The sequence below is a fragment of the Diabrotica undecimpunctata genome, chromosome 2, assembly GCF_040954645.1.
Source record: "Diabrotica undecimpunctata isolate CICGRU chromosome 2, icDiaUnde3, whole genome shotgun sequence".
Lineage (NCBI taxonomy): Eukaryota > Metazoa > Arthropoda > Insecta > Coleoptera > Chrysomelidae > Diabrotica > Diabrotica undecimpunctata.
The window spans coordinates 152,896,608-153,149,641 of record NC_092804.1 but is presented as its reverse complement, the minus strand read 5'-3'; the positions used below and the strand labels follow the sequence as shown (position 1 = coordinate 153,149,641).

General features: G+C 33.7%; 5 protein-coding genes across 11 annotated transcripts; 2 read left to right on the top strand and 3 right to left on the bottom strand.

The window, feature by feature from the left end:
* The first annotated feature begins 1,595 nt into the window (after nt 1-1,595).
* On the top strand, nt 1,596-35,896 carry LOC140435068 (phospholipase A2 phaiodactylipin-like). Of its 5 annotated transcripts, none has more exons than XM_072523757.1 (7): nt 1,596-1,694; nt 9,223-9,261; nt 13,768-13,910; nt 16,466-16,623; nt 18,926-19,064; nt 19,335-19,478; nt 22,211-22,419. In XM_072523757.1, the coding sequence occupies exons 2-7, from the start codon at nt 9,226-9,228 to the stop codon at nt 22,383-22,385; spliced, it is 795 nt and encodes a 264-aa protein (XP_072379858.1). In that variant the 5' UTR covers nt 1,596-1,694; nt 9,223-9,225; the 3' UTR covers nt 22,386-22,419. The 5 variants fall into 5 exon arrangements, with proteins under 5 accessions (XP_072379858.1, XP_072379860.1, XP_072379861.1 ...); XM_072523759.1 differs by lacking the exon at nt 1,596-1,694 and adding an exon at nt 1,825-1,898; XM_072523760.1 differs by lacking the exons at nt 1,596-1,694; nt 22,211-22,419 and adding exons at nt 2,021-2,319; nt 28,246-35,896.
* Nucleotides 35,897-36,682: 786 nt separating this feature from the next.
* On the bottom strand, nt 36,683-52,389 carry LOC140435067 (brachyurin-like). The gene is made up of 5 exons (XM_072523754.1): nt 52,232-52,389; nt 49,640-49,824; nt 41,095-41,324; nt 37,242-37,400; nt 36,683-36,933 (listed from the first exon to the last, which is right to left on the bottom strand). Exons 1-5 carry the CDS (start codon nt 52,292-52,294, stop codon nt 36,755-36,757), a joined length of 816 nt encoding a protein of 271 aa, XP_072379855.1. The 5' UTR covers nt 52,295-52,389; the 3' UTR covers nt 36,683-36,754.
* A 27,283-nt stretch (nt 52,390-79,672) lies between these two features.
* On the bottom strand, nt 79,673-91,397 carry LOC140433509 (uncharacterized). Its single transcript, XM_072521495.1, has 4 exons — nt 91,265-91,397; nt 91,087-91,212; nt 88,067-88,291; nt 79,673-80,913 (listed from the first exon to the last, which is right to left on the bottom strand). The coding sequence occupies exons 1-4, from the start codon at nt 91,303-91,305 to the stop codon at nt 80,241-80,243; spliced, it is 1,065 nt and encodes a 354-aa protein (XP_072377596.1). The 5' UTR covers nt 91,306-91,397; the 3' UTR covers nt 79,673-80,240.
* Nucleotides 91,398-93,090: 1,693 nt separating this feature from the next.
* LSm7 (U6 snRNA-associated Sm-like protein LSm7) lies at nt 93,091-97,599 on the top strand. The gene is made up of 2 exons (XM_072521494.1): nt 93,091-93,249; nt 97,170-97,599. Exons 1-2 carry the CDS (start codon nt 93,220-93,222, stop codon nt 97,488-97,490), a joined length of 351 nt encoding a protein of 116 aa, XP_072377595.1. The 5' UTR covers nt 93,091-93,219; the 3' UTR covers nt 97,491-97,599.
* Nucleotides 97,600-101,636: 4,037 nt separating this feature from the next.
* chico (insulin receptor substrate 1 chico) lies at nt 101,637-231,544 on the bottom strand. Of its 3 annotated transcripts, none has more exons than XM_072523751.1 (12): nt 230,780-231,544; nt 175,516-175,697; nt 173,291-173,382; nt 169,730-169,881; nt 160,709-160,939; nt 137,116-137,427; nt 123,588-123,866; nt 122,678-122,890; nt 117,020-117,269; nt 116,355-116,943; nt 115,030-115,444; nt 101,637-112,598 (listed from the first exon to the last, which is right to left on the bottom strand). In XM_072523751.1, the coding sequence occupies exons 1-12, from the start codon at nt 231,165-231,167 to the stop codon at nt 112,033-112,035; spliced, it is 3,669 nt and encodes a 1,222-aa protein (XP_072379852.1). In that variant the 5' UTR covers nt 231,168-231,544; the 3' UTR covers nt 101,637-112,032. The 3 variants fall into 3 exon arrangements, with proteins under 3 accessions (XP_072379852.1, XP_072379853.1, XP_072379854.1); XM_072523752.1 differs by having other exon boundaries at nt 122,678-122,887; XM_072523753.1 differs by lacking the exon at nt 160,709-160,939.
* Nucleotides 231,545-253,034: the final 21,490 nt, after the last annotated feature.

The window sequence follows — 253,034 nt, the reverse complement described above, 5'->3', positions numbered from 1 at the left end:
AAGTAAACTTGTTAATGACAACGGAGAGGTAATCGTGGAAAAAGAGAGTATTAATAATACCTGGAAAAATTACATACGAAATTTATTTTTTGATGAAAGGTAGAACCAGTCCCCAATACATCCGAAAACAGGACCACCTATGCTAGTGGCAGAAATAAGAGCAGCCATAATATCACTAAAAGAAGGGATAGCTCCAGGTCCCGATAGAGTACAGTCTGAATTTCTTAAACTTCTGGATGATGAATCTTTTAGAATATTAAGTAAAATCTCCAATAATATCTATGACATAGGCAATATTCCAAAAAATTGGCTAGTTTCAGAATTTATTACGTTACCAAAGAAACAGGGAGCGAAAAAGTGCGAAGAAAATAGGCTAATAAGTCTAATGAGCCATGCATTAAAACTTTTTCTTAAAATTATACATCGCAGAATATACAAGCTATGCGAAGAGAGAATACAAGACACGCACTTTGAATTCATGAAAGGCGTACGAGAGATGCACTATTTAGTCTACAGGTATTATTCCAAAGTTGCACAGATATGACTTGCGATATCTACACCTGCTTTGTTGACTGCCAAAAAGCATTTGACACAGTTCAACACCGAAACATGATGGATGTTTTAACAAAAGCCCAAATATATGATAAAGACCGGCGCGGCGTATAATACAAAATTTTTACTGGAACCAATCAGCCACAATAAGAACAAATCTTGGAGATGAACCGACAGAAGCGGTCCAGATTCTGCGAGGCGTTAGACAAGGATGTATACTTTCACCTATATTATTCAACTTATATTCAGAGGAAATATTTAGTGAAGCCTTGGAAACTTGTAAACACGGAATCATTTTAAATGGAGAACGCCTAAACGATGTTATCGGTTTTGAAGATTAGGCTTTAACAATTTAAATTCCACTACGACCGGTCAATGAAAGTGATACATTTTATCGTGCAACGTATTTATTTATCGCAATTTATTGAACAGTTTTATATAAGCTCTATATAAGAGGTGGTGTTTTAGGATGAAGCCGGGGGGTAGGAGTGATAACTTTTGTTGCATCTTTTTTGTTGATTTAAAATTAATGTCCCCAGCCAAATTCAGCTTGTTTGTATGATTTTTAAAGGTAAAATCATTAACGACTAACGACTGGACTATTTTAAAATTGTACTTATGTATATTTTTCAAATCAAAGGACTACTGCTACTACTACACTACGACTATTTTTTGAGATGTTATATTTTGTATACGATGGCGTTTTTTAGAACCTTAGAGATTATTACAAAATCTGTGTTTTATCTTTGTTATTTTATAGGTATCTTCTACTTCTATAATTTAATTTTTCTTAGTTTAGATCATATATCTTAAGTTTTCATTTTTTTCCATTTTTTATGTTTTATTAATGTACTTTAATGTCAAAATATTGTTATAATCTTTCTGTTACATGTAACAACTATTTATCACAGTTAAATAATCACACTCTTTCAATCAATCGGTAATCATCATTATTCCCTACTTTAATCCCACTGTAGTGTTGGTTGCCTAAGTGCGAAGTTTATTAATATGTATTTGAATTTTAGAGTCGGCTTTTTAAAATTGTCTGTAGCGCCGAAATCGATAAAGCACCGAAATAATTTCATTCAGCTTTCTACACATAATAGTAGTTTATTCATAAATTGTGAATTTTTATTTAAAAGGTAAGGATCACATCTACTTGTAATCGTACATAAATTTCATATAAAGTCTCCATGCATATCAAAAAATCTATTTGCAAAACAAAAAGTTTTTTATTTGTTTTAAATATGTTAACACATGCTCCTAAAAACATTTCTTTAGTTAAAGTAAATAATAACATTAGATACCTAAACATCACCATTATTGATGTTTTCAGTAATGAGCAGGTAAAATTCTATAAACTATTTTTCTATCAAAGCTGTATACTATGTGTCATGTATTTAAAATTCTTTTAAATACCCCGTTTGACATATGCATCAGGTGGTGTCATAAAATAAATTTTAAATAAAATTTTCTATAAAGTAAATAATCAAACGTATCTAATTTTTCATTACTTTGTGACATGGAAGATATGAATACATACTAGAAGTAAATAAAAATAAGATACATAATATCATGTTTATTGAAATAAAAAAAGAAAGTATAAAGAACTGCTAACTATGGAAACTACATCCCAGCATATTCTGACAAAAGTAAATACAAAGGGGCACAATCTGGTTCTAGATTTGGCATAATAATCCACCAAAAACATACCTAAAGATGCTATCTCTGATGAATACAATACATTTGAATGACATTATGTTTAAAGTGAGTATCAAACTAAACAAAATTGTTAATTCAATTAGTAGGTATATATGAAGGGTACAGGTCCATAAAGAGCTAAGTCACCAAATGTTTATTTCGTACAAAACGAAGTTTAAATTTTAAAACCAGTTATTGATCAATTATTGATGGTTATCATGAACCCTGTTGATTAGATGAGTTACTTGGGTAATTAATGAGACACATACAAGAAATTAAACTTGTATTGATGTTATGCAAAATAGAACATAAGCTTTAATTGATCAAACCACCAAACATTGTTGGCCTAAAGGGGCCAAGTAAAAAAACAAGTTAAAATGACAAGTAGACAAAAGTTAATAATATGAAATAATTCCAATTCTTAGGCAGGTTATCAAAAAATTGTTTTGCTTCGTCACCACAGAATCGTTTCAAATCTTGTAGGCATTTATTTTAGCCAAGATTGGTATCAAATCTAAAAATAATGTTGTTTAATAATAGTATTCCAATATATTAATATTTTTTTTATACCTGAATAAGAATATGATGGAAGTTCAAATTCATTTTGTAATAGCACAGGTCCCTTTCGCTTACTTTCTTTTTCCTTCATTATTGCTTACACCCATGCACATTATAGGACTCCCGGTGATATATTAATCTACGATGTTCTTGATGTATTTCTAATTCTCGAAGTGGACGGGAACTGAAAGGACATTTCTTCAAATAATCTGTTTTAGTATTAAAAAAATTCGTCTATGCTCGAAAGTAGGATTAATCTATTTCCACAACGTCAAATGGCGATGGTTTTGCCCGAGCACGTCTAAAAATTTCAACCCAATCTGAAGGGATCTCAGCTCGTTGTTTGAAATTTATTAAGCCCATATTTTTGTCCGGTTCCATGTAGGAATGCCCACGAATAGGGAAAGTAACTTTAACATAATCAAGTCTACGTATATTGTGGACAATGTAATGCAAAAAACGAGACATGGTGAAATTTTTATTTTGCCCCCGCACGAGTCGCAGAATATTTCAAGCGATCTTGTATATCGAGAACATTCCATTGAAAGTCATTCAGCATTGAGCATACATCGGCGCTTCTCTTTTTGCCAAGTGTTTTCGTGTAAATGTAAAACACACTTTTTGCTGTAGATAGAATGTGGACATAAAAGGCATGGACGTTCAGCTAGCTCTTATATTAAACATCATTTGTTGTTATATTTGGGACACTGAGATTTTTTCCAAAATTGAGACAAATAGATTCGTGAGCAAAGAGATTCGACTTTTTTTCTTCGCAGTCCTTTTTCTATTGTAAAATACCTCAGGCTTTCTTTTGTGTACATCATTTTGTATCGTAAGCTGGCGTATTTCCTTTTGCAAGAGTTCATTTTAAGCAAGATCGAAACTGTTTAAAACATCAGACAGAAGAGATTTTATTTTTATAAGAAACTTATCACAGGAACTACATGTATGAGTTCTGGGATATCCAAAGGCTATGTTAAATTTTGTATTAAAGACTGTTCTGTAAGACTCGTAAGATATTTTTATAAAAGGGTTCAACTCACAAAAGATTTTGAACATATTTTGTATGTTTAAGTCTTCAGGTAAGTATAATTTTTTACTATCATTCACACTGTCTGTAGTGGCTTTTCCTCTCTTTAAACGACTTTATATGTTCCTATATTGCTGCAAGAACGTAAGATTCCAATTTTCTAGGATGGTTTTTATTTTCTCCCCTTTTATATTTAGGGGCGACTCCAGTCATTTTTAGTGAATTTTGTAATATCTCTAATTTTTTTTCTTTATTCCATAAATAGACATAAAAGTTTGTCTACAAATATTTATTTCTTTTAAGCTATTATCAGTGCTAAAAAACGTACCCTGTAAGAATATGCAGCACTTCTCAAATTTGCTTCGTTTTCATCTTTCCCATGCCTTCTTCGGCGAATAAGGAGTACTGTAATCAATTCACCTAAGTATGAGTTTTGCTCATTAATAGAAGTCATTGTGTTAAAATTCTTGAGTACAGTTTTTCTTGTTTCTTCAGGCACATTTTGAAAACATTGTTTACGACAATTAAAGGTTGCACCTACCTCGTGACTCTGCAGTCTAATTTTTTTCATGACATCTCTCATTCTGCCGTGCTTTTTCCTCTTTTTTGATTCATTCTGTCTAGGCACTATTTCAGTCTCATTTCCACTACTATTGCTTTATATGTTCATTGTTATTTACTTTAAATTCAATATCAATGTCTATCAGCTGTTTATATGGACTTTACCCTTTTAGGACCTGTCTGACGAGGACTTGCCCCCTATTGGCGGTGTATGCGTAAACTATAATTAGCATTTCACGGGAACTAGGCGCTTTTAGGACGTGTAACAAGCCGCTGACCACTTCCATGTTACAAGATGGCACCACTAGATCGATTTATGAAAAATTGCGACTTGCCCCCTTTTGGACATCATAACCAAAATAAGAAACAGAGGTGTTCGATGACGAACTATTATTTGAAATGCAGTGGAACCTGCTTAATTCAAACGTCGCTAATTCGAAATCTTCTTTAATTCGAATTTTTATTCTGGTCCCTAGCATTTTCTATATAAGTTGAGTGAATAAGTTGAGTCGTGAATAATTCGAATATTTTGGATAATTCGAACTTTTCTACAAGAAAAATGCCAACTTCGTGCTGGAAATTTCCGCGAAAAGAGCTACTATTCTTCCCTGTCCTAACGTGCCACTTGTTTCAAGGCATTCAAGGCCATTGTACATTGTACCCCTACCTGGCAGCCTGGCACCTAAATTCTCCCTCACCCGGCAGTCCCGGCACGCTCCTTCAGTTGGGATGCGTTGGCGTTGCAATCACCCCAAATCACGTCAGTATGTCACTTCGTATTGAGCGAAGATATCGTGAAGATATAGAACACAAACATATCGATGAAATAAACATGATATTTACTGAAACTCTAATGAAAGTGGGTAAAGAAATAGCACAGACAACAACAAAAAAGAAAGTTTTATATCCCAGGAAACACAGATTCTTATAAACACAAGAAGAACATTACTAGAACAAGGGGACAGAAATAAAATGAAATACAAATAAATAAACAAAACTATTAGAAACAATATCAAGAAGTGTAAACGGGAGTACAGGAAGAAAAGGTAGAGAAAATAATTGAAAAAAATAGAAACATAAGTGCTTAAAGCAGAACCTAGGAAACATACAAATTAATAGCATAAAGAACAAAGAAGGAGTGGAGACCAACAATATAAATGAAATTTTACAGATAACGCACGAATATTATACAAATCTCTACAAAACAGAAGAATAACCAACCCAAGAAATCCGTAATCAGTTACAACTGAAAATAAAGAACGTTAAGTCTGACCTACAATCAGAAATCAGTAAAAATGAAATAAAAAAGGCACTCAAAGAAATGAAGAATAACAAATCTACTGGGAAAGATGGAATAACTGTGGAAATGCTAAAAAATTGGGGGGAAACTACAGTGGGAGTCTTTTATGTACTAATGAATAAAATATTGAACACAAAACAAGTACCCACCACATGGAACGAGGCAATAACACTATTACTATTGAAGAAGGGCGATAGAAAAGATCTGAAAAACTATAGGCCCATAACGCTACTGAATATAATGTACAAACTGTTAACTAAACTACTAACAAACAGATTAACAACTAAATTAGATAATTACCAGTCAAGAGAGCAAGCCGGTTTTAGAAAAGGATTCAATACAAGCGACCATCTGCTTACGATAAAAATTATAATTGAAAAGGCCAACGAATATCAAATCCCAATCTATATGGCATTTGTAGACTTTGAAATAGCATTCGATAAGGTGGAACATTGGGCAGTAAAGAAGTCTTTACAAAATGGGAGAATAGACTATAGATATACGGACTTAATTTCCAACATATATGATCAAGCAACAACATCCATCAAAATAGAAAACAAACGGAGCCCATTAAGATACGGCAAGGAGTCAGACAGGGTGACAATATATCACCAAAACTATTCAATCGAGCTTTGGAAGACATTATGAGAAAATTACAATGGGAAAAACGGGGCAATAACATAAATGGCCAATACTTGAATCACTTGAGATGTGCAGAAGACATTGTATTAATAACACATAAAAGGGAAGAATTACAAAATATGATGGATGAATTAAATAGCGAATCAACAAAAATAGGTCTACAAATGAATTATAATAAAACGAAAATTATGACCAACCAACTAGAAGATTTAATAATTACAATTGCACAAACAACTACAGAACAAGTAAAAGAATATGTATATTTGGGACAAATAGTTAAATTAAATAAAGAAAATCAGACCAGAGAAATAAAGAGAAGGATACGGTTGGCTTGGGTATCCTTCGAAAAACTTTCCTATATACTAAAAAATAGAAAATACCCCCAATATTTAAAAACAAGAGTCTTCAACCATTGTATACTTCTTGTTTTCACCTACGGCTCTCAAACTTGGACGTTTACAAAGGAAAACATGGAAAAAATAGCGAAGACCCAAAGAGCCATGGAACGGCAATTGCTTAACATCAGGCTATCAGACAAGAAAAGAAATACTTGGATCCGCAACAAAACAAAAGTGACCGATGTATTAACGCAGATAGCAAAACTTAAGTGGAAGTTCGCTGGACATACCATACTACAGAAAGACGACAGATGGAATAAGATGATTATACACTGGAGACTATATAGTTACAAACGAAAAAGAGGAAGACCACAAATGAGATGGTCAGATGACTTGAAGAAACACGCAGGCCCGAAGTGGATACAAACTGTCTACAATAGAGAGACGTGGAAGAAGGAAGAGAAGGCCTATGTCCAAAATTGGACAGCAAGGGCTGTATAGATAGATAGATAGATTATTTTTACTTAAAAAAAGTATACTACATTCATCTCCCTAAACTCGACCGTTTACGAGATAAACAAATTGGAAATCTACGATGCAAAATTCAATTTTTTGCATTTCGTTGTAGTTCACCCGAAAATAACCTTGAAACAATAATCATTGTGCAAGTTGTCATGGTTATATCATTGCAGCTGTCATTTTTAACAGTTAGATACGTTTTTAATACCATCTTCGCATTCCAAGTTGTGCGTGTTACATGAAATTTAAGTTGTAAAATGCCATGTCACAACTTGTTTTCAAATAGTGAAATGAACGATACCATATCAGGCAGTTTATGCCCAACAAAATTTTAATGAACGTGCTGCTGCTAGATATTATGCTGACACATATCCCAATCGACGGCAACCCGATAGAAAATTATTTTTCAGATTATTTCAAAGGTTAAGAAAATCGGGTAGTTTTCGAACCCAGAATGGAAATGTTCGACCAAGAGTACGAACTGTTCAACAAGAAGAAGACGTTTTGAACAATGTGGAAGAAAATCCAGGAATTGGAGTCCGTCGATTAGCTGGCAATGTTGGGCTGAGATCATTTACTACGTTAAGTATTTTGCACGAACAAAAACTCCATCAATTCAACTATACCCCAGTTGAGAATCTCCTACCACGTGATTTTTTGCCCAGAATAAATGTTTGCGAAACTATTTTAAATAACCAAGAACAGGATCCAAATTTATTTCAAAAATTCTTGTCGAAGCAATCTTCAGTTTTTAAATCTCTGGCGGTCATTGCATCTTCGACATCTTCTGTCCATGACCGTCTTGGTCTACGTCGTATTCTTCTAGTAGCACAGTCCATTTTTCTATCTTTTTTGCCATCTATTTTCAGACATTCTCTGCAGGTGTCCATAGCAGTTTAGTCTTTTGGCTTCGATAATATCTATTATGTCTAGGTCAATTTCCATCTCTCTCCTAATGTCTACGTTCCTCACCCTATCAAGTCTAGTATACCGGCAACGTTGTCTCCAATAGTCCGTTTCCATTGCCTTAATTTTTTTATTTTTAGAAGGGGTATAATAAATTGAAAAAATTGCCATATTTGGGCCGATGAAAATCCAAATGCAACGTTGTCTCGGTACTTTCAACACAAGTATCAATGTTTGTTTTGGGACAGTTTGTGATAATTTCGTTTGCCCTTTTGAACTTCCAGAGAGACTTTACGCGCAAGATTATTTAAATTTTCTTTGAAGGAATTTGATCAACTTCTAGAAGATGTTACGATGCCAATAGGTTTATCAGTTTCCGTTTACAGTTTTCTGGTGGCATGTCCATTCTCACCTATTTCGCGCCATGTATCATCTTTTAAGTTTTTTCGAAATTGATCACGGTCTTTCAAATCCCAAAGTATCCTCTTGTTATGCTATAGTCAATAAGTTCAATATATTTATTCTTGGACCACTGTGCGATTATTTAAAACTTGGGTTCACGCCGAAAAATATGCTCGACAGGCCGTGGTCGTCCTGACGAGCGACGAACGAACAGCTCGCAAGCGGTTCGTCCTGCCGTACAAATTTTACAAATATAGCGATCGTAAACGGTTCACGAACAGTTTGGCTTGCATATGTGTACCCACCTTTAACAAATCTAAATGTATGACAGACTATTCAAACACTCGATTACTACTCTCTAATTGAACTGTAAACTTGGCGTTCCAGACCTTACAAGACATTTCGAAATATTTCGATGACATCTAGAACAATCTGAATTTTTAATACTTCTTCCTTTTCGTCAAGCGACTTTTTCTAAATGGAATAAGTCTTACGGAAATGTCATAACAATATGGAACACTCTGTATACATAATTTTTATGCTGACTACTTTGGAAAGTTTTTATACTTACCACTACCTGTAAGTATAAAATTTTCTGAAACCACAACTTCCTTTCGTATACCTATTGGTTATACCAACACAGATTTATTATTAATCAACGCCAATTTAGAAAGATATACCTAAGAGTTTATTAATTATTTATTATTTTTCAGTGCATGAACATTCGATCTAACATAAGAACAGAAATGAGGGTAAGTTAAGTTTTATAATACGCATGGTACCATTTCATAACTAGTAAAGATATCTTTATTTTCTCACATCAATATTATATATATATATATATATATATATATATATATATATATATATATATATATATATATATATATATATATATAGAGAGAGAGAGAGAGAGAGAGAGAGAGAGAGAGAGAGAGGAAACTGGCCTGGATACATTTTTTTCAACCGCATGGTACCATTTCATAACTAGTAAAGATATCTTTATTTTCTCACATCAATATTATATATATATATATATATATATATATATATATATATATATATATATATATATATATATATATATATATATATATATATATATATATATATAGAGAGAGAGAGAGAGAGGAAACTGGCCTGGATACATTTTTTTCAACCGCTACTTTTTACAAAAAATAATTCTAATTTTGTTTTATTCTTAGTAATTTATTGGTACAACTATCTATTATGTTCTGGTAGGAATGAAATAACTCTAAAAGATACCTGTAAGCGATAATGAAGTGTTAATAAAAAAAAACTCAAATTCGACAGTTTACAAAATAGTCGCCTAATATTGGATAGGGTATCCGATATTAGGGGAAAGCTTATTTCATGTACATGTATAATGTAGAAAATACATTTGTTATTTTAGTGATTACAAAATATCAATTTTATTTCAGTAAATGATATTTAATACTCTGAAAGTTTCAAAAATAATTAATACAAGTTAATAGTGACTATCCATCCATAAAAAATTCGCAAATGAAATTAATGTTGCCTTCAGCTCCACCGCAAGCTTCATGACACCATCTGTAGCATTTGCAGCAGCGTATCCATTTTTTTCCAGCTTTGTCGAAAAAAAAAATTTAAGGCAGTAGATGCATTCCACATCTTCTTCTTCTTGATCCATGTCATCTTCAGAATCAACAAACGGCATTTCTTGCTCAGACTCTGATAAATCTGAAGAAACGACTTCTGTTCTCCTTTTGTTTTTGGATTTAATTTTTTGCTTGGGTTCTTTGCGTAAATTAGTATCAGCTTTTTCGTTTTCTTTTATTTTCTCTAACTTTCTGGATGTATTAGAGTCAAAGTTTACCACTTTCTTAACACCGCTTGCAGTTTTAGGCGATAGTGTTTCTTCAAGAGCTTTTCTATAAGGCGATCCACTAATTAAAGCTGCTGCACCAGAATTCTTTCGTTTAATTCCTGATGGACCAGGTAAAATAGACAAATGTTTTAAGTCAGTTAGTTTTACAGAATTGCTTATTTCATCAATCCTGGTAGTTATTCCACCAGGTTGAACAGAAACGTCCTGTAGAATGATAATTTGCTTGGGCTTCTCAATAGGATTTGGAGATTTATTTTCGTTGTTACTATTGTCATCAATAAGAGAAGTTTCTAACTTTTTATGGATTGCAAAATCTTGATCACAAAACAAATCTCTATCAAATGAGATAATACCACATTTTCGAAAACCATAAAATGAGATTTTCATTGATGATGTCCTTAAATAATCTTTTCCAAACAAACCACCAATCTGGTACAGGGAAATTGTTCTACTAGGATTATTTCTTAACCAGTTTTCGATTTGTTGGCAATATTATGTCTTTAACGGACCCATAAAGGCTACATCTAAAGGTTGTATCTTATGAGTTGAGTCTAGAGATATTACAATGATATTATTTTCTCGAGCCTTATTAATGACATCCAAGTTTCTTGTGTGCGAGTAGTGACCGTCTAAAATTAAAATGACAGGATCTTCGGCGGATGGCTTAGTATAGAAAATAAAATGATCCATCCACTGCGTAAATAAGTAGGATTGAATCCACCCAGAAGGATGACATCTTCCAATTGCTCCAGGAGGGCTCCATCCATCAATTCTGCTTTAAAAAATTTTCTCGGGAAGATCATTATTGGGGAAATGTAATGCTCATTTGCATTCATACATATACTTGTGACAACTGTCAAAAGTGAACCTCTTTCCGAAGTTGTTAAAGCTCCAATTTGTTTTTTTCCTTTTAAGCCTATAACTTTAGTATGCTTGTGTTGAACAGCTTGTGTTATCCTGGATTATAAATTATAATCATTATACATACACTATAAATCCTGCTTGGATTTAATTTTATCTTTTTTAGTTCTGGTTCCAGAATATTATAAAATTTCTTAAGATTTTCTTTCATAAATCCTTTGATTCTAGTAGCATATACTCCTTGTGGCGTTCGAAAAGAAATAGTCTTGTTACGCTTTAAAAAATTCCTTAGCCATTTTCTCCCTGCCTTCGAGTTAGAAAATGGATGTGGCAAATTATTGGCCAAAGCCAACTGAAAGGCTAAATGTCAGTTGAGGTGAAACCATAAAACCTCCTTTCAAATTCCAAGCAGTATTTAACCAACCCTTTTTCTAATGCTTCGAGAACAAATGGCTTACGACCAAGAGTTGATTTTTCGAGGTATTCCAGTGGATTTTCTTTCTAACAATAATATTCTAATGTAGCCTTTCCTAACCTATCCCATCTCCTTATTGAGTAGGGCCGAAATTGCAGAGGCCATATTTGCTTTATTCCATTGCATTTTTTTTAAAGGACATTCTGTAACAAAAACGTTCTTCAATATAGATACATAAAAAACGTTCCTTATATTGGATATCCAATATTGAGAATACTTCTATGTCCAATATTAGGCACATTTCTAAATTACAGGTAAAAATTTTTACAAAATAAACAGACAAAGATTTCATGACTAAAACTACATAAATATGTCAACTATAACATTCATTACACTACCGATTAAAAACATTTAAATTGCTTAAATTTCAATTTCCACTTCGGAAATTACAACGATTTCCGAAGTGGAAATTCAAACGTCAATAAACTTACTTTAACCTTTAATTGTGTTTTATTCCCATAAATAGTAATTATAATTTCATAAAATCAAAAGGATACAAATAAATAAGTTTAATAAATTAAAACTAGAGGCCTTTAATAAGATCAAATTTCAAAAAAAAATAGTTTAAAAATCTAACTTCTATTCATTTTCCTTTTAATGTAAAAAAAATTTTTAGCACTGGAACCTACATTTTCCGTATGCTCTTCTAAATCAGATGTTAGTGTTCCACATTTACTTTCTAATAGTGAATCAATAATCAGACCACTTAATTATGGTCAAAAGGATTTTGTTAGATCTAAATGTACAAATGTTATTAACAAATTTTTACATAAAGAAGTTTTCAAAGATCGTTTTTTTAATAAATACTTTGTACACACTAAATTTTTCCTTAAGAACCATCCTGAAATTGACATTGTCAAAAGCGACAAAGGTAACGTAACTGTTGTAAAATGGAAAGAGGATTACCTACAAAAAACTGGAAAACTCTTAAATGATACTAAGTATTACACTACACTTACAAGAAGTCCTGTTTATACGTATGAAAAAGCAAATTGTCCAATATCTAAATTACACAAAAATAAGTTTATTGAGAATAAAAAAGGAAGAAATCTCAAAATATATAATTCTATTGCTGCACGTTTTTATGCTCTACCTAAAATACATAAACCAACTTTGTCTATAGTTTTATCTTTATTCTCTCCTAAAGACTCATTTGACTTTAGTTATTTTATCAATAATTTTCGATTACCACAAAACTATGGCTTAGTTAGTTTTGATGTAACTCTCTAATCTCTAGTCATCAATTTACTATTCACTTCTTACATTTCAAAACACTTATCAACTTTGTTTTTGAGTCTGATATTTTTATATTTAATGGTGTCTTTTATAAACAAATTTTTGGTAGCCTAAATCATGAATGATGTTATCAATGATTGTATCAACAATTACACTTTTTCATTCCTTTTATTAAAATTTATGTAGATGATTTAGTTTTTTAGTTAACATTTACAACAATCATAATCAAAATATACAATTCACAGTTGAGGAAGAGGTGGAAGATTCTCTACCATTCCTTGACAAGAACTACAGATAATGTGTTGAAAACCAGATGGTTAATAAAACCCATGTGTAGCAAGAGATTTATAAGCTATTACTCACATCATCCAAACAAGATGAAAATGAACCTTATAACAAGATTAAAAGAACGTGTTTAAGGTTTTCTCATCCAGATTACCTCCAGGAAGATCTTTAATTGTTGAAAACTGTTTTAGTTGAGAACTCTTATCCTCCAGATATGCTACATAGGATGAAATTTTCTAATACTGTTAATATAAACAACTTAACACCATTTTTTGCGAAATCTCTGAACATTGTATCTATAATAACCTCGTAATTAAAATATAGATATATACTACAATTAAATAGATAAAAAATTATATAGGTATATAAAGTTTAATTTGTGATTGAACAAAACTAATCCTTTTTCAGGGGGATTTCAGATTCAGATTTCAGTGAAGGAAGCTTCGTAATAAAATTACCGTGAAATTTACTGTTAGATCTGTTGTTCTCTATAATTATTCTTTTACGTTTATTTTTATTTTTTTTTTTCAGTATAATGAACTGTTTCGCATTGTTCAATTATTTCTGCTTATTGATGTAACTCTATCAAGTACAGTTTTTATATCCGATTATGGAATGTCAAAAATGATAGAACTCAGCACCAAAATGCCCTACTGTGTTGTTCAAATTGACAGGTAAGCTAGATTTGTTTTTTCTAAATAAACTAATCGTTCATTTCTCTATTTTTCTTGACCTTGAATTAAGATTAATTGGCTTAATACATCGTAAAATAAATCGAAATATCGGTCTACCAATAAACGCAACAGATGAAACAATTTTAAAAAGAACGTAAAAGATTTTATACAAAAGCACCTAAAAGAGGATGTCGAAATATAATCTGCAATGAAGCTAAAAAACAATATATGTCTAGTATAAATGAAGAATTATGGCTAAAAATTAAGGTAATGAAAGAAAAAAGCAAACTCAGATTTCTTACTGGAGAAAAGATCTTCATCAACGATGACCTGACCGAAAAAGAAAGACACATGAGGCAGGAAATTGTAAATAAAGGCAAGGAGTTAAGAGCTGAAGGTAAAAATGTGAAGATAGTGTACAAAAAACTAACTGTGGATGGAATAAAATGGCAATGCGCCGGAGATGGTACTTTCAAACGAGAAAATTCTAGAAATATGGAACCAAAAAACGGCATATAGCAGTGGAAAAAGAAAAAGATGGCCCATTATGCCAACGGACCCTAGCGATGAACAGGAAAATGAGTTTGAACATAAATAGCAAAATAAGAATATGTACCTAAATATTGCGACATGGAATGTACGAGGAGTATACGAGGAGGGAACATTAATTAACCTAATAGAAGAACTTAAAAAATACAAAATACACATCATAGCAATACAGGAAACACATTTAACTGGAAGCAACATTGAAAAGATTAGCCCATACACGTTTTATACAAGTGGAAGCGATAATAGGAATTTTGGAGTGGGGTTTCTGGTATATGAAGACGTGGAGCAGGTAAAACGATTCGTATTAAAATCTGACAGAATGTGTGCAATTAGAAATAAAGGAAAAGAGAACATGATATCGCTTATAAATATACATCATGCTCCAACAGAAGAAAAAGGAGAAGAAGTGAAAGATGAATTTTATGAAAAATTAGAGTCATTATCTGAAGAAATGCCCAGACAAGATATTAAAATTATTATAGGCGACACCAATGCAAAGGTCGGAAGAGAAGATCGAACAAAGTCGTTACAAAGTCGAACTAGAAAGAAAAAAAAAATTTCGTTAACTCACCAAATAAAATTAGTTTGGTTAATAAAATTGCTGCAAATACATTTCAAAAAGAATTAATACAAAAATGTCCTTATCTAATAAATGCTTCTCTGAAATTTTAATATAATTTTGAAAACATTTTCTTAACACAAAAACAATTGAATTTATAAATGATTTAAAGTAGCGACCAATTACAAATAATTCTCATTGATTGGCCCACATTTTTTTGACGGTAGTGTGAGTGGTGCCGTATATCTGGATTTTCTAAATAATGATTTGCCAATGTGCCAAATTAAAAAGATTGCTTTCAACGGAATCGTCTTTAAGGCTTCAAAATGAGGTCCTCCTGATGGAGGGGAATAAACAATTAACTGTATCTCTGGTACTTGTTTACGGATTGCGACGTTTCTTTTTTTTTTTAATTTGCAGGTACGTTTTGCGTGTATAACGAATATGTATTATTTAAATAAGTAAATTGTTAAATATATATTATTTAAATATATAAATTGTTAAATAAACCATCTTTTGTTTATTCTTGTGTTTTTTTTTGTATAAGACTTACTTTAAATGTAAAATGTAAATAAACAAATAAAAATGCCGAAAAAAAAACAGATTTTACTGTTTTTCGAGGCCATTTTTAAATCATTTGGGCATTGAATTAAAAAAAATATGAGATGCAAGCTTAAGTGTATTCGTTTTAAAATGAGTAAGTCCAATTTAATTTTATATGGCATAAGTTAGTTTAAAATACCCATAAACAAATAATTATATAGATTTGAAGAACGTCTAAACTTAAACGTTTGAAACATATTGTTTATTTCTTAACCACAAGCTAAATCTTATTTTAATCGACAAAATATGATTGTATAACATTACAGTAAAAAGTTTACCAAAGTTTACCATGGGAACATGCTAATTTATAACAAGTTTTCAACAAATAAAAAATTTCTTTTTTATTTCCAAAAAAACTTTTTCGGTTATAATAAGCATGTTCCAGTAGTAAACTTTGGGTAAACTTTTTACTGTAATATTGCAGCATCATATTATTTCTAATAAAACAAGATTGAGCTTGTGGGTAAGAAATAAACAATCTGCTTCTCCATTCATGTGGCATTTGTCCAACTTCCATAATTCTATTAAATATTGCTCTCCACACTTCCCCATTTGATCCAACTGCTTTCCTTTCTTTATTTTTTGGAGAGTGCTTGAACCACTTCCTTGTTTGTTATTTTAGTCACCATTGCTGTCTCTGCCGCCGTTAACCCAACTGGTTTTCTGTCAAATTCTTTATTTAATAAACTGTGAAAGTACTTTTTACAAAGCTGTCCATACTTCCCGAGTCATATCAGCTGGGGAAACGTGGACAGCTAATATATTGCTCCATTGGTCTCGTGAATTATATTGATATTTCTCATACGCTCACTAACAATTAATGAAATTTTGCTTACGATTCTAGAGGGAAAATACGAGATAAATTGCTAAGTTCTGATCCCAGAAGAGTAAGGAAAATGAGCGACGACGCTGTAGAGAACCTAGCAAAAGTCTGTAAAGAAGATATAGAGTCACCATTTCAAGGTGGCTTTATTTATCCAGGAACCAAATGGTGTGGACCAGGTAAATTTTTTGATATCTGTGATATTTTAATTCTTGAACTCTTTGAAACTAACTTCTAGTACAGGTCACAAAATGTGTTATTTAACAATTGTTTGAAACAAGAACTGATTTTTTGTAAAAAAAATTTTGTAAAAATTTCCTCTTATATCATCAGAGTACTTAATTAAAGACAAAAAACATCAATTAAATGGTCCATCCTGTATATAGTCTAATACCGCATCTATACGATAAACGTTTTAAGACACGAAATGAGGCGGACGAAGCATACAAAAATCTGATTTCTAAGATATGTATTTTGGATTGGCATAAATGCTTCGATTCTTGGTTTATTTTTGCAGCATGTTTAAAATTTCCTCAATTGTTTCTCTCAGAAAATTACTTTCACGCCGCCTATGTCCACGAACTTTGCTAGATCCATTAGAAATAACCCTTAAATAGAAACGATTCCTCTTAACAAAGAAGTTCGTTCCTATTGTCGAACAACCCAGCTTATTTTCTAAGAAAAGCTGAGGTGTGTCTCTTCTATAAAATAATCTTTTCATTCAGGAGAAAGTAGAAAAGAATAGAAAATAAGACCACTCTGGACTTGTCAATTAAGTACCATTTTTGCTTAGCTCTTTCCGACAAATACTACCACTCTTTTTTATCCCTAGCTGGTCTAAATATCAAAAATCGAATTAATTTTCGTTGTAGTTCCTATTGCATGCGGTTGTGTTCATCAAACGGCGGTAAGTGTAATTTCAATCTACCATTATCCCTCTATCTTCATACAGTGCTTCCTACAGTAAATTTTCTCTCTTGTCGTGCAGACGTCCTCCAATTCGATGACACTGAGTCAATTATGTTTGTTGTTTCCTCCATCCATTCAGTTCAGTCTGATCTATTTCAGTCTAGTGTATTGTGAGGATTGATCTGATGTATTACCTGTACCTACATTAATTTGATGATTTATGTGCTGATTGAATCCATGGTAATTCGGTACCTTACTTACATTATCTACGCTACTTTAGACGTCCCAATACACCTGTTGCGGGTGCAACCTGTCAAGTGCCTTTGTCGAGGGCCGTTCTACGAAAGAACGTTATTACCTGTGACTACCTGCCGTAAGTACAATGTTGAATTCCGAATGTAAGTACAATATCGTATTCTTCAATTGTGAGTAGCCAAGATTTTTATGATTTTTATGATTTTTTTTAAGATTTTTAAGATTTTTATGATTCAACGATCATCTTTCCCCGGTGCTATCTAAACCGTTAGGAAAGAATTTATGACTCAAGTTCAGTGCCTTCAATTTATTTATGGTTTGTTTATTTTGAATCAAACCGAACGAACTATAAATAGCATAAATTTACGGTATTTATATACATACGAGGTACGATCAGATTTATTTTATATGTAGTTTATATTTATTATAGATTTTATACACATATTTGTATTATGATCACAATCAAACATTTCAGGAACTTCATGTTCGCGTATTCTCAAGGCGTAAAAATCACTCATTTGTTTTATTTCAAGTTATATCAAATATTGACGTAGATACAACTATAATATTCCTTGCCTTTTTCTTATTCTTGAGGATTCTAAATTACTCATAATTATTTTTCAGAAAATATTATTCGTTGTATTTAATAATAAATTGTGCAGTAACTTATTTCTTGCTATTTAACTGTTCAATACAATTTTTATAGAGCATTTACTTTAACTATACCTCAAAATAAACCTGTTGATGAACTATTTGCCTTTTATTTGTTTTTATTATGTATATACTTATTTCATGTGCATGGTGTATCTCTTTCAGACATTGGTATTGATTGATATTACGATTTGATTTATTATATAAACAATGTATATGTGGCGAAATATTAAGTGTGTACCGCGTAACCATAATAACTTTTCTCTCACGGTTTATTTTATTCTCGCATGATTATCCTAACCGTACCTTACCTTTCTCGTTATCTTATTTTATATGTCGTAGGTTTCCCTGTTCCTTTAAAAATATTACCTTCCTTTCTCTTTATCTTATAACTTCTCTTCTCTTTGTATTTGAGCTGCAAAGAACCCTGACCCGAGATACTCGACCAGACTGAAGCCCGAGCCTAGTGCCGTTTCCTGGGTAACCACCACTCTGTCCACAAAGGGGGTACATTGTACACATGTACACTTGTATCTGCACCAACAGATTAAGCATAAGTGGTTAATGTTAAGACTTTGTATATACGAGTGCATTAAATAATACGGTCTAGTCAATCTAATATAATTTTTTACCAATGTAAATGTAACATTTAATATTGATTTTCAGGAACTATTGCTAACGATTATTCCGATATAGGCTTCCTTTACAAAGAAGATATATGTTGTAGAGAGCATGATTTATGTACTAAATCGTTAGCACCAGGTGAATGTAAACAAGGAATTTGTAACAATTCTCCTTTTACGAGGTAATACATTTAACAAAATAAATGTACTAACTGTAATAACATAAATAATATTAATAATATGAAAATATGTTTCAGTGAAAATATTTTACGCTTCTATATTATAAAGCGCCATCTCGATATGTAGTGTTTAATCTTTAAATATATATATATATATATATATATATATATATATATATATATATATATATATATATAGATTTATATATATATATATATATATATATATATATATATATATAAATTTTCTTAACTATTCGTTATTATTTTAAGGTCCCACTGCGACTGTGATGCAAGTTTCAGAAAATGTCTTCAAACTGCGAATACCGAAAGCGCCAACACAATTGGTGCCATATTTTTCAATGTCGTTCAAGTGATTTGCTTTAAAGAAAGAACACCTTGTTCGCAATGGCAAAGGTAATATAAAGTATGTTAATGATATTAGAGCAGGATTGGTCAATACTACGAAATTTGGTTTTCATCGCCGTTTAATTCATAATAATGTTTCTTCCTTTTTTTATGTTTTTTATATCCCCTTTTTACGGTTAAATACAATTTAACGATGACGTCGCCATAGTCGAAAACAAACATGATCAAACATCTATTATATAATATAAAAAATATATCACATAAATTTAATATGAGCATCTTAATAACAAGGATAATGGTAATATTTAAGGTACCCATACGATACAAAATACCAATCGACAACAACATAATATTGCATAAGAAGATTATTTATTTACATTGTAATGACAGCATCAACTAAAAGAAACCTACTCGAAAAGATACGAACACAAAATAAAGTGAAAATTACAAAGAGCAAGTTCTCGGTTTTCTTCTACCTCTTCTTCCATTAACTTCTAACAGCTCTATCCTTCGTCCCACATAGCAACCCACTCATTCGCTTCTAGTTAAATCAACCACCCTGTATCCTATGGGCAATTTCTCCATCTAGTGTTTTATTTTCTGTTATGTAGGTTAGGTTAGGTTAGGTTATGTAGGTTATGTAGGAGCCAAGGTATTTAAATTCTCATACTCGTCCTAGTTTTTCCCCAAGCAGTTCAATATCCATAACCGATACTGTTCCTCCCAACCACATCTCCAGTTTTTCAACTTCTCCTTTACCATTTCTTTGGTATGATCCACTAACACAATAGATATCATAGGTAAAAGTATTGACCAAGGATCTTCCTTCCGTACCTTCTCTGTCAGTACATCCATAACAAGATTAACCAAGTAGGGACTCAGTGAAGAGCCCTGGTGCAAAGCAACAGCCACTGGAAAACTTTTGGGTCAATTTGATACAAGTACTTACTGTGGTGTACATTCGTACTTCTTCGTACTTACGTACTTCTCAGGAACACATTTCTCTACCATACATCTCAATAGCCCTTGTCTAGAACCTGTGTCGTACGCTATTTCAATATCTTTAAATAACAAATGTAGCCCTCTTTTCTTGTCGCCGAATTTCTCTATCAATTGTCTTAAAGCAAGCTAGGTATCAATTTTCCTCCTTCCTGGAATAAATCCAAACTATTCTCCTTCTATCGATGTCTTCCTCCTTAACATTCGCTCTACAGTTCTTCCCAAATTTTCATTGTGTGCGACATTAACTTTATCCCTCCATAGTTCTTATTGTCCTGAATGTCCCCTTTATCTTTATACAGTGATACCATCACGCGCCCCCTTTACAAATTGGGCATCCTTTCTTTCTCATTTATTCTACTTATCACTTGCCACAACATATCAACCCCTTCCTAGAGCCCTCCAGACCTCGACAGGTATTCTATCAGGTCTTGCTGCTTTGCTTTTCTTCATCCTATTTCTATATATAAAGTCTCGACATCCTCATCTCTCGATATTGCCGGTATTGCATTCTAATTTGGGGTTCCTCATATTCGATCTGTCTTCGGGTTTCTTCATTTAGCAACTTTCTAAAGTAATCATAGCATCTTTGCTTTATTTCAACATCGGCACATCAACACTCTTCCATCCGCACTCTTAATCTGATGGACGTGAGTCAAGTTCTTTGATGGCTTGTCCTTACTTTAGGAAAGCTGTATAAGCTTTTCATCCCCTCGGGTGTTTCTAACTCTTCTTACAGCTTTGCAAACCATATTTCCTTAGCAGTAGCTTTGCTTCTCTCTTTGCTTTTTTGCATATATCCTTATCTTCTCTTTTATACCTCTCATACCTCTTTTTAGCCTCAATTTCTCTCTAACCTTCAGTTGCACTTCATCGTTCCAACACCAAGTTTCTTTGTTCCTTGGCCTTGACTAGATATTATTTCTAGCTCTTTCTCTCCCACTCGTACCACAACTTTGTACAATGAGCAAGGTCAATATTATACAACTTGCGTGAAATGTATATTCATATAATCTACAGAATCCAGAGGCGAAACATCAATAATAATGATTATTGTCGAGGAATAAAATTCGAAATGAAGATATTAAGAACTAATCAAGTATAATCCTTATATTGAATGGAAATCTCATCCACTATAAAATAAAGAAGAAAAAAACTGAAAGCTTTGATTTAATATTACTATGCTAAAAATAGTAAAAGATTTTATATATGCAAGAGAAAAGTAAAGCAACCAATAACGTAATAACAAAAGAAGAAAAATGTTTTTTCATTTTATAACTTTTTTTATTGCGTTATTTTTTTTTTCAGAAATTTTCTTCAGTTTTTAATATATCGTGTATATAATATATTGTGTAGTGGGTACTATTCCCTATTTCTTATCTTTAAATGTAGCTTAGCTTGAGTGATATAACACACAATATAAGACTATTAGTGGCAGTAACTTTGAATGTAGTTTATTTAGTATATTTCAACTTAATTCATCGCATTGTTAAAGAAAGACCAATAATTATGAAAAGGTCCCTTTACTTTATAGTATATTCTGAGTTTAAGTTATGCCGCCCCAATATTTACAAATTGTTTCTATAAATTCAATCCAGTCCACTATTACATTTTTTGAAGAGGCTCTAAAAAGCCGAAATCTCAGTATTTTTCTCTTTGGCACACATCCAATGTAAGATTAAATTAAACCAGGCGTAAGAACTTAAGTATAGTATTATTTTTGTATGTGTTCAAAACTTTTTATTTAATTTTATTATTTTTATTTTTGTTTTAATTTTTAGTTATAATGACAATATAATTACAATAGATGATCCCGAGCAATGTCCATCATATTTCACAAATTCTGAAAAGTTTGTTGCAAGTAAAGTCGATGATCTTAGTTATGAGTGGGAGGAAAGGGCTCACAGATTCAACGGCTATTTAAGAAAATGGCATATCTTATCTTATGCCCCCTAAAAAATAATATCTATTATTAAAAATAATAAAATATTTTTTATCTATATTTATTTTTATTTTCTTTTAATTAATTCTCTTAGTTTAAAAAAGTTCTGGTAGCTCCGAGTATCTGTATGAACAAATAAAGCTACATGTTTATTACGCAGGAAAAGAAGCATTGGGTAAATTTGACAATGAGAAAATTTGAAACCCGAAATGGTTTTACGAAGATCTCAATACGTGAGTAAAAGATAAAAAAGCTCGTTTTAAATTTGGCTTGGAACGCAAGACGATGAAGATCGAAGGTTATTTGTTATATTAAATAGAGGAGTCAAAATTGAAGTAGCATAAAAGAAAAATGAGTTCTGGGAGAAAAAATGTAAACAGCTAGAGACACAGAAGGGCGGTACCAAAATGGCAGAGGCCTGGAAACTTTTCAAGAATTTAAGAACACAACAGACACAAGTGAGAAAGGCAATATACAGATAATAAATCTCCACGATCGAAAATCGGATTATGAGAGTTTACTGACGAAGATAGAAAAATTCGCATGTAAAGAACAACTGTTTGCAACAGAAAATACAACAGTACAGGAAATTACAATAGATGAAATCAAAAAAGCCTCAGATCGTACAAAAAAATGAAAAAGTATCAGGTTCGGGAAATATCCCTATTAAGCTTTTAAAGTATTGAAGAATAAAGTGGTTTCCGAGATGGAAGGTACTGCCTTGATAATATATTCCCAGTTAAAAAAACAGTTGAAAAGAAACTAAAAAGAGACCTTTATACCCATATTCTTTTGTTGACCTAGAGATCTAGAGAAATATAGAAGAAGACTTGGGGGAAATTGAAGAGCAGAGGGGTTTTCGAGATGGATGATCCTGCCTTGATAATATATTCTCAATTTGACAAACAGTTGAAAAAAGACTAGAAAGGAACCTACAACCAATATTATTTTTGTTGGCCTAGAGTCCTAGTGACCCAGAACAAAAATAGAACACAACTTGGAAAAAATTCAAGAACAGTGGTTTCCGAAATGGAAGATCCTGCCTTGAAAATATATTCTTAATTAGGCAAACAATTGAAAATAGACGAAAAGGGAGCCTATATGCCCATATTTGCTGACCTAAAGAAAGCCTGTGGTAATGTGCCCCTAATAAAACTATTTAAAGTTTTAAGAAATAGCAACTGAAATCAACTATATATGGAAACTATTAATAATGTCAAAAATAACATAGCGGTGGTAAAAGTGAGCAAAAGGACATCAGGTTCTTTCATCTTTCATCGACAAAGTAACTGGCACAGGCAGTGTTACAGAATAGGTATAGAGATGAATCAGGATACTTTGTACACCTTATTATGTATTTGTAGGTGATCAAGTAGTTATAATTAACGATGAGGAAGATATCTCATTTATGATAAGGAAACTACTGGAGGAATATTCAAAGTAGGGTTTGAAAATAAATTTTCAAAAAAACTGAATATATATGAACTGGGGAATCAGCAACCTAACCTAACCTAACATAGAAATAGAAGGCCGTGAAATCAGAATATACTAGGAATATACATATCTAGGAAGCATTATATCCTATCAAGAGACATCTGATAGAGATATACAGGCTAGAATATGGAAAAAGAAAGCGGCAATCGAAAATTAAATTCAATACTTTGTCGACAAAAATTAGACGGGAAACCAATTTATCAATATACAGGTCCGTTGTGTAAAGCCTATAACAATGTACAACAAGCCAATGTTGGCAACAAGACAAATAAGAAAAACATTGAGACAGTGGAAATGGGATTTCTCAGAAGAGCGGAGAGAACATCAAAACTAGAACATAGAAGAAATAAAGACGTCAGACAACATATTGGAGTAACCGGAAATATCACCGATAAAATAAAAACGCGACAGCTTATGGGCACAGGATAGTATGAACAACCTGCTAAAAAGGCAAAAGCTCCCAGGAGATCTGAAAACGGCAAATCTCATACTTATTCTGAAACCGGCAAAGGAATTAGAGGAGCCTGGGGCGTACAGACTTATATGCCTGTTAAATACCTAAGGCAATGTCTTTGAGATTCTTGTGAAGACAAGGCTGGAGAGGCAGATATTGAAGAAAGGTGGTATATCCGACCGCCAGTATGGGTTCAGTAAAGGAAAATTTGCAGTAGACGTCTTAAACAGGATCAAGAGAGCGATATCCATTTGTGAGGGCAGGTGGATATTGGCTTTCATTCTCGATATAATAAATGCTTTTAATAGTGCTAGCTGGAAAATGATCGTCAGACTACTGGCTTACTTAAGGATATCTCCCTATCTGCAGAACTTGGTCAGGAATTACTTTACGGATAGGTTCATCAATATTGCAAGAGGTAACTCTATGAGGACCACGGCGGGAGTGCCGCGGGGCTCCGTCCTGGGACCATTCCTTTGGAATGTTCTTTACAATGAGATTTTTGAGGCTGACCAGGGTATCGGTGTACAGGCAATAGTGTATGCGGACGACCTGGTGGTACGAAAACTGGTCAATCATGCATAGAGCGAACCGAGCCCTCAGCAAAGTGAAGACGTGGATGGGAAGCAGGGATCTCATACTAGCGGCTGAGGAGACTGAAGCTATGATCCTTAAGGGTTCGAGGGCCAGAGGCCATATAGTTTTTGCACTGACGGAAGATAGGCTCTTACCTGTCAAAAAAGTGAAGTACTTGGGGGTAGTCCTGGATACAAGACGAACCCTCGGTTCTGACAAGGATTATGTCCAATGTGGGAGGACCAGGGACTGTCAAAAGGAGAATTTTAATGGAAATGATTTACTCTACTATACTCTATATAGCGCCGGTATGGCAACAAGTATTTAATATCAAGAATAGAATGCTAGGAAAAGCTCAAAAAACCACTGAACAACATCAACGGTGACCATACAAGTGATCTCAGGGATGGTACTTATTCACTTGATGGTGAAGGAAAGGGCGGAAACTAACGGGAAGTATGAGTAGAAGAAAATAGTAGCTAGGAGTAGCAGCATAACAGAATGGCAGGAAAAATGGACAAATGATCATAGGGCGGCCTGGACAAGAGTATATTGCAGACTGGATGAAATACGGCGGCAGGGAAACTTTTTAAAATAACTTTTTCATCAAATTTCTAATAGAACACGGCTCTTTCGGGACCTACCTAGAATAGGAAAGGTAGCGGATGGAAACTGCGCGTTTCCATGTGGAGTTTCTAATACGACCGAGCATTATGCATTCTAGTGCAAAATTTTCAATAACGACAGAAATTAATTACACAGGAAGTAGGTAGGGTAAGCGCAAATACAATAATGCAGGTAGATTCAGAAAAACAGATACAGATAAATTCATATACTGTGGATATTCTGACACTGTTACTCACATAATGCTGGAGTGTAATGAATGAATAGTGGAGAGAAACAGAATGTGTAAAGAAATAGGTATGAACGCTGTAACTATGAGAGAGATGATCGTGAAGATGACGAGATGTAAGGAGGAATGGAATATTGTATATAATTACATTCGAACAGTAATTAAAAATAAAGAAGAAGAAAAGAAACACCAACCGGACCAACGACAAAGATAAGATATAGACAAGAGAAGGTAGTCCTCCGAAAGTGTCGTCAGCCTTACAGCGGCCATCCCACTTTCGAAGTACGGTACGTGCGATAGGAGCGCACAGGTAGTAGAGGGTGGTTTTAGTTGATAGGCAGGATCACAGAAAGGCATCTGTTAGCAAGACCTCCTTTTTCTAAGGGGAAATGGACTCCGATGTACTCCTCTACCCTGAATCCAACACACGCCAGCCATCCCTAGAGATGGGTTAACCTGGTACGATCTTTAGAAATTGCCACCTTCGGAGAAAAAAAATAAAAGGGTAACAATGACGGCAAAGACCGAATACAAGGCAATACTGAAGGCAGTAACTCAAATCGTCAAAAAGAAAGTAATACCAGAAATAATCTACAGCAAATGTAAAAGAGAGAGAAAGAGAAGACGGACTATTCATCAGGTTGAGGGGGTCTATTCACCACCCCCTCAGTCCAGTTGAGGGGTGTAATTTAGTTGGTAGGCAGGGAGCTATGAGCTATATAACACGACTCCTCTGGGAGGACTACGTGCGAATGGAGCCTTTCACCCTGAATCCAACACACGCCAGGCATCCTTAACGGGACACGGCCTGGTAAGGTCTTCAAAAGATTTACCACCTCCTTCCCATAAAAAAAGCTTATGTGGTATGGACAAGTGAAAATAATGAATCACAGTAGATGGCCACACATTGTGTTAAAATATCATCCTGTGAATACAAGAACGCAGATGACCAAAAATAACATGGAAAAAAAGAATCAAAGATCCAATCGTCTGAAGAAACCTGGAAGAAAACTATGGACAAGATAGGAGAGGATAGAGGTTGAGTTGCGGGATTGTGGAACCCCGTGATTATATAAATATAATATATATAATTCCTGGATATTTTTAGATGTTTATTTTAAAAAATGTGCATGACAAACGCAGATGAATGCTTTCTTTGAATTTTTGAAAATAAAGAGATAATTTTGAGTTTAAAAGATGATCGTAGGATATACATAGCTAGCTTTGTAAAGTCACGAAGACTGACGTGCCTGACTGATGTTCCAGAATACGTGGATAGAATGACTCCTTAAAGATTACGGAGGAAAATTTGGTATAAAAAAATGAACAACAAGACAACAAGGAGAGGTAGACCCAGAAAGTGATGGCTGCTAGACGTGGAGGAAGATTTGAGAGCTATGCAGGTCAGTCGATGTGGAGAGGTGAGGTTAAGAGGAGAAGAGACTGGAAGCGAATTGTGGAAGAGGCCAAAATCCACCACGTATTTTAGCACCGAGGAGGATAATAATATATTTTAAAAGTTTTAACACAAAAAGTAATTACAATATAAAAATAAGAAAAATTAAAATATAAGATATTTTAAGAGAATTTTATATACCCAGCGTAGGCAGAGTGAGAGAGTATCTACTAGGTACTGGAACAAGAAATTAAGTTTGGGCTTAATAAAACAATATTACGAGAAATGCAGGGTTATAGTATTATCATTAATGAACGGAAAGTTGAGTTTCTGGAGTTGATAGACAATTGAAATGGGGATACACATTTAAAGACTTAAAACCGTGACAGCAAAGAGTATCCTTTCGGAGAAGTGCAAAAATTTGCATTTCTTGAAATAATCTACAATCGACAAAGTAGCAATTATTTGGAAGTACAAAAAATTGAAAAGAGAAGAATATCAGTTGAAGCATTCTGAAATCTAATGAAATCAATTCTTACAAGTGCATGTGTTTCGTTTCTAATTGTCTTGTAATTATGGCATGCCTCTTTTGTTTTGGTTGACATGTATTTCAGGTAAGCTTTTTTTTCTTTACATTTTTCCTTAACTTCTGTACAAAACCATGGAGTGCTTCGCCTTGGAAATGATTTATTTTTATTTATATTTCTTTCGCCAAAAACTTCCTTGGCCGATGCTAAAATATTAGCCTCGGCCAAGGAAGCTGGCCAAATTTTTGCCAAGCTTTCTTCGACTCCATCGCTTTCTGTGATATATGTGTTTCTGCTTTTTTCAGTTTTATTTTTAACTTATTTGAACAATTATTTTTTAACTTTTATTTGAACAATTTTTCTCTATGCAAAATGTATAAAATACGTTTTATAAAATCACCTGCACCTCTTTACGGATTTGTCAGCAGCTACTCCTCATATAAATTTAATATTAACTAGCATATTTAATGGAAATAGACCACAATTTTAATTAATAATACTTTATACATGACGCTATAAATAATATAAAATTTATAATAAATTTGCTATTAAATATAAGTTACGTTTTTTTCAGAAATGGATATACAAAAGCCGAGGGTGATGCACTGTGTTCGCAGATTCACTTTAGACCTTCGGAAAAGTACGTGCCACTCATGCCTCTGCCTTAAAACAAACATACAAAACGACACAAGGCATTCCATACCAAAAGCAATACCAGAGGTAAATCTAAAACGGTCTCGCACATAAATAGACGGCATTAATTTTCCATAACAATATCAATAGTTTAATTTTCAGTAAAATGGAAACCTAACACAAACATAAAAGGTACAATTTATAAAATTGTTAGATATAACAACCATTCCAAAATTAATTAAACACTAGTTTAAGCAAAACCCTTAACTTTTGTTTATTGTTTACTTTGTTCACCCTTTATTATTAATACTATTTGCTTTCTCAGCATCTTTACTTTAAATCTGCTTATATTTTTTCCTCATTCCAGGGTTTTCACCTCATTTCTTGTTGTGTCATCAAATTCAAGCCATTTTTTTAATGATCTGAAAATTTTTTTCCTTTTCATCAAGGAGTCCTTGTTTTATTATTCACAAATTATTCTCCTTTTTACAATCATTTTGGCAAATTTTTCTCGATCCAGGTTTAAAGAGTTGGTCTAAACTGCGGATACCTGTTCAGTCGCAAAAGTTCTTCAGTCACGGTCGTTCTTTTCTATCAACTCCCCTTCGTCCTTCTATCTTGCCCTTTAATATTAGTTGTAAGATACGATACTCGATATGACGCATTTTTGTATTTGTTCATTGATTTCTTAAGTACAGGATCAAAAAGTATTCTACGCCGTACCAGCTCGTCTATCCATAGTTGATGGCCTTTAGTTGGAAGATTGTACCAGCAATAATTCAATTTATTATTTTTACTGGAAATAAGCCACAATTTTACTTTGAAATAAGTTTAATTTGACGAATCGATTTTCACTTCGAAAATCATTCCCAAAATACAAAATTTTAAAATAAATTAAACAAATTTAGTTTTTTTTACTTAGTAAAAATTTTTGATTACCCATACTAAAAGAGAAAATCGATTAAAAGAGAATACCACTATTAGTAAATAAATAACATATCGAGGATACATCATTTATTAATGTTTTGTATTTTTTTAACTATTTTCCGAAGTGGAAATTGAAAAGTCAAATAAACTTATTTTACAATAAAATTGTGGCTTAAAAATAGTAAATTGTATTAAGGTAAGCTACTAAATAGTTTACTATACTGCAGTTTAGCCTTAACATATTTAGTAAGCTACTAAATATGTAAGGATAAACTGCAAAAATTTGACTTTAACTTTGAGCGCGTTAGAGAATTCAAGTATCTTGGAACAACAATAACTGAAGAAAATAACGGATCACAAGAAATAAACAACACTATCCAGGCCGGCAACAGATGCCTTTTTGCCCTCCAAAACCTTATAAAATCGAAACAACTAACAAGACGTACGAAGATACAGGTCTATAAAACAATCATACGACCCGTTGTGATGTATAGAAGCGAAACGTGGACGATAACAAAGGCAAACGAAGAGAGACTGTGTTTGGGAAAGAAAAATCCTAAGGACGATCTTTGGCCCTGTGCTGGATGAAGCATCAAGACAATATAGGATAAGAACTAACAAAGAGCTCGAAGAACTTTACCCAGACGCCAACATCATAAAAGAAATAAAGTCCAGAAGACTCCAATGGGCGGGACACCTCAGAAGACATTCTGACGAACGAACAGTAAGACTGGTGTGGGAGGAAGTCCCAACTGGAAGGAGACCATGCGGACGCCCTCGTCTCCGGTGGCGAGATAATATAGTAGGAGACCTAAGCACTATGGGCGTGGAGAATTGGATGGAGGTTGCTCAAGACAGAAAACAATGGAGGCATGTTGTCGAGTCGGCTAAAATCCACGAAGGGTTGTAACGCCACAGAGTAAGTAAGTAAGTAAGTGATTAAGGTTTGGTTTAGAGATGAAGCAATCACAAACAATTGCAAAAAACTTGTAGATTCCATGCCTAGAAGACTCCAGGAAGTCGTAAAAGTAAAAGTGGGACATATTAAATACTAATTAATAAAAAACTCTCATGTAAGTATACCTAAATTTACCTTTGGCCTAAATAAATCATATTTACAAATTAATTCTGTTTATTCACATTAATTCGCACCATACTGTAGTCCTCTAGGCATTCAAGTTCAAGTATTCTAATACCTCTCTTCAAAAAAGGAGAGAAATCAGACCCGGAAAACTACAGAGGAATCAACCTATAAATACAACACTAAAATTGATATAATTAAATCGATTGAAAATATGTACCAGAACAACACAATGAAAGTTAAAGTAGCAGATTTTAACTGACCCAATTGAGGCTAGCAATGGGATCAGAAGTTCAAAGGTGGACAACATCAAGGATTGGGTAAGAAATAGAATGGAACATAAATATATAAGCTAAATGACAACACATAGAGTAGTAAAGACGTTGGGAGACGGTGCCGCAATAGGAAAAAGAGCAGTGTGAAGACCACGAAATATTTAATGGGAATAAATTACAATTTTAATAGAAAATACGTTGTACTTGACGTTTCGATTTTTACCTCTGAAATTGTTTTATAAATTCAACAAGACAATTTCAGAATCATGGTTTTAAGTTGATTTATTATGAAAATATAGTTAAGAATTAATCGAAAATTAGTAATCTTCTATGATGACATCGGAATGGTTTTTGAAAAAGTTGTAATTTGTGCCTTTTGGTAAAATATGAAATAATTTCGACATTGCGATTCTTGGTTTCTACAACCATCAGAAACTTTGTATCTGTAATATATCAGAAAATTTCAAAAAAAATAAAAGCTATATTATTGCTCCAAAACATAATTAAAGGTTTCCATTTTAATTTAAAACAGTATACGAGTATTTTGCATTAAAGCATCCTCAATATTCAATTAACCCATAGTACAAGTGCTTGAAGTGGTATTTTGTCTTATATAAGTATTATACTTGTGTTAGTTGAAAGCACAATAGATCGTGTAAGCACATTAGAAATATGCATTTTACTATTATCTATGACAATGTAAATTCTATACAAAGGGAAACATATTTAAAAATTTATTTTCAAGAATATAATACGTTTAAATGCGTTTTTGTGATTTTTTTTAAACAAATTATTATAATAATTTATGTTCATTGAAACCCAAGGATAATTATATTTTTTGGACCCCTGGTAAACCAGTGTATTACCGTTTTGACCTCTGAATTTATTACCTAAGCTCTGACGTCACAATGGGCGCGAATTTTAAAAACATTTCCAAACATTTCTAATTTGTGTGCATTTGTCCCATAAGAAGTTCAAAATATTGTTTTTTTTATATGTTTGAAGAATAAATAAAGACTTTTGGTTGTGAACATTCATTCTGTGCGATTGATATTATTTGTTGTTCGTGAATTTGTGAGGTAAGAATAGCATAGCCTTAATTCAATGATTTAATGATTTATTTTGAAATAACCCTGATAAAAACAAATAGAATACTTTGATATTCTTACCTCACAAATTCATGAACAACAAATAATACCAATCGCACAGAATGAATTTTCATAACCAAAAGTCCTTATTTATTCTTCAAACAATTAAAAAAACCAATATTTCCAACTTCTTATGGGACAAATACACAAAAATTAGAGATGTTTGAAAAGGTTTTTAAAAACCCCCGCCCATTGTGACGCCAAACTTAGGTAGTCCATTCCATCAACATGCATCGATTTTCTTGAAATTTTAATAGTAAATAGGCAATGCCTTAGCAAAATTTCTCTCCTATCGAAGTGTGCTTTTATCTTGGGGTTGGAATCTACCCCAACTGAAACATGAGAACCTTTATATTAAAAATAATTTCCAGAATACTTTATAAAGTTTTTTTTCAAAAATCAATACTTTTAGACTTATTGGCGATTTAAAATTTTAATTTTTCTTATGTCATTTAATCGATTTTTCACAAATCACTTAAAAAATGTACATTTTATCGATTTACATGTAGCATGTAGTTCTTATAACCCTTTTATATATAGGAGACATATAATTCTTCTTTGCCTTGTTATTTGTGTTTAAAAACTGTTTAATTTTTACCAGAAGAAACAAAAGTATTGGTTATTTAAATAAAGAAGAATTTAAACAAGGTGTTCAAATGGAGATCTCCTCACTTCTTGGCAGTACGTCAACCTTTGCTTGAATTCACGCAGCACATTTTCAAGAGTTTCAGTTCGAATAGGGTTAGTTTCGATGTGTGCGCAATATATTCAATAATAAATATCCTCATGCAGAGGTAGTTACCAAATCAGGCTTTTCCAAGATATTAGAAAAATGTAATCAATTACATTACGGGAAATATTACAAAACGCTTTTTTGGGCGACGAAGAGTGTCACAAAAAATTTACAACTAAATATGCTAATAGATGCGCAGGACAATCCACATGTAAGCTCTAGAACTTTTGTTTCTAATCATAACATCAGCCAATTTTCAATAATATAGCACATAAAAAAAATAAATGGCATCTTCACAAAATAATTTTGGTTCAAGAATTAGACGAAGATGGCCCGGATAGAGAATTAGAATTTTGCGAAGAAATAATGAAGTGATGTAATAGAAATCCGTTTTTTTTGCTAACAATATCATTTTTCAGATGTACCTTACTTAATCTAAACGGCAACGTGAATAAACAAAACTAATTATTGACATAAAAATTATCCGCCCATTTTTGTAGACGGAAATCTCACTAGTATAAAATATTTAGACTTGATACAGCAAATAGTACCAGAATCAAGATAAAAACCCGAACATGCGCCATATGATGCGACCGTTCGTAATTATTTGAACGAAATATTTTTAAATCAATCTGTTGGGAGTAGGGGCTTCATAGAATGACTAGAGGCTTTATAGAATGGCTAATAAGAGATAATGTATCTTGCTCAACTCAGTTACATTATCAACGCTCTTGTTTCCTCTTCTGAATAATTCTGAAACTAATAATTATTAGTACCTAAACTCACTTCTTTGTATATTTAATTTTTCTCATGATCATTTAGGATGTTTAAACATCCATAACATAACGGAAAAAAATAGTTTTACATTGTTGTAGAAAAATGCATAGACAATAACATTAGTTGGTAAAAAGGGCCAAATTTGCATATCTTCCATTCACTAGTAAGTTGTCAGAAGTACTAATAATGAAATATATTTATATATATATATATATATATATATATATATATATATATATATATATAATATTTAAAATTATGAAGTTTTAAAAAAATAAAGAGGGATAGATAGATAGGTACTTCAAAAAATATGGTGTAAATAGTGCATACCAGAAGAACTAAAATGTCAAGTGGTACCTAATATAATGTTCACTAGCTAGTAATATGGGGAAAAGTGAAGAAGTACGAAATAAATGAACTCATGTTTTTTATGAAACAAAGAAAAAAATACTTTCTATAACAAAGAAGATTCAAAGAGATAAGATAGGCGGATATAAATATCGTACCCTTCATCTTTATCCTTCATTCTCGGATTCAAATTGAATGTCATCTGTAAATGCTTACTTTGGGATTTATTAAATTTGGATATATCGATTTTTATTCAAATTGATTTGTGTATTTCACTCCAAAAATGACATATGAGAGTCCTATCTTTCTTCAGGCGCCTTCATATGAGGTTTTTGAATTAGTTTATCGAAGTTTCAATCAAGCTCCTCTCTTATCTTTCTTCTTACTCTACCACTGTATATATACACTGAGCAGCAAGTAGATGTTTGTACAAGTACAAGTACAAGTAGATATTTGATGTCTCGAATTTCCTTTTGAATATCATCTATCAAATTAATAATTTCTCATAGCCTACTTTAGGCTTGTTTATTAAACTAAGCAGAAAATGAGGATTTATTGATGAAAAACATGGCTAGTTGTTAAAGTACCTAACTTTTTTACTATCCAACGTAAGCAAAGGAATAAAAAACAAAACGTTAAGAAAACCTGAGGCTATAGTTGGGTTTTAATTTCAATATTTTATACATGCTAGAATATTCCACAGGAAATATTCCATATGTGTGTATATATTGGAAGATGTTAGAAATAATAACCTTTTATTGCTTACATTTGTAGTTCACCTAATTCGTCATTAAAGGGAATTCTCCTGACTTCCTATTGCTTCGTGTAGAGGTCGCTATACTAGCGAACTCAGGCAAGTTATGTTACTATAACGGCCATATAGAAGGCATTTCAGTTTCGAGCTGCTAGTATATTCAGGCATGTTATGTTCCTATAAAGGCCATATATATTGCATTTAATTTCAGTTTCGAACTACTACAAATATTCCTGATAAGAGGAAATACCTCGAAACACATGTAGAACAATAGTGAAGCTCGAATTCAAAAGTAATGAGTTCATTACAGCTGTCGCCGGTTTTCTCATTCTTCTTGGTCTTTCCCTTGTTTTGCGGTGGGTAGGCATCTACTGTAACATCCGTTTTGACCATCGTTGATCATATATCTTTTCGATGTGGCTAATATGACTATACCATTTTATCTTTTTGCATTTTATCCCTTACGCTCCTGAGCCTATATTTTTTTAATTTGCAAATAAAATTTTACTTTAATACTTATTAATACATTATTTGAAATTCTAATTTTTCTGAAACAAAAAAAGGCGTTAAACAGAATTTTATGGACGCTCACGATTGTGATATATGGAAGTCAAATTGATATTAGCACAAATGTTATAACAAATTAAAATGTATTGAAAGCGATTAGTGTTATATACCTACGGACGACACACAGCCAATTTTCTAACTTCAAAATTAATTTGTTTTTATAATATGAACTCGTTTTTCAGGTTTAACACATTATTCTCTGTATTTATCTATTATAATATTCTTTAAAAAACTATTTTATGTTTTAAAAAAGCAAGCTTTTTATAAACACTTCTTATCTCCGCTTTTTATGTTAGCCAACTGTATTTACAACTGTATTTCAACTATATTTCAACTTATATTTACAGATTCGAAATATATCAACAAGCTAAATGTGACAATTGCCTAATGACATTTACTTTGTGTTCACTGTATATTTCTTTCGTCGTTTTACCTCTCATTAGAAGTCGGAATAAGATCTTGTGGAATCTTATTACAAACAAATCTGAGCTTAGGAAATGTATATTTGTTAACGTCAATAAATAAACTCATTATCATCATTAGTCATTTCTTACATCCACCATCAAAGGTTTTATTGAATTATGTCCATAGTGGTCTAATTTTGTGAATCTATAGATCTAAATATCTTCTTCTGTTATTTCTTTATCTATATCTGAGTTTCCATGATTACAGGAATGTTTTAGTAAAGAAAAGCTTTAGTAAGGAAACCTTTAGATTTTTGTTATTAATGCTTCTGACTATAGTATAGATATAAATGATAACCTTTGACAATATAACTAAATAATAGATGTTTAATAGATACCCACATACTATAAGACCAGTTTCTCGCATATCTAGTTTATTTTTGTAGTAATAAAATGTTTAACTGTAAATACTGTTAATAAAGGTATCCATGCATATAAGAGTTTTTCTTTTGGTTTTTAGTAACATAACTTGAATTTTATTCCAAAGCCAACACGATACCACAATAACCAGTATCATTAGACGTTTCTGAAAGAATTCTTTAACATTTTTTAATGATGAGATAAAATTTGAATGTTAATTAAAAATAATTTTGCAGTAAATGTCAAGTATATTATTGATATCAAAAGTCCTAAATTTCATAGAGCCTCTTTTGGACTAAATGAAATATGTTCTATGGAAAGAATGGAAATAGCTGGATCAGAAACTAAAAAGACCAAAAAACCAAACATTTCATGTTTTGTGTTTTACATCCAAGACCAAGAGGAAGACCTTTTGAAGCTTTTAATTAGTAAAATTATTTGTGATTTTTGGGAACGGGAGATGAACATGGATTTGAATTCGGGAGAGGAATATATTTTGTAGCTCGTTCAGGGGTGAACAGTGAGTTGTTCATCTGTATGTTGTTAGAAATGGGTGCTAATTTTACACCATTTAATGCTTTTGTAATAAAATGTCCATAGCTTTTGGAAAAATAGATATTTATTGATGATAAAAATGGGAAATAAAGTATCAATGAGAATGAACTTGTACAATAACGCATGTGTGCATGTGTCAACGTGTGTATTCTAAGACTAAGGGCATGTACGAGGTTATGTTTGTATCTGGTTGGGTGGGGTGTGACGAGTGGTAATTTAAGAAACGGTTGCTAGCCATTTGTCTTCTGTACCAGATGGTGTCTAATATGTTATTCTGTGTATATATATATATATATATATATATATATATATATATATATATATATATATAAATTCCTTATAATGGAGGTTTTTAACTACATATATAAATTAATAATAATAAACTAAAGTCCTAGTTCAAGTGTGCTTTATTATTTATTATTATTTTTAAAATAATTGACAAATAATAACTTGATTATGATTTAAAATTTAACATCAGAATGTTTTGCAATCCAGTCGTGATATTCCGTTACTCTTGTGAATATAGATGGTTTTCCTTCTTCGCAATCTGTAGAACCAAAGGAAACAACACCGATCTGTACACCATCGACAACTAGAGGGCCACCAGAGTCACCTTGACACGTTCCTTGTTTATGAGATCCTACAAAGATAGTGTTGTATTTACAAAATTGTAAGTATCAATATTTTATTTTCTGTTTTTAGTTATGTTACAATAAAGCAAAATACACACGTAGGCAAAAAGCTTAGAAGATTGATTTAACAGCATTGTTTTGGTGAACAATAAAATGTGTTACTGTTTTTTTCCTATTCTAACTTAAATTAGTATCTTTTTACTACAATTCTCCTTACGCATAACCTGTTAAGTTTTTAAGTTACATTAATTAGTCATAAAATCATTACACAATAAATTTTGCAATTACGTACTATTTAAAATAAATGTGATTTTACCTGGATTGCTGCATAAAAGAGTGTCTAAGATAACAGATTCATAGTCTTTATCGACTTTTTTACAGTCGTCATTACTCAATATAGAAGGACTTATATATCTGAGAACAGGTGTGACTACTGTTTGACTATTTTTGGTCAATCCCCAACCGGCTACGTTTCCTAAAATTATAAAAAGATAACACTGTTAGTATAATTTATAAAGAGAATGAATGTAAACATGTATATAAACATTACTAGATAAACTATTAAATCCAAGAGAATTAATATGGGAGCAATTAAAAAGAAATTTAAGAAGAAAAAATGTGGCTCGTAAATTTTCGTCAGCTGTTCTCCAATTAATTGCAGAAGAAGTAAAAAACATTACAGTGGCAAGTTGGACAAATGTCACTGAACACGTAATGGGGGTGGAGGAAAAGGACACAAGGGAGGTCCCAATGGAAGGACATAGCTAGACAGGCAAAGAACCATCCGTAGTTATGATGCAAAAAAGAAGAACTTTATAAGTAGTTTGTGTATCAATACAAGTATTTCGAAAAATAGAGATGTACCACCAATATCATTCAAAATGAGTAAACGCTAGATATCGTATTGGTGTTTACACAATAGATTTATATGTTTTTGTATTAAAATGTACTAAGTGCACATAAGCCTTAAATGCTTATAACATTTAAAACTTTTTTTTGAATTTTTTTGAATTTATTTTCTTCTAAAATCCTGTTTATTGGACTGTCATTCTTTTCTGTGGCCTTTTGAATTATTATGTCCTTCTTTAAGTGCCATCTCGGCGACGACGGTTGGCAATCATCATGGCTATTCTGACCCTCGAGGCAGCTGCTCTGAACAATTGCCTTGAGCTGCAACCAAACCACTCTCTCAGGTTCTTCAAACAGGAAACGCGTCTTCTTCCTACGCTTCTCCTACCCTCTACTTTTCCTTGAATTATGGGTCTCAATATGTTGTATCTTTCGCCTCTCATCACATGTCCGAGATATTACAATTTCCTTTCTTTTATTATATTTTCCATTTCACTCTCTCTGCCTATTCTCCTTAATACTTCTGTATTCGTGACTCTATCTACCCATGGAATCCTTAACAATATTTTAAATGTCCACATTTCAAACGCGTTAAGTTGATTTATTGTATTCCGGTTTAATGTCCATGATTCAGCTCCATAGTAGAGTACACTGTGTACATATCATTTAATTAGCCTTATTCAGAGGGCCAATGTCAGATCTTTGCTGCATAAAATCTTTTTCATTTTCACGAAGTTGGCACGTGCTTTTTCAATTCTGACTCTTATTTCTGCAGTATAATCGTTATTTTCTGTGATTATCGTTCCCAAGTAAGTATATCTTTTTACTCCCTCAATCTGCTGGCCGCCTACCGTTAATATTTCTTTTGTGTTGTTGTTCTTGCTAATTTTCCTGAATTTGTTTTTTTATGTTAAGAGAGAGGTCCGTATTCTCCTATATCTTAATATTTTGTTCATTATTCTTTCTAAGTCTTCCAAATTGTCGGTTATTATGACTGTATCGTCGGTATACCTAATGTTGTTAATTAAACTTCCGTTCACTTTTATGCCGACTGTCTCGTTTACCAAAGCTTCTTGTATGATTTCTTCAGAATAAGCATTAAACAATAACGGCGACAGTATGCAACTTTGCCTGACCCCTCTCCTTATCTCCACTTCTTCTGACACTTCTCTTTCAATTTTCACATTTGATCGTTGGCTGTAGTATAAATTTGATATCAATGTTACATCCCTCACATCCAGATTCTTGTTTTTGAGTACTTCTATAAGTCGGTCATGTTTTACCTTATCGAATGCCTTGTTGTAGTCTATAAAGCATACATAAAGATCTCGATTAACATCCAAACATCTTTGGGTCAGCACGTTAAAAGAAAATAGTGCCTCTCTTGTGTCCACTCCATTCCGAAATCCAAACTGGGAATCACTAATATCCATCTCCAGCTTAGCATGTATTCTATTATGGATGATTTTTAGCAGGGTTTTTAAGGTATGTGACATTAGAATGATCGTTCGATAATCACTACATTCTTTGGCATTTACTTTTTTTGGTAGACAAATAAATGTTCATGTCAGCATTTCACGTGGAATGATTCCTGTGGAATAGATTGTGTTCAGTAGTTGGACTAAAAGATCTATTTTTTTTTTTCATTGACCAGTTTTAGCAATTCACTTGGTATTTCATCTGCACCAGCAGCTTTATTATTTTTCATGGACTTTACTGCATGCATAACTTCTCACTTTGTTATTTCGGGTCCCTCGTCTTTACCCTGATTATCTTCATATGTATTTTCCTGTCTCTGGTCATAGAATAATTCCTCTGGATATATTCTTTTCATCTTCCTAATTTTTGTTCTGTCTCCACTGAATTATTATACCTATACATTATAGTCTAATACCCTCTATGGCCCCTCTCTACAACCTATGAATTGTTGTTTTCTCGGAGACGCATCAAAGGGAATCCCTTGATGCTTGTGGTTCGACACACAATTACGGACGATTGCGTGGACGCTTGCAGGATGATTGTGCCGATCATAGACGATCACACGATCACCCAACATCGCCGATAATGGAGTGCAGGTATTAGAGTTGAATCACAATTTCCTAAACCTAGGGGAGACTTGCACAGTACCCGACACCTAAATAATTTTTCTTAACACAATATAAGAAATAAAAATGCAATATTTTAAAAGTAAACATATGTATTGTTTACATAAAAATTAATATTTGCAAAATTCCATGGTTGAATATAACAAATTAACAAATAACAAAAAAAAAAGTTTATTTTTTGTTGTGCTACAGAAACACTTGCCAATGCCGGATACATCAAAAACACGTTAATCGCATGGGTAGCATAATGAAATACATTTTTTTAAATATTTTGTGAGTTAAGTATGTTAATATTTTTGAATTTTATTTGATTACAAATATTCATGTTGCGCAATTTTCACTCATAAAAAAGTAGATTTTCTTGATCCGCACACGAAACGTGCGCCTACCCCTTGCATGTAGTGCACTCTCCCCCATCTTCATTTGTAGTTCCTCCGCAGATGAGACACTCGGTATTTTCTTCTTCTTTAGTGTACATTTCTAAACTTATACTACTTGGTATCATCAACATGAAAAGTTGTCTATTCACATCAAGACTCTTCTTTTGGTTTTTAATCTTCTCTTGTGAATCCTTAAATCTGTTCTGCAATATAGTTCTATAAGGAGATTCAGTATAAAACTCACTCTTTTCATTGTATAATTTTCTTCCTAGCTTCGTTTGTTACAGGTGAAACTGTGTCCGTCACAATTTGAAATAAGGAAGGCTTGAATATTAAAGTCCATCGCAGGATATAGAAGTGATGGCAGTAGTTAACGGTAAAGCTGTCACGTAGAGCTACTTCATGCTGGAGATGTACAGGGCAGAAAAACTGCAACTATGAAACACGAATTTAGTGGTTTTTTAGAAGAGGTATATAAAGCTGCATCAAACCTGTCTGTTACAGCCAATGGTGGTCCAGATGAAGGCGTTGTAGTGCGTGTTGTAACTACAAGAAAATAAAACTTACTTACCAGGCATCACAGTTTAGAAGCTTAAAACGTAGGTCGGTGAGCCGTCAACGCGACAAAAATATATTCCTCGCTCACTGTTATTGTAAGACTGGCACAAAATGACCGCCACCTGCACAGTGATCTTAAATGGTATAGGGCTTTTACCGATGGAGTGCTTACCCCTGCTATCTAGCGGGTTTTATCGGAAACACACTCCGGAAACATAGATATTTATTATGTTTTATTTCATATTGTTATTAATTGATTAATTTTACCAAAACTTACCAACTGAGTTTACATATTTATTTGTGCCTGCAGCGAGAGATACAGTTTTGATTACTGTCGATGTTTGAACAGGTGATGGTAATTTGATAAGTGCTATATCGTTTTCGTTAATGATATCTCCATCCCATCCTTCGTGAACAATAAAACTTGTTGAAGATAATCGAACTTGGGATGATTCTTCGGGATTAGTTATGTTATGAGCACCAAATACCATATTTACTTTAACAGCTCTGAAAAACAATAATTTAAATGAAACAATTGATTAAAAAGAAATAAAGGTAGTCAAATTTGAAGCATAGGTATGTACATAATGTACCAAAAATCTTTCATAAAATCACTTTGTGAAGTCCCAGGATTCGTTTGATATTATTGTTTGTTTATTGTGGGATCTACATACATAAAATATATAGCAAATGAAACCTAGAAATACACGTTTTTATAAAATGGTAAATTTAGTAATGCTGCTGCAATAAATATTATAAGGGGTCGTTAAAGTACTATGTAACGCAATTTGGGGGGAGAGGGTCTTGTAAAACGTTATGGTGCGTTACAGGGGCAGAAGGGGGGTTTAAAACAACGCGCTACGTAACATTGTTTTTTTACTTAAATAAAAAACTATGAAATTAAAGTCTTTGAAGTTAGCAATACCTTTCGTTTATGTTTTACGGGGAATCGCTCGATTATATTATACTATATTATTGTTTTGTTCCTATTGTTATTGTATTGTACGTCATTTTTATTTTGTTTTCGTTGTCAGTAATACACAAAAACTCCTTGCTGTAGCCAATGTTGTTATATTGAATTTATACTGCAATGTCATCAAAAGATAAAAAAAAAAACGTGAAAATTGACAACTACATACAGAAGCCTGAAATTAGCTTGCGGAATCCAGCAGAATCTGCTCTTGCAATGTATAACATTCACGTCCGTGAATTGCAGTGTTTCTTGCAAAAAATTAAACGCGCAGAGGAATGCTGCTGTTGCCGCTCGAGAAGTGCATTAAAATGCATTAAAATCTGTCTTTTAGGATGATTTCCTGTAGCCAGTCTACCCAATCCTTCAAATCCCAAGCAAGCTTGTGGTACCTAGTCAGTAAGGTAAAGGATCATGCAAGTTTTTATCACTTCTTGTGAGGTTGTCCGTTGATCTGTCGCCTCACTGAAAGGATTTAAGTAGGTGCCTTATGATTTCTTTTGTCCATCACTACAATGCGACCTCAATAGTTACCCGTAGTAACTTTAATTGAACTGTTGAGAACGTACCTACCCCTTTCTTCCATTCTTATTAACAAAATATTTAGGAACTGTATCAGTAGAGAGAGACCGAGAGAGATAGGTAACGGGTAGGAACTCCATTGGATAGTCCTATCAGGGAAAATGAATCAATCCCTGCCTTCCGCAGATTCCAGGTGTTTCCTGGCCAGGGAAACTAGTACCTGTTTAGGGTCCCTTGTCCAGGGTTACGGATGAAGTCCACAACGGCATTCGTGGCGGGGAAGAATATCTTCACTACGGCATGGAGGGCGGAAGTGGCAACCTTTGATTTTAGGGTTTGTATAGAATCAAGCTGCTGTCTTGTAGTTATAGTCGTTGGATCGTCAAAGGCTAGAGGAAGAAAACCTTGATCACAAATTACCCGGTCCTCCAGGTTGGGGGTTGTGGCATTGGACTGGTTCTCCAATACTCGTCAAAATTTTAACATACCAAAAAGCCTAAACAAAGCCTCTGAACTTTAGATGGGTTTTCAAGGAAACGACCGAAGCTAAGAAAACGGATTATGAATATTGGTACATGGAATATACAGGGGATAAAACAAAAGATTGATATCATTGTGCCTGATCTAGAACAAATGAAAATGAATATTATAGCACTAACTGAAACAAAAAAAAAGGAACTGGCACTGATATGGTAGGAAATTATATACATATATTCACTGGAGTCCCGAAAGATAAAAGAGCCGCTAGGGGAGTATCAATACTAATAAAGAAAAAACTTAAGAATAATATCACAGACTGGGAAACAATTGATGAGAATATCCTAAGAGTAAATATAGAAATATATGGGCACAAGATTACCATGATAGCCGCTTATGCCCCCTCTGATGATGCAACAATCAACGTGAAAGAAGATTTCTTTCAAAAAATCGAGGGTATACTTAACAACATAGGAAAAAACAGAGAAATAATTATGCTTGGGGACTTCAATAGTAGAACGGGATAACGGGATCAGAAAAACAGTAGAATAGTAGGACCTTTTGTAGAAATGGCAACTAATGATAATGGCGGTAGACTTATACACTTATGTGAGAGCTATGAGTTAAAAATTAGCAATGGATTCTACAAACATAAGGACATACATAGATATACCTGGATTCAACAAACACGCAATCTAAAATCAGTCATCGATTATGTTATTAGTAAACAAAAATCTGTATTGCAGTGGAATGATGTAAGAGTTCTCCGAGGAATAACATGTGGATCCGATCACTACTTAGTAAGAGCGAAAATTTTGTTCCCACTTAAGATAATACACGGAGACCAAAACCTAGAAGACAAGCAAGACTTGCAGACAGTAGATACTCCGAAGTAGAACTTCAATAGTTTTATAAATGATAGTACTAAACAGCTATACCAACGACGACTGGATGAAAAACTACGAGAAATAGAGAGACAAACATTTTCAGATATTTACGAGAATATTATTGCTAGTTTACACCAGGCCTCTAAGGAGACACTCGGGACACAGCAAAACAAAATTAGTAACAAAATATGGTGGAACGAAGAAATCGAATATATGGTAAAACAGAAAAAAGAACAGCATCTAAAATGGCTAAATACAAAAAATACTGAAGACCATCAAGCTTACATAGAAGCCGATAGACAACTACGAAAAATGATAAAACAAGAAAAGAATAAAACATGGGATCAGAAATGTCAAGAAATCAATACATACATCGGAGGGAAGCAATGTACAGAGGTATGGAATTTTATACAATCAGTAAAAAATACAGGAAAAGACAAAGCACACATACACACCATAAAACCAAGACAATGGAAAGATCACTATGAAAGCTTGCTGACAGAGACAAGACAAGAATACCTAGCGAACTCCCCATTACAGTCAGTACATATACAAGGAGAGGAAGCGAGGGTAGACATCGAAACGGTAAGGAAGGCTGTAATGACCCTAAAGAATGGTAAATCCGCTGGACCTGAGGGAATCTATGCTGAAATGCTTAAGAATGGAACTCATAAACTATTTGAAATATTAACTTATGTGATCAATCAGTGTCTAAATGGACACCCAGTACCAGAACAATGGAGAACGGCATACATGTCCTCAATACACAAAAAGGGGGACAAAAGGAATTGTAATAATTATAGAGGCATATCGGTAACCAGCACCCTGAGCAGACTGTATGGACGAATTTTGAGAAATATGATCGAGGAAGAATATAAGCACAATGAAGAGGAAGAACAAAGCGGGTTCCGTGCAGGAAGATCGTGCACCGATAACGTATTTTGTCTTAAACAAATAATAGAAAAAAGATCGGCTAAGAATCTAGAAACTCATATTACTTTTGTAGACCTGCAAAAAGCATATGACAACATCCCCTTAACAAAACTGTGGACAACGTTGAAAAGATCTAACATCAACCACACATTGATAAATGCTGTACAAGAACTATATAGAGACTCTAAGGCACAGATAAAAACAGGAAAATATCTAACGGAAGAATTCCTGGTTACAAAAGGCTTGCGACAGGGATGCTGTATCTCACCAACCTTATTCAAGATATATGTTGCAGCGGCATTGGAAAGATGGAAAAGAAAGGTACATAGGATGGGTATAGAGCTTAGCAATGAATGTATATATACACTCCAGTTTGCTGATGACCAGGTAGTGCTAGCGACCGACAGGGAAGACATGCAGTACATGCTAAGAAAACTGATAGAAGAATATAACGACTGGGGAATGAATGTCAATACAACAAAAACCAAATATCTTTGTATTGGAAACGAGTCAGATAACATAAACCTCGAAAACGGACAACATATTTCCTGCTGTCAGAGCTATGACTACTTGGGTGTTGCCTTTGATAATACAGGAACTGATACACGGGAAATAGAAAAACGAATCACTCAAGCAAAGAAAGTCTTAGGATGTCTCAATAGTATACTGTGGAGTAAAGAGATAACGAAAGGAAGGAAATTTAATATATATGAGACCATGATTAAAACTACTCTTCTTTATGGCGCTGAAACATGGAGAATTAGTGAAAAGAACAAAAAGCGAATAGAAGCAGTAGAGATGGATGCAATGAGAAGATCTTTAGGTATTTCCAGACGAGACCGAATCAGAAATGATGTAATAAAACAACGTATGGGAATAGAAGGAAATATAACTCAAGATATAGAGAAGAAACAATTAAGGTGGTATGGGCATGTTCAACGGATGCCAGCATCAAGACTTCCCAAAAAAGTAATAGAATGGCAACCGATAGGTCGACGGAAAAGAGGAAGACCCAGATTAGAATGGCAACACGGCGTAAACAAGTCCATGAGCGAAAGAAATTTAACAACAAACGACTGCGAAGATAGGAAGAGATGGTGTTTAGGTATCGGACAACGTCGAAAGACGTTCTAAACCGATGTATATATATATATATATATATATATATATATCAGTCGAGAGACAACATACTCGCTCTGAGATATTGGATCTGATCACAACCCTTTAGTCGCGCAACAAAAGAATTTTACTATTTAAGATGTCAAAAAAAAGTAAAATAGAAAATGATGTAAACAATAACATGAAAGAAATGAAAACAACTGCAAATGTTAAGAAAATATGTAAACATATGACCAAGATACCAGAAGAACTGAAGAGCTAAAGAAATTTGCTGAACTGACAAGGTAGCTGGTTTGTATAATAAGAAAAGCACTAATACTCTAGTAGGATATTTAAAACCTGGAGTAACTATGTAACTGAATTATTTTAAGTTGACAGGCCAAACATACAGAGCAATCTAAATGAAGAAGGACCTGAAATTTTTAAATCTGAATTTCTTCATGCAATAAAATTAGTTAAAACCAAGAAAACAACTGGACCAGACAACATCTCAGCTGAATTCTTAAAAATGATACCATGATGTAAGAGGACCACATCAGTACTCTATTTGAGCTTTTTAATAATGTATAGTACTGTTGAAATAACTGACAAATGGTTAAAGTCTGTATTTATAGAGATTCCGAAGAAACATCGGAAAAATATGCGATAAGCCAGATGAGTATATACAGACAAGTAAAAACTAAGCTACACATTTATAAAAACACTCAAGAATTTCTCACTACCAGAGGCGTCCGACAAGGAGATGAAATATCCCTAAATCTCTTCCATGTAACTCTAGAAAAAATATTCATCAAAATGAACTGGTAGAACAAAGAAATATCCATTGATGGAGAATACTTCAGCCATCTAATTTGTAGACGACATCGTTCTGACCGATAATAAATCTGCAGAACTATAAGAGCTTATAAGCGACCTAAATGGAGCTAGCAATGAAATTGGCCTAAAAATGAACTTGAAAAAAACAAGAACCATATACTACGAGCTAGTATATGTCCAAGATGTAATAATAAACAACACTGCACTTAAGACAGTAGACGAGTATGTATAAATGGGACAATTAATACAAAAATCTGGCTCCTAACTCCCAGAAATCAACAGAAGAACGAAATTTTCTTGAGCTTGGGACCTTTTAGTAAAAATGCAGTTATATTCAAATCTATGATGCAACTTCACCTACACAAAAAAGCATTCACTCAGTGTACATATACTACCAATCATGACATACGGATGCGAAACTTGGACACTAAAGAAAAAGATGATAGTGAAACTTACAGTCACTTAAAGGTCAATGGAGCGATGCATGTTAGATATAACAAAGAGAGATCGCAAAAGAATAGAATGGACCAGACAGAAAACCGAGGTCACTGCTGTAATTCACAGAATTAAATCTTAAAATGGCAGTGGGCGGTACATTTAGAGTGGAGAAATGAACTAGAATTACACTGTGGTATCCAAGAGGCGTCAAGAGACCAAGACGACACCGACGTCCAAACTTAAGATGGGACTATGACATAAGGAAACAGACAGGTATAACATGGCACAGGAAAGAAAATATTAGACTATAGTGGGCAGAAATGAAAAACGACTATGTAAGGGAGGCTGCATCATAATCGCTAGAACACGCTGAGAATGATAATGATAATGATGATATTCGTGTTCATATAATGCTATCGATTACATCAAACGAATATAACTACTATAAAATATACAAAATAATTTAAAAAATTCAACATCTGTCTACAATTGTATTAAGTACTAAAATACTTAAATAATGTGTTAGATAGTAAGAGATATCAAAAAATGCATGATGTAATAAAAAATGTCGATATCATGAACATCGATTTACATTTTAATTACACTTTAATTTAACAAGGAACATCTTGTTTTTATTTGATAAAACAGTAAGATAATCGTTTCGTTGAAAAATAATTATAAGTTTTGAAGTATATAGACAAAGATAAATATCGAATATCTACTTGCAAGCTTTCGTTGCTTTTCTTTCTTTTCGACTGCCTAATATTCAGTGTATGTTACGGTAAGAATAAAAAATCAAACTTTAGAATTAATAATAGTAGACCTTTTCAATAAACGTATGTGTGGAGACCAGGAAATTCCTAAAGATTGGAATAAATCTTATATAAGCTCCATATATAAGAGAGGGAATAAAAGAGACTGTTCCAATTATAGAGGTATTAGTGTGACGAGCTCTGTGGGCCGGTTGTACGGCAGAATATTAAAGAAGAGGGTTGAAAGACAGATACAAGATATTGAAGAACAAAGCGGCTTTTGTACCGGGAGATCCTGCCTTGATAATATATTTATTCTACGACAAATAATTGAAAAGCGTGTCGAAAGAAGTAGAGAGACCCATTTGGTATTTATAGACCTTGAGAAAGCATATGATAGTGTCCCGTTAAAGAAAATGTTTGAGGTCCTCGAAAGGTCCGGATTGGATTCGACGTATATCCGAGCGATATATAAATTGTACGAAAATGCAGTTAGTTGTGTAAAAATTGGAACCAGAACCTCAAATGAATTTAAAGTCACTAAAGGCCGAAAGCAAGGATGCTGTTTGTCACCAACACTCTTTAAAATATACGTCCAAGAAGCATTGAGGAATTGGAGAAATAAATGTAGATTTATGGGCATCGAAGTGGGACAAGAAAGTCTGTATACATTGTTGTTTGCAGATGATCAGGTGGTGGTTGCAACCGATGAGGAAGATATAAATTATATGAATCGAAAATTATTTGAGGAATATGCCAAATGGGGCCTTACTGTAAACATAAGCAAAACAGAATATTTAAAAATTGGAGGAAATACCACAGATCTGAGGCTTGAAAACGCAGTCATAAAAGGCTGCAACCAGTATAAATATCTAGGATGCATCATATCAGCAGATGGCAGAGTTAAGATAGATGTACAAAACCGAATAACCCAAGGGAAAAAATGCATCCGAATACTGAATTCATTACTGTGGTCTAATAAAATAAAGATGCATACCAAACTTCGCGTATACAGAGCAATTGTAGAACCAAATACCACATATGGTGCCGAATGTTGGACGATAACAAAGAATGAACGAGATAAAGTAGACGTTATGGAAATGGATTATCTTAGAAGGTCATGTCGGGTATCGAGAATGGAAAGAATCAGGAATGAGGAAATACGAAACCGTACAGGAATTAGAGATACTCTTTCAGATAGAATACAAGGAAGGCAATTACAATGGTATGGTCACGTGATGAGAATGGAGGAGGAGCGGTGGCCAAAGAAAGCCTTAATGTATGTTCCGCCAGAAAGAAAGAAAAGGGGAAGACCACCAAATTCCTGGAAAGGAGAAATTATAAAAACAATGCAATCTAGAGGCTTAGAAAAAGGAGATTGGAGAGATAGGAAAAGATGGAGGCTGAAATGCGGGAAGCGGCAATCGCCGTAGGACCCCCGTTATATGATGATGATGATGAAAATCACACTTCTTGAATAGCTGTTGAAATTTATTGTTTTTAATTCATCATCTTATACTTTTACCGCTGGTCTTTGGTAATTGTATACAATTACCGGTAAAAGTAGATAATTGAAAATAATTATTTCCTACATTTACCGTCGACTTTCGTAAGGTTTCAATTCAATGCACTAATCTGCCATATTAGAAATTTGAAGATAGTCTTGGTAATTCAGAATGTCTATATTTAGCAGCCGGATTAAATTGCAAACATTCAATAGATAAGGTTAATCTTAAAGGTATTAATCTTGTATGCAATTACCAATTATTTACTCTTACCGTAACATATACATCATATTTGATTTTAATGGAAGTGTTCTGTCATACAATTCACTAAATTTTAAACGTTTTTTTATTTCTGACTGCTTAATTTTTGTAATTATTCATAAATGACATCAAAGCTACCTACTTGTCAACACAATGAGCTGCAGTAAGAACATAGTTATTGGATATGAGCGAACCTCCACAGAAATCGGATCTGGACGAAGTATACACGTACATTCCTACTTGGTAGGGAAATTGATGTGGTTTAGCTGGGTTTCCGTTAATAATCTTAAGAGCTTGATTAGTGTCTCCAAATTTATAAAATTCATTCTGAAAAAAACAAGTAAATATGTTTATCGTCCCTACACTAAAAGCATAAATAAACTTCTAGATTATAAAAAAAACTAATATCTCTATATAAATTAAAGGAATATATCTACTAAATATTCTGAACAATCTTTATAATATACGATATTACCAACCAAGAAAATGAGGCAAAGCAAAGGGAAAAAAATCTAGTTTGAGCCAATTAACCTTTAAGATTAGTGTAGGAGTGTAAAAGTGTAGAAATTCCAAAAAAACTCATGTTTGATAAAAGTGACAATGGCGAAGATGCTATCAGCAGTAAAAATTCAAAACGACTCGTCAACCTCATTTCAAATACATAGGGGGTTAAGGCAGGGAGATGCGCTGGCGTGTCAGCTTTTTAATGTCGCCTTAGAAAAAGTTGTACGAGACGCTAATTTAGATAGCAGGGGAACAATATTTAATAGATCAGTCCAAATTCTAGCATATGCAGACGATGTGGACATCATAACAAGAACTAGGGCGAGAACTGCGGAAATCCTAACCAAGCTAGTAGTAGCAGCAGAACGAATGGGGTTACAGATAAATCAAAATAAAACCAAATTCATGGCGACTAACACAAACACTAGAGCTGGAAATGTTGACACAAATTTAATCATCAATGACCAAAACTTCGAAGCAGTCAAAGAGTTCATATATCTAGGGACATCGGTTAACCCCAATAATAACACATCTGAGGAAATAAAAAGACGAATAATAATTGCAAACAGGTGTTATCATGGTCTATCAAAGTACTTAGCTAACAAACGTCTGTCTCAAAAAACTCGTATAAGGCTGTATAGAACACTGATAGTCCCCGTTCTCACATATGGATCAGAGGCTTGGACGCTAACGAAAACAGATGAATCCGCTCTATCCATTTTTGAAAGAAAGGTGCTACGCAAGATATTCGGAGCGGTCTGTGAGAACGAAATATGGAGGCGTAGATATAACTTTGAACTGCAGAATATCTACAAGCATACGTTTGGTGGTAAAGATATTACCACCACTATAATTAAGCGAAACCGCCTGCAGTGGGCAGGACATGTAGCCCGGGCCCCTGAGTCAAACATGATAAAAAAGATTCTAACAGCGCAACCCGTGGGAATGAGAAGACGGGGTAGACCAAAGCTGAGGTGGATAGACGGGGTAACACAAGATGCCGAGAAGATCGGAGTCGGCAACTGGAAAATGCAAGCGAGGGATAGAATAGAATGGCGTAGAAAGCTTGAGAAGGTCGAGGCCCTCTAAGGGCTGTAGAACCAAGATGATGATGATGATGATGATGATGATGATGATGTAAAAGTGTAGAAGTAGTGTAGAAATTTCAGTCTAAATTTAGCTTGGTACCCGATGACTAGATGAATAATTTATTCTAGTCACGAAGGGGTGTATCATCAAAATTTAAAAGTATTTGCAAGATCACATCGGTACAATATTATCTTGGAGCAAAAATTAGTAACGAATAAACCAACAAGCAGAATATGGTTACGATAATTATGGCGTTTAAAACTAAATATATTATGACTAATTCTGTTTTTGTTCTAGTTTATTTACCAGAAACCTCTAGACCCGAATTATGATGAGTCATCCACGACTCGAGGTTTCTAAGCAGTTGAAAAACTAGTTTTAGCCGAAGACCGCCTTCACCAAAATACCAGTCTATTCGATGGAGTTCCCGTTATTCTTGTCAACACCACCAACAACCGGTCTTCCCCAATGTTCGAGTAAATTCATGTCTGCTATAGGGAATTCCGAAACTAACGGAGTTTTATATAAAAAGAGAAATTTTGTTGGGAAGAGAACAGTTAATACCTGAAGATCGCGCGCCGCGTTTAAATTGTAACGTCCGATAGTCAAATTTTGTCGGTAACTAATCGAAAAATGTAACAGCATCCATTCCTTAGGAAGAAGTTAGAAAAGTTAGAAAAAAATGGGTCATTGTACTTGTAAAGGAATACCCAAAATTCAGTGGCAAAAATGTAAAATATTTCTGTGTTTCACTACAACTTCCAACTGTTTTAAGAATTTTCATATAGAATAAAGTTTTCACATGTTGAATTCTTGTGTGAATATATTATAAATATGTGGTTTTATTGTATATAATTCCATATATTCCAAAAATTAGTCTAGAGGAATTTGTCACTAAAGCTATGTTAAAACAAGAACTGATTTTTAGTGTCCATATTTAAAATTCATGCAATATAGGGTTAAAAAGTTCCAGATGCATTACAGGCCAAAAACACCAAACAAAATACTCAGTCGGGAAGTGAAGTCAAGTGCAGTGAAATATTATTAACGGTATTCAAAAAATCAATAATTTTAAATAAAAATAGTTGCTACTCTAAAAAGTTTAGATACAAAGTTTTTAAGATGAAACACGTTTACTTACGTGACTACTAGGAAGCGCCAATGATACCGTCAAAAGACCCAAAATTACAGTAAACTTCAACATCTTGTTATTATTTTCTCGTTGAATGGATTTAATGCCCTAAACTTATGCATCGGTGTACTTTCATTTATTGTCTTTTTATTAGTTTATCTTATCAACGGTACTTATATTTTATAATCAGGATGAGAAATAAGTATCTAGTATTGTTCAATACATTTTTATAAAACATTTTATTTGTAATTATACATGGATTAGAGTTATTAATTGGCAGATAAAATTTTTATCCATTATGAAAGGTTCAAAATTTATTACTCAATGAAATACTTAATTTTTAAATGTTTTTTCTGATATACGATAATTTACACGATATCACATAAATTATAGGATATTGACTACTGAAAAGGGTCTATTTACATTCATTACATCTTAAATCCTGTTCCGAGGCATAATCGTGTTTCTATGAGCTGTATGGTTCTAAAGTGTATCAGTAGGGTGCTAACCTGGCTGTAGATCCCCTCCTCCTTTATCCGGGCTTGGGACTGGCAACAGTTTTGACGAGCTACTCGATCCACCCAACAAACCTCCGGGCGGAGTTACAACAAGTTTAGCAGATGAACAACATGGTTTTCGTAGTGGAAGATCGTGTACAGATGCAATATTCGTTATAAAGTAAATTTCTGAGAAATCACTAGAGTATAATAGACCAGCATTTGTGTGTCTTATTGACCTAAAGAAAGCGTTTGTCAGAGTAAGACTCAAATATATAATCTGATTGACCTAAAAAAAAAACGTTTGACAGAGTAAGACTCAAAGATGTAATCCATCTTCTATATAATAGAGAAGTTGCCTTAAATATTACAAAAACTATCGAAAACCTCTACCAAAACTACAAAATGGAAGTCAGAATAGATGGACAACTTACAGAACCTATAGAAATAAGCAGCGGAATAAGACAAAGGGACTCATTGAGCCCCATGCTCTTTAATTTAATCATGGATGAAATCATCAAAAGCGTTAACAAAGGAAGAGGATACAAAATGGGAAACAAAGAAATAAAAATACTCTGTTACGCAGACGACGCAATATTGATAGCCCAAGATGAAGATAGTCTGCAAAGACTGGTCCACAGATTTTACATTAGAGCAAAAGAATTTAATATGACAATTTCAGAAAACTAAAACAATAGTAGTCAATAAAGAACCAACCAGATGTAAAATAGAAATTGATGGCATCAGTATTGAACAAGTAATGGAAATAAAATACCTGGGAATTACACTGTCCATATATGGAGTGCACAAAATCGAATGAACATGAGAATCTGAAGGTAGACAACCATACCTACAAATGTGCCTCCACTTTTCCCTACCTAGGCTCAATAATAAATGACAACAACAACATCAGTCAAGAAATACAAGCACGGATTCTTAGCGGTAATAAGTGCTTTTATGCATACAAAGACTTAATGAAAAGTAAGTTACTGAATCGTGAGTCTAAGCTGAGAATCTACAAAACAGTAATTAGACCAGTGGTCACATATGGATGTGAAACGTGGACCCTCTCAACCACTGATGAAAATCAACTGAGAATATTTGAGCGCAAAATACTAAGGAAGATATTTGGACCAACCCAATGCAGCGATAGTTCGTGGAGAATTAAAATGAACCACGAGCTGAATGAACTAATGCAGAGCGCAGATATTGTCAGATTTGTAAAATCACAAAGACTAAACTGGCTTGGTCACCTAGAAAGAATGCCAGATAATCGAGCTGTAAAAGTAGTCCAGAGATGGAAGCCCCAAGGAAACAGAACAAGCGGAAGGCCCCGTAAAAGATGGATAGACGACGTAGAGAGGGATCTTAAAACCATGAACATCAGGCAGTGGCGAAGGAAAGTATCCGACAGGGCAGAATGGAAGAACATTGTTAAGTAGGCCAAGACTCACAAAGGGTTGTAGTGCCATTAGAAGAAGAAGAAGAAGATTTATGGAGACCTGGGCAAAGAAGTGAGAGATCAAGTACAAAAAGCAAATAGACTGGCAGGATGTCTTAATAGGAAAAAGACACAATAACACTGAGATGAAGTCAAGAATTTATATGCCTTAGAAACAAGACCCGAAACAGAAATAACGCAAAGGTTACTGGAAACGGCAGAGATTGAGAGTTCTGAGAAGAATTACAGGAAATAAGTGAACACCTTCCATAGAGGTATTAATCCGCCAATGAACAAGCAGAATTGCTTATAAAGAGGAAGAGGAAGAAGAAGAAGAAGAAGAAGAAGAAGAAGAAGAAGAAGAAGAAGATATTTTAAATCCGCTTGTTTATTTTCTCTCCAGTGCAAGATATTCAAAACATCATATTTTGTCTGATATTTTCCTCGCTTACTCTCTAGACTAATTTTTTCTATCATAAATCTTAGAGTTATGTTATCAGATTCTAATCTGTTTTGGGGCAAAATCCCATCCAATAACCAAAAAATATAACAATGAGTTGTTATGCCATATTAAGAAGTTAATTGCTCGGTTTTAACAGAATAGCAATGGACTTGTCTTTATTTGTCTAAAAAACCAAATAGAACATACAGAATATTTTACCTGCATAATGTCAGATAACGATTCAAACAAATAAGCAGAAGGTCTATTGATTATCCAATTTGCCAAAAATACGACTTACCCCGAAGGAATACGACAGACTTCATATGAAACAGGTTATTGCACATGAAGCACATTTGGCATTAAACCAAAAAGGGGCATAGCATCGGCATCTCTGCCTGATGATCATCATCATCATTCTGGCTTTACAATCCTGCGTGGGTCCTAGCCTCCTCAAGTCGTCCCTAGCCATCGCCTTTCTTTACCAAGAACGTATTCCCATATTTCTCATGTTTTCATCGATTTTATCAAGGAACCTTGTTCTGGATCTTCCTCTTCTTCTCTGACCAATGGGTCTATCAAAGAGCGTTTTTCTAACTGAGTTATTTTGTTTCATCTGAATTACATGTCCTATACACCTCCGACGCATATCTTAATATGTTTTACGATATCTGGTTACTGAAAGTTCGAAGTTGTATCGTCTTCTCCAAACTCCATTGTCCTTCACTTTTCCATAGATTTACCATAGATACCTGACCTTGTCGCGCAACAGGCTGAGCGGGTAATTATCGTGGACGTTGCCGTCAGCTGGTAGAGTCCTGAACCCCTAAGTACAGCCGCCGCCAATAAAACGGCGCTGTATATAGGGCCTCGATTCCTTCAGACCATGTAGACCCGATATCCATTGAAAACCATTTGCATGGCACCTTTAATCGTTGGTGCTCGCGGAACATGTTGTCCGTCGAATTCTCGTATCATGAGAATTTTAAACTTTTCAAGGTTCGACGTCCGCAATTTTATCACTAAGGCAATTCAAGGTAGTATCCACATTCATAGTCATTTTATGAGGTTCTAACATAAATGACTTATGAAAATTTCACTTCGAGTATGTATACCGGCTTCTTTCCTATCGTGGGGTCTACGTTCGTCTAGTTAGGGTTTTACTACTTGACTACCTAGATGTTTGTGTTGTCCTTTATGTTATGAGAATGTCTCATTTTACTTATTTTTCAATTATTTCTAAACTTTTTTATATTAGTCTTTAATAACTTTCATATAGTTATTACTTATTTTTCTAAGACCTGCGATTTTGGCATGGCGACATTAGTAAGTGCAGAGGGGGTGGTGGATTTCTCGGATCGATTTAATCTGGCCAAACATTAGGCCATACGCTGCTGGTCTGTTACTTTCCGGATCGGAACGTGGAGGAACAGATCAGCAGGATTGGGCCGGTTTTCGGATGGCGGGGGTTTGGTTGCATGATGATCGTAGCCACCCAGCCGGCATCGCCCGGCCAATCTAAAAGAGGTTATGGCTCCACTCTGATAGCCCTCCTAGGTATACAAATTCGTTCACTGCTTCGATGACGTCGTTTTCTATAACAAGTGGTCGTAGAATTTATAGTTGCGTGCTTATTGTCATATACTTCATTTTGTTGGTATTTATTATTAAACCCATTTTTGCAGCGGATTCTTTTAATGCTACATACGCCTCTCGTACATCGTTTTCCGTTCTCCCAACAATATTGATATCATCAACATACGCAAGGATTTGCACTGATTTATTATATATTGAACAAATGGTTGTGATTTGTCACATCTTCTTCTTCATCTTTACCGTGCCCAAGTTTTAGGCATGGGTAGCTTCCATGACGATTTGCCGATATCGTTCTCGATCTTGTGCGGCATGTAATAATTCATCTGCTGATAAGTCAGTCCATTGACGAAGATTTCGGAGCCATGAGTATTTCTTCCTACCAATTCTTTTTTTTCCGTCGATCTTTCCGTTGAGTATCAACTGCATTATCCTGTATCTGCTTCCTCTCATTATTTGTCCCAGATATTCGAGTATTCTCTTTTTTATCGTCTTTATTAAGTCGCCTTCACCTTAACATACTCTGTTCATTTGTGACATACGTATTACTTTTTCCAGAGCCAGATTGAACAGTATACAGGAGAGAATTATTTGTTATTTGTTTCAAAAGATTCAGACAGTTCCCCCTGAACTCATTTAACTTTTTCAAGAGTTAGTTTTGTTAAATTTACCAACTAATTTGGTATTCCCAGCTCTTTCATTGCTATGAACATTTCTCTACTATTCACAGAGCCGTAGGCTGCTTTATAGTCTATAAATATGTTAAGAGTATCTATGCCATATTTCAGTGTTTTTTCTAAAATTTGTTTAAGGATTGCAATCTGATGAATTGTCGATTTACCACCTCGAAACCAGCCTGGTATTTTCTTAGTGTCTGTTCTGCATATGGTGCCATACGGTGACATAGTACCTACTGTGGAAAATATTTTATACGCTGCATTTAAAAGCGTAATTCGTCTGTGGTTACATCATTCAAATATATCTCCTTTTTTATGTATGGTGCAAAGTATTCCAATATTCCAATCATTGGGGAGAGATTTCTCTGTCCATATTTTTTTATGAGCTTCTGTATATGCCATTATGGTATCGTGGCCACCTTCTTTATATAGTTCAACTGCGAGATTATCTATTCCGGGTGATTTGTTTCTGGCTAGTTTTTCAACTGTCGATCGGATAGCCAAGCGGGCTGGGCGGCTGGCTTCTCCTTCGCTTCAATGCGAGAGATGTCAGTTCAATCCCCAGGTCAGTGAACAGAAAACAAAAAGGCTAACGCAGCAGTTTAAAATTCTAAATGAATCTGCGGCTTAGTCTGGAATATGCTGGTATCTGATCGGCCTATGGTGGAGCAGTACGGCAAGAGATAAGGGCTTGCGGCTCGGTGATACTCCTCCATAGATCCCTACCAGAAGGGCGTGTGCCGCCTAAATACCGGGTATATATATATATAGTTTTTCAACTGCATCTTTAACTTCAAGAATCGTTGGTGGTTCCTCTGCCTGGTGATCAAATTACAAATATTTAAACCAACAAGCAACTTGAAGCCTATGTTAATACTTTAGAGAAAAATTTTGATTGCGCCTATACTGATAACCATTTTCAAATGAAAGCACATATCAAAAGTTTATCCGTCATCTAGCACGTTCTCAAGAAATAACACTGATTTCAATGATTGATTCAATGTCTAAAGTATTTAATGATATTGAGAAAGCGTATGATAGTAAACCTCGAAAAGTTGTATGGTAGACACGAGATAAGAGAGGATTTCTACATTGTGAGAAATATATGGTGTAATAACTGGTTATGGGAGAGCTGATAAATAAATTGTGCAGGTCCTACATTGTGAGAAATATGACTAATAACTGGTTATGGGAGAAATGATAAATAAATTGTGAAAGTAGGATTACATCAGAGCTTATGACGTATTTCTTATTTAATCTGATTAGTGTTGGATCAGATCACTGTAAAATTTCAAAATAACGTTCTCTGATATTTATTGCATGCTGATGGTGTGATGATAGTAGAAAAATCTAAAAAAGGTTTAGAACAAGGACTGGAACAGTAGATGCATACTTTTGAAAAATTAGAATAATTATATTAGAATAAGATTAGAACTTGAGGATGAGGAAATGATTGTAAAAAATAGTTTAAAGTATATATAGGATTGGTATCACAGAGATATAGGCAAGTAGATGGAGATATATATAGTAAGGTGTATTATTAATTTAAGCCAAGTATGGCATTGTATATTTGGCAGTTAAAACCAAAGAAGCCGAATGCACATATAAATAAACAATAAAATAAAATTGAATTACAAAAATACAAGAATACAGAGAACTACCAACCAATCTGCCTACTATCTTCCTTATAAAGATTTATACAAAATTCATGTATTTATACAAATTTTCCAAGAATCTTACCCTATATATGATAATATTATGTGGCCAAAGTACCATAACTATCATCCACATGAGCAGGCAGTTTTGCGGTACGTTTTTAGTTTTATAGTTAATAGAAAAAGCAATATTTTTAAGTAACAATTTAGTAATTTTTTAGGTAATTTAGGTTTTACAGGCTTTATATCGGTTCTTTAAGCCTTGTTTTCTTTTACAATGGGTAGGATGCTAACCTAGCCTATCAACCCTCCTCTTTTATCCGGGCTTGGGACCGGCTGTGGGCATGAACTAGGTACTCAATCCACCCAGTCCTCGCGCTCATTACCCCCAGGTAAATTAAATATCGTATTTATCTATAGCCGCGAGGATTGCAAACCTAAGGAGGAACGAGAGGCATTCTATGAACAATTGTAAACCATCCTGGATGAAATCCCTCATAAAGAACCCTAAGTTCTTATGGATGACTTTAATGCACGAATCGGAAATGAAATAGTTCCAGGAGTAAAACAAAGATTTAATGAAAACCATGTCAACGCAAATGGAGAACTCATAGCTAATCTTTGTGCTTTTATCGAACTGAGAATCAATAATACATTTTTCGACCATAAGCTCCAATATAAATATACATTTGAAAACTCCAGGGGCACAAATCTATGATTGATTTTATAGTCACTAATAGAAAAATCCACTCAAATCAGAATCTAGATATCCGAACTTTAAACTCAGTAGATGCAGGGAGTGAACACAAACTGGTACTCGCAAAATAAGAATGAAAATAACACCAAAACATTTACAAAACAAAGATACAGCTGAAACAAATAGACGACATCGAAGATATAAACGTGAGCTAGGAGAAAATTAAAAACAACGTTGAACTAGCAGCAACAGAAGCTTTAGCAAAACGCAAAGTCATACTGAACAAAAGAAACAACAATACACCATGGTTCAGAAAAGAAATAAAAGAAAAATGTAGAGAGAAACGAGAGGCCTACACGAAATACAAAACATCAAATACTCCAGAATCCCGAGACACCTATAGAAGAATACGAAATAAAACAAAGGAGTTGGTAAGAAGAACAAAAAATGAACACTGGAACAGTTTACAAAAAGGATGGAAAGCGACTTCTACGGTACACAAAAACAAATATGGAGATTCATAAGAAAGTAACGGAAAGAAATGGCAGAATTAAAGGAATACAATAATATACCAGCAAACGAATGGGAAAGATACCTGACAGAACTGTTTAAAAGGTAAATAATAATCAACGCAATAACGTACCTGAATTAACACATAGAAATAGAAATCAGTTTTCAGGAAGTAGATATAGCCATAAATTCACTCAAAAATATAAAGTCACCAGGACCAGACGGAATAACCAACGAGCTTCTAAAACATGGAGGAGAAAGTATAACCATTAAGATGACAACTTATACAAAAACTAATATTACACTGCAAGATACTAGACGCATGGAGAAACAGCATAATGATACCAATGTTCAAAAAAGGAGATAAAGAAGACCCCAACAATTATAGAGGTATACATCTACTGAACACCGCACTTAAGCTTACCTCAAAAGTCCGAATCAACAAAATCAATAAACTAACAACTTTATCAGATGAACAACAAGGATTCAGATCCGGAAGATCCTGCGTAGATGCCGTATTTGTACTGACAAATCACAGAAAAGGCTATCGAGTACAATAAACCAGCATATCTATGTTTTATAGACCTGGCAAAGGATTTCGATCGCATTCAAGTCGAAGACGTCTTAGACCTACTATATAAAAGAAAAATACCAATCAATATTATACAAACCATTGAAAATATCTACTTCCATAATTGAATACAGGCAAAGATAAATGGAAAACTAACACAGTGTATATCAGTACAAAGCGGAGTGAGACAGGGTGACCTGTCAAGCCCACTTCTCTTTAATATTATAATGGACGAAATAATACAAACAGTACGTAAAGGTCGTGGTTACAGAACGGGGAATAAAAAAATCCAAATATTATGTTATGCAGACGACGCCGCATTAATCGCCGAGATAGAAGACGAGCTCCAAATATTAACACACATCTTCAATACAACAGCCAAGAAATACAGTATGATAATATCAGCAGAAAAAACCAAATGTATGGCAACATCTAAATACCCACTAGGATGTAAAATGGAGATTGATGGGAAAATAATAAATCAGGAAGCAAGGTTTAGATATCTGGGAATAGATATAACTAGTTACGGAGATATTGAAGAAGAAGTACGACAACAAAGCTTAAAAGAAAGTAAAGCGGCGGTATCTCTTAATGACACAATCTGAGAGCCTAACCTAACCTAAGACAAGACACAAAAGCAAGAATCTATAAAGCAGCAATTAGAGCTATATTAACATACACGGTAGAAACAAGACCTGAGACATCTAAAACGAGACTACTACTAGATACAACAGAGATGAAAATACTCCAACGAATATCAGGAAAAAGTCTGTTGGATAGGAAGAGAAGCGAAAACGTAAGAAGAGCATGTAATATAGAAGATATAGATGGATGGGTGACAAAACGGAAACAGGAGTGGAACGAACACATTAGTAGAATGGCAGAGGATAGGATAATACGAATAGCACGAGATAAGTCACCAAATGGACGAAGTATTGGCAGACCAAGAAAAAGATGATGCGATAATTTAAACAATTTAGGAGGCTAATATTGAAGAAGAAACAGGATTTAAAGCATACATACAAGAAGGAAGAAGAAGGTTTTACAATTCCGAAACTATACCTACTAACACTAGAAATTAAATAATTAAAAGTTATTTTTCATTGAAATTTCCAATTATTAGATGGATGGATGGATTAGATTTATAAAATTTCGTTTGCGTAATATTTCATAGAGTTGAGAGTATCTATTGTACTGTGCGGCACTCTTGACTTATATAATTCAAAGTAAATTAACTTTTAAATTCTCGGTAAAAAGGCTTAAGTAAGATTAAACCAAATAATAATTGACGATTATAATCGTTTCCAAAAACCAATAATACTTACAACGGCACAACGCTTAGATACTTTAATCTTAGCGAAATTTTCTACTACTTTGATAGGAAGATTTGATTATCTAATTTCAGTGTCTAAAATTGATGGCTAAGGACATTGAACATCTAGGAATATACTGTTTTTGGAGTTTATAGACCGTGGTCTGGAGTTGTAGACGAGAGAGATGACAGGCTGTTTGTGGTGTCTTAATAAACTCATCGCACGGTATTCATTACAGTTTGTTATTAGATTTTTTTAAAATAGTTACAGAGAAATAGTTGTAGCATGTTGTAGTTATATAGTTAGCATCGTTTAGAGGAAGAGCGGCAAATTCGGACCCCTATTGGTTTTTACTTAATAACATTTATACTAAAGTAGTTTGAATAACAATTTAAAAAAAAAAACTAAACCAACATTATCTAGGAATAACTTTTCTTAGTTTGAAATATTCTAAAAATATATATTAAAAAGTTTACAAAATTGGCATTAAAAAAAAGTGCTGTAAATTCGGACCTCTCTTTTTCCTCGTATTTCGTAATCCCCTAAATCTAATGAATTATGACTGGTGTAGAAATAATTCACAGTTAAATAAATACATAAATTTATTGCATTTTTAAAATAGATTGATTAACAAACTGTGTACAAATCTGTCTTTTAAGTGACAAATCATCTTTTTCCGAACTGGTTTTTGATTTGTACTATTTCTTTAGTATTATATACTTACAAAAAGGATAACATACTTTAATAATGAATAAGTATAATAAGTAACACACTTTTCTATTTTCAGAATGTTATTTGAGGTTATGTCACATATTTAGGATATGTGGGTAGGGTGAATAGAAACACAGTAGGGTGAATACAAAAAAGGATAACATACTTTAATAATGTATAAGTATAATAAGTAACATACTTTTCTATTTTCAGAATGTTATTAATTTGGGGTTATGTCACATATTTAGGATATGTGGGTGGGGCGGGGTGAATAGAAACACACATGATACTATGACTAACAAGATAGGATCTTCCCGTAGTACAAAATCGGTCGTGTTCGCGCATGCCGTCATTGGAGAGTAGAATTTGAATTCTTGTTAAAGTTAAATGGGATTTTTATGCATTCTGTGATGAAATTATTCAATTAGCAAAATAATAATATTAAATAAAGATTTAATAATTACAATAATCGTACACAAAAGGATATCTCCAAACTATTTATTGACACATACAAAAAACTGACATTACGAACGTGCAACTCTCCAATTACGTCACGACTTATGCGCAATATATTATCTTCGTAATCATAGTCTCATGGAAACACAGTAGACAGATGTTTCTATTCACCCCACAAATCCAAAACCCCTTATATTTTATTTTTTTAGTGGTAAATAGGAATGAAACCTGATAATAGTTTAGGATACCTATTAAACTTGACAAAACATCCAATATACTTGTTTACTTTCAGCATGTCAATAAATTACAAACCTGCGAATCCGAAGAAAATACAAGATCCAGAGGTTCTTCAGAAAGCCGTAGCAGAGATAGTCAATAGTTTCAGCCTCAGGAAAGCATAAAGTAAATATGGCATCAACTATAGTGTTCCTTATAGACATTTCAGAAAGGGTGATCAACTAAAAAAGAGTGGAGGACAAACCGCTTTTACTGAAGAGGAGGAAAAAACTTTGGTGAGTCGCCTAAAGTACATTTGTTTACCAAATTCCCATTTATAAACATAAGCACGTGTTGATATTCGCCGTCTCATTCGCCAAGAAGCTATTAAATATAATTTATTACCTTAAGCCGGACAGATTCTCATGTTACAGATCCAAACTTGTCAGCATTTTAAATTCAAATTGTATCATGTTGATTTTTAAGTTAATATATTGTGTTATATTTACGTTATAGTTATTGTTAAGTTATTTACTGGTCGTGTTATTTTTTAGAGTTTAGTTTAATTATGATATAATGATTAAATTTCAAGAAATTCTTACACTAACAGTTTCAAAAGTAAATATTTTTAAAAATCATATGATACACATCAGTACGACCCTGTTTGGCTTTCACGTGCTTCTATTGACAATTGGAAATTTTTTAAATGAATAGGGTTTAATTATTTGCAGTGAAAGGGGCTATCCCATTGAGTCGTTTACTCTGAGACTTTTAATTAAAGATGCGCTTAACCGCCAAGACAAGACCATAAATCAATTTAAACACAATTTACGTGGTCGGGACTTTGTCTACTCTATCTTGAAATGGCACTAGGCTAGCTTGTCATTCCAATTATGCCAAAACATAAAACGAGCCATCTCTCCGAAAACAATTAATGAATACTTTGACAGACTTGGAGTAGAACTAGTTAAGTTTCCTCCACCGAATATAATCAATTATGACGAAACTATATAGTTACTATACTATACTATGCTATACTGACGAATAGCTAGACGAGGATGTAAATATCCTGAAAGGGTGATGAATTCTACTAAAAGCTCCATCTCAGTGATGTGTTCTGCTACTGCTGATGGTCCCCTTATGTAGTGTATAAAGCCCTAAACTTGTGTGAAAGTTGGAGAGAGGGCTGTCCTGAGGGGTCTAAGTATAAGAGGACCAAAAGTAGTTGGTTTGACAACTTCTGTTTTTATCATACTTCCATTTTTTAAACGATATGATGGTAAAAAATACTTGATCGGAGACAACTTAGCTAGCCACCTGTCACTTGATATTTAATATCATACAAACGTGTTCAGAGAACAATGTTTATTTCATATTTCTACCAGCAAACTATCTACCGCATCTATCACAGCCGTTAGATGTAGCATTCTTTCGGTCAATGAAAATTGCATGGCTGGTAATTGTTGCTGATTGGAAAAGAGGACCTGGCAGATATGAAGCTACTATACATCAGAGTAAGTTCCCTAGTTTACTAAAAAAAACTATGTGAAGCGTGTAAATCAGAGAACATAATTGCTGGTTTTAGAAAATGTGGTATTGTGCCTCTTTGTCGCAATCAAGTACTAAAGATGTTACGATCTTTAGATGACTCGGGAGCCACAACTCCAACAGTCACAACTCATGTCGCTGCTATTGACGACACTTTCAAGGAACTCCTGAAAGCTCTCAGACAACCAGAAGCAACGGCACCTCACAAAAAACGCGTGAAAGTTAGAAGAGTCAGAGTACTTTCTCCAAGATAGTGATGCAGAACTTATTCTATCTGTTTGCCTTTCGATGAAAGGCACCAATTATATGGGTTTGACGAACCGCCAGGAATCAGCCGACTTAAATCAAGGAAAAGGTTTATGAGAAATGTCAGCGTCGAACCACCCGAACTGTTCCCCCTACATCCAGAACGACCTAATGGAATGAACCTGGACTGGAGAACCTGGCGGACACTCAATCGCATACGCACAGGTGTTGCCCCTGTAAAACAGAACCTCATTAAATGAGGCATCAAGACAGACAGCGACGCACTTTATGAATGTGGGAAAATACAGAACGTGGAGCACCTGAGAGTATGCAGACTTTGCCCATGACAGTAAACCCTCGATGATTTATGGCTCACAAATACAAAGGGTGTAGACGTAGCCCGATATTGGGCAGAAAAACTGTAGTCGGATCCAGACACGAAAAAGTAAAGTAAAGTATTCTATCTGACTCCGAAGAATCTGATATGGCAAACTATGCTTAAAAACTAGACAGTAACCTCCAGGTTGATGATTTTGCAATTGTGAAAGTATATCGTAAAACTAAAAATGTGCTTCGAATGTACATTAGCAAAATATCTCGCCTTGAAGACAATGGTTATGTTGGAATTTTTTACAAGAAATCAATTTATAACAACACATTTTTACCAACTGAAGAAGAGCGCTTTTTCCTGAAGGACGATGTAATGAAGAAATTTATGCTGCCACTTGAAGCATCTAAGTCTTCCTCCTCTCGTATGAACACAAGCATTAGTTTCCTTGATGATCTCAGTAACTTTACCACCTATTAGTTAAATTAACTTGACTAGCAATTATTCATTTTGTCATTTGTAATTTGATATTTGGTCATTTGTAATTTGATATTTACATTACATAAATTTTTTTATTATTACATATATTTTATGAAGTGTTTTTTTTTCACCCCATGACAGTGCTGACTGTTTCTATAAGCCTCACAAGTTCTGCAGTTGAAATATACTTGGAAAACAGTGTCTGTTTCTATTCACCACACTCAATGGAGTGAACAAAAACAGCATGTTTTAATTTTTTAAATTTTTTTCCTTGTACTTAAAAGAAAAAACAATGGTGTAGGTTTGGTGGTGGTGTAGAGTGTCGAGTAAATACTTAACGTTTATTTTAAAAATCACATAATCAGCGTATCGTCTCTCGGGCTGAGGGCTGGTGAAGGCAATTAAAATTTAATGACTTTTTCGTCTGAGAATGTAGGCAGTATCGAATATCATATTATAAGAATATATACAATTGCATAGTTAGAGTTACTTGAATCGAATTTGTACCAGTGAAGGAAACTGAATTAAATAAAACTTTTAAAGTCACATTTGTGTATTTTAATACAAAAGTAATTTTTTGTAATAGAAATTTAATTTTGTATTTTTTCGAACCAGGAGTCTCTTGCAAAAATTAATCGTAGGACATTCCCAACGTAATATAGAGGACTGCAATGTCCATAAACCAAAGTAGCTGTTAGTTCCTTACATCTCATGTTACTTAACGATATTTATGTTCAAAGTTGAAAACTGTTTCTATTCATCCCATTTTACGGTATTAAATTTGGATGTGAGAGGTGGCATTCGGATTTTTTGCAGAAATAATTAGGTGATAACTTCAGAAATACAGTATTGTCCAAAATAAACAGTACTGAAACTGAAACATAGATGTCTCTTTGTGCGCGCTGTCATATTCACATTAACTAGTAGACCTGTCAAGTAATCCTTAAACAATTAATTATTAAGGCCTAATTGTTAAAAATGCTGTTAAGTACAGAGGAGAAAGTGTTTCTTGTGGAGCATTATATTCGCTCATACGGAATCAGCCGACGTAATAGTGTAAGTCTGCAATACGTGTGTGATCAATTCACACAACGGTTTAATAAACGTTCTCCAAGTAATGCTATAATTTTGAAAGTTGTTGAAAAGTTTAGAAATACGGGTAATGTATTGTGCCAAGCGAAAAGGAAACTCAGGGCGTCCCAGGACAGTTAACAACAATAACCATGAACGTTTTTTTGAGCGAATCTTGGAAAATTCGAAAGCCAGCCAGACAAGAACAGCGTTGCATCCTGGCTTAAAACAAACTTCCTTGCAAAGAATCCTGAAGGAGCTGGGTGCATTTTCGTATGTGATTCAGGTACATCAACAATTACATCCCAGGTATTATCACAGTAGAGTGAAATATTGTGCCAGAATTCTTGCATTACAGTATAAAAATCCTGAATTTTTGAAAAATGTATGGTTTTCAGACGAAGCACATTTTCATTTGTCAGGCCATGTAAATCGTCGCACAAATCGATTTTTCGGCTTTGCCAGACCAGATGAAGTTCAAGAAGTTCCTTTAGATAGCGCAAAAGTGAGTGTCTGGTGTGCAGTTTTGGGACATGGAATCATTGGTCCATACTTTATCAAAGAAAATGGTAAGCAAGTCACACTTAATCAACAGAGATACATACAAATTTTAACACGCTTTATCCCTGATCTACGTCAATTTTGTCGTGTACTTAATTTGGCATTTCGAGACCAATTTTGCCAGCAGAATGGGGAACTTGCCATACTGCTGTCGCAGTTCGTCAATTTCTTCAGGGACATTTTCCAAACAAATTCATTTCACAATTTACTGACTTCCTTTATCCTGCAAATTCTCCAGACTAACATCTCTAGACGCATACATTTGGGGCATGGCTAAAACTTCCGTTTTTAAACGGGCACCACAAACCATCAAGGAGTTAAAGGATGCCGCTAGAGCCTTCTTCGCGGACTTGAGACAACCTTTATTACATAACATTACGAGAAATCTGGAATATCGGTATGAAGTCTGTCTTGAGAGAGGAGGAGCTCATTTAGAACATGTTATAAAGTGTCCATAATATGTATTTTTTTAAACAATAAAATAATTACAAGTTCAGTAGTGTTTATTTTGGGCTATACTGTAGTAAGTTACTTATCCTCCTCCCTCTTAAGTAGGTCGGGAACATTAATAAATGAATTAAAATATTTAAAAATCACTAAAAACATCGATTTTTTTCTACTTTTCTTACTTATAACTTTAAAACCATACATTTTGGAACAAAATCGTAATAAAATAAAATAGCTAAAATTGAATTTTCTATAAGATACGGTGAGTTAAGAATATCGGCCGATAATCTGAATGACTTACAGATATTAACAAATCGCATAACAGAAGTCAGCAACAACGGACTAGCTCTTAACATAAAGAAAACCAAATTTATGACAATTAGTAAAAAACCAATACTAAACGCTCAACTTACAATCAACCCACAGAATATCGAAAGAGTCGAGCAATATACATATCTAGGCACCAATTTAAATAGCCAATGGGACCACTCAACAGAAATTAAACAGCGAATAATAAAAGCAAAAGCAGCATTCGTTAGAATGAGAACCATTTTCAACAGTCGAGACGTATCATTAAAAACAAAATGCCGTCTATTGAACTGCTACATATTCACAGTTCTGTTCTACGGAATGGAAGCGTGGACACTGACTGTTGCATCTATGAATCGGCTCGAAGCTTTCGAAATGTGGTGTTATAGGCGCATCTTACGTATATCCTGGGTTGACAGAGTTACTAATGTGGAGGTCCTGCGTAGAATGGGGAAAGAATGTGAAATTCTCATGACCGTCAAAACTAAAAAGTTGGAATATCTAGGATATGTAATGGGAAATGAAGAACGTTACGGCCTTCTCCAGCTGATTCTCCAAGGGAAGGTAAATGGTAAGAAAGGAACGGGTAGAAGACGCATTTCCTGGCTTCAAAATTTACGAAAGTGGTATAACACGACTACCACTGAACTGTTCCTTGCTGCAATAAACAAAGTAAAGATAGCCGTGATGATCGCCAACATCCGGAACGGATAGGCACTTTAAGAAGAAAGTTAAGAATGTTTTAATGTATTACCATTGCTGCAAAGTAGCAAGAAATATAAAAAAATGAGGGGAAACATCTTGTAAAACAATGAAAGAAAAGTAGCAAAATCTTACTTTGAGACAATTCTTTAGAGCTGATCTATATTTAAAATAACAAAGTTTTAGTCAACTTCCGCTATAACCGGAAGTGGTAGTATGTACTAAATATTTTAGATTAATTGGGCATATCTAAAAACCCATCATCCTAAATTTTTAGATATTGTCAAGTTTCTGTAAAACACCTAATTGAAACTCCCAAATAATCACTCTGTACATACAATAAATAATAGAATAATAGAAAAAAGAACAAAAGATCTAATAAATATCCAAAATACAAATAGTATTTAGACGTTTTGCACCGCTTGGATTTGAAATAAAATTAAGATTTTATTTAAAGAATTTTCCGTTTGCGTGACAATTTATGACTCACATATTAAAAATATTAGATATGTAACAGGTGCACATAAATTTCATAATTAAAAGTAAAGCAACTTTGTAGTTCACTGTTAAAAGGTTTAGGTAGGATTAATCAAAATAATAATTGACGATTATAATCGTTTTCAAAAACCAATAATACTCGTAGGTAATTAAGAGACGATGCTAAGATAATATAATCTTAGCGAAATTGTTTACTACTTTGATAAAAACATTTTATCTATCTAATTTATATGCAAAATTGTCAGCTTTGGACACTGAACATCTAGGAGCATAGTATACTGTTTTTTGAATTTATAGGTCGTTATCTGGAGTTTTATTTTTCTGACGTTTTGTCTGCAATTATGGCTAAACCAGGTTTGCAGAAACAAATTTACTTATTCAGTGGCGCACCCAGGGGGGTTTGGGGGTTAAACCCCCCCCCCCCCCCCAGGACCCTATTCCGATACTGTTACTCACACATTTTAAGGACTCAAAATGGAGGTAACATCATAAAAAAAAATTCGGTGACCAACCAAAACCCCCCAGAGGCTAATTCTAGGTGCGCTACTGGACTTATTAACAATCTATTTAATTTAGCTTAGGACGACCGATTTCGACTAGACAATTTTCTAAAGTTTGTTGCAAAAAGTGCCAATGATTGAGATGATAATGAATATGATTTGAGAAACTATACATAAATGTGCAAGGATTGTTGTTACAAAGGCGTGTACAGAACGCTCAGTTATGCTATAACGTTTTCTATAGGTCTTCACCTTTTTACACATCGAAATATTTTTTCACAAAATAAAGAAGAGCTGTTCATCTAACTTTTTTCTTAATGACACAGTCAATTTTGCTTCCTTAAATAAGTTTCACAAAAAGTGGTTCAGATGGGTTACAAATTTTCTCTTCTCCCAAGTACACAATAAGCTCCTATATGTAGAGATTTTAATTACTATTTAAATGGGAATAAGCCACAATTAAAGGTTAAAGTACGTTTATTGACGTTTCAGTTTCCAATTCGGAAATCGTTACTTGTTCTAACGAAAATTCGTTCTTAGAGGAAAAACATTTGTTAACATCTGTTTTATTAAAAAATCATTATCCTTTATCGTTTATAAATAAGGAATTTTCAACAATCTACCGAATAGAACAGAACAACTTAGAACGAGATCCTACAGCATACCTACCCAAGGAATAATACGAGGAAAATAACAATACCATACATAAAAGCATTATCAGAAAAACTTAAAAGGATAGGAAATAAATTCAACATTTCAACAACATTCAAAACAACAAACACATTGAGATCTATTTTGTCTAAAACCAAACCTAACAATGAACAAGAAAGAACAAAGAATTGCATTTCTAAAATACCTTGTGAATGCGATAAGTTCTATTTAGGTGAAACATTAAGGCCATTAAATGTTAAAATAAGTGAACATCAATCTTATATTAAAAATAGAGAATTTGATAGATCTCAAATATGTAAACACGCATGGGATAATGAACATAGAGTTCAATGGAATGATTCAAATATAGTACTAAAAGAAACGGATGGTAAAAAGAGAAAAATCAAAGAAGCGGCTCTAATTATGCTGAATGAGACCAATTGTGTTGCAAATTCCTCGGCAGAATGTAGTAGGATCTGGTTACCCATATTAAAAGAGGAAGTTATTAAAAAGAAAATACCAGTATTAGTAAGTCGGTAACATATAGAGGATACATCATTTATGTTTTTTAAATAACAAACATATAAAATCAGAATTTGGTGTTTATTGAAAGTAAACTAAATGCACGACCAAATACTTACCATGTCGGGATAGTATTATGAGGTTTTTTTCCTGGTTTTTCCCTCATAATTTACTATGGAATCACTAACAGGAGATTTTTTGCTGTCATCATGGCACGTGTTTGTCTTTTTAAAGACGAATTACATGCTATGATTTTTTTCTGACGGATATTCCCAAGTTAAAGTTGATTTCATATAATCGAATGAACTATCTTACAAGTAAAGTCGTCCCAGGAACGCAACTCAACAATATTGGCAATATCATTTTAAAGTCGCCTACTTTAAAATGTATAATGTATGTCTAAATTGTCAACATAAATGAGTCAGATAAAATTAAATTATTAGAAGAATTTTTCACCAAGTAACAAAAAAAAAACAAAATTTGTTTAATTTACTAATGTTTGTATTTTGAGAACAATTTCCGAAATGAAAATTGAAACGTCAATAAACGTACTTTAACCTTTAATTGTGGCTTATTCCGATTTACATAATAATTACTTTAACATGCCACAAGAAAATAGCTTCAGAACAGTGTGACCCGTTTTTCTATGTTTCGTATGTCTCCCTTTATACTTTTTTAGAAAATCTTGAATCTGTTTTAAATTTCGTTTTATAAATTAATATAAATAATAAAAAAATAAATTAATAAATTGTATAAGAGCACGACAAGCTATAAACTAAATTTAAAGGAATTTTTGGCTGCACAGATTTTCTATTCAATTGAAGAATTTCTTCAATTTTAAAGGTTACTCTTTTTGTTGTTAGTTTGTTTAGTATGTTTGTTTTATTTCATTAACTGACCAATTCTATACAAGCTATGTTTGTTTAAAAGGAAACAAAGTATTTATTTATTTATTTAAGGCATGGGAATACTGTATACTTTAAATAATATAACGTATAAGTACTCATATTAGTTTTAGTTATTGTTTTAAATAAATTATTTAATAATTAAATACTCTAAATCTTCGTTATTTTATTATTCCCAAATTGTCCTGAATACGTACCTACCTGTCACACCTCCCACTCATTTGTCCTAACATTTGCGCATCTGCTTGTTGTCTGAATGTTGTACCTATCTTTCGTTTGATTAATTTAAGGTTTTCCGCTAACGTATTTATGAATTTCTTTGTTTAATGCTTAAGTAATATCGGTACCACAGAATAAATAACAAATTGTTGTTTGTTTAATAATAACCTTTCTAACTTTGTTAATTGAACTAATTTTTGGTCAAGTAACTAACGAATTTTGCACAACGTTCAGTTAATTTGAAGTTATCAAAGTTGTAGAACAAACGTATTTATTTTATTTCATACCGTATATTTAGTTTACCCTTTACTTAATAGTTTATATGTCGTATTTTTAGTATTTACAGCGGACTACAATTACTCTTCCCTACTCTTTTTGTTCCCGTCTAGTAACCATCTGTATCTTTCTCGTATTGGTTTTGACTTATTTTCTTTCCGTTCTCGTCACTTTATACCTTTCATGTTATCGCTCTTATCTTACTTACTTTACTTTATCGTGTCCGGACATGTCATTCATAAAATTTCGGCCCAGTATCGGGCTAAGTCGGTTCCATCTTTGTTGGCGAGCCACAAATCTTCGAGGTTACATCGATGAAGACAGTTTCTGCATGTAAGAAGATGTTACATATTCTGTGTTTCTCCACAGTCACAGTTCACATCATCTATCGTCTATTTTTCCCCATTTTGCCATGTTTGATTTTACTGGAGCGACCCCCGTTCTTAACCTATTCATAGTTTTCCACGTTTTAAAGTCTAGGGACTGGCCGGTCCATTGAACCTGGGGAAGAGGAAAATACTCCTCCTCCTGAGGTTCATCCTGCACTGTTCCACGGAAGCTTTTCCTGAATTTTAGTCGCTTTCGTGGTGTTCGAGCTTTATATAGGGCATGCCGCTCGTCCGCGATCTGTTTAATTTTCTCTATGTGCTCTGCAACGCCTTTGCGTGTTGAGGGTTCTGCAAAACCCGCTGCTTTATGTAGATTTGAGAGTGGCGTTGGTTTCATGCAGCCCGATACTATCCTCCATGTCTCATTTAGCGCAGTATCAACTTGTTTGGTGTGGGCATATCTCCCCCAACCGGAGCACGCATATTCAGCAGGTGAGAAACACAGTGCCTGTACCGTTGTTTTTAAAACACCACAGGACGTGCACCCCATTTACTTCCCGTTAGCTTTCTAAGTATGCTGTTCCTAGTTGTTACTTTCCCTCTCGTTTTTATGCAATGTTGTCTGTAGGTGAGGGACCGGTCCAGAGTTACTCCAAGAAATATAAGTTATATTGCCTACCACATTGGAATCACTTACAGGGGGTTGAAAATTGGAGACATAAATTACTGGGCTCGGGATAGAGTAAGCAAAATAAACCGGAACGTTTGCGAACGACTACTCTTGGTTTGATTGGAGAGCTGGGTCATGAGAAAGTGAATAAAAGGGACTGGAATGGGGTAATCTACAAAGGAAGAAAATAACAAAAGTACTTACATGGATTTTCTGGACAAAACAACACAAGAAGGTTCCTAAGCTATTTAAAATGGACGCCGCTTACAAGAATCTTCCTGCTGGGTGGAAAGGTAAGCTTTTCTTTCTTAAAAAATACAAAAAGGGGTTATAATCTTTTTAACGGAAAGAATACTCGTGGTTTAGGGAGAAACATTACATATTTATTATTATCTCACCATAAACAATTACAACTATGGTTAGGTATGTACCAAATGTCAAGAAAATAATGCCAACTGTCATATGTCAATATTAAATTTTAACACTTTATAAGAATAATTAATATGACAGTTATCCACTCCCTAATATTTATAATTTTACTTATTACAATTTCTTAACTTGTCATGAAAGCAATTATTGATGAAAATGTCTATTTTTACTTTTACCGTTACTGTTAAAAAAATTTAACAAAAAAAAAGTACTTGATTTCACTGAATGTTATATCTCCTTTAAAAGTTCTGGGGTTGGAACTAGACTCAAAACTCACTGCAAAACAAACAAATGCGTCTCACAAGGACAAACAAAATGAGGAAGGAAGCTGGGCACTGGATTATGAAATCTTCAAAGCTTGGCTTTTAAATTACTCAAGCTCCAGCTTGGAACCATGTGGACATCTATAAAATTGTTTGGAATGCCGGCTTACAAATCCCTCAGGTGAGACACAGCACGAAACAAAACAGTGATTACTCAGACAAAAATTGACACATTACATTTGAGTATAATTCACATTTTTACAAACAAAATTTGCCGGTTCCTTCAGGCTACCCACGCCGCGTCTTCTCTCTTTAAAATCTTCTTCCAACCTCCTTAACTGCACTTAAACTCCACACTGCTACTATATTGCACATTTTCCCATGACAAAAGACGAAAAACAATAACGAATTTGAAACTAAATCCGGACTAAACAATGAAGTGACCACTTCGGCGATCCATTGTACAGTGACATCATTCGACCGACTTGATATAAACAAAGCATATAAATGGGAAAATTTCGAAATACAGAAGAAATACCCATCTGTGTTATACAGGGTGTCATAACTATTGGGACATAGACTAAGGACAGGTTATTTGGACCAAAATATGGCTATTGGGCCAAATATGCCTTAATAAAATGTTGCTGAGAAAAAAGATACAGGGTGTTAAAGTTAATTTTTGTTTTTCGTTTTTTGCTAATAGTTTCCCTGTATATTTATAAATTGCTATCAAAATTTGCACAGAGGCATAATCTTAGACAAGAAATAGTATTTTATTTACAATTTTACGTTTTGTCATAGGGGGCGCCACGTGGATCATTCCTAATGATCAAATTGAGTCTAAACTTTTTCTGATGAAACTTTTTAGTAATTTTTATTAGAAAATATGACGTAAACATCATTTTTACGTAAAATTTGTACTCTTGTTTAAACATGATAATTTCAACCGTTTTCGATAAAAACGCAGTCGAACTGCTTAGAGTCTTAAAAAAGGATTTCAAATATTATTTAATTTATGAAAAGTATGCTTTGGACTGTCAGATAATTGTTGTTGGTAAATGTCATTTGTTCAGAGTAAATTATTTTTGATGTGACAGTGTAGTGTAATGTTGCATTTTTTAAAAGTAATCATTACTTTTTTTGATTGAAATGCCTCGTCACAATCATTTTACTAATGAAGAAATGCGAGATATGATTTGCGTATACGCACAAGAAAATTTTACGTACGTACATACAGAAGGTAGGTATGGAATGTTATACGCAAACAGAAGGCAACCAAATCACAAAACTTTTGCAAGATTATATCGTAGTTTAGGTGAAACTGGGTCATTTCACACTAAAAATCGGGGTGGTCGACCGAACCAAATCACACCTAATCAAGAAGATGAACTTTTGGTTCGAGTAGATGAAAATCCTGAAATAAATTCACATCTATCAGCAGCAACAGGAGTAAGTCAGTCGTCTATTGTTAGAATTCTAAAAAAAGAGAACCTCCATCCTTATCACTTCACTCCTGTTCAAAATTTACTTCCAACAGATCTTCCACGACGGTTACAGTTTTGAAAACGTATTCTGAAAAAACATCGCAATGACAGACACTTTATTAAGAATATTATGTTCACCGACGAAGCAACTTTTACCAGACGAGGGGTTTTTAATTGGCGAAATAGTCATTATTGGGAAGAAGAAAACCCGCATGCTATTAAAGCTAGACATTTTCAGCATGAGTTTAAATTGAATATTTGGTGTGGCATTAAAGGCGACCAACTACTAGGGCCTTTATGTTCTTCCTCCGAATTTAAATGGAGATTCTTATTTATTCTTTTTGGAAAATACTCTTAGTGATATTTTAGATGATCTGTCACTGGATGTAAGAAGAGAAATGTTTATGCAGGATGGAGCGCCACCTCATTTTTCATTAGCTGTTAGAAATCATCTTAATGACGTATTTCCTCAACGGTGGATTGGAAGAGGCAGTGATTTTCAATGGCCACCAAGAAGTCCTGAGTACAACCCGCTAGATTTTTATTTTTGGGGACATATGAAGTCCTTAGTTTATGCCAATGAAATTAATACACGAGATGAACTTTGGAGATACATTCAAAATGCAGCTAATCTTATAAGGGGACAGAATAATATTTTTTTAACGTCCGAAAATCCTTTATAAAAAGAATTAGAAAAGGCATAGAAATCGGAGGAGACCATGTAGAACATTTAGTTTGAGTTTTTGTGAGTTCTTTTAAGTTAAAGTGTGTTTAGTTTTGATTTATCGTCAAAACGGAAACCTTACGTTAGTTGCAACTTTGTTTATTAGTTTGGTATTTGATAGTGGAATTGTAAATAAAATACTATTTCTTGTCTAAGATTATGCCTCTGTGGCAATTTTGATAGCAATTTATAAATATACAGGGAAACTATTAGCAAAAAACGAAAAACAAAAATTAACTTTAACACCCTGTATCTTCTTTCTCAGCAACATTTTATTAAGGCATATTTGGCCCAATAGCCATATTTTGGTCCAAATAACCTGTCCTTAGTCTATGTCCCAATAGTTATGACTCACCCTGTATAAACAAACTTTAATATGTGTTTTTTATAAATATCGGCGACGCAAAAAGGATTGAAATAATATTTCGGTGTTTGAACATGTACGATAGGAAATACATTGAAAATATTCTTCGTTGTTTTAATACAGGGTGATTTTTAATACATACGAAAGAAAATACAAATACTATAAGATGTAATAATTCTTCTATAGACCAACTATTTATATTTTGTACTTTCATTTGTTTCAACGATTTCTAATGATTCCAGAATGTTGTCATTTTCCTTTCTTCCTGAAGAAACTAGGCGGTTCGTTTCGTAAGCTATCTACGTTAGATTCCATTGTAGCTTAGTATTCGATGTTTTTATATTTATTCGTTCATTTTTTATAAGATAATTGTAGGTCAATAAATCAAAAGTAGGAGAAAATAAGCTATAGCCAAAATAATACTTTATTCTAATTTATTTACAATACTTACATTTTTTATAATTAAGTTTGTCCCAAAAAATTGTTGCTAAAAACTTGTACAGTTTGGTAGTGAAGTTATAATATTATATATCTATCATCTCCTAAATTCTTAATAAAAAAAATGGAGCATTTTAAATTGGCGACGCAACCCAACAAAATGAAAAAAAAAATGTTGCTAAGGAAGCAATAGCAAATTTTAAATATTTTTAATAATTGCCCTGATTTCAAAAATTTCTTCACTTTTTCGTAGCAGGTTTAGTTTTTAAAAATTGATTGTACAGTTTTAATAAAACATGGTCAAAACCAAAATTTTGCAGGTAAAATTAAAATCAAAATTAATACCTTGGGTGAGATACTTGCATTTCCCCATGATCGTAAAACCGAACTCTTATGACCGAATTTCACTACCTGAGCTGAATACTTAATGTGCCTCTACTCAAGTTTCAAATGGATCTAGAAGAGTTACATGCTATGGAGCAAATGGTTATATAATTTAAAAATCGATGGGAAAATTATTCTTTTTGCTGATAATACCAGTATCACCTGGAGGAACTCTAATATTGCAACTCTTCATGAAACTATAACTTCTGATCTACTTAAAATAAAATCATGGTTCCACTCTAATTTACTCTCTTTTAACGTGGACAAGACAGTAGCATTATCATATAAAGGAGCTCTTCAACCCTTGCTTCTTAATAACAGCCAGATCAGTATCGTTGATTATGTAAAAATTCTTTGGTATTTTTATAGACAGCAACCTTAAATGGTCCCTTCATATCGATTTGTTAAGTAAGAAACTAGCCTCAGCCTGTTATGCAATAAGAACTGTTTCGAAGAAAATCAATTTAGCATCTTTCAAAATAACATATTTTTTTTATTTGAGTCTCATCTTCGATATGGTCTTCCTTTTTGGGGTTCTAGTACAGCTGCCAATCTGATGTTATTTTTAAATTACAAAAAAAACCAATACGGTATTTTTTGGCCTCAGTAGAATAACACATTGCAGAAGCTACTTCAAAAATCACGGGATTTTAACTCGTCCCTCTTTATATATTTCAGAAACTGTTTGCTTAATTCGTAAACACCTACATGTTTTCCAGCAAGACCTAATCATGACTACTCCACCAGAAATTCAACCTTCGATGTGTATTTACCGATTCCGTCCACTGAGTAAATAAAGAAATCTATATTATAATCGGTAAAAAAATTGTACAACCATCTCCCAACCAACTAAGTAGTTAGGTGTTATTGACTGACACGTTATGTAAAATAAAGTTTTATTTTGGGGTTGCAGTCATTAATAGGGCAAGAAAGTGAAACTCTTTGTTCTTTATCTAGCTTTCGCAAAATTTATTTGCTTCTTCAGGATATGCTAAAATATGGTATCAGTAAATACAATGAAATTAAAATTAAATAGCATTGTATAAAACTAGTATAAAAACTTACAACATGAGGTTAATCCATTAAATTTTCAAATTTACAAAACATTAAAACTTAACTTATCTAGTTATGTAAGTACAATATTTTAATTTTATCTAATTTTGTACAAATACATTATGACATTGATTATGTTGATGTTTGATTTATGTCAGAAAGACACTCGTTTCTGTTTATTATATTACAACAACAAAAAATATAATAAACAGAAACGAGTGTCTTTCTGACATAAATCAAACATCAACACAATCAACGTCATAATGTGACATGTGACCTACTCCTCAGTGTCGAGTAACTTTTCCTGTCACTCGACACTGAGGAGTAGGTAGATTGAGACCTCAGTGCCGAGAGACAGTTCTTGCAATATAGAACACGATACTGGTACGTCTCGAGTGAGGGGAGTAGGCAGATTGAGACCGACCCCGAACTCGAACCGAACCGTATCACTCTTGATAATGGCTCCAAAATGGGTGCCGAAACGTCGAGTTTTAAATTCTCAACGCGGTTCTTCCCGAGAACTCAGTAATTTTCATTTATCTGACCGCAGAAACTTATCCGAACATATATATATATATATATATATATATATATATATATATATATATATATATATATATATATATATATATATATGTATATATATATATATATATATATATATATATATATATATAGAAAAGAACATAAATTTTTTACCAATGAACCTTAACGACATAAAGATTCATACCAACGATAATGAAGTGGTCAGCGCTTGCGTTCTGGCTTAAACAGAACCTCACTTTTAACTATCTAAAAATCAAAAATTTAGTTATTGCCGACATTTCAAAGAATTACCTCCTTTTAAATGTAGTTGCATTGGGTTTTTCGATTAACCTTGGGTAAGCCTTTACGTGTCAAGTTCGAAGCTACCATACATTTCAATTCTTATAAAAAAACTTTTTTTGCACATAGTAACAAAAAAACACCACTATGTTACTAGCAAAGTTTTTTAATATCCTAACTCTACAATTCTAAGTTACGGTAAGATCAATAATGTTTTAATAGATAATATATGGTAGCTAATTATAATTTATTCTCTTTCAGCCCTGAAGAAGCCAAATTAATTCTCTTTGGCGAAAACGTTCGGCGAAACAATTGATACACATTAGAGTATTTCTTGCAGATTTCCCCAATATTTAAGAGTTTACTATATATATATATATATATATATATATATATATATATATATATATATATATATATATATATATATATTTAGGTATCACAGCAACTTAAACTTATTAAAGTTCGTAAGGTTTTATTTTATGCAATTTGCATTATTTAAATTTTGCAATGGATTGTGTATTTTATTATCTTTTATTTTGTGATATTAACGATTTATGTAATTTCAGTAAATTTGAAATTGTTAATGTTATTTTTCTGACTTTTTATAAGCTTTGTACAATTGAAAATTGTACAATTTTCAGTGGCAATACAGCATATTTCTATTCTATTCTAGTCTATTCAGTTTCAACCTCTGGCTCTCTACTTACGTTGTAGAAAGGAGACAAGTTCACAACAGTTATTTTTAAATGTATTTGTAGTCAGGGATACAAAATGCCCAAACGCGTGAATCAACGTCGGGGAAAATTTTGCAGAAGACTTAAGTGGAAAATTTGGGAAAATAAATTCTTAGAAAAACAATTAAAACATTAACGTAATTTGAAATGTTCCTCTAATTAATCCAACGGTAGATATAATCATAATTATACAACATAGTTTGTGTTTATAACAACAATTTTATATTACTTGTTTTGTGGGACATACTTACAAATTTATACACATTTACTGTATTCCTATCATTTTTCTTCAACTATACAAACGTCCGAATCAGAGTCTTCATTAGAGGAAGTATCAGAAACACTAATAACGCTCGCTTCTGACGACTCCCTTCTTTGGCGGAAATGTACATCATTCTTAGAGGGTGTAAAACTATTTTTATTACTCGATGACCTTGAGTTATTATCGGAAGAGTCACTGCTTTGTCGAATCTTTTGTTTTCTTTTGGAGAACGAAGTACTGGTTTTCTTTAAAGATGATCGACGATAACATAAACTATCATCTGAAGACTCACTACTTTTAGGTGTCTTTGTCTTTATGGATGAAACAGTACAGCTTTCTTTTTTAGACGATGAACGGTGATAATTTGAACTATCATCTGATGAATAGCTAGAACTTTGACAGTTGGTATTTTCATGTTTTAACCTTTTAATTTTACTGGTGTTTGTAGAAAGACCACTAAATTTTCGTTTAATTTCTGAAACAGTAGTTTTTCTACTTCTTAGAGCATCTTCAATCTCACACTCTGCCATATTTTTCAATACAGTACTGTCTTTTAATTCATTACTAGAAGACGCCGAAGTACTTTTGTCCACATTATTAGATAATATTTCTCTAATTTGTTGAAACGGGGTTTTCTTGCACACAAAAACCCTTTTCTGTCTCTGTTTGATATCATTATTGTGAGGTGTGCTAAAAATAAATATATCACAGTTTATAAGAATGTAAATAATGATATGGAATATGTATTTTAATGATATGGAATAGGTATTTTACTACACATAAAGAACAAATTAACGGTGTGGTAATAAATAGTCCAACAATAGCTTCTACATTTATTTTTATTTGTATTGGAATATACTTGGCCTGTTCCTGGGCATTAAAAATTTTATTTACGGTTCCAGTAATGATAGCTCATATATACTCAGATGCAAAAAAACGCAACGGAGAAAATTTTGGTCAAATTTAGAGTATTTCAGTTTTTTTTATTTTTAGCCCTATTTTGATGATTTTTTTAGCACACTTTAAAAATTTATAAATTTTAATTTAGTATAATGTGATCTTTAATAAAATTTTGTATTTGACTTTAATATACTTTAATATTATACGGGGTTAATCGAAAGGTCGTTTTTTACCCTAACTAAAACCTTGTTTTTCGATTGCAACCATGTTTCCAAGTATTATTATTTTTTGTTTCATGTGAAAATATGAATCGGTTCATTTTTAGGAGCGAAATGACTTTGCCACCCACAATTCACGACTTTTCCTATTATTACCATTATCTTTTGTATTAATTTGTAATACGACGATGGGGGCTTTGGTGACTGATATCGAACGAATGTCATATCGACATCCCAGAAGCACTGTATTTAAATAATGATTAAAAGCAACGACATGAACTTGGTTCTAATGAACAATTATAACAATAAAAAAACATAAAAAAACAACTTAAATGTAACTTAACCTAAGTATGCAAATAAAGAAAAACTACTAAAAATAACTTATTAATTTGTATTACCTCCCCTAGCCTCTATAACTGCCTGTACATGTCGGCTCATGCTGTCTATGAGGTTGCGAATATAATTTTGCTGGATGTTTTGCCACTCCTCTTCTAGAGCCAAGCGAAGTTCATTAATTCAGGCTGGTGCGGCTTCGCGATCTCTAATATTTCTACCAAGCATATCCCAAACGTGCTCTATCGCGCAGTATCTTGCATTAATAGAAAATCATCGCCGATATATTGAGAAAAGGGTACTACGTGATTCGCTAAAACTTCCTCAATATACTGGTGTGCAGTCAACGAACCCTCAATAAATACCAATTCAGTGACTGAGAGCGCACTCAGCAAATCTCTCTCCAGTTCGATGCCATACTCGTTCTCTCCCATCTGTTGAGTGAAGACAGTATCTCGACTCCTCCGTAAAAAGAACATTACTCCATTGTCCTAAATTCCCATGTAAATGTTCCCTGGAAAATTGTAGTCTAGCCACTCTGTGCCGTGGAAGTAATTTGGATCCAGTTGTTGGTCTGCAACTTTGCAAACTAAATTCATGTAATTTTCGACGAACTGTAAATACACTTACATTATTGCCTCGAACCTCTTGAAGCTGATTTTTGTTTGCACCGCTGTTTAATGACGATCCCGCAAAGCGTTGACTCGTATAAAACGATCATCTAAAGCGATAGTTTTGAGCTTCCTGTCACTTCCCGCTTTACGCTTGTAAAGCTTCCCATCTTCAACCACAGCAATGGCTTCGCACAATCTTCGACACTAAGAACCATGATCAATCATAGGTAAACAAAATGTAAGTGTCAATATGACATAATGATAACAGTCACCAAAGCCACCTCGTCGTATTACAAAATAACTCCAAAATAATCATAATTAAAAAAGTCCTAAATTGTGGGTGGCCAATTCATTTGGATCTAAAAAATAAACCAAGGCATATTTTAACATGAAACAAAAAACACAATGCTTAGGAGACATGGTTGCAACCGAAAAATAAGGTTTTACGAAAATTTGCAAACGGAATTATTCCACAAAATGTTTTAAAGTTATGATAATAAAACCACGTTTTAATTAACCCCGTACAAAAAGTCAAATATAAAATTTTATCAAAAAACTGACTAAACAAAATTAAAATTTATAAATGTATACACAGTGTGCTAAAAAAATCATCAAAATAGGACTAAAAATAAAAAAATTGAAATACTTTTAATTTGACCAAAATTTTCTCCATTGAGTTTTTTTTTGCATTTGAGTGTATTTAAATAAAATAGGTATTAATAATTTTGTTGATAATTTTATAAAATTTAAAATAAGGAGAATAAAATGTCATAAATGACGTCATCCGCTAGCTGCTGGACATTGTATGGAAATGGTCGTTTCCTGCTAAGTTCGATTAATAATGTATATTCATTGGTGGTGTAAATATTTTTTGAATGTCGAGATCGTTCATTCCATAAATTTAATATCAATCAATTCTAAAGTAGAGGTAGTCACGGCGTAAAACATACTTGCCACGTAAATTGCGATTTCGATTTTGCCCTCCGCAAGTATCTGCGTAGAGCACGAGATGTTGTATATCTGGATCTAATGATTCAATTTACTTTAATAAGGAGGTTGATATTTCGGCACTTCCCTTTTTTCCTTGTGTCTCATCTCATAAAAAACAGTGCCCTTGATTACGCGAATCAAAAATGGTAAAATGACGCAAAGAAAGCTTCCGCTTATAGTAAATTTGAAAATCTCCAACAAATCGTATTGTCATATCTGTCTGATGGTCAAAACTACCGTAAATAATCTTTTTATTGTACAAAAAAGGAAGAAAACCAGTTTCCAGTCCAATTTATGTGAGAATACTAACGATGATGGAGTGATATCTCGATTAAGGAAAATTGTTCATGATTTTTTTTGGAAAACATACCACTGTCATCGAATGCTATAGTCTGTGGATTAGTACGCATTTCGATGCGCATCGCCCCGCCTCGAATTTTCCCATTGGCTCTTGATCTGGAAATCCCTATTTATCGCTCGAACAGCGCATATAAATATTGGCGATTTTCAGGTCAGCCAGGTCAGTCCCTCACGGGCTCTCCGAGAGCTTAGTGCTCTCGGGGCTCTGCTTCCTGCATTTATTTTCCATACTCTGTGGCTGAGAATTGTTTCAACTTAACTTGGTGTTTTATTTCGACGAAGAAATTGTCATGTAAGAAATATCTTGCCTTTTTCAGGGCAAGACACCGAAATATTTACAAGTCCATAACCCGAAAATGGACTTAAAGTAGAGGAGCTCTCGACGTTAACTCCGAAGCCCTCTACAGTGCACCCGGGGATTTAAGAAGGTGGTTAGACCCTTAATTGTTCCCTTGAGGTGACATGGCGCCCGACAACGTGGTTAAAATCCGAACCCACAACCCAGCTCGAATTCACAGAAGGCAACACACCATTGACTTCAACATGGGTTGAAGTCAAGAGAAGAATGGGGAGAACCACGTAGAGTTAGAAAGCAATACTCTAACACTCCGACATCGAGGCCTTCTGCAGACCTGACGCCTTCGACGTGCAGACACCTTTGACGAGCCAGGCTTATTCAAAGTTAAAAGCCCCAGATGCCGATGGAAGTCCCGGAGTAGACCCAGTCATCGCCCCCCTACCGAAAGTGGTTGGACGACCACGTAGGCTTCGGCACACCGGTACTCTACGAAACCCCGTTGGATATGGCAGATGGGATCCGGACGACCGAGAAGAAGACGAGCCCGTTGGAGGAGTTGGCACACCGACCGAGGATGGACCTGTAGGGGCTTGAGATGCCATCATCACCACCGATTTCCCCCTGTAAGTAGTGCAGTGTTGTGTGAATTTCTTTTTGAACATTTTACTTGTATTTTTATGCATATTTTCTTGTGTATTTTCACATTTGTATTTTTTAAATCAATAAATATTTTTTCCCAGCCGCAGAGTCTCCAGAGGAGGGGGGGTGTCATCGAATGCTATAGTCTGTGGACTAGTACGCATTTCGATGCGCATCGCCCCGCCTCGAATTTTCCCATTGGCTCTTGACCTGGAAATCCCTATTTATCGCTCGAACAGCGCATATAAATATTGGCGATTTTCAGGTCAGCCAGGTCAGTCCCTCACGGGCTCTCCGAGAGCTTAGTGCTCTCGGGGCTCTGCTTCCTGCATTTATTTTCCATACTCTGTGGCTGAGAATTGTTTCAACTTAACTTGGTGTTTTATTTCGACGAAGAAATTGTCATGTAAGAAATATCTTGCCTTTTTCAGGGCAAGACACCGAAATATTTAGAAGTCTATAACCCGAAAATGGACTTAAAGTAGAGGAGCTCTCGACGTTAACTCTGAAGCCCTCTACAGTGCACCCGGGGATTTAAGAAGGTGGTTAGACCCTTAATTGTTCCCTTGGGGTGACACCACCAACCGCCGACAGCACAATGAACAGAGTGAAGGATGATGAGGACCTACCAGCTTTTTCAAAAACCACATTTCGTAGGCTACTAAATGACATGGGTTTTGAATATGGTAAAAGAGGTCGAGATTCGAGAATGATGAAAAAAGATATATCCTCGAGACACAAGTACCTCGGACAAATAAAAACATTGATGAAGAAGGATAATGTAAACCTTGTTTATACCGATGAGTCTTGGACTAACGTCGGTGCTTCAGTCAAAAAGGAATGGAGGGACACAACGATCAAGAATCCACGAGATGCTTTCATAAAAGGGCTCCCTTCCTTAACTGAAAGCTCCAACCCAAAGAGGTCCTCGGTTTGTTCTTTTTCATGCTGGAAGCGAAACTGGTTTTGTAGCATAGGCCGAATTAACTTTCTTGGTAAAAAAGGGAACCACTGATTACCACGACGAAATGGACGGGGATCTATATGAAGAATGGTTTGAGAATACGTTAGTTTCAATCTTGCAGAAAGACAAAGAAAACGTTATCGTTTTGGATAACGCGTCATACCACTCGCAAATTTGATTTCCCGAAAAAATTATGGAACAAAAGGCAAATCAAGGATTGGCTAATCGAAAAACATTTTCTTCGGCGAAGATTACCTAAAAAGTGAATTACTGGATACTGCGGCCGCATTTAGAGACGAGTATGACAAGTACAAAATTGAAACAATTGCGGAAAAATATGGCGTTATAATTTTGAGACACCCGCCTTACCATTGCGAGCTGAACCCGATTAAGATGGTGTGGAGTCAAGTAAAAAGGTATGTGGCTTCAAACAACGTCGATTATAAAGAAAAAACGGTAGAACGGTTGATAAAAAAAGATTTCCAACGCGTATCTAAAGAGCATTGGCATAATTATGTGAACCACGTCAAGAAAGTAGAAGAAAGAATGTTTGTGGTGAACAATTTGCAGGAAGATATCGAATCGGTGATAATAAATATAGGAGATGATTCAAAGGTGATCTGGTCTGCGCCAGGAGATTTTCTATTTTTTAACTTTTTGATCGCTTTTTCTACCTCTGACTTTAGAATGTTTGGTTCTCTCTCTGCAGTGAACTCGTCGTGATTTGCATTCTGAGGATCATCTGCATATAGACTTTGACAATATTTTTTCCATACCTCCGCAATCCTTTTCTCGTCATTAATAATATGTTGGTCTTGATCCATTATTGTTTGTGTGATTGGTTTAAATTCCCTGGATATATATCATATTTTGTTATATAGCTCATGGGATTCATACCGGTTTGCATGTCTCTCTACTTTTAAACATTCTTCATTTATATGTTTATTTTATCATCCCTACATTCTCTTTTGATTTCTCTATTTAACCTTGCTAATTCGTTTTAGTTGCTGTCGTTTTGATATATGAGAGATTTGATTCTCCTTCGCTCTTCGAGAAGTTGCAGCGTTCTGTCTGTCATCCAGTGTTTTCTCTTGATGATCTTTTTTTCGGTTCTGGTTCTTTATTATGAAATGGCATTTCTGAAACCTTTCCACATTTCTTCCGGGTTGTCTTGTGTGTTCAACATACTAGTTTCCTTTAATGCACCTCTAAATGGTTTCGGATTTGAAATCTCCAGCCTATTTGGATTTTGGTGCGGCATTGTTCTATTTAGCTTCATCTTGAAGCAAGCCCATAAAAATTTGTGATCGGATCCACATTCAGCTCTTGGTCTAGTTTTTACGTTTATAAAACATGTCTTACATCTGTTTCTAATCAATATGTAGTCGATTTGGTTCTTGTATTCTCTATTTGGGCTGGCCCACGTCGATAAACGACGGGCATGGTGTTTGAACATTGTGTTTACAATGGCCAAACTGTTTTCGGTTGCAAAATCTATTAAATGTTCGCCTCGGCTGTTTCTAATACCTAACCCATCGTTTCCTACATTTTGGATGTTATCATTTCTTGTTTCTCCTACCTTAGCGTTAAAATCGCCCATGATTATGGGTGGTTCTTTAGATGAAATATTTCTTATTGTGTCTTCAATAACGGAGTATACGTCTTCCACTTCATTGTCTAACGCGTCTGAGGTTAGCATATAGACCTGAAGAATGTGCATTTTGTTTGGTGATGCTTGTTATTGTATAAATAATATACCTTTAGAGGCCCGTAATAATATCACAGATATAGGTATAAACTTTGATTCTAAATTAACTTGTGAATATCATATTAATGAAACTTTAACTAAAGCTTTAAATATGTTGGGATTTATTCTTAGAAATTGTAATCAGTTTTCAGTACAACCTTTAAAAATGTTATACTTTAGTTTAGTCAGATCGGTTTTGGAGTAAGGTTCTCCCATTTGGTGTCCTTCATATAATAGTAATAGATACAGTATCGAGAGAGTTCAAAATAAATTTTTGAGGGTATATGCTTGCATACATATGTTTGAAGCAGATTTATGTTTCCTTCATAAGATTATGAATGGATTTTTTGAAGATTCAGAGTTACTAAGTTTAATAAGTTTGAATGTTAATACTAGAAGAACTCGTAATACTGAGATTTTCAACATTTCGTTTCATACTAAAAACTATGGTCAAAATGAACACATTATAAGAATTCTAAGAACTGCCAATGAGCACAGCAATAGTTTGGAGTTATTTGGAATACCTACAACATTTAAGAAATCAGTTAAGGTTTTGAGTATGATTACGTAATAAGTTAAATTCCTGATTTAATTTAGTTTAATTATTCTAATTTTAGTTTATTTTTTTTTAAACGCAACTTATGCTTTATACAGGTTGATGTTATATTTTTGTAAAAATGGTATATCAGTAAACATTATATTGCCAAATATAAGGGAAGAGTAGCCCACCCTATATAATATAACTAATGATGATATTTGACATAACATTATCGAACTTACCCTATTCTTAATTTATCATCATCTGTCAAATTTAAATCATTTGTATTTTTTTCAGTATCAGCACATTCTTGATCTTTAGATTTTGTAAATTCTATTCTATCTGACAAAATCTCTTTAATATAATCTATGGCTAATTTTTTCCTCACTGGAATTTTTCTTGGTCTAGATCTCTTATTATTCTTTTCCTTTTCTTTAGCTATAAATTTTTCTTGGTTGTCTGAAATTCTTAATACAATTGATTAAAGGTTTGACATTAAATTCTTAAAATATATTTTACAAGAACAGATTTATTTGATGACATAAGGGGGGCAACATGCATAGATGAGAGTGATCCCTAATGATGTGATATAGATTCTTAAATCAGCACTACATACTAATTATCCCATCTTGCATTAATTTGGTCAAAGTTTATTTACCTTAACTAATGTATCTCTTATTATTTGCAAAAAATGTATGACCATGATGTGTGGTTCAAACACATGCCAATGCAGTTGTATTTGTATCAAAAAATCATTATTTGTGATCAAGGTATTTTACCTTTATTGGGTATTTACTGCTATATTTCCACATTTTGGGAATATGTCCTCCAAACAAAAATTTCAGATATCAGTTAAATATCTACCTTGCCTCCACAAGCCATTGTGGGTCTTGTTCTGTTCTAGTATCAGTCTCCAGTCCTTCCTATTCTTCGTCATGGTTTTCCAGTCACAAGCATCAAATACTTCATTAAAAAAAGTTGCTGAGTGTTAAAAAAAAAGCATCTTAAGAAGAGATCGTATCAATCCATTTTTATTACATTAAAGTGGGTAAAAGGTATGACTCAGTTTCAATTATTTAGAACTTTTTCATTATTACTGATTTAATAATAGCTAGTAATCCTTGACACTCAAAAAAATAGAAAATTTAAGGAAAGTCTGTGAATCTTCAGAATTTGTTTGTAGGTTCCTCTTGGTCCTATTAAGATAAATTTCGGGTCAATAGATATTATCTTTATTACAAAAGAAGTTCTTCATACTTTACTTTAAATGCTTGTTTTAAATTATTAATAATTTTAAATTAAACAATGGAAGTAAATAAATAAAAAATATTAAATTGAATAAAAAGTGAAAATAAGAAACCAAATAGGCATAACTGTTTTAAATGCATTTTGATATACAATGAAATTAAATATTTTTTTCAATTAAAAAATGTTTTACTGACCTATCTATAAAAGTGCAATTTTCACCCAATAGTGGAATTTGTTATTTAAAGAAAATACACTTTTCTGATACATTGTAAATAAAATAAACCCATTCTTCCACTAATTTATTTGAATCTGTCTCACTTGAATGACAAATTTGAGATGTTCTTACACATTTTAGCTCAGAAATATCTATTAGAGAAGTGATGATAGAATGAGAATGGCATGTATTAATAACACACACTCCTTCATGTCCAGTAATTAAAGGATAACTTTCTTGTTGGTATCAACATTAAAAATCATAAGGAAAACCAGGAAAAATCAAATATGGGTACCCAAAACTGCATTCTAATGAGAAGCTGGTTACATTCTTTCAATATTTTTCTTTGTCTCCTTCAAAACTGTTGATAAATCTAAAGTTTTATATAGGTATAGATAAATCTTTCAATTGCACTTCTGAGATCTATGAAATTGTCTGTCTTTAGTGAGAATGCATTCAAAAGATATTTTATAAATCAAATTTTTGATTTAATTTGAATTTCAATTTGAATCTGTACACATGTTTGTTTCATATATACTTTGATTTTATTTCTGATATCCTTCTTACATACTACCCTTTCTGAACCTACAAAAACCTTTTCTTGCATCAAGTTTTCAATCTACATCTACAGAGCAAAAAACACCAAATTTTGAAACTGTATGGACTGTTTGTTAATCATCATTCTTTAGAACATTCCCCCATTCTGTCCTATCTCTACCAACTCTTCACCATCCTTCAACTTTCTACCTATTATTTCATACGGCTGGTGGATGGACTTTTTATTAGTTCTGGCAAAATCAAAAATGGTCTGAATTGTGGATGTATGAGTTATCTTTTGTTTTTTTTTTTGAATATAGGAACAATTATTTCATCAGTACTTCTAGAGTGTTCCTAAATCTCAAACTTTTTAAATAGATTATAACTGGAGTAGAAATAGGTTCATTAATTTTCTCAATTATCCAAAAAGTAAATAATATGTACCCAATGAAGAAAACAAAATAAATATAAAATATTTAAATTACACATTATTCTGTATATGCAGGGCCTGCGTAGCGCAAGCGGTAGGATACTTGCCTCGCAAGCCGGTGGTCCGGGGTTCGAATCCCACCGCCGGCAAGAACATCTAGACATTTTAAAAAAATGTCTATAGGCCCCAGGTCGACTCAGCCTGAATAAAAATGAGTACCTTGGGTAAAACCAGGGGTAATAATAGACGGTTGAAGCGTAGCACTGGCCATGTTACCTTCCTTGTATACCGTAGGCCCTAGATATAGCAGACTACCCTGCTATACTCCCAAAGCCGCGACAGCGGTATAAAACGGGAGACTATTATTATTATTATTCTGTATATATGTGAAATATGGATTTTGAATAAATTCGAGCAAGATCTGATTTAAGTTTATGAGAGAATGTCTTGAGCAACATAGTTGAAAAAATTAGTATGCATAGCATAGTATCAATACAATATTAAAATAAGGAAATTATAAAGAGATATATAAACATTCAAATATTCTATGACCTACAAAATCACTAAGATCATCAAAACCTAAAAACATTCTATGATTGGTTTGGTATAGATTCCGAAAATAACAAGGAAGAGGTAAGCAACAAAAGGAATAAACTTATAAATTTAAGGGAAACGAAAATAATGACATGTATAAATGAAGAAATGCCAAAGGTAATATGAGGAAACTAAAAATAATATCTGGAAGCCTAAGAAGATAAATAAAAACAAATTAGGAGGAAAATACTTGAGAACATTGAGCTTACTAAACTAAAATCATATATTAAAGTAGTTACCTATTATTAGAGGATACCAGATTTGAGACAGTTCGTTGAAAAAAATTTAAATTTGGTCTAACTCTTGTCTTTTCAATCTCTCCTTCCCTTACTTTGCTGTCTTTAATAAGGGCACTAATAACTTCACTAAAAAATTTTAAAATTAATATTTTGCTTTACACATACTCCAATGGCTTACTCATCTGATATTAAAGATTTATAATAGTCTAATCCTTCCATATTATCATTTATTAAATTAAATAAGCTTTGAATGTATATTAAGTACCGTACCAATGAATATGAATACAATACAATATTTATGTTTATAACAATTGATTAATGTCAAATAAACGTCAATGTCAACAGAATTGTGTGAGTGTAACAGAAGACAGAAGAGTGAAATCTGTGATCAGGTAGATAAATTAAAATACAGGACCGAATTTGAAAAATTCGTTATGGACACAATAATAATTTATCTAAACCCTATTCATTCTACAAATTCCCAATCGTCAATAGAACCACGTGTAAGCCAAACAGGGTCGTACTGATGTACGACCTACGTATCATATGATTTTTAAAAATATTTACTTTTGAAACTGTTAGTGAAAGAATTTCTTGAAATTTAATCATTATATCACAATTAAACTAAACTCTAAAAAATAACACGACCAGTAAATAACTTAACAATAACTATAACATAAATATAACACAATATATTAACTTAAAAATCAACACGATACAATTTGAATTTAAGATGATGGCAAGTTGGGATCTGTAACATGAGAATCTGTCTCGCTTAAGGTAATAAATTATATTTAATAGCCTCTTGACGAATGAGACGGCGAATATCAACAAGTGCTCATGTTTACTGATGGGAATTTGGTAAACGAATGAACTTTAGCTAGTGTATATGTTTTCGATAATCTATTTCTTTCTTCTATATGAAGATTATTAGAGTACTACGTTGCATGATTACTACAGACTAAATCTAATACCGCCATCATGTTTTATTTCTTTACCTTCTTTGGAGTATCAGAAACTAAATCCACTACGAATTTTGAATATGATGAACGGCATGTGGAATGCATATTTTAGATTCCCTTGTAATTTCCAGCCACTTTCAGTCAAAATTCAAAACACATCAAGTCACATCAGTCAAAATTTATTCATCATAGGAAAAATATATTACTAAATTAACTACAAAGTTAAATCTGAAATCAGTGAACCGAGTTTATAATACTAAATAGAAGATAGTGTTTTTTAGCGTGTTTTTTTTATATTAATACGAATACCAACTACTTCCCAGTACCGTACAATAACAAGGAACTAGGACTGGAAAAGAAATCTATTAACCATTCACTTTGGGTTTTTAAGACACTTTTAGGGTATGTTTCAAAGAATAAGAGTGTTTGTGTAAGAATTACCGTACTTTGTCTTGAGTTTTTCAGCAAAACTTTAAGCTTTTCGTGCGACCTAATTAAAATGCTTTTAATGTTAACTATGTACCCTACTTGAAAAATAAATTATTTTTCTAGACAATATAAATAAAAAAATTTAGAAAAAGGTCATGTTCAAATTTTAAAAAATTGTTATGGTAAAAATATGGTGCAATGGGGAAATTGTGTTTTATTGTTAAATTTTTTTTTTTTTTCAAAAAAAGTTAATCTGTTTTATGCATTATAGAATATATTTCTTTAATTTACGTTTAATTTAATATAATTAGTTAATCGTCTTATTTTTAACTTCAAAACCTTTTTACTAAATTGTGATGGACGAAGCCAGCTCTGTATTTTATTTTGGTAGTGATCATTTGTATATTTGGTTGCATACATAAATAATTTTCCAGTTTCATAGTGTCGAAACAATTATTTCTTATTTTGCAGTTCTCTTGTGTACAGTAATAGGTGATTTCTAGTTATTATTTTGTATTTAGTATTATGATGTTTATCAATGTAATAAAAAACTCAATATTTGATGTAAATATAGGCAACTATTGGTACGGTAATTCTGACATCACACTTCATCAAGTTCGTATTCTATGTTTTTTTAGCAACATCATTTGGACAGAAAATAAAACATCTTTTATTGCATACTGATAAACAGTTAATAAAAGTAAGGTTATAATTTTAAATTTAAATTTTAATTTAAAGGCTAATGGCTTCATCCGGAGAAAAACGAGACAAGGTAATACGTTTTACTTGTATTATATTTAGAGTTAGATCAACCAAAATCCGGAAGTTCAATTTTAGAGTCGGGAATAATCATCTTACAAATTCAATTGCTCCTGTATTTTGTCTGGTAGGATTATAGTTTGTAATTGTATTATATATGATTAGCCTAAATTAATGCCTAAAAGTTTAATAGGCTGTGGCGCACCCAGGGCATATAAAGTAAACAATATATAAAGAATAGTAGAAAAATGTAACTTGTCTTTCACACACAATACAAAAAATCCAAAACGCTGATTGAATAATTAAATTACCACTTTAAATATGTAGAACACAATAATTATTGTATAAATACGCAATAATTAATAATATTTTTCATTATATTTAGATATAGATACCTAATATTAGGCTTATAAAAAATTAGACAGAACGAGTCTGTTGCGAGTAGCATGCGCCTACAGGACTGTATCTGCGGCGGCCTTGTGGACTATCACGGTTTGTGTTCCTCTGCATTTGTTAGAGCAGTAGAAAAGAAAAGAGACATCTCTATGGGAGAAGAAAGCATTTGACAACAGCTATAAAAAAAAGAAAGGGAAAGATCAATGGAAAAATGGCAAGAAGAGTGGAACAACAAGGAAGATGTTGCTCAGTGGACAAAGATGCTGATCCCGAGCCTAAGGGACTGGGTAGATTGTCTGTTTTAGGGCGTATCTTCATAGATTCAGAAAGACAGATGCAGATAAATGTATATACTGTGAATATTCCGACACTGTTACTCACACAATGCCGGAGTGTAATAGATGTACAATGGAGAGAAACAGAATGTATAAAGAAATAGGTATGAACCCTGTGACTGTAAGAGATGATCGTAAAGATGACGGGAAATACGGAGGGATGGAATAGTGTTCACAATTACATCCAAGCAGTCATTAAAAAGAAAGAAGAAGAAGAGAAATACCAACCGGGCTAATGACAGAGATAAGATCTAATTACTATTTTAATGGGAATAAGTCGCAATTGAAGGTTAAAATAAGTTTATTGACGTTTGAATTTTTGATCTTTGATCTTGCACTGATAACTTGTTTATACTCCAACAATTAATATAAAAAAGAATAGCGGTTGGTACAGAAGTACATCTAGCCTTTATCGACCTAGAAAAGGCGTATAATACAGTTCCAAGACTTAAATTGTGGCAAGCTTAACAACAACTCGACATTAGTCCATACCTTTTAGGAATAATCACAGAAGTATACTACTTACCTAAAAGTCGGATATAGATTATCAGAGCCAATAAAAGAAACTAAAGGACTAAAACAAGGATGCAGTATGTCACCCTTACTGTTTAATTTATATATTGAGGCAGCCCTCCAAAATTGGAAAAACCACTGCCAGGGAATGGGAATCCCCATAGGAAATGACGTACTGTTCTCCCTAAACTTTGCAGATGACCAAGTCAACCTAGCTCAAGATTCTTATGATCTAGAATTTATGATAAAGTGTCTATAGAGAGAATATTTAAAATGGGGGTTACAAGTCAGCATGAAGAAAACAGAATATTTACTTAATTATCAGTTCAGATGCAAGGTTTGAAGTGTTGATAGACGAGGACGTGGAAATCAAACAAGTGAAAAAATTTAAATATTTAGATCCACTCATTGCTAAGAACGGCTTGGGAGAAACCGAAATTAAACACAAAGTAATCAAGGACGTAAAATTGTAGGATGTCTGAACTCCTTATGGTGGGATCACCACATTTCCAAAAGGAACAAAAAAAGAATAGGGCAAACCATGGTTGAATCAGTTCTTTGTTCTATGGCTCTGAAGTATGGACAATTAATGCAGACCTGAAGAGAAGATTGTTGACAGTTGAAATGGATTATTTGAGAAGAAGTGCTAGAATATCAAGGCAGGAAAGGAAGACTAACGAATCTATAAGAAATAACATGAATGCTACAGAAACGGTCATTGACAGAATAGAAAGAAGAGGTTCAAAATGGTTTGGACATCCATTGAGAATGTCTGACAAACGTTGGCCCCAAAAACTTCACAAATCGAAGCCCCCTGGAAGAAAAAAAAGAGGTATACCTCGACGCTCTTGAAATGAAGGAATTAGAAGAGCGATGGAATCGACAGGTTTGGAGGAGGAGCATGCCTTGCACCGGGAGGATTCCCGGAGGAGAACGGGAATACGGCGATAGCCGTCTTCAAAATGTATTGTATTTACAAGTTCGATTAATGTCAAACGTCAATAACCTTATTTTAACCTTCAATTTTGGCTTATTCCCATTAAAATAGTAATTACTTTAAAATGCCACAAGAAAATAGCTTCAGAACAATAGATAAGATCTAGATAAGAGAAGGGAGTGTTCCAAAAATGTCGTCAGCCTTACAGTGGCCATCCCACTTTCGGAGTACGGTACGTGCGACAGTCAACTGCGCATAAGTAAGAGAGGGTGGTTTTAGTTGGTAGGCAGGATAATAGATACCTGAATCTTTGGAACTGCTATCTTTAGTACTTTAAATTAAACTAAAACCCAAATTTTAGGGACTCAAAATGGAGGTAGCATAAAAAAATTTCAAAACCCCCCCCTAAGACAAATTCTGGGTGCGCCACTGTAATAGGTATTGGGTAAAGAAATTCAGCAACTTTGCTGTAACCTACCAAATGATACTTCAATCTGATGTACATGAAGGACTACTTAAATTCTATCCTTTTGCTTTCTGAAATTTCTGAATTCCGTTTTATTTTTAATTTAATTTCCTGTAGTTTTCTTATGCGTTTGATTTGGTGTTTCAGTTTATTAAGTTTATCTTTTAAAAATGATTTTACCAGGACAATACCTGGATACTATCTACCCAATAGAATGATACCCAGATCTACAGACATTATTTGAAGTCATTAGAGGCAAAGTTTTTGGAAATCATCAGTATCCAAAATAAAAAAATGTTCAGTTCAAAATACTGTTTTGCAGATGAAACAAAATTCATTGGTGTATGTGCTAACACTCCATCAAGTAGAACTGTTGCTCTGAGTGATGGCATTTCGTAGTCAACCATCATGAAGATACTTAATAAAAATAAATTTTATCAGTATAAATTGATGATGGTCTAAAAATTGGAATCTATATTGTTATTTGTGATCTGCTTATGGTCACAAGTTTTGTTGTTTTGATGTTAATTGTCATGCTATATTTTTGTGCTAGTATTTGAAGGCAGAACATAGCTTCTCTAGCTCCAAAGTGTTTCCTGAATCCAATTTTCTGATATATTGAAATAAGCAGTATTCTTTATAACTTTTACCTTCTTCGTGACACATAAGCCTTATTAGTCTGTATTCATCACATAACTTAGTATTTCTACATTTTGTTACTGGACGAAAAGTTTATTTTAACCAGTCTTCTGACTAAGATGCCTGTATTGTAGATTATGTAAATCTTTATTCAATTTCTGTTTTATTATTATTACCTTATTTTTGTCTTTCTTCTATTGGACTGTGAGTCTATATTATTTGATCTTTTTTATATAGATTTTAGTCGAACATATTAGTTAATATCCATAGCGACTTTAAAATTAGTTTTGTCATTTTTTAAGCTACTATTGAATCTACTATTATCAGAATGAAATCAATTTCAGTCTGTTCTAAGTCGAGGTCAATGGTAGGTATATCCTGGAATTAGTAGGGGGTAACACTAAATATCTATGCAGCTACGGTACGGGCACAGTATGCAGGGTTTTTGTAAATTATTATATTTTTTCATTTATCGATTAAATGTATTAATTTCTTTTGAAAATTGTTTCTGTTATTCTGTCTAAGTAAATGACAAGCCTTAGAATAGTTTATTCAACTTAAATTGATAAAAATAAAATTGGGTTGGTCTAGTTCTATATTACAACTATTTCAGCCTGTATCTTAAGTAATATATTTATATTTTATAGGCTGCAGTTTCAGCGGGTGACCAGAAAGAGAAAAAACGCAAAGAATCCATTCTAGATCTATCTAAGTACCTTGAAAAAACCATAAGGGTTAAATTTGCTGGAGGTAGAGAAGCCAGTGGAGTTCTAAAAGGTTATGACCCTCTTCTAAACCTTGTATTAGACAATACCTCCGAATATTTACGTGACCCAGATGATCCTTACAAACTTATAGAAGATACAAGACAGTTGGGACTTGTGGTTTGTAGGGGAACTAGTGTTGTACTCATATGTCCAATGGATGGTATGGAATCGATCCAGAATCCTTTTATTTCACAAGATTGATAAAGATTAGTCGTTACTGTTAATATTCATTTAAGTACAATAATTTTATTTAATATAATTGATCAATTGTAATTTAGGTCTGAATAAATATTTCATAATACATAAGAAACTTATTGTATACTTACTGTAGTTAGTAATATAATTAATATAATAATAAAATTTGACAAATATTAATAAATTTCACAAGGAAAACTATTTCTTGTAATATAATGAAAAAACTTTTTTGTGATCGAAATATCAATATAATGCTGCAGATAAGAATGCTAAGATGTTATACATTTAACCTCGAAGGTTTTGCACCACCAAAAATTATGCTCATTATATAAGGCTTATACTGTATGGAAGAAAGAAAATGTTTTTGTTATGTTAAGTTTGAGGCGCCCTGTAGGGAGAACAAAGTACAAGGGTGGGTACAAATCAAAATCATGTTGTAGTCTCATGTTTTGTGAACATTTTGTTTTTTTTTTTAATTTCCCTGATGTCTTTAAAAACAAAGAAAATAAACAAAGCAAACTACAGTAGAAATAGGCAAATCAGAAAGATCCAACTGATCCGCACCTCAAAATCAAGTTTAACGTGTCACAGGTCAGTAATAACGGAAGATGTCGTAGTTACTAAGCGAAAGCGAGCTGTCAACCGAATCACAAATTCTTTAGGTATTTTATCGTCTTGTTACTTTAGAAGGGAAGGGAATGTAAATCGTGAACTTACTGATGATTATACCGCTAAAATTATAAATTGCATATGATCTCTGTTGAGCTGACTGACCGGTGACCTAAAAAAGTGAGCCGGAATCGGTTACCCGAATCTTAAAGATGACTCAAAATTCCTTTCTACACGACAGTCGCGCCGCTTAACAGTCATATCAGTTTTGTAAAAGTAACTGTTTATTATTGCTTATTTAGAATATATGGTACGGGTTAAACGAAATATGAGGGATTAAGGTATCATGCCATTGGTTTGAAATTGGAATTTGCGCATGCAAGCGTTTCTTATGTGGTTAGACGCTTTAGGGAAACTAATACTTATTCCATACAACCACGATAAGGTAGACCACGAGTAACTACAGCTATTTATGAGCGATACATTAGACTCCGTGTCTAGATAGCCTTGACACTGTGAGAAGACGTCTTTAGGAGGGGAATCTTCGTATCCGAGGTCCTGCGTTAAATTTAGATCATCGCAGAAATGGACTACAATTTGCTAGAGAACATGTGAAATGAAACATCCACTACTGAGAAAGCGTTCTTTTTAGGGACGACTCTAGTTATTGCCTTTACAGCTCCATTCATCGACCAGGTGAGCGGTATGCACAGTGCAACATATGAGAGACGAGATAGTTGAATGGAGGCTCTGTGGTGGAATTTCTTTAATAGCAACAATGGGTTAGGTGTCATGGTGGTGGTTCTTTAAATAGCGAAAGGTACATTACAGAAATTTTGTCTGGACACATTGTTCCTATCGCACCTTACATAGAAAATAATTTTATCTTAATGCATAATAACGCAAGGCCTCACGTGTCGGTACTGAATATTTACATGCGATAAATATTCAGGAATTGAATTGGCTGCGTCACAGTCCCGACATAAATCCTATTGAACATTTATGGAATATTGTCGGTAGACAATAGGTTGTCAGTTTCCTGCTTCTCTGCAAGATATATAAACTATGGTTGTTGATATCTGGAACTCCATAGACCAAAACCAAATAGCCTGCTTAATATCCAGCATGCCTAGGCGATGTGAAGCTGTTATTAGAAGTAGAAGAGGAAATATGCTATATTAGTTTACGTTATGTTTTATATCTATTTCTGTTTAAAAGTTTTATTAACTGTTGTTATTTTTTATTGTTAATTTAGTATTGTTTCAGTAAAACACATGTTAAAGAATAAAACCTCTATTTTCTTTGTTTTTTAGATATCGGGGAAATTAAAAAAACAAAATGTTCACAAAAAGCCCAAAAGATAAGTTTGCGTAAATCATGTTCCTTGCCTACTAAATTAGCTTACTATTCTCCTCCATTTATCACTGTTTGTTGTTCTTTCTTCCCAACCATCTATTTCTTCTTTTCTGAGATCTTCCTGTACGCTATCAAACCATCTTTATCTGGGTCGTCCTTTCCTTCTTTTCGTGATTGGGCCCCGTTTTAGAATTATTTTTGGCATCTTTTTCCTTTCCATTCTCATCACGTGCCCTATCCATCTCACTCTATGCTTTTATGAAGCGACTGATGCTTGGTTCGTTATATAGTTCCTTTAGCTCCCTGTTTGTTCGTCCCATCCAGCCTTCCACCGTGTTTTTGCCTCCATATATAGCTCTGAGCATTTTCCTTTCCCATCTTTCTAATTTCTCCGTATTTTCTTTTTTCATTGTCTATACTTCACTACCATACGTCACTGTGGGCTTTATTACTGTTTTATATATTTTATTTTTTCCAGATACATATTTGGATTTCATCTGTGGTCTTAGGTTTCCCGTCTTTTAATTTCCCTTTGCCAATGTGGCATTCAGTTTCCATTCTTCCTGACCTTTCTCTTCTATAATATCCCCCGATAACTAAAATGGACCACTCTCTCGAAATTATATTCCCTTGATCCATTAGATATGAAAGTAAACTGTCCCTCTTCCTTATGGTCTGTATTTCCGAGGATCACGGACTTCTACTGGTTTATTTCTAGGTCAAAAACATTTTTAAATTATTTTCTTGTTTTTATTAGAATATGTAGTAAGATAATCAGCGAAGGCCAAACATTGATGTTCATTGTTGAATATGGACCCGGTCGTTTTAACTCTGCTATTTCTGATTATTGTTTCCAATACCAAATTAAAAAGCACCGTGGATAACGGATCTCCTTATTGCTATTGACTCCAAACTCATCCAATGAAAATCATCTCTATACTACATGGTTTAGTGTGGTATTCAGAGTCCAGGGAGCTCACTGCTTCATACATTTTATTCCATATTATCCTATCATACGCTTGTTTAAAAGTTTAAAATCTATCAACAATGCATGGAGGGTTATCTTATATTCGTAGCAGGTAGACTGGATTTATTTTAGAAAAATCTGATCTGTCACTGATCTCGTAACTCTAAAATCGACCTGATACTCACCTAGTTTATCATTAGCATATCTGTTGATTCTCTCTCTTAGCATCCTGGCTACTATCTAACAAGTACCCAACAGAGCAGTAATAAAGCTTTGGTCCAATCATTGGGCAAATTTTCCTCTTCCCATATCCTCTTGATAAGACTATAATTATATCCTTTTTTGCAGTTCTTCCCCTCCATTCTTTAGCATTTCTGCAGCTCTTTCGTTTTCTCCCGGTATTTTGTTATTTTTGAGTCTATTGCTTAAATTTTTAATGTCTCCTTTACTAGACAGTTCTATTATTATGCCATCATCCGGTATAAGAAAATTTCCATTCTCATCTGCATTTTGCCCATTCATTAGTTCATTAAAATGCCTCTCCCATGTACCCAGCACTGATTCTTTTTTTTTCTTTTTCACTCCAGAGTGTTCTATCTTATTTTTTTATGTATGAATTGCAATTCTGGTACCCCCATTCAGTTTTTTTTAACTTCTTGATAAAACGATATGTATTTCTTTTTTCTGAAATCTTTCTGCTATTTCTTGTATTATTTTTTCGTTATGTTCTCTTTTCTTTCGTCTGCGTACCCTTCTCATTATTCTTCTTTGATCTTTGTAACTCTGGTTTATACCATCGTTAGTATTTGTCAATGCCAATTGTTTTAATCTTTTCTATTCCTCTGCTATTTTAAGGCATTCTTCATCAAACCAATTCTTCCCTACCTTCATTTGGCTCTTTTGTGGAATAATTTTATAATTTACTATAGTTATAGCTTCTCTTATATAGCTTGCCACACTTGCTCTATTCCTAGTTTCTCTTCTTTCTGGGATAATAGCCCATTATTTATTTTATTGATATACTTTCTTTTTATTTCCACCTCGCATATCTTTTCTATATCATATCGATTTTTCCTCTTTGAATTTGTTTTTCTCAGTTTTTTTGCACTGTTCTACATATAGCTCTAATCAGAAAATGGTCCGAATCCATTTAGACTTCTGTATTATTTCTAATATTTCTTATAAGTTTCGATCTATAATTTCTATCACACTACTTAAATTAAATAAAACGACTTGAAATAGCTTTATATTTTACTTTATTTTACAGTCCAAGAAAAATTTAGTTTAATTTTATGGTCCTGTAAAATTAAACTTATTTTAACAATCTTTAAACATCCTGTATTCACAAAATTTTCAAAACAAATTGAGACTATTACATTCTTAGGGCAGACAAAAACAATAATTTATTTAATGTCCAACAATTAAGTCTAAATACAGACAAAAATTACCTAAAACGTATCAGTCTAATCATTAAAACAAGATCAAAAGTTGAGATAAAAAATGCTTTTTTAATTTAAAAAAATGAATCTTTTCTCAAACCCTTACAACTAGGTATATAAATACATAAGAAATATATGTCAAGGGCCCATAATCCTCAGATATTTGTTATAATTCCATATTGAATACAGAATTAGCATTGATGCAGATGCAAGTTTTTTAGGCATATTTTTTATGAAAGTTTACATATGTTTTAATGTTTTTGACTAAAAGTCACACGTTTTGCTTCGTTTGGAACATCATATTCTAAGATATACGTCTAAAGATATAAACTCGTAATTGTAAACGATAAAAATACGGCGCTGTTTAATATATCAACTCAAAAATATTGCTACCACTTTAAAAGAAGCAGGGAAGACTACTATGTGAATGATAATAAGGAGTACTTAAGTACATGGCTCATCATCTCATCAATCTAATTAATCTATGTTCTTCATATTTCCTACCATTGGCTTTTTTGGGAAGTGGCCAATCATTTGGTAAGTGACCAGTGTCCTTTTCTCCATCAGCTTTGCTTCTTTTGCTTTTTTTTATTTCCCGTAGTATATTCTTATGTAACTTTTTGTATTTCAAATACGATCTTCCAAACACCGTTTCCATATTTCTGTGTCTGTGTCTGTTCTGTGTTAAACAATAAACGGTAACCTGGTAGAAACTTCCGTAGAAACTTTCATATTTATGAATGTGCTTTCTCATACCGAAGTCAAAACCAATCGGCCAACATCCTCCATAGCCCACGAGTGTAATGTCCTACTTATAGCAAACGAGTCTTAGCCGCAATTACATATTGTAGTCTGAGATCATGAGAGATGTATTAGTTAGAGCTTATGTGTGATTCCAAAATGTCTATATTCAAATATAAAGTTGAGCATATACTCAATAGAACAGTTCAATACCGAATTCCCCATGATAACTAAATCTGAGAATAATAAGTCCTTAATCAAGTTGGATACATTTAAAACCATGGAGAAAAATCATTTAAATGTAGGTTCGTATGCCTCAAGAATTTATTTAAATTAGTTCTTGAAAATTGCGGAGCTTTATATGTGAAAAAGCTCAAAATTTTACTATGACTGGTATAAATCATTCTTCTCCAACAATCGCTCTCAGCGTTTTTATAATATCGCTTAGAGTTTCATAGCCTACCTAGTATTAGAATAAATATAAAAGGTAGAATTTCAAGATTCTCATTAACATATATTTACAAAAGAAACATTTTGCAATTCCTTTAACAAAACGAACATTATGTACAGTTTATATTATACTAGATGCTCCTTGCAGAAATATTACTCGCACTATTTCGATTTTGGTTAAATAATTTATCAAAAACAATGATACGTTATACAATTTGCTACATAAGCTAATATATATACTTAATCAATATTTATCCACACAACAGCCTCCACATAAAATTTAATCCTCTACTGCCAACAAGGCATCGAATATGCCCTAGACAATTCACTAAGACGATATTAAACAGTCGCACAACTAACAAAACCACAATCAACAACATTATTTACTGAAAGCTAACACTAAAGGCAAAATGGTCAAAAAAAAAAATCGACAGTAACAGTATTTAATAAAAACATATGACGATATAGTGGTTCTACTAACAAAATCTAAAAGATATACTTGATACAAGGGTGATGTTCTGTAGAAGAAAGAATTGTAGATTCTTTATCATAAATTGGCGTTCCAGATACCCGTCCATCGTTCTAAGATATTCTGAGAGTGAAGCACAGATGGTGCTTTTTTTTTGTAGTACCGCAGGCAATTAAGCAATTGCCTTGTTACTAATAAAGTCGATTTCATTGGCTTTATACAAAGAATCTCTTATTATATCAAAGCAGCTACAGTACCTTATTATATCCGAACAACTACAGTAACTTGAATTAAGAAAACTAGAATAATAGTAATCAGTAAAGAAACAATGAGATTCAACAAGTAATGGAAATATAGTACCTAGAGATTATACTGTCCACCTATGAAGACGTTGAAAAAGAAGTAAAAGATCAAGTATAAAGAGCAAATAGATTAGCAGCATGACTTAATAACATTATATGGCGTGTAACCGACACATTAACTGTGGGATGAGTGGACACTAAATGGAAAAAAAGAATGGAACAATCACATTCAGTAGAATGAAGGACATGGAGTGACAATTTTAGGCAGCAACCCGCTAATAACAAGCAAAATTGCTTATATAAAAAAAGAAGAACTACAGTACCTCGGATGAGTATCAATCCGACAAACAATAAATTTTTTTAATATAAAATCTTGTTTCATGCTACACCAAAGCTTAACACGCAGTAAATTGGCACTTTTACCACTGAGCAACCAAGTAAAATGGTTGTAAGTTATCTACTTCTATATATTTATTATTCAGAAGAAACAATCAACCTGCTTGTTCGACTTACAACTAGAGATAAAGAAACGAAACGTTTTGTTAAAAAAGCTGTATGGAATGATTTACCTGAATTTATTTCTTGACCTATAAATAATAATTACCCCAAAGAAATTAGAAATCATATGGAAAAAAGAAACTGATGCGGCCAGAGCTTCACTACATGGAGCTCCATCTCATAAATCTAAATTAAATAACGAAACACAATAAGGCCATCCGCACATGAAGCTACTAAAAAGAAACTAAACTAGTTGGTAACTAGAATTACCAACTGTTTACTAACTGTGAATCGCACACTACGCTACTGAAAATTAATAGAAACGAGTCACTTCTTGCCTGTACGAGTAGCTTTGTCATAGGGTGTTTAAATTTTAACCTTTATATTATATATTATTGAATGTTATTATCGCGTTAAAAATGTCACTCACTCGAAAAAATTATTAAGATAACACAATATGTTTGTGTTCTACATAATTATGTACGAAAACGGGAAGGAATACCATATAATATATCATTCCAAGACTTTTCGGTAATATCTTTACGCGAATATTCATTTAACGTATAGTTGTATAGGCAGGGATGTTTTTCCACTTCTTGCACTAATTTTATATTAAACGACTGTTCTACTAATTTCGCCATTTCGCGTGTAAACTTTAAAAATATCACAACAAACTAGAAACTAGTCACCAAGCGACCTGCACGTCCAGTCTGCTGTGGACTGATCACTGATGCATTAGAGACCGGTTAGTAACTGGTAGCGCTGTGTGCGGATACTCATTAAAATACATGGACAGTAACTAATAAGCAACTGATTGGTAACTAAAGTTACCAACTGGTTTCTTTTTAGTAGCTTCATGTGCGGACGGCCTAAATGAAACAGTTTGTAACTACTTAAAAAACGAACAAAATAAATAAGCATAACTGATTATTCTCTCTAGAGTCACAACTACATTAAAAAGACCTTAACAATCTTACATAATCCTTCATTAAGAAATACGGGTGGGAGTTGGCCAAGAATCAATGTACAGAAGACCAATAAATTTGCTAAATATTTAGAACAAAAAATTAATGACTGGGAAAAACTCACAAAAGAAGAAGGCGAAATTAAATTAGTGACAAAACCAGTGGACAATACAAATCCGGGAAAGCATCTTGATTTGATATAATAACCGGGAATTCCTAAAAAAAAAAAACTCCATATTAAGTCATAGAAAAATAAATACTACCAATAGTTCGTTCAGATTAAAGTTATTCATAAGATACGGACAGTATCCGAGGTTACAATAATGCCAAACCTGGATACTAATTTGTTCGTAATTTCATAATATACAGAAACTAGTACCAAAAATGATGAAGAGCTAGATAGGGCAAAAGATAAAGATCTAATTCCACTAGACGATCATTGGGAACTAAAAAAATAATAATATAGGTGTACCACAAGGTAACGTGTTAGGAACTTTTCTATACCTATTATATACTAGTGATATCCCTGATGAAAAAGCAACAAGAGAAATTGTTGACTTCGTTGAAAAAATTAATAACTGGAGTAAATGCTGGCAAGCTAAATTAAAAGAAATGTAATCTATACAAAATTTTACAAACAACAAGAACATGTTAAAAAACACTTTTAATTGTTAAAAATAAAATAACTCCTTGGTCAGACATAACGAGTTCTTTGGGGATTCGGATCAACAGTTCTTTTTGCAGTTTGCTAAGTATTTATTACTTAGAAAAGTTTAGAAAATAAAAATATCAGGAATATGTGTTAAAAAGTGAAACCGTTTGAATAGTCACCTACATATCGGAATTACTTATTAGAGTTACATTAGAATATATGAAATGAGAAGAGATAAATAAGTTTTTTATTGAATGAGATGTAGGTAGTAAAAAGACAGAAAGAATAAGAAATAAAAACTACGGTTATTTAAACCAAAAGAAATAAAGAGTAATTTTCAATTATTTATAATAATCAATTTTATTTTCCTACGTGCGAAAGTAAAGGATTAAACCGACCAACTTTAACAACTAGAATCAAATTCTCAAATCTTCCAATATATAATAATCAAACACGATAATAGAAAACCTAAATTTAATTTAAAAGTTTTAAAATTGTTTAATATAAGTATATTTCAAACACATCTACAATCCAATCCTATTACGCTAAGCGTCCAATTGTCTACTTTCTCGAAACAACACGATATTTTATCTCTTAATGGGAGCATCTGTACAACGTGAGAAAATAGCTGCATTTTTTATTTTAAACCATTGCTACTTGCAGAGATATAAGAAATTTTCAAACAGGAACTAATTACGAAAAGAAAACTATTCTTATCTACAATATTGTAGTATCAGTTTCAAAGTTCTTTAATTTTGGTTAAGCCTATTGTTATTTGATGAGCTGCAAGAACAGCGAGACTTCAACAAACTAGTAACAAAATTTGACAAGATTTTTTCACGAATATTAACGTCCATAATATGCTCAAATTTTAAAAACGTCTCACCAAGAATTAAATATATAGAACTCTTACAATCAATGATATCTGCGAAGTTGAATAGTATGACCAAAAATAAATATATTTTCCATTACTAAAATTCTATAACAGAATCTTCGAATACTATTGATAGGTTGTTTGTAAGTTTGAAATATGTAAAATATTGTTAAATATTTTCATCAATTCATCATCACCCAGAAAACATACAAAATATTTTCAACGTAAAATCCACCTTATTAGATATTTTTCCTTCATAATATTAATTGTTTGTCTACAGTAACGGTTGTGACCATTAAATAAATATGTCTGTAGCGTCCCTTACACCATTACTATTAGGTGGTTGAAGGAACTACCTAATAAAACATTCTGAAAGGCGATTAAAATAGGGAAAGAAAAATTTGGCAAATTAAAGCGATTTAATATGAGTTATTGCTTGATTAAAGCTAGCATAAAATACACGTAATTCTTGGTTCCGCTAACATCACTATCCCTTTATTTCTTCCTATTGTTCTAAAAACTGTTTGTTTGTGATGTCACATTCCGTCCTTGTGGGATGTCAACCGGTTCTTCTGGTAAGTTTTAAAAATCTTGTTCAGAAACAGATCTTGTTTTCAAAATACAATTTTTTAATTAGAGAAACGTATATTATCATCGGTTGCAGTAAAAACAAACTAATGGTTCTAATAAGATAATCAAATATGCATTATTTATGCTACTAATTTGGACATATTATTGTACATTTCAAAATAGAAGACGTTAAAATTGTATTGTCAGTGTTTTAGTTACTTTCTGGAACGATTTTATTTGAGGATAGTATCCGTTTGTGTTTGCTTGGTACTGCTATCGGCTACCTTAATTTTCTATCCATTTCTCCATCAATTATTTAACCTTGGAGATATTTTTCTGTTTTCATTAAACGAATGAATGAAATTAACAAAAATTGTTAATTTCTATTAAACATAGTAGATAACCTAGAAGTGCCACAATAAAATCATTTCAGAACCATGTTGAATTTATTGTTAGATAGCAACTGTCTTTTCTTCTCTTGGTACTGAAAAAATCCATTTTTTCTTTTAGTTTTAATCATTAAAAAGGAAAATTAAAGAACTTTTTCATTGAAGTACTCTTATATCTTAAACGCGTTTTATAGTACGCGTAAGGAAACATCAAAAATTTCTTTTACCTCAAAACCGACTAATATTTACAAAGTGAGCCATTACAATAACAAACTAAACAGTGATGTTTTCTTTAATGGTCGACCCGTTGTATATACATCATTTTGAGGGATATTAAGTAATGCCGGTTCACCTTGTAAGTTTAATTTTTCTCGAGGAACCATATGGAGGTAGTGTTTAATTCAACACACATTCACGTCCTGTAGAACGTTAGAGTTCCAAATATACAAAGTGCTCTACACGACGTTGATCTTTTCCGAACACACTGTATACATTCCATTATACTAAATATATTTTTAGCGTTTAATTAAATAAAAAACATGATAATAAATACATTATGCTAGTGAATAAGTTTACCTTCTGTGTCTACTGGTTATAACTACAAAAATACAATATAAAAACTTGTTAAAATTTTAACAAAAAATCAACGAATCTATGTACAATTTTTGCCTAAAAAATTCTAATAGATCAGTCATTCTATTTATTTACAATGTTAAAATAACAAATCAAAATGTTTGAAAGCTCAAACACAATCTTTTACTCATATAATTTCTAAATAAATAAAAACAAAAGTCAAAATTCAATTTATATACAATCGTTTATTTTTAATAAAAAATGTTTAACCAAATTCTATTTAAGACCAACCTATCAAAAATTCGATAAAAGATTCGTAAAAAAATTGAAAACAACCATCAAACTGAGTATTCAATTTAAGTAATGAAAGTAATATTAAATGTATTGTGATAAAAACGAAAGCACGAGTAAAATGACACATGGAAGAGAGAATTCTAGAAACTTTGAAATCAAATGAAGTCTCAGGAAGAAGCCTAGTCGAAGAATACAGGAAAGTTGTACTCCCTATGAGTGAGAGGAGAACAAAGTACAAGATGATTAGCACATTTTTCGGCCAATACGACCTAGACCTAGAATTAGGGGATTAGATGACGTAGAAAAGACTCAGACTCAGAAAAATCTCAGAAATTGACTTCACCGAGCTGAAGACCAAGATTATTACAATAGTCAATGACTTATAATTTAAGTAAATAATTGAGCTGTTTTTACGACGCAAAGCCAAATGAATTAAAGGCAAACATACAATAAAGCAGTGTTAAAAATTATTGTACGAAATATTGAATACATTCAGTATCAACATTTTAGGCATGTAGATCAGCTACATTATTTATAGGCGGAATTGCAAATAACTTTGTAACTTATGCTTAAAATTTAAAGTCCAGCTGATTCGGAAGTTAGTAATCAATTGTAAATTCCACATAAAAACGACAGGCAACTTCATAAAAGTGTGTTAATAATTGTTAGCCTAAATCATAAATGAAGTTGGCAATCCTGTATTCCTAGTGACTTTTGCTTTGGTATATTCACAGGTTGTCACTGAAATTCACGATGTGGCGTTGTAATAGAATAAACTTGAAAAATATGGAGTCTTAGTTTTGTTAATTTTATTCATCATACCTCTAAACCACTGCTTTCCTCAATTATTTTACACATATTAACTGTACCGAATCCGTCGGCAAAAAGTTAGGTAAATAATAACTATTTATCTAAACAGATATAGATAGACACAGTAGCATATTATAAGATATTACTCTTATAAGTGAATACAACGCATTTCATTACTCTCTTTTATTTGTCTCAAATATAATTTGATTAAACAGTGCCGATTACTTATGTACAATGTGCTCGCTTGCACAAACCCTAACAAAAAAGACATTTCAAACATTTTGAATAATTTTTTCATTAAAATGACTGACGGAAAATAAAATAAATAGGTAAATAAACACTTTAGAGAATATAAAAATATGTGCTATCAGGTTAATAAGATTGATGGATTTTCAAAATTAGTTAAATACAACAGTAAGACGGTTCAATTTGTTTTATGTGAAAAGTAAACAAGGAAATCCTTTACACCATTTCCTGTTTTTGATTAAGCGCATGTTATCAATATTATCCCGTCAACAAAACTAAAAAATTACTTAATAAAATATCTGCTATGTAGAAATATAGCGTTTAGTCCTATAAATGGAGTGATTTTAGGCTGCAAACATACGGTAGTACTAAAATAGTAGTTTAGCTTAGGGCCATTATATCGTAAAAATTTTTAACTTCATCATGTTTGCTTTAGTTATTATTCGAAATTTGGAAAAAAAAACTGTCAAAAAATATATTGTTACGAATAGGCTTGCGTGATACCGCTAGTAGGTGTTAGCGTAAGCTCCTGAACTAATGTAATATTAAAGATTTGACCTTAACGCGAGAGCCTAGAAGAGAATTTTGATTTTTAGGATAAGTCACTTCCTGTCTGTTTTATAAACAGATGTTTTCTTAATAATCTCAGGTTTATTGTTTAATAAACTTTTAACTAATCAACCATCGGGTTGTTTTATTCAACAGGCTTTGTACCCAGACACCATATTTATGAAATTTAAAACAGTTACAGAAAACCCGAATGCCAAACTAGCAGTGAGTGGAAAGAATGGGATGACAAGAATTCAAAGGCACATCTGCTATAGATCAAGACCAATACAACATTTGATAAACTGTGAAAATGCTGCCCAAGTGTTCTCAAGACTGATCACAATACATGAACAAAAGACTGAAATCTCTAGAGAGTTAGTGTGGCAAACATTTTATGAATATAACATACATGAGTATGCACTGATTGCAGAGCATATATCAACAATAGAGCTATTAGTTAGACAGTTAAAATATTTTAAAGAAACTATTAGTAACAGTACTGTTTGTTCCACAGTAATTAATAGTTTGCCTCCTAGATTTAATGCCTTTTGTACTGCCTGAAACTTCTTAGCTAGTTATCAGAAAATTAAGCAGCAAGATTGTTTAAAAGAAGAGACTAGAATGTATATTATTGACTCTGAAATATACCGTCTTGCTTTACAAAGTACGCTTAAAGCCATCAGCAAAAAGATAAACTACACAAATCAAGGTAATAAGCTAACACTGATGCAGACTATGCTGGTTTGCCTAGATCCAAAAAAATCTAATAGTGCAAAAATGTATTTATGGTAGCCAATGGCACTATTTCGTAGCACTTAAGAGCTAAAAACAGAGGATAGTGGCACAATTAACGACACAGGCAGAGTATATACCCTTGGCTTTTGGTGATTGGAGAACATTTTCTAAAGATTGGAATTAACGTTCTTGAGAATAATTTTGATTTTTAGGTTAAGTCACTTCTTGTCAAAACTTTTTACTAATCGACCGTTGGGTTGTTTTATTCAACAGTAAGATTACTGAAAACCAAAATTATTGAAAAGAGGAAGTAAATTCTGGATATGACTTAAATATATAAACTCTTTACTCTGGCATTTTGGAGTTTATTTGGCAGTAATTCTGACAGTGACGTTTTAAATGTAAATTTAAATAATGATAAAAAGTAAACGATAATTTGTTGACATTTTGTAGTTGATTAATAAAGTTTACTCTACAGATGAGCGGTATTTCACGAACAAACCTTCACTGATATCGGAAAATCATTGATCACAATCGCTGGTTATATTAGTTATTAAATAGGTCTGTGCTTAGTTACAGCAACAGTATATTCCGTAAAGCGACGGAGTCAAAATGAAAAAAATCGGATTTATTTTCTACTTAATGGCCATAAAAAAACCAAACATTTCTTACTACCGAATTTTGTTAGAGTAAAATCAACTTTGGAGTCTCTATTTTATTGAACACAGTATGGTAATAAAACAAGTTTACGAACTCATCAGCTGCCAAAATGTAGCTACAGCAAAACTTTCTCGACAAAGCTTTATATGAACCGCAAGTGCTTCTAAGTGCTATTCATAGCAAGTGCTATTCATAGCAAGTGCTATTCATAGCAACAAAGCTTAAAGCATATTTAACTGATTTTGTAGGAGTTGTACAAAAATATATCACGTGACAATGTTTCCTTCTTCAGAAGTATGCAGAACGGCAAGTGAATACTGTATAAATATTTATACCTGTAAATTGTTATAAAATGTTTATTTACTCTAATATTGTAAAAAAATAGTAAAAAATTATAAAACTAATTCTTAACTTTTGTATTATTATTCCCTAAGCTTTGGTTGCTGTTGCTATTCTGCTTTAATCCTTCGCTTTTTACAAAATCGATTTCAGCATAAACGAAAGTGGGTTCCCCCTGAACACTAGAAGAAGCTTCTTCCGAAGATTGGGATCCCTTGGTACTTCTAGGACTTCTATTTTCTTCCTCTTGCGTTGTCAGATCCAAACTAGCGTAATGCAGTTTATTTTTTTCTGTCTTTTCTTCTGGTTTAGCGTCCTTTTGTGAAGGATTATTTGTCCAGTTACCTTCGATTCGATCTGAGTTTACGGATTCGGGACGCGAATTGACTAGAGTTGAAGACGACGACCAAAGTTCACTAGATGTGGAGCTTGGCCGAGATGTGGCACTTCGCGAAGTGTCCGAAGAAACAGAGGGAGGACGCGATTTATCAGAATTGCCGCGGGTTAAAAAATTCGATTTGACGGCTGACTCGCTGTTCACGGAATTTGGACGCGAAATTTTTGCGGCAGGAGAGACGCACTCGCTGCTAGAGGCTGAAAGGGATAATTCCATGTAGTCTGAAGAATCTGAAAAATAAAAAAATAATGTATTATCGGATGTAATGGTAAGTTAGGAGAAGGAGGGGTAATATCGCGCAGGCACCAAATATGTACAATGGATCGCACAATAGATATGTAATCAAGTGTATGGTGTCAGGGAAAGCCGGCAACTATGTAGAAACGGTCGACTGTCCGCTCAAAAGACTTACTTGCACATGGTAGATAAAATCTTGAAGCAGATAGTTTTTGCTATAATTTTGTGCTCTGCTAAAATAAGAAAAGTAAGTGGTAATTTTAAAACAAAACATATTTTAGTACAGATAATTTCGTCAATTCTTGTGTGATATTTGTGCATGTTTAGTTTTTAATTTGATTTTTGATTATTGAAGATCGTGCAAATGACAACTTTTGTAATGTTTTTCCTGGATTTTGGTAAAGAAAATAAACATTGTGAAGATTAAATATGATCTTCGTTTAACTAACTTGTTTTATTTTCACCAAATCTTAGAAAAAAACATAAAAAAAAATAAATTCACATTTATTAATAACGTTTCCTTTTCATTTCAGATGGTGAGAAACTAGAAACGAAAGACCCACCGACAATCCTGATATATAAGGCAGCTTAATAAATGTGCCAAAATACGTGCAGCCGCTAGTAATTTTCATATTCCGAAGTCAACAATACGTGATCAAAGGGCAAAAGATTTTGAAAATCGAGCTCACTGCACGGAAGGGAAACTAGTATTTTCCAAAGAACAGGAAGCAGAGTTAGCAGATCACATAATAAAATTGGGAAATTTGTCTTATGAAGTTACGCCTTGAGAGTTGAGACGAATAGCTTTCCATTTCCCAGAAGCTTATTATTTGAAACATAGATTCAATAGAAGCAAGAAACAAGCTGGCAAAGAATATCTAAGAGTATCCAAGAATGCTGACGCTGTTGGATTTTTTTTTTCGAAAATCTTGAAGACATTTTGAACAAGTTTAAATTTAAGGGCTACAAAAATGTCTTTAATTATTTTTATTTTTTGTTACTATTCCAGCTTAAATAATATACACGATATTGCCCCACTAGCTAAGCGCTATTACCCCACCGGTTGGGGCAATACCGCGAAAAGCACGCATTGCGTATTTGTACAATATTTTAGTAATGCATTTTTTTGTTAATTCTTTTGACATCTTAAACCAAACATATTTGTGCAGAGTTTACCAATTTATCAACTGTTTATTGTGTACTATATAAATTTCTTGAATGTTTCTGCTTAGCGACGCGATATTACCCCTTCTTCTCCTACATATCAAGCGTGGCAAAATTTCGATTGCGCAAGATCGGAAAAATTATTGCCATAAGCAAGTACCATAATTTATTGTGAGTATTATGTGGTAATTGTGATTTTGTGGCCAGTGTTGTTAATTCTTAATAGAGTGTAAAATACAATATGGAATCTGTTTCTAAACTTTCAAATACAGTATACTCCCTTTATAACGAACACGGTTATTACGAGGTTTCGCATATAACGAGGTACATTAGATGTCCCGTAAAATTTCTATTGAACTATAACCCTTTATAGCGAGGTAAATTTGCTTATAACGAGAGAAAATAAGATTGAAAAACGTGTTTTTTACGTTTTGGCCCGGCCGTAGCTATAAATAAATACCCTTTTTAACTGCGGGCCGCCCGCAATAAACTTCTTACAATTTATGATTCTTAGTCGGAAATGTAAAATTTATGATTCACAAGTGTCATTGTATTGGGTTGACCATTCACACCTAATAATATGGGTCCTAATAGACAAGATGTGGAAAGTGTTTTAAAAGTTGTCAGAAACTTTATCCAAGGACAAAACGCAAATGAAGAAGCATACAACTGTTTCACATCTTTAGAAAATATGATAGATAGAATACTGGACAATTTAAGGCAGTCAAAAATGACAAAATAACTTTATACGCTTTATACATATTTACAGAATACAGATTTTTTGTTTTAACGTATATCATTGCCAGTAAAAGTAAACAACTCTTTTTTGTTTTAATGCATTTCATTGTCAATAAAAGTAAACAACTTTGTTTTAAAAACGCCATTCAAATAATATTTATTAGCATCTTATATTGCTCCGAATGGCTTCACTGTAGAAAGTTAATGTTTTAGAAAACTACATATTCATATGTATGCACAATATTATTGTTGTTGGATATAACGAGATCCGCTTATAACGAGGTAATTAGTCTGCCATTTCAGTTCTCGTTATAGAGGGAGTCTACTGTATAAGAAACTAAGTGGACAAACGATTTGTCCTAGTGATTGCTAATGTGATTCAATTTATGCAGTGTGGACCAGAAAGTAAGAAACGAGTTGAGTTAAAAAAAATCAAGACTATATTTTAACGCAACACAAATGAAAGAAAAATATATCATCCACCGAAACTTACAATTTACCTAGCTATTTAAAAAAACTCACCATCCATTTTTCTTCCACCTTTGTTCACCGGTGAAGATCCAGAATCTTCTTTAATGGGTTGAAAGCACATTGACTGACTTTCCTTAATGCCGATCAAGGAAAGATGACCGATCAATGGTGATGTATCAAGGCTCTCTCGTCTATCAGTGACCTCAGCTGTTCTGGTGGAAGGTTGCATCAACGCATAGTCGCTTGATGAATATGAAGATCCTTTCTTAGGATTAGAATCAATTTTGCTGGACACTGCTGGTGCATAGTTGACGTAATCAGAGTTTTCTTTGTCTCTTTCGTTACGACCGCTGTCAAAATCCATGACAGCATAATCGTCGGATGACGCCGGTTTTGTACTTGTTTTATAGAATGAGCTTAAAATGGATGACGATGGTTTTGGAGGCGGCGTTTCCGGTTTGATTACCTACGAAATAATTGAGATATTACTTTAATAATTTAGGAAAAACTATGTTGCAAACAATTATATAAAGATATATTTTTAAAAAGGGTTGGATATTGGTTGTATACCATATAGTTAAAATTCTCGATCATCGAAGTAAAACAGTTGTAATTGGTATCTTTAATTAAAATTACATTTAAAAAATCCAAAAGGATTAAGTTCAAAACGTTTTCGGACTAATCAGTCCATCTTCAGTGAACTTTGTAGTACTTGCAAAATAACCTCAAAACCACAGTGGTTGGGTCAAATGGATTAAACCATACTTAAAATTATTAATTGGCAGTATACCGAGGGAATCAGATTACCTACAGGGAACATAAGTCCCTGCTTGAAAGAGTTTTCTACATTCGAACTGTAGGAATGTTAAACGCCAACTGATATTTGTTGTAGGTACCTGTTAAATTGCTTAACAGACTATTTTTAAGGGAGCAGTATCTCATGATATTCAATAGCTGCGACTGATATGGTACAAAAAGACTCAAAAATCTCATTCTTACGAAGGAATTAAAAATTATTCAAATACAATAACCTGATACCTGATTAGCTTTAGGCAAATATGCAAAATACATATTGAATGCAAATATTTGGGATTCTGTATATTTGTACAAAAAATCTGTATTGGAGAAAAATTGCGCTAAAATATCAATTCTGCCAGTGGCGTAGAATTTGAGAAGGGTCAATCATTCACTTTCCCCTGTTGGACGCCTCTGGTAGTAGCCAGAAACGTTTAACATAATTTAGTAGGGTGTACAATACCTACACTACCTGCCAAGTATGACAAGTATATGTCAAATAGTTTTAAAGTACTGGGTAGAAATAGATTTCAAATGTTTAAATGTTCTTAAGTATTATAGTAATATTTAGTATAACTTACCTTAAGAGGGGAGCTAGGACTCATCGGAAAAATGATACTCGAGCTACTTGGAGTGGTAACACTTGAACTGGAACTATCTTTTGAATCTTTTCTACATCTGTTACGTGGTAACGAAGAAGACCAAGATGATATAGGGAGATGCATTTTGGGAGACGTACCAGTGGAAGATTTTCTGCTTAGTAACGATGATATTGAGATGGGACTTGATGAATGTTTAGTAGCTTGTGACGTCGTAGTTGGGTGTATTGATATCGGGGACGACATCACCATCTGATTTTTTGTAACTTTTTTCTTTGGTCCAATGGACATATTTAAATATTCATCGTTCATTTGATTTCCATCCAAACTTCCCTGGCGCTGATGTCTCTTACCAATAGTCATTTCTACATACCCTTCAGGAGTTTTAGGATGATCTTGGGGCGAGAAATTCATTGAGAGATAATCATTATTTCTAGGTGACGAGGATGTCGACAGTTGTGAAGAAAACGATGAACCACGCTCAGATCGACGAGAATGATTCGTTCCTCCTGACATATCGAAATAATCAGCACTCCAAGCTGGTGACGTTGATGGTTTAGCTCTATTTTTTCTAAAACAATTAAAACGAGTAAGTTTAGATACCTAAAGTTTTTTACTCAAAAATAATTTTACGAAAATATACCAACCTCGCATCCATGTCAACATAATTGTTATTTGCAGGCAGCCGGTACTGTCGGTTAATATCTACGAATGAACTGCATTCGTCTTCATGTCTTGAGGAAGGAGAACTACCACTCATATCCATGTAAGAAGACCCTGACATATCAACATATGGTGAAACTTCTGACTGTTGAGATGGGGCAATTTCAACGCCAGGTTTCATTTCTACATAACCGTTGTTTGTAGTGCTAGTTGTGTTGCCCGAATCTATAGTACCTGTAACATAAAATAGCAATGCTGTCAATGAAGTATTTTACCTAAGTCAAATTAAAATGTGGCTTCACGAGTACTTGAATTAATGTGCTTAAAAATTTCTTTAGAATTAAAATATAAGGGCCATTCAAATACTGCTATATAATTTTCTTCTAAATAAAATGATTGCTCGACGAGATTTGTGAGATAAAGCATTTTACTATTTAAATATGCGGCTCTGACCCTGCATTAAAAACAATTTGGTTTTCTAATACATCCATATAACTCTGACAAAGTAGACCCTATTTGACCTAAATCGCCATGACTATCTGTTCTAATACATCCCTAAAAAAGCATGTTGGCTGTATAAGCGAATAAATAATTAGCATATACTGACGGAAAAATTAGGCTTGGTGGTACCAACTTTTGTGACACAATCATCGCCAAAAATAATAGTTCAATTTAGGTATCATCTAGCTCAAGCAAGACGAGTTAGCTAGGAGACCGTTTTGTTATAGACTGCATAGGTACAACTTTCACGTGGAACAAAAAATCTCTCGATTATTGCAGTTTTGCAACTTTTCATAAACTATTAAATTAAATATTAAATGAGAATTATTTCTAGGTTTTACTGCTAAAAGCAGAAGGAAACATCACCAACTGCAAGAATTAAGCGACATTAACGCGATAGGCTCAGTCACTACTCACCTTCACAACCAGTATGGGGTTACATCCGAAAACAACCCGCCATGTACTATTGTTTATTCCTGTTCGCAATTTCTTGCGGCCAAAAGTGCCCCATGAATCACGTTAAACAGCTATTTGCTATACGTTTCGCGCATGCGTACTTCTCTTGTATCAGCGTCAGTTTCGTTGTTTAATAGTCACACCTGGTATTTCTTATCAAATATCTGTTTAGTTATTTGTCGAGAAATAAACTACATATTTAACGGTAAAAAATTAACTGTCATTATTTTACATCGGACATTTAGTTATATAGTCAGTTACACACGATACAAAAGGTTAATTTGTAGTGTGTTTTAAATAAATGCCTGATTACCAAGTAAAGTCAGCTTCATTGCCTTTAAAAAGAATGGCTTATTACATATATGTCCAAACGACTGCGATACCTTGCGTGAGTACCGATCTGATAAAGATAATATTTTTTATCTGTATTATTTTATAAGGATAACATTTTAGCCGTTGGTCGGAGCTGCAGTCACGGCGACATTCTATATAAATTTATTTCATATATTTTGGATGCTATACTGTTAAGTTATACAATTCCGACTGTAAATGTGCCTTGTGTCGATTGATATCATTTATAACCTAGTTAATATTAAAAAGCCTCAAGTTTCCAACAAAACGACTACATGAGGGATATAAGAATCGGTGTCAATAATGACTATCTTACACAAATTGCTTTCACGCGTCAAAGGTTTGTAAATATATAAAAACGCAATAAACAAATTATTAAGATATGCGAACAACAATTTCTTATGATAAACTGAAACTAAGTAAAAAGATACCATTTCCTGCAATTAACCACCTTTTCTAGATAATTCTTTAATAGCTAGCTTTCTATTACCTTGTATTCTATGAATAACTATGGTTATCTTTTAAATAATGTATAAATTAATGTAAAATTATTATCTACGATTCAACAAATATTTACTTACGTACATCTATTAATAATGTTTACTTTTTCGCAAGGTAAACAATAACAATGCAACTAACAAACAATTGGAATCTTTATAATTAATTTCAAAATGTGACAATTCAAAAAATAGGAAAATTATGATAAAGCTACATATATTTCAATAGTTATATTATAATTTACCTTCAAAGCAATATATTGGAAATCGATATGACAGTATTAGTTCTAAAAAAAATTTGGAATGAAAACTAACATAAAAAGTATTAAATTTATGCACGAGTGAAGAAATAGAGAAAAATTCTAGGCCGTGTATTAAACTTTCCCTAGGAAAAGCATGAAAAAAAAAAAGATAAAACAAATCTCAAAAGAGAAGGAACCTTAAAAAATATTAGTCCTCAAAAGCATTGCAAGGAAAATTGAGGTTGTGACCAAAGATTTTGACGTGAATGTATAAAGCCGACAAAAGCAAAAAGACTTTTTTTATTTATTAAAGGAACAATGTACCTATCCTACGATTTAAAAAACGCGTGGCACTAGGGGAGTGCCGACAGAAGTGAATACTTCTTATAGCGCGTTATTACAAGATGTGGGTTAATGAAATTCTATGTCTGCATATTACTGAATTGTTAAAACTTTTTTATAATAACACCACACATTTAAGATCTTTACAATATAAAAAATCTTAATTTTTTTAAATCCGTAAACTAATTTTCGAAACCAACTTCAGATTTCTGCTTTAGTCTGTGCCTTCTAAGAATTGCAAGGCAAAACAGACGTTGATAAAGATGTTATTAGAGACATGGGGAATCTAAAATTGCATTCCACAACATATCTCCTCAACTAAGCAAAAATCCTTAGCGAATTGGTTTCTCGTACTCATAAAGAGTAAATCGGAATTATTTATCAGATGTCGCTATTGCGTCCAGATCGAAGCCATTTTATAGTTGTTTCTAATATGACAGGAAAGATTATTCTCACGTTCAGGGCGGTTGTGAATATCCGCTCCGAAGATCCCTTTTAGGGTAAAATACGTATAAGCGGATACACAAATGCACTGTACGTCAAATCAAATCTTAACTGTCTTTTCTTCTTTTTAATTTTTTTCTTTAAAAATTTTGTTAAATGATTTTAGCAATTTTCAAAATTTGTTAAATATAATATAGTATCTTACATTTTCATTATCATCTTGTATTTATGTTACTTCATTTTGATTATCATTATATTTCAATATAATGGATTAAAAAAAGCAAAAACCGGATTTGGCACTCCGGGAGTGACCGAGAAGAGCGGCATAGCTTTGTTATCGTCAATGCACAGAGCCATGGTATTTAATTTAATTTTATTATACCTATTCGATTTTATTTTATGTTGTTGCAGTAAATAGAAACCTTGCGGTATACAATAATATACGAACCCTTACAACTAAATGTTCATACAAACGAAAATTTATTGAAAACGTTCATCTTCATGATCTTTCTTATTGAACCAAAGAACTCTATCATTAATAACAAAATATTGAAATGGCTCGGTCTCCATAAACTTTGAATTGCAGTGTTGGCGGCAAAATAAACGAAATTGTTGCATAGCATCGTGACAACTAAATGTTCAGACAATTCAAGAAATTACTATTTTAATATGGGGTTACATCGTTACGAGCTTTTACAACCGCGGTAATCCTGTCTGACATTGTTCGTACTAAGGCTTTACAGAAGTCAAGGTCGAAACTATCCCATAATTCACCTAATTTACTATTCAAATCGGCAACGGTTCTCTGGGGATCATCACGCAATTTCTTTTTCATCTTATGCCACAATGTCTCAATAATATTAAGGTTTGGACTGTTCGAAAGACACGAGAGGACTTAAATGTTATTGTCTCCAAACCATCTTTCAGTTGTTTTAGTTGTATGGCATGCAATGTCCTACTGGAATATAAAATTCGGATAGAGATGGTGAGCACTTGGTACAAGACTATTTTTCAAAATTTCTTGATACTTTGCTGCGTTGATTGTGCCTTCCACCACCTCATATCTTCCTAGACCCGCTGATGACATGCTGTCCCAAATCATATTTTCTTTAAGAAGCATTCCGTAAAGATTGGTGTCCATCGGACCCTACTTTTTTGAAGATGCTAGCTAACTGTCAACAGTGCACGATACACTCCCATGTGTCGGAATTGGCTACGTCCAGAATTGAATAAATTTACAGGGTATAATCCAGGCAATACATGGTTCCAGCAAGACGGTGCTATGCCACACACACCGAGCACTTCAATAAACGCCCTAAGAGAAATGTTTCCAGGCACACTGATTTCACAAAATGGTGATATTCGTTTCCCCCCAAGATCTCCGGACCTTACCCCTTAAGATTTTTTTCTGTGGGGGTATTTAAAGAACATCGTCGAAGAGCTGAAGCAAAATATTCACAACGCTATTAACAACATTCCAGTGAATATGTGTGTCTATTTTCGTAATAAATGTTTTTCTAACAGGTTCTGAAACAGAGTTTTATTAATTTAAAAACTAAAATCTAGTCTGAGACACCCTGTATATTATGTATATTTCTGTATAGCGCAAGGTTACTGCACTCGTCTCGATATTTCGTGTCACGCTTAATATTATTTCGGCCCCGTGCAAAAACATCATACCAAGCGATAAGAAATATTCACTTCAACAAGCATTTTATATTCAACCTAATTGCTACTTTACTGTCCTAAGTATTCCCAATGATTCACTTTAGAATCTAATAATTATTGATGCACACTTCACTATTGTGGCAGGTTCACTACCCAAATGTTCTAGGTTTACCTGCAATCTAGGTTTCGATTATACAGCAGTTCTAACAATTAGAGAATGGCATGTCACTTAACACTTGCAAATTGGTTTACTAATATATTTTCTTATACTATATTCTAAATATAACGATTGAAAAATAAGATATTTTACCAAATTATTGTAGAATACTGTTAGTTTATATATACAGTCGCGTCTAAAGATCTGCCCCAGCTATTTTCTGAACAGTAAAGCTTAAATTAATAGATATTTGGATAACTGAACTGCGAGACTTGTTCATAGTTTTTATTATGTTTTAATGACGGGTGGGCGCCATTTTGTAAAATTATTTGAAAGGATATTATATGGCAAATAATACATAATTTTCACCATTCAATTATATATATATATATATATATATATATATATATATATATATATATATATATATATATATATATATAATAGAGATATAATCTTGTGGTTCTACTCTCAGGAGATTTCTGAACCATGTTCTTCGGTCTCAGTCCCTTCTTCCGGCGATCTTGCCCTGTATTATGAGAAGGATAATATACTTCTCTGGTTGTCTCTTCACATCTCCGACATATTCCAGCCTTCGAATCTTTATCATCTTATATATTGTTCACATTCATGATTTAGATATTTTTGTTTATTTTTCATTCGGTATAAAACTATCTCATATCTTATTCGGTCTACCCAGCTTATCGGTTGCCATTTTGAAATGGAATGACGGAATCGCACAAAAATCGGGGAAAATAATCGAGTTACACAAGAGCATTCAAATGATTTATTATGCGTTTAAAACTGTCTTATAAATTGGCGCCAGTCCTCCATTTTTGTTGATTTCGTCAGTATGCATCATAAAAACTATGTATTTTGGGGCTTGGTTCGGTTACCCAAAAATGTATTAATTTATATTTTATAGTTTAGAAAATAGTGTGGAGTAGCACGCGCACATTATTAACAAGATCGGTAATCAATTACCTGAATTGTTATTGTTGGAAGCTTTAGAGAAATCCATTTCCATTAAATCGTCCATGGGATCATTAGAGCTATGAGAGCTTTGACTCCTCGAGTTGCTTAAAATCGGCGCACTAATGGACTTAAGACTAGCGTGATGCTGATGCGATAAAATCCTGCTAGGCCCTTTCTTAGTCTTAGAACCAACACTAAAAGCTCTAACTCTGGCACTATCTGCTAAGAAAATAAATACGTACAATTTCCAATAAAGTATTACGGTAAAACATGATGAAAGGAGAAACTAGGGCAATATAGACGTGAGAAATAAAAGCTCAAAGGGCTAGAATGTCGAATGTTTTTTTGAAGGTGGTGCTGGTAATCCAAATAAAATGGTAACTTTGGATGGTGAAGTGATTTTAAAAAGTAACATTTTTATATACATGCTGTAATAAATAACTGAGCAGATGGAAGCAGTATAACAGGTTAGATGGTATGAGAAGATGCTGATGATAGAAGAGCACGATATAATATGGTATTGAATGTTTAGTATTTAAAAACATAGTTCAACGAATGAGACCGTTGCATTGAATGAATACCTAATTGTAAAGCTACAATTAAAAATTAATAATATGAATCGAAATCCGACACCCTATTAGGGTAAAAGGAAGGGGAGAAAGAGAATCGAAAACCAGTTTAGTGCAAAAATGAGTTAACAGAGAATATATACCTAGGCATATTCAGTATAAAGTAGAGAATAACTTAACATAAAAAGTTGTTGAACTGGTTGGATTTAGGACACTTTCTCAAATGAAGAAGAATGATATTGATATTTCCAAGATAGAAACATTAAGAAATGAAATATTATTTAGGAAAGCGAATCTGTATGGAAAAAATGATAGAGAGAATGATGAAGCTTTTCTGATATAAGACTTACCTGATATTTCAGCGTGCTTCTTCCCTTTAAGCGTTTCCGGTTTGGATCCGCAGGAGTAGGCCCTGGCAGTTCGAGTTCCGTCTTCTTCGGAAGTGAGATAGGATGCAACTTTATCGAGTGGATAGTCAGAAAAGCGAATATCTGTAGATGGTGTACCAGATACTACGCTACTGACACTGGCAGTAGGTGAATGGATCTCATGCCGGTAACGAGGTACCATATCCACATAACCGTCGTCAGAACTTTGAACTGTCATGGGAACGTAACTTTCGTACATACCTAGAATAAAGTAAAGAGATCTGTGATATAAATAACGAAAAAGGAAGTTACAGATTGGAAAAAAAGGGCTACACTCATATATTCCAATAGAAAAATTAATATTGGTAACCACTGTATTCTGATAAAACTACAGTAGGGCCTCGTTAATCCGGAGAAGCAAAAACAAGACCCTTTGCGGATTATCGAGGCACCTGGATTATAATATGCAAAATTTTGGTAGTAAAACATATGTTTAACCTTAGTTTTTTAATCGATTTTTAAATTAAAGTATAAAGAAAAAAATGTCGTTTTCTTCAGCCCATTTTAAAGCTATGTTGAAAGCTCTTATTGCCTCTGAACTATCAACTTTTTAGGAGGCGAGACCTTCAACGCTATTGTCCTGATCTGTCTCATCCTCCTCACACATAGCCGCTCGCATAATCTCCTCATCAGTTAACGCTTCATATCTTTGTATCTCAATTTCGGCACCACCAGCAGTCCATTCTTGAGCTTTTGCCTATTAAAAACCTATTAAAAATTTGGGTTAAGGGAACATGTTAATTAGAGATGCTTTAACATCGGCCCCGCAATTAGCCAAAAAAAAACAGTGTCCTTTAAAGATATCGATTTAATGCGTCGATGAGGTTGTCAGAACATAATGAAACACAGTTACCCAAAAGTGAATTTGCGATCATTTAACTCCACATTTTGTATAAAGTTCTGATCCAATGGTTGTATACAGGCCGTGGTGATAGCTGGCAGGAGCATTGCAAAAATGTTGCCGTCTTCAGAGATAAGTTCATCTGTTAATGGATGCCCAGGACAATTATCTAACAATAAAAGTGTCCGACGAGGCAAATTAAGAGACAAAAGATAGCGGCGGACCGCGGGAACAAATTCCGTTTTAAACCACTCAAGAAACAAGAACCCTTTCGTAACACAAGCATTTTTTTGTGCATCATAACAAACGGAAGATGTGTTGATTTAAATTAAATGCTCGTGGGCTTTTTGATTTTCCGACAACAAGCAACTGAAGTTTATGATGGGTTCCAGCCGCAATTGCACAAGGCATGAATGTCACTCTCATCTTCATCATTTTTCTTCCGGAAGACTACTTCTCATTGGCAGAGGCTAAAGTATGATCGGGCAATAATCGCCAGTACAAACCAGATTCGTCAGCATTTTACACTTGTTCCGCTGTTAATTTTTTTTTCTCTAATAACTTTCTGTATCTCTAGTTGGAATGGTCCGATAGCGGGTTAATCATTGGATAGTTTTTCACCGGCCATTTTTAAACGTCTTATTCCGTAGAGTTTTTTAAATTTGTCTAACATCCCCGACTTGCATTAAACTCGATATTGGATTTTGTAATCTGGCGATGAAAAACACGAGCTTTCTCACAAATCATATCACCACTTACAGGAACATATCACGTTCTGTTAGGCTTACAAACTTTAAGATTTTCTCTTTGTTTTTCTTTATGTCGCCACAGTTGACCTGCCTATACCAAACATCCTAGCAATGATAGGGTGGCTGTCACCTTTATCGAACATTTCTATAACCCGCAATTTATCTTCTATTGTTAATGTTGAATGTTTACGTAGCGGCGCCATGATGTTAGCGATCGCACTAAATTGACATTGTACCAACACGAAAGGCGATAAACAAAAGACTAACGACAGGTTAGCTAACGGCAGACCCGCACCTACACCCGCGCGCAAACCCCATTGCCCGGCCGAATTACAGCGATCGCCGGTCAAGGAGTCCGGAGTAGTGAGGCCCTGCTGTATTTCAAAATTTATGTATTCACAACTGCTTGGAAGCCAAATCCCCACAACAAAATAACCAAACAAGTAACTTTGGTGTGGGGAAAACTATTATTTCTTACTCAATATTTGATTTGGTGGTGTATATTCGGCACGTCACTAAATGTTTAACATTCACAAAGGACATGTACGGCGGAGTCTTCCTCCATTTCGTATTTTCTACAACGTAGTTTATTCACCTTACATTATGTTGTGGAATATTGTATTAATCTAAATTTCCTATTTTGTTTATGGTGTCCGGATTGGTGTATTCTTTGATTTATTTGATTAACTTATAGTCGAGAACTTTCTCCGCGGGACAAGTTGCTAGATGAGTATCTCGTAATTTTTTTCTCTGGGGGTTAAATTACTGGATGGGTGTCTCATCTTTGATTCCAGTACAATCACATATTTTTTTTGGTCAGTTTCTTAAGAGTAGAAGAAATAGAATTTTACTCTAGAGTTTAGTCATCTTTATCTCCCTCTTTAGACAATAGAAAAATATACTTCAAACCGTTTTCAAAAATGTTGATTTAAATTATTTATAAGCTGTTTGTTCTAATTGTTTCTGTCCTTAATTTTTCTATATTTCATACTATTTTGTCATTAGTTTATCAAATCACACTTATCACACTCACTATACTTGACAGCTTATCAACTGCAATAACAGTATTAATATAAGTAGGCACATTACATTTGCAAACTCGATATCTTTTACACTTTAATATTAATTACATCTATTTCCTGTTTTGTTCTTGGATAATCAAATTTACAATGGTCAAAAATAGTTTTGTAGTTTTGATACAATATTGCCATGTCTTACTCTAGTACCAATGACTATTTTTTTTTATGACGTGACAGGAAACATAAGGGCAAAAGAAAGCGTGAATCAAAAGGAACAGAATTGGGGAATAATTGGAATGAGTCTGATGAAAATCACCTGAAAATAGAATCATGGCTCCACCAAAAATGTTTTGGTCATCACGAATATCTTTCAAAGTTTTGTCCAGTGTCTCCAATGACCGCTTTCGAGCCATCGTACAACGTCCCAAACGATTAATTTACATACCCATAAAATGTGCAGAATGTGCAGTTTTTCAACCTTCTACTACAGTAGCAGCTATTCCAGATGAAGATAATGCTAGGGCTATTAGAGTTTGCGATCTGATCCTCGTCAATAACAATAAATTAGGAATTTTTTTGTCCCTCCCGGAGCATGAAGGAAGTAAATTCCCCCAGATCTCTAATTTTCAAAACTTCTATCAAGGTGTTGTATTAAATCCTTTGTTGAGTCAATTGTGGAAATTTTGCATGAATCATTTTGGCCAATGCTTCAGTGTCGAACTGTTGTTCTTTCATAGAGTCATAAAGGAATTGAATAAAAGTTGTATACCATAGATAAATAATATAGTATATACAGGTATACTGTTGTATACTGTCAAATATTAATGGGGCGTTCATAAATTTTCTTATAAAGATATATCAAGCTACATAAAAAAATGTCTTGATAATAAACAACGGGATGTGGTACTCCGAGAGTGTCCGAGGAGGGGAAGCATAGCTTTCTTATCGTCTATGCACGGAGCAATTATTTTTAATTTAATTTAAATTAATTTAATTTCATTTAATTCGATTTAATTGGATTTTACTCGATTCAATTCGATTTTATTCAGTTCAAATCGATTCCATTAGACTAGAGTATATTGCATTCGATTCGATACTTATTCTTCTTCTTTTTATGTAGACAGGACTCACTCTTTTTTTAATGTGCCTCCAATAAGTTGTCTTTCCATCGTTTTCGTGGTCTTCCTATTGAAAAACCGTCTCTTGCTGTCTTTACTACTCTATTTGTTTACATTATGTTTATTGTTACATTAGGTTTATATGATCATTCCATTCGCTTCTATTTCTTATCCAGTCCTTAATGTTCTCCACTTTGCTTTTCTAGCTCTGTTCCATAGTGTTTAACCATCATTATTCCTAAGTGTTTTCATCTCTGCTGTGTCTTACATCCTTTTTGTTCTCTCTGTGTCAGGTCCTGTTTTTGCCGCGTATGTCATTATTGATCTGATGACTGTTTTGTAAATTCTGCCTTCCATTTTTCCAGATATTTTTATTTTTCCATATCGTTTCATTCAGGCAACCTGCGGCTCTGTTTGCTCTATTCACTTAATCTTCCACTTCTGTTTCAAACTTTCCGTAGTTAGATAATGTGATGCCTAGATATTTAAACTCTATCACGTGTTCTATTATCTGACCTTCCAGCTCCAAATCACATCTTAGTAAATTTGCTGTTATAACCATGTATTTTGTCTTTTTTGGAGAAATTAACGTGTTAAATTTTCTGGCGGTTATATTAAATTGGTGGAGCATACGTTGCTGGAGGAATGGGCAGAAATGCCGGAGTAATGGGCAGTTGGTCTTATACAGGCAATATATAAAAAGGAGATAAGAGGGAATGCCAGAATTACAGACCAATTGCATTGCTAAATGTAATATACAAAATCCTTTCTGGCATTATCTACACTAGATTGTCAGAATACTCCGAAAATATAATTGGTGATTATCAAAATGGATTCAGACCAAATATAGCCACTACAGACAACATATTCATACTTGGAACAATACAAGAGAAAGCTTATGAATACGACATATAACTATATAATATGTATATAGACTTTAACCAAACTTTTGATAGTGTGAAAAGAGACAAAATGCTGGAAGACCTCCGAAATCTAGGTGTATCAAAAAAATCAGCCTCATAAAAATGACTTTGCAGGGCTCAAAAGCCGCAGTAAGAGTAGATTGGAAACTGTCTACTCTGTTTGACATCAACATGGGGGTGAGACAGGGAGACGCACTTTCGACCATGCTGTTCAACCTAGTTCTTGAAGCAGTCATCAGAAAAATCAATGTAACCGGTCATATAAACACCAAAACAGTAAAAATTACTGCATATGCAGACGATGTCGCAATTATTAGTAGAAGCAAGACACGACTAATGGAAACGTTCAAGGAAATTAATCCAAAAGCACAAAAAAAGGGCTTAAAATAAACGAAACAAAAATTAAGTACATGACCATCAAAATAACACCTGAGAATGAAAATATACTATACTATTGAACGTGTGGACGCCTTCACATATCTGGGCGCAGATATCAATCAGAAGAATTCCGTTAGTAGCGAAATTAATGCACGTATTTTCAGTGGAAATCGTACATACTATGCTAATAAAAGATTGATGACATCGAAATTATTAGACAAATGAACCAAAATGACTATCTACAGAACTTTGATTAGACCCGTAGTAACCTATGGTTGTGAAACCTGGGTAATGACGAAAAAAGGGGAAGCCCAACTCAGCATATTCGAGAGAAAGATACTGAGAAAAGTATATGGCCCGGTGCAAGAGGAAGACGGCACATGGAGAATCAGGAGAAACGACGAGATTAATGAACTGAATGAAGGGTATGACATTGTAAGATTTGTGAAAAGTCAAAGACTGTCATGGCTAGGACATATTCAGCGACAAGAAGACACGAAAACGACGAAGATGTTACAGTGTAAGCCGGTAGGAAGGCGGAAAAAAGGAAGGCCCAGGACAAGATGGTTGGATGACGTGGAAAACGACCTGAAAACCATGAATATAAGACAATGGAGGAGAAGGGCCCAAGAGAGATCTGAATGGAAGGACATAGCCTGACAGGCAAATACCCATCCAGGGTTATGATGCCAAAAGAAGAACATTGCGTCGTCTGCATAGTGGATTATTTAAGTTGTTTTTGTCTCATTTGATATTCTTTCGATTCGATTAGTTTATTTTATTTTATTTCAGTTTAGTTTATTTTATTTTATTAAGAAATAGGCATGAGACTGCTCCACGTAGTGTGTGGTCGCACGATATACGTTTCATCGCGACTCTTGTTTTTATTTTTTCACACCTCTGCGCGATCCATTTCACCGATCAATGCATTCCATCCGTAGCCCGCGATAAGAAAGCTATGCTTCCAATAAAATAAACGATTAAATGACAGGCCAAACATTTTAATAAGCATATAGCATAGGCTTTAGTCAAATGCTAGCTTCCTTGTTTAATATTCAATTTCTTAACGCACTCTATTTGCCAGATACGAACTGTTTTTAGGGAATAATAAAATTGTTGTTTTACTACTTTTCTTACAATTTAAATGTACATAAGTGTATATATAAGTCGTGGCCGATTGAATGTTTTGGCTCACTATTTCTTTATTTCAAAGAAACCTAGTTTGATTAATTATTTTCAAAATAGTAATTAATACAGACTGGTAAAGTACGTTCCATGCTTAACTGGTGGACTACTGGCGCAATCACTTAATAATTTTTTTTTTATTTTTATTTTAAATTTTTCGAGACCTACACTTACAGTGTCCATAATTTTCATTTATCTAGAAACTAAATCTGAAAATGAAGCAACACATTCCACACGATTTAAAGTAAATATTTTGAAACTTTGATCAGTAACAAAACAACTGACTAATAATAATCATTATTTGTTTTTGTCGGGCCAGATAAATAAATTAATTATTTCATTGCTTTATGAGCATAATTGAAATTTAGACCTACAAACAATGATTGTCGTACAAATCAGAAAGATTATTACATATTAACTCGTACGAGGCAGACATTTTTAATAGTAGACCATGGGAACAAAAACAAAATCATCATATTTAATTATCAATTTTCCTACCATTTATAGTATTCAATTTTGTATGTATTTTGTTCAAACTACAGAGATATTAGTGTTCCTAGCGATGTTATATAAACTCATAATAAAAAAAATCGAACATTAAATGAACTCCGCCTGGAGCAGTTAATTAGTGGATTGAGTAGCTCATCAGCTGTCACTGTCGGTCCCAAGCTCGGATAAAGGAGGAGAGTAGTAGAGTTAACAAATGTTGAAAGAACCGGAGGACAGCCTTGGATTAGGTAACATTGTAACAAGAAAGGCGAGAAAAAGGATGACAAAATGGAAAACGAAAAATATAAGGCTATTTGGAACATAAAATCCTTAAAACAGAGATCAGTGATAAAAAAGGATTGAGAGAACATCAAATAGACATCTGCGCCCTGCAAGAAACCAAGAGGAAGGTTAAAGGACAAACGATGATGGGAGAATATTATACTAATACATAGTGGGGTTCCAAAACCTGAGAGCATTAAGGTGTAGCAATAATAATCAAACTGAAATATAAAGAGATCAAATAAAAAATTGCCGGTGTATATATCAAAGAATACTTTTGGTAAAGTTGAAGGCGAACAGCAAAATTATAAACTTAATAGGGATATATGCACCAGAAGATTGCAAACCTGAAAACAATAAAGAAAAATTGTGTGATGAGCTCCAAACACTAGTTGAAAACAAAGTAAAACTCATTTTAATGTACGTAATACCTGGAATAAAACAATGGTTTAACGAAAGAATCAGCAATGAGAACGGAACAAGAATGTGGACTTCTACACAACAAACGAATTAAGAATAACCAATACGTTATTTGACCATAAAAATCAACATAAATACACATTTGAAAATACGAGGGGACAAAAGCCAATGATAGATTATGTGATCACAAACAGAAAAATACACCGCCAACAGATAGTGAATATGAGATATCTCACGTCAACTAATGTTGGAAGCGACCATTCTTTGGTACTTGGTAAAATCAGATTCATTGAAATATGAAAAGAGAAGATTGAAAGAACGAAGACAGAAGAGGCTCTGAGGATCAAAAAGGGCTCGAGCAGAAGGTAGAACTGGAAAATATCGAAAATAAAAGTAATGTAGAAAAAAAATGGCGAAAACTCATGAAAAATATTCTGGAGGCTGTCCGAGAAGCCCTTCAAATGGAAACAATACACAGAAATAAAAAATGGTCAACAAAAACATCTTTTCCAAGATGTTTTTGTTGAACATTTTGTTTTATTAGAGATCAAGCTTAGACTTTCATGTTACATTTAGGCAGCTACGACAAGCATCAAAGAATTTTCGCGAACGTTTAAAATTAGTGCATATAGAACAAACTACGGTGAACATATATATTTGTAATAACAAAAGCAATAAATCAGAGAATTCACGGAAGACAACTAAATTTTTTTAGATATTTAATCATGATAAACGATGTGCGATGTCCGAAAAAATATTAAGGTACTTCTTCTTCGGCCTTAAGAAATCCAACTTTGGACGTAGGCCTCCCCCAAATCAATCCACTGTTTTCTATTTTGCGCCACTTGCTTCCAGTTGTGTCCTGCGATCTTCCATCTTTTATCCTTTAATCGGGCATTGTGTCCTGCGAAGCTCCATTTTAATTTGGCAGTATGTTCTCCTGCGTCTTTTACTTTGGTTTTGCTTCTAATCCGTTTGTTTGTTTTTTTGTCTATAAGTCTCACATATAGACATATACGGTAAAGAGAGAGTGATACTCGGAGTATATGCACCAACAGACGATTCTCCGAGAGCAGAAAAAGAACATTTCACGGAACAACTCCAGAATCAAATAGAGCTAATTAAAAAGAACGTGGAGATAATTATAGCAGGAGACCTTAACGGCAGAACCGGAAGGAAAGAAAACGATAAAGTAGTGGGGAGATTTGGAGAGGATGAACAAAACGATAACGGAGAACGTCTGATTGAATTATGCGAATTAAACAACCTAAAAATCACCAACGGATTCTTCAGACATAAAAATATTCATAAATATACATGGACGCAAGAAACACGAAAGCTGAAATCGATAATAGACTACATAATAATCAAACAAGATACCACAATAAAGATCAAAGATGTGCGAGTCAAAAGAGGAGCAGAATGTGGAACGGACCATAGACTACTGACAGCAAAAATGGGCATTAATTGGAAACATAACAAGACCCCCTCCACAGAAGAACCGTTGAACACTATAAGAGAAAAACAATACAATATAGAACTACTCCAAGAACAATCAATAAGAGAACTATACCAACAACGTCTAGACCAAAAATTAATAGAATTTAGATACGGCAACATCGAAGAAATATACGAGCATATAAAGGCGAGTATAAAGCAAGCAGCATTCGAAGCCCTTGGGGGAAAAAGAACATATAACAAATAAACAGCTCTATAATGAAATAAATGAACCAACAAAAAGAATAATTGAAGAAAAAAAGCAACTATACAGAAAATGGCTGACTACAAACAACGATGAAGTTTATAAAGAATATAGAGAAAAAGATAGAGAAGTGAAAAAACAAATAACACAGCAAAAGAATGAAGAATGGGAAAGAATCTGCTTAAATATTGAAACATATATAGGAGGCACAAGAACTTCGGAGTCATGGAAAGTACTGAGAGGATTGAAACAAAACTCAAAAGAAAAAACTAAATTGGGAAATATACAGGACAAAGAATGGAAGGACCACTACAAGGAACTATTAACAGAACAAAGACCACAATTCATTGGAAAAGAAAACAGGCGAAGACGAAGCAGATTCCCACAACAAGAAATAGAAATAACAGATAGGGAAATGAGAACGGCCATAAAAGCAATCAAAAATAAGAAAGCACCGGGACCTGGAGGTCCTGGAGGACTCACCTGAGCTTATAAAATACGGATCAAAAAAATTACACCGGATGATACAATGGATATTTCAGAAAGCCATAAATGGAGAACAGCTCCCAAAGGAATGGACGGCGGCATATATGACATCTATATTTAAGAAAGGAGATAGAAAACGATGCGAAAACTACAGAGGAATAAGCGTAATATCATCAATAGGAAGATTATATGGGAAGATACTGCGAGAAAAGATAGAGCAAGCGATAAAAGGCAAAATCGGGGAGGATCAGGCAGGCTTCACGGCAGGAAGATCATGCATAGACCACATATACACACTGGAACAACTGTTGGAAAAGAAAAAAGCAAAAAATAGAGATATACACTTGGCATTTGTGGATCTGAGAAAGGCGTATGACTCTGTACCAAGGTCAGAACTATGGGAGGCAATGTACAAATTAGAAATACAGACGGAACTCATAGAAGCTACAAAAGCTCTGTATAAAGAAAATAAAGTGTCCATTAAAATGGGAACAAGAATCATAGGAGACTTCACCACAACAAAAGGGCTCCTGCAGGGTTGTTCCACATCTCCAACCCTATTCAAAATATACTTAGAGAAAGCTACATGGAAAAGAAAATGCGAAGGCATGGGAGTACCGGTACGGAACGAATACCTATATACATTAAGTTTTGCAGACGATCAAGTAGTGATTGCACAAGACCAAGACGACCTCAGCTACATGATGAAGAAACTACAAGAAGAATATACCAAGGCTGGCCTAGATATTAACCTTGCGAAAACAGAGTACCTATCTACAAGTGAAGAAGACATAGAAGATCTACAGATTGATGACAACGTAACAATCAAAGGAAAGGATAAATTCAAATACCTGGGGTTTATAATCACGAAAAAGGCAACAACAGAGGAAGAAATTACACAAAGATTAGGACAAACAAGAACGGCAATCCGACAACTTAACTCAGTATGGTGGGATAGACACCTAAATATGAAGACAAAAACGCAGATTTATAAAACATTAGTGCGAAGTATTATGACATATGGGGCCGAAAATTGGATCATAAACAAGAAAAACAGCAGTAAGATAATAGCAACAGAGATGGAATGCCTGCGAAGATGCTGCAGAGTAACAAGAATGGATAGGAGAAGTAATGACGAAATAAAGCAAAGAACATCAATAGAAACAGACATACTAACATATATAGAACAAAAAAGACTAAAGTGGTATGGACATGTAAGAAGAGCTAGCGACAGCATATGGATAAAAAGAATAACCGAATGGAGCCCCATAGGAAGGAGGAAAAGAGGACGACCCCGAAAATCCTGGAGGAACGAAGTAGACGACGCCATGAGTAAGAGAGGACTAAACGATGGAGAATGGAACAACAGAGAGAGATGGAAACGGTTGAGCGAGGGAAGGCAGTGAATACTGTAGAATCCCTAAATATATATAAGTCTCACCACGAGCATTGATCTTTCCATCGCTCTTTGTGCTTTTACTATTTTATCCATATTAGATTTGGTGAGTGTCCACGTCTGTGAACCGTAGGTGAGTATAGGGAGGATACACTGATCGTAAATTCTGGTAAAGGATACACTTAATCGTAAATTAAGGTACATTCCGACAAAAAGAACGAATAAGAAAGTACTTCCACAGTCATGTAAGAAAGATGTAGAAGATTGAGTGTACAGATAGAGAGGCAGACTGAAATGCCGAAAGCGACAGACGTCGCAGAATAAACATAATGATTTTTTTTTGTTTCGGGCTATTCTTACATGCCAAGAGATTAAGATAAAAATTTGGAAATTGAAGAAATTCGTCCTGTAATTTAGAAGGAATAAGTAATAATTGTATGAGAGCTAAGAATAATATTCTTGAAGAAAATACATTCATTTTTATAAAAAAAGCAAATATGTATTCTAAGAATTTGCATAACCGTTGTATGTTAATTTATACCACCTAGAAATTTCAATATACGACAAATCATTTATTTCTCTTTGTTTATTAATCTATTTCTAACGGAAAAGTGTAAAATTCCTTCAACTATTAATACAATACAACTTATCTATAAATGAATTGTTTTTTACTGATATAATTTGTTATTTCCAAACAGCAATCATTTCAGTTTTTTAAGGACTCAGCTGTACTGCTTTCTGTACTCTATCCTTTTGTTGTTTCTTTTTCTTATTAATGTAGCTACTGTATGCTTGGCCTCTATTTAACTGACCACTAGTTTCCGGTGGTTCCATTGCTCACTTCCGCTTTTATTAATTTATTTGTACTAGTGTAGCATTGTTTATCTATCTAGATTGACTGAAATCAACTTTTATTTCCATACCCAAAAAATTTACTATTTTTATTGGGAAGAAACCACAATTGTACTTTAAAATAAGTTTATTGTGACGTTTAGATTTCCGTTTTAGGAATCGTTCCTTTTTCGATAGAACGATTTTCAAGAAAAAAGTTAAGGCATCTAAGTGAGACGAACTATGGCATGATACGCTAAATATCTCACGTAATAAAAACGTTTTTGAGAGTGATACATACCTGTATATATACAAGAAATACGAACAGTAAGTCGACGATACCCAATTCGGCTTCAGAAGCGGTTTGGTAACTCGAGAGTCTATTCTCGCTCAACGTACATAAACAGAGGCTACCGTAAAGCTTTTAACTGTGAGTCCACATCGGAAACTAGCAGAAATACTCACGAGCAATGGATGTACATGAGGGTGACTTAAGAATCTTTACGGAACTTTAGTGGCATTAGATAGCTCATGTAAGAGTGGAGAGTAACATATCTGAGGAGACAGCCATAAGAAAGAGGGTACGACAGGGATGCATACTATTCCCACTACTCTTTAATCTGTATTCGAAAAATATCTTCACCGAAGCTCTTAAAGACTCTAGCGCTGGAGTCAAAATGAACTGGCTGAACTCCAGTAACTGATAAACGAAATTGTAGAATGCAGCGAGCATAGCGACCTATATATGAACATCACTAAGACCAAATTAATAATTTTCACGAAAATGCAAACACCAGTTGTCCTAAGAATACACAACACTATCCATGAACCAATGATGGCATTCAAATACCTGGGTGCTCTATTGAACAGCAGTTGCGATTCGACGAAAGAAATTCTGTCAAGAATTCAACAGGCTAGACAGATGTTTATTAGCATGAAGAACTTCTTTACCATACGTGGCTGGATCCTCAACCCTTCGTTAGAAAAAGGCATCGACGCTTTTGAAACGTAGCTTTATTAGGAGAATACCACGCATTTCCTGATCGAAAAGAATGTCAATTGCAGAAGAACACAATGCCGAAGAACAAGGAGCTGATGCCAATGATCAAGGAGCGTAAGCTAATATGATCGAACACCTAATGCTAGGAGATATATATAAAATACTTCGGTTAATCCTCCAAGGCAAAATTGAGGGAAAGATGTTAATAGAAAGAAGACAGAATTCCAGGCTGAAGGATATACGCCGGTGCCTTGGCAAAACATCATCCGAAATATTCGAAACCGCCATTTTATGTTTAAATATTGACAATTGAATCGACAACCTTCGAAGGGGAACGGCGCAGTGAGAAGCAGACTAGTGTAGTATTTCTGTTATACATATTTGTTTCGGAATGCAACGGTTCTAGGCGTCCAAGTACGAATAAGTTTCCCCCTCATTGCAGGTCTTAGGGGGTATATATATATATATATATATATATATATATATATATATATATATATATAAATCGAACGTACATGACACTAAGACCTGGTTTTCTCAGTTATGACTGTACTATGATCTATTACATATATTGATCTATTTTATCTCATCAGCAAATATAAAAACATAATATAAAAATCAGACTACTTACCGCATTGACCTTCTGAACAATCTTCCTCGACTATGGCTTCATCAGGAGTAAGTGGAATGCTATTGTATCTTCCAATATCTGGACATTCGCCGTACATGTCAGCCTCATCGGTCAAACTATAGGAAGATCCAGCCGAGTCTGTGGAACAGCCTACGCTTGGGGGACTTATAGGACTACCCGAGGGAGGACTATGGGAGATATCCCTTCCATGAGAGCGATAAGGAGCTAGATATGGTCTCCACGACGTTAGTTGGTGATTACCTTCGCTCGTGGTGCGCGGTCTCGATGGCATACTGTCGCATCTTTCCCGACCTGTAAGACGAAAATAAGCATTGAAATGACATATTTTATTAATTAATTCAAGCAGAAATAAATTTAGCAAAGCTAGATAAAAAGTGAAAAAGTTTTAAAAAGTGTTTTAACGATAGCATATTAAGCAACTATTTCTAGGTTAATTGCAGTAAAGCGTTACAATTTGTTACAACGATGTTTAAATTTTAAAGGTATAACCAGCTGCATTGCATTTTTACAAAATGTAATTGTAACGTAATGAATTGTAATAAAAATGTAACATAATGAAGAGTCTAATTCTCAGCGTCAAAAACATATTTCCAAAAGGCAGTATTCAGGTGATTTAAAAAAAATCATAGCCTTTGGGACGTATATGTCTCATACCACAGCATAAGAATCATTGATGTTACCCGGCATAAATGTATTGGCTAACGTATATGTATATATATATATATATATATATATATATATATATATATATATATATATATATATATATATATATAACAAGAGTAAACAATTATTATACGTTATTGAGATGTTAACATTCATCTGTAATTACACAATATTGGAAATAAACTGTAACTATCTAAATATCTAAAATATTATAGACCCAATTAAATAATTCTTTTGGATTAGTTGAGTGTAACGGTTATTCAGCGCCCTTTTAATTTAAATATTGTACACAGCGTCATATTTTATGAACCATAGAACTTAAATTAATAAATTTTTGGGTAACTCAACTAAGGCAGTTGCTCATACTTTTTATGAAGTTTCAGTGATTTAATTATTAAAAATACCGCATCATATGACAAGTAATACGTCATCTGGAAGCTCATTTCAACGACACTGGTCGTCAGGAGCCATTTTGTAAAATTATTTTAAACGGTATCCTAAAATTGTATTCGTGTATGTATCTGCAAAGACCTTGTAACGAGCTTTCAAAGGATGTATTACTTGCTAAATGATTCCTTTTAAAATTATCGTTAACGTTGCTAAATCTACCAAAACTATGAATGGTCAGTTACGAAAAAAAAATTATTAATTTAAAAATGTTATTGCTAAGAAAATAAGACGAAGCAATCTTTTGAAAACTTGAAAATTGTATGTTGAAAAAAATTTAAAATGAGCTTTCAAATGAGGCATTGCTGTTTATATGATTGCAGCCAACATGTTATCGCGATTTCCAGCTTACTACAGACATGGGTAAGTCCAGAGACTGACAATTTAAACGGCATCGTATAAATAGGTGCCAACTACTCTGACTCTCAAGCGTTCTGCTCGGAGAGATAGAAATCTTTCGGAACAATAGAAAGCTTTTCTAGTTTTAGATATGGAAGAACGTGATTCACCACGGCACCCGAGGTAACGCGTCGTTAGGTACCTTATCCCTCCCGTTCACTCTTCGTTACAGCAGTTACGGCTGTTTACGTTACGGAACTTATCTCAGTAATCTCGCTAATTGAGAGCGGTCGCAAGGAAAATCTTTCTTAAAATTTGATAAACATAAAAATGCAAAAAGTGGTGTGAGGATGAATTAGGAATTAATAATGATTTAAGGAGTTATTCAAGATTTTCACGGTGTATTCTCTATACAAAGATACTGCCATATGTTTCCAAAAGCGGACAGCGGATAAAGTCTCTTAAAACAAAGGTTTTCTTCAGTCTCTTTCAGGTGAAAGCAAAACAGACAGCCAACCTTCCTTTTAAAAAAATTGCAATTAAATCGTTACCATCTTAAAGAAAGAACGTAATAATTATTAAACAACAATTACATTTTATGGCAAAAGATCTTCCTCCACTGAATATAGCAGAAGGTAATTTTTATTTATATTTTTCTCTCACTCTTTTTAGGTGAGGGTTTCATAAAATTTGTCCAATAGTTAATCAATTTGGGTGTAAACTTTGGTAAACATGATGTGAAAAACATATTAACTTCTAGAAGGATAGAAGGAACTTTACTAAGGATAGTACTGTTTATCACTCGACACTGAGGAGTAGACAGATTGAGACCTCAGTGCCGTTTGACGGTTCTTGTATTTATACAGAACACGATACTGGTACGTCACGAGTGAGGGAAGTAGGCAGATTGAGACCCCTAACGCGAACGGAACCGTATCCCTCTTGATAATGGCTCCAAAATGGGTGCCGAAACGTATATATATATATATATATATATATATATATATATATATATATATATATATATATATATATATATATATATATATATATATATATATATATATATATATATATATATATATATATATATATATATATATATATATATATATATATATATATATATATTAATACAGACATGCATAACTGCTGGTGCGAGGCTATGTTAACACCTGACCAGGCCATGATATTACAACCATAATGGGTTCTACGTTTTTTTTTTTAATAAAAATAATAGTGGAGCATACAGAAGCAAATATATTACTTATAAAGATAGTGAAATGAAAGTGAAGATTACTCAACTATTCATAAATTTAAGTAATACCTAATTTTTAATACAGTATCACTATACAAGCACTTATTCGGCGCCAGAATAAACTGTTTTGTGTAAAATACCTGCCACAAATGCTCATAATATATGAACATTTTGTAAATTGTTCTCGGAACCACTTTTTATCAACATTACCATTAAATCGTAAACAGATAAGGAAAATATTGTAACAACAATAATTCTATAATATTTACTAGATATATCATTCAATTAATATTGATATTTTTTTGATAACATATGATTTCTTAAAAACCACAACGTAATACAACCTATTCATGTTTCAATGAATCAGTTTTATATTCTGGCTAAAAAACAAGTCAAATTTCGAATATGATACAGCACAGCGGATGTTTATATCGTACACGTGTAAGAAACTGATCGTAAACAATGAAAGATTAAACTGGTAAAAACTATTACACTACAGATTCTTTTTCTTTGGTAACAAATACAGTTCGTATGCCAGGAAGCTGACTAAACTAACTGTGGGAACTGAAGAGCGATAATCATACTAACCAGCTCCTTTAATATTGATAAAAAAATAATAAAAATAACTTGCTATGACTAAAAAAAAATCTGTCACAAACAATCTACTTGTGGCATCAATCCTTTCATATTAAATAAATATAAGGTTGAATGCTCGAATAAATGAACTTTGATCAGATAAAAGGCATATATCGAGCACAGTTTAATTAAATCTTGCCCAAGTACTTTCGATCCCTAGATCATCTTCAGGGGCATTTCGTCAATTGTGGCCTATCCGGCAAGAACAAGATGTCATAAACATATAATTGTACATTACATTACACTACAAATAGACAAACAAACACTTTAAAATAATTTAAGGAAGGCTACATTGCTTGAAGAAGTCGGAGACAGAAAAAAACAAAATAAAAGTCTGTAAAAATACAAAAATCCTCCCATTACTTCAAAACTCAATTTTCGTCAAAACTAAGCACTTTACACCAGCCAAACTTCGAGAGCATACTATATGTACCTACATTAATAAAGTAAATTGTAAAGGAGTAACGATTATTTTGGACTAGGGTGGTAAATAGGGGGTGATTTTCATGTGTTTTTTGGCGGTGAAAAAAATACTGAACCTTATTTTGACATAACTCCCTTAGGATTTGTAGAGACTTTTAAACAATAAAAATAAAGATTTTTTCTAGCGCTACAAAAAGGTTCAGTGTTTTCAACGGAAAATGCACGAGTTTCTTCATATTTCACGTCGAAACTTTCAATTTTGGCGAAGAAGAACCAACTTTCAATAAGCTATTTTTTCGCTAGTATTGAGGCTACACACACCATAAACCCACCATTTATCTTAAGAGCTGCAACTCCCGTCCTAAAATATGGTGGTGGTAGAATTTAAATATCATAGATGCCCAAGAACTATCCAGACAAATTAGTGCCCGATAATGGAACATGGTACATAAAATATGTCCTAATAAAACATCGCTGAAACTCCACGTGCTCTTTGATATAAAGGAAGCCGACTCACGGAAGAGTACATTGGGTTAATACACACATCAAAATAATCTAGGGACAAAAACAAAATGCGAGATTACAGAAGGATTTCAAATAATTTACTTTAAATATTTTTAATTAAAAGGTATAAACAACTATCTCGAATTATAGTTTATTCGTCTTCCGGGTTTGGACCGTGTCATTTGTGAGTGACCCAAAAGTGGGTTCATCGAGATGAACCCACTTTTGGGTCACTCACAAATGACACGGTCCAAACCCGGAAGACGAATAAACTATAATTCTGACTCTGGCCGTGGAAGCCTACGATTTCATTTAACTATCTCGAATATAAAATAATAAACATTTTGTTTTTAGAATTATCGCAATAGCTCTTAAGAAAATTAAAAGCGAACTCCATAAGTCGAAAAATGGTAACAAAAAAAATTAAAAAACTAATTTGTTGCCAACAAAGTAGTGTTTAGGTTAAGTTAGTATAGTGTTTGACCTCCACGGTAATAGATTACTGTCCTACATCTGTAAGAAAAACTCATGATCAGATGGTCAATATCTTGAAGCGATATTCTGTTCCATTCCATTGAAAGGCCCTTGAACAGTGGCTGTCTTGTATTGAACGCAATATTTTGTTGAACAATGCGTCTGCCCGATATGTCCCTTATATGCTCATTTGGGTTTAAACCTGGTGATTGTGCAGGCCATGGTAAAACCTCAATTTAATTATCTTTGAGAAATTTTCGCACGACCCTAGAGGTATGCAGACGCTTATTGTGATGCATTAATTGAAATTTGGGACCAGCTTGTGTTGCAAAGGGTACAAGAGTAGGTTCAAGAATAATATCGCGGTAGTGTGTTGCATTTAGAAACCGTTCCAGACAAAGGAGATTGGTTCTTCCAACAAGATTGGCGTCACCCCATAACATTATACATCCGCCTTGCTGTCTACGAACCTCCTGCATGGTGATCAATCGTTCAGCATTGCCAGATCGTCTTCAAATTCTCGTCCGTCTTGTATCTGGTGCATATTCAAATCGGGACTCTTCTGTAAACAAAGTAGAGGTCCACTCACGTCTAATCCAATTTGCATGTTCTTATGCCCACTGAACTCGATGAGCGCGATTTCCTCTGGATAACACAGGCATTCTCACAGGTCTTCGAGCATTTAACCCTACTTCATGCAGTCTATTTTTAATGGTTTGACCACTTACAAACACCTGATAGGTCTCTTGTAGCCTTATTTGTAATTTTGATGCAGTTACAGTGCGATCTTGTAAAGCCTGCAACCTAATAAAACGGTCTTCACTTCTGTTCGTGTGGAGGACCTCAGAAGCGTCTCTTTGACTTCTGTCAGCTTAAAGGATCCTGATAGTACGCCACTGCGTTTAGCGATTTAAATTATGTCTCTTAATTATTGGCAATTGCAAAACTAAATAAAAATCCACATAGACATCGAAAATCAAGTATAAATAAACAAATATTACTTTTTATCTTATAGCCAAAGACCCATATTAAAGTTTTGTTAAATTTTTTATAGCCATTCTTCTCAGCATTACTGTCCAAGTTGTTACAATAATCGACAAAACAACAAAAAAGATTAAAAACATAAATTTATTTTTGTATTTGCAGCTAATATTGATTTAAAGCTATTAATATAAGTGTCCCCTAGATTATTTTGATGTGGTTACGTGCTAATAGAAGTTCTTAAATATCACAAAGGACTTTCTTGATCAACTGGGAAGGTGACATTAGTCGCGTTTGGAGACTATATGTGAGTGTCCCAGACGTAGAACTAATCAGACTGCATGGCAGCCCTACTGCCTGCTCCAACATACTTTTATAAAAAAGAGGGAAGAGTTAAAATCCCGTGATTTTTGAAGTAGCTTCTGCAATTTGTTATTCTACTGAGGCCAAAAGATACCGTATTGCTCTTTTTTGTAATTTAAAAATAACAACATCAGATTGGACAGCTGTATTAGAACCCCAAAAAGGAAGACCATATCGAAGATGAGACTCGAACAAAGAAAAATATGTTATTTTGGAAGATGCTAAATTGATTTCCTTCGAAACAGATCTTATTGCATAGCAGGTTGAGGCTAGTTTCTTACTTAACAAATCGATATTAAGGGATCATTTAAGGTTGCTGTCTATAAAAATACTACAGGGTTACGCAATTGAACTGTTACCTATTCAAACGACCATAATTTTTTTGTGTGAAATTATTTTTTATTGATTCACATGACAAAAATGTGTGAAAATAATCAAAATTTCAGAATCCACTCACTTTAGATCGATGTGGCCACCTTTTGCCTTGACTATGGCCTTCAAACGATAAAAAAACGAGTTGCATACTGCTCGAATGTGATCTTCCGGTATTTTGACCCATTCGTATTACGTATAATTGCTTTCTTCAGCGCATCCATACTGGCATATTTTTTAGTCCTCACCTTGCTCTCCAAAATGGACCAAATGGAAAAGTCCATCGGATTTGCGTCTGGCTAATTCGAAAGCCATTGTGTGGATAAAATGAGTGTCGAACATGGTTTTTTAACCATTCTTGGTTCACACTAGCTTTATGAGACGGTGCCGAGTCTTGTTGGAACGTCCATGGTCTACAACCGAAATGTTTGCGTGCCCACGGCTCTAAAGCAGCTTCTAAAACATTTTCCCGATAATAAGTTGCATTGACTTTGACACCAGATTCAATAAAAACGATTGGAGAGCGTCCATCGGCAGTTACAGCTGCCCATACCATTACTTGAGACAGGAAATTACTTCGGGTGGCCGTTCGTAAGCTCAAACTTTCGTAGGTGTGTTCGGTCAAGTAAACACGATCATTTTGAGAGTTTATGAACTGCTCAATAGGAAAATTTTTCTCATCAGAGAACACTATGTTCGGAAATTCGCCACGTTCGCGCAGGCGTAACAACTCCTTTGCTCTTTCAAGCCGAACTTTTTTTTGCTTTGGTGTAAGATTGTGTGCTTTTTGGAACTTGTAAGGCTTGACCTTGAACTCCTTTTTCAATATTCGTTGCATGCTTCGCTGGGATATTTTCAGTTCTTTGGCCATTTGATTACCACTACGACGTGGATTTCGCTCAAGTCGAGCCTTCACTTTCCGAAACATTTCAGGTGATGTTGCTGTTTTGTTTTCGTCCACCACCATAGCGTTTGGCAATGCTATCACTATCACTATAATGAGTTATGGTGCGATACACAAACATTTTATTTACTTTGAGGTGTTTGAGCTGACGAACAATAGCTGGTTGTGATTTTCCAGCCAAATATCACACTATTACGTTTAAATTCCATTGCGAATAACTTTTGTTGTATGTATTAAACTTAAATGCAAATGCTTTTGACGGCTTAAAATCATACTGAAGTTTATCAAGCCAACTTTGACGTAGCTGTCATTACCGATTTGCCAGATATATCGATGATAAGTTGGTAACAGTTCAATTGCGTAACCCTGTATGAAATTTTACAGAATCAACGGTACTGATCTGGCTGTTATTAAGAATCAAGGGTTGAAGAGCTCTTTTATAGGATAATGCTACTATCTTATCCACGTTAAAAGAGAGTAAATTAAGAGTCGGCCCAGGCTTTTACTTTAAGTAGACCAGAAGATAGTTGCATGAACAGTTGCAATATTAGAGTTCCTCCATTCCGTAAAGTTTAGCTTTTTATCAAAATGTCGTGATTTACACAATCAAAAGCTTTGGCATAGTCATAGAAAACAGTGGCAGTGTAAAGATTATTGTTTAGTGCTTGATAGACCTCATGTAGTACAGAAAACATAGCATCACTGGTATATTTATTAGATAAAAAGCCGAACTGACTTTGTGATAAAATGTTGTTTTCAACGAGAAATGACATAAGCTAGAGCTAAATCTAAAGCAGTGTCTTAACTGGTAAAAGAAGAGCAACGAAAAGAGATTACTAGAAAAATAAGAACGGTACCTAGACTTCTGTTAAAAAATGACAATATAAACATTTACCTGCATTCGAGTTGTATACTTAGGATATGTACTATTCAGAATTCCTTAAAACAATTTACAATTTTTATTATTATTATATTATATTTTTTGTATTATTTATATTTATAAGTACGCATTTTTTAAGAGGAATTATTCTTTTGTTTTATTTAGTGCCAAAACTTTTACGAACAATAATCTTTCTTGCTTCCTACGTAATGCTACCTATTCAACTACCATTGATCCATCAACCCTTTATAAAATCCCTGGATTGCGCAGTTTGCATAACTTTCTTTTGTGTTTCTTGGACTCGTAACAAGTGCCTTGTTCGATTTAACTTGATTTATATAACAAATCGTTAATATAGGTAGTAAGTCTTGTGTTTATACAAATTGTGCAACTAAAAATTATATTCTTGTCTGGCCTACATAGTTCATTATAAAAAATGCTTCCAAGATTTTTTATCAAAGACCTATACGTTTGCGTGTACAATATCTATTGCTGTTAAGGTGCTCCTCCTTTACAAGTTTGAATATTTCTTTCACAACAGATTATACTAACATGCAAAGTTACAAGTATATACAAAAAACATGTCCTACATCTAACAATAATTATTTACATCATTTCGATTAGTCCGTTTGAAACTAATATCACGAACACCGGATATAACAAATTTGAAAACTGCTCTCCATATGGACTAGTTATGGAGTGAAAATGGGGATTTGTTTTACAATCTATTTTACATGTAAAATAAAATTTATGCAAAATATCTTACTAAAACTCACTACCATTCACTCACTCACTTACTCTAACGTTATAAACGTCGCATGTTTGTTATTTTTCTTTAAATAATATTTTATTTCAATGTCTTGCGATTTTATTCATTTATTAACTTCATCTTTCATTTTACAATTTTTTTGAACGGGCTTGAAAGACTAATTACCTGCTCTATGATTGAAATACATTTCTCTCTCCTTTTCGGCAAAGTTACCTTCCCATTTGGATCATCAAGTCTATCGTCAAAAGGGCATTCTAGATACTCAATATTTGATTGATCTACTAGATGTAAATTATTTTCTCCTCAACAGTAAGCTTTTGCAAAATTATGTTTCATTTTTGGTTTGGCCTAAAAGGATATCACCGATGTTTTCCATAGCTTTAAATCGAGCGATCATAAATAATATAAACACGCCGCCTATGTGTGCGATTTTAACTTGACCTTGGGCAAATCTTACCAGTCACAAATAATATTCTATTTATTGTTATTTGTTCACTTACTTACTTAAATCATATTACTTTCTAATTTTTTTTATTATTTACAGCTGATTTAAAGATAATACGACGAATAACAAATACATGATATTTGCAGATATTGTTTAGTCGAGAAAGTTCACTCAAGGAAAATAAAAATGTATTAAATAAAATAAACATTAATCGGAATTATTTACGACATGTGTATTTATTATAGTAGAGAATTTTTTGAGGCCTCAATATGCCGTTAGAATAAACGAATGAACTAGGCTGGTCTAGGTCTAACAAATTAAAAAGTAAAAACAAGAATGAATTAAGAATTTATTATACACCGAGTATACGTCCTCCTATACGCATAAAATAAAAAATAATATTAGATTGGTATGACGGAAGAATAAAAAAACAGATTACTGAATACTACTACAGATATTATTACTGAATGTTTCTTTATTAGAATGTGGCTGCCTTTTTTGCTTAACAGTTGTCGTCTTATTGGGGCCCGAAAATATAGTGTAAAGAGCAAAGACAAACTAAAGACAGAAAGGCAGGCATTCTCGTTTAACTACGGAGAGGGCAAGTGTACGTATACACCATCTACCTTGGATAGCAGAAAATAGAGACCAAGATATTGTATATTTCTTGTTTAGTAAAGAATTGAGGAATTGTATAATGCAAAAATACAGATATTATGGTATAATGGCGAAACTGAAGCTTAATGACGCTAAGAAAAATAAAATATATTTTTTAAACTATTCGTTTCGGCATAACTATAAATTCGGTAAAATACATAAGGACATAAAAACCGAACAATTAAGGAACTGCTTTGAACACGTCTACTGTTTTATGCAAGTGTATTGAATAAATGGCCTTAGAAAGTCGCGATAAAGCAGGCAATGGGCCAAACCGTCCGTAAGATTATAAATAGTTATTAACAACGAAATTATTCAACAGGTGAAAATTTAATTACTTCTGCGAATGAGCATGTGCAGCGCAGTGAAAAAGAGGTTTAAGTACATGTTGAAGCAAGGGCTCGGTTCGAATGAGGCTCGACAGCAGGCACTAAAGCTAAAAACCATAAAATCAGAAAAAGTTGCTCCGAAAAGGTTTAGAGAGGGCCTGGTCTAAGGACAACGCAGCCTATGAAAAGATGTTGTAATCATGTCGGACTCATTCCTCTTTCAGTTAAATACTATTTGATAGCCACAAAAAAGATATCGGAGAAAATAGTGGACCTGGATCCAAATAGCTAAATAAAGAGTTAATAGAGACCAGAGACATTCTGCGGTAAACCAATAGGAAAATAGAGGATGTCCGAAAATGGGAAAAGGGTAGTTATTACAATTGTTCGCTACGAAAAAATACTCTTAGATCTTCAGAAGGCAGAACGAAGGGTACTAACAGGTTCTCTCACTGTAAAATGAGCAAAGTGAAAAGAGTAACACGTAGATTCTGCGAATAATCAGCCGACCATTTGGTCTTCAACTGAAGGGAACTGTTTGCCAAGACCATAAATGTCTAGATTAAGTGTTTTATTAATGGATTTTTTAAGTCTAAATCTTCTTCTTTTGGTGACATACGCTATGCGAAGTGTAGACGTTATGCTCTTCTGTTTATTGTGCTATTACCAGAACTCTGAACCATAAATGTTGATTACGACCAGGACCTCCTCGATCTTCAATTGTGTCCACCAAGATGATATTTAATAGCTTATATTTGTCATTTCTTAGAATTCGGCCTAAGAATTAAACCTTTCTCTTTCGATATAAACTCGACTTCGGGCCTCTTCATTTTTAACGTGGTCCACCCATAGAATTCTGGGCAACCTTCTAAGACACCATATTTCGAAAGTTTCAACGCGATTATTGATCTTACTGTAAGTGAGCAGGCCACCCTTCCTTACTTCAGGATGGGCCACATGTAGCACTGAGAGACCCAAGGTAGCTCCAAGATACTTAAACAGCCTAGACCTGTTGGACTAAACATATACGAGGAGTACACATAAAGGATCTTTCAGGTAGTAATGCAGAAAAATGTACAAAGTCATACGACACCTTTGCGATCTATCAGCGTTAAAGGTTGCACACGACTAAACAGCCTACGAAATGAAGAAATAAGAAAACTATATTTTCTTGCACACGTCTAGAGTCGTTCGAAAGAATACCAAGAATAGCTTTATTCTAATAACCAAACGATTCACAAAGTATAGGAACTCCCACAAAAAGGTTGAAATGCACATAAACTTTGAAAACCTACCTAAGCCTTTAAAGAGTAATATTCCTCCAAGTATTACAATGTCGTACGCCTATTTTTTTTACCGTACTATGATTGACATAATCGAGTTTCTGGTATGTCTCCGCTTTATTATATATTATATTAAATGGTACTTCTACATTTTCAATTTTGTGTCTAATTCAACTACCCGTCTGTTTCCACTAGCTCTTGCCTGTGTTAGCTTTTTAGCCTTTTGAATATTTATTTCTAGTCCAGTCTCTTTTGCCCCTGTTTTTAATTGTGAATGTATTTCTGCAGCTTCTTTAGTTCTGCGAGACATAATGCTGATGTCATGGGCTTAGGCATCTGTATTGATTTGTTTCTTAGGAGGTTAGCGTTTGCTACATTCATCCTATGTCTTATCACTTATTCGCGAATCAGATTGAATAGTGTCGGTGCCAGCCCTGTCTCCTTACTTTAATTCTTTAACTATTGAAAAGTTCTAAGTTAGCTTATTTTGTACTCTAACAGTTGCTGTTGACGAGTCCATTGTTGCTTTTACTAGTCGGATGTATTTTTGGGGATGTTATTCGTTATACTTCAGAGAATTCGATGGGTTGATCATGTAGTGAGCAAGGAGACCGAAAGATTGCCGAAAAGAGCTCTAGATAGTAGAATACAGGGCGCGAGACCAAAAGGAAGGACACGGAAAAATGGGGAAGAAGAAGTGGCAGCGGACGCGCTAAATTTGCTACACGTAAGGACTTGGAGAAGATCGGTGCGAACAAGATCAGAGGCATAGTGTGGTGGAGTCCAAGGCTTGATTTGGGCTGTACCGTCATTGGAGAGAGAGATTCTTGTTACTTTTTTTGTTGATAAGTTATATGATTGATTGTTATGCTACAGTTAATTTTTTCTGTTATTTTTTGAGTTCATTCCTTTGTCTTCTTGTTACACTCTTTCTAACTACTCTCATTTTTCAAAGGTTCTGTTAGTATTTTATTTAAAAGTGAATGTCGACATAAAAAATTATGACCCTAGTATCCTCAATATGGTTATATGATAATTGAATCCTGCTTGGACATACTAGAACATTTTTCTTGTACTAATTAATTGCCACCTAATGATTTTCAAGTCATAAAATCAATTATTTGAAAAGACAGGTGGACTTTGTTGAAGGAATTGTTGGATTGAAATTTTAAATTGATCACTTATGTTTTGAATAGAAAATATGACAAATATTTTCTGAATACATATTTCAAGAACAGATGCCATTGTTGTTTAAACGTCTTTTGTTGTTGTTATTCACGAAACTTTAATTTTCGTTCTGTTACTTGTAAATCGCATAAATCTTATTAAAACAATTGCAAAATATTGTTTTAGTATTATATGAATTATTTGAACATTTTTTTTAAATATATAAATAATACATTTTAAAATAAATGTATTATTTATATAGTAAATTAAAATATATGTATAGGTAAAAAAGCGATCACTAAGAAAAGTTTTAATGAAACAAACTTATAATCAAATAAAAGAAGAAGAATTCAAGGAAACATTATCGGAGGAAGATAGAAAGTGATTGAGTATTTTGCATATATACAAAAATGGTAAATTATCATTCCCAAACTTATATCAATCTTTTATTATTCCTCCTCCTATATAGCCTGCGTAAGAATATCGCTAGCTCACGCCATCCGGTTGCCACCGCTCTATACGCACGTACTTCCACCGCTACTTTCCACTTTCTTTGAAACACTCTGATAACCGAATTCTACCACAGTATTGATCTGATAAGAACTTCACTGGACCCTTGAGTATTGACCGAAAGCCAAAGTATCCCGCCAGTGACCAAGAATTGATTGGTCACTTCCCGTTCCTTGCCGGATCGAGTATTGATCGATTCGGCCACCCGTCCTACGACCAAATGTGCGTCATTTCTTTGAATGTTTCAGTTCTGAGTCCATTTTTCCCTTCTGCTTTTCTGAATTTTAGCTTTTTTATCGCCGCCTCAATTTCTGATTACAGTATTTGTGGTTCTTTTAAGTAAGATTCTTTGTGGTAAGCTATTTTGAAGATGAATATATCCATGTGAAGAAGAATATATCCATAATATGAATCCATCCATATAAAATACTCTTGCAGGACTGGGGATGATTATGACCGCCGTCCCGTTTAGAGTTTTTTGAAATAATCAGTAGGCGGAAATCAACAACATGATGAAGTTTATTGATTTTTCAACATGTAGGTGCTCCACCGCATTGTGCTTTACATGTTCGTCAATATTTAGACCAAAATTTTCCACGACATTGGATTGCGAGGAGAGGCAGCATCTAATGGCCTCATTGCTCACCAGATTTGTCTCTCCTGGATTTTTTTGTGAAGTCACCTAAAAAGTAAAATCTACCACCCGTATCTTTAGAAGATTTACGTTAACGAATTGTCAACAAATGCCTACGAATCACTCCGCAAATGCTTCGGAATATGGACGAACGTTTCGAACAAACCTTTATCATTATATGGACGCCGGAGGTCATCAGTTTCACCATTATGGGTCACCTAAGAAATTAATAACCAGCTAAAAATATTAATTTAATTTTTTTTTCTATAAATCCAGTAAAGTACTAGAGCGAATTTAAAAATTTAAAGACTTAAGTATAGGGAATTGCAAGTGCTTTCAAACGATATCTTATTTGACTCCCATTGCCATTAAAAAATGTTGGGGCGATTCTTACCCTGACTTAGAGATCAAAGTAAAATAATCGAAAATACCGGAAAAATGTGTCTCCCTTTAATCAAAAATTGACCTGTCGCTGGGTTTTTCAAAAATGTTGCCGTAGTTCCTGATAATACCTGTTTCGATTTCGTCCTGCCACCCTGCATATTTTTCTCACATTGTAGATTTATTATGAAAGGCTTTTAATATCTTGTTAATGTACGTCCTTAATTTAATTTCGCATATCGTTTTTTCTATAAAGTTTTATTGGATTTTGTTTCATATATTATTGTATCGTGTTTGTCAATAAAAAGTCAAAAAATTTCAGATATTTTAACAACTACTCGATTTTTTTACAGACGTGTCTGTAGAGGTTTTCAATAACTCAAAATAATTATTACAATGTAAATATAAAACTCATACATACGATTTCGAGTTATAATCTATAGGTTTCAAAAGCGATAATACTCTTATTTAAATAATTTAGTTTACACTTCAAAATATTTACAAAATATCAACGTTATCACGTGGAAAATTTATGAACAACTTATTTTTATGTGATACACATTATTAGTATATATGAGAATTTTAGTTTGAATGCCATTAAAATAGTATTAATGGAATACCGGTTTTTTTTCAGTAAATATATTAATCAAAAAATCTCAATGACGCACAAAAGATTTTTAAACATGGATAAACAAAGATATAAACTCAATTGTTCATAGAAATGCATATGACAAATAGTAATAAACAAAACGTAATCTAAGATTGGAATAATATTTTCGAAGTAGGTACATACATTAATACACAATTCAGATATTTTCTCCGAATATTAGCGTATCTAGGAAGAGATCGTCAGCTAATCAACGACTTCAAAATCCACAAGCATTTTGCAGCATACAAAAAACAGAAGAACTAATCCATGCGGGAAGTTTTTAAAAAGAGACTACTTGGGAAGATATTATCTCCAGCGCTTTCGTCTTTCGATGTAAGAAGCTCCAAAATAAGTTACTAGTATTAGTCAAGTATTCAAAGTTATTTTCACAAAGATATTTAAGACCAGGTTCCTCCAAAAATTGTGTTTTTTTTTAAATACATTTTATTTAGAGTACAAAAGATATTTGAAAATAAATTTTTTTACACGTGAAAGTACAGAGGCATTATCATACATACATTAAACTACTTGAAAAAAATATTCTTTTCTTTCTGAAACTGGCTGTTCAAACTCATCCAATTTTTTGTTTGGTGTCATCATTTCTTATATCAACGATCTTATATATATCGACGAACTGTTCGATGATGAAAGAGGAGATCTGGAGCACATAGAACTTACGTCAGAAGAAATAGGTCCATATATTACAAAATAAGAAATATTACACGCATTAAAAACAATGAAGAGTGGGAAAAGTCCTGGACCTGACATGCTTACTATAGAAATCCTAAAAATTCTAGATGAGAAGCACATTGATGTTTTAGTGACACTCTTGAATCAAATTTATAGTTCAGGCGTATTACCCAAAGAGTAGTTAACGTCGATTTGTATTTGTTTTGTTTTTATTTGTCTCCCCAAAAAGAAAAAGGCAAGAGAATGCAGCCATTGCCGCACCATTAGCTTGATGCCCCATGTTCTAAAGTTACTACTAAAAGTCATCCATAACCGAATATATCACAAACTGGACATAGACGTTAATGATACACAATTTGGTTTTCGCAAAGACCTAGGAACGCGTGAAGCTCTTTTTTTACTAATATACTGATACAAACATACCTGGATGTCAATCAAGATATATATACGCATGTTTTATTGACTACAATAAAGCATTCGATAAAGTACGACATGAACAATTAATGAATGTCCTGAAATCAAAGGGTCTAACACTGATGTATGGTCTAACAATGAACGCAAGAAAACGAAATTTATGAGAATATCGAAAACTCAAAGGAGATCAAAATCAGAATAGAAAAGGCTAGAGCAAATTTCGACAAAGTGAGAAGAGTGCTATGTACAAGGGATTTAAAATTGGAACTAAGAGTTAGGTTGGCGAGGTGCTATGTTTTTTCGACTTTGTTTTATAGAATGGAATCTTGGACCTTTAATGCGACATCAATGAAAAACTAGAATCATTCGAGCTGTGGGTGTATAGAAGAATTCTGAAAATATCGTGGACAGAACACGTCAATATCTCGGACATATTACACGTGGAGAGAAATACACCTTGCTCCAACTGATTATGCAGGAAAAGATCCAAGGAAAGAGAAACATAGACAGGCGAAGAATGTCATGGCTGCACAACCTGAGAGAGTGGTACGGATGTACATCAAATGAACTTTTCAGAGCAGCCGTCTCAAAAGTCCGAATAGCTATGATGATTGCCGACCTCCGCCGCGGAGATGGCACTTGAAGATCATTTCTTGGAAAGGAATCATCCGAAAGCAAAAAAATAAATTGTTTCATATTCTGTATCGTATGTAACAACAAAAAATTGGTATCATATTTCTGTAGTGAGAACCCTAATATATAAATATATCTATCAAATGTTCTAATATAGTTATTAATACCCTGCAAAACATATCAATTTGGGACACCCTGTACAGTAGATTCTCAAAGTATAAAATATATCTAGACGAGACGTCCGATTATAATACCTGAGAAATAATAATGTTAAGATCAAAACAATAATTTAAATTTTAATTACACTTTAAATCATATTTCGTGAGGTAAACATAAAATGGATAATATACGAGTATTATACATAACAAACTTTATGTCCTATCCACAAAAAATAATATAGTGCACCGATAATAACCACAAATGTTACTAGATGTAAGGTCATAAATAATAAAACTATTACCACATAAATAGATATTATGTAGGAAGCGTAATAGATAGATATAATAAAATACCGTCGAAAATATGTGTAACATGATATAGACTACTAACACAATAGTTGTGTTTTGTACCTTTAAAAACTCTTTAATTAAATTACTATTGCCAAGTTATTTATTAAGAGTATCATGTGGTCTGGCAAGTAGCTTCATTTGAAATGAAAAACATGTTTTTCCAGATAATTCTTTTATTTTACTCGACATAGTCGTCTTTTAGCTCAATACAATAATTCCAGCTATTTTCCAACTTGTTTATGCCGTTCGAATGGTTGGCCCACCTATGGAATTAGCAGTTTCAGTCGATTACCATAAACAAATTATACTCTGCATGTTTTTATAAGTTCCCATATTAATTAATACGGCATTTTTATTAATATTTATTAAAAAAATTACTCTTATGGTTTTTTATTTATTTTCAACAAACCAAATTTCACTAAATCCTGGCTATGCATTCACTTATGTCAACATACGTTGATTTTTTCATAATTAAGTTCAATCCAGAGGTAGCTATGGAAAAATGGCATCAAAACAGTAATATTGTCAGTTACTGTCAAATTTAATTTCTAGTATTGTAAAGCTTTTTGCCGTTTATGGATTGTACAACGGGTCTAGATAAAGTTATCGATGAGAAAATTTGTTTAATCATTATTAGATGTTTTAATTCTTGGAAATCAAATTCGGAAATCGCGAATATGTTGCAATTGTCACGCTATAGTGTAAGAAGATTTGTACAAAACTACAAATGTACGAAAAAGTAAAATAACTGAAGCAGATCGAAGGGCATTAAGACGCATTATAGTGAAAAATCGACGAGCAAATTATATGGAGTTAAGCGTTTTATGGAGTGACGTTATTGGAGGACTCGTTTCTATATCAACATGTCAACGAGAGGCACACAAATTAGGATTTGGTACTTATAAAGTTTTATAGTTGAAAAAATTAGTACGAATTGTTTTTAATAAATTTCATTTTATTTTAGGATAAAGAAAAGCCACTTTAAACATAACATCAGCGGGAGATTCTGTCTTCCAACAGGACGACGCAGGTTGTCATATCTCAAAAAAGAGTTGAAATGGATTGAAGATCATGACACCAAGAAATATGGGATTCGTTTACATTAGAATTTTGTCAGAACTTGGTAAAAACTATGCCTTCAAGAATTGTGGATGTCATTAAAAATAAAGGGGATGTAACTCAGTGGTAAACTTTCACATTTTTTTGTTAATATTACATAATCTATGCGTTTTTTAAATTTACTATTATTTTGTTTAATCAATAGTTTTCATTACATTAAAAAATATTTCCTATAATTAGGAAATTCAAAAATGTTGTTCGCTGCATTAAAACTTATAACATTTACGCTGCACTTTTCAATCTAACGTTGGGCAAACTGGCATGGGATGGAGCTCGTAATACGATTCTGGAAGCTTTGCAAAATAGGCGTTATTTTTCGTCCTTATTTCTTCGTTCGAGCTGAATTTTTTATTTACGAGCCACTTCTGCAAATTATGGAACACATAATAATCGGAGGGTGCCAAATCAGGAGAATAAACCAGATGAGAATACAATTCGAAACCCAACTCATTAATTTTTGCAATTGTCATAATGCTCTTGTGAACTAGTAGCTTAATATTCAAGCTAGCAGAATTAAAAAAATATATTTTTAAAATACCACAGCCTTCTGCGAGGTTTTTACGAATTTATTACCATCCTGGTAATTTTTCACCCCCCAACTACCTCGTGGGAGGTCAACGATTCTGTTAGGTTGAAATTGAAGGTGAGAAAGATAGTTTTTTACAGTCTGTTATGGGAAGCCAACAATTCTGCTAGGTTGAATTTTAAACTGACAAAACAAAATTAAAAAAGGTATTTTTGATAATTTTTCTGAACCTTTTATTACTATCTTCATATTTTTCACGTAGCAATTACCGCCGCTACGCCAATGGCCGTATCCAAAAATCTTCCTTTTGCGCCTCGCCGAAAGTAATAACGATGTTTTGAAAGTATACCTAGAATCCCATATTTTATATAGGTAGTACTGTAATCTATTTGGAATGAGATGTCACGATATAGTCCTTTATGAAAATCTAACGGTACTTCAGATTTTGTATTTTTATAAATTCTTCGATATCTTTCAGTTTTTTTATTTCTTAAAAGAAGTACCGAAACATGCAGATTACTTGATGGCTGCTTTGTTAGAAATTTGAGAGCAATCGTCATTTTTTTTGGGAACAAAGAACATTTAGGCCCCTTTTTTATAACACTAGGAAGAGAGTAATAAAATTTGTTAAACTTCTTACAAATCGCTTTAATTCAAAGAGAACCTTTCCCTCAATATTTTACAGTTATTTATCTTTTTGCTTCCCTTTTTAAAAAATACCGTTATGTTTATGTATTTACGCCGAAAATGAAAATAAGTCGGTTCTTGTTAAGAGGGAATTCTTTAAGTGGGGATGAGTCTGTTCTAGGGAATAGTTTGTCAAATTTGAGAAAAAGAGAATCACTTTTCGTTGGGTAGTCTAAGAGCTTAGACTGACTTTTGGTTGCGTCTAAGAGTTTGGACGTATTTCTTTCTCTGGGAATTCATCTATAAGCGTGTACATACACTTCTATTGTATCTCAAGTAATTTGATCTAACACCCGAGTAAATCAAATATACATTATAAATTAACTTCAGTGTTTGATACTAAAGTTGAGTACAGTTTAAATTCAGTGCGATTTAAGAGGCAACATCATCTAGAGTTACTGTAAGTGGTCTTACTACTAATATTAGCTCCAATTATCTCCAAAGTGAGTAATCTACGGACTATTTGCGACAACATTTTCCTGATCGGTAATTAAAACTAACTACCTATGCAATCAATTCATCTAAGGAGCAACGATTTCATCAATTGCACTTTTCAGAACTTTCATATCTTTTCATTAACAAATAATAATTACAAACATTCATTATTTAAATAAAAGCTGTGTGAGTAGCTTCTTGTGAACCAAGTTCGGGTTGGTCCTTATTTTAATTTTTGGTAAAACCGATTTTTATAATCTTGTCTCTGTACTTCTTAGCTTTATTGTAAACTAATTTAGTATTATTTTGTACTTGCTATAAATTATTACTTTTAAAGACTATTATCTCGAGAGAAGCCTAAAACATTAAGGAGAGATATTTATATGATCTACTCTTTATGATATTTTTTTAAAACATCAAGTTCTTCTTAATGTTATATTTTATTTATATGTGCATGTGTCTATGTCTATTGAAAGATTTTGCATTTTTTTACATGTTACATTAGATTTATTTGTATTTCTTGTTCTTTGAATTCACCCGTCCGGTGATTCAGTTATTTAATACATTTTGTTTTGTTTACCTAGAATTTTATTTATCTACTCCTAATAAGTTTCCTAATAATAGAGTATCTCTGAATATTTGTTAATAAAAATATTAAATTATCACGATATCTTCGACCAGGAGAAAAATCAGGCTGTATATGTTTGTAGGTAAGTAGGTGGACGAATCCACCCAACATAATATTTATTATTTGTTTATGTACTGAATTGACCACATTTATTTAATAATTCACTGTTAATATCTTTTCTTGTATTTGCTCTCAGAAACTAATTATCTCTCCTTATCTCTTTTCCTTCCTAAGGTTTCTTAATTTTCCCCTTGTAACTCCAAAAAGTTAAGTGGCGCCATTTTTCTTATCTTATCTTATCTTTGGTACTTTTACCTATCTCACTTGTTATCTATTTCTCTGTCTTTTCTAATCTATCTTTATTATTTCTTCTGTTGGATCCATTCCCGGTTCAAAAAGCTAGTTTTGAACCCCCGACTCGCTCTCCAATAAGCATCTAGCTGCAGTTTGCTGTCTAGCGCATTGTCTCCATTGGTGACCTTTCTAGCACCATCCAAAAAAGGTTTCCGAGGTTACAACTGTTTCGGAGTTACATTACCATTACGTATTTCATTCGATGTAGATATACGGTCACTAATAAATTCACGGAACGAACATTTGACAGTGTAGTCTGAAGAAGCATTAATCCGATAATATTCATCCAGCTTTTCTTTTGTTTCCTTCATCGTTTTATTTCACAAATAATTTGACATATATGCCTAAAAAGGGGTTAGATTTTTTAGAACTAAAATGCTGTTTTTGGAAATCGCAGCGCGGCAGAGAAAACTGACGCAAAGCACCTAAATGAAAAATGGGAAGATCACGTGGCCTATAAACCATTAGAAAGAGATGCGGGGACTGCTTTGCATCAGTTTTCTCTGTCGCAGTGGGGAAGCGGACGTGTATTGTACCGCTCAATCTATCTGTATTATAATGTCTATGATCGCAGCGCCCTAATCATTTATATTTGTTTCTTAGGTACCATTTTTTATTGACTATTGACTTTGTATTCATTATCGAAAAGCATTTGACTGCGTTAACCATCAAAAGATGATCGAAATTCTGAGAACAACTGGAGTTGACGAACAAGACTTGCGAATTATCTCAGAACTATACCGGCACCAAACGGCAACAATTGAAATAGAGCACTCAACATCCGAAGACGTACAAATCCGACGAGGAGTGAGACAGGGTTGCGTCTTATCACCGCTACTCTTTAATTTGTATTCGGAGTCTATATTCAGAGAAGCATTAGACGAGGTCCAAGGCGGAATTAAGATTAACGGAATGAGCATAGACAACATCAGATATGCTGATGATACCGTCTTAATAGCAAGCAACGCACAAGAACTACAAAATATAATAAATGCGGTAGTTTACCACAGCGAAATGTTCGGTTTACTTCTAAAAGTTTCCAAAACTAAAACTTTAGTATTTTCAAAGACACCAATAAACGTACAGGTGTATGCCAAGGGTCAAATAATAGAACAGGTAAATTCCATAAAATATTTGGGAACAAATATCAATAGTCAGTGTAATCCAAAAAAAGAAATCCTATCAAGAATCGAACAAGCAAGGAAAATATTCATGAGCATGAAAAATTTTTTTACAAGATCAGACCTTAGTCTACAGCTTAGAATTCGAATGATCAGATGTTACGTTTTTTCTGTCTTAATGTATGGCTGTGAAAGTTGGACAATGGACTCTGAAATAGAAAAAAGAATAGATGCCTTTGAGATGTATATATACAGACGAATGTTGAGGATTCCATGGGTACAAAGAGTTACTAATGTTGAGGTACTTCGTCGCATGTGTAAACAAAAAGAATTACTAAGAATAATCAAAGAGAGGAAAATGCAATACTTGGGTCATGTGTTGAGAGGCGAAAGATATGAATTACTTTAAGTTATACTGGAAGGAAAAGTACAGGGCAAAAGATCAGTAGGAAGACGCCAGAACTCGTGGCTGAAAGACCTGAGGAGATGGTTCGACCGCTCATCCGCAGAGATCTTTCGCGCAGCAGTTTCCAAAACTACAATTGCCATTTGGATCGCCAACCTTCGAAAGGAGACGGCGCAATGAGAAGAAGGTACCATTGTTTATAATCAGGCTTAATTTAAAAATACATCAAACGCCTATATAATAAAAGGACGCATCGGTTAAATAAATTGTGACAATGAAACAGTGGTGGGTGCTGGTATATCTAAAAAGTATATATCACCAACTAACATTAGGACTTAGCATTAACTAACACCTCGCAGATACGCCACTGAATGAATGGCTAGTTTCCGATTGCCATTCGGAGGGTTTCGATAACTCGGTACGAAAACACATCATTTTTCTCACCTAATCACAAATGAAGTTTCCTGTACGCTTTTGACAACTGTCAGAAGTCGTTTGTCAACAATTACTATTTATTGTACAATCTTGCACTACTCATTTGACGTAGTGTCTTCTTTAACGCATTATATGCATTACTGTTTTAAATCAGTACTAATAAGCCCCTTTATATTAGATTCCACTTGTAAAGTACTTATTTTACAATAGAGTTTTAATTACCTATTCTCCACTTTTTATCGTTTACAACATTGTTATTTGCGAAATTTTTACGGTCTTATTAATTTTTAAACTCTCAAGTAATATTTATTTTTATTAGTAATGAATATATTATGCAGTTAAAACAAAAATCAATATTTAGCAAGCATTATCATATCAAAATATACGTACTTATACATTTTGCATTCATCTACATTACTGTCGATCTACTGAAGGCATGCGAAAATAAAAATAAGCAAAGCTTTACAAGGATCATGCTTTAGTCTTCATACCATATATCAAAAGGAATGAACAATAAAGAATATTGAGAAACAAATATACATACATTTCGTAGCCTGATTGGATCTGCCCTTATTGACATTGAAAGTGGTGGTAGTTGTGATGGGTACACGTGAAGAAGGATGAAAGGAATTATCGGTTATGGTACTACTGATTGTTGTAGTAGTGGAAGTTGTCGAAAGAGGTGCTACCGCAGCAGGCGGGGGATGATCGGTGAGGGGTAATGATTGAGTGCGTTGGTGGCTGATTGTTGTTCCCGGACTACCTACGCCCCCACCTGTTACCAAAATAAAGGTTTTATTTTTTTGGGGTACGATACGTTACACAGTTTAAGAAAAAATTCACACAAAAATTTTAATTCACCTTTTCGATTTACTTTTGTTTGTTTGTTATGAGACCTGAGATTTCAAATGCTGTAAAAAAACTTAGTTATAACATAAGCTATAGATGTGATCCAATTAATATTTGGTTATTCATTTATCAAAAATTTAAGCACTCCAATCGAGTGTCATCTTCGGCGCTACCCTTACACACAAGTGTGTGCTCCCCTTATGTAAAGTTTAGGGGGTTATTGATTTTACTCAATATGTATCATCTAAGATGATGTACTCTATAACTTTTATTCAAATAATAAACATATTTAAGTTACTTACTGCCGAGATCAGTTCAGATTCGAAGAACCATGTGTCAATGACTTAAGCTTACTGAAAAACTCAGGTATTGTCCTTTGACCCTACAGATAATGCAAACTATTTGCAGTTTTCGTTTTAGTTTAGTCAAATTGCAATATAAATTGCAAAAAATGAAAAATCACTCGTCTGTATTGAAGTGAACGTTGAAATACTAAAGTTTCTGGGAAAAAATGGAACTAAAGCACTGGGTGATCTCTTTAAGAGAATTTTGTTACAATACCAAAGAAACATCGTACAACGAAAGTGATAACAAGTTTGACGATTCACGTGTTAACGATATTCCTGCGAATACTACAAAATAGAATATACAGTTAGTAGAAGAAATAATTAGTGATATTCAGTTCGGATTTAGGAGTAAGATAATACGAGAAAAATACTAAGTACTGATACATCTGCGCAATTGATTTTAAAAACAACTGAATTGGATGATAAAGACATAAAAGCAAATAATTGCATTATACACTGGCATCAAGTTACAAGAATAAGGGTTTTTAAGGAGAAATATTTAAGAAAACCTTAGTGGCTAACTGCAATGAGGACTGCAGATTGGATAAACTCGTGTATCTTGGCAGTAATATTAATAAGAGCTCGAATCCAACTGTAGAAATTCAAAGCTGAATCTAACGGGTAGGAGGAATGGGCAGGAAAAATGATAAACGTCCTTTGCAGACACGATCTTAATATTAACTTTTGAGTTAGAATGTAATATCTTTTTCCAGTTCTACTATATGGATTAGAAGCATTAGAAGTGAGGACTACTTAAACGTTTTACTAAAGATAAGTTGAGTTCTTCTTCCTTCTAGTTTTTCTTGGCTCTCCATATTATCGGCACGGATATGTATCAAGAATGTTAATATCTTTGAAAATACGAAACTGGAGATACATTGTGGATTGTTAATCTCTGTAAGAACAGATGTATCAGTTCTTCTGACTAAGATATTCAAAATCTTCATCTTCAATACCATATCTCAAATGCATCTATTGGAAAAACCAGTGTTCGCACTAGATTGATGGTTCTGTTGTTTATATGTGCCTTCCCATATTTTGCTGAGGTTTTTACACAGCAGTTATTCCCATCTGTATACATCGCTGAATTTCCTGTTCATACAAAATGCATGAAATACAAAAACGGATAAGACTGATCTTCATAAAATTAAAAAAAAACCAAAGAGCAATTCCACATTCTCAACTGGAATGTTTTTGCCAGTACGAATTTTTGGAACCGTCTTAACTCTGTCTATCAACAAATGTTTTCAAATCTAACAATACTAACCTTGAAACATACAATGACGGAGGTCAGTCTTATAAAACATCTAATAAATATACAAAGCAGTAAAAGATCAGAAGTCCAAGATCCAATAACAAATTATGAAGTTCAATTTACATTAGTGTGGTACTTCACAAATAGGAATAACCCCAAATTGAATAAACCTACCCGGAGCTGGAAAAAAATAGTTTTTTGCGGTTTCTGTGAGCATAACGATACAATTTTTTTCAGCCGCAATCAACTGTCCTCTTAGTCTGTTTTTCACAGATACACCACACAACTCAACCAGATGATCTCACAAATTTCACAGAAACCCGAAACACAATCAATGAACAATAATCAACAAATATCATTAAACTTCTATCTTCCTACTGACGAAATAGGCCAGGGAAGTAATGATTTTCCAAAGACAGTCTTTGATACAGGTATTTAACAATTCAAAATAATTTAAAATGAGAGTTTTTAATATGTTGCTGAATTATTGAAAAAAATAGCTTCAAAAGTCATATAAATTTTAAGAAGTTTCACGAAATACCTAGTTATTACAAAATTGACATTGTTTATCCCAAAAAGCTTTTATCTACAATGTTATTAAGTAACATTTTAGTAAGTACCATTCTATCCATTATCTCGGTTAAATATAAAATGAGACATTTTCGGAAACTTGGACCAATATACAACAAATAATAATATTGTTCGGATGAAATGGAATAGTTATTTACAGGATGCCTATGTTCAGCAGTGGACGCAAAACTATTGGGTCTACATAAACTCTGAAAGCACCAAATTGAAGAGAAATGTTTATATTATCAAATTAAATAATTAAGCGATTAAAAATTATATGCTAAGTATTGTAAAATAGCTTTACAAAAGTACTGTGATTTTAAACTTTTTATCATTTAAAATAACTAAGACGCATCAATTTGTAGGAAGTTATTTTTTTTTATTCGAAATAATTGAATTTTTACATGAATTTTTAAAAATAAAACAATGTCCTACGGCCCTTAGAACCCGAGTTAGTCACTTTTTTCCATTTCTGGATTTTACTATTTTAAAAACTGAATTCACAACTTTAAATTTATAAAAGTCGCAATGTCTTCGGTTCTAATCAACGAAAATTGATGCTTTTTTTAATTTGGGATACCTCGTGACGCAGATAATAAAAATGCATTTAGTTCATTTTGTTCTTTAACCAATTAATTTGTTTAAACAATTTAAAATAAATCTTTATTTGGCCAAATTTTACTTTTCTATTATTATTAGTAGTAGAAAAGGTTATGAAAAGAAAAGACAACTTAAATATTTATGTATTATAGATAAAAAATAATATCTTTTAAGAATAAATTTTAAAAAATTAATTTTTTATTTGAGAATCACATCTATACCTGTTAATTTTTCTTGAATTATGATTATTATTTTTTCAATTATTTTTATAATTATAAATAAAAATGATCTAATTAATCTGCATATATAATTAACATATTACAATTTACATACTAAATTTTACTATTTTTACTATTTTCTATTTTTATTTATAATTATACAAGTTTATAACAATTAATTTGTTTATAATATTTTTGTAGTGTTTTTAAGCCAAGAAAAATAATTGTTAAAATAATATACACAATTCAATAAAAATTAATACGTATATATTTGATTTTCAAATAAAAAAATATTTTTTTTTGTAAAATTTATTGTTAAAAGATATTATTTATAACTATAATACATAAATATTTAAATTACCTATTCATTTCATAACTTTTTCTACTAATAACATTAAGAGAAAAGTAAAAGTTTGCAAAATAAATTTTGTTGATTAGAACCGCAGAAATTGCGACTTTTACAAATTTTTTGAAATAGTAAAATCGAGAAAAAAAGTCTAACTCGGATTCTAAGAGTCGTGTAACATTGTATTTCTTTTAATTTGTGTAAAAGTGCCAACATTTCGAATAAAAAAAATTAACTTTCTACATGTTGATGCGTCCGAGTTTTTTTAAATGTATAATGGGTGATAGCTGACATCAAAATAAAGCGTTTGTGCTCAAATTGCTTAGGCAAAATATTGCTAGTTTTCGTGCTACAGGGTGATTCATTAATATTTTTTTATATTATTTTTAGGAATATATTGAAAACTATTCAACCGATTTAAGTGAAATTTGGTATCTTGCTATTATTTAGTATGCTTAATATGAAAATGATATTAGTTTTACCATTGACACTAGGTGGTACCACCTACTATAACGTTGGTTCATTAATGTGTCCATAATTTTTTTGTTCGCCCTGTATAAACCTAGGAAAAAAAACATGAAATAAATCAATTCTACACAAAACAGGTATTCTTGTTTCAAATCAAAAAAGGACATCGTTTTCGAAATATACGTATTTTGTTAATGATACGCATGTCTGTGTTTAATTTTTCGGGCTATCACCCATTAGCTAATGTCCAATTAATTATGGAACACCCTGTATATCGCTAGCTTAAAATCGCCGTACTTTTGTAAACCTATTTTACAATATTTAATTTTTTTCAATTCTACTAATGTCATCAAGCAAAAATATTAATAACTGAACTTTCTTGAAATTCTTAGACTAAAAATATGAAATTATTGGAATATTTTTTCCTAAAAATTTTAAATACAGCTTTGACACTGTAATCCACATTTATGCTTATGATTTTCACGAGGACATCGATAATCTTACGGTGATGACAAATTTGACAGATATGAGCGCTTTAAACGTAACGTGTATCCCCCCTCCCCCAGCTGCACAGAACGAATTATCATGCGAAATTAAAAGTTTTTTGTGCATAATTAGAAAAGGTATTAATAATTTTCAAAAAATCGTACTTTTGAAGCTGTTTATGCAATAATTCAGCAACGAATTAACAAAAGTAACTTTACAAACTCTCATTTTAAAAGATTTTCTATGCTTTTTCAGTAAAATTGTGTCACTTTTCCATATAATTTACCGGTCTGCACCTTTAGTAATTGAAATCAAATGGCGACCTTACATTATTTAACGACTTAAGTAAAAAATGGCGTTTAATCTTTTGCATATGTTTTTATTACATATTTTGATCTCCAAATTTATCAAAAGCAGTTATTAGATACCTGTATCAAAGAGTTACACGAAAAATGCTTGTTATTTGTTACTTTCTCTGGTCTAAATATACGTCTATCCAACACATTATACACTCCGATTAATTAATAAGGCTAAAAAAATCACAAACATTTCTTCCCACAAATAAGTAATATTCTCAATTAGTTACTAGTCTGAGTACAGAACGTAGACAATAGAAAGAAACCACTCATATGACTATGAGCGACGGTACTGTTCAAAAAGACGATGTTACTCATTGGTAAATTTCAAAATATATTTATCGATGTCAAATTTTGTTCATTGGTGCTTTAATCATGGTGAGCAATAATTTCATTTTTAGCGTTTTCAATGAATTCTCTAATTATGCGATAAACAAAGTAGAGTAGAAAAGCCCTGATTTTCTGTGCACCTTTTATAACTATCTTTTTATGGCGCAAACATACATACCTACGTAGAAAACTAGTCACTTGTTTATTACAGTATTGTTGATTTTTAAATCGAAAACTTTTCATTCTATTCTAATACGGTACAATATTACTTGCGTTAAAACAGAAAAACAATTCCAATGAAATATGTCGACTAATCGGGTTTTTCCATTACGAATGTTGAACATGTTATTTATGCTGTCTTGGGAAGAACCACTAAATATGAGGGTTACGAAATGGTACGAAAAATAAAACCGCTAAGTTAATTGTTAATTTCTGTCATTAATTAAAAAAAAACACTAACAGCAGACCAAATTTGTTGTAGATTTTGCACATTATGTACTAAGTTGTCAGCACTATCGAATTGCTGTTTAATTTTTTTCTTTTTAGCTTCAACTAATATTCATCGTTTTAAATAAGGCGAAATATACGAACAATATCACAAAAAACTGGATGCCGCTTTTGGATAATAATGGAGCTCTTTATCACAGTTCCATGAAATGAATTTAAATAAAATTTTCATAAACCTAGCTGAGAAAAGTAAAAAACTACGGCAGCAAGTTTTCTTGCTACGTACTAGGACCACTACATTCCTCAAAGCAATATCTTTTCTTTTATCTTCTCTCTGTGAAAGGCTCGGTGGAAACACAAAATTTGTCAATATTTTTACATAAATCATATATATAGCAACATATGATTCTATAACTTACAAATTGTATTTCCATAAAAACTCGTTTGGTAGTTCCGATGGCCATATTTTACTTTCGTAGAAGCTAATTGCTTGGGATATTGTCTACGGACTGTGACAATTTCATCGAGATCGGGTGATTATTACGGTTATAATGGAAGTATGTTTTCACTGGTTTTGGTAGCTCTTTCAGAATCAACACATTTCTCAAGTTTTGGCTCAATATGTGATCAATCCAAAACCAGGGTTTCAGTATCTTCCAACATTCGTGTGCAACCTTGTTATAAATGTCATCATTCTCTTCGTCTTTATCCCTATACGTGATGGGCTTCCCTAATTGTATGTTTCCATAAATGTCTATCTTGGGTTATACCCATATCAATCCCCTTTGGTATTCTTTGGCCTTTCCCTCCTACTTGTTCCAGGAACCCGCAGATCGACCATTAGGTGATTAGCCTCTTGACGTTGAACAATACCAAACTATCTTAACTTACGCTCTCTCATTTTGGCTACAATTGGTACCACCCTAGACTTCCCCTAATATACTCATTCTTAATTTTGTTAAATATTGTCAATTTGGCATTTTTGTAGTAATATCTGGAGGCCAGTCAGTGAAAATATACGTGGAAGAGGCATGCATCTATCTCAGATTTTCTCTTCATCCTACCTATTTTCATGAAGAGATCCACCTAGATTTAAACATGTCATAATGTGACAGGAACACAAACTTTCAAAAATAAATTATATATATCGAAACGCACAAAAAAAATGTAGAAATGATTATGGTAATGGTTTGTTTAGACTATGTATGCATCGTTTGATATGTAGAGATCCTCTATACTATACCCCGTGACCTGTACACAAAACGTATGCTAAAATACAATTTTCTGGATGGAGTTAAGTCCATCATTACTTTCGGCAATTACTGAATTGTGTTTCGAAACTATTTTATGGATTTAATATCAGATGTCGCTATTGCGTCCGTTTCGAAGCCATTTTATTGTTGCTTCTTAAAGACAGGAAAGATTTATTAAAGCGAAATACGTATAAACAGATACATAGACGCTTTGTACGTGAAATCAAATCTTGACTGTCTTTTTCATTTTACTTTCCGGAAACCTTGTAGAATCTACCAACAGTAACAATAACGAAAAAAAAAAATGCTTTTGAAGGACTACGCAATGTCAGAAATGATAAAGGATCAAGAAAAAGTCTCCGATGCACTGAATGAATCACATGCATTTTGCAAATTTCCTCTAGCAATGTGTAACCTTCGTATATTAAATGAAATGAAGAGATATGAGTGGGAACTCCTGATCTATATGTCCTAAGTATGAAGTTGAAAGTCTTTTGGCCTGTCCTTAAGGATAGCAGTTGAGTCGAGAGAGTTAATTTAAATGCATTAGTAAGCTGCAATCTACTTTTCAACTCAGTTTGCATAGATATTGTTAGTTATATATTTTGTGAACCAAATATTTTTGTTGGAATAATAAAATATGGGCAAATATTTTAATATTTACATTGAACACTTAATTAGTAAACAAGCAGTCTAACAAACAACGATGACTTTAATCTTAAAAATAACAATTTGACAAAGCATAACAATGACGAAACAATTATTATAAAAAACGGTGGGCAAGTCTTGGTAACTAAAATAAGGAAAACACGTCTACGGGGATAAATGTTAAATATACAGGAGAGAAAAATGTTGGAAGATTTCTGGAGAACAAGAACCAGTGAGAGTGAATTGAATTTACAGAAAATCCAGAACTCAAAAAATCTGATTTAAGGGGCACCTAGAAAATCTTCGCAAAACAGTAACTATAAAAAAAATACATAGTAAATAGAACGAAAGCCCTTAGAATTGTAGTATCTGACCTAAACTACAAAAGTTGTATCACGAAACAAAAAAGATAAAACAGGAAGTTGTCTCTCAAGCCTTAAACCTTGGTAACCTGTAACTCTTATCTCTCTCCAATGGCGCTAAACCCCAAGTAGGGCCATGACCTCAAGTATCTCTTTCCTCGGCTGCTCTCCTCCAGTTATCAACCCTCAATATCTCTCTAGCATCAGTTCTCATCTCACTTCGTCTATCCACCTCTTCCTTGGTTCTTCCTACTGGTTGACGTCCCACCATAGTTCAACTAAGCGTTCTACTAGGTGTTATGTTATTATCTATCCTTATAAGGTCACCTGCCCAGCGCAATATGTCTTTTTGCATAGTTTGCTAGAGGATTCTTTGTAATATTGATATAGCTCGTGGTTGAACCTTATTCTACCCATACCATTCTTGAAAATGGGTCACAATATCCTTCATATCTTTATTTCCAAAATATTAACAAGGATTACTGTTTTTTGTCACGATCCACGTTTCTGCGCCGTCGATATTAGTGGTGGATCATTATTGACCATAAATGACGTGTAGGAACAAAAAAATAGACAGATCAAATAGAAACGTTGTTTTTGGTAAGAGAAATTAATTAAAAAATATATAAACATCAAGAAACATTAATTTATCAATAAAAATATTTACTAAGGAATACTATTCGAAGAATAAAATTAAACCATTCAAATCCTAGCGTCATAAATAGGATTGGTTATTAATTTTATTTCGGAGATAATTTGTATTCATTATAACCATTTTATTTACCCAAATTTAGTACATTTACGTTACTTATATTAGAAACCAATGTTTTTGATCTTCTTTTTTACCAACGTGTAAACATTTTTGGACCTAACAACATATTCTATATTCGGAAGAACAGACAACACTTTATTGTAGGAATAAGACAAAATTCAAATATTTAATCAATGTCGCGTAATGAAATTGAGAAAAATTTTATATCTCTACTTAAATTCCATCTTGAAAGGTGCAAAAGAATATCAAGATACTTACTTTGTGTTGTAAAAACAGGAGGAGCAGTAGTGGTTTTAGGAACACCGGAAACAATTTGTTTTCTGTAGCTATTATTCGTTGGTTTTGAGGATTCTGTAGCTGAGGACGACCTAACACGCATTTCATCATGTTTGTTGTTGGTCGACATGGCACTAAAAGCAAAAAATAATTCTTTTGTAGTACACCTTTCATTGATTCACCCAATAAATTACTAAAATAAGGTGTTACTGGTAAGGGTTATAATAACGTTACTACAGTGTAAGGGTTACTACTGGATTCGGTGTATCATATCGTACCATAATCGATCGATAGATAAAATAAATGCATTATTTTAAATGCGACCGTTCATTGTCAATGCTATGCTCTAGACGAGGATACGATGTGATGGTCTCCGTTATTGAACGTACCCCTAGGCCATCTTGTCATCTTTTTTCTGATGTCTCCAAAATAGTTTGTGCGCTCTAACTGTCTACGTGTTCCGTATCAAGACTCCACGGAGGATGTGACATCAATTTCATATTATCAGTCGTCAACATTTTCTTGTTTGTTGTATTCTATGGGAGCTTACGTGATAATCATGCAGAATCATTTAACATTTTAATTGTTTTTTTTTGATTTCTGAGAAAACTTTATACCACTCCACTTCATACCTTCTATGGAATAGTAGCCACAAGTTTTTAACATAAAACAGGCAATCATTTTTTTTTAATTACTGTGACAACGCATGAGTTAGTATTGCCTCGTCTTGGATCACCCAAATCGTTGTTTGTTGTTTGATTTCCGGGTTGTATGCATTGGTATATACAAGATTGTTATTAGAGCTCGTTCTCACTAAGACTTGTCTGTTTACATCTAGAATACAACTAGATATAGAAGACGGCTCCCGGACGTGAGTGTCCTCAAATGCACCGGTCTGCTCCAACAATACAGCTTTATTTTCGATAAGTGACATCAAAGTATAAGCATCGACGTCCATTGTGTACGAGCACAGCAACCGATATTATGTTTGCTGGGTAATCCGCGGAGTAGAGGGAAATAAATGAGCGCTGTCTCGTCCGTTTATTTTATAGTTTCACCGTGTATAATTGAAACATTACGAAAACATCGTGTAATATTTTAATAATTAGTTCATTTGCTATTACGGCCTAGATTAAATTGTATTGTAAGCTCATAGTTCAAAGTTTGTTAGTATGATAGAAGCAATAACCTCTGTGCTATGGTATACATTATTTGTGAGGTGATAACCATCATCTTTAGTGTAATTATTAGTAGCTGTCAATAAAAACATAATTTTTACTCCACAACTTCAACGTTTTATTGTATTTACCATCGTCGATCGAGAAGAAGCGGACAAAGGGGCATTACAAACGATTCGATCCTTCTATCTACATTCGAATCCGTCCATTGGTCCTTCGAGCCGGACAGAGAATACAGACGGTCCATCTTTAAGTTCTTCCAAGTTTTTACGTTTTATGTGAATAAAAAATAAGACTTGCGCAAGCCACCCCCTCCCTCAAAAAGGTCATTTTTTCGTCTTTATTATTATTTTTTGGTAGGTTGCAGTTTACTTCAAAATTTCAAAAAATTCACACGTATAGCTGAGGCTTTTACAAAACTAAATTTCTGATTTTTTCCAGATTTTTCTGTCAGGTTGCGCCAACTTAAAAACCCGAAAAACTTCTTTAGAGATTTTTGGGGATTTTCCTTATTTTAAAGGCTTCAAAATAGATAAAATAAAGGTTTTTATAGGTTATATATAATTTGATGTAACTGAGTCCTTTAGAACATTTAAAAATTGGACGAAACTCCTTTAAATCCACACAAACCATGTATTTTCAAGCTTTTCAAGGTTTTTGCGGGGTTAGTCATTTTATTTGAGATCGATACAAGCTGATTCAATACGCCTTCAATTCTTATTTAAGAAATATATGAAAATTATAGTTTCAGGTCTCAAAGAAGCACATACAACCATCCTGAATAAGAAAAACCATGTTTTCAAGCGTTATTCGGGGGGTTTTCAATGGATTTGCCCAACTTTTTTACCTTTCTACATCATTAAGCAGCATGTTTTCAATTTTTATAAAATAACACGAAACTCCCATATTCGGAGAGACTAGAAATTTCTTGAAACATGCAAAAACCTCGGTTTTTAAGTTTTTTTTTTGGTATTTTACTCGATTGTAAAATCCCCTCTCATCTTAATGCAGAGAGGTAAAACAGTTGGGTAAATTCAGTAAAACCCCCTTAATAATCCTTAAAAACCCGGATTTTCGCATAAACGAGGGTTGTATTTGCTCTTTTGAGGCCTGAAAATTTTCTTTTTTTATATATTTTTTTAATATGAATTAGAGACGCATTTGATTCAGGTTGTATCGATCTCAAAAGATATGATTAACACAGCAAAACTCGTAAAACCCCTTAAAAAGCATGAAAAACATGTTTTTTGGATTGAAAGTTGTTTTGCATAATTTTAATGTCCTAAAGAACTCAGTTACTTTAAATTATATATAACCTATAAAAAATCTCTCTAAAAACTCTGAAAAAACATGTTTTTTGGGAGTTTAAAGGTGTCCAATTTTTGAATGTCCTAAAGGACCCAGTTACTATAATATAATCCATAAAAAACCTTGATTTGATCTATTTCGATGACTAAAAATCGAGAAAATCCCCAAAAAAATTAAAATAACAGATTTTGAGTTTTTGAAGATGACAAAGCTTACGAAAAAATCTGGAACAAATCTGAAATATAGTTTTTGACTAATTACACGAAATAGAAAAAAAACTAAACCTGTAGCCATCTCAAAAAAAAGTTATACTTTTTTCGAAAAAAATACAGTTTTAAGTTGCATGTACACTCAAGCTATAAATTTTATAAAAAATAAACAAGTTTTGTAAAATCCTCAACCCAACGAGAAAAAAAATAACGAAAAAATGGCTTTTTGGGTTTTTGGTTTTTTGGGTAGGGGGTGGCGGATTAAAATTGTTCCGAGTCTTATTTTTTATGATTAGAACGTAAAAAAATTAATTCTAGGAGAGTTCGTAAGTATTTCATTGAACTATACGATTAACACCAGCTTGTTATGGATCTTCAATGGATGTCCAAATGTGTCTTGTTACATGCACTTTTTAGATTAACGATGCACACCTTTTTACTTTTTTTTAATTAAATGTAAAACAAAATACTTGCTGAACCGGTTCAGTGATATTCGAATTGAAGAGCTCAATATTATTATATTTCGTCATTTTTCATTATCATAATTGTCAACCTATAGTAATTTTTATGTTAAATATCTGGCCACATCCCGAAATTAAAGCACTTGCTATTTTATTTTCTGCAAAATCTCTCCTAGACACACAACGAAATGACCACATCACGACAATAATATAATCAACAATGTAGACAAAAATAAATCCATGTGTTAAAATTTAGAACAGTAGTCTTATTTTATATTTTAAGGTCCAATTAAATACTATTCTGTAATCGTTTTAATGTCCACAGTTTTTGTCTGTTAATAAACATTTTTATTTTGTGTAGGAATTGAAATAAAAGAAGAAACTTACTGGAAAATGGTAGTGTGAATATTTTGAGCAATTGTAGTATCCTCTGATTCCATCCATAGTTCTCCGGCTCCTAGCTGACTAGATCTGCCTATCTAAAATAAAAAATATATTTTTAAATATATACTCTGGATAAAGTAACAAAAACACTATTCAAACTGTCTGCATTTGACCGGAAATGACAAGATTTCTACAAAAAGACTCAAATAAACATGTATAAATATAAAAACAGGTTTAGCAATATTACAGATCAAATGAAAATGTTGTCTATTATTAATTGCTGTTCTATAAATATGTCCCTTGTGGTTAGAACTGTCTATTATATCCGCGATCTCATAAAAACCAGCGAAATAAAACAGGTTCTTTAAAGCAAATCAGAAGTGTTCAGTTATTGCATCTATTTTTTTTAGACTGGTTAATAAAAAATTCCTTTCAAAAACAGTAAAAAGCGTCCCAAATTTTTCCTTGTGCTTTGTGTGTTTATCTGAAACGCTATAAATATGATATATAAACATATATATGCTTTCAAAATGGACGTATCCGAAAAACTGAGCAGAGTAATAAAAATGACATTAAGAGAACCAATACACGTTGTAAGATCAGGTGAAGAAGAGAAGGAAGAATTCCAAGTATTTAAAGTATTAAGACAAGCTGATCTATCCATTATCGGTTCTAGCCTTTAATACGGTGATAATACAAGTTAGTATCAGAAAAACCGAAATAAACAAAACCAGAACCCTACTTAATCGAAATTATCAGTGCCTGGCTTATGCTGATGTGGTGTAATTGGCCAGACGCCAGGAAGAGCTGGTTAGAATGACAAAATAATCATTGGAATAGGCAAAAATATGAAGTAAAAAATCAAAGACAGAACGAATGTATAGATTCAGTTACAAATAGTGTAAACAACGAACTTGGAAAACGGTATTTAAGGATTCGGCCACTATGTATATTTGATTTTACTCAAGACAGTAAAACTATGAAATAATAATTGATTTGGCAACGCAGCGTAAGGACTTTCTAATTCTTCAAGTTAACACAGATCGTGGTTATACCGCATTTAACAACAAAATTAAAGAATTTGCTGACATTTTACTCAGTTTGTTACTTTTTGAAACAATATGTTAATGAAATCGGCAAAAAAGCAGATACTTTTACATTTTACTGAAAGAAAATAGTTATCAAAATAGTATCCAAGCTATGGTGAACATATTCACCTGGAAAAAATGACATCGAAGAAGACCAAGTCTAAAGATTCGAGGAAGATGGGAGTTACAAAACGGACAGTGGTTGACGATCAAGTTACTTTTGAGACAAATAGTTGGTCAGGCCCTGGCCACCATGTAGAACATCCCGCAGAATAAGTAAATAGGATAGTTACTCAAACTCACACTTTTACAAAAATTTGGCCAGTCAAAATGTGACGGCAAATAGTTTTACTGTCGCAACCAGTATTTTAATGTCCACCTCATTCGATCGGTCCATTCATTCTCATTTATGGCTCTATCACTCATAATTCTTCTAATTCTTTTTCTCCATTCTAATGTTGGTCTTCCTCTCCTTCTTCTATCCCATGGAACATAGTTTAAGGCCTGTTTTGGCCATCGTTTGGCAGCATTATCTTTGATACCTTGCGTTTTTTACAGCTGGCAACCCTAATTTGCGACCGTTTTTTCTCGGGCAATCTTATATCATCATATGAACAAAAATAGCTTTAATTTGATATAAAAAAAGATGCATATACGTCATGAGCAGCGTATTTTATTTAAAAAATAAATGAACGAAATTATTGTACAAAAATTAACCAAATTAAATTAAAATTAAAATTACCATTATTTGAATTAAAACTATTTAAGGACACTTTTATTGATGTATTCCCCTATAAATGTATGTAAAAAATGTGAGCTTGATTAACCACGTTATGAACGTATTGATCTTGCAGTGGGATCTCGTACTATTATATCTAAGACATCATCATTCATTTAACACATAACCTTCTGTGGATAAATTTAACAAACAAAAAAAACATGGGCAACAATTTCATGAAATCGACAGTACCGGTATGTTAAAAATGTACCGGATTGTGTGTATACCTTCGGAATGACTTCATAATTTTGAATGACTCCAAACTAGACGATGTGAAAATATGTTTTTAACTAGATATATTTGTTCTAGAGGCAGCAAATAAATACAAGATATTGATTTACAATATTAATTAATAAACTTACTTCTAGAAAAAAGTAGTTCTTCAAACTACCACAACTTCTGATATTTGAAAGATTCAAGGTAACAGAACTGTTTCCATCCTTCTTGTATAAGCACAACGTTTTATCCGTCAGGCATAATCGATAATTACCAGTTCTTCCCGTTCCCAGACCTCGATTTAAGATGACAACTTGCCATACGTGTTCTGTAAAATAAAAGAAATATACACATTAATTGTAAGAACGTTAAATTTACAGTTGTAGTACATACATAACAATACTAAGTAAATATATCAATACGAGATTGTTCCCTTTAAAGGTCGTGACATATTATCGTGCACGTTGCGTTTCCAGCACATAGCGTTTCAGGCACTTAACGTTTCCGTTCAGTATATTTGAAAACAATATTTTACTGATGCCGACGGCTACGTAACGAGCCGTAACCGGTTGGTAAGGATAATGTGAATTAGATGTCAGTCGTTTTCCCCTTGTTTATTTAGGTATTTGTTTGATTTTGATACAGAGTATTTAAAAAAATAATTTTCGAGGCTATTTTGTCATTTATGCATGTGTTTTTATTGCTTTGTGACAATTAATCACGGAAGTGATAAACAATTAGGACTTTTGTACGGAAGTGATACGTCTTCTTTTTAAAAATACTTTTTGGTTTGATATGTATGGCTTCGTTAAATGTAGTATTTTGTTTTTTAACTGAAGGTGAAATTAAATTTAAAACATATTTAAACTGAATCCTATTCATTCTAAAATAATTGTTAAAACTATTAATTATTATTAAATTCCTAATTGTGTATCACTTCCGTGATTAATTGTCACAAATCAATAAAAACACAGGCATAAATGACAAAATGGCCTCGAAAATTATTTTTTTAAATACTCTGTATCAAAATCAAACAAAGACCTAAATAAACAACTACGGGAAACGACGGACATCTAATTAACATTATCCTTACAAACCGGTTACGACTCGTTACGTAGCCGTCGGCATCAGTAAAATATTGTTCTCGAATATACTGAATGGAAACGTTAAGTGTCTGAAACGCTATGTTCCGGACAGTGTGCGTTGTTCATATTTAAAACCATTTAAATTATATTTTTCGGAAACGCTATGTGCTGGAAACGCAACGTGTACGATAATATTTCTTGTCTCCCTATTTCTTTTGAAAAATGGGAAAAATGTTTGCTTCATTTTCTTTTCTGGATGTGTTGCACCAAAGAAGATATAGGATATGCAAAAAAAACCAACCCAAAACAACACATACAGACTTTCAAAACCGTCAACAGGTGTTTTCCTTTAAGTTTCAACTTTATTTGTGATCGAACATTCTCAATTCTCCCAAGGGTGTTTGCAGCAAAGTTGGGCCTTATTTGAATTTACTTGTCCAGTCTTGACATTCGCCTTTTTTTCATACGTTTTTGTTTTAAGAATACAGAAGGCTGAGTAAGTAACACATAGTTACTATGACCTCTAATTTATATGTTTACAGCTAAGCATCCAATAGATGTTGAAGCAAAAATTTGCTATCTAGGAATTCGAATATCTACCGGATATGCTCCAAATGATAACTATTAATTTTCTATTGAAAAAAACTTTGATGGAATCATTTCACGGTAAAAGTTAATGTAATTTTACGGGTCAAATTTTATCGATATTTTGTATACTAGACCCAGAAATTATGGCTGCTACCTCGTAAATAATGTAGAAAACCAAGAAACGTTATGCATTTAAGCTCACCACTTTTTTTTACAAATTTCAATAAATTCGACTATTTACTCAACAGTGGTTACTTTAAATTCATTAATTCTAATCCCATATGGCTATCAATCCACCGACAACATTCTTTCTGGATGTTCTAGTAGGTCAAGAATGTAGAAGTCCGCACATTCTTTTATGTAAAAAATGGTTGTTTAAAACGGATTTATGATTAAAAGAGCATATGTTATGCGGATGTTGTTTATGCGTTTTGTTAGAATTCGAACAGTGTCATGGTAAAATTAGAGAGGTTATTTTCTTTCAATTTATTTCCAGCAGATGTGTAATGTGCAGCGTATTGCGAATAAACAATTATTACACGAGATTACGAAGAAATAATCTATTTCTTCGTAATCTCTTGCATTAAGTGTCATTCGTGATCACTCAATTTATTCACACTCTTTGATACAGGTATCTAACAACTGCTTTTATAAATTTGATGATAAAAATATGTAATGAAAAAATATGCAAAAGATTAAACGTCATTTTTTATTTATAAACAATATATAAACAATGCAAGAACGCTATTTCATTTTAAATACTATGGGTGGAGACCGGAAAATTAATTAGGTATAGAAAATACTTTAAAATGACGCTTTGTTACTTATTTTTGTTGATTTGTTGCCTAATTATTGCAAAAATAGGTTCAAAATATAGCTCGATTTTTTGAAAATTATTAATAACTTTTGTAAAAATGCACAAAAAACTTTTAGTTTCGCCTGATATAGTTTATTTTTATGAACGAGAGAGTAATTAGCATAATTTTAACTGGTAGCTCCGACCACTCCATGGGCGTGCTCAAGATTAATTGAAAAATTACTTTGAATAATTGTAAAAAATAAATGAATTATTTCAGTGTTATAAAGTGTTATGTGTATGTAAACAAAAGTGACCTCTTTTATGACACACTATATTAGAACTGACTGGCCTACATTAAAAAGGGTTTTAAAAAATTCACATTTTTTTTTAATTTTTAAAAATTACAAAAGAGAAAAAGAGTTTTTAAAACCGTCTAAGGTATGTTAAATAGATGAATAAAAATATTAATATAAAACTTACAGCTACTTGTTACAAATCCAAATCAGATTCAGAAGATGAACTTTCAGAACCAAGATTTATAATAACTGGCTCGATCATTTTATCAGTAATATTGTCCATCTTCCACATTTTTTCCTCTTCTTTAATAGTGTGATTTACTGCCTTTTCCCAGTTTTCAGGTTTTACATTATTTACGGCCTCCAAAAACAACTGTTTAACATCATGAATTTTAAAAGTGGTATTTTTTCTTGAAACTTCACTCTTTATCTGTGCCCATACCAGTTCAATCGGGTTTAATTCACAATGATATGGTGGGGATCTAAGTACTGTCATTCCACGATTTTTGGCAATTTCATCAATTTCGTATTTTTTAAATTTTTCTTTATGAAGGGCACACAACGAATAAAGTTCCTTTTTTATAGATCCGGGATGGTACGTAATATTTTTTGAACTCAGCCAATTCTGCAAGTCTTTTTTTAACCACTTGGTTGTGGGCAGTCCTTCTATAAGTCTGGAGTGATAACTTGCATTATCCATTACTATTACACAGTTCTTAGGAAGAAGATCTATCATTTGTTCGAACCATTCTTGAAAGACATCAGCGTTCATGTCTTCATGGTAGTCACCGGTACGAGTTGATTCAAAAGTTAATAAACCACCTTCAACAAAACCGTCTGAACTGCCAATGTGTACTATTATCAGCCTGCGTCCCTTTCCTGATGGTGGGTTTAAACCAGTAGATAAGTTATTTACAAAAGCGTGCCTTTGACTTGTAACAGTTTCATCCTGCCAAAATTTATTTGGTGTATGACCCTCGTTGATCCATGTTTCATCAAGATAAAATATTTTTCTTTTTTGGTTTCTCATTTCCTTTATGGTTCTTAGAAAATGTCTTCTCCATATGACAATATCGCTTCTTTCTAATAAAATAGACTTTCTGGGATTCTTTTTCCAGCGGAAGCCTATTTCTTTTAAAAGTTTCCATAACGTACTTCGACTCATTTCTGGGTAATCCTTATCATCTCGAACTGAGACAAGAACTTTATCCAATGTTGGAAATTCTTGTCTAAAGAAGAATTCATGCACTTTCCGTCGAAGTCCTTCTTTAAAATGATATTCTATTTGAAATTTTGGTTTCCCTGGAGCATTACGTGGCATTTGAAAACTACCACATTTCTCTTCTTTAATAACTCTGTAAATCGTAGATTTCCCAACACCAAGTGTACTGCTAACTAACTCGACGGTCTCATCAACACTTTTACATAAACGTTTGTCTGTAAATGATTTAAAACAATTAAATATTAATGTTTTTTCATTAACTGTTAAAGGACCAATTTTTCGGCGTTTACACGGCACTTCCAAATTTTCCATAACACTAGTATACACAATAAACTGCACCTTGCAACTGAAGTACCTACTTTTAGTAAACTGTTAAGAATTTTGAATACGCCACTTGGACCTTCCTACAAAATGGAAAAACCCACTATCACATTTTCTGTGGAATAAGTTTAGAAGGTAATTATCTAGTCAATTACTGTCGTAGATTCCTGGAATTAAAGAATTAAATGTTTGATTGTTGAAACCCTTACTTCGTGGAATGCACTCATTTCAGATAAAATAAAACGTTTTATTTTATCTAAAGAATTAAACTTTATTTTGCAAATAGGCAAAGAATAAAACTTTATTTTGCAAATAGATAAAATAAAACGTTTTATTTTATCTAAAGAATTAAACTTTATTTTGCAAATAGGTAGGTACTTATTAAACTTGTATTGGTTATATATAACCAATAAAATAAACATCTTACATTTCTTGCAAATTCATTAGTACCTGTTAACCTTCATCACTCCGACACTGGCAACCTTATTTAGGGATTAGTAACCTCACAACTATTGTATTCTATTCTGCTCCAACCTTTATACCTGGTGGTCATACTCAATTTAAAATTGTTTTCCTATATACTTCTGTAAACTTGTTGACAAATATCTGTTTTTCATTGAGTCACCCGTATCAACAGTTTAGGGATTTGCATACATAATTTATTGTTTTATTACTCTCTCATACATAAAAATAAACTATAATAAATAGCTATAAAATGTCAAAAATTTTCACTTAACAGTTGTTGCAAAGTGTTGGCAGTGGTAGGGAGGACGACGCACATCAATATCATGCGTTTTTGCAAGTACATCCACTACAACTTACACGAGGCTTATTTAATTTTACAATTTGCATCTAATGTCTTACATTAGATACTTACATTAGAGAACAATATACTCTTAAATCTGGCCACTTATTCCATTTCAAGGGAGAAGACAATTCATCAAATGGTGGGGTTGGATTTATAGTACACAAACGACATGTAGCAAACATATTAAAAATAGAAAGTGTAAGCTCGAGAGTTATCACTCTAATCTTAAAGTTGAATTCGAGATATAAATTAAAATTGATACAAGTGTATTCACCAACGACAAGCCACACAGATGAAGAGATTGAAATGTTCTTTGAAGATATCAGAACAGCCCTGAAAAGTACTAAGACGTTTTATACTCTGATAACAGGAGATTTTAATGCTAAGCTGGGATATAAAGAAGACCAAAGTGAAACCGCACTAGGAAACTACGGCTATGGAGAAAGAAATGAAAGAGGGACCATGCTTGTAGATTTTTTACACCAAGAAAATCTTTTTTCTATGAACTCATTCTTTCAAAAAAAGCCCCAACGAAAGTGGACGTGGAAAAGTCCAGACGGTTTCACAAAGAACGAAATAGATTTTATCATTGCTAATAAACACAATACAAGATGTATCTGTTTTAAACAGATTTACAATTGGAAGCGATCACAGATTGATTCGAGCAAAAATTCTGTTCAATTTAAAGAATGAACGAACAAAAATGATAAAAACAGACAATCGTAAATGGACCCAGCCCGAAAATATAGACCACTTTCGTGACATCATTGACCATAACCTTCAACAAATCAACGACGAAACACAGGTCGAAGTTTTAAACGAAAGTATCGTAAAAGCCCTTAAAGAAGCGGAGAAGTTGTGCTGTCCTAAAATGAAGAAAAAACATGAGAAAATAAGTCTCAACACTAAAAATCTGATCGAAGAAAGAAGGAGCCTAAAGGACAGGTATAACACAAACTACGCAGAATTTAGTCAACTCAGTAAAACAATAAACAAAGAAATCCGAAAAGACATACGGCAACATAACATGAGAGAGGTGACAAGGGTGATAGAGAAAAATAGAAGTCTGAAAGTTCTAAGACACAACATGTCCACAGGAAAAAAGAACATACATAAGTTAAGAAATAAACAAGACGACATTGTAACTGATAAGGAAGAAATAGTGAAAACAGTGGAAGACTTCTACAGACAACTCTATGAAACAAGTGAATCCGATGAAAGACGCCCCTTACCAAAGATAGAGAATCAAGGCTCAGAATTAATGCCGAACATAACTGTTGACGAAATTAAAAATGCACTTCGGGTGATGAAGAACAATAAATCCCCAGGTGAAGACAGGATAATGACCGAAAGCCTAAAACTAGGAGGAAATAAGCTCTTATACTGACACTTGCTAAACTGTTCAATAAATGTCTGTGAGAAGCGATAACACCGACGCAGTGGAACAACGCGGAAATCATCTTACTTCATAAGAAGGGAGATATCAGCGACCTTAGAAACTACCACCGCCCCATTAGCTTGTTGTCACAAGTATATAAGATATTTACAAGAGTTATTACCAACAGGCTAGGAAGTAAGTTGGATTTCTATCAGCCAAGAGAGCAAGCAGGTTTTAGAGCAGGATATGGCACGAATGATCATTTACAAGTAATTAAGAACTTAATAGAAAAGAGTGTTGAATATAACAAGCCATTAGTCATGATATTTGTTGACTACGAAAAAGCTTTCGACACAATAAGTCATCAAAAGATGTTAAAAGCCTTAACAGAGTGCCGTATAGATCATCGCTATATAAACATAATAAAATACATCTATCAAAATGGGACAGCAAGTGTGAAACTGGCAGATAAAAAGACCAACGTATTTAAAATAAAACGGGGAGTGCGACAGGGAGACACAATTTCGCCAAAATTGTTTACAACATTATTAGAACATATGTTTAAGAACGCAAATCTGAGTGAAAAAGGAATTAATGTCAATGGAGAAATGCTTAGTCATTTGAGGTTTGCTGACGATATTGTCCTTTTTGCTGACAGAATCGATGATGCAGTATCGCAACTGGAGAAACTATAGCCTTCCTACAAGTAGGATTAAAAATCAACCACACAAAAACACAAATCATGACAAATGTTGTGTTAAGCGAAAAGATTTCAGTAAATGGCATGCATATTGAAGAAACCATCTCATATAAGTACTTAGGACATGAGATACGCATAGGAAGAGATAATCAAACGTGCGAACTAAGCCGCCGCATAGGACTCACTTGGGTGGCATTCGGCAAGCTAAGCTATGTTCTTAAATCAGAACTGCCTATGTGTCTTAAAAGAAAAGTCTTTAATCAGTGCGTGTTGCCAGTACTTACATATGGTGCAGAGACATCAACGCTAACCAAGAAAGTAAGAAATAAAATTTGTGTTACCCAAAGAGCCATGGAACGATCGATGTTAGGCATTTCTCGTAGGGATCGGATCACGAACAAGGAAATAAGACGGAGAACAGGAGTGACAGATGTCATAGAAAGAATTATGACCCTTAAGTGGAACTGGGCGGGGCACATAGCTAGAATGTCGGATAACAGATGGACACAGCGAATAATACCGTGGAGACCGAGACAAGAAGCACATCGAAGTAGAGGTCGTCCACCAACAAGATGGCCTGATGACATAAAACGGATCGACAAAAATTGGATGCAAACAGCACAAAACAGAAATACATGGAAAAGACTGAGGGAGACCTATATCCAGCAGTAGATAGATCCGGGTTAAATGATGATGATGATGATCTAATGTCTCTATCTGTTAGCCACTTAATGATATCCTATTTCTTCCAATAAGTATTTGGCAGACGTTTAATTGCAGACGATAATGCGAAATAGCGTTATATATTTATCAAACCACCAGTCTCAGGCGAACTGAGACTAACAGTTTCAGACTTAAATCTACGATTACAATGATCAAAGTTTTGAACAACCAAAGAGCTTTAAATTAGTGACTTATTTCCCAGATTTGGCACCCAATGATTACCACTTGAAGAAGGTGGTGTTAATTTGGAATATCGTTGGAAAAAGTGAGTGCACGACACTATATTGACAAATAAAATGTGTTTTGCTGAGAAAAAATATTAATTTCAGTAATATTCGAAAAATTCTGTTTTTTTTTTCTGTTAATTTATGTTGCATTGGGTATGCCGCTGTATTATTATCTTGTGATGGGTAGCTCTTTCGGGGCAACAGACTCAGTAAAACACAGGTTTGAAATAAAAATAAATCTATTAAGTATATATATACAATAAATAAAAACTAAAAAAAAGGAATTCTACGTTGTATACTTATAAAACAAAAATAAAATGAATTCTACGTTTCCGTCTGGGTCCCGCGATGAATGAATTTCCCGGCAAACGTCTATAAAAGAAAAAGGAACTAATTAGTACTACTAATATACTCGCTTTCGCTTCAATTCAGCGAAAGCTCCGAATATGCTCGCAAACAAAATATTTAGCTGTGCAGACCCACGGCAATGTTCAATACACAACGCCGACGGGTTCCGCTTGGCTAAGGACAGAGTATGATCCTCAATACGGAAATCTCTGTCCCGGTTGGTTCTGTGCAGATCCACGGTAATGCTCAATACGCAATACCGATGGGTTCCGCTTGGTTAGGGACAGAGTATGATCCTCAATACGGAACTATCTCTGTCCAGAATGTCTCGCTGGTTCACTACACCGGCGAGTCAGGGGGCCTAGAGCGCTAGCTACAAGACTGTCTAATTCCGCTATTCACACGCCTTAAATAGCCGTCCTGAATCCCACTATGACTTTACGTTGTAGAAGTGGATGCGCAAATATTGACACTCCCACGGTTCGAACTGTTAAACGATCATAGCATCGTTACACCCCCTTCTCTTTGAAAAAAAAAAAAGTAACATACCTTTTTTTTTGCGTATATGGTGTCTACAGCCTCGTGATGCCACCTATCCCTCTCGGTATCTTTATTACAATCTTCCTCCCCACGGTTTTAAATCTTTTACATGCGCCGTCATCTGCTTGCGGCTACTATTATCGGCCAATTTCAGTTTTACTATTACTGGTGATATCACTGACGTTACTATGTATGGTCCTGAGTACTTCGGCGCTAGTTTGCTGGTGAAAGCTGCACTAGCCGATGATAGATGGTGTTCCTTTTTCATGACTCGATCTCCTGGATGTGGCTGCCAGTCTCTTCGTCTTAGATCGTAATGTTTCTTCTGGTCCTCGAAAGCGTGTTCCATGTGCACTTTCGCTAGTTCTCTTAACGCTTCTAACTTGTTTAAGTTTTCTGCATACCCCTGTATATCTTGTCCATTTGTCGCCTCTGTTGTGTCTAATTCCCTTCCGAAATTAAGAAGCGCTGGTGAAAATCCTGTTGAATCGTGTCTTGACGAGTTTATGGCGTAGCAGAATTCTGGTATGAATTTGTCCCAGTCTTTATGGTTATCCTCCACGTAAGTAGCTATCATCGTTTTCAGTACTTTGTTCATTCGTTCTACTGGATTGCATTGAGGTGAGTACGGCGGTGTTAGAATGTGATTTATGTTATAGGATTTTAGGAACGCCTTAAAACTTCCGCTTGTGAACTGCGCGCCGTTGTCCGAGATTATTTTCTTCGGGATACCGAATTGCATGACTACTTTAGATCGTAGAGTGTCGATGATTGAGTTCGTAGATGCTGCTCTTATTGGCTGGGCGACGACCCATTTGGTAAACCGGTCTTGCACGACTATTAAGAAAATGTTTCCTTTTGCAGATCTTGGGAATGGTCCCATTAAATCAACTGAGACAGTATGCCAAGGCTTTTCTACAGTGGACGGTTGCATTTTCCCGGCTGGTTGCATTTGAGACGGTTTATATTGGAGGCACTTCGTACAGGCTCTAACGTAGTCTGCAATTTGTTTAAACATCTTAGGCCAATAGTACTTTTGCGCTATTCGGCAAATTGTTTTTGCAATTCCTAAGTGGCCTGCTGTGGTCGAGTCATGATTTTCCTCCAAAATATCTTTCCTTTTATATCTTGGTACGCATAATTTCCATGGGTTATTAAACTCTGGGTCGGCTAAATTACGGCTGCTCCAAACGTGTTTATATAATTTCCCGTTTGATATTTGTAAATCCGGGAAATCGTCTGGGTTCTGGAGTACATTCCTATATAAATTATCGTACCAACTGCATGATTCCAGTTCTGATGCTAATAATTCCGACTCTGGTTCTTCGCTCTGGTTTTCTTGTGGTTGTCGTGACAAAGCATCTGCTACCTTGTTGAGGACTCCCTTTCTATATATTACCTCGAAATCGTACTGTTGCAGTTCTAAACTCCACCTGGCTAACCGACCTGACGGGTTTTTAAGGTTCTTCAGCCATTTGAGGGACTGATGGTCTGATATGACCTTAAAATTGTATCCTTCTATATACGGCCTCATTTGCTTTATCCCGTACACGATGGATAGACATTCTTTTTCCGTTGTGGAATATTTTGTCTCGGCTGGTGTGAGGGTTCGACTAGCATATGCAATCACTTTATCCTGGCCGTCGTATTTCTGTGTTAGTGCAACTCCAAGTCCACAGTTCGACGCATCTGTTTGCAGGTAAAATGTTTTCGAAAAATCGGGGCATGCTAATACTGGGGCCGATGTAAGTTTTGATTTTAGCTCTTCAAACGCGTTTTCCTGCTTATCGGTCCATTTCCATCTTATCTTCTTCTTCAGAAGCATGTTTAGCGGTCCTGCTATTGTCGAATAGTTCTCTATGAATCGGCGGTACCATGATGTTATTCCTAGGAACCGGCGGAGTTGACGCACGTTTCTCGGTGCTGTAAGACCGGTTATAGCGTTGGTTTTCTCCGGGTCAGTTTTTATTCCTTCTGCTCCAACCACATGTCCTAAGTATCTGAGTTCTGACTGGCAAAACGTGCATTTCTCGAAGTTCAGCTGTAATCTGGCTTCTTTCAGTCTTCGGAAAACTTCATGTAGGTGATTTAAATGCTCTTGGAGCGTTTTAGATATTACTACGATATCATCCAAGTAGGCAAACGCGAATTCCATATCGGGAGGTATTACCTTATCCAGTAGGCGTTGGAAAGTGGCTCCTGCGGAATGCAGTCCGAATGGGGTGGTTTTGAACTGAAAATGGCCTTTTCCGGGTACGCTGAATGCTGTCACTGGGCGGCTTGTTTCTTCTAGGGGGATTTGAAAATATCCCTGTTTCAAATCGAGGGTCGATATAAAATTTGCTTCCTTAAGTCTATCCAGAATTTCCGATATTCTGGGTAACGGATATGCGTCCTTATCTGATAGTTCGTTGACTTTTCTAAAGTCAATGCAAAATCTGTACGAGTTATCCTTTTTCCTAACTAGTACAATCGGTGAACTCCAACCACTTGTGGAGGGTTCGATGGTTCCTTCTTTTAACATCTTGTCCACTTCTTGGTTGATGATCTGTAGCATTGCGGGATTGTGCCGCCTATAAGGCTGCTTGACTGGATCGCACTTTTTCTTCAATTTTATTTCGTGTCTTATTAAGTTCGTGGGTCCTGTTATGTTCTCAAACTCTCTTAGTTCTTTTCTTAGGAACCTTTCTAACTCCGTATTTTGAGTGGAGTCTTTTAAAGTGTTACATGTCTCTTCTTGATGTTGTATGTATTGTTCGGTCGTATGTTTATCGAATTTAAGTTCGATAGAATGGTTCCTGAGGAATTCCACTCCTAGTAGGGCATCTTCCGTCAGCCCTGGCATTACTATGAATGTTTGTCGGGTTTGTAACTTATCGATCTCGCATTCAATTGTCAACTTCTGGTTAAGCTCCATTGACGCTCCATTTGCTAGTCTTGTTCTCCCGCTATAGCTATCTAGAGAGTCCTTGTATATCTGAGCTATTCTATCCCCGACGTAATTTTTAGTAGTTCCTGTGTCGATGAGCGCTCTGTATGTTCTTTGCCCTATTTTTAGTGATGCGAACAGTCGAATGTCATTGCTTGCTGGCTGTGTAACGGCGAAAATGAATGGAGTCGAATCTTGTTTTACAGACTGGGACGACTCCTTGTTTCTCCAGTCTGTAATTCGTTTCCCTGACGCCTGAAACAGCAGTCGCTGCTGTAAACTCCTTCTCTGCCGCAACGCGAACAAAACTTTTTCCATGGGTTTTTGCAGTTTTTACGGCTGTGACCTGGCATCTTGCATCTAAAGCATGCCGTTTTCGCATCGTACTCTGCTTGGTCCGTGCGTCTCCAGTTTCCACGGCAAATCTGATTTGCTCGGGTCTTTTCGTCTTCTAGAGCTTCGTATTCTTGGGCTAAATCCTGTAATTCGGCTAAGTTTCCGAAATCCCGGCGGCGAGCATAAAGCTTATATTCTGGTAACAAATTTTTGTATATCCTTTCGAGTTCTTGGTTTTTAGAAAAAGATCCTTCTCGTCTGATTAATGTTTGAATCTCCGTGATATATCTATCTACTGGTTCGTTCTGTCTCTGTTTTCTGTTTCGGATTTCCTCTTCTAGTTGTAGCAAATATCCCCTGGGATAGAAAGCTTTTTTAAAATCTTCGCTGAAATCCGTCCATGACTTCCAATTTTTGTTATTGTTTCTGTACCATAACAAGGCGTGGTCTCCTAATAATTCTGGTAATGCTCTTAGTAGATCTTGTTTATCGATCTCGTAGGCCAAGCTTAATTCGTCTATCCTCTCTAAGAATTCTATTGCATCTGAATGTTTCTTGTCGAAGTGTGTGTTCCACTTTCGTACTTGATTTAGCAATTCTGGTTGCCCCATTTGTTTCGTTATTGTTAATTCCTGTAATTGTCTTCGGATGCCCGAAATTTCCTGGGCCAGTGTGTCGGATTCTGTTCCCTTGGAAGTTTTTTCTTTTGGGATTGTTCCTGTAGCTTCCTCGCGATTTTTAAAATAGGTTCTGAGTCGTGCTCTCAATTCGTCGACGGTTCCCTTGGGATCTAAGCCGTATTTTTCGGCCTCGCTCTGCAATTCCTCTTTGCAAAGTCGGTTTATCCACGACGTACCTGTTACTGAGTCTGTGTCTTTATCTGTCGGCATGTTATTAATTTTTGCTCGGGCGCCAGTTTGTGATGGGTAGCTCTTTCGGGGCAACAGACTCAGTAAAACACAGGTTTGAAATAAAAATAAATCTATTAAGTATATATATACAATAAATAAAAACTAAAAAAAAGGAATTCTACGTTGTATACTTATAAAACAAAAATAAAATGAATTCTACGTTTCCGTCTGGGTCCCGCGATGAATGAATTTCCCGGCAAACGTCTATAAAAGAAAAAGGAACTAATTAGTACTACTAATATACTCGCTTTCGCTTCAATTCAGCGAAAGCTCCGAATATGCTCGCAAACAAAATATTTAGCTGTGCAGACCCACGGCAATGTTCAATACACAACGCCGACGGGTTCCGCTTGGCTAAGGACAGAGTATGATCCTCAATACGGAAATCTCTGTCCCGGTTGGTTCTGTGCAGATCCACGGTAATGCTCAATACGCAATACCGATGGGTTCCGCTTGGTTAGGGACAGAGTATGATCCTCAATACGGAACTATCTCTGTCCAGAATGTCTCGCTGGTTCACTACACCGGCGAGTCAGGGGGCCTAGAGCGCTAGCTACAAGACTGTCTAATTCCGCTATTCACACGCCTTAAATAGCCGTCCTGAATCCCACTATGACTTTACGTTGTAGAAGTGGATGCGCAAATATTGACACTCCCACGGTTCGAACTGTTAAACGATCATAGCATCGTTACAATCTAGTTACATCTGAATGCAATTTGCTTTATTAAACATGTTAATACTATACACATGTTCAGTTTCTCGTGTAAAATCGAGTTTCTTTCAAAAAATTTGTAGCGAATAGCCCTGAAGTGGATTATTTTCAACAAGATATCTAATAAAAGCAAAATGCGTCATGAAAACAGTTTGGGAATAAAACCTAGAAGGTTGAAAATGGAGTCGATATATTTTATGCATAAAAATGATCGTCTTAACTTACACAGGTGAAAGAAACATAGCGATGGTAAAAACAACGGCAACATCGCGCGACAGCCCCGACGATTAACATCAAGGACGTCTCGAAATACGCGACATCGGCGTCTACGACTACGACGCTCTTTTCCAGACGTCCGAGAGTAATCGTCGACGTCGTTGTCAGCGGCCCCGTTTGTTTTGTTGACCCTCCCCACTCGCCTCCGCTTTCCCGACGGTGCGGTGGTGACGCGACCGATTCGATGCAGTTCCTTTAAGAGGCCATGCGGGTTATCCCAGTTTTTCTTTCTCGTCTAAAACATTTCCATCCAATTATTATGTCTGCGCATCAAAACAATCTCGCAGAAATGTAAACAACTAATTTATATCCTTCCAATAAAAAATAGAAAACAAATTTATAGCCAATATTGTTTGACTTAATGAAAATAATAATTTTTTCCGAATAATTTTTTTTATAAGTATGATGATAATATGGCTGTACTAAACTTGGAATTGTTAAGGAGATACGATAAAAAGTTGTCCATATATAGGGGAGATATGTAATTGATTTTCTTTTTATTTCATATTTACTAATAAACACCCTAAAGTAGACGACAAAATGTCTTTCATTGGATATTCCTTACACAATAGTCTTTATATAAATTCCTACCAAAGTTAATCCCAAAAAAGCTCCTGGATAAGATTTTATTACCGTAAAATTTTAAAAGAAGTGCGCACAAAGGAGTTGCTGTATCTTATCCTGTTATACAGTGTGTCCGTAAAGTATGGAATAAATTGATTATTTTCTAAAATATAAATATTCTCAAAGAAAGGCTGAAACATGTCACTTTATTCCCACAAAGTACGATACTTAGAGTCTGATGGACAGAATTGGTCACAATAGAACATGAGCCAACAAAATAAATATTTCTTATCTACTGCAGAAAAACTAGCCACTTAGTTTTTTTATGTCATTGTCATGTTTAAAGTTTGAAATTACTTAATAAGTACATAAAAAGTGAAAGTAGACCAGATTATATTAAGGGAAGAAATACAAAACGCACTAAAAAAATGCTAAAAATGAAAAAAACCAGTGAACCTGAAGAAATCCCTACCAAACTATTAAAACTCATGAAAGATAAATCTACAACCACAGTATCACACCTGTTTAACACAACATATGATAATTGTGGTATTTCACCACAAATAACACAAAAGAAAGTTCCGATCGCCGAACAATCTCGTTAACGAGTCATTTGCTGAAGATATTTCTTAAAATCATTCATAACCTCATTTAAAAGAAGTTGGAACATGATATCAGCGATACACAGATGGGATTCAAAAAAGGTTAGGCACTAAGATTACTCTAAATTCACTGACACAGCGATCCCTAGATGTTAATCAAGAGATACACGCTTGTTTCAGTCAACGCAGTCATATTAGGATTTTGACAGGGTACGCGACGATACACTGAAGGAAACTCTTGAAAAAAAAAATCTACAAAAAAACACAAAAAATGGCTTCGACCACAAAAAAAAAATAAAACACTAACAAACGGTGCAAGCCACAAAACATACTAACAAAACTCAAAAAAGAGCAAGAAAGGCCCACATCCTCGAGCGCCGAGTCACCGAACTGGGCGTAGCCCAGAGCGGGGTCTCGAGGCCCGAGCAAGCAATACAGATCGATGATAAGTCACTAGAGATAGCGGGAATAGAGTGCCTTACTGAGAGGCCTTGTACCCAGGACTCACACATGACAAGCACTTGGCCGATAAAAGAGCTGCCTCTAAAGCGCATCAGAGCGCTATCAGTGACGGGAGGGTGGAGATGGTGTGGCCCTGATTACGAATTAGTCCTCCTCGCTCCAACGAAATGTATCACCCTGTCATACTTAAGGGGTGTGCAAGTATCTTGCTGGGTTAAACTATTGGCTGCTTGCTTGGAGACTCTTTAGAGTAAAGGCATACATAATGAAGATCTACAAATAATCCTGAATTTATATGGGACCTAAGAGCAAATATATAAGAATAGTAGGTGAAATATCAGATGAAGTATGAAACGGGGAGTAAGACAGGGGTGTGTATTGTCTCCACTACTGTTTAACGTCTATATTTGCCGAGAAGTTCTATAAAATACAAACGAATGAATAATCATCAACGGGGAAGTTATAAATAACATTTGTTATGCAGAAGACATTATGCTATTGGACAACAAGAACATCAGAAGAACTTTTACTAGAAAATATCAACAAGGCATGCAAAACTTCGTTTATGATCTTTAGTAAGAATTCCCATCACCACACAAACATTCAATAAGTAATACTCCTGTTCCAGAAATGAACATATTGTTTTAAAATATAAAATAAAAATGTAATTCTTTAGACTTTTCTTAGTGTAGAATAACTAGAATAGTCACTTCATCAAGTTTGTTCGCGACAACCGACTGACTGGCGTCTGACCCTCTTAAATATTTTTTCACACCTAAATAAAATAGGAGTAATCTTCACGTTCACGCATCAAGTAGTGATTTATATTAAGAATCGTATATTTGCTCATATTAAGAATCCTTATCCTTCAACGGTCACTGAAGAACCAAACCTATGGAGATACATCCATTCACAAGTCCTTTGAAGTAAGGCTTGGAATCCAAAGATTTCCAACCCTCTTATGTAGGTAGCCAGTTACAAGGCTCCCTCAACTCCCCTTGAAAATTTCAAGAATTACAAGTACCTTGAAGCTATGGTAAATTAAATAAATGATCAAAACATAGAAATTCAGAGATATATTTGAAATTCACAAGTCCATTTTTATAAAAATGTGTAGGTATGTGTAGAAGCCAAGATTCTCAAACACAACAATATGAAAAACATTACGAGATTACATTCTAAAACCTTACATTTTTAGAAAAATTTAAATACATCTAAGGATCTAATAAAATATAAGGAAACCCTTAAAAAAGTATAGCTTTTATTTTTTGGGGACAATTCAAAAATGCCATAAAATATAGGGTATTTCACAAGCAAAAATATAACTTTGATATACCAGTCTTTTTTGGAGCACCCTGTATAATTCGTATTATTTTTAAATTGTAGTGTTAATGGCCCTGCATAGTTCTGTGAAGAAAAAAGCTTTGTATATAAAGTCATTTTTCGAGCAGAGATATTGGAACGCTCCTTGTTAGGTATAAGATTTCCCTCCCCCCGACGCGACAGTCTGTTCTGCGCGGAGTGTCCAGAAGTGCAATTGAGGATCAAGTCATGTGACTTTTAATTAGATATAATAATTATTTTTTAATTCGTGATTCGTAATTTTTAAAATGTGTTACTAATAACTGATTAAGTCCCTATTACCTTAAAAAAATTCTTTGTGATTAGTGTGATACAATAGGTGATGTGTATGACATCATGTACATGGAAGTTGTAATTAAAAAATAACATTATTATTAAAAAGACGGAAACAATTATGTAATACTATAAATTATATTAAAAAAATAATAAAAAGCTTTGGAGAAATACCATTTTAAGTAATTTTATGATTAAAACAACAACCGTATTTGTACAGGTGTTTGACGTCTATTTACACCTGTGGTATTAATTACCAAAAACTATCTTGCTCCTTGAAATAGGTACATATAGAATTTTTCATATAAAAATCAATGCAAGTCATTCGAGATTTACGACGTCACAACCCTATAGCGTTACCAAAACATCAGAGTAGTTAATAAGTGAATAATTTTCAAAATGTCTAGGCAATTGAAATTTTTTAAATGAAGAAAATAAACACATTTTCTAAATTTCTTTTTTCACTTTTCAATAATGTGGAAAACGAGATACGTTTGATCCATAATATTATAAAAGATCACATAAAAAATGCACAATTTTAAATACATTTTAAAACTCAACTAGTGAGGCACTAACTAATTTTTATTATGCAATATTGCATCTAAATTAGGGAGAATTCAGTGTGGCATGAAAAAGGACAGGGAAGTGTGTGTGATAAAATGAAAATAGAAAGTGGTCTATAAAAGAAAGAAGTATTGTGAAATGAATTGACAAAATTCGAGAATATAAAATGGACAAAAAACTCAACTGATTTATAAGATTTCTGGAATGGGGGAATTGCATTATGAAGAAGTTCTCCAAAAAAACCTGAAGAGTGCACCAAAAGCTAATAGTTGGTCTCGCAGTATAAACTACCATTTTTTAAGTTATCTTAACTTTAAAATAAATAGAAATGTTAAAACGAATTTTATATATAAAAAAAAAACGAAACATTTATATTATACACACAATTATATTTAAAATATTACACAATGATACTTTAACCAAAAAATATAGTGCGGTACATGTAAAGAACAGAAAGAAAAATACAAATTGAAAAAAATACAACGATGACTTTACGCTTTGTTTACAAATATTATTTAATCACATAGAAATAAATCAAGGTCTATTTTACTTTTTACTACCATTTAGAATCATTCTGATTTTTGGAGAATGTTTAACACATGAAACTATTTATAAATACAATTTATTAATATATAATATATTGTTTATCAAATTGTGTACGAAATCAAAACATATAATCAAAATTCTTTCTCTAAAAAGGCCAAAACATATAATCAAAATTCTTTCTCTAAAAAGGCGGCAACACTGTAAACAATTTTGCCAAACGCTGAACTGTTATTGAAGTTTGAAGTATTCCCGTATCAGTGGTGTACGATTGTCATTTAATTTAATTTAATGACAATCTATGTCTCTGACGATTTAATTAAAATTATTATTTTGTGGAATATTAAACTTAACAGTTATTTCATAAAATTTATATTATTAATAATAAAAAATATTGAACAAACCGGAATAAGCACAGTGGTAATGGAGGAAGCACAAAGAAAATTAAAGAACAGAAAACCTGTAGGCCAGACATTGACGGAATAACAAATATTGCAGAACAATGATGACAGATCAATTAACACAGCTCATCACGAAAATATTTCAATACCCAAAGAATGGAAAATTAGTGTACTATGCATTTCAAAGGCATATATTCTTTTTTCTGTTTCAGAGTCCATTGTCCAACTTTCACAGCCATGTAGCAAAACAGAGAATTTGGCATTTGTCGAAGTAGGACAAGTTCCCTTCTATTCCCAGAAAATCTAATTTATTAGTTGGAGAAAGCATCCATACTTGGACCAGATCAAGTCTTTTTCATATCTTAAGATGATAAAGTTCGGGTCCCTATTGGTGTAAATGCGGCAAATAAGTAACCTCTTCTAATGCACATGGAATATAGAATCAAATTGCCTGATCACGACTGGGTAATCGGTGAGCGGCATAAAGTAATACCATCAGTTTATGCGGGTATCAAAATCACTTCCAGTATGCTAAGACAACCGCAAGTGGTTGGATATTCTGAAACAACATACATCGCTATCTGAAGTGGAAAACATAGTTCATCTACTGCTAATACTCAAGCTCAGGATTTTGAGACGCTTCTCGAACTTTCATTGAGGGTTGACGGAGGGCTAGATGAAAATACTCGTTTTTAGCTACCAATGCTTCTGGCAGTAGTGCGTTTGACAGAGTAGAGCGCAGAATGGCCCCTCTTAGTCGTGAACTTACTGGTTTGGTATTGCCTCATGACCATTTTGGGTCTTTGAATAAACGTGGCGTTACAATTAATAAACATTTAGAAAGATCCAATTTCGAGTTTGCAGGAAATGTGTTAGCTGAAATATGGAATTCAATGGTAATTATTCATGGTTATGTTACTACAAAATATGTTGGGACGGACGAATAAGTTCTTCCTGATTTATAAGACATTAAATGGTATTCAGAACATGTGCGTGAAAGCCAATACTTGCTTCAAATTGTAAAATGTAGAACATCGAATCGCCTATTTTGATTACAGAAAACAGGTTTCTCCACCACCAGTAAAAGTAAAACAAACAGTTGATGACTCCGTTTTGGATGATGGAGGGCAATTTCTCAATCTCCCAGTCAATTTAGATTTTCTGCAAATGCTTTACGATTATTTTTGTCCGACGGTAAAATTGAAGCTATTAATGCTTCATAACTATATCATGTTTCCGTCAAGTCACTAAATCGTCACATCAAGAAGATCCATAAAAAACACGCACACTGATATGAAAGTTAGGCTTATAAGAGTCGCTGCTCGTCGTGCTAATGAATTGATGTGCATTATTCAAAATTTAGAGCACCACTATGTTAAATTAAAGCCTTGTATCTAAATCTATTTTCTTATTTCTAGAATTATAACTGCTGCTCATGAATTAATAAAAAAACTGAATGCATTAAAAGAAAAATGTATATAGCAATGTTTACGTAACATAGGAGGGGAAGGGGAAGAGCTTTGTTTACTTTTGCCGACAAGGTGGATGGGGAGGGGGTAAATAATTGTAATAAATTTGATTACGTAATACTTGATTGGCCCCTAAGGCTTACAACGACATGTGCACATGAAACCAGAATAAATAACCACCAAGATATCATTGAAAGCATAGAAACATTGGAAATATTAAACAAATAACTAAATCTCTTCCTAGCTAAAAATTATAAACAATGTGTTATTTGGGATGGCTTGTGACATGTATTTAAATGGTTTACAACAAACCAGGATTGCAGTTTATTTGTGTAAAAACGGTTGTTAAAATTTATGGAGAAAATTTGTAAATTTTTAATGTAATTTTTACTTCGCACTGAATGCGACCTACTTTTGCAGCAGGTGTACGTCTAGTATGTTATATTACGATTTTGCGAGATGACAGTGACAGACATTGAGTACGATTTACCGAACTCAAAAGAAAAAAAAGTGACCTACTTTTTGTAAGACGGTGTACCAGATGTATATTTACACTAGACGGGATAAAAATACACACGCGTTAAAGGGATCGTAACACCTTTTCTTTTCTATTAATACAATTGTAATTTTTTGAGCAATTACTTTAGGAATGGAAAAAATGATTTTGCTGTTATTTAATTATTTTCTAAAACTCACGCAGAAACGTATATCTGCCACACACGCAGAAAAATGAATTTAAAAAAATAGAATGAGATTTTCTAAAAGTGCAAAGAATATTAGGAAGTTCTTAAAAGAAAAATAATTTTATAAAACATACAAAACGGCAGATATTTAATGCGACAATGCGAAATAACATATTATGTACAAAAGTATAAGATCTAAATGTGATTTACAGAGACAGCTACACTTTCTATTAAGTAAGTGAAGCAAAAGAAGGGGATAATGTACAAAAGAAGTTGCAGATGGAAATAAAATTCCGATAAATAAGCTTAGTTGATAATTTAAGGGAAGAACGGAATGGAATACAATAACTTGGTGTAGTAGAACGAACCTCATTATTCTCTTTGCATTTATGTCTATGCGGGATCGGTTTCCTTATTTCTCCATCAATTTCTATTTTGGGCCATACAAATATTTTTACCCTTTTAGCAACATGTCCTGCCTAAGCGTTCCCCCTCCTTATGTCTTCCTCTAATACTCTATTCTTTAAATTTAAGCATTTTCATTTCCGCGCCACATGAATTTGATGTTTTGTGGTTCCTTACATCATATGTATGGTGTTATGGCAGTTTTATAGAATTTTCCTTTCAGTTATAGGGTAAGTAGCGGTAGCATGTATTGTAGAACGCTCTAAATGCGGCGAAATGACGTTTGATGTCGACATTCTTTGTGACAACCGACCGGATCGCGTTTTAGTTGGGAAGTAGTTCGTTAATAGAGTGTAGTGTAGTTTGTCGTAATTTATTTATTTTGAATAGTGATGTAGCGTCCGTAGGACAATGTGGTTGAAAATATTGTACGTAGATAGCAACACTGATTTTGTAGACAGTACCAGTCTCAGTACCGGTGTGAATGTAATTCCTGAAAAAAAAGTACCCGTAAAGAAGATTCGAATGCATTCATATGCTGAAACACCGCAAATGTTTCAACGTGTACAAAAAACTACATAAGAAATTCGGCTTTGATGAAATACTGTTGGTAGAAACAACTTCTCGATTTAACATAAATTCCACTTTCAACTATATCATTATCATCATCATTATCCAGCCTTGTATCAACCTGTTGGTGATGATATTTCCATCTAAATCATTTAATTTAATTATTTCTTTTTTGCCATTTGTCAATTTACCCCTTAAAAGTTTGAGGCTCTTGTTATTTTCAACCGTTTCTTGGAATTGCTTGGAAAAGAAAATGGGTTTTAAAAATAAAACAATAAATAATCGTCAAGAAGTTATAGAAAGCCAAAAAATAGTCAACACTCATAATATATACTTCTATCTAAATAAATAAATCTAGGCAAGAAAGTAGGGGAATTTACTATTTACGAGCAAATTGGTATCATACCGACGATACAGTTAAGAAAAGATGGACATATGGTTCAAACATGTGCTTATAAAAAATACCTGCAAATAAAGGATCGCGGTTAATTATTCTGCATTGCGGAGGAAGTGCGGGATGATTCCGAATGCTTCAAAATCATGTGGGAAGAAAATAGGAGATTGTGACGTTACATACCACAAGTGTATGGACTCTGATATTTTTCGTATGATATGGAAGATTGGTTTGAAAACTCACTGATCCCAAACTTGGAGCCAACAGTTTAATAGTGCTTGACAATACCATTAACGTCAGATCACTAAGATACCAAATACATCTTCAAATAAAGCTCTACTGCAAAGCTTTTTACTGAAAAATGATTTGTATTTCGAAGATTCTTGTACAAAAAAAAACAACTTATTGAAGTTCTGGGCCATATACTGAAAGGAAAAAAATATGCAATCCCTCAACTTATTATCCAAGGAAAGATTGAGGGCAGGAGAAGAGTACGTCGCAAATAAATGTCGTGGCTACGAAATATAAAGAACTGGACGGTGGCGAGCTTTGTCCTGTTATTATCTGCCTGATATGAAAACTGCATCTGTTATTAAATTTTACAGTGAAAGCGTTTGACAGAGTAGAGCGCAGAATGGCCCCTCTTAGTCGTGAACTTACTGGTTTGATATTGCCTCATGACCATTTTGGGTCTAATTTGAATGAACGTGGCGTTACAATTAATAAACATTTAGAAAGATCCAATTTCGAGTTTGCAGGAAATGTGTTAGCTGAAGTATGGAATTCAATGGTAATTGATGGTTATCATGTTACTACAAAATATGTTGGGACGGGCGAATAAGTTCTTCCTGATTTATAAGACATTAAATGGTATTCAGAACATGTGCGTAAAAGCCAATACTTTTGGTTTGAAAACTCACTGATCCCAAACTTGGAGCCAACAGTTTAATAGTGCTTGACAATACCATTAACGTCAGATCACTAAGATACCAAATACATCTTCAAATAAAGCTCTACTGCAAAGCTTTTTACTGAAAAATGATTTGTATTTCGAAGATTCTTGTACAAAAAAAAAACAACTTATTGAAGTTCTGGGCCATATACTGAAAGGAAAAAAATATGCAATCCCTCAACTTATTATCCAAGGAAAGATTGAGGGCAGGAGAAGAGTACGTCGCAAATAAATGTCGTGGCTACGAAATATAAAGAACTGGACGGTGGCGAGCTTTGTCCTGTTATTATCTGCCTGATATGAAAACTGCATCTGTTATTAAATTTTACAGTGAAAATGAAATCCATAAAAATGATTAAAAGCGGGATATTCCGGTCCCCCGTACTCTTTTTCGCCGACACCACTGATTCGACGCATGAATTACCGATTGTTTGATGACGTTGTTTACAAGTTAACGTTCGTAAACAGTTTATTACTCATTAAAATAAAATTGTTTTTGTTTTTCAGCATTGGATACGGTTTGCGGTGCATTTCCTAGCACTCGCAAGTTAAAAGCTAACAATTCTTGTTACCATGATGGAATCGTGTAGGAGAATGAGTAGTAGTAAATCTATAAACATTTTTACGAGAAATTGACGTCAGTCTAAATAATAGAAAAAGTAATCAGCTGCCGTAAATTTAAAATGTTATGATAACCAATTTTTATGGTTAATAGGTAATGTAATATATGTAAAATGTCAAATGTATCAAATCTTGACAATAAATAATTATCTTCATTTAAATATTAATGGAGTTTCTCCTCTGTCGCAAATATTCTATACTTGTTTTACTTTTATTACTCATTTTTCGGTACCGAATAAGAATGATCACAGAAATACAAGAACAAATCCAAAATAAGCACCTTTTTGCGATTTGTTTCTACAAAATCAATATGATCTCTCAAAAAAATTTTGTCGACTTTGTGTCCAAGCGTTCCAAGCCAAGTCGACCGTTCATATTTTCACTTTTTCTTTGGAAAACCAGGACATTTCTTACGAATCTATCAGCTAATTCAAAAGTTTTTGTATTATTCTGCTGTTAATTCTGTACGGTTTAAAAATATTACTAATTCTTTCACCACGTATTCAAAACTGAAACTCATTGGTCCTTCTCACTTACTTCAGAGCTGAATAACCGAGTTAAGTCTACTCTGCGGTTTATGTCGCAGTTCGGGATTATCGTACTTAATAAACATCTCATCCATAGTTACGAATGGATGAACAAAGTCAGTTTGATTGTTTTAAAAACGTGTAGAAAATTTTACCCATCTTGTCAATAACGTCCTTAGAGGTAATTCATCATTCAAAAAATGTAACAAGCTACGAGTGAAGGAACCGACACGTGGTAGGGCACTTCATTGCCCTTAAGCTCAGAAATTAATTCCGAAGGTGGAAGAGCTAAATTAGTCAACGGTATTAAGATGAGGAAAGCTACGGGATGACTACCACATTAAAATCCACTTAGATACCTTTGTAAAAATCATCATGGACCCACTAGTCGAGTATAAGAATAACTCTATAGCTTTGAAAATTGGAATATGGAAAGTAAGAAGTTTATACCAATCTGGCAAACTAGATAACACTGTCGGAAATGTGCAGAATGCAGATAACATACTGGGGCTTAGCGACCTACAATGGCCCGAATCAGGAAAATGTAACACCAGAAATGAAACAATGTATTATTCCGGTAACAACAAATCCAATCACAAGCAGGGACATTAGAGTTGATAAGAATTCTCAAAAAGCTGTTTGTAACTTTGTTCCTTGCTCTGATTGAGTATTGATGCTGTCTCTCAACTCTCATTTAAAACGTAAAATAAATATAATCCAAGTATATGCACCCACTGCAGACAAGGATGAAGACACCATAGAGAACTTTATTTGTGTATAATCAAGACCTTGGCGTAAATCAACAAAATAATGGCTTGAAGTTAACGTTAGTGTAGAATTGTCCGATTTGTTTTTTTTTCAAAATATCTGAATTTGTATAACATTGAATTACGTAAATTTTATATCCTCACTCTATAAAATGTTTCACGTGAAAAACAATAATGGCACATGAATCTTAACGCATTTTAAACCTGACTATAAATGAATCATCCTTTTCAAGTTAGGAGTGTACAACTACTTGCCAAATATTCGTGGTATATCCGGTATGCATTCAAACACAAATAACAAATACAGAGAGTAAACAAATTTTTCTGTTTCGATTATTTAGTTGGATAGGATTTCGTCGAATACGCTTGACGTGGGTTTTTCTTGAGAATCAAAAATAACCAACCTACAAAATGTTTTAATGACAATCCAATGTTTATTTAGTCGCTTGTTTGTCTCGTGTTCAGTGGAAGTGTTTCGACATTTTCGAAATGTCGCAAGTTATGCACTACTTCTACCAGAAAACAAATTAGTCTGCGTTTGTCAAAATCTTGAAGCCAGACTTGTAAATATATTGAAAATAATAACAAAAACGAGATAGAAGTTACGTTGTTTTTAATGAAACAAATCAAATAATAATTGTGATCAACTAAGAAAGAATGTTTATTCAGGCCAATACCAGGGAAATAAGGCAAAAAAGAAATAACATGTTCGGGACACTGACCCAGCCAGGATGCAAATGGGTTTTTTGGGTATTATATACCTAAAAATACAAAAATGCTCGTCACAGTTCGGAGACATATAATAGTAATTAACAAAAATAAGGGTAAAAAATGTCAGTTTTTTTTTTTTGTTTAAATCGCTACAGGTAAAAATGGGATAATTAAATATTTTATTTAGAGTACTCATCTTATAGTAGATGGGCAAAGGTTTAAAATGACAGTTTTTGAATTTTGGTGCGATCATTTGTTGCTTCGGAAATTGCAAAATAAGATTAAAATTTCGAAAATCTAAAATTTGCTATAACTTTTGCAAAAATGAACCTATAGGGCTTTGATATTACATGAAAAGTTGAGTCAAGTAGTCCTTATAATGCACAAAAAATTACAAAATGATTCGTCAATTACTTAGTTTAAATTTTATACAATTTGTTAATCCCACGGAGCTTTTTAGTTTGCTCTTTTTTTGGAATGCCATGAGCTCTCTTTTTGCAATGTTATTGCTCAGAAAATAATAATGATATAGCGATTCTGCGCTAAAATAAAAAGTCATTTTTACCATTGCAAAAATATTTTACTAAAAAAGAGTCATTTTTGGCTTATAAATAATATGAATAGCTTTGTTAGTAGTTAGTGGCTGTAGACTAAACACACTTTGATGTTTGAAAAGCTGTATTTTTACACGAATTTTCAAAACAAAATTCGCCTAGGTCAATTAGGATCAAAGTTATCCACTTTTTTTTTTTATTTAATTCACAGCTACTCTGTTTATAACAAGGTTTATAACAAATCTCAAAATACTTTTGTCCCAAAAACTCTAAAATTCGAGTTAAGGGAAACTCTAAACCTACTGTTTGTCAAATAAAATTCGCACTGTGTTTATCAAGACGTAACTGAAGAAAGACGATGTTATGACCCAAGTAAACTGAAGCTCGACTAATCCTCCTTAATTACTCTGGTATTTAATAGTAATTAAACAGGTGACATGATACGATCATGAATTGGCCAAAGATCCACCAACTCTCAAGCTTATAAGCTTGAGAGTTGCTGTAGTGTAACTTACAGTTGTTGATGGTCTGTCTGCTCCTTAAAAATTCACCAACTCTAGTAAACTAATACCTAATTCAACTATTGCGGAGGATAAAAATGTAATTCTTACGATTACTGCACTTAGATCAAATTAGAACAAGATCGCCAAGAAAAAGGTAGGTCCTCACCCTAGAAGGACGCCACCAGAAGTGTTGCTTTTCGATTCAGAAAATTACCAACTCGACTCATTGCACTTTCTCCAATTTTGAAAATTATTTTGCTAGCAAACATGACCAAACTTTGCAAATGAAATCCATTAATTTAGACAGATGCCTGAAATTTATTAGAGAGTAAAGTATAGTGTGTCTACTTGGAGATGCTTTCAAATCTAACCACTGCGGTGTAAGAGGGTTGCAAGTTCTATACAATTTTAATTCCAACATCCTGTTCTGGATGCTGGTTGGTGGAAATGGCTGGTCGGATAGGCGATTGTGACATCTGGAGTCAGGTCATCGAGTGCTGTCCTATGCTTTCTATGGTTCAGGACAGCATGGCCACTCAATTTGAGTTCTCATCTTTCTTCCTGGTTCAATTTCCTACGAGATGAGTGGGAGGAACGAGAACATGCACTGATCCATCGGAGCGTGCTCACTTGCTCCAAGCTGGTTCTGTGGTTGCTCTAAGCTGGTTCTCCTGGTCTTGTGGTGGAGGCTGCATATATTAGGACCATCCAAAAGTACTACACTCCAAGTTCTCCTTCTAAACCGTAGAAGATGCTCTTGGGTGGCCAGTATGCTTACTGACCACTGTAGACTCAGGCGGCATCTATATCTGCTTGGATTGGCGGATGACCCACGCTGCTGTATATGTGATGAGGAGGAGGAAACCTCACCATATGCGCTCTAAAAAGAGCTGGCAGATCCTGGGTTCGGCCTTTACGCCACCGAGCCAAATGAAGAAGCTGTCCCTAAAGTTACTAAATGATTAGACGTCCGGAACGTCAGGAAGAGCTCAAATTTAGAACCCCTGCTGATTCTAGCAGATATGTGAGGCCAGAATAGCCTGGGCCCCAAACACGTCAAAGACCAGATTCTTATAGACCTAGTCCGTATGATAGGAGTGATACACTGGACCTCAAAAGATGATACTAAACTTTGATTAATTTAGTCCTTTGAATTTTTTGGCGGGAAAATACATAAACAATTTTGGAGTTTTTCAAAACCAGAAAGTCAAGATGCTATTGGGATATCGTCCTGTATTTTGTAACAAATTAATCTTATTTTATAAGACTCACCCGAGAAATTAATTACGCAGACCTACAACGGTGCTTCTGTAACGCGTGAATAGTTGAGGGAGTTAATATTAATATCCGAAAAATTTACCAAAATGCACATTATATAATATATTGTTACGAGCAACCATTTTTGTCCGTATATTTTTTGGTATCATAGATGATATATTCGCATTTTCTTCTAACTCTCCGGTCAGAACAACAGTGTTAAAGCAAATTATGCACAAACGAATTGCAAAACCATCGCAAACACGATGGAATTTTCAGTCTAGAGCGATACAAATTGTATTTGAAAATCGAGACAGCACCCTGGAATGTTTTGAAAATATTGAGTCCGGAAATCCTAAAATATATAACACGGAGACCACAGTTAAAGCCGCCGGTTTCGTCAAATGGTTTAATCATCCTACATTCTAGTACGGGATGGATTTCTTTTTCAAGATAATGCCACGTGTTCAGTGTTGACACATTATTTAATTAACTGCAGAAAATTGAAACGCACTTCATGAAATTGCAATATGCTATTAAGAGTTTTGAAAAAATAGTTTTAGAAAAAATTATCCCCGAGAAAAACTTGTGACAATATTATATTTCAAATTAAGGTTGGTTTTGCTTTTAAAAATCATATATCTGGTGCAATATGGTTTCAAAGAGAAAATTATGAACATTATAGAAAGGAAGTACTTTTAGAAGACATTGATATCTTCTGCAATGTGAAACTGAAATAAGTTTCTCTACTTTAAAATTGATCAAGACGTTTGTAAGTAATATACTATCGGAAGGGTAAGAGGTTTAGCTCAGATAAAAACAGAAGGATTGAATTTCAATTTAGGAAGTAGGCTCTTGGTAAGTAACTATTTATTTTTTTGTATTCTCGGATCAGCGCCCCCTTCAACAGAATTATAACCAGCCGCCACTGGTCATTATATAACTTGAAATTAAATTGAGTTGAGTTGTGAAATTAGCAAACAGGTAAACAAGAAGTATTTTTCTCAGAATTAACGTCAAAGGGCAGTAAAATGATTTTATAAGCGTAGTTTATATAACGAATTGAACACTTTTCAAATTAATATTTCTGATGGAACCCATATCTGCTTTATTATACACTAAGGTGCAAATGTAACCGGACACTCAGATTTTTTTGTTCGTTTGTTGGTGTTTAATCAAAACCTGTTTAATTTGTTTGAATTGTATTTTATGCCTTATTAGCGATAACGTTTTTTTTCTTATTTGAACCTGTTTAGATGTTTTGTGCGAACAACAACACTTTTACTCATACGTTTTGTTATTAATGTGAAATAGTGGTCTAGTATTAATTAAGTTTATTGTGGTACTGCACCTGATTATAAGTTCGGCTGTAGGTTTTTGTATTGTCTCCTGTTTAACACTTGCATTAAAAAAAAATTAAGACACCAGAAGAAGTAGCACAAGCTGTTGCTTTACAGGATGATGGGCCGAGCATTCGTTACATCGCAAATGCTTTAGGAATTTCTCGAAGTACAGTATTTGATGCAATACGAAGATTTCGGGAAACAGGAGAATATACCAGGAGGTCAGGTCAGGGTAGACGAAGAACCACAAGCCAAGTTGAAGATCGTTTTCTTGGGTTACAAGCGTTACGCGATCGTACATTATCAGCACCAGTACTTGTTCAACGATTAAAGTATTTTTATATAAATATATTTTATCACATGCAGCAACTTATTCGTAAGCTAGTTTGTAAGGTTTTATTATGCAATTTGCATTTTAGTTAAATTTTGCAGTGGATTGTATATTTTATTTTATCTTTTATTTTGTGATAGGTATATAAGATTTATGTAATTTTATTAAATTTTAACTGTTATTGATGTTTTTTGAGTTTTTGTAAACTTTGTCCATAAAATTGTACAATTTTCGAAGACGCTTAAATGAATATGGATTAAGGTCCAGAATACCTGTTACAGGACCTGTATTAACAGCAGATCATCGGAGGCAACGTTTACACTTCGCTCGCGAACATCTTAATTGGGGTGTTGACGATTGAAGTGCTGTGCTTATCACGGATGAATCAAGATTTAACAGATACTCATCAGATGGACGGTCTAGGATATGGAGAAGAGCTGGTGAACTTTATCAGCAATGTTGTTTTACTCCTAGAGTTCAATTTGAACGCTCAACGGTATATTTAGCAATGTTTGGAACATCATGTAGTCCATTTGTCCCATTTGTTGGAGAAATCTTTCGTATGATGCAAGATAATGCTCGTCCGCACATCGCAAGAATAACACGGGATTACTTGGATGAAGCTGGGATTCGTTTATTACCATGGCCCCCAAGGCGTGCAGACTTAAATCTAATAGAGCATACATGGGATATTCTGGGACGACGTATTCGACGTAACCATGGTGAGTTTGAAACCATGAATGATTTGGAGCAAGTAGTTCATGACGAATGGGAGAAAATCCCTCAAGCAGACTTTGCTGCCTTAATCCGTATGCCTGATCGAATGAGAGCCGCAATTGGGCTCATGGAGGTAATACACTCTACTAAACCGTATTCATTTTACAAATTCCCAATTGTCAATAGAAGCACGTGAAAGCCAAACAGGGTCGTACTGATGTGTATCATATGATTTTTTAAAATATTTACTTTTGAAACTGTTAGTGTAAGAATTTCTTGAAATTTAATCATTATATCACAATTAAACTAAACTCTAAAAAATAACACGACCAGTAAATAACTTAACAATAACTATAACATAAATATAACACAATATATTAACTTAAAAATCAACACGATACAATTAGAATTTAAAATGCTGGCAAGTTTGGATCTGTAACATGAGAATCTGTCTGGCTTAAGGTAATAAATTATATTTAATATCCTCTTGACGAATGAGACGGCCAATATCAACACGTGCTCATATTTACAGATGGGAATTTGCTAAATGAATGATATTTAAAAAATAATTTTTGTTTCTTTTTAGATTTTCAAATTTTTTGAATTGTTTACTGTTTTTTCTGTATAACATTCTTGAGTTGTAATAAATTTGTCATTTAAATTTTGTTTATTATTAAATACTTAATTGGGAACATCTTAACTTTTTTTAAACGCCAGTTTTTAGGAAAAATCTGAGCGTCCGGTTAATTTTGCACCCCAGCGTATTAATTAAAATAAAAAAAAGTACAAAACAATACTATAATATGTTCATCTTTTGCTTGAGGTAGTCGCGTTTTGTAGCATTCTGTTTTTGATATTGTCTTCCACATTTTTCGTTCGCTTTCCGCTTTAAATTACTAGTCAGCAAGCTATATGTAAAAAATACCATAAATTTGCTTGACGCTTGATTTGGCGCATACTATATTCTACACAATTTTAATTTAAAATATATCATAAAAAATTTAAGTGTCGACGTAAATATTTATAGCCCCACGAGAGAGTCACGGAAATAACAAAATATGAAATGGATAAAACAAGTAAACTCATAAACCTCGACTTCTTGCTTTATGAAGGAACAAAGTATTTCAGGTATTTTAATTATTTTATTTTATTACTCTCAATAAAAAACTGTTTTTGTTATTAATACGTGGAAGGAACTAATTTGCGTAATATCCATGTATTACAATAATGTTTTCTAAGAATGATAACAATTTTTCCATGGTTGTCGCCCTTTTAATTTCATTCAGAGCTCTTGAAACTTTTCCACGGTATTGTCATTTCCTCCAAATCTGTTGAATACAATAATATTATTTCCAGGCATGGAATACGTTTTTTTTTTGCTTTCACCGTATAACGTGTACCGTTTTGATCGGTCTGTTTTCAGTTATTCTAGACGTCGATATGACCACTTTCATCTTTTACCAGTTTACTAGGTTACGTTATCAGATTGTAATAGCGTTTAATTTATCACATACCTTTTACTTCAGATATTCAGATTCACTGCTACGTTTATCTTCAGATATGATTCATGAAATGAGCATCAAGGCTTGATCTCACACCGTACTACTCATCAATCGGTCGATTCCATTCATTCGCGAAATTCTATTTAAAGTTGCAAATCTATTTTTGATTTTCGACTGCAAGTTTTAAATATTCTTCTGACTAGGAAGTTAATAGAGAAGATATGGGAATTTCAGATCAAAGATGGCGGGCAGCTGGATGGTTAGGTAAGTGGCGTTGGGGACGTAGAAGTAGCCTCTGATGTACAAGAAGTATAAGTGTAGAAGAAAGCCTCCCCTGTCGTCAGAGGGGTCTCTTAGAAATGAAAATAGTAAGAAGTAGAAAATAGGTGTTCGTTGAAATGAATAAAGAATTTGCAATCACTTTGATGGCAGATTAGGATGACTAGGTGGCGTTGTGGCCTCTGTAGATGTACGAGAAAGCCTCCTCTAACGTCAAAGGGGTGAGAGTTTATAATCATCTTTTCTCCGCTATTTTCTTATATTCTCCTTTAACGAACACTCTCAACCCTCTGACGTTAGAGGAGGCTTTCTTGTACATCTACAGAGGCCCCAACACCACCTAGCCATATTTTTTTACCAAATATCTACATAACGCCCTATTGGTAGCTTTTTACTCGTCTTTTCCGTTTTAAAGAACACTCTCACCCCTTTGACGTTAGGGGAGGCTTTCTTGTACATCTACAGAGGCCATAACGCCACCTAGTCATCCAAATCTGGCATTAAAGTGATTGCAAATTCTTTATTCATTTCAACGAACACGTATTTTTCTACTTCTCACCATTTTTACCCCTAAAAGAAACTTCTGATGACAGGGGAGGTTTTCTTCTTGTACATCACCCCCTACATCCTCAGAGGCTACTTCTACGGCCCCAACGCCACATACCTAACCATCCAGGTGTTCGCCATCTTTGATCTGAAATTCCCATATCTTCTCTTCTCTAGGATCTGGTTTGAACCATGAATCCACTAACCTACTCACATCAAAACGGATCGGCGAGTCCGTTGAGCCATGGGACTTCCTGAATAGACATATTTTTCCAGTTTATTTATTTCTTTTTGTCATTGTAGTTTTAGGTATCAAATATTCCTAATATTTTTGTTTGATTTTCCTGATTTCATAAATATTTCCATCATTCATTGTTAGTGACGCAATTTACCAAGTTTCCAATTCTGAGTGACATGGCGCCTAATTTCGCCTGTTTCTTTTTATTTATAATTATTATTGTTTTGCTTTTTGCTGCCGATAAGTATATAATGCCAATTTCATAATAGATAATATTTATCTATGTCCAATATATTTGCATATATTTGTTACGTTGGCCATGAAATACATGTCATCGGCATTAATACTTTATTTTATATTTGGAGAAAAATTTGTCGGTTATATAAATTCTAGAAATTCCCATTAATTTCGTTATAGTGATTCAAATAATAGAACAAAACAGATTTTTCTCGAGAATCACGATTAAGTATCCTCATGCCTCTCTTCAAAATGGGAGAAAAATCCGACCCGGAAAATTACAGAGGAATTAATTTATTAAACACAGCACTAAAATTAACAACCAAAGTGATAACAAATAAACTGAATGAAATTATAACACTCGCAGAAGAACAACAAGGTTTAGGTCAGGAAGATCATGCACCAACGCTATATTTATAATGAGGCAAGTGCAAGAGAAATCATTGGAATACAACAAAGTGGCAAATATACGTTTCGTGGACGTTAAGAAGGCATTTGACCGGGTCAAATTAAACGACGTTATTAAGTTATTGTAGCAATTAGGAATAATCAAAACGATCCAAAATATTTACCAAAACAACATAATAAAAGTAAAAGTAGAAGAACTAACTGATTATATTAAAGCTGACAATGGGATAAGACAGGGAAATTTCTGAGTCATCTATTATTCAACCTGGTTATGGATGAAATAATAAAAAAGTAAGAACTCAAAAAGTATACCAAATAGGAGAAAAACAACTTAAAATAATCTGCTATGCAGACGACGCAATACTACTCTCCCAAAGTGAAAATGATTTACATGACAAAATTCATGGTTATAACAGCAAATTTACTAAGATGTAAATTGGAGCTGCAAGGTCAGATAATAGAACAAGTGATGCGAGTTTAAATATCTAGGCATCACATTATCTAGCTACGGAATGCTCGAAACAGAAGGGGAAGATCAAGTGAATAGAGCAAACAAAGCCGCAGGTTGCCAGAATGAAACAATATGGAGAAATAAAAATATCGGGAAACAAATGAAAGGCAGAATTTACAAAACAGTCATTAGACCAATAATGGCATACGTGGCAGAAACACAACCTGACATAAAGAGGACAAAAAGGGTGTTAGAAACAGTAGAGATGAAAACACTAGAGATGAAAACACTTAGAATAATTGATGGTAAAACACAATGGAACAGAGCTAGAAGTACAGATATAAGACGTAGATGCAAGGTGGAGAACATCAAGGACTGGGTAAGAAATAGAAGAGTGGAATGGACGAATCATATAAGCCGAATGACAACAAATAGAGTAGCTAAGACGGCAAGAGACGGTTCCCCAATAGGAAGACGATCAGTAGAAAGACCACGAAAACAATGGAACGACAACTTACTGGAGGCACATTGAAAAGAAGACAGAGTCATGTCTACGCAATTCTACAACTGCCAAGCTTTCAGACATAGCTCAAGAAACTGCTCCAGAACACCGAAGAGCCCAAGAACATCTTACAAAAAACTGTCCTCTGTCCAAAAGACAACAAAAGAAAGTAAAATGCTGCGACCAGTTTCATAAAAGGTAATGCTACTACACCTCTCAGTCTACAGGACAGCTAAGATTGGAGCTCCAATCACCTTCTTCTTCAAGTGCCATCTTCGTTCCGAAGGTTGGCGATCATCAGGGCTATACGTATTTTCGAAACTGCTGACCGAAACAATTCGTTGCTGCTACAGCTATACCATTCCCGTAGATTCTTTAGCCAGGAGTTTCGTCTTCTTCCTATGGACCTTTTTCCTGCTATTTTCCCTTGCATAATTATTCGAAGCAGTTCATATCTTTCGCCTCTTGTAATGTGTCCCAAGTATTGCAGTTTTCGTTTTTTGATCGTAAATATGACTTCCTTTTCTTTATTCATTCTTCTCAAGACCTCCAATCACCAAACAACACCAAAAAGCAAGAAGCTCGGTCAAGCTCTTTATCACCAACATCAAGAATTACGGATGCCTGGGACGTGAGGGATTTCTTCAAGGCATTTGCTGAGAAAGCCATAGTCTTCGTAAAATATGAAGAGCTCTACAACGCCAACTGAACGACTGAAGATTATGCAGATCTAGAGAGAATTGTAGAATGGAAGAAAAAGACACTTCAACACAGAGAAGACCCAGTATCTTTACACAGCAGACCGTACCAACCAGAGAAGACTTAACGATGAGGGGAAATAGAAACCAGTCAGAAGAGGTCATTTAGTATTTAGGAGTTCATTTCGACACAAGATTAAATTTCACAAAATACATCCACGGAGTCAAGAAAAAGGCGTTAGTACCCTACAACCCTACATATACAGAACCAGTTTTCAAGACGATTCAATTATACCAGACTTACGTTAGAGCGGTGATGTTATAATTATGCAGTCCCAGTATGGAGTTCAACAGCGAAGACCCACTGGAAGAACTTGTAAGAACATAAATGGTATGCTACCGATTAATAAAAGGATCGCCATGGCAAGACAGAGGACCAAAAAAATAGTACCTACAGAAACATACGTCCAGGAGTCTAACAGCACAGTTAATCAGGTACCTTAACAGGATGCAGTCTCACAAAGTAAACGGTACATAAGCGGAACATTGGCAGAAGAAGAAAAATGACTGTAATATATTGTAAATACTGTTTGACCTGTACATATTAAGTATTAGGGTAATAAACGTTTTTATTTTTATTATAGTAGCCACATTATTGTTTTATTAAAATTACTGCAACATTTGAGACATGAAAATTTCAAATAATTTTTAAATTCTTCATCATTGGTTTATGGCATTACGTTAGGGATTATGAGCTGGGTCATAAAACTGTGCTACCAATATTTTTCAGAGTCTAATTCATAACGAATATTTCGGTGGTAATGCACCTGTCTCCAATAATCTTCATGATTATCAGCTTTAAAAAAGGAGAGTATTCTCTCCTTTTTCTCTTATCTATCAATTTGTTTTTACCACTATCTATATCACTTTGTTTTTCCATTATTTCTAGCAAAATGATAAAAATCGATTTTGCTGGAAATATTAAGAATAATATTTCCATTGACGAGAATTTCGCAATTGCTGATAATATTGCAAAATTAACGAGATTTACATAAAATAAAATCGTCAGTCTTTATCATATTTTTATCTACCTACTCTACAAAATTGCAAGCGTATGGACGTAACGGAAAAATAAAGGTAGTGAAACAATTAAAATTTGCACAGTTTAAAAGAACATTACGATGTGATTATTTATTGTTATGGTACTGAAAGTGACAGGTCTACGTCACATGTATCTACGCGAATTCACGTACCTACGTCAATTGTTTATGTATTTACCTAAATTTACTGTGTTTTTTATTTCGTAAAATAAGTACTTATTTGTTTTAGATGTTTTCGCGATAGTACGCTATTTTTATGGTATTTTTAAGAAATAATGATTAATTGTCGCCAGAAATCGCTCTAGTGTATTTCAAGAATTCCAATTCAAATATTGAAGTATTAATTAAATCAACTGATAAAAAATATCAATTGATAAATGCAAAATGATCTACGGAAATAGTAGAAAACGGGAAACTCAATTCGCATTAAAAAAACATTTTCTTCCATTACAACAGCTAATAGTATTTGCGGACAACTTAGAAGACCTACAAGTTCTTATGAACAAAATCACGTATTACAGTCAACAATATTGACTCAATATAAACGTTAAGAAGACAAAGCTTATGATAATTAGCAAGAAAAGAATAACAGAAGGTCAAATCTACGTCAACCAATCCCCTGTAGAAAGAGTGACGCACTACAACTACCTCGGCACCATAATAAATGAAGAATGGACCAACAACAGGAGATTAGAGTACGCATCGGAAAAGCTAGATCCACCTTCAATCGGATGGGGGCCTTCTTCAAGAGTCACAACCTCTCTCTTGATACAAAAGTAAGAATGCTGCGATGCTACGTCTTATCTGTCCTTTTTTATGGTGTTGAATCGTGGATCTTGAACGAAGATATGTGCAGAAAACTGGAAGCATTTGAGATGTGGCTATATCGGAGAATGCTTAAGATCCCGTGGACTGACCGAGTCACAAATGAGGAGGTCCTCAGAAGAATGAATAAGAATCGAGAAGTACTGACCACCATAAAATCTCGAAAGTTACAGTTCTTCGGACATATTACGCGGAATGAATCCAGATATACTCTCCTTCAAGCCATCTGGCAAGGAAAAATATTTGGAAAACGAGGTCCAGGAAGAAGAAGAACATCTTGGTTAAAGAACCTTAGAATCTGGTTCAATACATCTGTGCAGCTTTTCGGCGCTGCTGCAGATAAGATAAAGATTGCCATGCTGATCACCAACATTCGTAACGGATAGGCACATCAATAAGAAGAAGACAACAGATAAGGTTTCGAAACATGTATGAATGAAATCTTCTTCCTCTTTATAAGTAATTCTGCTTGTTCATTGGCGGATTAATACCTCTATGAAAGGTTGTCACTCCATCTTTTGCTCGGTCGTCCGATACTTCTGCTGATTGATGACTTATATCTTGATATTTTGACGACACGGGTCTCCTCCATTCTGCTTATGTGGTTACTCCATTTTTTTTCTATTTTGTGTCCATTCATTTATACACTGTACGTTACATTTTCTTCTAATGTCTTCACTTTTTCTTCACTTCACTCTTTTGATCTCTCAGCGTATTTCCTGTAATTCTTCTCAGTACTCTCATCTCTGCCGTTTCCAGTGTCCTTTGCGTTGTGGCTGTGTCGGGTCTTATTTCTGAGGCATGTGTCATTATTGCTCTTACACTGGCTTTATAAATTCTTGACTTCATCTCAGTGTTAATGTGTCTGTTTCGCCATATAGTGTTATTAAGGCATCATGCCATTCTATTTGCTTTTTGTACTTGATCTCTCACTTCTTTGTCCAGGTCTCCATAGCTAGACAGTGTAATTCCCAGGTATTTTATTTCCATTACTTGTTCAATACTGATGCCATCAATTTCTATTTTACATCTGGTTGGTTCTTTGCTGACTACTATTGTTTTAGTTTTGTGAGATGAGATTGTCATATTAAATTCTTTTGCTCTCATGTTAAATCTGTGGACCAGTCTTTGCAGACTATCTTCATCTTGGCTACCAATATTGCGTCGTCTGCGTAACAGAGTATTTCTATTTCTTTGTTTCCCATTCTGTATCCTCTTCCCATTCTTAACGATTTTGATGATTTCATCCATGATCAAATTGAAGAGCATGGGCTCAATGAATCCCCTTGTCTTATTCCGCTGCCTATTTTTATAGGTTCTGTAAGTTGTCCATCTTTTCTGACTTCCATTTTGTTCTGTTGGTAGATGTTTTCGATAGTTTTTATAATATTTAGGGGAACTTCTCTATTATACAAAAGATGGATTACTTTCTTTACAAACGCTTTCTTTAGGTCAATCAAACACAGAAATGCTGTATAATGTTTATACCTCTGTAGTTTTCTGGCTATTTTTTATATCCTTTTTTAGATAGCAGAATCAGTTCTACTATTAGAATAATGAATGAAATCTGATATATAAAAATCTAAATCGCATATAAAACATATCAAAACAAAAACTTAGAGATGATCAAGATATGGACTTCATAAATTAATATTTCAAAATTTATATCGGACAAACACGAAGATTTCTTAAACAACGTTTATTGGAACCCAAATAATCATTGGTAGACAAGAAATGAGGCTCGACACGTTCACACAACAAGCATGCAACCAATAATAACTGAATTATCACACATAAAAGTAAATTAATTCTGTTAGTATCCACAGACACAATTCTTATCAAAGAATATGGAAACAAATAATTCTACTCTTCTGACCATATTCAAATCGTACATTCCTGACATTTCGTCTGCAGCGGTAGTAAATATAAAAGGCTTCCTATCGTTTCTGCTATTCACTTAGCTCACTTCTATGGTCGCTTCCACATCGCCTTTGACAATGCCGAGTAAATGATGCGGCCGATATAAGTTCTGAGAAGGAAAACTGATCAATATCAAAAGCTACACGGGAACGGACGTAAACATTTGAGAAATTATCAGAAGTAAAGAAAGTCTGTTCATTGATGTAGCTTCGGCATTTGACAAAGTTTGGAATTAAGGTTTAGTTCGCAGACGCAAGACTTTTGTGTTTAAGCAGTACTAAGAAATTTTCCAATCATATATATCTGATAGATATCTTCAAATTTATCAAGAAAAGGTTTATGAGGATTTAAATCAAATTAAAGACGAAGTCCATCAAGGAAACTAGAAGTAATCTACCTGTTATATGACTTGCGACATAAATGAGTCGAAACAATGCACTCCTACATAACCTGATACTGCCATCCTTGCGGTAGGTAACTCCAGTGAAGAAGCGGAACAGAAAAACTAAATTATCAATAAATACAAATTCATGATAAGACTCAACACTGAAAAATTAAACTAAATGAAACTAAATCAATTCCTGTAAACTTTACAAATAAGATAATTGAAAACATTCCAGTTATAATAAATGATGTTCAAGTACTATAAGCACCATATCACACTCGATGTAAGACTTCGCTGGAACTGGAACCTCAAGTTAAGGAGAAGCGAAAAGAATTAAATATTCGATATACGAAAATGTATTGACTGTTGAGGAAGAAATTCCACTTCATCCACACATAATGAACTGTTAATAGATACACTAATACTGAGACAGTATGGACTTATGGTTGTCAACACTGGCGTTGTGCCAAGTCTAGATCTAAACCATTTAGAGATTTCAGAATAAATTAATAAGGAACATCGTTATGTTCCCGTTAAGCACCTGAAAATGGAAAAAGTCAAGAAAATAATCGAGAAGATGGCAGATGGTCATAGACAGAAGAATTTGTCGATAATACTGAGTTTGAAATAAGACTTCAAAGAATAACAAAACCATTTGAGTTAGTTGAGTACAGTGTTAGTGTAAAAGCGTACAGAGCAGAGTGTTGTGTTTAGGTTATTTGCAAGTTAGTTAAAAAAATAACAGAATAAAAAAGTATTAAGAACGCGACAGGTTCTTTTTGATATCGTGTCGAAGTATATCCATCTGTCTGTACGACAACTCTTGAAGGAAAGGTCCCAGCGTCTTGAAACTTGGGACATCTTGGTTCCTCTTGGTCCAAGAAAATTATGTATAATTAAGCGGATTCTAGGGGGATACAGTTTCTGTCAATGGGTATTAATGGGTCATTTTATAAGTCATAAGTCATTTTGAAAACAACAAAAATACAGTTTTATGGACATATTATTTTACAGTTGCACAACAGTAACGGATCAGAGATAAAATCTTTCATTGTTTAATTTTAACTGAAAATATGTTGAGCAGGTGTCTTATCTTTTATGGCTTGTAATATAATTGTTTATGGTTTACTCAAAATTTTTATCTATATATAATTGAAAGTATACATTTTAAATAACATCACAGTTTTTTGATTTATGAACCACATGAACCTTTAAATTTTTCGTTATCTTATTCTCATATCAATATTGTAATAATACAGTATCAAAGGATTCGGTTTGATGTTGTGCTTAGACCTTCAAATAGATTGCTTTGCATAAATAAATTGCTCCACAGGTTTTGAAGTGTATTTCTCTAAGAATCTCATAGTAAAAAGATTTCATGAGATTTGAACTGAGTTCATATCTTCAATTTGTATTTGAGGATGGAAATGCTGAATACAACAAAGCATTATATGTTTAAAAAAACAGTACACATTATGAACACGTAATTAAAAAATCCTGTTATAATTTTTACAGTATAAGAAGTTATTTACAGTAAACGCTTTTGATATAATCCATGCGCCTTGCACATTTTACGCAAATAATGTTTGTCTAGCAGTTTTACCTTTTTTGCTCAACACTTTTATCGGTTTTTCATCATCGTGAAGCACCCACACAGCGGATTGACGTTTATTTTCCGGTTCGTAGGAGTAAATCCAAGATTCATCGCAACTAACAATACTATAAACGTTTTTTGGGCTTCCTTTGTTGAACCATTCCAATGTTTTTCGACACCAAATGACGTGAACCACTTTTTGTTCTTCTGTGAGCAAATGAAGGAGCCAATGGCAAACCAACTTCGTAACACCAAGATCTTCATGTAGGATCTTTTGGATCGAGGTCTTTGAAATGCCCAAAGATGCCTCTATCTCCCGGTATGTTACACGGAGATCACCCTTAATTAGCTGACGAACCTCATCAATGTTTTGCTCTGCGAGTGCTGTTTTGGGTGAACCTTGTTTAGTAATACCAGCGGGAAATAGTTGACTGGTGTGATACTTCATTTCCAAACACAGAAAGCATTTCAGCCAGACATTGCTGTTGGGATAGTACTCACGAAAATTGTAAAAAATTATTGCTCGAAAATGATGTCGGCTAAGATTCATTTTTCGACCGACTTGATAACTTCAAAAATTCGCTGTATCTACACGACTTGTTGTATCGCAATGAAACTCTCGATTTATGTCAACAAAAGATTGAGGTTACATTTGTTTTGGAACGTTTTATTGGTGGCACCTTCTAAGCGGTTATAAGCAAAACTAAAACGACAAACCTCCTACTGAGGAAACGAGACACATTATATTGCATGTGGGTGCAAAACACGGTTTTATTAATGGAGCGGATCTTGTGAGAAAGAAGTGAATTGACAGGAGAGTGGAGAAGGCGCCGCAATGCTGAATTGGTGACTCTGTATAGTACTCAAAACATCGTCAAAAATATAAAAACTAACCGGATAATATGGGCAGGTCATGTGGTAAGATCAGAGGAAGACACGAGTGCTAAAGACAGTGTTTTGTGAGAGGCCACGCGGTAGATCAGTAGGCCGTCCCAGAAAAAGATGGAAGGATAATGTTTAAGCCGATTTATCTAAGATTGGGGTACTACAATGCGAAATAGAAGCGCAAGATCTTAGAAGATGGTGGGCTATAGTGGCGAAGTTAAAACTGTATTTTTGCTTGTCTTCGACAGTGCTTCAAATATTGGAAGAATTTGTTATTAATTTTCTCAGCACAGCCGACCGTTTAAGTCAAAGCATTCACCCCTAATCCAAAGTAGTCCCAAATTAGTGAAATGTACTATATCTTATGTTTCAATATTGAAATATAAAAAAAATAAAAATCAACAAAATCATCAACAGTAGACAAACATTCCAACAAATTAAAGAAAAAGAATAAGAAAAGGAAGATATCGTAACTAAAATTCTGCTGTTAAGTACATAATTAAATTTATTATTTACGATTTCCATTATTTTTTATGAAACGGTTAAAAATAGCACAAATAATTTGTAAATATTTTTGTACTTTTTATTATTCTTTAAAAATATTTTATATTGATAAATGGATTTTAAGGTCAACAGTTTAAATAAAGAGATAAAGACTATACACTTTTATTTTATTCCAAATTCAAAAAAATATCAATAAGTAATAATCAATTTATAAATTATTTGCATCATTTAAATATGTTAGAATATATTTGCAAGCTGGCACATATTTCTTCATATGCCTCATGTTATCTATACCTCATAGTTTTACAGTAACAATGAAAAATATTAGTTGGAGTGAGTAGACCAAACGAGTACCAACGTTTCCTCATTTGTAGATCTCCGGTGGCAGTGCCCAAAGGCGGGAACTTAGAAAGACATTATAAAACCCTGAGTAAAAAGTATGAAAATGAGTTTCTGTTAAAGAGTAAGTTAAGAAGACGAAAATTGCAAGATTTGAAAAGTAATTTGAAGGTAGAGCGATCCATCTTCTCTATACCAGCCAAACCAGCTGCAAGAATTACTCCTTTTACCATTTCCTACATACTGTCACAATACAAGAAACCTTTAGGTAACGGTAACGCTAACCGTAGTGAAAGAAGCATTTCTTGAAGCGGCTAATAAATTATGTGATTACTTCAAAAATAAAACAGAGATTATATCTGCTATGAAAAAGGGTCCAGTTATCCCGTCCAACTGTTACCAGACGAATAGGGATGGTCACAAGCTCGAACTTTAGGGCCTGTACACATGAGGGCGTTAGATACCGCGTTGAGCGCACGTTAGAAAAAGTGGTATCCTAAGCGGTAAGCGGTATACCTAAGCGCCGCGGTTTACCAGAATGTCGACAGCCAGTACAGTTATGGAGTTTGTTACACCATAGTTTTAGAACAAAGCAAAGACGACAAAGAAGATGGTGGGTTTTACAGGAATTAAACGAGGATGATCCAGATAAAAGAATACAATTTTGAGAAGGAAAACATTATTTTTACTGATGAGGCCATTTTCACATTAAATGGCAAGGTCAACCGTCAGTATTCTAAATACTAGGTAAAACAACCCAACTGGATGCGTGAGCATCATACACAATATCCGCAAAAGGTAAACGTATGGGCTGACATTGTAAAAAATATGTAATCATTGGACCCTACTTTTTCGAAGGTAGCTGAAACAGGCCACATCGCTTTAGTTTTTAAGGGGGTATCTCGTACCTACTTTAATTAATTTATTTCCCAGTAGAATTAATTCTGGAGGTTTTGATGAAAGTTTATGGTTTCAACAGGATGGTGCGCCTTCACATTATGCTGTAGAATGTAGATATTCAAAGGTACCTAGACAAAATTTTTCCAAACAGGTGGAAGGGACGACATTGACATATGGTCAGCGAGGTCGTCAGACTTAAATCCTTTGGATTATTTTATGTAGGGCCATCTGAAGAATGTGATCTATAAAACGAAACCAGCAAATTTTGAAGAATGAAAAAAAGAATTCGAACAGAAACAATATTTCTCATGAACCCATAAACAAGGTTCAACAAAAATCTGTACAATATTTGGGTTACAAGGTTTGTGTCAAATACAACAAGAGCTACAGTTCAAACATTTAAGACAAAGTTACGTATCAATTATCATTCTTTGAAATTCTGTCCGTTAGACCCCAAGTATCATACCTTTTTGGAATCAGCTTATTTTTATTGATATAAAAATGTCACAACATGCAGAGTGTTACATTTAAAAAAATGCTGATGACGCTATGACCTTAATGTACTTATATCATCACCCTGTATAATCAAATTTTATTGTAGACTGTAGAACATTAAAATTAAACATCAACGAATTTCAGATTGTTTTCAAAAGGCTTTTCATTTAGGAAGTATCAAATTTATTCCATACTTTACACACACTGTATAGATTCCTTTTTGATTAATATTATCTCTGTTAACATTTCGATTATCCCTAATAACTTCACTGAATATTCGAATAGGATTTAAAAATTGTAGTTAATCCCCATGTAAAATATAGTGTTACTCAGAAAAGGTTGCTAATTTAAATGTAGGAAGAATGAAGATCTGAGTTTTATAATCCTCAATAGACTTGAACTGACTCTTGTAAAAACCTTAAGGTTAAGAATTTGTTTATGACCTACCAAAAAGACTATACTTCTAGGAATGCAGAATATTTACATTTTACCAGAGAAAAATATCTCGCATGCCTTGTCTCCTAACATCACTATCACAGAGTAGAGTAGCTCTATGGGTTAAAAAATTTAGGGTATTTCTTATTATTTTTATATTTTAATATTCTCTTACTTGGTAGACTAAGTAAAAAAAATTACTACGAATATTACATTTTACATTCATTATTATGTTTTCGGGCTCGGCTCCACTCCAAACTATTCAAGCTCGGCTCGAAATTTCGAGCTGGGCTTAAGCTTGTCAAAAGCACAGCTCAGCTTGAGTCCATCCCTACAGACGAATCTAGATCATGAGCAAAGATTTGGAATCCCAACTGAAAAGTGATATTATGAAATCTATATACTTTTTTTACAGTTTAATGAATCCATCGATATGACTGATATTGTCCAGTTATGTATTTTCTTCAGGTGTAACCGTAAATTTTTAAAAACTTTTATTTAAAAAATCCTTTGTAAAAGGTATATATATATATATATATATATATATATATATATATATATATATATATATATATATATATATATATATATTCTAAAAATGAGCTTTCAGGTTAATCACAGAACGTTTTCAGACTAATAAGTCCATCATCAGTGCTGTTACCCATTGCTATCGAGTACCCATAGATATACCCAACTAGAGGAATTTCATTTTTCTTGTAGAAGTTAAATTTTTACTCTAGAGTAAAATTTTAAAGTTAAATTTTTACTCTGTGTAAATTGGTGCAGTATTCTTAGGAAGTAATTCTTATTTTCGGCTAGAATTATTGCATAATCAGTATAGCAAATGATTTTCAGTTGATTTGCAGACATTCTGTCCATAACTAGATTGAACAAAAATGACAAGTCAAATCATGCCCTAAAAGGCATAAAGAAAGTTAATCACAATTTATTATATTACAATTAATCTAAGTGTGATACCTACTGACTGAAGAAAACAAAAAAATATCTAAGGAAATATAATTAAAGAAGCTGACCCCTACATAAAAAACAATTATGCAAGTTTTTTTATGATGCAATGAAAATTAGGTTAAATCTATTGATTTTATCATTTTTAATTAAATTAAATAATTATAAATTATTTATAAATACATTATAAAACAATGGTTGTTTAAGGATAAGTAGTTTGTGGCAATTGTTTTAACCATTTGGCAATTGTAGTTAAGTAAGGCAAAATTTAGAAATGTTAAATAAAAAATTATGAAATACTGCTATAAAATTCATTTTTAATCAAAGAGTACTCTAAACTATAAAGATAAAATTTATCGATCAAAATTATGTTTTTTTGTAAAGCAGCAAGTATTTGTATAAATTAAAGTAAGCTAAACACATCTCCTGACATGTCATCCACATATAACTGACATATTTTGTTAGTGGTTGTTTTGGTTTCTAAGGGACCATGTATATAAATGACAAAGGTCACTTCTTCTTTTTCTAGTGTCGACTCCACTAATAAAGGTTGGCTATAACCACTGCAAATTCATTTCTATCTTCGAATTTTCTTAAAAGTTTATCTGTCTCTTCCCATTTTGTGCCATACAATTTTGTTCGTAATAAGTCATTAAGAAAACCGCACAAATAGAACATTAAAAGGTTGGCTGTGGTACTAGTGCAAGCACCCGTCCATCATGATTCAGTCTTTCAGTTTCAGATTTGCCTCAGCTCTGTCCAGATGGATTATTGCCAAATTTGCCCTTTTTTGAATGATGGGATACCTCTCCTGTAGTGTTTTTTTTTTTCATGTGACCATAGCTCTGAATATGGCTTTGTAAGCAGAAAGTGCTCTACTAGGAAATAAATGTTTTACACACTTTTAAAGTACTTTTCTTTTTAATGCATTTATTTGTTCATAAATGTGTACAAAAACAAAATCAAATCATTTTCAATTATTAAAATAGTAGGCAACAGAAATGTTACCATAAATTTGCTTCAAATTTACTAAAACTAAGAAACTTTAAAGAAGATTTTAATTAAGATTCCTGATTTCAATAGAGGACAATTAAAGACTAATGTTTTAACTAATGTAAAAAATTTCTACCAATTTTGCACTAACAGGTGTCTTGTAGAAACTATATGCAAGGAATGAATATGAAGTTATTCCTTAACATAATTAGATCTGTTCTTTGTTTCATTTTATGTTTTTAAGACCTTTACAAAATAATATTTTTGGCCTGTTCAGATAAAATTGGGTTTTCCGAAAAATAATCTAATCCTTCATAAGGTTTTTACTATGCAATGGACATAACCAAAAATACAATGTCATTCAGGTACTTGCAATAAAGTAAATGTGCACTTCAGCATGTTTCAATGTTAGCCAGATGCCAAACTGTATATCTATTTTGGCACTTGGCATTTCTAGTATGACTATTCTCCAATATCAGCCAGTCTGAATTCATCTATATAATATATAACTTCTAATATCAATTAAATTTGTGAGACAACAAAGTTAAATGTTATTATTATCGCATAATTTGTGTTTTCACAAGGAAGGCAAGGATAATATATTGATTGAATGTCATAAAAATAATACACATGAAATATCAAGAATAGATTTACACATAATTACACATACTTAATTATAAAAAAGTTGTAAAGCGATAATAAATTTAATTTTATTATATTTTTAATTAATGAGAAAAATAAAATAAAGAAGGACAACTTATGCCATAAAGTATTAAGTACCTACATGAGGCTATTTTATTGCATGGCTTAAGAATATATATATATATATATATATATATATATATATATATATATATATATATATATATATATATATATATAGTTATATATCCCATAATATATCCTCACTGTGGACTTACATTGATATTTTCTATTATTTAATTGATTTAATATTTATAACTGATTTTAATAAATTTTTGCTTAAGTTATTGGTTTCTGAGTCACAGTGGCGGATCCAAGTGGGGGGTCACGGGGGTCATGACCCCCCCCCCCCAAACAAAAATAAATATCAATCAAATAATCCTAAAAAAATAACTTAAAACCCATCAACCCTATAAGCAGGAAGTTAAGAGTTGAAATGGTTCAAGAAAATAAGAATTTGAATCCAATAATAAAAACTGTTATTCTTTGTAGTGGACAAAATATTTCTGAGTGGACATAGGGATTATAAAAATATTAAAGGTATTGTAAACAGCGATGGTACAGAAAAAAATTATGGCAATTTTAGAGCATTGCTTCGGTTTAGGATAGATGCTGGCGATAATGATCTGCGAAAACATTTGGAAACTGCTCCGGCTAATGCTACAATACTTAGTAAAACTGCTCAAAATGATCATCATTCATCATATGATGATCAATAATTTCTTGCTGTAAAGAAGAATGTCTCTGTCATATCTTCATTTAAATGAGATTAGAGAAGATTTCATCAGAGAAGATTTTTTAACTTGTACGATTCGATTCGAGAAGAATATGTCGATCCATAAGGAGAACGCTGCTTAACTGGAGTTGCTTTAGGCCACATTGGTGAAGATTCCGTAAAGAATTTTAATTTAGATTTAAATTTTTGCGTAGGTTTTGGTGCAACAGTTGCTCAGTAATGGCATTCGAAATGAAAGGTGCCGTTAACAAATTTAAAAAAATCGGCTAAACATGCCCATGTAGCAATCATATTTTAAATAATTCCTTAGCAAGCTCCTCAAAAGTTATATCATGTTATAATGCGTCAGGAACTATGAGAAATGTAGTAGCATTTGCTAATGCCTCTCCCAAACGACATGATGTTTTTAAGAAGGAACTGGGGGCTGCTGTCCAAGGTATTTGTGAAACTCGTTGGGTTGAGAGGCACGAAAGTCATCTTCAGTTCTAAGTCATTCTAAGATCTATTTATTTCCCCGTTTTAGACAATATCTTAACTGATTTAGAAAAACTAAACTAAAAAAATTTCACCGGAAGTTATGAATCTATTTAAACTTCGAGTTGTTTTACCTAAAACTGATAACACACCAGAAGATAAAGTTTCATTAAAAAAAATTGTCACCTTCCAGGATATTATTGGATTATTTACTGAATATTCCACAGTAGAACAAGAGTTTTCATTGTGGATTCAAAAGTGGAAAAGAGTCGTGTAAAATAATGGAAAACTTCCCGATTCTATTTAAGAAGTATTAGATAACTGAGATATTCATATGTGTCCAAATATCAGAATGTTTCTGCAAATATTAATTACACTGCCAGTCAGTGCAGCAACAGCAAAGAGTAGTTTTTTATGCTTAAGCGTCTAAATACTTGGCTTAGAAATAGAATAGAATATAGAAATAGGCTTCGAAGGAAAGATTAACTGGTTTAGCACTCATCAATGTGCATCCTGAAATTTCTCTAGATGTTGATGCAATCATAGAGCGATTTGCTAAATCTGATAGGCGAAAAAAATACATTTTATAAAATTATATAATATTTACTTATCTTATTCTTATAGTATTTTTAATGACTGAACTTTTACTTACCACTCGTTACCAGCTATTGCTGACAATTCGTGAGAAAAATTTCAATACTGAGTAAAAAAATATTTCACTCACTTGTAGCCAGCCTAATATGCCTAATTATAGAAATAATTATTCTTAAATGATATGTTCTTTGTTGAATAAATTAAATTAAATAAAATGCTGTTTACTCTTCTTAAGGTTTCTTCTTCATTACGGAAGGGTGACTATAACTACAGCAAATTGCTCTCTATCTTAAGCTGTTCTTAGTATCAAATGTGTGTCCATGCCTGTCCAGTCTCTTACATTCTTCAGCCAGGAGCATTTTCTTCTTCCTGGACCTCTTTTTCCTTCTACTTTCCTTTCCATTATGAGTCACAGAAAGTTATATTTTTCCCTTCTGTAAAAATGTCTTGGATAACTCGTTTTTCTGTTGTTTACAATATTTAGGATTTCTCTCTCAGTCCTTATTCTTCTCAGCACCTCGTTGTCGGTCACGTGCTCTGTCCACGAAATCTTCAGCATCCTTCGAAAAACACACATTTTAAAGGCTTCTATACGCCTCACACTTGTAATTCCGAGGGTCCCTGTTTTCACTCTGTATAGCAATAAGGAATAAGTGAATGTTTTTACAAATTGATATCGGACATCCAACGATAAGAGAGTTTATTAGGAATGTTTAATAGATTCATTAATGTTTACACTTACATTGAGTTATTGCATTTAAATTACTTAACTTTATATTTATTTCTCTTTGGTTTGTTCTTCATTTTGTAGCCATAGATGGGTTTAAATTAATGGTCTTTAAAATACCTAGTTTAAATTGGCAGTCCATGATTTTTCAGTATTTATATTTTCATAACTTTCCTTTGGTTTAATAATCTTGTACACTTGATTTTACTGTCATAGAGTATGTGGGTTTAAATTTTTTTTTTTTGGTTAAAGTTTAAGACCCCTTAATGTTGTACCCTTCTTTGCACCCGTAGAGTATTTGGGTTTTAATAACTTCTCATTGGTTTAATATACCACTTCGAATAATTATTGAGAAAATGGTTCCCTTACATGAGGCACAAATCATATCAAAATCACCTTTAAGATTCATGAGCCCCCCTCGACAAAAATTTCTGAGGATCAGTCACTGAAAGGTGCAAAAATCTAAATCCTATATCAAAATCACCCTCAAGATCCATGACCCCCACCAAAAAAAATTTCTGTATCCGCCACTGCTGAGTCATGAATTTTGTCTTCAGTAAGTACTTGCAATCAACCAAAAATTCAAATATCTCTGAACTACAATATTTAGATAAATAAGTCATGTAAATAAAGTTCATTAAACTTTTGGGACACCAATGTATTTCATTGCATTTTTACTAAAGATGCAATGAAATACAGAGCATTTTGTATGAATTTTTCTCCAGGTCCTTCAATTTGTGACTTATCAAAATATTTTGGGAAAGACAATATTTAGATATAGGAGACATATAATAAAATTCATTTAATATATGGGCCACCATTTAAAAATTAAATAAAATATGTACAAAGTATTCATAAGAAAAAACCTAAGTTTGATAAGCTTTATCACCATTAATATCTTAAAATAATTATATTAACCCACATGTTACTGAATAGACATGTATAGTGAATACACACATGTTACTGAATGTCATAATGTACTGTTGTCTATATCCTGTACATAAGAACTTAATTTTTTTGGAATTAACCACAATCTAATATAGTAAATACTTCCATTTTAATGGTTTATGGAAAGTTTTTCCAAAGTACAGTTTTTAATAAATACATTATCTTGTTTACTTTGAAAACAAAACAAATTAATTCACATAATTTAATTGTATTCACCTCACTGACGACAATGTTAAATACATTTTAAACTAAAGACTATACATTTGAAGTATTATTTAGATTAAAGCAACACAAACAGTCAACAAATTTTTATGCGTTTGAACTACATGCACTATTTTGATAACAATAGATGCTGGGAACTAATCAAAAATTCTTTTGTAATGCTGGGCAATTTTTTACTTTCCACATAAAAATAAGGTAATATTTATTATTAATGAAAGTGTAGTTATATACCATGTTGTTTTGATATTTTCTGTTTTTTGTATCATTTCCTGTTTTGGAAGATAAGCCTTTGGGAAGTCACATCCCATATTTAGACCAAGAACTATAAAAAAGTAATTCATACCTGGAATTTGATTACCGGATGTCATTTGTGACTAGAACAGTAATGAGAGAAAGAATTTTTGTTTGTATCCCTCATTAGAGGAATGAACAGGATAAGAAATTATGTTTTCTCAACATGTTGTCATTTGTCTTGAAAACTACTGATTTTAGGGGAAAACTATTAAACATGAAATAAAATTAAATTTCCTACAAGATATATTGTAAAATTCAAATGTTGTAGCTGGTGTGAATAAAAAGGCTTATAAAAAAGAAATTTTAAAGATAGTTTTGGGGTTTTTAACTATGCCACATTATTATCGAGATTTGTAACTGCTCAGAATTATATTATTTTTCCTTATGATCTAGCCTAATAGAAATCTGAGGCCCAGAAACGTATTGCCAATAAAATACAGTTTTAATCAAAATGCTTGGATGACAGCAATCCTGTTTAAGGAATGGATTGTTGACTTGGATCAGAAAATGACAGAAAAAATGAGAAGGTTCTGTTATTTGTTGATAACTGCTCTGTTCATAAATCTGACATTAGGCTGAATAATGTAACAATCCATTTCTTGACTGCCAATACAACTTCACTTATTCAACTGATGGAACAAAGAATAATTTCTACTTTTACGAGAAAGAAATTGTATGAAAAATTATAGTCAATGTGAATTTTTATGACATATCTTCAGCTAGCTCCAATGACATTGCAAGAAAAGTTTCAGTTTTCTCTGCTGAACAAAAGTTGGCACAATATTCCAGAAAATTGCATAAGAAACTCAACAAAATAACAGAAGATTTTTCAGGATTTGTTTCTTTTGATAATAATTTATCGGTTTACGAAGATACTGAAGATTATCAGCCAAACATTGAATCCACCCAACTCAATATTGAAGCCACAGATGAGACAGAAGACAAAGATTTTTCTGATTTCGTGGAAATTCCATCCAATCCGCAAGTCCTAACCGCTTGTAAATTTATATGACATTTTCTGGAGGGCCAGAATACTTATTAGTGTATGAATGCACAGATAATGTAATTTGATTTTTAAATAAAATAATTAATACTACCCTACTGTATTATTGACATAAAAAGACCTAAAACCATATACATATGTCTGTATGTACCTAGTATGAACTATTATTACAATTTGGTTCACTTATTTCTACTAGCCACCAATGATCGGTTATTAGAATATCCCAGTTATAGGAATATTTTCTCTTGGCACGAATGCTATTGCAATAAGCAGGTTCAGCTAAATATAAATTCATTATCCAATTTACCACTGTCATCCATGTTGAATCTGTATGCTGATGACACTGGTCTTATGTCAATGAAGACCCCACAAAATTAGAAATTGATGCAGAAAAGTTATTGATTGAAATAGATAAGTGGCTTAAGTGTTACAAACTCCCACTTAATATGATAAAGTGCAGCTATATGATAATTTCAAATGTAGATGTACATAGCGAGATACAGTTGAATTTCAGAAAATACATATTTAATAGAAAGGACCAAGTATCTTGAGTTATATATAGATAAATGACTTATTTGAGAACAACACCTATTATAGATTTGTCACAAAATAGCTCCAACATGGGCATGTTTGAAATAATTGCTAAATTTATAAGCTAAATTTGTGTATTAATTTATAAATGTAAGCTTCCTCAGTTACAAACATTGCCTTAACACTGATGGAAGATGTACATGACTATCCTATGGCATAGCAAATGGGTACTTTCTATAAACGAAGAATGTGAATGGCTTGCAAAGATTTAAATTTAAGTAAATTAAAACAATTACTTTTTGAAACTACTTTAAGAGCAATCAGATTTTAATCATTTTAAATTTTCTCTAGTGCTTTATATATCTAAAATTAATAGAAAAAATTATTTCTGTTGTATTTTTTTAATGCAGTTCTTATAAAACTAACATAGCTAGAGCTCTTGATTATGTATTAATGTAAATTTAAAATTGAATTCGTATATTGTTGAACAACTAAACCACAATTAACTTTTGGAATAGAAAACTTTGTCAGAATGGTTATATTGTTTTTATAAATTCTTGTACAAAATTGAGACAAGAATGTATCGATTTTTATACTTTACTACTTTGAACAGTCCTGTATAAATAAAGATTGTTGTAATCTGTCATAAAAATTGTACTATCATCCATTTCCAATTTGAGAATGTTTTAGGTTCAAATTTTTAGTAGCTCGTAAATAGCCTGAGATAGTCTCAATTCTAATATGGCCCATTAGTTAAGAGTAAAATTCATATTCCTCTTTGAAAAAGGCTCATTTCAGTTCTTTCTCATATTTTTAAATTTTTATGAAAGATGCTATTCTACATACAAGATATATTCTATATCTTGTTATATTCTTTAAATCCACCTAATCTGTGGTGACAAAGTGACAACTTCCTTTCTAACAAAACAGAATGTCACTATTCTACATTTGATTGAGTATTGAGTTTTGTCTGAATATCAGAAATACAGAGTTATGCAATAATTGCATAATTAAATAAATTTTACATCAAAATAACCTATTAAAAAATAATGCAGAAAACTATAAAGTAGTTTATAAACAGTAATCAATATTCTACATTTCTAATTTTCTGTTCCATTTTAAATTTCACTCAAGTAACCCTATATTATGTATTTTACTGGTTACTATAATTTTTCAAGTACATATTTTATGTGGTGCATGCAAATCACGTCTATAAATATAGACTAGTATGTCTAGACTGCACTTTTACTGGTGGTTTACTTATTCACAAAATCAATAACTGCAGTATAGATTGACATGAATACCCACTATTGCAGGACCCTCTATGTTTATATTTGATTTTTATAGGTTATCTTAACAATTGTATAGGCCTTTGTTTATTATATTACTTTTTTTTATTTATTTTGCTTCAACCACTTAGGGTTATTAGCATAAGAAAAATACAAAAAGTGATAAAGGCATAAATAGGCATATACAAAATATCAGTTACATATATAAAACTATTACAATTACGTATTAAATAATGATGTATTGTATTAAATTTTATTAAAAAAGTTTATAGATTTCAAGAATTCTATCAAGTCAGCTACATATTTAGATTCTCTTAGAAGTTCTTTTAATGTTCATTCTATGTACTTCATAAATGTTTATTTGTCCATGTTCCTCCTACTACTTAGTTCTGTCAGCTTTAATTTAAATTTCTAACTAATCACAAAAAGAAAACTGGATCATATATTCAGGGGTTTATAAGGTCATAATCACAACCGAAATATCTTAATTTGATTTCATACTATGCCTATACCTTATTTATATCAACAACTTGATTTTCATGAATTGTTTTGACCAAGCTATATAATTTATTCTTGATTTAATTATGAAGAATCCATTTTTGTAAATAATTTTGTAACCTATAACTTGCTATAACATCACTTTACTAAGTTCTGTTTTATTTTTTTTACGATTTTGCTAGATATATCATTGGCAATTTCTAAACATTTATGTTAAATAGGCTCCAGACCTTCATTATTGACATTTATTTATCTTCTATACTGTAACCATCTGTAAGTGTCTATATTCTTTGCTGTAACTTTTCAATGCTAGATTGACTAAGATAGAAAAATATACCGTCTGTCTCAGACTCCTTCTTCTTCGAATTTATGGAATTTAATAAATGGTTTAGAATAATAAAAGATAAGAACTCACCATATGTAGGTCTAGGTGCCTCCCCGTCCGTTGTATCTTCACCATGTTGAAGTGATAAAAGTGCCTTCAACCATGACTCCAATTCTTCCTCGGTATCTAACACCACGCAAAAACAATCGTCTTTTGTATAAAGTGCAATGACATGCTTATGTTTAATGTCCTGCCTCTTGTTTATATTAAAGCAAGTTTTCAAGGGTATACTTCTTTTAGGAGGTTGACCGCTGTTAAATTTCTTTTCGGAATCATAATATTCCAAACGTGCGGAAGATTCAGGAGTTTCAGCACGCAAAACAAACCACTTCTTCCGCGAGGTTTTTAATTTTTTGAAGAGTCCAGAGCGAAGAACCTCGCCCCCACCTCGATGCGATCCGATACTCTTAAGGGACATTATTGAAGCATAATAAAATAAAAACAGTAATTACATATCACACAAGCACTAAAATTCACTTTTCCTTCGTGAAAAACTAGGACACTGGCGGAATATAGGTCAATGAAAGGTGTTTATTTAGAAAATTACGACGCCAGACACCCCAAACAATCCAATGCTTTCTAGGTCTGTATAACGCGCACTTTCTTCAAAACACGTTCTAACGCCAATTACGCAACAGTTCTTCACTAAAAACTTAGATATATTGTAGCACGGCACTAAACCAACACTTTGCAATGCGAATATGTCTAAAATAACAAGTATTTTTCTATTAAAAACGATACAACCCTCATGTGGTCATGTGTCTGTGTTGTAGATTTGTAGACGTCTGCACAGTGTTGCCGATGCAATCATGACAGTTTCCTCAAATATAAATTCCGCATTCCCCACCATATTACTGATATGGACAACGCGCGTGATACGTATGGCATGGGTTTCTACAGATTCAAAATCATGGGCGTGCTGATTTAAGAATTTAGACCGGATATCCCTATTAACTTACAATTCTAGTAGAAACAATTTTTTTAATTTAAAATCTAAGTAGGTTTCTTGTACTTATACTCTAATATAAAATAGTGCTATCAAATAAATAATGTAGAAAAGTAGTACGAAAATTTCAATTAAATCAAAATTATTTAAAAATTACATTATATTAAAAGACAAAGGTTTTTTTTTATAGATTTCTCGTTATATAACCGAGCTACTCTAGATTTATTTTTTAGACCGTTTAACCTATTACTCTCTTTGGTCTTGTCGTCTACCATACTTAATTTTGCAGGTTGATCACTAGGTATAGTTTTACAATCACTTTATCTGTATCCATTCTTCCAAATGTTATTCTTCTTTATATGTTTCTCTATTACTGAAGATTTACCATCATTGCGACAGATTGATTGCCTTTACAATTGTGTACATTTTTTAGCCCCAACCATTTTCTTCTTCTCGGTCCCTTTTTCACTTATATTTTCTCTACTATGAGAAGTAGGGGGTTATATTTCTCTTCATGATAAATATTACCTGGATATCCAATTTTACGTTTTTTAATAATACTTATAAGTTCTCGATTCGTTTTTTAGAATTCTCGACAATACCCACATTTTAAAGGCTTCTATTTAACTTATACTATTTACTTCTATAGTGCAAAATCTCATATTTATTCCATATAGTAAAATGGAATACATATGATTTTTCATAAACCTGTATCAAATGTATTGAGAATTTAAATTGATTGTGTGACAGACAATATTTTCTCTTCTCTGTATTTATTTTTAATCCATATCTGTCGTCCTTCCTTGTTAGAGCAAATCTTCTAGTCTATTTGATTTCTTACAATACCCCGATAATCACATAAAGACAACATCTATGTATAAAGTTTCCCGGGTGGTATTTCATAATAAATATTCGTTATTATATTCGATATTTGTCGTGGCAGTATTGTATCAATCTGTACCCTCGGCCGTTTCAGTGGATGAGACCATATTTCCATATCCATCTCCAATTTTCACGTTAGAATCTACTTATATCTATGATAATAATTTCGTGATTTTTAGTAACCTTTATACTCCAGTAAATGACCCTTTTGTAGTGTAATTTTCCTCGTCACGGCAGATTTTCTTGAAAATTTGGATTTAGGTTCTTCTTACCCTCTACTTCACTTTTGTACTTGAGCCTAGGATTGCTTGTACTTGGGGGGTAAAGTTCATGAAAAATAGATTCTTATTTGTCAAATTTCAGAACGAATATTTCAATGAAATTACCAAATAATGAAGCACTTTTCAATCTTTATTTTTGTTTTTTCAATTTTTTTAATGGCATAAACTAGGTGTCAATCAGCCAGTCACATCATGACTAATACCCTCAGACGTAAAAATTAATGACCGTAAAGTCCATACAATATCAATAAAAAAGAGTTGAATAATATGATTTAAGTACTGAAATTAAAATAAGATACAAGTTAAATGTAGCTTCTTTTCAACATGATCGATGTGTTCAAAAAACGATATATATAATATAATATAATTCAAAATACTTGTGAAAATCACGCACTAATTAGACTTTAAAAAAAAATAATCGTTACCGCTTTACAATTTACTTTATTTATGTATTATTTATATGATCTGTAAGTTTAACCGGTTCAAAGTGCTTATTTTTGAAAAAAGTTGGTTTTAAAGTAAAAGAAAATTTTTTGAAATTTTGAAAAAAATTTCTTTTTTTTAAATAACTTAAAAAGTATTAGTGATACGAAAAATCTTGAAGAGTAAACAAATATGGGGTTTGCTTTTCTAAACAATTTAGTTTTTTTTTGTTTTTCGATAAGACAAAAATTAATTAAGATATAGGTGTTCAAAGTTTACATACACTCGTGATTAGTGACAGGTTTAACCCCTTCCAACTATAACCCTTTTAAAAATAAGGGTTTAAAAAAATTAATTTAAATGATTCTATTTCCTCTTAAAAAACCTACAAAATGGTTGTTTTAAAATACTTCATAGCTTAAATGCTAACCGAGTTATGAGTAAAAAACCAATCACATATTTTAGGAGATATCAGAACGCGTATACTAGAGCATTGTCTTCTTCTTCTTGATGTGCCTATCCGTTACGAATGTTGGCGATCATCATTACAATCTTTATCTTATCTGCAGCAGCGCGGAAAAGCTGCACAGATGTTGTATTGAACCAGATTCTGAGGTTCTTTAACCAAGATGTTCTTCTTCTTCCTGGACCTCGTTTTCCAAATATTTTTCCTTGCAGGATGGCTTGAAGGAGAGTATATCTAGATTCATTTCGCATAATATGTCCGAAGAACTGTAACTTTCGAGATTTAATGGTGGTAAGTACTTCTCGATTCTTATTCATTCTTCTGAGGACCTTCTCATTTGTGACTCGGTCAGTCCACGGGATCTTAAGCATTCTCCGATATAGCCACATCTCAAATGCTTCCAGTTTTCTGCACATATCTTCGTTCAAGGTCCACGATTCAACACCATAAAAAAGGACAGAGAAGACGTAGCCTCGCAGCATTCTTACTTTTATATCAAGAGAGAGGTTGTGACTCTTGAAGAAGGCCCCCATCCGATTGAAGGTGGATCTAGCTTTTCCGATGCGTGCTGTAATCTCCTGGTTGTTGGTCCATTCTTCATTTATTATGGTGCCGAGGTAGTTGTAGTGCGTCACTCTTTCTACAGGGGATTGGTTGACGTAGAGTTGACCTTCTGTTATTCTTTTCTTGCTAATTATCATAAGCTTTGTCTTCTTAACGTTTATATTGAGTTCATATTGTTGACTGTAATACGTGATTTTGTTCATAAGAACTTGTAGGTCTTCTAAGTTGTCCGCAAATACTATGGTGTCATCTGCATATCTGATGTTGTTTAACCGGCAACCATTTAGTAGAATACCTTTTTCAGTTTCGTGCAAAGCTTCGATAAATACTCTTTCAGAGTACAGATTGAAGATTAGAGGAGATAAAATACAGCCTTGCCTCACTCCACGCATGATTTTCACATAGTCAGTGTGTTCACCTTCAACTCTGAGATTTGCTGTCTGATTCCAGTAGAGACTTCTAATTATTTTCAGATCTTGGTTGTTAATTCCTGTTTCTTTTAGTATTTGCATCATCTTGGCGTGCTGTACTCGATCAAACGCTTTCTCGTAATCAACCAGACATGCGTATACATCGCAGTTGACGTCTCTGCATCTCTGGAATAAGACTTGTACTGAGAACAAAGCCTCTCTAGTACCAACAGCATTTGTGAACCCGAACCGGTTCACAGAGCATTGTTGGTTCAAAGAGCATTGTAACATACACATAATGTGCTATTAAGGCATAGACATACTTTCACCCATCCTTACAAACTAATAAGGGTTCTCTTTTGAGTTAAAATAAAATAAATTCATAACATTTTGATTAAAAATTATTGTATTTATAGTTTCAATGAAAAAAATACTACAACTATTCGAGTTTCTTCACAAGGGGCGGTGGGGGTAGAAATTGTGTGGTAAAAAATTAAAACAGTAAAGAAATCTAAATTTAATGTCACTGTAGAGTTAAATAATTCCAAATTGCTTGAATTTACAATTATATGATTTTTTCCAAAAGGGGTCGTTTTCACCAATAAAAAATAAAAAGCAACCAACGACACAGGTCTAAATGAAGTGGAGACTAAGTAGAACCTAAATCCAAATTTTTATGCAATTCGGTGGTAATAAGGAAAATTGGCCTATTGATGCTACATCGAGTTGTTGATAAAATCGCTCTAGTTCTTCTTCTGACTTTTCTGCTGTAAGGCTCCGTCCAGCTAACGGAGATAGGATTACTTCCGTGCAAGATATTCCAGCCGGTCGTAAGAGGCGACCAATGGGAAGGAATGAGAGGTGGAGAGCATCACTTGAGGTGTCGGGTTTGTAGAAAGACACGCAGGGCGCCTCGGCGTTACGGTCACCGGTCTACACTCCTAGTATCCGATACGAGTCTCTCGTGGGACCACTCTACTTTCATTCCACAGAATTAAAGTGAGGTTGAAGGAGCTGCGACCCTTATATGTTTTTCCCCATTAAGGGCGTAGGATTGCGGCACGTACCCACTATTGGAGGTTTAAGAGTGGTAGAGGAGTGCTCTTCGGCGGCTACTCGTCTACGTGCTAGGTCGAGTTCCTCTACCTGCGCTCAGCTCTCGGCAACACAGGTACTACGGGCAGAGTGGAGCCCCGCAATGTTTCGTGCAACGCGCCACTCCAAATGGTGTCGGACTCGTAGGAGTTAGTGGCTAGCTAAAGGTAATATGCTGAAAGGTCAGGTGGACTTGGGTATCGCTAATGTTTTATACATCAGAAGGTACATAAATTACTTCATGTAGGGATGTAGGCTTGTGTTATGTTTATGTTAACTTTTAGTAGCTGATTAAGTATGAGTCTTTCGAAGACTGGGACACAATTCTTTAAGGATAGGCATACACTTTCATTTATTAGAATTCCAACTAGGTACATATTTGGGCTATTACTAAATGAGTAGTAAAATATTTTTCCTCTAGTAGTGATTGCTCATGTGACTCCTAATCTTAATTAAATTATGACGAGAATGTTGATGTTCATTACATGTGTCCTGGATTAGTTTCTGTAGTTTACTGCCACAAATATTCCATCTAGTAGTTTTTTTTTCTTCTAATGGTAACTAGATGAGTGATGGGACCGTCCGACTTTCTGTATTAACATATGGAATTCTTCCATCGTTTAGCTTGTGACACAATTATTCGTGACACAATATTTCTTCAGTTTTGTACAACGAGGTACGTATAACGGGTCTAATATTTCATAGATTATGTACAAAGTTTCTATTCATACTCTCAATAAAGGGCAAAAGTTCATAAAAATAACAAAATGTGTTTAGTAAAAATGAGAGCTTTGCTTTGTTGCTTTTGCAAAAACTTATAGCTGCCAACTAGATACTAGAATAAACAGTAAAAGCAGATTCATTTAGTTACTTAATTAATCGATGTATCCAGAAGTGAAATGCTTCTTATTCATAAAGTAGATGTATCTTACTGTGAAGGATGTGTCCGTTTTATTGGCGAAAATTGAGGAAGTATATGTGGTGCGATATGAGTTCTTTATATTAAAGCTCGTCGACGATCATTTTTTTTAAATATTTTAATATTCTACTCAAGGATGTTTTACTTGTACAAACAATTTCTTTAGCTTGCAGCTCATTGATCAACGCTGCAAGGGTTACATCTTTCTCTAAAAAGATTTATTTTAATATATTACTATAACATGTTAAGTCCTGCTCGTGAATCTCAACAGAAAGTTGGTTTACTTACTATCCTGGTACATATTATATATTGTATTTCGAATTGTCATTTTATTGCCCTTAGGTAAATAAGTAGTTTTCATTTCGTTCGACCAGAAACGTCACAAATTGTACTTAAAATCTAAAAACGTCCCCAAGCGTCTTTTTCGTACCTATCTCTTTTCATAAGAGCGTTCATAAAAATAACATGTGTCTTTACTTAATAACAGGCGGTAGCTAGTTTATTTTTAGTTTTATGCGTGGAAAACACTGATGCTAGATAAAAAGTATGTGTTTTATATCGCCAGGTATTATTGACGTACGAGTAAAGAACCATGGACTCAACTGTATCTGACACAATGAACATAGGGAACGGAAACAATTGAAACTGATTTAAATTAAACCCTTGTATAATATTTATGGTAACTGATTTATATTTATTAGTTTCTTACACTAAAAAAGTATCACTTTATACAGCTGTGAGGTATGGCCACTGAAAGAAAGAACACTGTCAACGCTGAAAGCGACGGAAATGGATTTTTGGAGAAGAGCCGCAGGAAGATCTAGAAGAGAAAGGATTACCAACGAACGCATTAGAGAAATAATGGAAATCAAACGAACAATCACAGATGACCTAACAACAAAACAACTTATCTGGTTCGGACACATACAAAGAATGGACGAACAACGAATGCCAAAAGAAATACTAAAGTGGCAACCAGAAGGGAAGAGAAAACGAGGTAGACCGAGAAAAAGTTGGAGCGAAGGAATAAATAAAGAACTGAGAGAGAGGGCCATAGAAGAAGATCTATGGAACAACCGGTCTAAGTGGCGATTGGAAGTCGGAAAACGGCGGAGAACGTTATAAACCGACAAGTAGTAGTAGTAGTTTCTTACATTAAATGGCCTTATCTATAATAAACTTAGTCTTGAATCTTGTGCGTTAAGATGACCCAGAAAAGTGGGAGGATGTTTTCATCATAAAAACTGATAAATAAAAATAATAATATGTTGTTTTTGTTCATTTATTTTGGATATCCCTCCCTTGATTACGCCTCTGACGGTGGAATGAGGTTCGAATCATATTTTATTAAATTTTTTAGTATAAAGATGCTTGTTTTATTTAAGCAACATAACATTCAACCAGCCATTGTAGTCATTAATATTATATTATGTTATAATTACAAATTTCCTGTTATATTTTCTCTTTAAAAGTATTTTTACATATATTTCTTTATTAGCTGTGACATTTTCGATAATATGACAACAATGTGTCTGCGATACCCGTTGTATTAGATGTGTCTGCAAAACACTTTTTATCGCCCATCTCCATCATACCGACAAAGTTTGCATCGTTTTCTCTCTGTTAGGAAATGTTTACGTACTTCTAATCTGTGGAAGCTGACAAGCACAACTTGTAAACAAATAATGCGCATGTGTTGGATTCCTAGTATTCAATAAAGATACGTAGTTGGGCGATCTTCATTTACAGGGCAGAGTATTCTGTGGTATTTGTTGCAGGTAAAGGACTCATTAAACGCGTTTAGGTCGTTGATCCTTAAGGTCGACGCACAATGCAATTGCTTGTAACCGCCAAAACGTAGTTGTCTAGGGGTGATACCAAAATATATATTTGAAGTTGTGTAATAAATTCATGATGGTTAACGTTTTAGACAAAAATTAAATAAATAAAAAGTTTGTAAGTAAATAAATACAAAATTTGAATTTGGGGTGCATATGCGTTACGTATTTGGATTAAGCCGTTTTTTTTTAATGTAACTTGCATTTTTACACTATATTTATAGTCTCATCTCCATATTATTTTTCAATTAATTTTGTGAGTTGTTTTCTAGTTTTAATTCAGCGTTTTAGTCATCAAAACAAACAATACGGGTAAAGTATATGCTTTTTACATATACTTTTATATTTATTTTTATAAAAATGGGATGGCAAGATAAATTTATGAAATGGGTGGAAGATAGAGACTATCGGATATTCTTTGCAAAAGCAGGTAGAAACTTTTGAAATAATTTACGTGAGTACTAAGCACGCTATCAAAGAAAAATGAGTATTTAGAAAAATAACAATATTTTGACGAATTATGCGAGCCCATTTTTAATACGGATTAATTCACATAAACCTGAGAGTGGAGTTCTGACATTTCCATCGAAATAGCTACATATATTGTAATTTTAAGTTTCTTTCAAAGTTTCGTTAAACTTTCTAACAATCTTAATCGTCTTTCTGGACGTCATTCCGGCAATGAAAGCTCCACGGATAGTATCATTTTTATTAGTTTCGTAGCAGTATTTTGCTAACTGTTTTAACGATTGCATGTGATGGGCATCAATGATATTTGGTTTTATGTATATTTTATCAAACGATTGAATGGGTTTATTGTAAGTTTGACAATCGCTTATATAGGTATATACTCGTGGCGAAATATGATTTACTTTACTTGTAGCTTGATATTATTAATACCTAGAGGTTGTGCAGCACCACCATCAGCAGCAACAGCGCTACTGGGACCCAAAAAGTTCATGAAGGTTTTTTTCCAATGGTCCCATTCCGTTGCTGTTGATTTCACAGATCGATTCCCGTCGAACCCCTCGGGTCTTAGATACTTTTCAATTACGTTGATTAAAGGTACAGAGTGCAGCTTTCGTATACAGTTTTTGTATTTTGTCGCAAATAAACTCAGATTTTATACAGAGTGTTAAATAAATAAATGTGGCGCGATTTTAGCCATTTTTTAGGATTCTCACGAGATCAATACAATATATCCCTTTTATTGACTGGGCACTAAGAAGTTTCGATTACTAGAACCTAACTTTTAAAACTTTTTTTGCAACAAATGAGAGGCATTTGAAATATGCTTAAAAAACGCTGGATTTAAACTTTCACACAACAAACGATCTAAAACATTTAAAACTTTTTTTTTTCAATTACACTAGTACGTTTTACAAAAGAACAAAACTTCTGCAATAAACTACACCCAAAACAAACTTCTTAAATGCATTTCCCGTGACGAGTAAACGTTTGTAATGTAAAACATTAAATTCTGCGTTTTTTATTCATACATATTTTAAATGCCTCATATTTGTTACCACAACTCGAAATTGAAATTGCATGTCATAGGTTTTAAAGATTGATATCTAAAAATGGAAATTTTTCTACAACTGGTAAATATAAGTGATCAATGTTATTGATCTCACGAGAATCGCAAAAAATGGCAAAAACCACACCACGTTAATTTATTTAACACCTTTATAAAAACTGAGTTTACTCTCGGCAAAATAAAAAACTCCATACAAGAGCTGCACTCTTTGTCTTTAAAACGCATGATTTTTGTCGATAGGACAATTGGATCAAAAGATATCGAATTTTTATCGTCCCGCTGATACAAATTTTATTGATTTCGCGCGAGTAACCGACATGAAAAATCGACGGTGGCTTCAAGCGTTGTTTCTAAGAGAACGGTTCATGCTACACAAAAAATGCTTATAAACATTTTTGTTTAAAACTATCTTAGCTACATTTTTTATTTGAAACATTTTTTTACGGTGTACAGATTCTTGGTAAATCGATTTTTTTGCGTTTTCCCCCCTGCGAGGGAGGTTTAAGAGGGAAGCCCGGGTGTAAAAATAGTAAACTTTTCTTCATCTTTTTTGGGATCTCAAAATTAATATTCTCTGCAAAATTTAGCTTGTTCGTATGATTTTTAGGGATTAACTCACTGACGACTGGACTATGAGGCGGAAATGAAACCGTTACGACCCTACTTTCTTAAGCGTAATTCAATGCAGCTATAGAAAGGTAGGAATCGTGATTATCTCGTAGTAATAGAACGGGTTTCTCTCTAGTACATGTCACAGTAGCCAAAAAATGTTTGAGGAACGCTAGAAAGAGCTCCTCATTAATCCACACCGAGGGATTTGCACCCCCAACATTTTCAGGTGGTGTCATTCCGAGAAAATGCTGCTTAAAATGGACTCGTTGTAATACAAAAAGTGATGGCATAGAATTACCAGTTGCAGACACAGCTACGGTTAATGTAGTAAGTGTAGCTTTCTCCTCAGATGTCAAGCTCCCAATTTGTCTAAAACCTCGCCTAGCAACTATGCGATCCAGACTTTGTACCGTGGCAATCCCTGTTTTGTCCATGTTATATATGTCACAAAGATTAAACTTGTACCTGTCAAACACTTTTCCCATATTGTCAAAGAAGAGCTCAACGTTTGTCCTATTAAAATTTGTAGCTCTAGAAAAACGTGTGAGTTGTGGAGTCCGCAATGTCAATGTTGGATGTTTTTTTTTAAAGTCGAAAACCAATCGGCGCCTGCCACTAATAGTTTATTTAGTGCTTTTCCATAATCATATGCGAGTTTTCTTACTTCCATGGGTGTTAAACCAAAGTACATACCAGAAGCTTTTTTCAAATATCTTTCTGTTCGATTTCCTCCCTCTCACATAACACGAGTTTTTGAACCCCATTTGGACAGTTCTATTGGTCTCAGACCTTCTTTTAATAAATCTTGCTAAACTCCCATAATGTATACCAAAATCTCGTTCAGCCTTCCTAATAGATATTGCCTGTTCTTCATTTCTTACAGCTTCTGCTGGTCTCAAGAAAACGTCGAAAGGTGGAGTAACTCGGTTGGTCTTCCACTGCTTGTATGGTCTAGCCATCTGAAATAATTGGGTATCAAAACCAATAACAATTGTCTATTACATTAAAAAATGTTGAGTTTTATCGAGCCCCTAACAAAAGCAGAGTCTGAGCAATAATTACATTATTTTTAACATGGATTACAGTCTCCGAACGGCAAATCTACCATTGGTAAGCAAGTAGGTACCTATAGAACAATCATTTAATCATGTAGGTATTAAATCGCTTTTTCACAAATACGTTTATTTTGTCAAATTTATAAACGATTTACCCTATATTAAGCAGTCTAACTTGATTCTAATTCTTCTTCTTGTCTAGCCTTAAGTAATCCAACTTTGGACATAAGCCTCCCCCAAGTCAATCCATTGTCTTCTATTTTGCGCCACTTGCTTCCAGTTGTGTCCTCCGATCTTCTTCTTGTGGTCTTCCTCTGCTTCTCTTTCCTAACCATGGTCTCCATTGTTGTATTTTTGATTTTGATTTCGATTTTAATTCTAATACGCAGCGGCGGCTCGTGGCCTAAAAAAGTGATGAAGATGAGGAAAGCTTGCCGGACCAAAAGGAGGTTTGGTACCTACGTCGCGCCCAAAACTCATTAAAAACTTGTTAAAAAAATGTATAGAGTTTAGGGCCCTAATAACTTGAAAACAGTTTTTTTGGGCACTTATACTAGATACGATTCGTTCTGCTTGCCTGGGGTATTTTAGTTCTGAACCTTCACATTTCATTGAGGGTTTTTTGGCGATTAAATCACCACTCCTGCTTAAACGGGTTGGTGAGTTTCGATTCAGCCGCTCACTCTGAGTCAGATGCTGATTGCAGCCGACCACTCTGGATGAGACGCAGATGTTTAAAATACTGGTTGGGTGACCATGTAAAAGAACATCCCTTTTATCTTCATTTTTCCAATGCCTAAACGGAGTCTCTAATATATTACACACCAAGTCATTAATTTAGCCACCATTTAATATAGTCTTCTGCAGGTCATCATGCAGGATAGAGTCGATGGCAAAAAGGGAATAAGTAGAAAGAGGAAATCATGGCTGCGAAATATTCGAGACTGGACAAACATGACGAATTATTCCACGTTGCAAAAGACAGAGAAACTTTTAGAAACGTGGTCGCCAACCTCCGTTAATGGAGATGGCATAGGAAGAAGAAGAAGAAGTCATTAATTGGATTTATGTCTGTCTAAAATTATTTTTGTTCAAACGAAATCCACGAGAACACTTTATATCCGAAATCCGAAACAAACCACAGAGAAATGAATTAATAAAGTGCACTAAACAAATAAAATTAATACTGTGACTAAACTAAACTAATAAATACTATACTATACACTATACTATATAAAAAATATCTATATAATAGACTAAATTTCAAAATATTGTCGCTGAGAGAAATTTCCGAAAAATAAGAATACCAAATACACATCCAACAGTGGGTGAAGACGAATAATATATTTATAGTCGGAACTGCACTCACCAGTTTTCTCAGCTATCACTAAGGATAGGCTGACGTCACGTTGCCATGGCAACCGTGAACGCTCATGCAGATGCATTCCGAATTTTAAAAATTATATTCACCTATTCCTGAATACTAAGATTCAGTACACGGCTAGTGACACAGGTCAGGACTTGACCGTCAAGTACGTACCGCTAATAAAGCTAGTTGTCTTTTTAATTTTTAGATTAACTAAAAGAGAATAAATAATTGATTTCAGAATTTAGATATAATAATGTTGCTTTCATTTTTTATTTATTTGTCTCAATTTAATTATATTTTTTGGCGAACCTCACCTTCACCTACTTCACCTGGCCGGCCGCCGCTGCTAATACGGTCTAAAATCATTTTAATAGATTTAAATACTGCGGGACAAGCTGTCACAGTGACATCTTGCCCCGTGTAATTTGTGACAACTAGCCCCGCATAACCTTCCGTAACTACAAATCAAATCAAAAATACTCGAATAAATAAATATATCAACATATACCTACATAATATATAGTCTACAAGATTGATCGTATCCTTTAAAATATAATTTTTTTAACTTGGTTTTACAAATTCACTTATAGCACGAGATGATTGAAGATTAAAAAAATTTTACATGAGAAGCGTTGGAGCACATTTACATAAATAAGAGAAATAATTGCTGGCCGATCTCTGAAATATCTTGTATGGAATTGGTGATGAGTAACGTCCTAAGTTCACAATAGGGTAAAAATCGCCATTGTGACAACTTACCCCTGTGACAACTAGCCCCGGTCTCCCATACTTTCAGAGCTCAATTCTTTCGCTATCGTTGGTATCTGGAACTCTGCCTGTATTAGTATGGCTTGAATTGAGTAGCTCTATAACCGATGCAGCCGGTCCCAAGCCCGGATAAAAAAGGAAGGACAGAGGAGTAACACCTCTAAAAAAACCAGGGTTCAGCTGACCCGGCTGATAGCACCCTGTGAGGGTCCCTGCCTGGGATACAGGTGAAAACCAGCCAATGGTCTCAAGAGTAAAGGATAGCTGGAGAAGTCACAATGGTCGAGAGGGCGAAAGAACCAACAGCGTCTGATCCAGAATGGGCGGCTGAAGAAAAGGTCCTCTAAACGGGGGTTGTGACGTTAGGAATTAGCAACCTAACACACAGAAAAATGTAAGGGTAAGAAGAACGAAAATCGCAAGATGAATAAGCCAAATACGGAAACACATCCCCAGCCCCGGGTGGAAATCCACACATCGGATAATCAAAACGAAGAAAAGATAGAAAATTCATATGTGCAATGTGGATGGAACAATGGAACAAAAAAGTTTTAGTTTAGAGAAAAGAGTTTAGAGAAAGCAACATCGACATACTAGTAACACCAGAAACCAAAAAGAAAGGAAATGGAACGGAAACAATAGAAGACCATATCCACTGCTGGAGCGGAGTTATTGCAAAGGCAGGAGTGGGAATACTAATCAAAAATAAGTGGAAGGACAGGGCTAGAATAGGGGAGCCAATCAATGAGAGGATAATTAAAATGCATATAGACATATACGGTAAAGAGACAGTGATACTCGGAGTATATGCACCAACTGACGATTCCCCGAGAGTAGAAAAAGAAAATTTCACGGAACAACTTCAACGCCTAATCAAGAAGAACGTGGAGATAATTATAACAGGAGACCTTGACAGCAGAACCGGAAGGAAAGAAAACGATAAAGTAGTGGGGAGATTTGGAGAGGATGAACAAAATGATAACGGAGAACGTCTGATTGAATTATGCGAACTAAACAACCTAAAAATCACCAACGGATTCTTCAGGCATAAAAATATTCATAAATATACGTGGACGCAAGAAACACGAAAGCTGAAATCGATAATAGACTACATAATAATCAAACAAGATACCACAATAAAGATCAAAGATGTGCGAGTCAGAAGAGGAGCAGAATGTGGAACGGACCATAGACTACTGACAGCAAAAATGGGAATTAATTGGAAACATAACAAGACCCCCTCCACAGAAGAACCGTTGAATACTATAAGAGGAAAACAATACAATATAGAACTATTCCAAGAACAATCAATAAGAGAACTATACAAACAACGTCTAGACCAAAAATAATCTACGATTATCGCTGAAGGGTATGTAGAGCAATCTCTTGCAAAAAAGCGAAAAATTTCGGACCAATTTATGGGAGTCACTGAAGTTAAAGAAGTAGACTGTAATTAACCAAATACGAGTACTTTCGAGGGATACCAAGTGTATAAAAAAAGTGAAAATATCACGAAAACTACGTTAGCTCCAGCTTTCACTTCTAGTGCTATTCAAATAACCACTACTCAAAATTGCTCATTTAACATTAATATAAATAATTGCCAACCACAAATTAAACATATTTAGGATGCAGTTATGAAAATACAGTTATACTGTACCTACTTGTTAGTTTTAGTTCTCTAATAAATTTTGTTAGTATAAAAAAAATATTTAAAAATGAAAAAATGACTTGTTATTTGAGGGAGGTGGAAAAATCATATGTATAACATGGGAGTCAAGTGTCTTTTCTTCACTTGAATGATTACTGCAGCAAACTTCATTCTCGGGAGGAAAGATCACACTTTGCTCCCTTGTTATATAAATAGCTATTAATTTGATACAAAAAAACGTACATATATCATGAGCAGCGTATTTTATTTAAAAAATAAATGAGCGAAATAAAATATTTGTCAAAAACTAATTACTATTAATTCAATTGAAAATATTTGCGGCCACTTTTTGACTGGCACCCTATTATCAATGTATTCTCCTAATTTTAAATGTATTGTTGTGAATTTATTTAACTGCTATGTCTTTATTTAATTTATAATGTCTTTATTGAAAGGTTCTTATTATATTGTTCTTATTTTAATTTATTAAAAAGCACGATAATTTATATAAGTTTATTAACCACTAATAATGCATAATTTATTTTATACGAACGCTACAATTAAAATCGCGGGCGCGGGTCTTCAGATATTAACTGACTCCTTCAATGAAAGCTCCGTTATTATATATAAAAATACAACTGGCCTAGAATTCAGGAGAATCCCTCTGATTTATACTAGAAGGTAAATCCGGGTCATAGTCCGACCGGTTTCTGATAATTTCTGCCAGCTAATGGAAGGGTCTCGTAAAATCTAAAACATAAGTGAATAAACAAGATGTTTACAGGTTTTTAATATGACTTATATTTTTACGTAACAGTATTTAAAAATGTGAGTTTGATTAACTACGTTATGAACCTAGTGATTCTGCAGTGAGATCTTGTACTATGTATTATATTTGCTTAAGTTTTTTTATTATGAAAGTTACAGTAGTATTTTAATTATATTTCACTTTATCTCTGTTCTATTTTATCACACTGAAATTATGTTGACAATCACTATGTATTTTAATTTTCAAAAATTATAAACTTCTATAATTCTTTCTCATAAAGTGAATTTGGTTCATTACTTAGTATATGACAACAAAGTTATCAATATTTTATTTTGATTTTTGAAATTTACGTTAGTTATCAAAGTATATTTCAACATATCTTTATATTATTTTTTTTTGTTATTACTATGCGTCTCTGAAATTCTTACAATATATTGTTTTTGAGGATCAACACGTGTTTCCAACCCTGAAGAGTGGAATTATTGTGCCAGAGCGATAAAATTATAGTAGATGAGAAAAAAGAAGCGTCAAATTCAATTTTATCGTATTAAATAATGGATAATGGTTCATTAATTGTTTTTATGAAACTATTAAATGAATAGATTATTGAAAATATGATTACTAACTAGTGATTGGTATAGATAAAGACGTATGCAAAATTTGCATTTTAAATGTCTATAGTGTAAAAACTTGTGAGTTTAGGGGTATTAAACTTTATGCCTATTTTCTAATCACAACTATTTGAGATATTAATAAGCAGAACAGACTGTGCATTTAGCTTTGTAAATATTAGTAGGATCTCGAGTTAACCATTATTTAAAGTCAGCATCATTTAAACAACACTTCCGAAATTTTTGCGCTGTCTTAGTATTGAGGCGAATTTTCGTTTTCAGTAGAGTAACGACAAAAAATGGAAACGCGCAGGTCATTTGTTTCGATCTGATGAAGACGTTGCCTGGACAAATTAAATTAAAATGTTGAAACAATTACATATCATGATACGTACTTGTTTCAGCATATCAATTTACCAGAAAATTGTAGTGGTCAAAACCGGTCGTCATAAGTTAATAAAATAAATTGTGAGTAAGTCTAATATTTATTTCTACAAACCTGTTTGAAATGGACTCACATGTGTAACCAATTCTTTATATAAAAAACATTATTCTTGCCATCAGATATTCATTAATACAAGAGGAAATAAAGGCAGAAATAGACAATCCTCTGAGATACCTTTTCTTTGCCAGGAAATCAATCCCAATAAACAAACTGCACCAAATGATATCTGGAATACGGTCATAAGGAATATACAAGACTAAACATCTTGGGTAATGCGATATTTCTCCTTTTTTATCTTTTCCTCCTTTCAATTTAAAACGCATCTTGATTTTTGTCAATAGGTCACTTGAATCAATTTTTACCGTCGAGCTGATACAAATTTTATTAAACATTGATTTCGCGCGAGTTACAGTACAATGACCGCTACCATCCAGTGAATTCTACCACGTGGATTCAACACGGGGCTACCGCTTGAACATTCTGGACTGAATTGCGACGTATCGGACAGCAAGATCAGCAATTATAAAATTGTGACGTCCTCTCGTGGGAGTCACTATCCGGGTAGCTTTTAGACAGTCAGAGACAGAGTTCAAAATAAAAATAAAACTTTATTGTCTTCCTTAAATTAAATTGACAAAAATCTTATGTACATATTTACAATTTGGTTTAGTCTTCTCAGTACCTGGCCTATTTATTCAAATTAAGTTTGACCTTGTCATATGGAACCAGTCTTATCGGCAAGCGAATGTGTATTTGAAATTTTACGGTAACGTTGTATCGATTTAATAACAGCGGACGATAGGTACAAAGAAAAGAAAGGAACTCAACACGTCCCTTAAGTGATTCGGGTTAATAGGACACTCTTCGACAGTCTCAACACGACTGCTTCAGAGTACGGGTAGTGAAGAGCTCAACACGCACTTCGGATAGCGGCGGTAAAAGGAAAGGAAACAACTTGTGAACTCAACACGTCCACAAGCCGGAGTAGGGAAGAAGAGAACCTTCAGTCAACACCTGTCGATTCTCCCTCTATGAGGAAATGTTGCGGTTTATATAGCGGAGCTTTGCCCTTTCTACTGTCGATACACTCCTACTTCATGGGTTGGTTCGCGCGCACGCTGGTTTAACGGTGATGGCTTGGACTCATCGTTACACCCCCTCTTCCTGGGAAAAAAAAAATTTTGGAACAAAATTTTTTTATTTTTATTCCTTGCCAGGTACTTGGTTACCCTAAAAAAAAATTTACAATACATCGAAATAAAAATGTCCGCCTAAAAAAAAATAAATATCGTCTTCTTAAAAAAAAAATCGTCTTCCTCTCTCTTAAAAAAAACGTCTTCCTTCGTGGGGCTTTAATTATTGGTTTTTATCCTCAGCACCTGGTTCGGGAGTCTCAGTCTGTATTTTTTTCCTTTATGCTGCGGCGGAACTAGTGAGAGCAGCGGGATTGACACTGGAATTGACTGGACTTTCTGAATTTTTGTGATGCCCATGGTTGGTTCATCGAAAAGGTTTTTGAATTTGGAAATAGCCTTTATCAGGGGCTCGCAGCCTTTGCCCGGGGTGTTAGGTTTTGGTGTGTTCCCCAATGGTGATATTAATTCTGGAACGGTGTATGGTGGCGGCGTAACTGTGCCGTCCATTTCTATGTCACTGTAATATATTTCTAACGTGTCTGACATTATATTTGAAGGTTACTGGTAAACTGTATTAAAATATACTGTCACTACTTGGTGTTGACTGTAAGTGCTTGGACTGATTAAGGAGTAGGGAAATCGGTAAATGCGGGTTTTAGGTCTTTGATATGAGCTGTTATTGTACGGTTTTTATCGTCGTGTTTTAATTTGAATATTACATTAGAACACACTTTTGTTATAGTATATGAGCCTGAAAATTTCGGTGCTAATTTGGCGTTAAAATTTTTGGCGGCATTTGAGAGTTGGTATTCCCTTTTCATGACTTTGTCGTTTATTGTGGGTTTCCACTCTCTTCGTCGTAAGTTGTAGTAATGGCTTTGAGTTGTAAAAGCTTTTGCCAGGTTTGTACGTACTAGTTCGAATGTTTCTCGTAGTTTATGCCATTTTATGTTTTGATCGGTATGTTGTGTGTCGTTTGGGGTTTTTACGACTTTACTTGGAATTTCTAGTTCGTGTCCAAAGTTCAGGAAGGCTGGGGAGAAACCCGTTGAATCGTGTTTAGCTGTATTATATGCGAATAGTAGTTCTGGAAGGCTCGTGTCCCATTTCTTATGGTTATTATCGCAGAACTGAGCTATCATTGTTTTAATTACTCTGTTTGTTCTTTCTACTGGATTATTCTGGGGTGAATATGGCGGAATGTTTCTTTTAGAAATCTGGAATTCGTCTAGCAACTTTCGTACTTCCCTGTTATCGTATGTTCTTGCGTTGTCTGATATTAGTTCTTTGGGTGATCCGAATCTCATAATGATTTTATCTTTTAAGTTCTGACAGACTGATTTTGCCGTTGCTGTTCTGATCGGTATGGCTTCGACCCATTTTGAAAATGTGTCCTGGAATGTCATTATATATTTGTTTCCTTTGCTGGATGTTGGAAGGGGTCCTATGATGTCGGTTGAAACGGTGTGCCATGGATGTGGCGGAATTTGTGTAGATTGCATGCGGCCTGGAGTTAAGCTTTGTTGCGGCTTAAATTGCTGACAGTTCTTGCAGTTCCTGACGAACTTTGCGGCGTCTTTAAACATCCCTGGCCAGTAGTATTTTCTAGCTAGGCGGGTTATTGTTTTGGCTATTCCTGTATGTCCTGCGGTCGGTTGCTCGTGGTTTTCTGCCAGGAGTTGTTGTCTCTTGTGGTTTGGAATGCATAGTTTCCAGGGGTTGGATACCTCTGTCTCTTTTAAATCGTATTTGTCCCAGAAGTGTCGATAGAGAAGTCCATCTTTGATAGAGTAGTCTGGAAATAGTTGCGGATTTGTCTGGATTTTATTTAAAGCTTTATTGTACCATTCGTCGGGTTCTACATCTTCTATGTTTATTATGCAAACCAGATCTACTGGTTCTCTAGAGAGCGCGTCGGCCAGGACGTTCTGGGAGCCCTTTCTGTAAATGACATCGAAGTCAAATTGTTGCAGCAGCATTGCCCATCTAGCTATTCTACCTGTAGGGTTTTCCATTGTTTGTAAGTATCGTAGACTTTGATGATCTGTGATAATTGAAAATGGGTATCCTTCGATGTAGGGTTTCATCTTTTCTATACCGAAGATGATCGCTAGTAGTTCTTTTTCTGTAACGCTGTAATTTTTTTCGGCATTTGTTAGGGTTCGACTTGCGTAAGCGATGACTTGTTCCTGTCCTTCGTCATTTGTTTGTACTAAAGCTACTCCTAAACCGTGGTTCGAAGCGTCAGATTGTAAAAAAAATCTTTTCTGGAAGTCCGGGCAGATCAGTATTGGAGCTTGTGTCAGTAGTAATTTTATTTTGTTAAATGCTTCCTCTTGGTCTCTCTCCCAAGTCCAATGTTGTTTTTTCTTTAGTAGCTTTGTTAAAGGGGCTGCAGTTCGTGAAAAATCTTTTATAAATCTCCTATACCATGAGATGATGCCCAAAAATCGGCGTAGTTGTTTAACGGTTTTTGGTGCGGGATATTCGACTATAGCTTTTGTCTTGTTGTCGTCCACTTTTATTCCCGTTTTGTTTACTACATGGCCTAAATAATTTATCTCTTCTTTGCAGAATTTACATTTGTCTATATTAATTCGTAGTTTGGCCTGCTGTAGTCTGTGAAGTACTTCTTTTAAGTTTTCCATATGTTCCTCGAACGTTTTCCCCAGTACTATTATGTCGTCTAAATAGGCGAATGCATGTGGTTCCATTTCTGGGCCGATTACTGTATCTAGTAATCGTTGAAAAGTAGCGGAGGCGGCGTGTAATCCGAATGGAAGTACTTTGAACTGGAATAGTCCTTTTCCTGGTGCTATGAAAGCGGTCAAGGGTTTGCTTGCTTCGGAAAGTGGTACTTGCCAATATCCATTTTTTAGATCTAACGTGGTAAAATATTTTGCAGATTTTAACTTTTCTAGGATATGATTGAAGTACGGTAATGGGTAGGCATCTTTTTCTGAGATGTCGTTGATTTTCCTAAAATCGATGCAAAATCTGTATCCGTTGTTATCCTTCTTTTTTACTAGGACGATGGAGGAACTGTATGGGCTATTGGATTTTTCTATCACGTTCTCTTCTAGCATCTTATCTATCTCATCGTTTATGATCTTCTGCATTGCCGGGTTTCGGGGCCTGTATCTTTATTTGATCGGTGTATTATGTTTGAGTTTTATTGTATGTTCGGTTAGATGTGTTGTTCCTTTAATTTGTTTAAATTTCTCCAATTCTGTTAGTAACAATTCCTGTAATTGTTTTTTTTTCGGTATTGTTTATTGTAGTACTGATGTCGAGCTGCTCTCGTTTCGGACTGTTCGTGAATTCCGGTATGTATGACGGAATATCTTCGGTCTGGTCGTCGGCCGCGGTATCGGTCGGTAGTTCGGTATATCTTCGGTCTGGTTGTCGACCGCGGTATCGGTCGTTAGTCGGTATATTTTCGGTCTGGTCTTCGACCGCGGTATCGGTCGGTAGTCGGTGGGTCGTTTTGTTATATATTTTGCTTCTCTGTTGGAGCGGATATCTTGCGGTTGGTATTTCGTTGACCCTGGAATTGGTCGGTATTCGGTTATTGTCTGCATTGTACGATCTGGATCCGTGTTCTGTACTGGTTGGGTATTGTTCTCTCCTTCTTACGCGATTTCTATTTAAGATGTTTGATAAATCAAGGCCCCAACTTGTTATTTCATGCATTCCCAGTACTACTTCTGAAGCTAGGTTTGGTAAAAAATGTAGCTTGGCTTTTCTCCAAACGTTGTCTATGGAACATTTTGCTGTAAAACAGATTTCTATGTTGCTGGTTTTTCCATCTGCCAGCGTGATCTTTAAAGCTTTTCTGTCGCTTTTTGTTCCACATTGCTCCAATATTTTTTTACCTTTTTGTCCTATAAACGAATTTTGGGCTCCTGTGTCTATTAGCGCTCTTAACTTTTTACCGTTGCTGAACGTTATCGTTGTGTGGGGTCGTTGATCTGTATAGTGTGCGTAGCTGGAGGTTGTTAGGGAGGACTCTAAATGCTGACTGGGTTGCCTCCTTCTTGTCCAGTCCTGTTGGAGTTTTCCGGTCGGCTTCTACATTGGCAGTTATTGGAAGTTGTTCCTCGGGTTCCGCAATGGCTGCAGAAGAGTACAGCGATAGCTCTGCAGTTTCTTCTATTGTGGCCTCTGCGGCCGCATCTCCAACAACAAGTCTGTCTGTCGAAATTCTGTATTTTGTTATTATGACTATTTGCCTGTGTCCAGTCACACCTTGTATTGTTTCTGTTATATATTTCTTTTTGGACCATATCATATTCTTCCGCTAATCTGATGATGTCCTGTGTTGACGATACGTCTTGCCTCTTTATATACAACTTGTATTTCGGGTTCATATTGGTGTATATCCTGTTTAGTTCTTCTTGGTGATTGAATTCAACATGTCTTCTGATCATTGTTTGAATATCAATGATGTAGTCTTTTACACCTTCGTTGTTTCGTTGGAGTCGGTTCCGGATTTGAGCTTCCAGAGA

What these genes read in the sequence shown, in the direction of transcription:
- LOC140435068 (XM_072523756.1), top strand. Translation starts at nt 2,272, where the DNA reads ATGCTATCTCTGATGAATACAATACATTTGAATGACATTATGTTTAAA. An exon ending in AACCAAATGGTGTGGACCAG is followed by an intron (nt 16,624 to 18,925) that starts GTAAATTTTTTG and finishes ATTGATTTTCAG; the next exon opens with GAACTATTGCTAACGATTAT. An exon ending in CCTTGTTCGCAATGGCAAAG is followed by an intron (nt 19,479 to 22,210) that starts GTAATATAAAGT and finishes TTTAATTTTTAG; the next exon opens with TTATAATGACAATATAATTA.
- LOC140435067 (XM_072523754.1), bottom strand. Translation starts at nt 52,294, where the DNA reads ATGTTGAAGTTTACTGTAATTTTGGGTCTTTTGACGGTATCATTGGCG. An exon ending in GCAGCTCATTGTGTTGACAA is followed by an intron (nt 41,325 to 49,639) that starts GTAGGTAGCTTT and finishes ATTGTTTTTCAG; the next exon opens with AGCTGTTAAAGTAAATATGG. An exon ending in TAAATATGTAAACTCAGTTG is followed by an intron (nt 37,401 to 41,094) that starts GTAAGTTTTGGT and finishes TTATAATTTTAG; the next exon opens with GAAACGTAGCCGGTTGGGGA.
- LOC140433509 (XM_072521495.1), bottom strand. Translation starts at nt 91,305, where the DNA reads ATGGAAGGATTAGACTATTATAAATCTTTAATATCAGATGA. An exon ending in AAATCTTTAATATCAGATGA is followed by an intron (nt 91,213 to 91,264) that starts GTAAGCCATTGG and finishes AAAATTTTTTAG; the next exon opens with TGAAGTTATTAGTGCCCTTA. An exon ending in GATGATAAATTAAGAATAGG is followed by an intron (nt 80,914 to 88,066) that starts GTAAGTTCGATA and finishes ATTTATTTTTAG; the next exon opens with CACACCTCACAATAATGATA.
- LSm7 (XM_072521494.1), top strand. Translation starts at nt 93,220, where the DNA reads ATGGCTTCATCCGGAGAAAAACGAGACAAG. An exon ending in CCGGAGAAAAACGAGACAAG is followed by an intron (nt 93,250 to 97,169) that starts GTAATACGTTTT and finishes TATATTTTATAG; the next exon opens with GCTGCAGTTTCAGCGGGTGA.
- chico (XM_072523751.1), bottom strand. Translation starts at nt 231,167, where the DNA reads ATGTCCCTTAAGAGTATCGGATCGCATCGAGGTGGGGGCGAGGTTCTT. An exon ending in AGAACTACTTTTTTCTAGAA is followed by an intron (nt 173,383 to 175,515) that starts GTAAGTTTATTA and finishes TTTTTATTTTAG; the next exon opens with ATAGGCAGATCTAGTCAGCT. An exon ending in GTCCTAGCTCCCCTCTTAAG is followed by an intron (nt 115,445 to 116,354) that starts GTAAGTTATACT and finishes ATTATTTCGTAG; the next exon opens with GTAATCAAACCGGAAACGCC.